The sequence below is a fragment of the Lichenostomus cassidix genome, chromosome 2 (genome assembly GCF_008360975.1).
Source record: "Lichenostomus cassidix isolate B80296 chromosome 2, HeHo_3.0, whole genome shotgun sequence".
Lineage (NCBI taxonomy): Eukaryota > Metazoa > Chordata > Aves > Passeriformes > Meliphagidae > Lichenostomus > Lichenostomus cassidix.
Window position 1 is genome coordinate 131,682,952 of NC_139482.1, and position 243,793 is coordinate 131,926,744.

The window sequence follows — 243,793 nt, forward strand, 5'->3', positions numbered from 1 at the left end:
AATGGATGCCAACTCTTAGCCAGCACAGGGATCTAGCCAGGGGGTAGATGGTCCCCCAGAGACTGCACAAGGCCTGATGAACAGCACAACCCCAGACCAAATATCATCATTGGACCAAGAGGTGTGTGCAAGGCATGTGAAGAAGGGTGCACAGACTGTGAGGGTGTAAAAGCTCATGGATCTCTTTTGTTGGGCATCCCTCCCCAGAGGCACCGACTCAAGCTGTTGTTCCTGTACCTCAATTGAAATAGTTAAAGAAACCAGATGTTTGAGATTCTGCTATGGGAAACGCAGTCAGGATGGTGACTGTGTGAGTGGTGTGTGGAGAGAGTCAAGTGGGGCACCCATCAGCTCACTGGAGTTCCCCACTGTGAAGGGGTTTTGGTCCCAGCACTTAAAGTTTGGGGTGATGTGAGTGAGACTCCCAGAGTGGCTCCCACATGGACCGGGAAGTTTCCTTAGCAGAGAGACAAGCATAATACTGTGTCACTCTCCTCCTCTCACAAGACAGTCTGTGAACCATGGCAAAATGACCTTTTGGAAATCTGTTGTGAAATCCCATGATCATTGATTTTAAAGCATCCAACAGAAGCTGCACTCATTTAATAGGCTGTCTCTGCTCATCCAGTCCTGCCATTTATAGACAGCATATAGACACTCTGTGTGAATTATGGGCTAGATACCAAGCCAAACACTGGGCTTCCATCTGGAGCATTACAGTTTTGCTTCTTTCTTTTATCAATTTGCTCAGCTGGGCAAGGGAGTCTTGTGCAGAAACTGATTTTCTTTGAAAAAAATTAGCAATCTACTTAATGCTGAAACAATGTCTTCTAATTTGGTGTCAGGGCCTTCAGCTGGTTTGAGTGTAGCTTATTCCAGACCAGGATGCTTTATATGTCATGGTGCATGTTCTCAGCTTCACCTTTCCACTGTGCACTTTATCTGAAACCCTGCTCTGGGACTTGCAATCATTCATTTGGAATTAAAAATGAAACAAACCACCTTAGATCTCATTTATGTGTGAAGCTGGGAACTGTACTGGATAAAGAAACAACTCTTGGTTTATTGAATATCATGGGGACACCCTGCAGAAGTGTCCCAAAGCCCAGCATTGTGTGTGTGTAAAACATGCAGAGTGTAAATAGAGAGCTTGCAAGACAACATGTTTTCAGGTGAAGTTGCAGTACGAGACAAACCCCAGAAGCTTGAAGGGACAACGTCAGTCTGAGTTTGGGGGATCCTTAGTAGTCACTGGAAAGGCAAAAGAAGCTCATAGATAGAAAGAAAATGTGATCATAGGGAAGCAGGCAGGGGGAGCAAGCCCGGCTGCCCCCTCCCCAAGCCCAGAGCAGCTTGTTGGGCAGGACGGGCTCAGTCCATGGCACAGGGATACTGCACCAGCTCCTGGAAAACGCGGTGCTGCTGGGGGCAGGGGGCTATAATGAACTGCAGGAGGCTGTGGTGTGACAGGGTATTACAGTGTCAGTGTATCCACTCGCTCCTCTCCCTGCTATCCATGTCATGTCCAGAGTGGTCTCCTGCCCTGTCCTGGCAGGTGCACGGCTCTGGCTGGCGGGTGTGGAGGATGCTGGTGCCTGGGCAGCCAGGCACAATGCTTGGCTGTGGCTGCAGTGCCAGCCCTGTCCTGGCATGCAGGCTGTCTGCATCTCTGCACCAGGGGCTTGCAGCCACCATCTCATCCGGAGTGCTTTAGTTCTGTGTGAGTGCATGGTAGGGCACTTGGCACGTGAGACAGAGGTTCCTCCCCTGAAACTTCTCTAATTCCAGTGTCCTCCAGGGTTTGCACTGGGGCAGGACTCATCCTGCTCAAGCTGTATCTGACATAACCGGTCTGCTGGTTCAGTAGAGGTTTGATGTCACAGAAACTCCCTGCTCTGAACTGGAGGGGTTGCCTCATGGCTGCAGTGACTGCTTGGGCCAAGGGCAGCTTTGTGTGCTGTGCAGAGCTGGTGCCTGGAGCTGCAGCCCCACAATCCTGCAGCCAGGTGAGTGACACCCGCAGGTCATCCGGAGCACCAACGTCTGGAGACAGATCTGTGTGTGGGCTGTGGGCTGCAAGGCCTCTGTGGGCTTTAGGAGCCTGCCATTTCATTGCCAGGATGCTGGTGACTCCTCTTGACTTGCCAACAGCCTTCTTTGAGGTTTGAGATGGCATGGCTGAACCCCACAGAAGTGCCCAAGCAGATGGTATCCTCCCAGGCCTTTGGGTCAGGGGTCAGCAGCTTCACCCCAGCCATGCAGGCAGAGCAGCAGTGGCCCAAGGGGCTGGTTGCATGCCATGGGTGCAGTGGGGCTGGGGCTCTGGGCTGCCTGCTGCTGGAGAGGGTCTCCAGCCCTTTGGTGGCACCAGCGATGGGAGAGCCCCTGCTCCAGGGAGATTGCAAAATGGATTTGGCAGAAGCAGACGCACAACATGCTAAATGCACTAAACTAAACCAGCTTTGCAGATTTTTTTTTTTCACAAGCCACCAAACAAAACACCACTTTGGGGCTTCAGCAGAAGCTGGGAATCCCTCTTCTGTTTCTGTCTTCCCCCCGCCTGGGGCAGCCCAGCCATTCCCCACTTGTTCAGCCCCCTGTAGGATCCCACATGGCCCCCACAGGCACTGCAGCAGCACCGTGAAAAAATGTTCTGTGGCTCCATGGGACTCGGCTCGTTGGCCCCAAGGGATGAAGGGCTGGGACTGCCAGGGGAGAACAAGCTGAGCCAGTGGTCCCAGCCTGGCACGCTGGAGCCTGGATGGCTCTCGCTGTGGGGCAGCCCATGCATTAGGGACTTCCTAAAGCCATCTGGAGGGCGTTTCAAAGCAAACATTGTGAAGCATTGCCTGGCCGTCCTCTAGCTAGCGGGGGGAATAAAAAAAAGAATACCCTGGAAAGCTATTCTGGTCTCGCATGCGTCTCAAGTGGAAAATTTCAGCTGAAGTGATTTCGGCTGGCGGGGTTAAGGGAGGTGAGGCCCAGCTGCCGCTGGCTCTGCAGCACGGACGGACGGACGGACGGACGGCTCCGCAGCAGCCCGTGCCTGCCACGCGGGCAGGGCTGGCTCTGGCAGCGGCTCTGCTGGGGAGAAAGAAACCTGAACCCCGGGCAGCGCAGGGCTTGGGATGCAGCCTTCCAAAGGCGTGGCCACTGCCGCCGCTGTTACACCTCCCAGCCCGGGAATAAACAGTCCCCAGCTCTGCAGCCGAGCGCTGCGTTTCCGCCTCGTTGCCTGTCTCGCGGCTGCGGTCCCTGCTCTCGGTGCAGCCCATGGAATGGTGTAGCGGCAGGGACGCTGGGTGCGGTGGCTGGCGGGGCCAATCGCTGTCCCGAAGGAATAACACGGGGCATGTCACCAGCCCTGCTGACGGCACAGGCCTTGAGCAGCGGCCTTGAAACCGTGCCAGGGGAGCTCGCCTCGGGCCAGGGACTGCGGCGGGGAGCCGGCGGGTGACAGCGCCCCGGGGTCAAGGACAGCCGGACAAGGAACTTCGCTCCTCACCCTTCCCCTCAGTGCTGGTATCCCAGGACCATGCACTTTGGGACCTAGAGCGGGCTGGGGAACTTGCTGTTCAGGTGTTTGTTGTTGGAAAATAGTAGTAATTTGTTGGAATTGAAACTTTAAATGAGAATGTTCTTCTGTGTGTGGGAGACCGAGACCTCTGGTCCTGTGTCGTGGAGTGTCTCCCACCTTTTCCCTCTAGCTGGCACTAGCATGAGTAGGTCAGTCCCCGTCCTCACATGGGACAGGAAGGTTCTGGATCCCCAGACAGCTTAAAGAATGGGTTTTCCAGCCAGCCCTACCCACAGCACCTGCCAGCACAGCTCTAGCCGCCTGGGCCAGCAGCGCTCAGCCAGGGCGGTGGTACAGCTTAGACGGGAAGCGGGGTTTGTGATCCGGTGTCACAGGCTAATTCTGTGGGGAAGAGGGCTCGGGAGGTCTTAGGTCCAGCCGCTGGCTCTGGGCAGCTTCAGCCATTAGGTCAGACCAGGCTGCCCAGGGCTTCGTCTCGTCCGGGATGCGAAAGCTGCGGGAAAGGATTCCGACAGCCCGTCTGGGCAGCCCTTGGCACTGCCTAACGCATCCAGACGGCTTCCCCCGTCTGCACGTCCAGGGGCATTTAAGGAGCGCGTTACAGCGTGACGTGGCGGCTCGGAGCGTGTCGCGGCGGCTGTGCCTCCCCGGCGCGCCCAGCGCGGCGCCGCCGGGACACGGGACCGGCCGGGCCCGGCTTCCCCTCCGCCCCCGCCGCGGCGGCTCCGAGCGGCTGCTGGAGCTCCCTGCTGGCCGCAGCTCCCGGGACCGGCCCCGTCTGCCACAGCTCCAGCGGCCGCCTGAGAGAGCGAGGAGAGCTGGTGGGGCTGCGCCCCTGTGCCCCAAGGCCACTGCTTCAGGCGCGGCTTCCGAGAAGCAATACTCGCGCTGGGGCGCGCTGCGCTGAGAGCAGGTGGTAGTAGACTGGGCTCTGCACTACTGCCCCTTACAGCATTCCAGCAGAGAACATTAAAATAAAACATCATATTAAACAGAACTTACGGGAAGCAGCTGGTTAGATTGAAGACAGGGGAATCAGTCCGTGCTGCCACATCCCAACTCAGGCTGACAAACACAATTAGCTTTGTCCTCTGAGCCAGCAGGGTAACCCTGTTAATGCCCCTAATTCAGCTCAAAGACTGTGCCGTTGCAAAAAGATGAAAATATAGAGTCGAAAAAAGTTTGGAAATAAAGTGAATAAAGCTTGTTACTCAAAGCATTGGGACTGTAAACAGGGACGGTCCCCACCCTCCCCACCTCTGTGGAAAGGACCAGCTCTTGGGGAATAGCCCTGGAGTCCTGGATTAAAGAGATCTTCACCTGCCTTCCCTTGCCAGCTCCCGTGCCACTGTCACAGACACCCCCACTCCCCTCAGCAGTGGACTGTGTTGGGCACAGGCTGCTGGCAGCAACAGATCATGCTTTCCCCAAAACCTCAGGGCAAGTTCTTGATGCACATCTGACCCTCAGGTAGTAAAGCAAGAAATAGCAGTAAACTGGTATAGTGAATTACATGCTACTAACTTACCTAAGTTTTTTAATAAAGGGATGAAATAAGAGCTCAGAGAACAAGCAAGCCTGCAGTCAGTGCAGTACTTCCAGCAAAAGGAAAAACTAGGTGTGTGACATCTGACACTTTCCTCCAGTACCTGTGGCACTCACAGAAATTATTTTCTCCTCAAGTTATGATCAGGCCAGTTAAACCATCTTTGGTACATACCCTGTTCCTTCCCCTGGCTCCTTGCAGCAGTCAGCTGGCGCTGACAGCACCCACTGAGCCCCTTCTTTGGGCAGCCACTGCCCACCTTGCTGGCATCCAGGCTGCTTCTCAGGGCTGCATTTGCTTTCCAGCTTGGTCCAGGGCCTTGGCAAAGCCCTGAGAGCATTCCCCCTTCTCTCCTCACAGAAGAGTAGACTCAAGGTATAGTCCTGGATCAGCAAGATCAAACTAGACCAGAACAAGGGCAGTGGCCCAGCTATCAAGGATTAAAAGCTGGGTTTTTTAACTGAAGTTTTTTGGGGGTTTGTTTGTTTTGGTTTGCTTTTAGGTAGGTTTGGTTTTTTTAATAAAAAAAAAGCCCAAGGGTTCAAATCTGAAACACTAACAGACAACTCCATCACCCCCCCCCAAAAAAAAAAAAAAAAAAAGAAAAAAGTAGAATGAGCAGTACATAGGAAGCAGCAAAACATCCAGTGGTGGATCCAGGGCACCCACTTTTATTCTCATCCAACGTAAGTCAGTTATGCAGCTGCTTGGGCACACAATGAAAGGTTGGAACATTGGAACCATTTTCTCCTGTTCCTAAGGAGTAACTGGCAACACCAGTACCACAGCCTTGTCTGGGGCCACAGCCCTGGATCTTCCTTAAGAAGCTGAAGGCAGGCTGAAGGGCTGTACCAGGGAAGTGTAGCAGGCAGGGCTGTTTGCCATGCACAACCAACAACACATCACACAGTGAAGCACCGTCTGCAGGTCTGGGTCACACACCCCTGCTCCTGCCACAGCCTCAGCAAGCAAGAGGGGCTGCAGCTGTCTAGCGAGCACAACAGGGCTACATTACTTCCAAGTACTATAAAGAAATTATCCAGCTTCCATATTTTGTAAAAATCCTAAACTGAAGTTAGAATATAAACAGTAGCATGTAGCAAATCAAACTGAAATACATACTGTGTTCAGACTCCAGGTTGGCTTTAGTAGCAGACTGTCTTTAAGTACATGAGTATTTCTGCTCTGACCACTGCTGCCATTTATAGAGAAATTGTTTTCTACTGATCTTTAAGTTAACATAAAACAACTCTCCTAAAGACTGCATTACAGAATCCTGTTTTATCTTTAACCTTAGGCAACTGTAATTGCATTCTGTCAAAAACCACACAGGAGTCTGTCTTGTCTAGAAAGACCTCAGCAGGTGAACTGAAGCACACATCACTACTTGACATGGGTCAGCCAGTAACTTCAGGTTAAAAAAAAAAACAAACAGAAAACCAAAACCAAACCAAAACACAGGTTTCCCCTATCATTTACTCCCTTTCCACTTCCACATTTAATTACAGTAGAACATATTTCTTAGACTGCATCTCCAAAGCATAAACCATTTTGTACCTCCTAACTGGCCTGTAAAACTGTTCTGACAAATCCAAACTGGGAATCCACTCTCAAGTAGAAGTTTCTAAAGTTTCACAAAATCTTTGCTTTAGAGAGCCAGAAATTAAAATTTCCTACCACCTGGCACTCATGTAAAACACACTTGCAGCCAAAGGGTAGGAATTTTACCTCCAGCTAAAAGGTTTTAAAAATCCATTCTGACTGCAGAATGCAGACCTCAGTATATAATTTCAGAACTCTAACATCCCTCTCCTCCTTCCCCCAGTTTTCAAGTAGGGAAAGTTAAAATGAGAAAGGAAATGGGCCTTGAAGAAATCAAGAGGCTCCAGTAACGTAATGAGGAAATTCTCTGAGCAGTTATGGCAGTTCATTACCCAATGCACATGTACTTGCAGCAGTCTGATTTACCTTTACATTATGGATACAGCTAAATGAAGTCCAGTGCAAGAGCATTTGAGGTTTCTGTAGACTTGTGCAGCCGTACCCTAGAGTAAGCACTATACAGAACTAGCTGAAGTTAAAAGTTAAGACTTTTCAAATAAACGCTATTAAAAAAAGAGCTGAAGTTTGTGACAACGTGCAGAGTTGGACTAACCCATGCTGCCTCAGGGCACTGCATGCACACAAGCTGAGACAACCTCTCCGTGCACACCCATGCCTAGTGCAGGTTAGCTGTTTGGTGTGAAGAACTGAATCAAAGCTCATGCTCTAAAAACACACCACAAATTGCCTTTTAGCCTTCCAGGAACTTACATGACTTTCACTTCATACAGATTGATCAATCTTAAAATTTTCACTGTTTAACAAAAAGCTGAACCAATGGGCTAGAGAAAAGGCTTCTCAAACCAATCACATATACATCTATTTTATAGCTACCTGCCTAGTTCCTCCCAAAGTTAGCCTGAAAAACAGTAAAATCTACACAAAGTTTTATTGCAATCATACAAGGGATACATCAAGGGTCAAATACAACAAATACTATGATGCAATTTTACATTTATTAAACTACAGGTCAAAGCACAAATTTACACATTCTAAATACACTAAAACATCTAATGAAGTCACACTGGTCTCCCACTGACATTTGATATATCTGGGCAAAAGACAATAACTTTACAAGACTTTTCTAACAGGAATCCTTAGTATAAAAACTGTGTACTTGTATGTAAACTGTTGAAGAACCCAAGTGATGGGTTTCCATCTCCACTAAGTCATCCATTTTGTTGCATATTTAACGCTCAGGGGTTGAATGAACTTGATTTTAAATTTGGACACCATTATCTAACCCTCCCACCCCCCACTGAATTGTAGCTGTAGCTTGTTTTGCCTGGTCCCCATTACTATTATTATTTTTTCAAGTTTTGAAGAGAATGAACTGAATTCAAGATTGTTCCATTTCTTCCACATTGGAATGTTGACCAGACAAACTACAGACTTGCAACTGCAGGTCTAAATGAAGCGTTAATGCCTGTTTAAGCTGCAGTGGAAAAGCGGTCTTCCGGGCTCAGCTGAATGCAAGAAGGCACAAAGAAGAAGTTCTTCATCAATGTGTCTGAAGCAATTCCAGCATCTTGCATCTCATCCCTGCAGCAGAAAAGGTCAACAGTTTTAATGATGTGTTTTCAGGTTCTATTTGCCATCAGAAACCAGCCATAACACAACATTTGAAGCCAACTGCCCCCGCATGGCTTGGTCCCAGGCTCAGCAGAAGGGAGCCCAGCTGTGCCACTGCCTGGCACCCACAGAAATGCTGCCACTCTCCAGGGGTGGAAGCACAAGGCCTTGCCTACCTTGGCACAGGAGCAGTTACCAAACTGCATCACCACAAGAGCATTACTGCCCTTCCTGCCTATGATGGTGCCAACATCATGCACAAGCTGTGGTTACTTGCATTAGGAAAGTTGAAAGGTTGATGTTAAACAGCTTTGTGAAGCCAGTAAGACTTTACAACTACCACTGAACTCATAAGTGAGATTAGTTAGGTATTTTGCTTTCCTTTGTCATCCTTAAAGCAAAGTAGCCATTTTACCACAGAAATCAGTTTAGTCCCAGCAAAGTCAGACAAAAGAGACAAACCCCACCCCCCAAACTAAAAAGGCACATTCTTACATTCAGCATTTTCCTATATTTGGCATTGAGTATCATTTTTATTTGTAAGGATACACTTCTGAAGGAAGCAAAAGCAACCTTGCCACTGTGAAGGTTAATTTTCTTACCAGTCACTGAAAGACATCATGTAGTAAATCAGTGGCCTCTGATAGTCGTTAAAGGTAGACTGTTCACCTAAGGTACCAGAACCCATATTGTCAAAGATCAGCCAATCTCCAACGCTCAACTCAGGAAGAAGACAGTTTTCCACAATTTGATCAAGCTCATCACAGGATGGACCCCAAAGGCTGCTTGCAAACAGAGGCTCATCTTCCTTGTATTTCTATATGAAAATGATTGAGGCAATGCAGGCATCAGTTTATTGAATAAGAAAATTTTCAAATACACAGAAGGTTAATTTAATAAATAATATGCAATTATATATGCATGAAGTGTTAAATATATATTCAATAGACAAGGATAATAAGGACTACCTCTGAAGAATATGGAAGGACTCACCTTGTGAACCTCTGGGATAGTATTCAGTTTCTCAGACAATTTACTTGCAAAAGAACCATAAACACCATCATTTATGTAATATGTAAATACTGGCTCATCATCATTCCTGGTTTGCTCCACTGGAAGTGAAAAAAAAAAAAAGTAGTTGTCTAGCAGGCATGTTTTGTCATAAGTAGTCCTTTTGCACTCTAAAAAAGGAGTCAGCTGCTTTCTCCTGACAAGGGAGTTCCATATATACTGGAATAGGAGAATTACAAGCAGAGTAATCTGTATGAGACCAGATTATAAATTCAGCTATAACATTAAGTGTGAGGCTTAATAAAGCTAATACTTTCAGTAATAACCACTGCTAAGAATATAAATCTGGAGAAGCATCTTGCTCTGTAACATGTTTTTTATATTCTAATACAGAACCTTCTAACATACCTTCTCTGAAGCACCCAATATAGGTTTAACCCAGTAAGGATACAAGAAGTGCTCCACAAAAGTAACAGTGAGATACACAGACAACCCATAGTCAGAACCCAAAAGGCATATTACAGTGCAAGAAGCAGGGAATACATTAAATATGTAAACAAACTAGTCCATCCCAGCTAACAGTGGGCAGTTACCTGTACTGATTCATAACACAGAAAACATAAATCCAACCCTTACCTCCCGAAGGAAGAGGTTTATCATACTCAACAGTCTTCTTTGCAATGATGTTCACTGCCAGTGTAAATGCAGATGAAACATAGTAACATCCAGGCTCTGCAATCACATTAACACCAGATTCCTTAGGAAAGTAGACATCCAGCAATGGCCTGATGACATGATTAACCTAGGAAATTGAAGCCAGAGGTAAGACCAATGAACTCAGCTTACAGATGTATCAGATACACATACACTTCCAGTCAGCAACAGGTCTAGTCAGCATACCAAATGCTTACTCTGGTCCTCTGTTCTCTGAGAAGTACTTTTACCAGAGGTCCACAACTTATAAAAAAATATTTAATAAAACTGGTCATTCTGCTAAACACCGAAGATTGAGTACCCTGAGTCTGAGTACTACACAGTCTCTCTTCACAACCAAAATTCTAGCTGTGGTACACTCAAGACTGCACCAGTAATTTCAGTGTCTATCCAGCACAACAGATAATGTAAAATGACATGAACTCACAAAAACAGGCAAAGGCCCTTTTTGTGATCAGTTCTGAAGAGCATCATTAGAAACAAAATAAGAACATTAGAAACATTCTAAATCAGATATTCAAAGATTAACAGACGCTTTGGACAAGTAACAGAACCATTGGAGTTAAGAGAGAAAAAGCCCTCATTGCTGTTAGTAGCTCCTCGTTGCGTCACTTTCACTGTCCTGCATTCATGGAGTCTGTGTTTAAGACAACATAAATGTAAATTGATTATCCTGTTTTATGTGCCACTGAACACTAAAGGTGGCATTTAGGTCAAATCAAGACCTTTAGTTTTTAGTTCTTAAGCAAAATACTAGAGGTTTTCATCCATCCAGTAGCAATAGGGTTTATGATGCAAAGCATGCTAAGCTACCATGCCCCACACCATGCAAGAGTCACCAGCTGGACAACAGTCAGCTGCCAAAAATACTTGAATTACTAATGCTAGGGATGCTTCAGATAGCAATCTAATCTATAACACACTTAAGTCAGCATTCATCCAGTATGAACAGGATTAAAAAGTAGTAATGATCACCTCCAAGAACTGATTACACTATCCATGATCAAGAATACAAACTCAGCTATTGGGATCTTGAGTTACAGTCTAACACAGAACTTAATGTGTTTCAGCTATCAATTCAAACTAGTTTGAAGGTTAAGCACTTCATATTCTTAAAAATTAAGAGTTTCAACTTCCAACATATTGCATACCTCTTCCAGCTGAAGTTCTGAACCTGTGAAGCCCCCACCAATATCCAACATGTTCATCTTAAAGCCAAATTCTTCCTAAAATGCACAGGCAGAATGTAAGTACATGAACAACTGCAAATGCAAAAATATTTTTGTTGCTCCTTACTGTGATTGTTTTCTGTGTACTTATACTTTTGAAAATATTTAGCAGGGTAGGTCTAGTGAGGGAGTAAGGGTATAGCACAGCTCCACTAAATCTAGTAGCAAAGCATTGGAATGTCAATAGAGGTCAGTTACACAATTCTCTGCAACTCCCACAGCAATATCAACTCCCATCTTGTGGCTTTTGTTATATTCAGACACAATTTGCTGAACAGGGTGGTGCATTCTGACATAAGACAGTTTTAGGAATTCACAAATTATGTGACAAGACCACTGCAATGAACTTGCACAAAGATCAGCAAGATCCTCAATTTTATTGCCCCCACATGCTACCAACCACAGCTAAGGCACTAACTGCAGTAATAACAGTAAAGAGACTGTCTTCTGTTTAGTTTACAAGCTTCTCATAGCACAATAGATGCCAACATACAATTGTTCAATTTCAATGTAACTTAAAAGCATCAGTTGTGTGTTTGCAGGACTGAGATCTGAATATCAAAAAGCCTTGACCAAAAGTGGGAAACTGATTTAAATAGCATGCAAGGCTATTGCCTGTCAGGAGGATAATATTCATTACCATAATTAGGACAAAGTTAGTTTTACCTCTACCACACATTACAAGGGAGTATTTGGTCCCTCAGTAAAAGTTACAAAATAAATCATTGGGGATGGAAACAATGCAGCTGGTTTGTTAGTATGATCAGAATAGAATGGATCCTCTACTGTAGCAATTATATGTGTGCATACATCTACTTACAGCCATGTCAAACACACACCGAGCATCAGATATAGCATGAATGTACGTTTGCAGATCCTTGCAAGAGCCTGAAACATGAAATCTGAAAGAAATAAAAAACACAGTTAATACACTGAACAATGCAGCTTTCAGACCAAGCAAATTGTTTCACTATATAAAACAGCAACAAGCAATTAATTCCCAAGCATCTCAAGACAAACTTAAATGATAATACAGCAACTGTGCAAAGAATAAGCTCAGACCACCATTGCCTTCTATTCCACTGGATTTGCACTTGAGGATTGTCTTTGTCTAAATCCTAAGTAAGTCCCACAATATTCTCATCTTAGATAAATAAGAGTTACTGAATTTTTCAGTCTTCACTATCAAAGTGGCTAAAATTTGTTCTTCAGTAGGGGCCAAAGCTGCAGAGAAGTACTGATGCCTCCCACAAGCTCCTGAATCTCCTCTTGCTCCTTATTCAAAAGATTTAAGTACTGCCATATGCAGTTAGTCACTGAGATGCTAAAACAAGTGCCAGCATTCCCATGGGCTTCCTCAACAAGAGCACAGTGTACTGGTTCTAGACAGACCTTACACACACACGAGCCACAGTGTTCTCTACTCCAAGTGTACTCCTTTAAGGAATGCCATTTTGAGGCAAAGGTCACTTTTCAAACTTACTTGCATGAATCCACATATGGATTTTAAAATTATTTAAATAAAAATAATGCACAAGAGTCATGTGATTTTTACTAAAATTGGTTAAGATGTTACACAAAGAGGTATGTTTTATCAGTAGTATCTAATTAAGACATTTGTAATTTGTTTATGCTTTAACATCCATTTCAAACAGATACATTAAAACACTTGTTTAAATAATCAAAATCTGGCTTAATTTTTTTAAAATTGTCTCGATGACCCACACTTATTTGTTTGCTTTCCTAAAACAGTCACAAGCATAGATTTGTAGCTGAAGGTAGACAGAGGAGACCTGTGCATCCATTTTTCTCCTATATAGTAAAACATCTGTTAAGCTTCCAATGAAAATACCACAGATGATTTGTAAGAATTTGAAACACTAGGATTCATTCCTGCCACCTGCAAAGCAACAACTTACGAGTGTTTTGTCTTGATATGATCAAAGAGTGGCATAGGACCTTAACTCTTAGAAAATCTGACCCCATGTTCATCTTGTTCAAACTGTCCAACCGATTCCATGCTATACTAACACTTCTGTTATGCTCTTTATTGCTGCAAGAATACAAATCAAATTACCACAGAAGTTCAAGAGTTCAGTTAGAGAACAGGAGAGGCTTCCAAACTTACTTTTCATGCTGACAGAAGGATTTCTGACACTTTATTTCATATTGCTTTGATATCTGTAATAGTTACTTAGTTTCATACTAGTTTTTGATTGCAAGCAAAAGCTTGTCATTCTAAGTTGGTATTGGTTTGTCTGGTGGCTTTGTTAATTTTTTTTTAAACCCTGTAAAATAGCGTCACAGGGGAAAAATTCTTTCCTATTTTACATCTTAAGTACATCACACAAATATCTGCTCAGCCAGCAGACAACAATTAAGTTACTCACTTGACACCAACTATTTGGACTCCCAGCTCCTTAGCACATTCCATGAGGTGCCTACAGTTCTTCAGTGTGGTGCCAAACTTCATATTCATCTCCTCACCAGCTGTAATGTCTTCTGTGGCAATGTGCAGTAAGAGCCTAAGAGAAGGGGAAGATGATTTGGGCAGTTGGTTTACATCATCAGCACATGTGAAGCTTGAAGACTGTCAGAAGTGTGTTGATTATGTTGTCAGTACTCCAGCTCCATCGATGGATGAATCAAGGCAACCTAATAAAAACAACCCTGTACAGAGAAAAAACTAGCAATTAGGGGCTAAAACATGGAGCCAACAAGGACAAGGGATTTCGAAATGCAGCAACTAAGACTCTTGTAGCAGCAAGAGTCTGTTGAGTGCTGTAATAAAAAAGAATGTTACCTTCTAATGAAGCGTAGTTCCTCATAAAATCAGTAAGACTGTAATATAATTTTTCCCATCCCTGTCCTCCTCTCTAGCCAAGAGGCTCCCCTTCAGTCAGACACGTTAAACTCAGCAGCTGGAGAACACCAGGCAGATGCACTGAAAGCACACCCTGGCCATATCCCACCAGCTCCCCTTCTGGCTGAGCACACGGACTGAGGATGAAGGGGTTGGGTGGCCAGTCCATTCCCTGCCCCTTCTTCCAGGACACTGTAGAGCAGAGATGCAGAAAATACCATCTCTTACATTCTTATGTGGTGAGACACCTTCCTCTGCCTGGTCAAACCCTCATTTTGGATAGGTCTGGCAAACTGCAATACCAATGCTGGCCTTTTTCTATGTTTAAGTAACACTAGAGGGGCAAAAGCATGGTCACATCCAAACCTCTACAGGCATACTCCCAAACCTCACAAATTCAAATTGCTCTCCACTGCGAAAGTCATACCCCACACCCAAGAGATCAATTAATTAGTCATGAAGTAAACTAAACAGAGGTGGTGTCATGGCAAACATGCAGACTGGACAGAGCATATCACATGGGATGGGGAGTGTAAACAAGTGGAAACAAAGTCTGCACCCAGAATGAAATAGCTCTTTACAAGACAGGCAGCAAACAGAACTCAGCCTTGCTACTACAGCTGGCCTAACACCTACCATGACTTCTAGAAGTACTTTTCAAATGTTTAATGATGTGTTTAAAACGCATTTTATAAAGAGCAAAAAGTCCTAAGTTCTCACACAGGCTGCCCAGCAATCCTTGTTAATTTTAAATTTATACCATTTAATCTTGAGAAACTGTAACTAGCATCTCATTTCCTGGCTCTCCACTACAACAGAGATTTCTGTTCAAAGAATCTGTAGTCAGACAATATTTTGTAATGCATTTGGAAAAATGTGCTAGCTGTAACAGAAGTTGTTACAAGTCAAAGTCTTTAAAGTGTAAAAGAAAAATTCAAATCCATAACACTATGATTTGTAACCTCACATTAAGATTAATCAAAATCCCTTCATAAAGACATCCAGAGTTAAATTTATTGACAAATTCTTATGGCAGCATGTTAAATGAATCAAGATATTTTCCAATCTGACTTATAGAAATCTAGCAGGATCCTTCTTCCTGGTTTTCAGCCAGTCAGAGGAGGGCTAGAGGGTGATGTGTGCGTTAGGGTTTGGTCCTACTTTTTATTGTTAACGAAATGTTGATACTTGTAACAACCTTCCATCTACTGAAGTTCTTAGGACACCAAGAAGCTCAACAGTTAAAACTTTGCCTGGAAAAAATCTAAAGATACAATAAAGTAAAGCAATAGCTAAGCACTCCTTCCTGACATTTCTTATCTCAAAAAAAAAAAAATTTGCTATCATTTGAGTTGGTAAGTCTTCCAAAGCTAGAAATATCAGTTATAAAAAGAGATGCTCCACTCCCCCCCACCATTACCAAGTTTAGTGCACAGTTACACCGATTTTCAGAAAATGAAAAGAATCACATCTTCCTAAATATGATACCCTCAGCCAAAACATGCTGGCTTCATCTACACAAACAACCCAGCTCTAAAAACCACACACAGAAAGAACAAGGCTATATAGTGGCTTTGACTTTTTGAAATTATGCCAAGGAAAAGAAAGGAAAAAACTGTCACTTGAGTGTTAACATTAAAATCATCCGAGTAAGATAATTCCAATAAAATGAGGAAAAAATTCTATCCAACGAGAGAGATTGTATTTCTAAAATATTTAGACATCAAATTGCAGTTCTTTTGTAGAAATTGAGTTTCTTGCCCTTGGTAAACAGAAACTTTTGCAAATATTAGACAATGGGATCCTTGAACAGAAGAGTTTATATTGTTTTTCTCTAGCTCATGGTATTCCTTCATCCTGGCTCCCTGATTTACTATTTCTCTGGCCCAGGAAAAATATGCATCCTAACTTTTCTTGCTGTGGATGTTATCACAGACAAGATCTTCTGAAAGATGCTGTTAGAATCATGGAAATAAATCAACATAAAAACTAACAAAATACTAAACCCTCCAGTGAATAAGTGGTAAAACACTAACAGTGTAACAGTCAGCTTTAGCATTGCCAAGGCTTTCAAATGCACTAAGTATACCAGGGCCAGCAGTTCCAGAAAATTTATCATACATAACATTTTTACATGGACTAACATGGACTTCCTCTCCAGTATGCAAAGAACTGACAGACTTCCATGAGGATGAAGTGTAATTACCAGCAACAGCAATATTAACAGCAATATTAACTCTTGCAGTCTTGAACAAACAAAAAACTCCCTCAAATACCAAGCCCCCATTGCCCCCACCCCCACCCCCCAAAAAAGCCCAAACCAAAAAAAAGCCACAGTTTTGGGAGAAGACAATACTTTAATAATGACTGTTTAGAATCAAGGACTTTGTAAAGGATGTCAGGAATTAGTTTCTCCAATGTCATTTATGGAAAGCTATACCTTTAATCACTGGAACACACTGTAACTTTCACTTAGGCTCTTGACTCCATATTTCTTAAAGGCATGGCTCACAGCCAAAGCATTCTTATGTGAGGGATGTGATGTTAAATGACATGAATGCCTATCAGCCCAAGAGACCATGATACATTGGCAGCAATAAAATTGTCATACTTAACTGCAGTATCAGCTTTGACCACTTTTCTGTAGAAAGCAGCTGAGCTAATACCAAAGTGACTGAAAACAGAACTGGAGTCAAATTTCTCACTGTTTTAATCGTGTGGAAATACCTGTAGGTGTATTTAATAGACCTGCAGAGTGTGCCCAAACCCCAGAGGGGACCCAATGCACTGGTAGCTCAGCCCTGACTTTAGCCAGAGCCACTGCTATCCAAACTGAACTTCCTGAAAGGTAAACACTGAATTCACAGTGCAGCAGGAGGAAGATGTATTTGCAGATGAAATGCCAGACTTCTGAACTTCAACCACTGAAACTTTTACACGAAGATTGCTCTACAAAATCAGTTTCTCCCACAATTTCTCCCAAACCAAGGGCCTTACTATCATTAGGAAGCTGAGGGAAAGGTGCCATAAAGCTACTTTCAAAGGAGACTGAGGAGAACAGGTACAACTGATTTGCACCAAAGAAGCCACGTACTTCGCTTGCAACTCAAGCCACCCAGAATACAGGCAAATTAAGTTCCCCCCACATTAAAAGCAAAACCAGAATTTTGACACTTACTTGGCATTTGGATGGTTACGTGAAATTTTCTTCAGCTCAATATCATTGTCACAAGTCATGATGTTTATCCCAGCTTTCGCTGCATACTTGATCTGAGAAGCTTGCTTGCAAGGATTGGTGTATATGATGTTTTCAGGAGAAATGCCCAGGTCTTGTACCAATGCCATTTCAGACTGAAAAACAGGAGCATACCCGAGTTTGACAAAGTACACTGCACCATCTTTCCTAAAGGTTCATTAGATGTGCTCTACTACCACAGTAAAGAGAAAACTATCTACTGCTTATAGGGCAGAAGTATAGGTTTTCAACAGCCACTTACCAACAAGTTCACAGTTCAGATTTGATTTATAATCATGGCACTTAACACCAAAAAGATGAATTTAAACCAGCAGACATAGAAAATAAGGCACACAGGTAAGTAAACTTACTTTACTGGAACATGCAAAACCAACGCCAAGGCTCCCCAGAATTTCGAGTACACCTGGAGTAGAATTGCATTTCACAGGATAAAATGGCTTTATTGGTGCCATCACGTTCTGCCATTGTATGTTATTCCTTACAAGCTTTCCAAGATCACCAACATAAAATGCCTTTTTTCCAGTCTGCAAAAGGAAGAATAGGAAAATAAAATGTCTGAAATTGTAGTTTTGCTGTCAAAACAAACAACCCTAAGTCTTAAAGAATTATGTACCTTCTTTTTACCTGCTCTTAACTTTTAGATTCGACCGTGAACAATGTTTTTACTTTCACCGAGCAATTTGAACTAGTTAAAAAAAATCAAAGGTAATACCTACCACTTTAGAGATATTATGAATGCTATTTAGACAACACTCTGAGTTTCCTGAATAAAAGATTCTACTTAATGCCAAATGCTGATTTTATCTAAAAATACAGATTAAGTCACAAATTTCTTCCAACTTTTTATTTTCAGAAGTCTGCAACTATTTATAGGAAGAAAATCCACTGGGATGAAAGCTTCCACAGTCTCAATGTAATTTATATCTTATTATACATGGAATAAAATCTGATGTAGTAGCATTATTTTAACATCCAGCTAATAGCTTGTTTTACTGAAAATCTATCTGATCGTATTTTAGTTCAGGAAGTCAAGTTCGAGACTGTTCTTCACATCATTTGAACAATGAGTTTCAAAAATAATTTCAAGAACTAGACTGTGCTAAAGGTGACAGAATCAAGCACATAACCTTTAAGAAAATGCACTGACTTTTCTGGAACTGTTAAGTTCCCTTTGCACATCTGTTACGACATAGTGTTTTGCAATATCAAGTCACGATGTGGGTGTAGCGGACCGAAATTCAAACAGATAATTTCAGATTTGTTCGTAATGTGCACTTAGTAAAATCACTGTAAGTGAATGGCCTACTGTGTATCAATTAAAGACCATCACAAAAGATATGCTCGATCTGAATCGAGACTGTACATCAAATGTTAATTCTAGCACTTGACTTTCGCAGATATGAAACTAGATACGTTGTGGCTTATTTTATACAAAGTCTTTATTTCTGTTTAAAAAACACAAATAGAAATTCCATCGGGTGGAAGCATACTGACCCCCTGTACGGGTCACCAGCAGGAATGGGATCTGGAGCTTTAGATCCATGGCACAGGCCTCTACCCCTTGAGCTAAAGGAGTAAATGAAAGCAGCAGGAGGCAGCTATCCTCTGTGAGCCAGCCAGTGGTTGGAGACATGACATGTTGCCAGTAGTTTACCTATTTATTTGCTAGACAGAAAAAGAATATTAGGAATCAGGATTTGGGAATCCTACACCTGAGTTCAGAAGGCCATGGAATTTAGCTATTTGCTGTACTATAGTTGAGCACTTGCACATGAATATTAGTTCTGATAAACCAAGGGAAAAGTGAGCAACTCATATGTATGGCATATGAAGAATACAGGATTTGCTTAATGAAACTTTTTTAAAGCTTGCTCTTTCTACAGCTTTGTCTACAAAAGCTACATCTTCCTGCCTCCTAAGAAATGAGTGAAGCCTTATTAAAAAAATATTGTATACACAGAATTATTCAAGTTTCTTTCCAGTTGGTTGCTAAACTTCAGTAGCTTTTAGACAGTTTGTCTTGAAAGATAGCACCTCACAATGTGCTCGTACCAGAGTTTCCAGTGGGGAGAAGGGTAACAGGAAGATGCATAAATATAAACCATGATGGCCCACAGAAATTTTAAACATGGCTTTAAACTGGCTCAGCATACACATTTGTTGGAACTCTGCCGTATTTTCCGGGAAAGAACAGCAACAAAAAAGGTTCCAACTGGATACATCCACTTGCACAATTTCAGGTTCTTGATCTAAACCTCATTGCTAATAAAATCTCTTGGAACAATGAGGTGGGAACCTGTATTTTATTACATCAGCCAGACTACTTGCCTGCTAGCCTTACTCAGGGAGGTAAGAATTGATGCCCAAATTTCCCAAATAGAACTCTGCCCAAAGCAAGCAAACAGCAAAGAAGCAGAATTAGAAGAGGAAACTACTTCATAAGGTGAGTGAGGCTTAGCTGACTGTTCCTCTGTTGCTGTCAGCTCATCAGCCCTAAAATACCTTGACCTAGGTTTGAAGACTTAAGAGAACTAAATCAAAAGATTTGGAAAGCAAACTTACATGAGTATGTTCATAAATACAGTTGTCAATAACATCTGCAAGAGTTGCTCCTTCATCCAACAGACCAATGGAGTAATTTGCATCCTCAAGAAATCCTTTCATCTCAGCCGTATTCCACAAAGCCGACAGTCATAAACCAAGAAACACAAGGGATGGGCTTCCAAGCCTTAAATCCGGGTCCTTAAATTATGCAACAAACTGTACAAAGAAAACATGTGTCAACAGAAAAAGAGGCACAAAGCATACTAACTATGCTGCTATTTAAAAATCAGAGCTTTCTACACCTGATGTCCTACAAACAGTAACACACCCTCTACAAAAACCAAACATGTTTTTACCCTGCTCACTCTCCATTTGTCAGGGATAAGGATAGAACAATTCTACTGAAGCCAAGAAAAAAACAGAAGCTGAGTCGTTTAAATCTGATACTAGCTTCCAGAAACAACTGATGCGAGGCTCTTCTTGAGAAGAATTCCAGACTGTATGCACACTGATCTGCACTGAGTTTATTCAAACTATGAAAATACTGCAAGTGCAGCATAGTTGTACAAATGCCTCAGCTCTTCTCAAGTACAGCGTCTTAAGCAATGCCAGCATTCAAGTGTGCAACTGGAAGACTGTCAGTAATGGAACATTTCTGAATGTGTTATAGAAAACTTGTAGCTTATTGATGAAATGTTAGCACTGATACTTGTGTTAACATTCTATTTTTTTTATGCTAATTTATAACCACTGCATTTACACACTGTATTTACAAGACACTTATTTTGTTGTTCTGTTCATAACATTACCTACAATACTTTAAAACCCTCATTCCAAAAGAGGTTAATAAAAAAAGCCACTAGGCTAGAAGTTTTGAAAGTGATAATCTTAGTAAGTAGAATTGTCATTAAAATAGAGTAACAGTTACAGTCTAACTTTATTTGCATCTTGCTTATCCTCAGATCTTCACTGCAAATTAAGATTAGTTTAGTAGTTAGCAGTTTATAAGCAGAGCTTCCCAAAAGACCTGAATCAACAGTCCAAACACTGAAAACACTGTTAAATATAGTCTTAGAATACAGACTATTCAATCACAGCTAAAAATCAACAGACAGCGGAAAACTATCAACTGATTATGTACCTTCATTTGCCTCACTTGATGAATACAACAATCTGCAGTTTACATTCCATTAGAGCTGTGGATCTTGTTTAAAAGCAGCTTATTAGTTTACATCAACCCACTGACCACTTTTTTGTTTCAACTATCATCTTTATGACTAACACAAGATCGACCAAAACCATCTAGCCAACTAGCTTCCTTCCCTAAATGAATACCTAAGACTTTTAATCTCTCAATAGAAGTTACATAGTACCTGTAAAAAGAATGATAGTTGTTTTCTAAAGCCACCTGCACTTAGATTTACAACAGCAGAATTATTTTTCTAATTAGAAGTGTTTATAGAAACCACAAACATTACAGCTGAAAGCCAAAAATACTTCATTAGGATTATAAAAGTTAAGAGAGTTTTGGCTTCAAATCATCACAAGGCCATGGTATGAACTCTGTGTCATGTTTCATCTACCAGCTCTGCACAGTAAAAAAAATTTCTACAATTTGTAACATAGGTTTTGGTTAATGTTATCAACAATATGAACAAAGTTACTTTGCTGTAGTTTAATATTACCACAACTAAGCAGCAGTTGCTCCTGCTTGTCATTATGCCAAAGAACAGGAAAGGAGCCAGCAGGGTTTTATATGCTTTCTGCACAACTCAAACATGCCCCCTATGCTTCTTACAAGAGGAATTTACTGCCAGGTGAACAGTGGCAGCAAGAATATTCAGTTCTGTTCAGAAGCTGAAGACAAGTACACTGGGTAAGAAATACTTGTCTCACACATATAGTTTGAGTCATATGATTATTTAAGGGAATCCTGAAGATACAAAACAATCTCATATGAGCAAGATGATTATCACATTGATGTAAGGATTTAATTAGTTATAAAAACAATGACTAGATGGTAGATACTATAATAACCAGAAAAAAAAAGTCTTTAGTCAGTCATATCTCAGTGTGAGAGTAACAGCTAAAACTCCTTAAAATACCACCACTAAAGACAATCCTGTCATCTGAACACCACAGTCATCTTCATAAAATATCCATGGTTTTTAGAGGCAGAGGACCAAGAAAGTTTAGATATTTTTTCCCCCAGAAAGAAATGCTGGCATCAGCATTTTACTGAAAATTTGGTATAGCTCTGGAGTATTCCAACCATGAAGATCCAAAGAAGAAAAAAAAAAAACCAAACAGCAGAGTTTATTTTAACCTGATTTTTTTTTTTTACTATGACTTTAACAGCCTAATGCTTAACCAAGTTTTAAAGTACTTTATGCATCCTTAGGAACTTGCTGGCTGTGTAATAAACACATTATGGTTTTCTCCTACAATAAAAGTAATACCCGAGAAGAGGAATAAGCAAAGCCATAGTGGACACTTGCAAGCACAAACTGATTTCTATTTTCAGCAGATTATTCAAAGGTAGTAAATCTATTAACCATTCCAAAACACCAACTGTTTTAATACTTTCATGATACAGAACGTTGTTAAAATTTTTCAAATATGTTTTGTGTTGCATCTAAATTGACACAATTTTTTAGGAGATCTGATTATGTCCTATAACTTCAGATGTTCATGAAAATTTCATGGCAGCATTTTGACACGAACTGAACGGGATGAGCTTCCATGATTGTCCTTCCCCTCCCCACTCACACCTCACCAATATATTGTAAGCACCTGTAACTCCACATGTTGGAAGTCACGGGGCTGGTGGAAGCCTCACATCTGAGTTTTTTATTGTTTATTCCAAGTTGGGCAATTCCTATATTTCTGATCTCTTATTAGCAAGCTTTTAATTCCCTGACATATTATACAAACTTCAAGAAGTCTGAAGGTAAAACTAAAGCATTTTAGGCAATTATTGTATATAAGGGTACCACTTAGCTTGATTTTAAAATTTTAGTTGAGATTATCCAGTAAGTCAGTTTTGATGAAGATTATTTCCTAAACCAGACTTGTCTCCTCTTCATTCACCAAAAAGCACTTTATGGTCAAGAGGCAGGACCAAAAGGAACATAATGCTAGTAGAGATTTAATGACATAGACTGGAACAAACCATAAACAACCTGATATAACTTCTCCCAGGCTGCTAAACAGCAATTCCTTTTTCTAAGCACATCCAAGACATAGAAGCTTTTCCATTTAATAAAATTAACCTAGTAGAAAAAAAAAGCTAACATTTGTTTAACAACTACTGTCAAATTTCTCCTTTTTTGAACAAATTACATCTTTTCAGACTTGATAGGAAGGATAGGAAGAATATTCTTAAGAATTCTTCAGAAGAAAAATTCCTAGGGGCACTGCTACAGCACCACTACAAAACAGGGGATACCTGAGAAACATTTCTTTAAGGGGTTAATACCTCACAGTAGGATTTGGAACTCTGCTGTCACCTTATTCTATCCTGACTGGTACCCCTCCTGAGGGGAAAGGAGAATCAATGATAAAATTTGCAGAGGGCAATCTAAAGGATGGTTTAGGACTTTTTTTTTAATGTCTGTAAGATGAGTCAGAAATCATTAGAGTACAGAGTTCACTCCTTGCTGGAAATGCTGACTTCCTGCAAGTCATTATTTGACAGACTTGGTGTGGTAACACCACCCATTTTCGCACCTGAAATATTAGTCTGCACAATGCTCCAGGACATATATTTTAAGTCAAACAAAAGCTGTCAAGTGGTATGAGACTTCTACATAGGCATGTAATTGCTTTCTTTGAAGTCAGCCTTACATCCTCAGGCTCTTTACAGTTTAACACAATGACTTTCCAGATGAAGAACTCTAAGATAAAAGTGTACATATTTAAACACTGCAATTACTGCAGACATCTGGAATAAAAGAAAATGAAAATTCTATAAACAGAGTCTAAACACACACTTGTCATATGTAAGCATCTGCAACACACACAATTTTTGTTTTTTTCTTTACATTGTCTGAACTATATGTTGTTTAGCCTAAGAGAAGAATTTAAAAGACCCCAAACACTTATAGGCTTGGTTCTTTCATTAAAATCCACCTCTGCAAAAAAAGTCTCTGCAAACCAAACAGGCTCCAAATAATGCCTTTCAAACCACATCTTATTAAACAAAAGTATTTATGAGATACAATTATGCAGATGCAAAAATCAAAAAGGGATAAAAATGCATTATTCTCTCATTCACTGCAATACCAATTCTTCAGGGGTAACAAATCAAGAAAAGAAACTTTTGGTCACTGACACTGGCAATTCAGTACAGAACAGGCACACTAGAAAAGTAGAAATATGAGTCCTCTTTTCAGTGCAGTAAATACCTACTTATAATGGAAGTACCTTTAAAAAAAATACTCCAAGATGCCATTTCACCAACTTGCATCACTGTAATTCAGTTAGCTGAATGCAACTACTAACCTGCTGATGGAAATGCTGAAACAGGTGTCTTTTTTTGGCATTACTCAAGCTACCTCTCAGTACAAATCCACTGGGTTTGTGTACCTGTACAGCTTAGGTCAGTTGCATCCTATTTAATTCTCTCAGTAGCATTCTACTCAGTTAAATGAGCAAAGTAGCAAGGAACAATTCTGCTGAAGCAAGGAAAAGGGGTAGATACTGAAAAAACAATGCCCCATGCAACATCTTCTACAGGAACAAGAACCTCCTTCTGTGTTCTTGAAGTTTGACTACATTATTCAGAACCAATAAGCTCACAAAGCTTACAAAAGAATGATCACTCTTTCAAGTGCACATATACTTCTGTGATACCAGACCAGCACTTCTCTATCACAACAGTGCAAACAGTCACTTCCCCATCCTATCTTCTTACTTGCTTAGTCAGTGTTAGTATTTGACTTCCCCATTGCCCCCTAAGACTCCAAGCTCCCAGCCCTCCTGTTCCCCAGTTGCCACCATCTCCATTTGCACAAAGTCAAAAGAGCTTTCAAAGTCAGCCAGTCCAGGTAACTATTGCTTCCACTAGGCATAAGCAGGGCTTGTTAATAGATCAGACTTCCATTGCTAATTCCCATCATTTCCAATCAACCAGATGGGGCAACAAATACAAGAGATTTTAAAGGAGCAAGGCTTCAGGCCACACTTGCCAGACTGCTCAGGGAGTCAGTGCTTGAAGAGCACACAGAACTAAACCCCAAATCTTTCCCTGGCACTGTAACACAAGGAAAAAGTGGCATGGAGAAAATTATAAAAAGGAAGCAAGTTTAATGGAAGTATAAGTACACCTTCAGACAGAAAATTTTTATTTTAGTACTACTGGAACATAACATTACAGTTATATTTAAAAGCTCACTTGACCTTTTTCCCATTAAATCACTTTGCAAGTTGAACAAGACTCAAAGTACCAATTAGCTCTCTAACTTACATCTTAGCTGTGTTAGAGGCAATGATCTGTGTTTCAGCACACTGAAACAGGTACAGATTTCCTGGCAAACACTACTGCTACTTACATCACCACTACATTCAAAACTGAATTACTTTTATTTGTGTACAGTACATTATTGCTGAACACATAATAGATCTAAGCTCAAAATAAATATGTATTATCTGAACAGTCAGCTGCAAATAAAGCAAATCCAGGGGCATTTCTAGGGCAAGCTATACCTTGCACAGTTTGTCACAGCACAAGTCTACCAGTTAGAGAAGGAACACCTCAAAGGTTAAGAACTTGCCACAGCCAAAATTCCCTTCAGAACAGTTTTAGAAATTAAAATGCATCTATAGTACCTTAAGATTTTATACTTTATTCACTCTTTTCTAACAATTCTTCTGCCTTTCCTACCTTTTTGCTACTTTATTTTATCCCTGTTCAAGTGGAAAATGTCATGCAAGAGTTCTACCCACATAGAAGAGGGAACCAAAACTTAAAACTGAACAGGAGAAGCAATTTTCTCAGCTATTTTGCTTATAAAAACCACCCCTAAAACATAACACTGATATTCAGAAAATTCTCACTGTTAACTGAATTCACTTCAATAGAGTATACAACTACAAAGAACTAGATTATGCAGCTAATTCAGTAAGTTTTAAACAAAACAAAAAGAACATAACCTCTGGAGATAAAGCCAGAAATCATGATAAATCAAGTTCATCCTGTGCCTCAGCTATTGCGGTATTTTCAAAGAGCAAGTTTATCTACGTTAAATACCTTATTAGGAGGCATACTAATACAACTGGCATTTGGAATCTTTGTGGTCTTTAAAAAGTACCTGGCTCAGTAAGATGCACTTAACCATTTGCAAGTTCACATTATAAAGCATTATATAATTTATAGGTACTAAGCCAAACAAAAACGCCTTCAGCTAGACAGGAAAAAAGTAATACTGTATAAATACTGTATAAAGTCAGCTTAAATGCATTTGTAATATCTGAGTTAAGACTATTGTTAAAAACCACATCAGACTATTTTAAGTTAACAGAACATGATAATCACACATATTTCAGAGTCTTCTGTGCTCCTTAAGATCAGCTAAGTGCATTCATTTGTTTTCCATTATCATGGTCTTGTTTTTCTTTAGTAACTATTTGCCACTTCAAAATATAAAGGCATTTATAATTGGTACACATTTTCCATCCAATATTAAATTCTACATTCTACCGTAACCCCACTACAACTATTTGTGGAAGTGGATAGTAATTAGCAAATAATGGAGACAGGCATTTGGGAAGGCACACCCTTCATGATCAGCCTTAGTTACTGTTCACAATAGCAAATTTGAACTATTTCAGTATAAACTACTTTAAGAAATACAGTACTCAGTAAGTCATAATTTGATGTGGACAGTCATGTAGTTTATTTCATTACTTCAGAATTACCACTGAGAGACTGAAGTTACAGCATTTTATTTTAGGATTTCTGCAGCCAACACCCCTAATTCAGAAAAGTAGCTCTATTTACCAAGTTTACTGCAGAACTCCCATCAGATAATTGTATTGAGAAAGGCATTAGATGAGTAAAATATATAGTCCCCCCTCATCTTGAATGAAAGTCCTATGTAATTTCCATAATCTACATCCAGACAGTTATCTTGCCTATCAAAAAGCCAATACAAGCTGTATTTTTGCAAGTGCTTATCCTCCTACATACAGATGAAGAGACACTTACATGGACAAGTTAGGAGATGGAACCCTACTATCATCAGCTAGGTTCCCAAGGTGGCTCAGCGTTGAAGTCGAACTGCTCTCTATAAAGCACTTCTCCTAAGCCTTCTGGATAGTTGTAAACTTGATCAGAGATTTTGCCCTGTAGGGAGAAAAATGCACACAAAAATAAATTTCATAGCCAGAACAGAATAAAAGCTTTATCACAAAACATGTAACAAATGCCTTTTGAGTAGTGCTTTTAAGGAGGCTTGCAACACCTCACCATGTTTATAATCACATCAAACACCCAGTTTTCAAGAGTTTATATAAACTCTGAGCCAGAACAAGTCAGATGTACAAAGAACTGCTAAAACACATGAAACTGCTTGTTTGTACCTCTCTTTCACAGTCTGAACTGTAAGATTTTCAAAACTAATGGCAAAGAGCTCTACATTATCCCGCTGCAGGGTAGTATGCCTTAATACTGGACTACTCTCCCAGAAGTGTTTTTAACCCTGTAACCACTGCATTCTTCCCCTCCCCACTTCCTTTCTATTTTAGAATTCCCTTGCCACGTTCTTTCTCCCTCTGCTGTGAATGAACACGGCATGTGGGTGAAAAAGCTATGTGGGTGAAAAATAGTGCTTTATATAGTGAAACTGAACACCACACAGACAAATCCAGAAATGAACAAGACGCTCAAAACAAAGAAACTTATGCTTGCCTTCAGGAATGAGGAAACATTTTAGCCGGCCCTTAAAGGCTATTACACACATCACCAAAGCAGAATTTTAAAGTACAAGGCTAGCTTACTCAAGGTAAAGCAATCACACAAATCAGCACAATGAACATAAAAGCAGTCAAAGGAAACATTTATTAGCGCTGTTCAGAAGTTACTCCTCCTAAAAGTAACAGTAATTTTCATGGAATTTAATACACTACCAAACTGGTCACATGTAAACCAAAATACAACAAAATTTCTACAAATTTACTGTGATATATGGCATGAAACATGAAATGTACCAACACATTGCAAAAACAAACCTTTGCTACTTTCATTATGTAAATGATACTACAAGGGCTGACTACAAAAGCCTGACTTCTGGGAATCGCCCAACACAAGACCATCTTCACAGCCACGTTAAGTAAACAAACTCCTGAAATGTACTTTTCCACTTATACCTGCTATTGGAAAGCTAAACTAGTATGCACTATAAAGTACTGCATGACACTCAGAGGTAATGCAACTTGAGGGCAACTTTTACAGCAACTCCACAGAGCAATCCCTACAGCTTTACCACATAAATCAGCATTTACTAGCATGCAACGTTAAAACAAACCTCAAAGCTTCAAAACTGAGATATTACAGAATTTTGCCAACTAGAATTAATGTATATGCATTATATTTAATCTATCCTTTTCTTTCACTAAAGCAAGAAGTCAGCAACATTTAATTCTGCACACAACAGTTTTACAAAAGGAAGGTGTTGCCAACTCGTAAAATTAACTAGTAGTTACAATATTTCCTACTGCTGCTCTCATTATACTCAAGAATTCACACAAATTTTCCAGTGATAGGAATTAAGTTTACTTTCCTAGCAAAACAAGCCATTAAACACAAGTACTTCTAGGGAGAGCACACAACCTTCAGTGCAAAACTTAAAATGCCATGCTTCAGCCAAATACCACCTGCAGTATTATGCCAACAATAGTCTCACATGTCCCAAGGAGGAAAGTTTACAGTGAAAGTTCCTGTGGAGCTGGAATGAAACCTGACAATTTTCTGTAGCAACAGTCAACTTTGAACGGTGCCAAGTTCTAACTGTCTTTCAGAATTTCTTTTAAATGAGACTTATTTATCATACACAAACATATGCAAAATAGTCTGACTGCTCTCTTTTGTGCAGGTTTGCAGATTCTAAACATTCAGAGGAAAATGATACAATTGGAGTTTTTCCAATCACAGTCATTTTAGTCTACTTTAACCTGCAGAAAGAGGGAGTTTCCTGTAGAGTGGCAGAGCTGGGCTACCATTTTAAGTAGGAGTGTGTTAGATGTCCACAACCCACATGGGCAAACAGTTTAACAAATATTGCATTTGTTACCAGTCAAAATGAAGCATTCCTTGTTTAAGGGTTTTAAAGTACATATAAAAGCATTCTTTGCTAAGCAGCAAGCTTTGAGTTGTGGGAATCATTAGCAAGGTGGCCCTGCCTTTTAATACTCAAGTGATACCTACCTGCATTTATTTTTCATCTGTTAGTATACTCTACTAGCAGATGCCTAAAGTTTGACTACAGCTCAAGCAACAACAGTCACAACTCACCTGAGGACCGAAATCACTCCCAGGTGTCCACAGCACATAGTTTTGTCAGAACACCTGCATCCCTGCAGCAAACCCTATGAGTGCCCAGCAGGCCACTTGGGCTGGGCTTTTTCCAGCTTGCTGGCACCCCTCATCTCCCCATGTGTGATGCCAACAGGCCTACAAAACCAGTCATCAATTTTTCAGCTCCTTGGAAAAAGAAAAAAAATCCACTCATCTGCTTCTGAGAAGAGACCCTTTAATGGCTTGAGCTAAAATATCCATTAACCAAAACCTAAAAATCTAGAATTACGATGACCTTGCACATTTACACCAAGTGACAGACTTGAAGGCACCAAAATTACTCTGGTTCACAGAAAGACCCAAGTATTTTTGAGTTACAGTAAGTCTCTTCCAAATCAGGGAGAGGTCACTGTGGCAAGGGGATCCCCAGGGAGAGAGCAGGTCCTGAAGGAAGCACAGATCCTTGACGAATTCTCCCATCAACCACACTCTTGCTCCTGTGCTACATCAACAGTATTTAGAGCTGAAATTTACCATTATACCCAAATTAGTGCATTACACAATTAAGCCTTGCTTTCAGGAAGGGACAGTCTTAATTCTCCTCCAGAGCACTCTGTCTCCCCTTTAATTTGGAGAGATGGAATCATTTCCAGAACATAAAGCCCAGTGCTGCTGCAATCACACACCTGCACCAGCCTTCCAGGGAGCAGTGAGAGGCACAAGCTCTGGGTCCAGGGGCAGGCTGCACTGCTGAAAGCAGTAATCCTGCCTCTTGCCTCCAGTAAAACTGTGCCCACAGGAGAAACATTCCCACAGCTGTTCACCACCAAACAACACCCTCCCCCCCTCAAGACCCTCCTTTTCTGGGGTTTAACAGCCTTCCCCTGGAGCTCAATGCCCAGCGGGAGGGATGGGGGAGAGCAGGCCGGCTGGCTGCCTGCCGGGGGCTCGGTCTACAGGAGGCAGAGAAGAGAGCTCACCACAGCCAGAGGCACACGGGGAAGGGGCTGCCTTGTCACAGGCATCAGCCACAGCAGCAGCAGCATTGTTCACACGGTGACAGGAAGGAAAGAACTAGACTGGACCAGTCCAGACTGGAACAAACCCCTCCTACCATCACCATTATTCACAACCCCCACCTCCCCCCCAGCACCACTGCCTCCCACGTTTATCCAGGGAAGAATAGCGGGCAAGTGCAGAATCTTCAGAGACAAAAATCTGTCAGCCAGGGAGGGCAGAAGAAGTGGGTCAGGACTACCCCCCACCCCAATGCCACACAAGAGACCCAGTCACGCATCTGACTAGATGGATAGGCAGGTCTACGGTGCTTTATTGGACGTCACACAGTGTTTTCATTCAGGATGGCTATAACCGACTGGGACTACACAATTGTATCCTGGTTATTCACTGGAGACTGCTGCAGAGGTCTGAACCGCAGTGCTTCTCCAGTCTACAGGGACAACAAGGCAGCTGTGCAGGATTTTGTACTGCAGGAGATACACGTCAGAAAGGCTCAAAAGAAAATTTAAGCTCACTTTCTTTCCTCTTCACCACAACCAGGTATGCCCCCAGCACATATATGCATCTTCATGGGCTCAAAATGAGCCCAGACTGATGACTGGGAAAGACCTGCAGTGCTATCCAGTACCCAGCCATAACAGTATCCTCTTCAGCCACAACACCACGATCCTGCATTTGCACTGTCCCACTTACACATGCATGACCCCAACCCGCTCACCGTGCCTTCAGCTCCCCTACAACCAGGAACAGACACCTCTGCTGATCTCTCACCTCTGTAACTAGTTATGTGCACCTCTGCTAACCTCCTACCAAACAGGGTACTTGCACTGCAGCCAACACTCACACACTCCAGACACCCCAACACTCGGCTGTGCGCACTTTCCACACACGAATTCCGCTGGCAGCTGAGCAGGAACCAGACCCTCTTCTCCATGCTTTCCAAAAGCCACTAGTACAGCAGTGGCCAAAGGGACCACAACATGCGGGCAGAGGCAGCCAAGCAAGTTGAAGCTCAACCAAGAGACCTCCAAAAGAACCGGTGGCACCAAACCTGCTCCTGCTACACCAACGGTCTGACCAAGGGGAGGGGAAAAGCGTGTGCCCGTGAGATGACCAGCGAACACCCCGGGCAAAGGCAGGAGACTAATAACGGGAAGGAAAGGCTCTCTTTCCACATGCCGGGACACCCCACGGCCCTCCTGCGTGAAGGCGACTTGTTCCGGAAAGCGTCACTTGTGCAATGCTCTCACAACTCGTGCGTTGCTCTGACAGCCGGCGCTGCCGCCCTGCTCCTCGGCGTGGCCCTTGCTCTCCATGCCGAGGGGAACAGGTGAGGCCTCGTGCAGCCGCAGCTCAGGTGAGGGGAAAAGTGGAGCATGGCAGCGGGAGCCCGGATGGATAATCACGCTCACAGAAGCACAACATGGCCCCTGAGAAGCCGGCGAGGAGACGCCGCGGCCATGCCACCAGCACTTCTCCAGCCTCTGCCCCCGCCAGGCTGCCCAGCGCCGAAACCCGTCACACACGGCTGCTCCGCCCGGGCTCAGGAGAGCTTCCAGAGCGCGGGTCACACGCGGAGAGGGACCCTCCGGCACCCGCAGCGCAGCCTGTGCTCCCTAGCCCAGGCAGCTGCCACACGGCAGCGGGCAGCCCTTCTCTCTGCGGGATCCAGGCGAGGACGCCCCTCGCCCCCCGCTCCCAGGCAGGGGCGCCCGGCGAGGGCAGCAGCGCTCGGCGGGCACGGGTCTCTAGCCGCGGGCACTGCCCCGGCTGTGAGGGGGAAGACTGCACAGCCCCCCTCCGCAGGAATCCGCCATGTTAGGGCGGCCGCCAAGCCCCCGCTGCCTGCGGAACCGGCGGCCCCGCCGCCCTCCCGCGTCCCGGGGACTGCGGGAGAAGAGGACCGGCGGCACCGCCGCAGCGTTCGCCCCGATGCCCGGCCTCCGCTCCCGCCCCGTCACCGCTCGCACGCAGCGCTGTCCGCCATGTTAGCGCGGCGGCCGTTGACCCTCCGCCCGCCGCCGCCGACACCCTCCGGGCTGCGGGGGGTCCCGCTGCCCGCCCGCACGGCCCCGCACTGCGGCCCCGCACCGCCCGGCGCGCCGGGGGACTGGGGGAGCTCCGGCTCTGACTCATCCTAACGCTCTCCATCTGCCGCCGCCGGTGGCAGCCGGTCTCGCCCCACGCCGCCGGGCGGAGAAAGGGCAGCGGTAGGAACCGGCCCCATCCCTAAACCTCCCCAGCAGTCACCACAACGGTACTGCCCGCCGGGTGCCCCTCGGCCCTTTCCGGGTGCCACCGCTCCCCGTCCCGCCCTGCACTGCCCCGAGCCCCAGCCCCCGGGCAGGGGGAACCCCCTCTCGCTCCCGCCCGCCGCCGGTGTCCAGGGACGCCCCGGCTCGCTCCGGAGCTCGGGGTGGGCGTCGCCGCTGCTTCCCTCCCTCCCTCCGTCCCTCTCGCCGCCTCCCCCGCGGGCGGCGTGAGCCCCAGGACCCCTGCTCCGGTACTCACGTGAGATAACGGCCCGAAAGATTTGGTAAATCGTCTTCTCTTTTTAGGCGGAATTTTTAAAGAGGGATGTGGGAACCTACAGCAGAAATACAGGCGGCGGCAGCGGCGCCTTCCAGGGCCATAGGCTGCGGGGGCGGCCGGCGGGGAAAGCGCAGCGCAGCGCTGGGACCAGAGGGCACAGGCGGAGAGAGACAGAGCAGGAGAGGGCCGGGGGCTGCGGCAGCGGCGGGCGGAGGCAGGAGCGCGGCCGGTGAGCTGCGAGCGAGCGGAGAGACGCGACAAGGAGAAGAGCGACTCCCGCCGGCAGCGCTTTTATAGGGGGGCGGGCGGGCGGGCGGGGCGGGACCCGGGCCTAGCGTCACGGCACCGGGGGCGGGACCCGCCGCCTTCCCCGCCGCGGCGGCCCGGGCGCGCTGGGCGAGGGGGGCGAGGTGTGTCCCCGGCGGGGCTGGGGTGTGTCCCTGGCAGGGCTAGGGTGTGTCCCTGGCAGGGCTAGGGTGTGTCCCCGGCGGGGTTGGGGTGTGTCCCTGGCCGGTTGTCCGCCCTGGCTGGCACCGAGGGTGCTGCAGGAACGGTTAAGTCTTTGGTTAGTGCCTGACACGAGGCGGGGCAGGGATACCATCAGCATCCCCCCGGGATCCCGGGCAGGTGGTTACCATACGTGTCTTCACACGGCATCTGGGATCTGTGCTTCTGTAATGGCTTCCGCAAACCCGAGACATATTCTGTGTCACTATGGCTTTGAGCAGGTGGAAAAAGAACCCGGAGTTTAATGGTCAGCCAGAGGCCTCCTTCACCGAGTTACCAACAGCCTGACAGCTCGCCCTGATTCCCTGGGCATCGATAAGCTGCTCATAATGCTCACCAGAGGAGACTAATCACACTGCCTAGCTGGCAGCCTCAGTCTCCCAGCAATTTCAGGCCTTCAAGAATCCTGTAAGTAAATACATGAATGGAAGGCTTTAGCTGACCCATATAATTCACACAGAGTTTCACTGAAGCTCTGGGATATCTTCAGTGCACCCCAAAGCCTTTAGTTCTTTCTTAAAACCCTTTATGAGGGGGTGTTGCTCAGCTGGAAGTGGAAAAGAGCCACTCAGAGATGAGGTGCCTCAGTTAAAGGTCACAAAACTGGTCCATGGTGGAGCTGTGGATGAACCCTGATCTGCCAGCCCAGCTCTGCCATGTCAATTTTACTAAACCACACAGGGCTGCTTTTAAAAAAATTCATTCCAGCAGTCACAATTCTTTCCAGACACTAAAATATGTTGTTATGCAGTTCACCAAAATCTACCAAAAGAAATACTCATTCTGGAAAGTACTTCTGCCTCCCAGTGCACATTTATTTTCTTTTTAAAAGGTATGTTAGTACAGTTTGGATTCTTTTTTCCAAAGCAAATTTGGGTTTGTTTAATTTTATAGCACAGAGAATTTAGAAAAGGAATGAATAGATACACAGATGTCATCTCTTCAAAAAAAGAATGGGACAGAGGTTCCACAGCACATAGAGATGGAGTTTATTTATTCTTTTCATCTGTTACTACCTTCTCTTTTGCAAATAATTTTAAATTAGGAGGAAGTGAACTGACAAAACCAGAAAAAAAAGGACAAAACCAGAAAAAGCTATAGAAAGATAGGAATTAAAATTTGGGCAGAGCTTGGTTATGGCACAATAATTGTGAATCATTAACAGACAAAGAAAGGAGGAAGGGATAGAGGGGAGGACAAAGGTTATAGTGGTGTATACACAGAAGAGCAATCCAGAAAGCTGTATTCATTGGAAAGGTAGATTTTTTAAAAACACATCTTTGGAAGGGATATAAACTAAGAAAAGGACTTGACTAGTTTGGAGATGTTACTATGTATTTTCTATAGTTTCTCAGAGGTCTCCTGCTGGTAATATCTGAGGATATCCCAGAGATATATGACTGATCTCATTGGTGCATCAGTTACTGCCACCTCATCTACATTCATCTTCCCAGGAGAGTTTTTGTTTTGGTGGCTAGGGGATGTTTTCCAGATTCTTACTGGGAGTAAAAAAACAGATGGGCTATTTAAGAGGAGTGCACAGTCACGTAGGACAGGAAAAAGAACTTCAGTTTGATATGCAATTAATTGGGGTATCTGTCAACTATTTTAAAAATGCATGGAGGGAGGGAGGGAGGATTTCCTGCTCATGAAGGAAGCAACACTTGAAAACAGAAACATAAACTCCATCCTCTCAAATCTACAAGAAAAAAAAAGGGAGAGTACAAGACTGAACTGTGTAATCACTTTATACAAAATGAGAAAAAAATGATGGATGGATGCTTTATACAGTGTTTCTGCTACCACCGGTAATATTAATGCAGAACTAGGGAACTGATGCCACAGATCAATGTATATGTATTCAGTACTGTGCTACACCAAACAGCAGTCCTGTTTTGTCTGGAGAGGCAAAATGTAAAAAAAGCTTACATAAAATTTCCTTCTGCCTCATTTCTCTGCACTCAGTTTTAATACTTGGATTCCTAAGATTGTATGGCTCCATACCCACATTTCATAGATTTGTAGAGTAACAATTTACATTTTCTGCTGCAAAGATAGAAAGTCAGCGAAGCACAAAATGCATCTCCAGCTCTGAGTTCCCTTTACTTCCAACTGTGAGGCACTTCTACCACATTTTGGGGGGTTTTTTTGCCTCCATGCTTTCTTTCAGTATGGTTCACAGTTGGATGTAGAAAAAATCAGGTGTTATCTCTATGACGCAGATAAACCAGAGCAGGAAAGACATCCTTCCTCACCTCATCTTTTGGAGTGCAAAAAATACTAGTGAGGCAACCCAGTGATCAGGAGCTCCAGACTGGTTTGGACAGATGTCTGAAGGCTGCACAGCCCAATGACCTTCCCTGCTAACCCCAAGTATTTCCTTCTCTTTACGTCTTCCTCAGGGCTCTTTTCTCCTCTGGTTCTCCCATTTCCTCTTGCTCTCGGATGCACCTTCTATCACCAGGCATCAGCAGCAGGGTTGGATTCCACTCCTGCAGTGAGAGAACGAGATTATTTCCTCCTCCATCTCCTCTTCCGCTTCCCCCACTGCTGCCAACTCCTGCAGTGGTCAGCGTTTTTTCTTAAAGCCTCAGGTGCAGGAATTATGTGATTACACAGGAATTTCATTTTCCATTGAGAATAAAATGTTCCTAGCTACTGAAAACTCCGTGCAACAGAAGACAAATACAAAAAACGATCCACCTTCCAATGTAGGGAAAAGGTTGCTTCAATTTCTGAGTGCTCAGACTTGAGAGTATGGTCTCTTTTTTGTCTCCTTTTACATGTGGTGGCACCTGGTATGGTTAACACTGGGTATAGCTAAAAATCTGTAGCCATCCAGCTGGAGCATTCAGCTGTTGGGGTGGGAGGAAAGAATCAGTCCAAAGTGCATTTCTGTCTGAGCTGCTTAGGGCAGGAAGGCTTGTACAAAGGAAGAGGCACAAGAAAAGGAAAATGAAGGCTGTGACAGCTCTGGATGCTTCATGCCCACAGTGACATAGTGTGTTGGTTTGAAAACAAACCAGTGGGAGATCACAAGTCAAGACTGAAATTAAAAATAAGTGAAATAATACAAGGAAAAAGCACTGACAAAATCAGATACAACCTAACACCCTGTTAGGGTGGTGGTAGCAGTCCAACTGAAGTAGTCCAGTTGAAGCGGTGATCCTGTGAAGGTCTGGTCTCCAGCTGAAGATCCAGTGGTAGCTCTTGTCCTCTGGGAACTCAGTAGACAGGGCTAGCTCAGGCAGTTCCAGGGCCAGGTTATATCCACGTGGGAACACCTGGCTCCTCCCTCCTGGGCAGAGCATCCCACAATGGGATGAGATAAGTCCATGAGTCACACGGTGGGTCCCTGATGGCCCATTGCCTGTCATGCGTGGGTCATTAGCAGGTGATAGCAGCTAACGGCCCACAGCTGGTGGTAATAGAATACTTAACTACATCTATATTGCAACCTAGGACACATAGAAATACTTGAACTTCAGTAGTCCGTCTTTTTAGTAAAATAACCTGTATAAATAGGACCTTGTAGTAGGAGTAGTATCAATTGATACTCTGATCTTCAGACCTTTTTCATTGCTGCATATTTGGGAGCTATCACTGCTCCAGTCCAGTTGACAGAAATGCTGATAACCAGCTGGAGGATGATTCATAAATTATTAAAAGCTCAGAAGTGATGAGAGGAAAGATGTCTCTGCCTTAACTCACAGGAACATTCACCTTTCACCTATATTTACTGACTAGTTTTCTGGGTCAAGACAACTGGGGCAAAAATAAGGTTCCAGCTTTCTAGTGTGGATTAGTTTGGTTTCAGAAGAGTGTAACTTCTATGGAGAATAGTTACAGAATAGGTCTCATACTCAAGCCAAGTAGTTTACACAAAGTTGATGGAAACAACTGTAAATGTTGCCCCTCCACCCCTTTTTTCCCCCCACTTTTCTTACTGAGCATGATGTCTCATGGTCTGGACTCCCCCTTCGGTCAGTTTGGGTCATCTGTCCTGTCTGTGTCTTCTCTCAATCTCCCATGCACCCCTAGCCTTCATGCCAGCTGTACAAAAAAGTAGAGAAACCTTTGTCTCTGTATAAGCACTGCTCAGAAATAACAAAAACATCACTATATTAGCAGCCCCGTGTTCAGCAGAAACCCAAATCATAGCTCCATACCAGCCACTGTGAAGAAAACTAACTCTATCCCAGCCAAAACCAGCACAACCCAAGCTATTAAATAAGGACTATTTAAGAGAATATTCAGGTATGAGCATTACTTGAGAGTCTAGCCACCTGCATGCCTACTCCACATTAACTGGTAAAGAAAACTCAAAAGTTTTAAGTATCTGCAACAGGATATGAACTTTTTACTGTTAGGAAATGTGCCCAAGTCGAGATCAGGTTTGAAATTACTTGGACTCATTGTGTGATAGATATTGAGCTGTGTACTAATCACACCCATCCAACTTCCTGTTATCCAGGTGCAATGGATCACCACCAGTACCTGAAGAATCAGCTGGCGACCAAAGGTTATGCCTCTGTGGAATTCATCATTTCTCATTACAAATATCTCTGGATTGGAGAAGAGGCATGGAGTTCCCCTGTGCAGATAAACAGGACGCACTGGTTCCCAAAAGAGTGAAGTGGTCTCCAGCAATAAATCAACTTTAAAGCACAACAATCCAAACACTAAAGCAGGATAAAGTTGTCTGTGTGCCACGTGAGGAGGTTAAAAGTATGCATACGATGTGCTGTGACTACTGTTACTGAATGGCAAGATTCTATTTTATTAACTTTTTTGGAATGAATACTGTCTCTGTTGTCATTGGTTGCATTTTCAAGAAGTTTTTGTTCCCAGATGTTTATTCTCAGCCCTATAGTTCTTGTGTAAGTGGTCTTCCTCAAATGTGATCCTAGATTTATGCAATGATTAAGAGTTTTTTCAGGCTGCTTGGCTTGCTAGTTGTTCTTGACAGTCACATTTCAGCTTTCTGAACAGGCACATGTTTCTCTCATGATTTCTAGTAACAGTATCCCCTGACAGCTTCCCCAAGCTGCTAGGGCGTTTTGTCAAGAGTGAAGATTTCCAGCTAACCCCTGGAGAAGCACTTTCTACTTGTCAATGTCTTTCATCACCCTGCAAGCTCTTAGAGGTGGCACTGATCTCGCCCTTATTATCCAAGAGCAGCAAGAAGGAAAGTGGTCTCTTGAGATTGCACTCCAGCACCACAAGAGATGCCTCCAAATGTGCACCTGCATGTTCTCTCTCATTGCCAATGCTGGCTCACACATTCTGGGGTTGCGAGAACCACAAGTCAAGGCAGAGGCCTTTCCCACCAGCGTGAAGGGAACAGGATTCTCAGACAAAATGCTAGCAAACTCTTTCACTACTTTAAAAGCAAGTTAACAACACATTTAAAAAGCAAAATTGACCCATTTAATATAAAGCCTGCAAATCTTGTTTACTTTCCTTGCATGATTAGAGTTGCTAATGTTAGCAGGTGGAAATTGAGCAGCATGTAGCACTATTCACTTCCCTCTGCATTTAAATTTTCTGTAATACATACATTTTTCCCTTAGAAATTGAAGACCAGTTGTAAAAGTTTTTTTTGTTCCACATAAAAAACCAGAAAAACTATGGATGATTCGTTGACAGTAGTGGCCAGCATGGAATAATTACCTCTTTAGCACAGTTAAGAGACACAGAAGGATCTGTCTCGTCTGTGTCACCTATATACAGGAAGGGACAGGCTGTGGACATGTGTGTGGTTGTCAGCCCACTGCAGTAGTGATGCCTCTGGTACTCAGGGCCTTCAAACAGGTTGTTTGTCAACATGCTTTTGAGTCCCTAATCGTTCTCAACCAAATTTGATCTTCACCTCGAGGAAATTGTGTTCGTGCACCTTCCACTCTTTCTCTCTAGAGCCTGGGCATTAACGTTAAGATTTATAGCTTGTAATTTGTTTTCCCAGCCTCAGTCTTTTTGTGGTCCTCAAAAATAGGGAAGGAAATCCCTTTTAATTTTGTTGCCATGAGGATCCCCGATCTTGTTCAGGACTTGAGACCCTGCTAGCTCAAGATGTGGAGCTATGTCCTGGATCAGATACATTGTTGGAGGTGAAACAGTAGCTATGGATATCATCTTCTCAGGGTACTGTGTCAGTGCTATCCCCTGGCTTTGCTATTTCCAGCCAGATTTGCAGAAGTAACAGGAAAGTTAGCAAAGCAAGGCAAACAGGGCTGGGATATTTTTGTTACATTCTGTTTCCTTGCAGCTGGTCAAAATACTCAGTACCTTCCAAATCTGACCAGATAGAAAGGCAAGTGAAAACTGAACTTGAAGTGAACAGCAGACAGGCCTAGGGCAGTGTCTGTGTTTAATATCTGATCCTCTTTGTCCTGCCCTGTTTGACTAGCAAGAGTGAACAGCCTTGTGTGCACACTCAAACCAGAAGATGTAAATGCAAAGCCAGAAGATCTCACCTATTTCTAATATCTCCCAAACCCCAGGGCAAAACCCCAACGAAGACATTATGCAGGACAATGAGGTCACACCAGCCAGGAAGCCCCAGGACAGTGGGGGCTGTAACCAGGATCCACGGGGTGGCTGCAGAGCAGGAGGACCAAGAGGCAAAGAGCTGCTGAGCTGAGCTGAGCCTTCAGCCCTGTGCAGTCCACAGGGGTCCCAGCCCTGTCCCTGTCATGTTGTTGTTCCATGTCTGCACCTCTGCTGTTTACCTCCCTGCAGAGAGCTCCCAGGCCAGGGGACAGCAAACTGCCCAGCCCCTGCAAGCTCAACCACTGCAAGGATCAGGGAGATGGTCTTATTTAAGGAGCTATTTCTGGTACCAGTAAACACACTGCAGTGGCCACTTCCTGCCTACTTACTCTGCATATGCTCATGAAAAATACCACCTAAACTAGACATGGGTGATTAACTTTGCCTGGTGCACTTACTCTGGGATTTGTCTCTTTTTACTAGATATAGTTTTCCAAAGGGGCAGATTATTGCTGTTCCATCTTGAAATTACAACAAACAAACAAAAAATGCCACAATCAGCTTTGGTGTCATGTATGATTTTCTTGCACAATTTAGAATTTGTTTCCTCACTTCTCTGCTGCTGGGAAATGTGTGGCAGGAACTCAACACAGCATCTGGGAAGCTGCTGCAGTCCCATGGCTGAGCTGGATCGTCAGCTCAGGTGCCACTGGGGCTGGAAGGAGAGATGGCTGCCCCTGTGTCATCCATCACGGGAAAAAATGCCTAAAGCATTGTGTATTTAAGGTTATCATCTTCCAGATGGCCCTTTATTCAGAACATCCCAATATGTTGTTAGTTATGGAGAAGGGCTTTGGGCTTAGCCTTACTGTGAGAAACCAAAGGTGTGCTTATTATTTTCTGTAATGGTAGTGGAGTTTAAATGAATGATTGTAATAATAACTAGGGAGTGTGTTTCTGAGGTTTTACTACATGTAAACGTAATCATAAGTGTAATCAGTGTCAATGACTTCCATTTAATTCTCAGACAAAGTTTGCTTTTAAATACCACACCAAATTTGACACGGTCAATGATAAATGGAATGCAATTAGTTCTACTATTTGCTTTGATGATATGCTAAATTATTTCTTACAACAGACCATTTATTATCCAAAGCTAATGGTTATACTCATGCATTTAACAAGTCTAATGTATCTTAAACCGTGGCAAACTGATAAGTTTCAAAATGAGATACTAAAGCTTAGAAAAAAGTGATTCCGTGAATGAGTCTCATCTGGTAAATCCTTGTCAATGCTCAAGTCATAAGATCTTAAATTGGATGAATTTTGTATAGATTTTTCTTAATTGCACAAAAAAAAATTATACTGCTTCTGATAAATGGATATTTACTCTTAAGGAAAATGTCCAAATTTAAATGATCTTATGGCATTTTGAACATAATGCATCTTCTAATTGTTAATAAGACAATTATTAATTTTTTTCCCTCCAGAAATTTATTATGAGCTTACAATGATAATTGAAAAATTAACAAAGAGAGTGTAGTTCTAGAGAAGACAAAATTAATTTCCTAATTTTTAACTTATATTCAAATTTGCTGCTATCATCAAAAGGCAGGTCTGTCCCATCTTGATTTGTTTTATTCCAAGTTTCAAAATAACGCAGGCAGAATGTTAGAGAAGATTCTTTCATAACATGAGGGGTTACAGAAATGGGTAAATAATTCTTTGTTCTGTGGTTACCTTAATAACAGCAAGCCAGGTTTACACCAGGCTGCTCTGCCCTAGTCACTCCTCACACACTTGTCTGCCCCCTCCCAAACATCTTGTGCTCTCCCAGTTCTTCCTCCCTTCCTTCCACCCACACCTGGCTGCAGACCCTCTAGGCACATCTCTAAATCTGACACTCTTCTGCCATTTCCCTAATGGTTCTTCTTCCTTCTATTTATGCAATTCCTCAGAAATTTTTTCTCACTCTAGTCCCATCTCTCATTTTCTGAGTTCCATGTTTTCTTGTTCCTTGTGTGCAGGGGTTCTTCCTCGCAACACTTCAATCCTTCTGAAGATGATAGGAAGAGTTGACACTAGGGATAAAGGCAAACCCAGAAAATATACCACTGTTTCATGATCAACACTTAAAAACATCACAAGTATTATACTGGTCTCAGTAAAATCTTAAAAATTAGCAACCATGGATTGTCCCTTTGTCCTAGGTTGCAATATTGATGTAGTTAAGTATTCTATTACCACCAGCTGTGGGCCATTAGCTGCTATCACCCACTCCAGATGACAGGCAATGGGCCATCCGTTAGCTATTATCACTTGCTAACGACCCACCCCGCATGACAGGCAATGGGCCATCAGGGACCCACCGTGTGACTCATGGACTTATCTCATCCCATTGTGAGATGCTCTGCCGAGGAGGGAGGAGCCAGGTGTTCCCACCTGGATATAACCTGGCCTTGGAACTGCCTGAGCCAGCCCTGTCTACTGGGTTCCCAGAGGACCAGAGCTACTACTGGATCTTCAGCTGGAGACTAGACCTTCACAGGATCACCGCTTCAACTGGACTACTTCAGTTGGACTGCTACTACCACCCTAACAGGGTGTTAGGTTGTATCTGACTTTGTCAGTGCTTTTCCTTGTATTATTTCACTTATTTTTAATTTCAGTCTTGACTTGTGATCTCCCATTGGTTTGTTTTCAAACCAAGACATATTTTGGCGCCCAACGTGGGGCACGACCTGGGGAAACGCAGAAATCCTATCACCATGATGCTCAGCTTATCTATATGGGTGCTTTATCTCGCTCTCTATATCTTTCCTCAAATGGGAAGCTATCTGCCCGTCGTATTGCTCTTGTTACGATCAGGGCATAGCATGAAAATTGCTCTATTGGTTTATTATGCCTATTGCATAGTAACCTGTGAGGCGATGAACACCATTCGTTATATATACTCGACTTTGTCTGCCTGGCCTAACCTGAGCTGCTTCGTCTGGGATCTCATCAGCAATCGCACCCACCCTCTGGGGCTAGGAGGAGAGAGCGGTTTCTTCCAGCCTTTCAGGTCAGGCACAGCCATTTTTGACAATATTGAGTTCTCTCTGGATGCTAGGGATGGCATAATCTTTTTGTTAGTTCTGTTTTCTTTGACCAGCACTGTTTACCTCATGCTGAAGAACAAAACAATACTTTGTCTTCTTGAGGAGGAGAAACGAAGCAAGTCAGCAAGCAAGAGGAAAAGAACCAAAGGAGCAGTCAATGTCTCACCACAGACCATTGCCGAATCAGAACAGCCAAAGCCAGTAGCGGTTGCCCCCGTCCAGAAAAAGAAATCCAAGAGCAAGTCAGTCCGCACAGCGACTGATGAGGATGCGGCAGGACCATCTCACCCAGCAGAAGAGACAGAGCCAGAGATCATCACTCGCTCTCTATCCCTGGGGGAGCTGCGTGACCTACGGAGGGAATTCACCCGGCAGGCAAATGAGTCCATCTTAACCTGGCTGCTCCGTATCTGGGACGCCGCAGCTAATGACACTATTCTGGATGGAAGTGAGGCCAGACAACTGGGATCCCTGTCCCAGGATGTGGTTATTGACCAGGGGATTGGGAGAACCCAGGAAACTCTCAGCCTCTGGCGGAGATTGCTGGCGAGTGTACGGGACAGATACCTCTGCAAAGAAGACCTCCAGATGCACCAAAGGAAATGGAACACAATAGAACAAGGTATCCGATGCCTGAGGGAATTGGCTGTGCTAGAGATCATTTTCTCAGACAACGAGAGATTCCCCAAAAGCCCAGATAATTTCCGGTGCACTTCACAAATGTAGCTAAGATTCGCGCGGCTCGGACCAGAGATATACTCTCGTTACCTGGCAACATTGCAGTGGAGAGAAGGCGAAGACCAGGTGGGCGTGTTAGCAAACAAACTGAGAATTTATGAGGACACTGTCACCGCCCCACTACACACCCAGGTCTCATCGGTAGAAACAAACCTAGCCGAGCAAGTCCAGAGATTGATTGAAGAGAGCCATCAGAAACTAAGGAAAGAGCTCACAGAAAGATTTTTCCATGCCACACCAAAACCAACCCGAGTCTCTGCCATCAAGAGCAGACGTACTCCAGTCAGGGAAAGAAAACAAACTCCACGACGTGACCTCTGGTTTTTCCTTCAAGAACATGGGGAAGACATGAAGAAGTGAGATAGGAAACCCACCTCCACCTTAGCAGCCCGGGTACGTGAATTGAAAAAGGAAACATCCATTTCAGGAGGCTCATCTAGGTACAACACTGCCCCAGTCTCTTGTGGACAGAACTCCAGACAAAATAGAAGTGATAATATGACTAATCCTCTTGAAGGGACCTCAGGAACACATTTACAGGAGAAGAACATCGTGCACCAAAAACAGGATTAGAGGAGCCCTGCCTCTAGCCAGATAGAGGAAAGGGATAATCGGATCTATTGGACTGTGTGGATCCGATGGCCTGGCACGTCTGACCCACAAAGATACACGGCTTTGGTTGACACCGGCGCTCAGTGCACCCTGATGCCATCCAGGTATGTGGGGACCGAATCCATTTCCATTTCTGGGGTGACAGGAGGATCCCAGCAGCTGACTGTACTGGAAGCTGAAGTGAGTTTAACTGGGAACGAGTGGCAGAAACACCCCATTGTGACTGGTCCAGACGCCCCATGCATCCTCGGCATAGATTATCTCAGGAGTGGATATTTCAAAGACCCGAAGGGACATCGCTGGACTTTTGGGATAGCAGCTGTAGAGACGGAAGACATAAGACAACTGAATACCCTGCCCGGTCTCTCAGATAACCCGTCTGCTGTAAGACTACTGAGAATTGAAGAACAGCGGGTACCAATTGCTACAGCTACAGTGCACCGCCGGCAATACCGCACTAACAGAGACTCTGTGGCCCCCATCCATAAGATAATTCGAGATCTAGAGAGCCAAGGGGTGGTCAGCAAGGCTCACTCACCCTTTAACAGCCCTATATGGCCGGTGCGTAAGTCCAGTGAAGAATGGAGACTGACGGTGGATTACCGTAGCCTGAATGAAGTCACACCACCACTGAGTGCTGCTGTACCGGACATGTTGGAACTTCAGTATAAACTAGAATCCAAGGCAGCAAAGTGGTATGCGACCATTGATATTGCCAATGCCTTTTTCTCCATTCCTCTGGCAGCAGAGTGCAGGCCTCAGTTTGCTTTCACCTAGAGAGGTGTGCAGTACACGTGGAACCGACTGCCCCAGGGGTGAAAGCACAGTCCCACCATCTGCCATGGACTGATCCAGGCTACACTGGAAAAGGGTGAGGCTCCAGAACATCTGCAGTATATTGATGACATCATTGTGTGGGGAGACACAGCAACGGAAGTATTTGGGAAAAGAGAGAAAATCATCAGAATTCTCCTGGAAGCCGGTTTCGCCATCAAGAAGAGCAAAGTCAAGGGACCTGCCCGAGAGATCCAGTTCCTGGGAGTAAAGTGGCAAGACGGACGGCGTCAGATTCCTTCTGAGGTCATCAATAAGATCATCGCGATGTCTCCACCAACCAACAAGAAGGAGACGCAAGCTTTCCTAGGCGCCATAGGCTTTTGGAGAATGCACATCCCTGAGTACAGCCAGATTGTGAGTCCTCTCTACCTCATAACCCGCAAGAAAAACGATTTCCACTGGGGCCCTGAACAGCAGCAAGCCTTCACCCAGATCAAACAAGAGATCGCTCATGCGGTAGCCCTGGGACCAGTCAGGACAAGACCAGAGGTAAAGAATGTGCTTTACTCTGCAGCTGGGAGCCATGGTCTGTCCTGGAGCCTTTGGCAGAAGGTGCCTGGTGAGACCCGAGGTCGACCACTGGGATTCTAGAGCCGAAGTTACAGAGAGTCTAAAGTCAACTACACTCCCACCGAGAAAGAAATCTTGGCAGCTTAGGAAGGAGTCCAAGCCACCTCAGAGGTGATCAGCACAGAAACACAACTTCTCCTTGCACCCCGACTGCCAGTGCTGGGGTGGATGTTCAAGGGAAGGGTTCCCTCTACCCACCATGCCACTGATGCCACGTGGAGCAAATGGATTGCCCTCATCACACAGCGCGCCCGTATTGGAAACCCAAATCGCCCTGGGATTCTAGAAATTATAACAAACTGGCCTGAAGGTGAGACTTTTAAATTATCTTCAGAAGAAGCAGAGGAGCAAGTAGCACGTGCCGAGGAAGCACCCCCGTATAACGAGCTGCCGGAGAGTGAAAGACGCTATGCCCTCTTCACCGATAGTTCCTGCCGAATTGTAAGCGCAGATCGGAAATGGAAAGCTGCAGTATGGAGCCCCACACGACAAGCTGTACAGGCTACTGAGGGACAAGGTAGATCGAGTCAAGTCGCAGAGCTTAAAGCCATCCAACTGGCTTTAGATATTGCCGAACGAGAGAAATGGCCAAGACTCTATCTCTACACTGACTCCTGGATGGTAGCCAATGCACTGTGGGGATGGTTAGATCGCTGGAGAAAGGCCAACTGGCAGCGCAGAAAAAAACCCATCTGGGCTGCTGAAATTTGGCAGGACATTGCCGCCCAGGCAGAAAAGCTAACCGTGAAAGTTCGACACGTGGATGCACATGTACCTAAGAGTCAAACTAATGAAGAGCATCGTAACAATGAGCAGGTGGACCGAGCTGCCAAGGTGGAAGTGTCACAGGTAGATCTAGACTGGCAGCACAAAGGAAAATTATTTCTAGCTCGTTGGGCCCATGATGCCTCTGGTCATCAAGGGAGAGATGCAACATACAGGTGAGCTCGTGACCGAGGGGTGAACTTGACCATAGACAACATCTCACAGGTCATCCACAGCTGTGAGACTTGTGCTGCAATCAAACAGGCCAAGCGGGTGAAGCCTCTGTAGTATGGTGGACGATGGTCAAAGTACAGGTATGGGGAAGTATGGCAAGTTAACTACATCACACTTCCCCAAACCCGCCAAGGAAAGCGCTACGTGTTAACCATGGTGGAAGCAACCACAGGATGGTTAGAGACCTACCCTGTGCCTCATGCTACTGCCCGGAACACCATCTTGGGTCTAGAAAAGCAAGTCCTGTGGAGACATGGTACCCCAGAGAGAATCGAGTCTGACAATGAAACCCATTTCAAGAATGGCCTCATAAACACCTGGGCTAGAGAACACGGAATTGAATGGATATACCACATCCCCTATCATGCACCAGCTGCCGGGAAAGTTGAACGGTGCAACAGACTACTTAAGACAACTTTGAAGGCACTTGGCGAGGGAACCTTCAAAAATTGAGAACTGAACTTAGCAAAGGCCACCTGGATGGTTAACACAAGGGGTTCTATCAATCGAGCCGGTCCTGCCGAGTCCGAACCTTTGCACACAGTAGATAGAAATAAAGTCCCTGTGGTACACATAAGAGGTTTTTTAAGAAAGACTGTTTAGATTACTCCCACCTCAGGGAAAGGCAAACCCATCCGTGGAGTGGTTTTTGCCCAAGGACCTGGTTATACTTGGTAGGTGATGCAAGCAGATAGAGAAACCCGTTGTGTCCCACAAGGAGACCTTATCTTAAGTGAGAACTGTGTAGATGGTAATAGAATAAGGGGTGGATAATGTCCTAAGTTGCAATATTGATGTAGTTAAGTATTCTATTACCACCAGCTGTGGGCCATTAGCTGCTATCACCCACTCCGGATGACAGGCAATGGGCCATCCGTTAGCTATTATCACTTGCTAACGACCCACCCCGCATGACAGGCAATGGGCCATCAGGGACCCACCGTGTAACTCATGGACTTATCTCATCCCATTGTGAGATGCTCTGCCGAGGAGAGAGGAGCCAGGTGTTCCCACCTGGATATAAGCTAGCCTTGGAACTGCCTGAGCCAGCCCTGTCTACTGGGTTCCCAGAGAACCAGAGCTACTACTGGATCTTCAGCTGGAGACTAGACCTTCACAGGATCACCGCTTCAACTGGACTACTTCAGTTGGACTGCTACTACCACCCTAACAGGGTGTTAGGTTGTATCTGACTTTGTCAGTGCTTTTCCTTGTATTATTTCACTTATTTTTAATTTCAGTCTTGACTTGTGATCTCCCATTGGTTTGTTTTCAAACCAAGACACCCTTCTGCTAAGGACTATGTAGAAATGAAAAGGGCATCTTAGCATTTTTCCTTGTGAGAAAAAGAAATGCTCTAGACCTTCAAATCATTGTTCCAATTTTGCTGTCCATACAATGTCTTCATAAATCTGTTCAACTTGAATAAAAACAGCTGCAACAGGGAGATTTGACTTGTGAAATTCCACATGCAGGACCACAGCTAATACACTGCTGTGTTTGGTAGCCTTTACTCTAAGGCTCTGCCTCATTATTTTCTCTGTAAACTGTCTGGCCTCTAAATTCTGATTGTAAGTATATTCCCATCATCCAGATGACATCCTGTCTCCTGCCAACATTTTGGCTGGGATAACATTCCCTTGAGGTTTTCCATCTAGATAAAAGAGACCTCAACAAATCCTGAATGACTGGCCTAGGGCTGCCTGAAGCTGCAAGCCTGGCTTAACTCTGCCACAACACTCCATCATATGTATTCATCACCCCTGCATTTGTCACAGCAAGATTCATAAAGATTTTTGACAGATGATACGTGACTTCTAAGCTTTGGTTTTCCAATAGATATATCAGAAAGTGGCAAAGAGCTGCTTCTTTTTTGGTTTGAGGGAAGGCTGCAGACACCAATAGTAGCAGTGTATCCTTGCAGCAAAGGCAGTCCATCATACTTGCTATACCTTCCACTCAGCTCCAGTCAGATAGAGCTCTGTGATTTTAGCACTTCAGTCTCTGCATTTCTCCAGGGTAACACTCATCTCTTTCTAGGGGGTCGTGTTAAAATGACCCACCTGCATAAGGTTTTGTCTTCAGCTTGTGCTTCCCAGTAAAAAGGTTTATTTAGCAAATAGAGTCCTCTTCTTTTGGGGGGAGGGCACTGGCTAAGACTCACATAGTGCTCATCATTTTTTTCTGCAACAGAGTGGCTGCTTGCACTGAGATGAGGTGTCAGAAGGAGCTCAGTGATCATCTGCTCTGTTTAGCCAAACAGCAATAGCTTGGACCAGCCTCAGCATGCACTGTGTTCTCCCTGGCCAGTCCTTGGCAAGCTACTGCAGGCAAGGGGTGTTAGGAGATCTGAAGAGAACCTGGGGCTGTAGAGGAGGAGGGAGAACAGGACGGGATGAGGTGAGATAGGATTTCTGCAGAAATTGTGGGAAGCAGACATGTTTACTGCTGCTGTCCAATGGGGAAATTGTCTCCTCCTACCATCCCTCAGAAAAGCTTCTATGGGACAATGACACCACAAAGCCATGCAGTCCATGTACTGTCAGCATTCGCCAGACCCCCATAGGGGACATCTAAATCACATGTTCACATGGCATGCTTAGTGACCCCATGAGCAAAGTATAAAATAAAGGTAATAATAAAGAGCTGCAGTGAAATCCCTTAGGACATTAATGAGAAAGCAGGCAGCTCTGCTTCCTGCAAGACAGGCATTGATTCCCTCTGATGGCAGTACCAAGCTGTCACTGCGGCTGCTTGCTTTAGCGCGGGATGCCAGCTGCATGATACCATTAGCATTCCTCATCAGCCACGGCTTATGTCTCTCTGTGCACAGTGTTGGAAAACCAGGTCATTCTCTTGGCTCATCCTCCTCTGATAACTCCTCTTTTCTTCCACTGCCGGGAAGCCGAGGATGGTGTAATTAGTTTTCACTAATGTTCAGCTCTACGTGGAACTGCTTTTTGCACAAGCCAAAAATGAAGTTTTCACATAGTTTGGATGCCCTAAGAGGAAGAAAACTGGAGACAAATTTGGGAGGCACCCATTTTCCTTGTGTTATAATGATTCAGCTGATACTTTTCAAAATACCACAGAGAATACAAATGACATGTTAAATTTCCAGTATTCACCGAACAGAGAATAAATGAGTGTGATTCCAATGAAAATACCAAGTTAAATACCTACCCATGCCAGATAACAACTGGTACTGCAAGGCTGTCATAACAAGCAACCTGAAATCATGCCCTTAGTAGAAAAGCTGCCCAAAGCTGTATTTAACTGCTTGGGGTTTGCACAGAGATCAGAGTCCTGATATTCCAAAGAAGCTGCAGGGGAAAATAGAAATGAAAAAATTCAACATAAACCCCAGATAAGAAGTTCAGGTTTTCATAATAAGACAGTGGAAATGATGGCTTCTAGACCTGTGAGGAATAAATTTTGAAGGGACTCTATAGAGCATGGCACAGAGAGATAAAGCAACAAGCTTTATTAAAGGGTAAGTGATTTTGGGCTATGGGTGAATACATAAACATAAATGCCTACAAAGAATTATCTGGTTGGTACAGTGAGGCTCATATATTGGTAGAGTAACTGTATTTGTAATTAAAGCTGCATTACTGTGCTTGACTGATGCTCTGAAATTGTAACTGTAATGACAGTCACAGCACCAACTGAAGCAACTAAGCTGTGAGAGGAGGAGCTACTAGCTACAGAGGTTCCTTGTCAGGAATATGCTTGAAATTTGGTATGTTGATACACTATCAAAAATGACATGATTTAAATAATAATACACCCCCATCCCCCAGTGTTTAGTATCCACTGCAGCAGTTGCAAAATCAACCAAATTATATGCAGTATTTTAGACGATAAAATATGAAGCAGAAAATGCATTAGCAGTCATTCATATCCTCTCATCACCAGGGGGGCTCTTTGGAAAGAAGCACACAAAGTTTCAAGCTACTACATTGTATTCTGAGATGCTGGGAAAGATCAAAGTTGCCCTGAAATTACAGTTGGATGTGATAACAGTAGAAACATTTACATTTCTATTTTGCAATTATTTAAGAAGTCCTAAACATAGCATATAACTGTCCAGACCTCTGAAAACACATATGTGTTCCTTCAGTTAGGTGAGAGTTACAGCTCACTGGGAGAAAAATACCAGCCAGAGAAGTTTGCAAATAGACCTAGTGGGAATACTTGTGCTCCTAAAACAAGAGAAGCATTAAAAAAAAAAATCATACTCAAGCGTAGGTGATCCTACCTGCCCAAATTCAACAGACTAATTTTACAGAAGCTTGAGATACATCAGCATTATTAAAATAGGATTTGGCCCAGAAGGCCACACATGCCTTAAACTTGCCATAACAACTCCAGGTATAATAAAAGCCCAAGGTCAAACTATACTTCAGATATGTCGTGTTAGTTGCAGATATATTTGTCTTACTTTTCAGCTTCATCTCTTGCAAGCCATCAGGTTTCAAATGGATTCTGAAGAAATAACTAATTTTGATAAGTCCAATGACCTGTTTCCTGAAGTGGTTAATTTAATAAAAGCTATTTCAGTGTTACCCACAATCAGTACCAATGTAATAATGAGTATCATTTCAGTTCTCTATGTTGTGTGAAAACAGTGCTTTAGTTCACAATGGGGCAATCATAATTTCATACTTATATAACACCAATACTAAGGACTTAATGGTTACAATGATGCACAAAGAATTAATTCAGAGAACCCCAGGACAGGAATTATTCCTTGAATTTTTTTCCAGATTTGAGCCTGGAAAGTCAATTGTGTTTAAGTGTAATTTGCAGCAATGAGACTTTAGCCATGACGGGCTTTTCTTATGCATTGAGAGAAGTGTGATAAAGGAACTTCTCTGACACTGTTAGGCCCAGATTCTTGCAGTCTACATGCTTTGGTGATATTTAGATTATGGCAATATGGGCAGTATAAGTGATAGTCTTTTGTACTGCAACTACTGAGCTGTTTAGCAAGAAACCTACACCTTGCAGTTGCCTCCTCCCATAAATCAAACAGTGCCTGTTTCATCACTGGAGGTGCAGAGTTAAGTACCCTCTAGATAGATCTTGTACTGAAGAGAATCACTCTGCTTTAGAAATTAACTCTGCAAATAAAAAAGTACAAGCAGCCCCAATTTTTATGTTTTAATGTGTATCTTCAGGGGAGTGGGAGGAGACAAAAAGAGATTTCCAAATTCACAATATACTGGAATAAATGCCCTTCTAATAACATTGCATAAGATAGTATAATAGTTCTGGTTTTATTTATTTATGACTTAGGATTTTCTTTACAGCTGGAGGGACACCACTTGCTACTGCCAGGTCTCAACCAGCTGCTGCTCCTGGCACTTTGTGCTCATCCAGTAAATGGCTCACATCCCGGCTCTAGCAGGCCATTGATCATTTACTAACACTTTCAGTTGAGTTCCATGGCAGGATAAAGTGACAATGGCAGGGAAGGCAGATTGTAAAAATCCAACCAGCCACAGTAGCATGCACTGGAGCACAGCTTGAGTTTGCATATTAGCTTCTTTGTTTGTACTTCTCCAACAGATGATACTTCTATTGCATAGTAAGCGAGCAACATTATTTGGGTTTTTTGCATATAATTAAAAGCTAAGAAAAAAAGCCTAAGTCAAGCTCTTCCATTCTTATTTCTGGCAGCCAGTGATCTTCAAAGTTTTCACCAAAGAGTTGCGCTAATATTCTAATAGTCACATATCAGGAAGTGGGAAAAGTAGAAAACACCAGAAACACAGAATCACACAGTTGGGAGCACTCAAGAAGATCATTAAATCCAACTCCTGCCACAAGGCAGACTAAAAGGTAAACCTATATCTAAAAGCATAGTATAAATTCTTCTGGACCACTGACAGGCCTGGGGCCATGACCACATCTCTGGGGACCTTGCTGCAGTACAGATCTCTGAGGATTGAGCCCAAAAACTGTGCAAAGAGATCTTTTGTTGACAGCACTGTCATGGAGAGCGCAAACCTTAGTTGTGGTTGTGCAATTATGTTGCAAGGGTATGAGAGGATAGTAATTAGTTGAGTAGGAAAAGGTCTGTGGGACTGAGTTTAGGCCTCAGGCTCTGAACATGAGCCAGCATGGTGGAGCTGCTCAAGAAGACTGCTTAGAAAGTGGCAGAGACACTACCATGGTAACACCTGCGGTTGTTGAATCTGGTTCAGAAGGTTTGGCTCTAGCACCTGTGGCCCATTCATGTTTATTCAGGGTAATATATTATAAATGAAAAGCATTTCTTGGGGGGGGGGTCCTTTGTACTGCTAGTGATGAGGAGATTTCTTCCACAGTTTCATCCATGCTAGCATCTTTAATAGGAAGAATGGTTTATAGACCATTCATGTCTCACAAAAATGTTGCTGAAAGAGCCTGTGATCTTCTTTAGGATCCTAAAAATGTAGCTGTAACAGCAAGATCTGCCTCCCTTCATCTGCTTTTTCATTAAGAGAATATTTTATATGCAGATCAGCTTCATTTGCCTCTGGCTTATTGCACTTATACATCTAAGGCATCACAGCCCTGAATGTTATACATGGGTTGTAGTCTTCTACCCAGTACCACAGTGCATACACAGCACTAACCTCATAGGTATAATCCAATGAAGAAGAAAAATTCATGGTCCTTCTTTTTGATAAAACAAAATCATGAAGTCACTTCTCCCTGCCTGAAGATGTATTAAAAATAAGAGAAACACCTGATGAAAATATTCTGAAAGAGGTCAGAGCAACAAATGACCCAGTAAAGTGCCTGGCTCTTAGGGCAGCAATACTGCTGAGCAAAGAACTGTCTTCTCACTGTGCATCATAAATCCTGTCTTCAGTTAATAAAGTGTTCACAAACAATCTTTCAAAATAGACTATAAATCCAGTTCCTGCATATCTGTGTTAGAGGGATAAGGGCTTCCTCCAGGAACAAGCTTCACTTCTCCACCATCATCATAAATTACCAACACACCTAAATAATCTCCTACATTTCAGGGTTCTAAATGTTTGATACTAAAAACAAAGTTTTATTACTGAAAAGAATTTTCTAAAATCACTGATATTACTTTTAAATGCTACCCCAAAACACTTAACATGACATTTAAATATAGTCATAAACCACGTGTGGCTAGTGCAAACTGTATTTGCGTTTCTGTATTTGTATGCTTTTAGGAGTGCATAGAATTTAGGCCAGCAGTTGTGATCCTTTAAGGATGATGTAGTCCTTACAGAGCAACTGTTCACAAACTGCTACTCCCTTTTCCACTGCAATTCAGGTCCCTTCGAAGTTCCTCAAAGTCTCTTCAATGTTCACTGATATGATAATCACGGGCAAGCAGGCATGGAAACGTCACTGATGCTGCTTGCCTCGCAGAAACCTTGTGACATCTTTTACTAGGGTGTGTTATAGCACAGATGGTTTCAGTCTTTCCTTTTATCTCTAAGACACCAGCACGACAGAGCAAACACCTCCAGGGCTTTGGGGATACGTGACATACAGAACGGGACTGAAGCTGTGTAGGCTCTTGCAAGCCCCAAATGGCCAGGGAGCTGCAGCCACCTCTGGCCTCCTCTAGCCTTGTGTGCTGCACTGAAGCTTACTACAGCTTTCCATCTTAGCTGGGTTCAAAGAAAGGCCAAACTGAATCCCAAACCAAACAAACAAGCCCCAAGTGCCGCTACAAGCTTATCAGCATTGCTGAAGCTTTTCTTTAATTTCTTGTTTGCTTGTTTGTGCAAAGAAATCTGCAGTCACTTAACAGGCTTGGCATTGTGCGTGACTCCCTGCATCAGCAACTAGGTCAACCAGCAGGGTAAAGCACCGTACATGTGAGAGGCTCCCTCAGCTCAGCCGATGCCTGCTGATTATATTTTGGGAATTAGCTAGGTAGAAGAGAATGTCCTTCCAGGCATGTGCTACCCTGAAATTTTAGTCCATTTGCACAAGTCATTTGAAACCTCTTCTTGGCCCCAGCTGAAAGGAGTGCTAAACCCATGGCAGCTCAAGCAAGACTAAAAACAGTGGAAAGTTCAGGGGGTTTGTCTTCTTCTTTGCTCTTTTCAGCACTTGTAACTACCCTGCAATTAGTTGCAGCACCAAATCCTATATAGGGCTTGTGCTGTGGTCAGAGAGTATCAGCTTTCCCAAGTGATGCAGATAACTCTTGGGTAAGATAAAAGTGAGAGGATAAAGACACAGGATATTTTTACTTGGACTATTTTTATTTACCATATGAATATAATTCCTCTCAGTGCCTTAGGCAAAGACAAATAAAACTGCAAAGATGACAGCTACCCTTACGTCTAGGCAGGCAGAACTCCCCATCCTGCCAAAGCGTGGGTTTGCTTGCCTCGTCTCTAGTGGAGCTGCCTCTGTTGTAGTGCCATCAATTTGGAAACACTGCTGCAAGAACATATTTTTGGCCTTCACTCAGAAACTCCTGCCAGCCCTCCACAGAGCCTGAGAGACCTTTTACGCTGTGAGCTTGCCTTTAAGGGAAAAGTCCTTACAGAATAAATTATTTCTGCATTGCTCTTGGAGCTCAAATGTTCAGATAATCTGTAACTTAAAAAAACCCAACAAACAAACAGACAGCTCTGCAGAGCCCCACCTGGGACATACTATTGCTCTAAAAGCTAAGGAATTATACCAAGATTACCTCCAAAGTCACCCATATGGCAAAATTCTCCTTGAATCAGAACTCCAAAGCATTTATGACTGCACGGCAAATACAGACATGAAAAACAGAGGGACATTTCTGCCCTACCTTCTCCTTTTTCATCACTTTAAATCTAATCTTCCATATTATGCAGAATTTGTGAAATTGCAGCCAAGTTATTTATCTCTAACCCTCTCTGCCCTTCCTTTTGCACTGTGCCCAGCCATGCCTATGCACACAATGACAGTACTTCATGCTATTTCAGGAACTATGCAGTCAGAGGGGCTTAAAGGAGGCTTTGGGGGAGGTCATCAACAACCTCCCAGAGAGGCTGTTTGCACAAGGGTGGCAGTGGAGCTTGCCAGGGGACATAGTTGTTCAGCCCAGATGGTATTGCTGTGCATTGCACCTCGCTTGGCACATCTGCCCTGTTTGTCAAGGTATAGCAGGAAAGGATCTGAGCTGTGGGGAGTAAGCTGGCACCTTCACAACGTGCTCTCAGTGTGCAGCAGGAGCGATCTGGAACACATTTTACAAAACTCTCCAAGTGCAGAGCAGGGGTGATGATACAAAAAGCTTGTGAAAAATAATACTGACTTTCAATTTCATACTCTAACTTCCTTGGAAACAGCTTATTTCCAGGATGTATTAGCCTGAAGATGGAAAAGTCTGCTTAAGCACAGAAACATGAGTAACAGAAATGCATCAGATAATGACAATACAGAAAATGTGTAGTGTGAATTTCCAGGATCTCTCCTGATACAAGGAGAGATGGAGAGTTGAAGAAATTAAAATGTGACCCATTCAGGAGTGATGTGAAGTTAGGTTCTTTCTCATGATGGACAGTTCAACTGTGGGTCTGCAAGCTGATAGATATTACTGATGGCTAGAACTCTGTAGAAGTCTGTAAGGCCATGAACACTGACACCGGCATTCAGAGTTGCAACATGTTGAAATTTTGAAATCAGTCAGGGTTTACCCCAGTCCTCAGCTAAACATGATTAGGACATTTCTTGCCCCTTCCTCTGCTGAATACTATTGGGGAAAGGATACAGGACTATGTGAGTCATGCAGCTAATCCAGCAAAGCAGCTGGAGGGATACACATGAATGTTGCATTAAAAACAGCATGACTTTGTAATAGTTACAGCCCTGGTGACAGTGGCTTTCCTTTAAAGGAGTATCTCACCCATGTGTGTATTCTACTTCTTGTATAAATTCATTCAGAACTTGAAAATGAAAATTACAAAAATGTCAAATCTAGAAAATTAACTACCTAGCGACTGGATGGTAGATAGAGGCTCCCAGGAGTGTGTGTTTACTGCCCCTAAAAATTAGATACATATGTTAGATTACAGGTATGTTATGGCCTTAGATATATGCTCGTGCTCAACCATAATTAGCCCTGAACACTTCCTTTCCACAAAGGGACACTTTAAAGAAGCCTATTTAAATATATATAACTCTGTAAAAATAACCTACTTTGAGTATTAAGAAGTCAAATTTAAAATATAATCACACTAACAGAAATACCCAGCAGTCAGTGCACATCTCTAACCCAGCAAAGGACATATCAAGTATTAGATCTCACTCCAATACCCTGGGTTCCCTGCAAGAACCAGCTCTTATCAGTTGTCAAAGTCTGGATTATGCATCAGACTGGCAGTGTGCCATTAAGACCAACAGGATGTGCAAGCTACCGAGGCAAAAGGTCTCTCTGAAAATGTAGTGAGACAGAGGCAATGTCGCAACACTTGCAACAGGGCTTGGAAGAGCCCATGATATTACATCAGTTTCTACCAATTGATGCATGTTCATTAAAAGAAAAAAATCATATGCTGTGTAGAAAAACTCAAAGGTGGGGATTGTTAGTGGCATCAGAAAGGCGCAAATATCAATAAAATGTAATCATAGGGGGTTTTTTAATTAGTTTTTTTGTATTTTTTGTAGCTGACATGCTGCAGGTTGTACATTACTATGAGTATTTGGTTCAGAGCAAAGAAGCACAGAAATGGCACCTACTCTTTTCTCCCTGGCCAGCCCTTCCTCAGCTGTGTGTCCTTCACACAGACATGAGATCCACTTCACACAGAGAATTAAATGGAATCAGAGAATCACAGGGTGATTTGGGTTAGAAGGGACCTTAATGATCATCTAGTTCCAACCCCCTGTCATTGGCAGAGATACCTTTCACTCAACCAGGTTGTTCAAAGCCCCATCCAGCCTGGCCTTAAACAGTTTCAGGGAGGGAGTATCCACAACTTCTCTGGGCAACCTGTTCCATCCTGCAGTGCTGCACTGCTGTGTGTGGGTCCCACAGCTGTGGCATCTCATCTGGGCATGTGCTACAGGCACATCCAGGCTTTCCCAATGCACTCCCACCAAGCTACTGTATAAATGTAATTCCAGGCATTAACAGGTAGTAACTCCTCAAAACCCAGTGATGCAACTAGAAGATCAGATCAGAAAAAACTCTTGCTCATGATAGCCTGGAAACCTAGCCTCTGGGCCAAAAGATCCAAGGAGTTGCTATTCAAGATGAGGGGTGAAAGAAACTTAAGAGCCAACTCCAGATTAGGGTTACCACATCACAGCAATCATAATGGTCCCTCACTTGTAGGACAGCATTGCCCTGGAGGGCTCATGGAGGGACAAGATCGGTGTGCAGCACATGAGGAAGAATGGGCATATAGGAAAAACATACTGAGAAGAAGAAAAGCAAATGAGAGTGAAGAATTCAAGACCAATTAACTTGCTCAAAGAGGAAATAAAACATGTAAAACACCTTTAAAGAAAGAAAAAAAAGTAGTTACTATCCTAATAATAGCTATAAACCAAAGCAGTCACTGAAGTTAGCATAGGGATCTTATTCAGTTGCAGAGGAAGGGAAGCACTTCTTGTGAGCAGGGTGTGCTCTGCATTGCCAGAAGCACTGTCTGCCAAAACATCTCTTTATATATATATATATATACTAATGTGAAGAAACAAGGTTTTCAATAAAATTACTGTCCAGCTAGATGGCCTTCCCTTCCATCATGGCCAGAGAAGGCCATTTCTTTCCCATTGGCAATTATGCCATTTTTACCTGAAACACAGGTAAAATGCAGCATTTAGACAGTTGATTTCAAATATAATGAACCCAAGTTGAAATGTACCATTTCTGTCCTTTTTAAAGCTTCCCTGTGCTCACTTTCTTTACTGGGAAGTTCATCCTTTCAGCCAGCCTTAGTAGAGGTGCATTCTCAAATACAAATCTAGATTTCTGCTGTTGATAGGAAAAGACAGCTTGGAGAAGGCAGCAGTGGAGCCATTCTTACCTTAGGCTACAGGCTGGAAGCCTGGGTTCAATCTTCACTCAAACACTGCTTTAATGGGAGCAAGTGAGATCCCTTCCCAATGCTTCATTCTCCTCATCCATAAAATAAACTTATGAGTAACATATATTTGAGATTTAAGAGTGAAAATAGTGTTAAAGAGATATTGTTGCTGTTGTTATAACTTATTATTATTCACATTTTTACATCTCCTTTCTTACCTGTAATGTGTAAGGCATTACCTTACATGAAACTTGTAACTGCATCTACCAGTTTTGGTTGTTTGCCATCAAGTTGTGTTTTAGGCAAGAAAAGGTGCTGCTGTATCTTACTGCTTCCTCAAATACATGTAACAAGTATCAACAGTTCTTCCAGCTATCTCTCTTGTTCTCAATGCATGCCTTATCTTAAGAAGGTGCTGTTTCACATTGTATTTTTCAAATCCAGGGAATTCAGTGCAAGTTCATATCTATCTTCATTGTTTAATTGAAATACTGTTGATCTCATTACTAATTCAACCCAGCAGAATAAATGTAATTCAAAGGAATTCAACATGGAAGAATCTAGTACATTATTTAGCCCAAGTCCAGAAGAGCCTGTTAAAAAGAGATTTTGAATATTTTTAGCTCCAGAATAAACAAAGGACAAAAAGATGCAAGGGATGTTGATGGAATTAACTGAAAAATGTTTATTGTGTTTCTGCATTCCAGGTGTCAGAGACAATAAAATGTGCTCCTTGTCTGAACTTTGGAATAAACTTGTAGAATAGACTCAAAGATAAAATATCCAAAATGCCACTGCTGGGTGATCACTTATAAATAAGGAGTAAGTGCTGCCATAAACTTCAGTGCCTCTTGTGAGACCATTTCATTCTGGAAAAGAAATGGGTAATATACTCAAAGATCTAAATTTACCAGCAGGTAAATCACTGCCCTTTTGGCACATTAAAAATAAACTGGCAGTGGTATGTGTCACATAGTCCACGTGGTTGCCTTGGAGGTATGCGTGACAAAATGAGATTTCAGCTCCCGGGAAGCTCAAGTGAAATATTAGCTTTGCTGCACGTCTGTGAAGATCCAGACATACCATCATTTATAGACTGTGGAAAACAAGGACAGGAGATAAGCTGTTCTAACATTGCCCTCTATCAGAAATTTTAAGTAAAGACAGAATTTACATGATTTATGAGTTTTGTATGTAGCAGATGTTATTGCTGTAGTTAGCAAAAGAAATACATAACATCATATAAACCATAAACACATACATAATTTTATTTATGGGATAACAAGATTCAGTGGAAGTGCTGCATGAATCATCTGTACAGCTCAGTGCTCCTGTACCTTCTGAGCCTCTTGCTCTCCCACCAGTTCTCTCCTTCAAGCACTGACACACAACTACTGAGTAGGTCACAGTAAAGAACTGATTCAACTGAAAAATAGCAGAGGGGATGGATAAAGGTTGTTTTCCAGCCACATGTGTCCACTATGTGCCTGCAGACTGCTTGTGCTGGGCAAAAGGGGAGGTAATGTGGGGCTGGACCAGCCAGCAAGGACACTGAAGGGAGATGATGACATTATAAGTTGCTTTTGCAATCTGATGTCAAGTAGTTAATTACCAAAATATGCCCTAAAACCTTTTCTAATATAATCCTCTGCTGAGGAAAATATTTGGCCAGGATTATAACCAAAGGATTTAAATGAGACGATACTGCGAATTTATGAGAACACAGTGATTTATTCAAATTGGTTTTTCAAAAATAATTTTAAAGGAAAACTGTCTAGGACAGTTATACAGTAGTGAGACAGAGATTTCACTTTTCTTGACAAAACTACTGTGATGGTAGTCTGTATTATCTCTTCTTTAGTCAGCAACTTCTGTGTTCCAAGGTGCCATCTACAAAGGCACAAATGACACCCTACTAGGTTGAATGAGTGCTTCTAGAGCTGGGTGCCGAGTTATAACAGTTGGTACTTTACTGTCACTTGTACTTAATCTGTCATTAAATGGAAAATTGTAAATTGCCAACACATTATTACTATTACTGATGTGATTATATATGGTTTCAATTTTTAAAAATATACAGCCATATAACTAATTTAAATACTACTCTACGATAAACAAATTACCTACATGGAATTTTAATTCAGTGTAGGTTCACAGTGGGGTTCAGGCATTTAACTCCAGTGAAGTGACATCTGGCATCACTGGTGCCCCTAGATCTTATTCATGGCTTCTCCCACAGCTCCTAAAGCATCCAACCATTCTGCTGACAGACCCCTCTGGACCTCGAAATTTTTTCCGCTGTATAGGTTTGTAACTGTGCACTGCTTTGCTGTGCACCCTGCAAAGTTCTGCTGCCTGAGCCAGGCCAGCTGAGCTCTGCTGTACACACAGGTGTGCTGGACAAAGAGGGTGTTGCCTGACTTTGCATTATTTGAGAATGTGACTGACATGAGATGTGGATGCAGCAGTGTGTAGATGGAAGCGCTGCGGGCTGAATGTGTCCCCAGGTGTTGCACACTGTCCAGGGCTGCAGCCTTCCCAGCCCCTTCTGATCAATGCAAGCCTGGAGTTAGAGTCCCACAAGCAGCCCCCATAAGCTTGTCTATACAGCAGAACTCTAAATGAGGGTCTCTGAAACACAGATCCATGACTACTGAGCTTCCCAGTGCCCCCTTCCATAAATCAGGTGCTTTCCTAAATAACAGTAGAGTACTTGAGGACTCTGTCCTGTTCAGAATGAGGGAGGCAGTGGTAAATGCTGTCCCTGTGAAGTGTACAATTGGGATCACAAATGTGGATCATAACTTCTCTCAGCTTGATTTAAAACAAGGCTTTGGACATGGATTTCAACTCTGTTAGAGTACAGCCTGCCCCAAAGCTTTACAGGCATGATGGCTTAAATCTTTCTGCACCTGTCCTGAATATGCTACTCATATTGTATTGAATAGTTAAATGCTCATATGCATAAAAAATATAAATGGAGACTTCAATGTCAATTGTGGTAATTAAGGAATTTTAAAAAAAATTTAAAATTCAGATTTATTATCTGCCCAAGTCCCTGAAGCTGAAAATCAGGGATGCAGTTTTAAGACAGAGAAACAGCCAGGAAATAGACATTCTGTCTCCTGCACAAAGCTTTGCTGAAGAAAACAATCTTTGCTACAGTTTGCAAACATCTTTTTTCAAAGACTTACATTTCAATCTTAAGGCTTGTGTCTCCCAGGCAACATCAAGAAAGATTAAAGTGCAATGTGCTTTGATAGGTATTTTTTATTAAAATGCTTTCAAAAAGCACCTCCAGGAAAAATAAACAGCAATGTAATGTACGTTTTTTTTCTCTGCTTTCTTTGAATAATTTTGGGAAAACAATAACATTTTTTCTCTCATTCTCCTATCAGCCAAACTGATAGAGGCTGCAGGATGGGGTCTTATACTGCAGTCTACCTATGTTACACAGAATATTATGGTCTTACCTTATTGTATTTACTTTTCAGATAACTGAATACTGTAAAACATGATATAGGGATACAGTTATAGCAATATGATTCTTCCACATCTTTTGATCCACACATATTTTTCATCTTTAAAATTATAACTTTGTACTTTTAGGGCTTTAGTCCTGCAAAATGTACAGAATCCTTATTTTAGCACCTTTATCACCAGAATAAAAAAAATCCCACTGACATATTAATAAAACTGTGAGTAAAATTATGATAAATGTTAAACTGATTATAATATTCCCACTGTCTACAGCAAGTCAGTTTGTCAGCTGTTGTTTGAATAACATCTGAGGAGCATGGCCTCAGAGGACATCAAAAATCAAGGGAAATCTGTACCATCTCTGTTAATCTCTATTGTATACATCATCCACATATCAAAGAAGAACACATAGCTCTGCAAAAATCATTGGAGAAAATATGGCTACAAATCAAACAAATAAATATATAATGGGTGAATAATCAGAATTCAAATAAAATCTTTCTTTCCCTCAAAAATGACCAGAGGTGTCAAGAGCCATCACATTAGCATGAAAAGCTAAAATCCTTTCACCACATTCATTTTGGAACCATCCATTGCTGTGAGGGAATGTGGAATGCCAGTCTAGACTCACAAATGAGAGTGCTTCTAGAGGACAGAGTCCTTGGATGGCTTCTGGCAGCAGCCTCCCATGGGCTTTTTGGCTGAGGCTCCTGCACAGGCGGCGTGGATTCCCTCACCAGGGACTCCCCATTGCTGCCTGGTGCAGCACACATGCCTGGGGTCAGATAAATCCTCTGGGACCCTCCTAACCCTGGGCAGAGTTACTTTCATCACCGGGATTTTCAAACAGCAGCAGCTACTTCCAGAATCTGTCTCATGTGTTCTAATTTTCACTCTTCAAATCTAAAAGAGCAACCACTTCATGCAGCTGGAAAAAGATCATGTCTAAGGGTAACCCTGCCCCCATCACTTCTTGCTAACTCCCAGGTAAGCTTTCTCAATCCTAAATTACCTCAAATACCTCTGTGCAGCCCAGTGCACATTCAAATCAATCTGTGTTTAGCCTGTGCATAATAAGAGTATTCAACAAAAAGGAGTCATTCAGATACTCCAAGCTGAATACAAGCCTACACAGAGACCTGGCCCAAAGTAATTTTTGACATATATTTTTATTACAGAATGAGACTTCTACGCAGTGATTTACAGAGATAATTATTTTTCAAAAATTACAACAGAAAATAATTGAGGTGAAAAAGACTCATAACAGTTCCCTCCTCCCTGAATGAAACGTCAACAAATAGATTTCTCAAGACATAAAAAAAGAAGTGTGGGCTATTTTTTTTCCAGGCTTCAGAGTCTTCACAAAAATATCCCTGTCAGGCCAGATGGAGCAACAGTACAGGGACGTATTGTTGTAAAAATATTAGTGAACATATCTGTTTAATCTACCATATATCCACTCCTATTGTAGAAGCTGTGGTTTTAAATGCTATTATTTACAGTTTTCTCCCTGACAGCATTTATAATGACTCCACATCTGGCTTGGGTTTGTCACCAATAGCTCATTCAAAGATCATGTTGCAGCTCACAGTTAATGTGCATTTATTCCAAGGGTGCTAATATCGTGGTTATTTGATTAGTGTTAATCACTTTTTCCTCTTTTCTTTTTTCTTGTTTTCTAGTGAAGAGTTATAGATTGCCTATAGGCTTGCTTTGTACCTCATTGATATCAGTTAACCAAATGGTAAATATCATTATAAAACCAACCACATTAGGCAGTGGACTTTAAGTAGCAGATCATAGGTCCTTGTTCTCAAAATCCCCTCCTGCAGTTTTACAAGCATGTTGTCATTTTGCAGGTTAGAAATGCTTGCTGTTTGTCTCTTAAGTACTGCTTTTAGAGTATCATTTACTAACCACTCTGTTTATTTATAGAGGTTGATGCCAAGTTTCCGTCTGATAGCCTGGGGCTATGGATCACTCAAAAAAATCTTATCTTGTTCCAAAAATAGCACAGATAACGTCCTGCATTTGCTGGTTAGTGTTGGCATATGGCATATATTGCCACATTTTGAGGAAATGGCTTGCAATAATAATGAGAAAATGTGCCTATTGTGAAATTTTGTAAGATTTTTCATTGAAAACTTACCGAATAATTCATCCATTAAGACATTATTCTTGCTGCAATTGTTAATTTGGGATTTAAACATAAGTTTGCCCACTTTGAAGGTAGGCAAGTTTCTGTTTCACCATGTAAGTTTAGGGTAAGTCTTTTTATACTGATATGCGGAAAGCCCCTGTAACAAAATTGTACCAGTAGGAGCATGACAAAAGCATTATAAATGTGGCAGTTTCAGCAATGGGAACATTTTCATCAGCCTCTGGTGGCTGAAGGACAATATAAATGGCTGAAGGAAGACTGACCTGCCACATCAGGGGGTGTTTAGCAACATCCACACTTTGAACTTGACAAAGCAGAGTTTGCAGCTTCTGGATCTATAAATACTTAAAGGGGAGAAGAGTACTGGACTAAAGACCTGAAGCTGCTCCCAGAGACACAAAGCCCCATCCTTTGCTGGGTTGGAACTGTGTGAAGTCACCTTTCTGGTATCTCTGATCACATTTGTACCTTCTCTCTGCTGCAGCTCCCCACAAGCAATCCACAGCTATATAATGGCCCCAACTCTTGCCGATTTCAAAAAAGAAAAAAAACAAAAAAACCCAAAAACAACCAACAAAAAACAACCTAAGAAAATTAGGAACAAACCATTTGGTTCCCTAAAACTAGCAAACCAAAATAGTTTGCCTTTTGTGTACAGTTTCTGCTTTCTTCAGATGATGTTGTGAATTAAGATGACAGGCAGTTTCACACAACTTAGCGACTAATAGTGCAATTTCCAACCTGCTCTCTTTCACTCAGCATTTCTACTCTGAGCTGACAAATAGGGTTTGGTGCCAAAATAAACCAGCAATAGTTTCTTCTCAAGTCCGTGTTTTCCCACTGTCACCTGTATGCAAGTGTTCTCTTTTCCCAAGCCCTTTTCTGCAGACTGACAGCAGTAAAGCATTCCAGCACACGTTCCCATAGTTGTGATCCCTGAATTACCACTCTGTTTTCCAGCACGGTGTGTTTTCCCTGATCTGGGCTGATATTTTTCCCTGTTCTGGGCACAGTTGAGGCCACATTTCGAGTGCTGTGCTCAGTACTGGGCTCCTCAGTTCAGGAAGGACATTGAGGTGCTGGAGTGAACCCAGAGAAGGGCTAGGGAGCTGGTGAAGGGTCTGGAGAAGTTCTATCAAGAGCAACTGAAGGAGCTGGGAATGTTTAGCCTGGAGCAGAGGAGGCTCAGGGGTGACCTTATGGTTCTCTCCAACTGCCTGAGAGGAGTTGTAGCCAGGTAGGCCTCTTCTCCCAGGTAACATTCACGAGAACAAGAGGACGAGGCCTCAAACTGTGCCAGAGGTTTAGGTTGGATATTAGGGAGAATTTCTTCACCGGGTGATTAAACACTGGAATGGATTGCCCATGCCCAGGGGGTGGTGGAGTCATCGTCCCCAAAGGTGCTTAAGGAAATACCGGATGCAGCACTCATGCCAGGCTCTGGTTGATGTGGTGCTTCGCATTGGTTGGACTCAATCATCCTAGAGGTCTTTTCCAACCTCAGTGTTCCCTTAACACTGTGATTCTGTGATCTGAGGAAAATCTACTGGCCGCAGCAAGAACAAACACACGCTTTCAACTCCGACCATCCATCTCTGCCCTAAGGGCAGAATCGTACAAAGCCTTCTTGACCCACATCTGCTCCCCTGCGGTACACGGGCCCGCTCTGAGCCACGTGTGGTTTTCACACCAATTCTCTAATCAAGGCCAGATTAATCCGAAATGAGCCGGGCCCAGAGGCAGTCGGTGCCCTGAGGTGCCCGTGGCGGCGGCGTGCCCGGGCGAGCCCCAGCTGCGGGCTGCGCAGGACGAAATCAGCGATGGCGCCGGGGCGGGTCTCGAACCCGCGGCCTCAGCGTGCCCGTCAGTCACTGCGCCATGCGTCACAGCACCTCCTCCCGCCCCTCGCGCCCGGCGCTGCGGCGGCGTCAGCTGACCGCGGGTCACGTGACCCGCCGGCGGGTGAGCGAGCGGCGGCGCCGGGGATGGAGCTGTGACGGTAACGGCGGGGCGGGCCGGGGAGCGGGCCGGGGAGCGGGCCGGGGAGCGGGCCGGGGAAGGCAGCGAGGGAAGGAGGGAAAGAGGGAAAGAAGGAGGGAAGGACGAGTGTCTAGGTTACCCGGGGGGCTACCGCAGCGCCCCGGCCTCCCCCGGCGCCGGGCCGCGCAGGGCCTGCCGTGAAGGGCAGCGCCGGCCGGGCCCGGCGGTCCCGCGGCTCCCAGGGGCTCTGGAGGCCTCGGCGCCGCCAGGCCGCATCTCTGCCGCTGCGGGGTGTTTACCTCGGGGAGGGCCAAGTGACAGCGCGGCCCGGGGAGCCCCGAGCCGGCGGCTGGCGGGCTGTGGGAGCTGACATGTAATCCCTGTGATCCAGGTCAGCGGCTCCGTGGGGAGCGAGGGCAGCGCCCCCCGCTCTCGCTGTCAGCCCCAGATCGCCTCCGCACGAGCGTGGAGATTCCCCGTTGTGAAATCCCCCCGGCTTCCTCGTTGTGGCCGCTTCTGTTTATGAAACGCGAAGGCCAAGCGCCAGAAGTGATTTCTGAAAGCGAGCTTGAAGTAGTGACACTTTGGGGACTTAGTGCTAAGTCACATCAGTACATTGAGCTTTCCTGTTGAGCTAAATAGAAGCAATTGTCCCCTGCTCCTTGCCATGTTGTTTTTGAAAAATGCGATGCAAAATGCCTTAGTTGAGATTCTGTTTTGACGTCACTGTATGTTTTTCCAGGTACAGCCCTGAAAACAGTTGTTCATAGGTTTTATTTTAGCCCGTAGTATCCTGCATGAAAGATTTTTCTTTGGAAATCCATTTTCCCTAATAGCATAGGGATGAAGCAGTGTAATTACAAAAAAGTGCAGGTCATAGAGGTACATGGTGTGAACAACAGTTGTCCATTCTTGTTGCTTATTCTAGGTTTTATTTTTAACACTTGGTATTTCCTGTTTTGTCCTTTGGTTCTCTTCTTTGAATTTCATGGCTTTCATTCTGCAGTGGGTCTGAATGTATTTTTTGTCTGACCAGCATTTGGATCTGTTTTCCTAACCATTCTGTAGCACTTCTCCTTTTTTCACTTCTTGTTTGGTATTCTCCATTGTTTTGATTTCAAGCCCCCTCACGTAAAAGACTTAAAACTCTTCTACAAGGCGTTTTGTTCCCGTGTGTGTATTTGGTAGTACCTCCATTTTACCTGAGATGGGAAATTATGTTCCTTCCTATGGCTATTAGAAATGGAACAGAGCTTCAGGAAAACCAACTATGCAGACAAAAAATGGTGAGGGAGGAAGGGAAGAGAAGGCCAGTGACTTAGTGATTCCTAGGAGCTACAACTGTTCCACCTGTGCCACTTCTGGAAATTTTATACTTACTCTTTAGAGAGTATTGATGTTTGTGGAAAACATGAGAATGCAATGTTCCTTGTGTCTTACTGGGTAGGATTCTGGATTTCTGTGTTATGGCTGCTCTTCTGTCCTTAATGTAGATATTTGCAAATTGCTGCTGCCACAACCTAAACTAGTTTGTTTATCCAACATTTATTCCACAGATTTTTCTTGTCCTAGTCTAGTCAAATCCAGACAAAATTTAAAGCTTAAACACTTTGATTGTGTGTGTGACAGCTATAGCACTGCCTCCCTGAGTAGGTGAAGTTTACTGTAAATTTGGCTATGCCTTTTACAGGGGCAGAGTTCAGTGGAGTGTAGGAAAACCTCTTGTGCACCAAGTTTGGCATATGTTAAGGAAGTAGTCTGAATAAGAGGAAATTTTGTTTTGTTCCAAATTATTGATAATTAGTAGATCTCCTGTGGAAACGCGTTATGTGAGATAGTCCAGTTGGTGCTAAGGAAAGAAGCCCCATAGCATAGTGATAACTGATGTTGTGTGTGTCTGGTCTTGTAAATGCTCTGACTTCCCAAATACCTGTACCTGCCTGGTGGTGCAGTGTCAGACGTGATGGAGTGTGGGGTAGCAAGGGCCTCAATAACTGGCTGTCATCATCTGCTGTAGACAAGGTCCCTTAAGTCCAAGGGGGATGGCTGCTATGCCAGGCTGTGCTTCATGATAGTAAGTTGACAGCTGGTAAACTTCAGCTTTAGGCTTCCTGAGTAGCTGAGCAAAAGAACCAGCAATCAGGCCTTTCTTTAGCTTGCCTGGAATTTAAACACCCTTAATAACTTGCTACCCCTAGAATGAAAACACAGGTGAAGGACCTGTGTGTGTTGTTTTGGGCAAAGTTTGCTACCACGTACTAGTTCTAACAAATACAATGTTTGATTTGTTCTCCCTCAAAAAAATTGAATGCTGTAATCCATGCTCATGAAATGTAGGTTAGTCTCTACTCATTTGAAGCTGCTACAGAAGACATTGCAGGTATCAGAATTTGACATTTATTTTCTGTCAAGGTACACTTCCATTTTGTTCTTCACTCCCTTATTAAAAAATCCAGTAACTCGTAACCAGCTACTTCTGTTTCTTAGTGACAGAAGAACATACATACTCTTAACTTCCCGAGCTTGTCTGCAAAGTAAAACAACATCATTTGTATTTAGTACCCACACTTTCTTGACTAATGCCAGTATGTGTAACCTTATTGATGGTCTGCAGTGATAAGAGAGATCTCAAGACTAGAAAGTGCTGTCCTTTTTGTTGAAATTTTTAGCTGCCAGGAGAACCTTCTTTCCTTGAAAGAATAAACTAGATTTTATTGCATTTAAATAATTTCAGGCATTTACTTATTTTAAAACACTGTTCTAATCTGAAAAGTGATTGGAAAAGATGTCAGAGTTGAAATTTGTTTGTTTTTTCTTTTTTTTTCTCTTATGTGTTCAGAAAAAGTTGTCTGTTGTACAGACATTGGAAAATGTATATAGCTGTGAAAATATAATTTGGGTCTTGTTTTATTTGATTTATTTTCAGTTAGATTGTTTGCTTGTTATTTTTATGTGAAATTACAGTTGAAACGTGCTAATGTTGCAAACTCAGCCCATGTTAACATATGGGATGGGCAGATTAAAAAGACTTTCCCACTGTGTAAATGTGATTTGGGAGATAGGAAAAAATGAATTTGAAACCACATGATAGTCCTGGTAAAATCTCTTACAGTGACTGGACCTGTACTTTAGTAATACGTGCATGAGATAAATATGTGGAATGAGATGCTTTTCTTCAGGCAAAGCTTTGACTGCTGTACTAATGGTAGATATTTTTTTCTTCTTTCCCTTGCTTCCCTTCTACTAGCATCTTGCATTTATCTTCAGAAGCAGAAAACATCGAGATAAAGGCATAAAAATGACCGAGTTTTGGCTGATTTCTGCTCCTGGGGAAAAAACCTGTCAACAGACATGGGAGAAGCTACATGCAGCAACTACAAAAAATAACAATCTTTCTACTAATTCAAAGTTCAATATTCCGGACTTGAAGGTATGTAAACCTCGTGTCATGTCCTAAGAAGCGTGTTTGCTTTGCATCATCTTTGTTTCTCTAGATTAAAAGTTGCAGACATTTTAGGGAGAACAGCTGACTTCTTTCGATGCTTATATGTGGATCTAAGAAATAATTTAGACAACAGTTATCTTTTTTTCTGAGCTTCTAAGTTAGTTGTTCACTCCGTAAGTTTTGAAGGTTCAGCCACCTGTGTTCTTTCAGCTAATAAAGCAGTTTTTCCAAGGATGGTAGTCTGGATTTCATAGTGGTAGCAGTTAGTTGGAGAAGAAAAATGGAAACTTAAGATCTGAGTATTGAGAGTTTCCTTTGACTGTTCTGTTTGGTTTTTTTTTTTTTTTTTGGTTGGGGTTTTTTTGTGTTGGTTCGTTGTTTTTGTGTTTTTTTTCCTTCTGAATTGTCTGCTCCTTTTTGTCTGAGATACAGTGGAAAGGCTCAATTTGAAATACAGGAGTTGATCAAACAGCTGCTCTGCCATTTCTTCATCCAGAAGTAACATTCTTCTGTTAGAGTAGGGGTTTATCTCTGGCTGAGCATTCCAGTGTGACCTGCCAATGTGTTGTGGAAAATGGGAAGAAAACTGTCTGAACTAATCCAGTGGAAGCAAATAGGAACAAAATCTGAAAAAGTAGTTTTTCTCGGTTTAATGCCATCATTGGGATATGGAAAAGTTATGAGCCAGGGTATTTGTTAAGAAAAGGTCTATCCTGATGCCAGAATGTTTCTTGAACAAGAATTTTGAGCTCAGTAGTGAAAGCTCATCAAAGCTTATAAAAATGAGGAAAAAATGCCACTGGTCTTTGTCTACAGAGTGGATCAAATTCGCGTGGCATAATGTGTCATTTTCCTGTGTCTGCTAAGGAGTGAGCCCAGGGCACAAAGTGCTTCAGTGTGCCTTTTAAGAAGATCTTCCAACTGCCATAACTTGTATTCACATTTGGACTGTCCTGAATTAGAATAGGGATTAGAAAAAATGTCTGTCTCCTCCCAGGAGATCCTTGGACATGAGTCAGGCTGGCTTTCAAACTGTAGGGTTCCTACAGCATTTCGAAGAGTTAGCCTTGAAAACTGCCAGGGCCCATTAGGGTTAGAAGTGATTGGTTTTGCTTCTACTCTGCTTCCTAAAAGGGGCAGAAGCTGAATATACCTTATATACTGTGGGATATAGTCTGGCTTCTGTGGACCTGGTGAAACTGTTTAAGGAGTGAGATCCTTTAGTTAAAACTCATTGAAACAATGGTTTAGTCTCCACTGAACAGCAGTCTTATTGCTTAGAGACTTTCTTGTCCTGAGGCTTGTAAGTGAGTAGCTAAAACACGAGCTTCGTTATTCTACTTGTGGGCCATAAAAAGATTGTCATGGAAAGTGCTTTAGTTGTGGTATTTCTTAAGTGATTCTGCTCCTTTCTGCTACAAGGCTAAGCAGAAAAGGAATAATGTGCATTTGAGTGGTCAGATATATAGAAAATAGATGCTACACTACAAATACGTTAAATGTTAATAGCATCTTGGCTAGACAGGAGATTCATTTATGCCCTGTAATATTTCACCAAGAAAAGTGTACTCTAGATACATGAAATTAGGGAAGAAAGTGTTTTCTGGAGGAGAAGGGAAGAGAGAGTGAAAGCTTGTATACAAGCTGGGTATTCTATTACCCCAGATGTAAAAAGTCCAGACTCTTGTTGGTCTGACTGCTGCAGTACTCTTGTGTCATTGCAATTTTCAATGTCTGGGTTGCCTCCAGTGCTGAGATTCCTAATCAGTGAAATTTCGCATTTGATCTAAAGTAGTAAATTAAATGCTGGAGGAACTGCATTATGAAAAATACAGGCAATTCGTAGTGTGGACATTGTTTTAACATGTTTTGGTTGGCTGGATTGCAGGACTGAAACTATGAACCAAACTAGTGAATTAGATATGATCCTGTGGTGCTTTATGGGTGGTATCTTGAACAAATGAAACACAGTATGACTTTGATAAGTCAAGATGTCTGAAATCTTAAGAGTCCAGCATTTTATGTAGTTCTGCAGAGCTACTTGTGGGGGAGATACAGCTTTTATTATTAATTGGTTTTATCTTTCTATGTTGATATACATCTGCTGATGCATTTTGATCTTTGCTTCTAGGTTGGCACACTGGATGTTTTGGTTGGTTTGTCAGATGAGCTGGCTAAACTGGATGCGTTTGTGGAGAGGTAACAGTTTATTTTTACTAGCATGTGAAGTATTGGAATAATAATGTGATGGTTTGCTGAGTCCTAATAATGCACAGGTTATTCTCAGCATTTTTTGTATCGTGGTGGTCCTCTGCAGGCAGTCAGCAAGCTAAGATGTCAGAAAGTTAAGATGCTGGTTTTCACAGCATCTGTTCTTGAAAAAAGAAAAACAATCTGAACTTCTTATGGAATAATGGGACATTATGCATTGATGAAGGATGGTTCTCCCTATGGTAGTGCTGTATGCTGCTAAGTCCTGGAGAATTGTTAAGAACTGAGCTTGACAACTGCAGGAAGTGGTGATGAAGTGAAATAAAAGCTTGTTCTTTTAGCAGGAGTACTGTTTACACACTTGGAGAAAGTGACTAGTTATTTCATAGTCCATAGAAATGCTTTAACAATATTAATATTAAAATGCAAAACCTATTCATTTTGAAGGAACTAATGGCCTTTTGAAAGTGATTTTGAGCAAAAGTAGCAAACTTTCACATAACCAGAATTCATGGAACCATCCTCTGTTTCAAGGAGAGACTCTTAAGTAGATACTTTTCAATAGAGAAGGAAACTATTTGGCCTGGCACACGTGAATAATCTTATACATGGCTTTTCCAGTTAGGAAGGCAGGTCTTGAGTGTCAGATAGCATTGTCAGGGTTGCCTTGTGTTTGGTTTGGATTACGGATGATTTCTGCCTCACAATATTTCTAGAAACGGGTTAGAATTTTGAAAGTATAGTAGACTTCAAAAAAGGTTTTGCAATATAGTGACATTGCACTTGAAGTCAACACCAAGTGAGGGAGCTTCTCACCTTGTTGAGAAGTGATGAGTAGCAACACTAGAAACCATTTTAAATTTAAAGTTGTGGAATACTTCTGAGAAGTTGGTGTCCTTCAGATACTGAGCCCCGCTTGTGCTCTTGGAAAGCTTGCATGTAGAGCAGTCATCATTGTCCTTGTTTAAATGAGTCACTTTTGATCCCGTCTCAGGCAATTTAAAATCAGTTTTATGAATGGTGTTTCTCAAATGGCAGGTTTGGTTTTTTTGTTGGGTTTTTTTTTTCCAATATATCTTTATCTTTCATTTTTCAGTGTTGTAAAGAAGGTGGCCCAGTATATGGCTGATGTTCTAGAAGACAGTAAAGATAAAGTTCAGGAGAATCTTCTGGCTAATGGAGGTAAAGTGTTAACCATGATATCCTAATGTATCCTAAAAATGTAGAAGGGAGGGCAATGATCCTGAAACTTACTGAAGTACAAGGAAGTCAAGTGCAAGGGGGGCTGCACCTGGGTCAGGGCAACCCTCAGAATCAGTACAGGTGGGAGATGAATGGATCAAGAGCAGCCCTGCTGAGAAGGACTTGGGGGAGCCAGTGTGCATTTATTTCAGTAAAGAGCTGCACTTTTCTCTGAAGCAGTATTTTATTTTTGAAGCCATTTAATAGAATTTAATACAGCTTGTATTGATGAAAGAGTGGCTAATATGAGTGGATAAGGGCTTGGAGTAGTGTCTTTCATAGACAACTTTACAAAACAGTCACTTCAGGTGAGCCACATGGTCATTGCTGCCTTTTTTGCCATCATAACCTTCCCTCTTCCCACCCACTTTTCACACACAGCAAAAAATAGTTGCTCTCATCTGTTGTTCTCTAACCATGCTTGACTTGGTAGTAAAAATAATTTAGGGTCTACAGAGGTAGAGAAACTAATATCTGAAGGCAGAGGTCATGGATAATTTACAACTTGTTTATTTTCAAATTTCTTAAGCAACAGGGTCTACACGTGAGAAGGTCCACAGTCTGTTACAGTTCTCTTCTGTTACAGCACTTCTACATGGAATATAAGACATTAGTCTTTTTATTGTCTGTCTCACCAAAGTTCCTTACAATTTTAGTTGACTTGGTCACCTATATAACACGGTTCCAGTGGGATATGGCCAAATACCCAATCAAGCAATCCTTGAAGAATATTTCAGAAATTATTGCAAAGGTAAGGTCATTTGTTTTATAAAACTTCCCTATCTGAACTTGAGATATTTATGCACAAAACTTGCTTGCGAAGCTATTTGTCTGTTTTAGCCAGCTAATAATAGTAGTGAACCTTGTAGCAGTTAGTAACCAAAGAAATCCATTAGGGTGTGGATAGGATTTGCAGAGTGCTCCCTGAAGGCCATCATGCTGTCTTTGCTGATTTTGGTTTCCTAGGATCACTGAGTTAACAAATAAGTAGCCAGCAAATGATGTTTAAATTTAATTGCTGTACTAGCATATTATTTGTCTGATGTTCTTAAACCTTGTGGGCTGTTAGCAGTGAACCAGGGAACGAACTTACATTCTGAAAGCTGTGGCACTCAGTTGTGAAGGGAGAAATAAGCCTTCATTGTTAGATGTCAAGACAGCTCGTTTGAGAGTTGTCGTGTGTTTTCGTCATCTTTGCTTTGGCAAAGTGTTTCATACATGGAGGATTTCATTTGCTTTGTACTTGCTTGTGAGCCTAGACAGGGTCCTCAGCAGTGACTGACTGATTCAGACAGGGTGAGAGTTCTCTGTAAGAAGCCCTTTCTTTAATATCTTCCCAGCCTCTTCAGGTTTTTTCCCTTCCCTGTTTTCTGTAATGTGCAGACTGGCTCTTGGAACTGCCTGTGTCACTAAATGGAAATACATAACCTGGAAAAAAGAAGCAGCTCTTCTGGGTACCTATAGAGATAGTCTTTGGTGATGGATATGTAGGGATTATAATGGGGTTGGGATGGGGGTAAGTGCTGGCAGACTTGTGCTTTGCTATAGCTGCAGATTTCTGAAACTATTACATTAATCGTTTTGCAGAGATTACAAAATTTTAATATATGGTACAAAGCTGACTGAGAATGCAATTAGCACTTTCATTTTTGATATTTTCTTTGGAACCATCACTGTGTCTTAAATTGATTTCACTAATTATATTTAGTAAATGTTCCTGGAAAACATCTGCAGTGTGGCCTTTTGTTGAAGGATGACTGGCTGTCTTATGGCTCTGAAGATTTGCACATTAAAAATATTTCACAGATATAAAATAATAATCTTAGTGTCTGACACTACTTTAGTATGTATTTGCTTCTTCAGAAGGAGATATCAAAATGAAGCATTGAACTTTTTACAGCTGTCATAGTACAGTACTTTTTGCAGCAATTAAATTTGTTGAAAAAGAAACAAAGGGCATGAAGAGATATACCTCTTATTGAAAATTATCAGGGATTCAGTGCATGTTATTGTGTCCTGGAGTTTGCTAGTTAAATAATCTGCTTGCAACAAAGTTGTACTCCAGAACCTGAACTTTAACTGTCTTACATTCCTTATCTACTCTAGGGACCTCATTGAGCTATTAGGTTGGATAGTAAATGCAGAGAAACAGGTCTGCTGGAGTTCAGCCTGAGTAATCCTGTTGAGAGTTTCCATTTCTCTTTGTGTTTAGCAATACTTGTATTCTATAGGGACAGGTTCAGGGACACCTATGCCATAAATCAGCTTTCAAATAGTTTATAAAATGTTTTCAACTGTGAGCCACAGATGTATGTCCATAAAGCAAAGAAGGAAGATAACTGAAGATGCCTCATGTTTTTCTAAAAATAACCCCTAGGAGATTGTATCATGGGATTTGAAGCAGTTCTGTCCCAAGGCAAAGAGAGTCCTGACAAAGATAAAATCTTCATGTTAATCACATGCCAAAGTAAAGATACAGGAAAATTGATAGATCTACATTAATTAAAATCTGTGAAGCCTCTTGATATGTTGATGTTAAATAATTTGAAAAGCTTGTCAAATCATGTGAGAGTACTTTTCCTGTATGGTTTTATATCATCCTCAGTCACTAAGGCTGCAGATTCTGATGTCTGCCAAAATGAGTAATGGCAATTGCAGGGGGGAGTTTGTCAGTTGAGAAGAAATTACAGCAGTGTTGGAAACCTTTAAAATAAAATGAAATCTGCTGAAACTATTCATCAAGTTTTTTCAGATTTTAACTTTCAGAAGCTTTGTGAACCCCACTGTCACAGAAGACTTTGGAGATGGCATCTGTGCTATGTGAGAGCCGTCACTTAATCAAATCATTCTTTGAATTTGAAATTAGTCATCAAACTTATACAAGGAGACAACCTTGATATTCTTAGTGCCTTAGTCCAACCTTTTCAGCAGCCCAGGCATCCACTGAAGTGCAGCAGCTCAGTTGTGTGGCTACAAGAAGACACTCGTGTATTGCCAATGACTGCATAAATGGTTTAAATATTCCAGCTACTAGTACAAAGAACAACACTGGGAGAGCTTGAGCTCTACCTTAGTCAGACCCAACACACTGGGATTGCTCTGTGTAGAAATAGGCTCCCTATGTTAGATTGGCACTTTCTTTAGCAATACCATGAATGCCTCCTTTTGCAGTGACCTTTGTGAGTTATTCACCAATTCTGCTCCCAAAAGGAAGTTTGTATTGTTGCTTCATTTGGCAATTTTATAAAAAATTATTTTCAAGATCTCTGTTATATTGAGGTTTGTAGTTCTGCATCTCTAATATTCAATAGAAAGCAAAATGGTTGTTGTTTACAGTAAACTCCAGTAAATGCAGCAGTAACAGGTTTTTGTCTAAGCAGTCATCTTTTAAAAGACTACTGACTCTACAAATGAGAGCAATTAGAGTATTGCCAATTAGGAAATGGTGAATGGAATTGGTTTGTAAAAGCAGTGTTTGGTATTGATGTTTCTTGGGTTTTGTCATCAAGTAGTGCATAGTTAGACTGTTGTTGCAAGTCTTGATGCTTGGGAAAGAGGGGAAGATTGTTAGTCTGGGGAAACGCTGAAATGCACAAAGGTGCTAGCTTAATATCTTCTGATTAATTTTTCCCCCTAATGCTGTCTTCTAGCTGTGAAAAAAAAGGTGTTAGCGTTACTTCTTGTAGTATAAAAAATTTGTGAAGGTATATGCCTTGTGTGACACATACTGAAATGTTCTGCATGCTTTGCTAAAGGCTGTATCAGTCAAAGGATATAAATAGCCTTAAGTACTCATCGGTTTAATTTTGTCATTTTCAGAGTATTTTGTCTAAAGCACTGCTGTATCTGAATAGTGCAAGCTGTTAATGTGTTTCCAGATTCTCTGCCAGAAACTACCAGAATGTTCAGGCTTTTGATGACATCCTGCTACAGTCAAGCCAACTTAGGTGTTACCATAAACAAGGTCACTATTTAATTAAGCGACCTTGCTTTAAGATTTATTTTGTGGAAACAAATCATATTGGCATCTCCAAGCTGAAGTGTTTTATGCAAACAAAATGTTTTGTCAGTGGTCTAAATCTGTATAAAGGGAGAGTCCCTTGAATGTGTTCAGTAACTTGTCTCTGGGAGTTTTAATATGCTTGTACCTCCATACTACAGTGAGGAGGCAGTAGGCAGCATTATAATGCCACACTGACACTGTGCCACGTTTTTTCAGTGACCCAGCTGTTACTGAGTACATTGATTTTAAAACACTTCCTTGTAATGGGTGCACACTAATAAGAGTATGGTTGGCTGTTTAAGCTGTACTGAAGTGCTTCATTTGTTTTTTGTTCTTCCACTTACTGCCAAGTTATCTAGCTGGAAATGAATAATTTTTGGTAATCATGCTAATTAAGCCATCCTTCTCAAATCCATCCTCCACAATTATTTGAGCAGCAGTGGCAAGCTGAACATAAGTTCTGTTCTAGTTCTTTAGACAGTTCCCTTTCTTTTTATTTTTAGGGAGTAAACCAGATTGACAATGATCTAAAAGCAAGAGCCTCGGCATACAATAACCTGAAAGGGAATCTTCAGAATTTGGAAAGAAAGAATGCGTAAGTTGTATTATTTTTTGCTAATGTAGCACAGGACATTATCTAAGCACAAAAACTTAATGAAATGTGGAGTGATACCGGCTCTAAGCTTAATGTATTTTTGAGATGTTTATCAATTTTGAAGAGCAGCTGTCATAAAAGGAAGTTTATTACTGGCTGACTGGTTGGTGTTGACTTACTTGTGACTGAAAAGTTAAGAAATCACAAACCCATGTACAAATAGCATAAATTCTGGAACTTTTGAGAGGAGCTTGCTGTTTCTGGTGTGTAATGCTTCTGCTTAGGTGTCTTGTCTAAACAAGGAAATCTTTCCTTCACTCCAACTTAACTGGTTTTCTTCCCTCAGAATTTACCAGCAGAGGCAGCTGTTGTGTACACGCAGATAATAAATTAAACAAGGACTGCGTGTTGTCTTGTCACGTACATGTGATGATTATCTGAGATACAGTTGAGGTACAGTAGTTGTCCTGTACAAATGTGGTTGATTAATTTGTGTGATCCCTGCCATTACAGTGAATGGCACAAGCCTGCTGGCTGATTCAGAATCATGGGTCATGCCAATGACAGTATGTGACAAGCTGTTTTAGGAGTGAGCCATAAGTTCTGTGCTAAGTCATGGCAGTTTGTCAGCTGAACCCCATTAAATCTATGTACATTCTTGGTCTTTTATGAATATGAGGAAATATACTGCTTTAAGTTTTTATTGATGTTCTGTATGTAGGTCTGTATTAGGTTATTTATAACTCTGAGGCTCCATATACTAGAACCCACAGTTAATGGTTTTAATGGTGGTTTAAAATGTGGTTTTAAATAACTTTTAAAAAGGGAAATAGGGCACTTAAACGTGTGACGTATTTGGAATATGGAAATGATGCACAGCAGTGGAGCTACTGATAAAACTTTCAGTGACTTTGGACAGTGAAACATAAAACACATATAAGGACATTTTGTTTGCTCTGCAAATAGCAATTGTGTAGGTAAAATGTATTTTTGAGAATGCTGTATTATCAAGCACTGGAAACTGCTATCCAGACAAATTCAATTCTTAAACATGTAATTGTTCTGGCTGTCTTTGTTTCTCTGCAGGGGAAGCTTGCTAACCAGAAGTCTTGCTGATATTGTAAAGAAAGAGGACTTTGTACTTGATTCAGAATATTTGGTCACGTTATTAGTGATTGTACCAAAGTAAGTTTATTCATCCTAAGAGCAGAATACAATAAGAAATAGAAATCAAATGATAGATCTTACAACCCTATAATACTGTAAGAATGTCATCTGAATTTACTTGGGGCTTTCCTGGATGAGCAAACAGAAATGTTTAGATGCTCAGGAGAGACAAATGAGCCTCTGTGTCTGCATTCCTTTGTTCACAAAAGCTCTTCTTAAGGACTGCTGAGTGCTCATGAATTTCTTGAAGAAACTGGAGATTTGATTTATGTCTCTTATCCAGTGTTTGCTATGACTAGTCATGTTCCAGATGGTATCCTTATAAAAATAAGTGCTGAGTAAAAACATGACTTGTTTTACATTAGAAGGCTTAATCATAAAATTATCCTGGTTAGGAGTATACCAACTTTCACCACTTAATGAATTAAGTGAACTCTTTACTGCTTTGCTCTGCACGTTTTCAGATTGACTGAACACTTGATTTTTTTTTTTTTTTTTTAAACTTAACTAAGTCTCTGCCAGTGGAACCCTGCTTATGCCATGTCGAATGCTTGCCAGAGGAACAGGCTATTCTTATTTGAAATGTTTAAACAACACACCATATTTTGCCCTGGCCAAGAAAAGTGGGGATACAGATGCCCCCAAAACTCTTGTAAAATAAGAAAATGGCCCTAGACTGTCTTTCTGAAGCTGGGACTGAAGAAAGGTTCTAACTTAAGAAAAGCCCACTGGCTCTCTTTATCACAGGAAACATTAGAGTCTGTCACATGTCAAACTCTGGTGAAGGAAAAACAGCTCTGCAGTGGCTTTAGCATAAAGCAGGTGTTTAGTATATCTCAGCTCTTAGTTTTCTTTTCCTTTGACTTGTTTTTGATGTTGAAAGAATGGAATCTCTTCATAACTGACTACAGAAAGGCAGGGCTTCTAAAATTCCCAGTCCTTAATAAAATATGGAGTGACACAGGCTCTAAGCTTAATGTATTTTTACACTAAGGCAAGTGTAGGACTCTTGGGAACCTGTTTATAATTGTGGAAAAAGTACTCCTATTAGTAACTCAAAAGAGCAGAGTTGCATGAGGAATTTCTGATCAACCTCAACAGTTGGTCCCCTGAGATCTGTACTTAATGATGAATGATTTAATTAAATAGTTCTTTGATTTAAAGAATGTTACACTTTTAAACTGATGCGAAGACTGAAAATATGTTACTTTTGCTATTGCTATAGTTTATTTATCAATAATTATAAAAACAGCATGAGGAGACTAGAATGTTTCTTGAGTCTTGAGTATTTCTGGCAACTACACCTGAGTTGGAAGATGTGATGATTAAATGTCTTTACCTTTTTAAAAAAAACCCTTGATCCATTAATATCAGATTTCGTTCAGTGCTAAAAGTCTAAACATAACCTGTGTATTCTCTAGGTTAAATTATAATGACTGGGTTAAGCAGTATGAAACACTAGCAGAGATGGTTGTACCACGTTCCAGCAAGTAAGTTGTGAAACGCTAAATCTCATATTCACGTGTTGTGTTTTAGGAGTACTCTTTATCTAGAGTGGCTTTGAATTTTAAAGATTGGTCAAAAACTTGTCAAAATGTCTAGCTTTATGTCTTTATCTGATCAAATCTGATTAGATAATTGGGTAAATATTCAAATGAACTCTAGGGTTAACAAAGTTATCAAACTTATGTGAGAAGAGTAAGATAATTGAAAAGTTAATCTAGTTCTGGTCAGATATATTCAGCTTCAAGCTGTGGCTTGGTGGAGATAAGAAACAAATACTGACTGCTGGTCTGTAAGCTTTAGATCTGTATTCAGAGGACTTGAAGCAAGTTGTATGTACTCTTTGAAAGCTGCTAAAGAATGAAGAACCTGAAGTGTAGGTGGTTTTGTTGTTGCAAAGAAAGGTAGCTTGTCTCTGGGTTGTTATCAAGCTGGTGGTTGGTGCTGTGATGGGCAAGACTGAGGACTTTAAACCACTTTAGCAATCTTGTAACCACATGGAGGATAAAGTCTACATGAAGATTTTTTTTTAAGAGCAGTGAGTTGTATTTTGTATGAGGTGCTTAATTTGGGAACTAAATCCTGTGTAATTACTTACATTTATGTCCTTGCCTTGTAGCAATAAAGTACAACTTGTGATGCTGTATGACTGATCTGTGCTGTCTTGAACCTTATTAATTCTGACACTTGGTTTGTTTTCTTTCTGTGTAGTGTACTCTTTGAGGACCAAGACAGTTACCTTTGTAATGTTACCTTGTTCAGGAAGGCAGTGGATGACTTCAAGCACAAAGCCAGAGAATATAAGTAAGGCTTATTTTGTGTGCATTCTGTCTCTCATGCTTTGAAGGATCTCTAGATAGGCACTTTTGATTTTATTCACTTCCAAATGCAGATTTTTGGTCCGTGACTTCCAGTACAATGAAGAAGAAATGAAAGCTGATAAAGAAGAAATGAATAGACTGTCAACTGACAAGAAGAAACAGTTTGTAAGTCTTTATAAACTGGTCACTTTAGAAATGTAAGACATCTAAAACTTGTTATTGCTACCTAAAAGTTTCATGAAGTTGTGATTCGGAGAAAACATTGTAAGGATGACATGATGTAGCCAGCCTGCCACCCAGCTAATGTGCTCTGGGATAATTGAATTTCCTGCAGCCTGAGTGCTCCTCATTGCATTGAACCAAGGACTGGTATTGCAGCTGATGATGTTTGAAGTCTGGAAATGGACAAGTGTTTGAATTACATAATCAAATATACTAAAATAATCTTTAATATAGTTAGCTCATGACAGTTGAGATGGGGAACTGAAGAGACAATGGGAAGTCTCATTAAATTTCTCTTTACTTAGTATCAAAACACTCTTGAGCCATTATGTCCATAGTGAACTCTGTCTTTAACTTGTCTTTATTATCATGGTACAGATACTGAGTAGCTGCTCAAACATGCATAATGGGCTGAATCTTTTTCTGATGTTTGAAAAGCCTAATTTTTTTTCCCTCTTCTCTTTCACAGGGGCCTCTGGTTCGGTGGCTGAAAGTTAATTTCAGTGAAGCTTTCATTGCATGGATTCATGTGAAAGCATTACGTGTTTTTGTTGAATCTGTTTTAAGGTAATGAGGCAGATTTGAATAGTGATTTTCTTCCTAGACTTGGTAAGAATTTACATCTAGCTTGGATTTACCAGCTGAGGCATGTGAATGCTGCCCTTCTGGTAAGGAGAAAACAAGAAGTAGGGCAGTAAGAATAGCTGGTAGCAATAGCTCTTGTTGCCACTTGTGAAATATTTGAGGTAGATAGTGGTGTATCTTCCCCTTGGATAGTCTTTTCACTAGTGCTTTAGAAGTTACAGATACTCTGTAAGTAGCAGGAAGACATATTTGCTGATTTTTAGCTTACTTTGTGAGCTACTTGTAACAAGAATTAACTAGATATTCTATTCAAGTGGGAAATAGGAATAGTTCAAAATAAAAAGTATTTGGGCTTTCAGTAACATAGTTTGGCATAATGAAATTTATGCTTTTTCTTTAAGACCAGGGCTTCTGTAGTCTAAAGACTTTCAAGACTTGTCATCTAAACTTTTCAATATTAAACCACTCAATATCCTAACTAGAAAATTTCTCTGCTTTTTTTCTTCATGACTATCCACAAGTGTAGTTACTAGTCAAGAGCAGCTGTAGTTGTTCTGCAAAGGAAGAACCTTTTTTTTTATAGTCTTAGAGGTTCCTACCATAGTCAGCAGAGGGAAAGGTGGTGGTTTTTTAGCCTTTTTGCGAAGTTGTCATAAAGGAGAATAACAGAGGAGAAAAAGAAAACAAATCACTTTAACTTGTATTTATGCTACCATGGACTTATTTTGGAGACAAAACGTGAGTAAAGAAGAAAGCTGAACTTGATTGGAATGTTGGCAACTGTTTCCACGCTCCTAGAAAGAAGGATTAAGTAGAGACTACATTGTCCACCAAGTGGCATAAGCAAAGTAAACTAATGGAGTGTTCAAAATTTAGTCTGAGAGTTCAGGTAACACTGAGAATTATACTAAATACTCAAGGATTTAGAATTATTTTAAAAGTATTTAAGTTTCTGTTTTGTTATTTTAAACTTGTAGTTCTACTTTTTTGATGCCTTATGAATGTAGATATGGAATGATTTTGCAAAAATGGAAATAGGCAGAAGTTCCTCTTCAGAAATAGGATTCTTTCTCAAAATAAAATTCTGTTTTGAAATATGAAAGAAGGTTTATTTCAGCATTTCCATAGTTTTCTACTTTGCCTTCCTCAGGTATGGTTTGCCAGTTAACTTCCAGGCAATGCTACTTCAGCCTAATAAGAAAACAATGAAGAAACTGAGGGAGGTTCTGTATGACTTATATAAACATCTTGACAGCAGTGCAGCAGCTATCATTGATGTAAGTATTTTTGTAAGTGCTCCTCCCCTTCAATACCAGATTTAATCTGTTTAAACAAGCAAAAAGTCTATTGGCAATATTAAAAAGCTATACCTGTGCATATTCTTCGTTTTCTCCTAGTACAGACAATTTTGTCTCCTTACAAAAATGCTGCTTCTATTTTACACTTTTGCAAGGCAGATGGTGTTTAAAGTTGCAACCAATACATTTGAAGAGCCATCTGGTTTAAAAGTCACATGTGATTTCTTACTGTATTCTTTGCTACTACTGATGGAAAGATACAGACTGCAAGTTAGCATAGTAGTCCTCTGCTGAAGAAGGCTGAATCATTGTCAAAATGGAATCAGCCTTTCCATCTGTAGAGATCTCATTTTCATGTTTAAAACTGGTTTGTTGGGAGGCTTATTCTACTAATTAGTTTTGTACTGAGAACCAGTGATTTTCGTAGTTAGAGATTAACTAAAGATACCATGAGTTTAGCTGAATTAAAAAATATTCTTAACATTATATTGAATGTAATGTGTTTCCAGGCTTTTTTGTGGAAAGAGGATGTGAGACAGCTTAGGTGCAAATTAAAGATGCTGAACTTCATGTAACTTCCTGGATCATTCAGCATAACTTCCTTTGACATTCTTATCAGAAACTGACAGTGCTTAGATGTAGTAAAACATAGGTGTTGTAATGATGGTGTGTTTGCTATAGCAATGGATATGAATTATTGATACAGAACTACTTAGATTTTGAAAAAGCACTTTGTATTTAATTTTGAAAAATAGTGTTAGTCATTTGTCAAAGTTCTAACTTTATTTGTTGTTTAAACAGTCACTTGAATGTGAAAATTTAGGCTTGAAGTCTTACCTGGCCTATTTGCTTCTAAAACATATTAATGTATTATCTACTTCTGAATAGGAGTCTGAATTGTAAGAGTATAACTACTTTCACAACTTTATTTGCAGGCAACTATGGATATTCCAGGCTTAAACCTCAGCCAACAGGAGTACTACCCATATGTGTACTACAAGATCGATTGTAATTTGCTGGAATTTAAGTAAAAGTTCCCTAACATGACAATCTTCTCAGTGTTGATGTAAACAAACAGAAGTGAGGTTGAAGTACAGTAATACTTTTAACATTCTACTAATCATATGCTTGCTTCTTATGTTAGGTGAATTGAACACACTGTGGTCCATCTCTAGACATCTTCTTTTTAAAGAACAGTGTAGGTAATCAGCTTTTAATCGACTATGTCTGTATATGTATATTGAGAGAATTGAAGTATTTATAAACAGAGTGATTTATTTAAGGAAAAGCTTATCCCTCTTTCATATGGTGGTCTGTGTTAATTCCATTTACCATTGTTTATAAAAAAAACTTGTTTACAGAAGACTAGTGTAAATGTTCATGGCCATTTTGTTAATTTGATTTAGTAGATACAACTGTGTTAACGTTGTTGAACTGTGATGTAAAGTATGTAAAATTGGTATGAAATCGTGCTTTCTGAATGGTTTAAAATTACAATTGATGCACTGTAAACGCAGGGAAAAATAAATATACCTGTGCAAACGTGTCACTTTCTTGTATCGCATAAAATTGCAGATACTTGTGTCTAAACTGAGGCAATGTATGAAGTCTTTAACAGTGCTGCATCCTGCATGCACTGGTACAGAAATGCAATTGGCTTCAGCACAAGTACTTCTAAGAGATGCAGGAGTTAATTTTGCTTGGTGCAGAAATGCCCAAGTATATTGTTTGGCCACCACACCTATGTGTGAATGTTTTGCATGTTTATATCTTTGTGACTCTAAAGAAAAGATGTGAGACAGGTACTGGGAAGATGGTGGCAAGCTGGGGTGCTAACAATCTAGGCTGAGCTGGGATTTTTTGATTATTCCTTTTTCTTTTCAATCAGTTGAAGCTTGAGACTATTTTATGACTTTGAATACCATGCTATTAAATGCTCACTTGTTTTGGTGACATCTCTTCTACCACACAGGGAATATGATGGTTTCCTTTTAATGTGTATAGAGAGGAGTTGTTTATTTCAGTGGCACCTATATACAAGTATTCTACCTGTTTGAGTAGCTACATATGCTACTATGCAGTATGTTTAAAACTGACTTGACTCAAGAGTGAGACTGGAGGAGTGCTGATTTGTCAAAATTAGTATTTGAAGTACTGTAACCAGTGTATTCTTTTCTCATTGAGTTTCTAACTGAAAATATCAGTGCTGTGGCTCCAAGCAGTATAGATCTTTCAGCTGTGGGACCTCTAATCATAGGTTAGCACCTTTGAGGAGTTGTAACTCTGTAAGCCGACATTGACATCTCTAATTATTAAGGGAAGTCTAGCATTTGAATGCAAGAGTTGCATCTAGCTACTGATTTTGATGGGATTTGACATCTATGAAAATATTTGTAAGTAAATTTATATTTGCTTTTCTTCTTATTTTTATGGACAAAAAGGGAAAGAGTGAGATCAAGTATTCCATTGTGCTCACATTCCCATGCTGTTTCTCGTTTTCTTACAGACGATAACAGCTGCTTACTGTGTTGTCCAGGTTGTTAAAGTGTGTGTCCAAGTGGAAGGGATTTTCCCTTTTATCTCCCAGCTCTTCCTCTTCCACTGGCTTTTGTTACTGCTGCACACAAAGATTGTCATCTTGGTTCTGAGCTCACTATAACTCATACACTGTTCAAAGGTAAAGACCATTTTCTTGTCCTGCCTCCCTAATCACAGAAGGAATCAGGCTAAACTGTTATCTGTTTTTCACCTTAGTTCTCTTTTGATTTTGTTTTCAAAGCCTTTCTACAGACAAGTGTGGATAAAGGCTTAGGCTTCCAGTAAGTACTGTATGAACTGCTTTGCTGTTTATTTGGCCCTGTTCAAGATACTGGTGCCTGCTCAATGGGCCTGAGATCCTTCTGAAATGAATGGAAGCAAAGGGCAGGTGAACAATAAAATGACACCTCCATCCAAAGTGAGCGAAGCAGACAATATGCTGCAAAATAGAGAGATGGGGAAATGCTGGAGAAATGGGCTGACAGGCACTGCATGGGCTTCAGCCAAGAGAATTGCCAACTCCAGCACCAGGGGAAGAATAACTCTTCTGTCCCAGTATGGGCTGGGGGTGCACTAGCTAGGAAGCAGCACTGCACAGAAGGAGCTGGGATTGCTCATGGGAAACTAGTTGTGCTTGTGGTCAGCCATCTCCTGGTATGGCTGTTAGTGAGAGGGTAGCCGTCCTTCCCCAGTATTTGGCAGTTGTAAAGTCATGTCTGGGCTTTATAATACAAGGAATGGCGTACCACAATGGAGAAGTGGTACTTCTCCAGTGGAAGTGGAAGCTACCCAGCCTTGTGAGGAAGGTGGAGCATGTGACACTGTGACTGGGAGAATCGTGTCTCTCCATGCAGGGGAAGATATGGGGAAAGCAAAGAGTAGATTTTACTGATATTTACAGCTGCCTGAACAGAGGATGCAGAGAAGATGGAGCCTTCTGATGTGCCTGAGCACTTCTCAGAGATACATGGCAATAAGGAGAGGCAAAGGATGCAAGTTTGAATGTGGGAAGTTTTCACTGGAGGCTGTGGTGGGTTGATCTGGGCTGGTGGCCAGATACCTACCAGCTGCTCTCTCACTTCCCCTGTTTAATGGAACAGGGGAGAACACAAGGTGAAAAAGCTTCTGAGTTGAGATAAAGACATAGAGGTTGCTTACCATTTACTGTCACAGGCAAAACCAGCTAGACCTGGGGAAGATGGGAGTTGCAGAAGTTTATTCCCAGTTAAAGAAAATTAGGTTTGTGAGAAGCAGACAAAAAGTGAAACACCCTATCCACTTTATTTTTTCCTGAGGCCCAGCTTCACTCCTTTACTCCTAGCGTCTGTCTTTCTGTCCAGCAGCATAGAGGGATGGGGAATAGGGGTTATGATCATATGTTCATAATAGTTCCTCTCAGATTTACCTTCCTCCTTAACGTTTCCTGTCCTCCAGCATGGCTCCTTCCACAGGCTGCAGTCCTTCAGAGAAAACCTAGTCTAGCACAGATCCTCTGTGAGTCACATTTCTTTCAGGGCATGTCCACCTGGTCTGATTTGGGTCTTCCAGGAGCTACAATGTGGATATATGCTCTGGCATGGACCTCTAATTAGGCTGCAGGACAGTTCCTGCTCCACTCTGCTCTCCTCTGTGGGCTGCAGGGAAATAAATACCTGCAGTGCATTTCCTTTCAATATTGTATCTAGTCTGGCATTACCCGTAGCTGAGTAGACTCAATTGCTGTTTACAAAGAAGGGAAAATTGCAGAGTATTAGATGTTAGTGACCACCCATGGAATACCTGGTGTCTGGATATTATTGGGCTTTTCTGGTGGTGAAGAGAGGTAGTCAAGTCTGTGTTAGATCTGATTTATAGGGAAAGGCTAGAACCAAAACCACGTCATTTTACAGTTTATTGTATTTCTGTGGTTCTTCAAAGATTTCTGGCAAATGAAACAAGGTTAAAACTCTACAGAAATGGAAATTTTTCATATTGTTTCCAAGAAGAATGCCAAGTGATTAGGTTAGAGAGTAATTTGTGTAAGAAATGAAAAACATAGTATACTCTGGAATGTGAGGAGTATTTTTCTTGTAATTAAGTAACAACAGATGATTTATGTCCTAATAGGAAAAGCAGACATAACTAGATTGTCACAATTTACATGTCTCTAATCAAAGTCTGAGAAGGGGAGACAGCTGCTGCACAGCAGAAGTATCTAAAACAGCAATGTATTAGTCTTGTAGTAAATTTAACATGGATCTTGAAATACTGATGGATGCCATTTGAAAGCTGACAAATACAACTTAGCAATGAAATTGTGTGAGAAAGCAATACCTGCAGTGAGTTCCAGGATCACCAGGACTGGGAAGAAGAATGAGCAGAGAACTGGGGAGAAGCAGAGGGAATGTGGTAGCCAGGAGCTTGTAGAAGGGGCAGTTAAGCAGACCTAGTAACTCATTATTGAACAGGAAGGAGTATGGGGGATATCATACTGACCTCATAGCTGAGGTCACAGCAGGAGAGGATTTCAGTGAACTTTAGGGAAGATGAACCACCACGAAGTTGATGGAAAAAAGCAAGCAGCACCCTACCTTGAAGAAGGGCAAGAAGAAGATCTGGGGAATTACTGTCTGGGCAGCCTGACCTTGATCTCTGGCAAGGATGAAGGAGCAAACTGTGCCAAGGACAGGAAGGTGATTAAAGGTAGTAAGTGCGGATTTGTGCCTTACCAACCTGATAGGCTTCTGCAATGAGATGATTAGCTCAGTGGACAGGAGGAGAGCAGTGGATGATTCTTTATCGTGGCTTCAGTAAGGCCCTTGATGATGTCTCCTGTAGTGTTGGTGAACTGATGGAGTACAGACTAGGTAAATGCATGGGGAGGTGGACTGAAAATCAGGTGAATTTATGGGATCAAAGGCTCGTAATCAGTGGCACAAAGTCCACGCAGAAGCCACTAGTTATTACTGATGTACCCCAGGGTTCAATAGTGGGGCCAGTATTTTTTAACATTTTTATTAATGACCTGGATGATAGGACAGTGCACCTTCACCAAGTTTGCTGGTAACACAGAACTGAGAGGAGAGGCTCATATGCCACATGGTCCCTGTTCAGAGGCCTTCAATGCACTGCAGAAGTAGGAACATGGTAACTTCATGAAGTTCAACAGAGGGAAATGTCAAGTTCCCCCTCTGTGGAAGAATACCGGATTGGCTGCATACCAGTACAAACTGGTGGCCGGCTGGTTGGGAAGCATTTTTGCAGAAAAAGGACTTAGGACTCCTTTTGGAAAAGCTGAGCATGAGGCAGAAATGTGCCCTTGTAGGGGAGAAGGCTAACAGCATACCTTAGAAAGAACATTGCCAGTGGGTTGAAGAGGGTGATTAGTCCCTTCACCTCAGCACTGAGGAGACACACCACAGCCTGGCAGTAGTTGAGGTTGGCAGGCATTGCTGAAGACCATCATCTAGTCCTCCCTGCTCAAGCAAGGTCAGGAAGAACAGATTTCTCAGGACTGTGTCCAGTAAGGGGTTGAAAATCTCCAAGACTCGATACTTCACAACCCTCTCAGCAATCTTCCCTCATGTTCACATACCCAAGTAGCAAAACTGTTATGTTTAGACAGGACATGATATATCTCTGTTTGTGCCCATTGGGCACTGCTGAGAAGCCAGGCTCCCTCTTTACACCCTTCTATCAGTTACTCATAAACATTGATAAGATGCTCGTGAGATTAATTATTTTCTTGAGCAGGGGGTAGTGAGGGCCTCTGCAGTATTCAAGCACTTGTTTTCTGGGGCTATTTTTGTTGTAAGGAATATAGCTCTTAGGTATGGCAATGCAAAGTGACCAGCAGATGTGGGATCTTTGGTTTGGTTTGTTTTTTTAATATATGATATTTTGAAATGCTCAGCATTTAAACCTCTATATTAATTCAAAGAGGTTGCAGACAGTGACTGATTTCTGAGCAGAAGTGTTTAGAAAGTAACTTCTTCCCAGATATCTTTGTACTTTAATTGTGGTTTTCTGGCAGAATTCCCACTGCAGAAGGGAGGTTTGAATTGTTCTCCGTCACTTCTCTCAACAATTGCAGTTTTTATCTTCCACCCAACCAGGACTGGATTTTTGGAGTGAAAGACTCTAATATTTGCCAGCAGCTTAGTATTTGTTTCCAGGCAGACAGTGTGTAGTTTATCTTATAGTGACTTAAATATCTTTAAGAGCACAATTGGTGAGATGAGTCAGAGGGAAATGGTATCACGCTTCACTTCATGGGGATAGGATCCCTGCCTGGAATAATTTAATGTTGCTTCAGTGTAAACAAATGAACTCTGTCACTCTCTGTACTGTGGCATTAATGGGAAGGATCACTGATAGACTAAATCATGAATGTTTCCTCTTGCAAAGGTCTGGGGTTTGTGCTTCACCAAGAAGCTCACATTTTGTAGGCTCTGGGGAAATACAAGTGTAATATTTGAATTTCTGAAACTTCACTGAGTTGAATGTGGTTTTCCCGAGGTTCTTTTGAGTCTGTAAGCAAGTTGCTGCAATGCTGTATTTCCCTGAGACACTGGGTGAGATGATGGTGGTGGTGGGACCTGGGAAGCTGCAGCTGGGTGGATACTTTTGGACAGTCCTGCATTGGACAGAACCAACAGGAAAACTACAGGAGAAACCACGACAGGCAGAAGGAGTTGCTGGAGAGCTAGCTTTGAACAGACAGCAGCACTTTTATGCTAAAGAGTTACAAAGAGCAGTGCTATCATGCACGCTGTTGAAGGGCTGATCGCCCATTTTTGGCCTCAGTGCCACCTTTCTGAAGATGTGGAGGGTTTAGCTTTTGTCCTCTGTAGGCTCATCAAGAATGTCTCCTGTCTAACTCTGGCCGGGTTTGTGCTCTCACGTCTCCCTGACGAGTTGCTTTGGTTGCATCATCTGCAGAAATGAAATCTGTGTTTTTCACCTCTAGAGAGCGACCTCGAGCTGCTTTCGAATAACTGCCGGGGTAAAGCTCTCATGGAGCCTTTGCTGTATCATTTGAGTTTGAACTGAAGTGTTTGGTCTCTGAATGGTCTCGTGGACTCATACTACCAAGGAAATTTTTAATACTGCCCATAATTACTATGCTGTGCTTCCCGTACTCCCTAGAGATTCAGGTGGTGCCAAGCATGTGTCCAGCTTCTCACTGAAGAGCCTGAAGAGATTAGCATGTCCCAATGGTATAACAGAATGCTGATGGATTCATTAAAATGGCATATGTCTAATTTAAGGTACATTATGGGATTTCAATATTTTAAAAGTAGAGTCTTTGACTACACTGTTTACTATTACAGTTTATTTTGCTAAATATTGAATGAAGGAATTTGAGGGGTCTCATGCATTTTCCATCAAAGCAAAAGTCTTCAGCTTCCAACCTTCTGTACCATCTCCTTTTGCAATGTTCAGCCCTACTTCACACCCATGGCAACAAAGGGAAAAGACAGAGTGCTCCTACAGCCTAAGGCAGTAGAATTTCAATGCAGGCCTTTAATCTTTTTCTCTTTTTAAATAGATTTATGGGGTTTTTGATGTGTGAAAATATTCCTGTAGTTCCTGAGCTACCAAATTTTCTTTCCACAACAAACTTAGATTTTAAGACAAATATTCAAAATCTGGGGCTTTGATAACTTCTATTAGAGCCTGGCAGAAGGTTGCCTTTTCCTTTCAGACTGTTCAAGAGGAATTCCTGGTCTCTGTGGACAGGGGCACCGTGAGAATCATGGCACAGTTACTTTATCTTGCACATGTTTGTTTTGCTGTTCTCCACCTTGTGTGTGCAATAGTGTCAGTCCAATGCAGATCTGCCAGCTGGTCCAGCTGAACCCCACCTGTGTTCCCATGTTCTGGTTACCTCTCTTGGCTAAGAGAAAATAGAAAAACTTTGCCTGTAAACATGATGGAGAAAGCAACTGTAAGAAGTGCCACTCTGGGTTACATGGGACTCTCTCACTTGGTAACGACATGCTTCCCCACAGCAGAGCAGCCAGGGCAGTGCCTGAGCCCTGCTTGCTTCCCTGTCCTGTATTGCTCTGTATTATCATCTTGGTTACATTACTCTGTCACAGTCATTGCATGTTCCTTACTGAATCTCTTTGTTTCTCTGTCCTTCTGCAACTCCAACTTTCCCATTTTCCCCTTGCTCCTACTTCTTTACAGTCTTCTACTCCTCCTTTTCCTTGTTCCTCTTGGATTTATAAACTGCCACTCTGCCAGAAGCTGTAGTTTTGAATGTTTTCATGTTACTATGCAATATTCTTCCTCTCTCCTCAACAGCCTGGTTTTCTCAGAAGTGTCCCCACTTTGTTGCCCTAAATTCAGATGCATTCTTGTCTTTACCTCCCATAGCTAAACAACATCTTAGCTTGCCACATTCACCCTTGTGACAGCTTGTAGTCATTACTAAAACTATTTCTTGGACAATATTGTTTCAGAATTGGTTATATTTCACAATGTATTTGTTGACTGTGTTGTGTGTAACGTGAGACTTGCAATCTGCTCGTAAGGGCTTACCCAGCCTGGACCAGGTATTGGAGCACATGACTTGAGGCTCACCATGCTGCAACAGGCATCAATGTCCCAAAGTATTGTGAGGCAAAGGACAGGCTGACCAATTATTTGGCTAATCTACTCATTTTGCTCCACTGATTAAGGGTCTGGAAAAATCAAATTACATACGGATTTTCAGTTACCAGTGGTACAGCAAATAGTCAAGATGAAAAGACAGTTTTCACCAGCTATTGAAGTCAAACTATCCATAAAAAATCCAGTTGCCCCTTGTGAAACTGGGGATCAGAATTACCCATGTCAGTGTTCTTTCATCTTAATACAAAGTCAAATAGGTGTCAGGAAAAACATGAAAACAAGCACCATGATGTTGGATGAATGCAATAGGAAATACAAAGCAGATGCAGCCAGAGAGATGTTCATGCCCAAGTGACAGTTCTGTGCTGCTCCTGGGACAGTTGTGGGAAAGGTGTTAGTGCCACTATGGCACCACAGAGGTTTTATTGGCCTGTCACTGATACACTGGACATTGAGATGGCTTAGAAGTGCTCAGAACCATGATGAGTAATCTGTGTACTGAGAGAAATGTCTGTGAGACAGAGCCCCAGCCTGTAGGAATTCCTTACTGTTATTTGCTCTAAACTAGTAAGTATTTTTGGCTATTTCTTCCTTCAGCAGATAATTTTCCATTTAAAATAGTGTTGAACCAGTGGGATGCATTTACTCTGCTGCTGTTCTTACCTATACACAGCCTGGTGTAAAGAGGCAAGGTCTGCCTTAATATGCCATTGTAACACTTGCTGAGTGTATTTCCACATCTGAAAAGGATTAGTTCTGACGCTGCTGCTGTACTGATGTATCCTGGCTGTACACCAATGAAACTATTTTGGCGGCAGAATATTGTAAGAATCTGTGTGTCTGCACTTACAGACAAACTGTAAAACATCAGATTTTAATTCTTGGTGGCAACAAAATCTGAAATTATTAGTGATGAACAATTTTTTGCTAAATAGTAAATCAGTGATATTTTTAACTGCGGTACATAACTTTGAAGAATTAAGCTTATATCAATATTACTTCATCAGAATGAAATAGAATTAGCAAGTTTCTTCCCAAATACTAAACTGGTGTAATATGAATTCTTCACTTAAACTGTCCAAAAGGGTTAGTTTCTAAAAATGTGTGACAGACCTGTAGTAGCTACATACTCATAAGAATTTAGAAAATCATGTGTAAGTGTGTATCTATGAGCATCTTTGTTACCAGCTAGAGATACTTTTAATCCAGTTTCCCTCTCGTCTTGACTTGGGCTTGTCAGCTTGTGGAAATGCTGTGGTTTAGAAAAACATCTTTCCTCAGCTTTGGCAGAGAGCTTTGGCTGACTCTTTTTGTAAAGGACTTTTTTCTCCTCTGAAGGTATGAGGTGGTCCAATGGCCCTGTAGGTGAATGAAGATGAATGAAAGAACCAAACATTTTGGAATTGTGTCTCTGAGGTGATGGCACTAAAGGCCTCTTGAAACACCAACACAGCTCATGGGCTTGGGTGTATTTTTGTAGACGCAGAGTAGACATTTACTGCCACTGCGTTCAACTCTGTGACTGCTGTAGCAGTCACTAGTAATACAAACAACAGTTTCAAACCCAATACTCAGTGCTTTTGAGTGGGGCCAAACTCTGTGGAAAACTGATAAACTCTTTAGGAAATATTAGCCCAGCTGATACCAGAATGGATGATGATCCATGCATCTTGGCATTTTTCTAAAAATTAATGCAGTTAGTGCTGTAAAGTAGTGGTTTCAAATTATTTTAGGGTATTTTTTAATGGAAAATATATTAAGATAATTAATGAGGTAAAAATAACTTCACATTCTTTAAAAAACCCCACACTTTTAATTCTTAAAAATCAGCTTTAGATTTATTAAATATTTCAGCTGGTCTTATTAAAAGATATTATTTAAGATAGGTAGAAAACAATTCTCTTGTTTCTGTGAAAAAAGCTGTTGTAATAGGACATTTCTCATTCAAGCACTTCAAATTTTAGAGCCTCAAAACTTGAAGCTAAAATGAGTGGGTTACATACTATCCCCATCTCAGTTAATGATCTCTTGCCACTTGTTTCTGTCAGACTTGGATTGCACTCAAAATCTAAATCAAACCTATAATTTTCCTGTTCTGCTTTGCTGGAGGACAGTTCAGGCTCCTAATTCTGGTCTTTGCATCTCTTGTTGGCTCTCACACAGCTCACTCCAAGGAATGTAATAGTCAAACCAGAATAATAATACAAAATCCATTTTTGTTTAAAATGACTATGTGGGTACATTGTTCCTCTTGAGCTATTTCCTAATTAAAATTTTTAAAAAACCAACCAAAAATCAAACCCACAAAAACTTCCCCCAACAAAAAGATCCAAAATCCACAAACTAAAAACCACAACCCCCCCCAAAACCCCAAATCAAAACCAAAACCAACAAACTCACAACAAGAAGGCCTCCAAAACAATGAAATTCAAGTTTCAGAAGATAGTTGTGAATTTCACAGCAACCTCTGGAAGTGCTTTACAGAACTATTTTTTTGTACTTACTAACACCTTGTCTTATCTTGAACAAATATTGGCAAAGGACAATATATCAAAGCAATACATTTTGAAGTAGCCAACATTTTTGCATAACGTGGCAAAGGACTCAGGATGTGAGCATTTCCTGCAAAAGAATGGAAGGAGCAGAGTTAGCAAACACAAAGCAGCTTAACCAAAGTGTGAAATTCACCTCTAGACAGCAAAAATGGTTCTGTCTGCATGTAAGCTGGGTGTCTCAGCTCTCACCATGGACAACCTGAGGTGTTGCTTGTTAGCACCACGTGAACATGGGTGTCCAGTGCCATTTCACACACCATAAGCTAGCTGAGATTTGCTGGTGGAATCATGGAATTGTTTAGGTTGGAAAAGACCTTTAAGAACATCAAGTCCATATGTAGGATGATAGGTAAGACATGGGGCCCATATCCGTGTGGATCCTAACTAGATCACTAGGTGCTTTGCTTATCTATCTGAATTAATCCTCTCTGGCTGAGCAGCTGAACTTCTCTGTTCCTTAGATCCCCACAGACTGCAGTGGGCTGAAGATAAGGGTTACATGTCTTCATCCCTAACTGAATCCCAAGGGCTTCATTTCCATACTGTGACACCTCCAACCTACTCAAGTTGCAGTTCTTACCCAGAGCTCTCTGCAAATCACTGTTTTGCAGAGCTGCTTTCTTTATTTGCTGTTGCTTTTTAACTTTTCTTGAAGCTATTTAAATCTGAGGGGTTTCTTCCTCAGGGTGAATCCCTTTCCCTCATAGTGAATCCCACACAGAACATGAAACAAAGGTGCTGCTGAGTGTGAACCCAGCCAAGTGTTGAGTGCACTGGGATGGTGTCAGTGATCCAGCTGTGGTCAGACACAGCAGGTTCAGGCTCATGGCTTTGCCTCAACCATCGGGTGTGCAAAGAGAGACATTGGTGTGTATTTGTTTGAAAACAAACCAGTGGGAGATCACAAGTCAGCATTAAAATTTAATAGGAAAAATTAAAAATAAGTGAAATAACACAAAGAAAAAGCACTGACAAAGTCAGATACAGCCTGACACCCTGTTAGGGTGGTGGCAGCAGTCCAAATGAAGTAGTTCAGTTGAAGCAGTGATCCTGTGAAGGTCTCGTCTCCACCTGAAGGTCCAGTGGTAGCTCTTGTCCTCTGGGAACCCAGTAGACAGGGCTAACTTGGGCAGTTCCAAGGCCAGGTTATATCCAGATGGGAACACCTGGCTCCTCCCTCCTGGGTGGAGCATCTCACAATAGGATAAGTCCATGAATCATGGGGTCTTGATGGCCCATTGTCTGTTATCAGGGGTGAGTCATAGCAGGAGATAACAGCTAGCAGCCCACAGCTGGTGGTAACAGAATACTAAATACATCTATATTGTAACCTGGGACATGGTGTCCCCCCAGCTGCAGTGTCTCCTCTGGGGCCAGCTGACTCGGGCAGCTCTGCTTGCACAGTGGCAGCTCAACACACCCACAGCACACAGCCAAGGCCCCCAGGGGCAGAGTGAAACTGAATGAATACCTGGGCACTGAACGCATGTTATGGATAGACCTGGTGGATCTCTTGGCTTTTATACATATCCTGGCTTTCATACATGTGTCCTATTTGCTGTATTGACATGGTATCCCATACAATGTGTGTATTTATTTTTGCCAGCAACACAAAGGCTGGACTATTCTCTTTTTGCAAGTTTGTAAATGAGGCAGAGAGCTAAATTTCCAAATTTCCAGACACGTCCAGATTTGCAAATCTATCCAATCTCAATTTAATTTAAACCCAAATATTCAAAGACACTTAAATGTTATCCACTCACATTTAGACACAAAGTATACCAGAACAGAGAATCACAAAATTAATAATTAAATGAACTCAAATAAATAAGAATGCATTTAGTTAATTATTTACTATGGTCACCAGGTGCTTCCACAAGACTGAGGTAGTGTGTTACCAGAGAACAACTAACTTTTCTAAAAGAAGATTATAATTTTCCTTTCCTGAATCTACTGACTTCCCACTGCAGTTTGTTTGACTCTGGTGTTAAAAAGTGTAACAATTTTAAACTGAAGCAAATAAATCTGTCTTATGTCAAGCAGCCCTTGAGTAGTCACCAATGACAGACATCTTTTACAGACTGGCACATCACAGCAAGCTGAAATCAGTGCTACCTTATGGTAATTCACAGCGGAATTAACTCTTCAAGACACAAATTAATGGGACTAATATTAAGAGAGGCAAAATATCTTAGCTGAAGAGGGAAACCTCCATCATAGGAAAAGGGCTTGGTCATTCAATGGAGAGGGACAATGCAGCCCTTGCAGCATGGCATTTCTGCTCTGTCTGTAAGGGAAAGGCTTCTGGCAGATTGAGCTGAACCAGGAGCAGCCTCTGGCCTGCTCTGCTTCCGAGAGGAAAACACAGCTGTGTTGTCGTCATTCCGAGAAGGAGTGGAAGGAAGAAATAAGTAATATGCTGAGATGGGAATGGTAATGGAGATATATTTTGAAACTGATGTAAATCCTGTTTGGTGACGTGCCGGTGAGTCACGAGGGTGGGTGGAAGTGATTTTACATAATAACAATATCATCTGCTTTCTGCAACAGCAAACACAGGCTCTGTGCAGCAGCCAGTGAGTCATATGCTGTGTACCAACCTACCACCCTAAAAGGAGTGAAACCTCAAAATATTTACAGTTGCATTTCACATCTCAGTGCAAAAAGGCATTGGAAGTGGGTATGGGTTTTGTACAGCTACTCTGGTTTCCCCTGGACTGACCACATCCAAACCAGGAATCAAAACTTTGGAGGAGTCTTAGGAAGATTCTGCTCTAGGCTCCACAATGTTTAGATAGAATAAAAGAGGACAGAAATGAAGAGGAGAATAGGTTCTTTCAGAACTGACATTTATAAAGAATGAGGCTGAATTCAGAATAATTGTACTGAGGTCAGTTTTCAATGTCACTTTCAAATATGCTCAGCAACAAAACTGGAGATCAAAGGAAGACACACATACAAAAGGTTGTGCTGAAGCTTAGAGACACTCACAAGTACTTATTGAACAGAGATTATATTTTTTAATACTGTTTTTTCAACATTTTATTTTTTAGATGACAAAACATGCTTTAAAATTCAGCACGATTGTTCTTTATTGGGCTCTTACACACTGATAACACAAATGTAATCAAGTCCAGTTTCGATCTCCTTTTTCCCGTCCTTTGGCACTGTAGGGAACACAAAAAAAGCCCAGGAAAAGAAGACAGCAAAATATTGTGGTTTTCATGTTTATAGTTGACTGAGTAGACCCTGTATATGTAGAATTAGAAATTCCTCAATTTACAGAGCTTTCCTAATGTAGTACACAACTAATGGAGTGTCTGACTACTTCCTTTTTAATTGCATTTTCCTGCACTGTTGCTTTACGCTGTTAGAGCATCTAGTCTATAACAAAACAAATGAATTACCTATAAACAATTAAAATGTGGCAGTATCTGCTAAATTTTGTAATACCCGCAGAGAGAAGAATGCATCCAAAGAAAAAAGTCAAAGATAGTTTAATTAAGACTTGGGTATTAGGGCCATAAAATTTCAGACTCACTCTGCCAGGGACAACTGAAGTGATAAATGTTTACCCAGTATGATACTTAGTTACATAAAATACTGGTCTCATAACTAGATTTTATGATTTACCTTCTTAATTAGGCACAAAGTGTAGTCTTGGAACAGAGTACAAGGTAAACAGATTTTATGTGGAGGAGCTCTGCAGAGACTTGGGTAAATGAGCATAAATCCATCACTGCTCTGTGCTACTGCTGTTTGCAGTCGGAGTTTTCCAGGGACATGATGGTTGTGCCAATGCTGGCTTCTGCAAGGCGGCAGCGATTGATTTGTGCCCTTGTAGGGATAAACTCAATAGTTCTTTCCACTGAGGAGTACCACCCAGGTATTTTGAGCTTCTCTCTGTATTATCCTTTCTTACTTCCATTTAATATCCTTGCTGGATGTTATACTTGGTGTGCTTTACTCAGGCTCCTTAACCAACAGATGTTTAAATGTTGTCAAATGAGGCTTGGTGCACAGCTGACAATTTTTTTTCCACAGAAAATAATTTTATTTCACTAGCTGCCAGTTTATTTGGCCAGGTCTGGGACACCCAAAGGGACTGGAGGAAGACATTCTACCTTCTTTAAGAAGGAGATCTCTGCTGGGCTGTCACAGCCTAGTGATACTTTGAAGGATGTGTTTCCACATGTGGTTATTGCACCCTCCAAAGAGTCTGCTGAAGAGAATGGCTGTTTAGAACAACCAGCAGCTCTTGATGTGACAAAGTAATACAGCCAAAACGTATTTATTTTGACCTCTTTCCATACTATTCCTGGAGCTTCCCACTTTCCTGAAAACCCAGTATCCACTATCACCCAGTCTCTGCTTCTCTGGAGTGTTTGCAATCTGCTTCTCATCCTTGACTGCAAATGGGGTAACACTGCATTCTATGAGCAGCAAAGTGCACTGCTGCTCAATTCACAAATGAAGCAAATATCCTCGTGCAGCTTTGAAATATTTGAACTCCCAATGTGCCAGAAGTTAGATGGAGGCAAACCTAAGGTTTTCTCTTTTCATATACTTATTTTGAAGATTTCTGTTCACACAGCACACAGAAAAAGCACGATGGACACAATAAAATATGCACATCTACACCAATTTTCAGTCATAAGGTATCGGTAAGACACCATGCAGTGAGGACACTTTGATGCCTGCTATGTGTTGGTTTTTCACCACTTGCTGGGAAAGTGAATATGATTGTATTGATCCTACACCTCCCACTTATGCCAAGCTTACAGTTTGTTCACTGGGAAAGATTCACTATTCACAAGGGAAGGTGACTAGACCCTGACAAGTACAAGTCACCACTAGTCCAACTGTGGTTCAAAGGCTGAGAAAGCTGAAAAGAAATTACCATGAAATGTCCTTGATAGTGATGCCTTAAATCACTAGTAAAAAATTTTAGACGCAGACACACAGTATAGGAAAGGGGTTTTACCTTGGTTTAATAGGATCCCAGATGCACACCGACAACCAAGCAAGCCCCGACGATATCTCCCATATACAATTTATGGACAGCCTAGATTAGAATATCTATCTAAAAGTCTCCAATGAGAAGTCTAACAAATGAAGTAATTGCCCCCTTATTAAAATTACCTCCCCCCAAAAAGGTTACAACTTGGTTTACAAAAACAGGTCTCAGTGGTGGGGGCTCTGTTCAAGGTTGGTGCCTCATGTTCTTGAGATTGTGGGGATGTTTCATCTTCCCCAAAGAATTCTGAGCAGGGCAAGGGTACAAGGGTTATAGACATGTAGGGTTGAGATACAGGGAGTAAAAAGTACAGGAATGGGGAAGGGTAAAAGGTTATATATAAAGGATATATATAGAGTATAAAAGTAAAATAAAAGGACAAAAACCCATCAGGCATCAATAGTACTCCAGCATAGGAAACTGCTGTGCTGCAAGGCTACAGTTATTCACAGTTAAGAATCTGATAAATAATTCTTTTGAAACTAAATTGGCAGGCTCTGATGGGGCAATTCAAAACGTTGCTTTCTGACTTTGTGGATATTGGAATTTGAGGTTCTATTTGAGAGTCATTTTCAAACATCAAAAAGATGCAGTGGAAAAGTGAGTCAATTTACTTTTTTCTATGTATGAGATGTTTGGAGACATCTTCAGATGTAGCTAATATTGAGTATCACCCACACATGTCCAGGAAGCTGTGAATACTAAACTGAAAACCTTTTTGGTTTGAATGGCCATATCAGATAAATGAATGCTACCTTTTCCTTGTTGAAAGATATGCACAATTAATGGAGAGCAATGTGAAAATTATATGGTGTACATTTAAAAACTGTTTAAGAGAATTATTTGAGCAATGAAGGCAAGCAAATTATATTTTTCAAGTGCTCACACTGGTAAAGAGCAATGCTCGATCATTTACTAATATAAACAGTGTGAAAGCTTCAGAGGCAATCTTGCTTCCAGGCATATTGCAAGCTTGGAGTGATGATGTCAAATGGGTATAACACAGCTAAGTAATTCTATTTCTCCTCAGATACACAGAACACATTACTAGAAAGTAAAAGTTTTAAATACAAATTCTTCTCCCCCCTCTAATAATGTCCTTGAACCACAGGGATCCTGAGTAGGTCTGTAAACTGATCTGTCTGCTTTCTGGGGTGAAGAGAACAGGTTTGCAAGAAAAGTTGGGGCCTGAAACCAGATTTAACACCATCTAATAAAACAAGTAGAGATGCCACACAAAAAACTGAAGAGAGGCAGGACATCTTCTAAACTTCCCATTGCTTCTTCTGCACCTAACACTGAAATGGTCATTGGGACACAAAACAATTAATTTGACCCAGTATAGTCAAGGGGAAAATTAATAATTGGTCCTACAAAAATTCCATATGGATTTTATGAGGAAGGATGTATTTCTGTCATTTTAAACCTATTTTAGATGTAAATGTAAATTCTCTGAGATCCCCTTCCTGTGCTCATTCCCTCCCCATCCTGTCCTTTTAGATCCTACCCCCATATTTTGAAACCAGCTTACAGAAAGCAGACATCACTGACAGCATGAGGAGGAAAAGCATCACTGCACTGTGCACCAGGCAGCACAAAACCAGAGCAGTTAAAACACAGTCCAAGCTCCACTAATAGGGTCCGTGGGAAACCACTCTTCTTCTAGCAATTAATGGAGAGAGGTCAGATTTTAATGCCTTAATCATCTCCCAGCGTGAGGGTAGCAGCATGACAAATTAAATGTGATCCAAAAAATTGCATTTTTAATCCCTCTCCTGCTAGTCTACTTGACCTCTGGTGCTGAAGTAAAGGAAGAAAAACAAATTGTAAAGTTTCTTACCTCAAGAGTTCTGCAGATTTCAATTCTTCCCTTGCACATTGCATTAACATCTTCCTGCCCTTCATCAGTTGCACTCGACTCAGCTTCACAGGCTCACTAGCTCCCATCTGATTACACTACTTGAAGAGATGGAGTCAGGCCAAGGATTCATCTGATCCTGGGTATTTTCTGTTTCTGGAGACAGATTTCCTTTTCTGTCTACTTTCTTCTCCAATATGATTCTGAGTGCAAAACGAATATTATTGAATTCATATCCTTGTACTGTTATCTTGCTGTATTAAAGATGCCATTGCCTGTTTCATGCTAGCCAACGTGCATTTCCATGCCATGGGCTGTGGTACTTAGTAGATACAGCACATGCCCTCTACACAATGGCTGTGTGCCTCTGTGCCGGAGTTTGCTCTTTAGCTCAGAAGGGAATTAGAAGGGAATCAGAAGGTGCTGATCCATGATCATTGTGCCCTGCACACTCGGCAGTGAGGAGTAATTTTCAATAATTCAGAATTAATGATGATACCCATGAATTATTGCATTTGGCTCTTTTAACAAAACAACCCAAACCTCTTTTTTCTCCTAACTGTTCAAAATTTATTTTAAACACACCAAAGAATAAAAGTTCCTTTTGCTGTGGAAAAAAAATTTCCAGTTTCAAAAAGTATTTCTCAGTTCCAATAGGAGTTGGTGAAAATAAAACTAAACCATTTACTTATGAGAGCTAACAAACATTTCGTTTTAGTCATAGAAAAATGTTTATTTGAAAGTATTTCATTAAATTCAAAATCAAAATGACACCAGAAGCTTAAATATGAAAACAGTAACAGTTACATTATTATTTTTCTGCAGTAATTTTCTCAATGTTTCATCAAAAGTGGAAATTTGAAAGGTGTTGTGAAATACTAGTGCAAAGCAGGCACTTCTGTAGGGCTCAAGGAAAATGAACATGATTCAACATAATGCTTTAAGACCTCACTTCACATTTATGGTCCAGTTCTTCTCTAGTGGTGGTAGTAATTACAGGAAAGAAAGAGAAGCCTTTTGTTGCTCTCTTGGCATTGGTTTTTCAAGGGTTTGAAAACTGTGCTAGAAAAAATAAGTGTTGGAAGATGATGTTCCTGCAAGTACAGCTAGAACTGAAACAAAAGTGATGTGAAAGTACAGGTGCTAGCAGGCAGCAGCCTGCCAGAGCTCCTCAAATTTTAAGTTAAAATTAAACAAAACAACAAGGCTCCCCCAAGGTTCTACTCCAGTGTGTGCTTTGTTTAGAGTTCTTGGTCTAGCCAGTTGCTTTGCATAATTAGAGAGTGAGACACTGACTATGTTGTTCATGGTTTTATTTGAAGACTCAGGGAGGGGTGGCAGCTTTTCCTGGGCCATGCTCTATGCTCACCCAGGGCACACACACCTCCTGTCAAGTGGGATGTGTTAGACTTTATTGGCTTCAGACACCACTATATCTATCCCACTGCCCTGGGGACTATTTGCTGGGAGGGGGCAGTCTGATTGAAATGTAATCTCTTTTGTAACTCTCTTTTTATGAAAGTAAAGTATTTTTAATTTGCCAAAACATTACCACAGTGATGAAAAAGTAGCTCAGATCACTGGCCCACCCACCCTGGGACCTTGGTAGCACAAGAACAGGGACAAGAGCTGTCAGCAGCACATGCAGGGATAAGGGATCTCAGCAGATCTCAGTCAGAAAGCAAGATTGCTGTGAGACAGTATTTGGCTGGGAAGGCGCTTAGAAACATCTCAGTAGTCTTCTGTTTCAGGAAGAATGGTGGGTGATTCGGCAACTTGGACAGCAGTTTGTGTTCTGAATCCCTTCAGAACCAGAACACAGGACCTACTGCCTGGGATGCAAAGCTAAGGCCTACAGGATCCTTGTAAAGATCTTGTGCCTTTTAGGGATCTTTTAGATCTTTTAGGGACAAGAGCTTTTGTTCCTACTTGCAGCACCAGTGCTGGACAGCTGGACTTTGGATTTCAATAGATGTGTCATTTTTAGCCAACAGCCATACTGTGTAATGGCATGAAGGGCAGAATACAACTTCTGTATTGCACTGTAAATTGTCTTAGGGGAACAAGTCATTCCTGCTACTCTGCTGCAAAACGATTCCAGGAGAGAAACATTTATCTGGGATAGAGGCTCTCTCTCATGATATGATCCCACAGTGCCTAGAGTTCATGGGGCTGACTCCAACCCTGACAGGAACCTTGTGAAGCAGCTCTTGCAATGCAACCTGCAACCACCATCTATACAACTCAGTGCAGAACCTCTGTCTGTTATTTAGATTACCCGAGCATAATCTTAAATTATAGACTGTTTTGCGGGAGTCTCATGTTCCTGGTTGTTTCTCAGAGTGAGTGTTCAAGAAGAAAGAGTGGAACTGTCTCTGGAGCTGAGCATTCAGTGTTGCACCTTCAGTTCCCAATTACCCAGCAGGAAACACCAAACGTGGGAATAAGGCTCTCCCGGCTAAAACAGGGAAGGGACAGATAGCTTAGCGAGATAGAGCACAAGCCTCAGTGAGAGCCTGGGTGCAATACCAGGCCTGGGGGGACTTGCTGTGCTGTGCTGTGCTGTGCTGTGCTGTGCTGTGCTGTGCTGTGCTGTGCTGTGCTGTGCTAGCTGTGCTGTGCTGTGCTGTGCTGTGCTGTGCTGTGCTGTGCTGTGCTAGCTGTGCTGTGCTGTGCTGTGCTAGCTGTGCTGTGCTGTGCTGTGCTGTGCTGTGCTGTGCTAGCTGTGGCACGCTGGCACATTCGTGTAAATCCCAGCCGTCCCGATCCTAACCCGAGGGGGAGAGAGCTCCTGCCCGCCCGCGGAGTGCCTGCCCCTCGGCAGGGCAGAGGCAGCAGCTCCTGCTCCGGGGAGACAGCCGGGGATGGGGAAAGCTCGGGGACGAGCCGGGAGCCAGCGCTGGGATGGGAGAGCGGAGAGAAGCGGGAGGAGAGGGAAGCGGGTTGCGGGAGGAGAAGGGGAGGGGACAACCAGGACGGAGGGGGGGACAGCGGAGATAATAAAGCCGGGGAGAAGGGGTAGAGGGGCGAGCGGAGCCGGGGAGAGCCGGAGGAGCGGGGATAGGGCTGAGCGGGGCCGGCGGGGCGATGGTGGCCGGGCGGCGGCGGCTGTGACAGGGGCGTCGCCATGGGCTGCGGGGGCAGCCGGGCCGACGCTATCGAGCCCCGCTACTACGAGAGCTGGACGCGGGAGACCGAGTCCACCTGGCTGACCTACACGGACACCGAGAGCCCGCCGCAGGAGGGCGGCAGCGCCGAGGCCCCCGGCCGGGAGCAGGGCGGCCTGCGCCCCGGTGAGTGCGGGAGACACGGGCGGGCAGCGCGGGGAGGGAAGGGCTGCGACACACGCCGTGTGTGTACCTACACAGGCTGTGTGTGCAGCTACACAGGCTGTGTGTGCACCTACACACACTGTATATGCGCCTCCACACGCTGTATGAGCACCTACACACGCTGTATATGTACCTACTCACGCTGTATGTGCATCTACACACGCTGTATGTGCATCTACACACGCTCTATGAGCACCTCTGCACACACCGTGTGTGCATGGAGGGGTCGTGCGCCAATCCACCCGTTTTTCCTGCTGTGTGGAGAACAGATTCCGCCACTCCATCCCCGCCGAGAGATACAGGCGCTTAAGTCTGCGCTGAAGCCGCGGCGGCTCGGAGCGCTCGGAGAGTCTTCCCTGCCCGGCCAGCCCCGCCGGGAGCAGACCCGGGACCGGGCAGAGCTGGGAGCAGCCCCCCGGGATCGGGCAGAGCCGGGAGCAGCCCCCCGGGACCGGGCAGAGCTGGGAGCAGCCCCCCGGGATCGGGCAGAGCCGGGAGCAGCCCCCCGGGATCGGGCAGAGCTGGGAGCAGCCCCCCGGTACCGGGCAGAAAAGAGAGCAGCCCCCCGGGATCGGGCAGAGCTGGGAGCAGCCCCGGGACCGGGCAGAGCTGGGAGCAGCCCCGGTACAGGGCAGAACAGGGAGCAGTCCCCCGGGAGCTGCCCCGCCAGCTCCGGGCTCTGCGCTACCAGAGCGGGTTCGGGCTCTAGAGATCCGCTCTCGGCGGTGCTCGGCTATGAGACAGCGCATGTAGCCCCCGTCCACTGTGGAACGATGCTACCAGCAGGGAAGAGAACTTGATCCTTGGGGCTCTTGCTGTGGAATACGTGGCTTTTTCTTTTGCAAAACAAGTGACTTAGGAAATAGGTTGAAATTAGGGAAGAGACAGCTTTCTTCCACATTACCGCTGATGCCTTCTGATACACAAAAAGCTGATGAGAGGGTGGGCTACACAGGTGCAGCCCTGCAAGTTTGATTTTCCCGGTTCTTGTCAGTGTGCTACATCCTTAGTTGAGCACCTGAGATGTTATAGAAGGGACAGATGTGGGAAAGGGATTGAGGAGCTCTGATCTGATGTGCAGTTTGAAATGTTGTGAGAATTAGTATGTATTGCAAGAGTAGAAATCTCAGCCTAGGTCCAGAAATTCATTGTGCTAGATATTATACAAATGGTTGCTGCCCAGAATCGATTATAATTTTCATATAAAACACTAGGCAGCTATAGGCAGCTTCAGATGAAAAGAAGTAGCTTTACATACTTTTATAGAAAGTAACAAAGCACCAGGAAGAAATTACAAAAGTGCAGGAGTGAAAATGCACAAAGGTGGGTGTCACAGGCCAGCTGGAATAGGGAGATCTCTGCTGACCAAAATATGACAGGGAGGGAGAAGACACGAAGGGTGTATATTGTACTCCTGGAGGCTAAGGAAAGATTCTGTAGTAGTCACCTGGGAAATTATGAGAATTTGAAGGTGAACAGGTCTATGAAATATTGTATTAAAGAAGATTAGATAAAGAATTTAAAGAAGTTCAAGATGATGCTGGGCAGTAAGTTTGAATGACAGGTAACAGTGCTGTCTCCAGCAGTGAAAGCTAAACAGAGTGTTCCCTTTTTACCCACACTTAGCATTATCTTAGCCATGTCTACTTTGGGTTGGTGCCTAAACATCATAAATGGAAGCCAGACAGTCCAAGATCTGACACTGAGTAGGAGGGAATAAAAAGTAGATGAGTGAGTATTCTTCCTAGAAACACATGATAATTGAATTTGTGTTTAGAGATAAGAATACCAGAGATAAGAAGAGAACAGCACTCAAGACTAACAGAGACTTATTAGGGCATGAAAAGCTTTGCAAGAAAACCTTGCAGAAGAGATTAGGAGGAAGGCCATGAGGAGAAGACAGACTAGTAGGAGCAAAAAAGTATAAGTAGGACTTCAGTTAGGGCAAGATTCACTCTTCAAAAGGGCTGTGGTGGCAGCAGTTTAAGGAACCTGAGGAACATACACTGTTCCCAGTTAGTGCCTCAGAAGTCATAAAGTACTTAATGGAGAGCTGTTGTAGGGTAAGGTCTGAAGCAGGGAAGGAATAGGGATAAGGAGAGGTACTCCAGGGACTAGAAACAGCACTTTAAGTGAATTTACAGATGAAAGGGAGAGGAAGGAGCAATTGGAGGGGCAAATGAGGTCAAGTATGGGTTTAAGACATGAAGAGAAAAACATGCCTTTATTGTGAGAACTGAAAACTACCCAAGAATGAGAGACAAAAAGGAAGAGCAAAGCAGGGGACAAGAGCAGGATGGGAGAGATGGGGAAATGGGAGATGACATTGATGCAAGTCAAGGTAGGAAGACTCTGTAACTAGGACACAGAAAGGGAGGAGGCAGCCAGGGAAGGGGGCACCAGCCAAATGAGGTTGGGGAAAAGAGGATGAAGTTGTTCTTTGTAATTTTTAACTTGGAATAAACTGGTGAAATTCTGGGAAGAAAGCAGTAGAGATAGGATGAAAGAAATATTTCGGGAAAAGACAAAAGCAGTAAGAGGTGGTTGTGATTGTCAACATGTCTCAGTAAAGCAGAAAAAACAACAGAACTGGACATCAAAATGTAATGAGGATTAAATCACTCAGGGACAAAAGAATGTAGTGTATACAGGATCACAGAGTGTATCAATGAGGAATGGGTTAGTAACTGTCATATATTAATCTTAGTAATCTCATACCACCACAAATTTCATCATATCCTTCCCTTTTCTCAGCCAGTAAATTGAGCTTTCTGTGCCTGCTCTCATTGGAACTATATGTATTTCTGTAGCCAAGTGTTTGTACCTTTACCAAAGCATGTTGAAAACTAAAATATTAATACATTAAAACGGAAATATAGAGGTTTTTTAACTTTCTCATTTGCTTTTCTATTTTTCCTAGTTCAATAGATCCTTTCTTAGACTATTTATTGATTTCCCTACTTGATTTTTTACATCAGTTTTTATAAAGTTGATTGGAAATAATCTCCCTATTTTCTGCAGGAAAATGTATAGGGCAATATTAGTTGCTATAACATAGCTTAAAAAAATGGTCTTAGATTCATGAAAAGTGACTTAGGTCATGAGAAGACACCAATAGCCACAAATATAGGTGGTTGTAACTTGTTGCAGTACACTGCTGAGGCTTTGGCAATGAGGAATGGGATGACCTGATATAGATGAAGAAAGTTAGAAAACTAATAAATAACTTCACAAAGCACTGCAGGTGGTGAAATTGAAAGACCTTTCCTAGAAGATAAGTGTACGTTCTGTTCATAGGGTGAGTGGCTTCTGAGAGGGAAGAAAAAAGGAAAGAGTCACAGTGAGCCCCTACAATAAAGCAGTTTCTTGGAAGAACATCCAATCCACTGCTATGTGAGCAAAGAACTTTTCACAGGACTGAGCTACTGCGTAGGCTATAGCTGGGGAAAATAATAGACTACATTTCTGCTTAGTAACCGCTCCTTGGTCTTTGCAACTCTTTGCACAAATTGCTTTCTCTTTAGAGGGTCTGATTCAGCTAAGTGGAAGTGTTAGCAAAGCAATGACTTTCTGAGGAAGTAATAACCTGTGGGTACAGATGAGTCCCCAGGGCAGTCACCATGGGTTATGAGCAAACCATGGGGAAAAGGTAGAATTAACAAAAAGCATACAAAAACTGTCAAGTATTTTGGAATATGTTTTCACAACCTGTTATGTTATATTGGGATAACTTGCTGAGATGTATAAGTATATGTATACGTAGATGTATAGCCTAGTAATTTAAGATGTACAATTTACTACCGGAAACCAGTACAGTAAAAGAACTTTGTAAACACATTCAATATCAACTCTAACAAAAATGAATTTCATTTGTTTTAAGGCAGGTTTAAAGCCATCTTATTTCTACCTCTTTCTATTTTCACTAACTAAGTTAGCTGCTGTATTCAATTATTTTTTCTTTATTATACCTGAAAGTGCCTCAGAGTGGATATGGCATGTTGCCTTGTGGTCAGAGAGACTTTACAATCGATTTACCCCATGGGCTGTAAGCACCTTAGGACAGGATCTCTCCTTACTGTATACCCACTGTAACCAGCACACTAAGACCCCAGTGTTTAATGGGACTGCTACTGAAATGCAAATAAAAGTAATTAATTTTTAACTGATTTAGTTAAACCAAGTAAAAAATAATTCTCTTCTATGAGTACAGAGAAATTGAATATTGATTGCCTCAGGACTGATTTGTTCAGCTCCTCAGCTAGTAAAATTAGTTGATTTTTTTATCATTATGTGACTCACATAATGATAAGCTATAAAAAAATTGTTTTTTATTCTTTGCACTTTACACTTTTTCTATAGTGAAGTCCTTTTTTCCTGAGGCATATTAAAGAAAACATTATCTGGATTTCACACAGACTCACCTGATGTACTTGGGAGGAAAACTTGTTCATGGCAACAGCAAACATTAACTGCAGTAAGTGGACTGCCAGAAATGAAACCTGCAATTTAAGATCAGTTCAGCCCTTACTGAAGACATTTGCAAAATAACTATGAAATGAGAGGACAATCAAGTCCTTTGTAAAATAAATAGAGAAAATCAGAGGAATACAGGAGAAATTTTATCACTGTCTAGCAGTCTGTCTGGCTAACAGTTTATCTTTCATAATTGCCCCAATATACTTGTGTGTTTATGAATAATTCTTGCTCTGCTCTCTGGGGCTACACAACTAGCTCATGCTGCTGCTCCACTGATTTCTGGTTGCTGACAACTCCGGGAAGTTTTATGGACCAGGCTCCTATTTGCAGCTGGGTTCTTGTCGAGACTCAATATGCAAAATGCAGCGCTTCAGAGGTAACCTTTCACAGAGAAGTTGTGGACAATCAGTTTTCCATCACTTGCAGCAGAGGACTGCGAGCAGCAGCAGCTGAGGGTTGCCAAGACAACAGGCACTGGTGCTGGCTCGGACCTCTGCCGTCATCCGCTCCTTCATTTACCAGGTGAACGCAAAGTTCACAGCTTAACAGAGATTAATAAGCAAGCATCAGGCTGTAAATTAAGAACCGAGTGCAGCAGAGTGCTTCTCGTGGATTGGACTGCAGAGAAATATTTAATAAACCATCTGTTTTAGGTCAAGAGGTAAAGAGGGATCAGTGCATTGTATGGGTATATCAGGATCTTTTTGTGCTCTTGTGCCCTTATGTTGTTTTATTAATGGGTTGTTTCAAAATCTTGTATGTTTAAAAAATAGCTATACCAGTTATTCTAATGTGACATTTTCAGGAGATAGCCTTATTACAGTTCAGAATTACAGAAAAAGTGAATAAATGCAGCTCTTCCTGGACTGTAGACATACTGCAGCAATTCCCTTTCCCTCTTAGTCCAGACCTTGGGTGTAATTATGTATTGTGGTTGCACGACAATGTTTTGTAGCAGTGAGCAAGGTTCAGGGTTGGTTTCTGTGAGAAGCTGCTAGAAGCTTTCCCCATGTCCCATGAAGCCAGCTCCAGGATGGACCTACCACTGGCCAAGGCTTAGCTCATTGGCAAGAGTGGTAGCATGTCTGAGATAACATATTTAAGAAGTGTCAGGGGGAAAAACTTGCAGAACAGCAGCTGGAGAGAGGAGTGAGAATATGTGAGAGCAGTAACTCTGCAGACACCAAGGTCAGTGGAGAAGGAGGGACAGGAGGTTCTCCAGGAACTGGTGAAGACCATGGTGAGGCAGCAATGACCCTGCAGCCCATGGAGGTCCATGCTGGAGCAGAGATCCACCTTCAGCCCCTGAAGGATCCCATGCTGATGGATGTCTAAAGGAGGCTGTCATCCCACAGGAAGCCCAAGCTGGAGCAGGCTCCTGGAAGGACCTGTGGACCCATGGGGAGCAGGTTGGAGGTTTGCTGGCAGGACTTGTGACTTGGAGGGGAACCCACACAAGAGCAGTTTGTGAACTGCAGCCCATAGGAAGGACATATGGTTGGAGAAGTTCATGCAGAACTGTGTCCTGTGGGAGGAATCCCATGCTGCAGCAGGAGAAGAGTGCTAGGAGTCCTGCCCCTGAGGAGGAAGGAGGGGTATAGACAACATGTGGTAAACTGACTACAATTCCCTACTCCCCAACCCTCTGCACTGCTGGTGGGAGGAGGTAGAGAAAGAGGGAGAGAAGTTGAGCCTGGGAAGAAGAGAGAGGTGGGGAAAAGGTGTTTTACAGTTCAGGGGTTTATACTTTCTCATTAACCTGCTCTAATTTTTATTGGCAGAGAATTAAATTAATTTCCTCAAGTCCCTTTTGCCCATGATGCTTATTACTGAGTGATCTCTCCCTGTCCTTTATCTCAACTCAGGAGCTCTCTCCTGAGTCCGTCTGAGGAGTGGACTGATGGAGTAGCTTTGGAGGGGACCTGGTCCAGCCAGGATCAAACCACCACAAATGGTATGGTGTATGCTAAAGGATCCCATTTTAATATTGTTTCTGGATTTGGATTATATGTTCTCTCTTGCTTCAGTTGTCATTGGCCTCTGGACGAAAGGTGGTACTGAGGAAATCTTCATAAACCACCCAAAAAGAGAAAAGAAAAAAGAAAAAAATAAAAGAAAAAAGAGAAAAAAAAAGCATGTGAGTTGTTTCATAGAGTAGGGAGAGAAAACTTTTACATGTCATTTTTACTATCTAGCTTTCAGAAATCAGCCTTCTTATGTGTCTCCTCTACCTTGTGTACACCAACTTTTTGTGTGTTAACATTTGTGTGGTTGGGCTCCTTAAACATGGAAAGCATTCCTTGAGTGGGTTTGAGTAGGTGCTTCCATCTGCATAACAAGAAGATGACTGAGTCCAAAGTCCCCTGAATATCACTTTCTTGAAAGCATGATTTGGTAGGGCTATTCAAAGGGCTTCTTTCTGAGGGACACCAAGTTTTGTGTCATTCCTCACTGCACCTCTGGAAGACCACAGGAATAGCAAACCTTGCTGTCAGTGCTGGAAGTACAGACTCAGTACCAAATGTGGAGACAAACTGAAGCAATGGAAAAGCCTGGAGCCCCTGCTGCTTCAGAGGAATTAACTATGCCCATATGCTTTAGGAACTTCTAGTCAAACTTTTCACAGCATGTCTGGAGGAGAAGGGTGGGAAATGTTGCAGGGCATAAAGGAACTAACACTGGTGTTCCACCCAGATGTATGTATCCTGTAGAAATTGAAAAAGAGTTTATTTTGCCACCAAAAAAAGACATTTCTGCATCAGTCTATGGATTAGGGAGTTATAAAGAACCCTAAGTAGCAACAGAGGAAGCTTATAGAATTGAATGAGTAATCTCTGTAATAAATTATGGTTGTCAACCCACTGACCCAAAACCACTCAACATTGCCATTTCCCATTCAACACATTGTCATGGGTTGACCTGGGTCAGATGCCAGGCATCTTCCAAAGCCACTCACTCACTCCCCTCTGCAGCTGGACAGAGGAGAGAAAATTTAATGAAGGGTTCATGGGTTGAGATACAGACTGGGAGAGATATCACTCATTGAATACCATCATGGGCAAAACAGGCTCAACTTAGAGATATGAAGAGAATTTATTACACTAACAAAATCAGAGCAGGGTAATGAGAAGTAAAATAAGCCCTTAAAAACCTTCCCCCCTCCCTCCTTGCCAGTTCTATCTCCTCCCCCAGTGGTGCAAGGAGAGAGGGAATGGGGGTTTTGGTCAGTTCATCACCCATGGCTTCTCCCACTGCTCAGGGACAGGAGTCATTCCCCTGCTGCACTGTGGGGTCCCTCCCACGGGAGACAGTTCTCTATTAACTTCTCCAGTATGAGTCCATCTCACGAGCAACAGCTCTGTGTGAACTGCTGCAGTGTGAGTTCCTCCCATGGGCAAACACCTCCCAAAACTGCTGCAGTGTGGGCCACCCTTCCACAGCGTGCACTCCTTCCAGGACAGGCTGCTCCAGCATGGCAGCAGGGCCCCTCTTCCACAGATCTTCCATGGGGTCACAGCCTCCTCTCAGGCATCCACTTGGTCCAGTGGGGCTCCTCCAAGGGCTGAGGGTGGATCCCTGCATCCCTGTGGACCTCCATGGGCTGCAGGGGTTCAGCTCTCTCACCATGGGCTGCACCACAGGCTGCAGAGGAATCTCAGCTCCAGTGCCTGGAGCACCTTTTTCCCCTTCTTCTCCACTGCCCTTGGTGTCTGCAGAGTTGTTCCTCTCACACATTCTCACTCTGCTCTTCTCTGGCTGGGAAATTACAAATGCACTACAATCTGTGTTTTGATTTCTTCTTAAATCTGTTATCACAGAGGCATTACCACCATTTTGAATTGGCTCAGCCTTGGCCAGTGGCACATCAATTTTTGGAGCCACCAGGAATTGGCTCTGCTGAATATGGTGGAAGTTTCCAGCAGCTTCTCACAGAAGCCACCTCTGTGGCCCCCCTGCTACCAAAACCCAGTGCATCATACACTTAGGGTTTGCCCAGCATAGAAGCCAATCAAGAATTACAGTAGTGACCTGAACCAGTATTTATTGCACCACAAGAGAGCATTGAAATTATTGGAAAAATCAAACTCAGATCATAAATACAACTTTTTGCAATAACCATATTTTTCATCTCTACCCTAGCTGTTAATTCATCCATTCCATACATTTTCATCTTTGCTGTCATTTGATAGTGCAGTTTAATTTCACATGTCAGGTAAAAAATGGCATTGATATTTATTTGGCCCATCAGATTATACTAAGCAATCTACCCCACTACCTCTGGAAGTACTTTTAAATTAATTGTCTTTTAATAAATATTCACTGCCATAAAAAAAGGATGCATCCATAGCTAGCAGAGCTTAAGTAAAAGTCTCAAAAATAATTGAGAGATGAGAATTTTTCTTCTATTATGACCCTTCAGCTTGCTATTCTGTGAGATGCATTAGACTCAATTGCTGGAAAAACTTCAATCTTGTTTGAGAGTAGGTGGTTCAGATACTTCATGAAGCCTTCTGACAGGTCCTTGTGTCTTGGATGGGAGCAGCCACCTCACACCCCTGTGACAGGACGGGAGGGCAGGGGCTGGACAGGGCTCTCCAGATGCCTCCCCCTTCCCCAGCAGCCTCTTCATTGTACTCTCTGCCTCTGGAATGTTCTCAAAATGCTGCTAAAGCTGTAACACCACCCAACCCAAACTCTGATAACCTTTCCACAAAACCTCTGTCTTTGATTAGTATACATTTAGTTAGTGGCCAGCAGTCATGATAAAGCTCTTCTACAGTCAAAAGCATACATGCTAGGATTTATCACCCCCAGTTCACCCCAGTAAAATAATTTACCAACTGATAAAGTAAATTCACTAAAAATGTCATGTACATGAACACTTGAACTATATGAAAGGCTTTCCCAGCTGTCACAGTACCAGAAAGCAGAAAGGCTGTTGAGCATCAATAGAGATGATTTGCAGGAGACATGAATTGGAACCATCTTTGCAGATGATTTCCCTGTGGAAAAAACCCCCACTTTTTGCAGCATTGAAATCTTGAAAGACAAAAATATTCTTAGCTACTGAGAGCCAAAGGTCTGTCATTAACTACAGGAAGAGCTGTTACACTCTGCAGCGGGTGGTGGGGAGGAGGGATGGTGAGAGGGAGAGTGCCTGAAAGGATTTGAGCAGGAAACCTGAGTGGTGGTTTTGTCAATGGCAGATGCTGCCTGAAAGATGCTGAGAAGGAAATTGCTCTGCAAAATTACTCATCTCGTGGAAATAGCACTCTCTCCCCAACCACAGCCTTTATATCCTGATTCAGGATATTTAAAATTTGTTTTTTCTTTTCCTTAGAAATGTATTTACACTTTCCAGTCAGATCTAATTCTGTATTTTCCAGTTTAGGAGTGTAGAATTCACAGCAAACAGTTAAAAATTGAATTAGCTTTAAGCGAAGACTCCTGCCAATGTCAAACCAGAAGTATAATTTATTGCACACAGGAAACACAGCTCGGAGTGCAGTTTACCTCATTGTTCATTGATTAAAATTTCCAAAATTTCCACATTAAGCACATACTGCAGTAATTCAGCATTGAAGTGACAGAAATCTGTCTTTTCTGTAACTCTAGTCAGCTCTAGAAATATATTTTTTCATAGAAACAGAACTTATATTGCAAGTTCCACCATTTCTTCCTCAGATGTTCCTGCAGTTTAAAACAGATTGCAGTTCAAAGAAATCTGGGACTGAAAGCTGAGTTTTATCTTAAATTGAAGCTGTAATAGTTAAGACTCAGAAACATAATGATCAAAGCCAGCAGTTTATTGTAAGGCTTTCTCTTTGACCTGCACAAAGCAGCTCCTTTTCTGGAGCAGAGGAGCAGATTTCTCTGGCTGTGGGGTGAGTGCATACATTTTTCAGCAGTCTTCCCACATGAAACAAAAGGCTTGGTCCTTTGCTGTACAACAACAAAAAAAAACAATGCAATAATGCAATTTTATTTTCTGATGAATACATCAGAAAATAAAATACCAGTCTGCTTCCCTAGACTGTCACAATGCCTTTTCTGTTCTGTTTGGAAAAAATCCAGGTTAAAAGTAAGTCAGAGAGGTAGGTGAAGGAGTGGTGTTTTGCCAATTAGCATGGGCAACTGGAGGCTGTGAAGCAGGACTTTACATTTTAAGGTTTTCCTGAGTCCACTGGGTCCCTCAGCATTGCTGTTTGCTTAACTGAGCCTAACATTTTAAGCAGCTGATTAAAATGAGGTAATGTTGAGCCTCATTCCTCCTGGGAGATCAGGGATTCAGGGTAGCTGATTTGGATGCATGCTAGCTACTGAAGAGAAAAATAACCAGCCCATTCTTTAGTGACTGAAATATTTTGATTGCCCTTTTTTTACCAGTTTCCTAACAGTGTATATAGTTGTGTTTCTGTCTCTGTACATTTTGTCTGGATATTGTCCTCATGTTAAAATTGTCATTTTTGTAAACTTCTAGCATTTCCCAAGTGGCCCACCAGAATTGTTTCAATCACTTGCAGTACTAAAATTATGAGTATCTGCCATTTGCACAATGCTGATGCCTGGGTGCTTTCTGAGTGCTTACACTGTGTGTGGAAAAGATGAAAAAAATGCAGAGTTGTCTAGAAGATTGGTAATGGCTGATAACATTAAGTTTTTATGTAATTACTGCCTCCACTTTAGGGTTGTCCCGGGTTAATGATAACTCTCTCCTCCGAGAGCGAAGGGCCCCGACACCCCCTCCCCCACCCACAACAGAACCTCTTAGATGGAAGTGAAGAAAAAACTATTTATTTGACAAAACCACGCAGAGTGCCCTGCAAGGCACAGGGGGAAGGGGAAAACCAAGGGGAAAAGGAGTTATTCAACCTGATTAAAAAGTCCTTTTCTCAGACGCAGTCCCTCTCCTCCTCTCCCCCCCGGGGCCGGGTGGAGCTCCCTGGAGAGCTCTGCTGTCCTCTGGCCCTCCTGGGTCTCCGGGTGGCAAAGCAGATCGAACAGAAGGGGTCCAAACGAGGAAAAAGAAAAAATGGGAAAAAAAACCGGGAACAGAGCTCACTCCGACCCCCGTCCAGCACGCAGTCTCTGCCGGGCGACGAATCCTCCCCCGGAGCGAGGCTTGGAGAAAATGTTTTCAAAACAACCCGCGTTTCTCTCTGCGGCTGGGTGCAGTTAAAGAGACAGGACCACACATTTTTACACATTTTTTTCTTTCTTGGGCATATAAGCCAACGATAGGGGATAAAGGATTATCATAACATCAATCCAAGACAAGGGTGAACACTGAATGTGAGTGATGACTTTTTCACATGCATAAAATACCTTAAAGCCAAAACACTTTATGACCATAGTCACACTGCGAACCAATTAAGTCAGCAGTACCCTTCTGTATATTCAGGGATTGTAAGGCTGGGAATGCCACCTGGCCATGCAGCCCAAGAGGCTCTTCTGAGTTAATTCCCCCAAGGAGCATACCTTTGAGACATTGAGACTGAATTTACAGGTTTCCAGTCGCTGGCATTTTACCATTTTGCCATTTTTACAAGTCTTTGTAAATTATCCCAGTAGTTAATAACTATTTGTGAAAATAATTGCGCAATGTACTACCTAGAACCTTTAGCTTCAATTTCCGGCTGTTGAACCTTGGTGAGCAAAACTGGAGGGTCATTTCAGCTCAAGTGTCATGTACCGTTAAATGCTTTACATAAGGATTTATATTTAGTCTGCCTAAATGTTTTTGCTGCTCCCCAGTATGATTAATTGGAATTATGTAATTTGCTCATCTTAAAATTCCCTGTGTGTTTTGCTAGGTAAATAAGAATGATAGTAATGCTTTCCATGTCCATGCTGGAAATAAGTCTAAATCACAAATAATGATGTTTTACTACCACATCCCAAAGGAGAAGGAAAGACCACGTAAAGGAGGGGAAAAGAATATGTGAACACCTACAGCTCCAAGGCACTGTTCAGAGCAGGGTGGACATTGCTGTGGGAAGGATGATAGAGAGAGAGCCAGCAGCCTGCAGCTTGTTTTCCATCTCACACAGTGCTCTCCTGAAAGGGTAACTTCTGTCTTGGCATTTTAAGGAAAGGGTCAAACAAGACTGAGCCAAAAGGCAGAACTTTAGGAAAACAGGCTGATTTGCCATAATTTGGACCCATCATATAAGGCATTGTGTGTGGAGGGTATAATTTTTAAGGTGTATTTTGCATGGGCTTTACTGAAACACAGCTGGTACATTTGCATGTGGGGGAGCAAATACCCCCACTCTCTATCCTTCTAAAATCCATTACTATGAAAAGCACTTCAGAGCTTTGCTATTTGTGTGTTAGTTTTTCACTTTGGGGGAAGGAGTGATCTGTTTCTGGCACATCATGTGGCACCGGTTAGTTGCCTAATCCATTCTGTGTCATTATTTTCCCAGGCAAAAGATGTACTCAGCCTTCAAGGTCTTCCAAAACGTTGCTGATACTTATTCCACCATAGAGTCAAAATTCTGTCCTTCTATCTTGTTCCATTTATCAGAACTTGTACCTTCATGCATCAAACTCTGTTGTTTTTCTGCCATTAAGTCCTTGCCTAGCACGTGATTATAATTCTTTCAAGTTTACCTTTTGTATCTTCCCTTGATGGTCAGACCAACTCCCTTTTATTCAGCTTCTGGAGTCTATTTGCCAAGTAGAGCTAACACATTTGTTAAAGGGTGCTGCAGCATGCTTTTGGAATAAGCATTCCTACTTGGAATAAATATAAATTTTATATTCACCTTTATTGTACAGATGTGGTTGCAACATTGTTAAAATTGTTTACAAGATAGTTGTACTGTGATTCTGCATCCCAATTTGAGATTTGAATATACCGATATGGAAAGGTTTAGCACCTGCATGCCCTTGGGAAGTTAGGCCATGCAAGTGATGCCAAGGTTTGCAGTTTGAGAGGCTGTTTGTGCTTTAGGGTGTGCTCACTCCAAATAAGCATCCCCTGCAAGTTGAGAGGGAGGCACAGAGCTCCTGGCTGCCTCCCTACAGCTGCAGTGTGCCTGGAGGGCTCAGCCCTGCCTGCCTGGAGACAACTTTGCAGAGACCTCCAAAATGTATGGAAAGTGCAAATATGTTTGTTGTATTTTGTTTCACTGTCTAAAATTCATATTACGTTAGAGTTAGATTAATTATTCTGGATTCTCTCAACATCTGGGCAGAAAATTTATTGCATTATTGTATTTGCTGATACAAAACATTGTTTCTGATAGTATTTCCCTGCTGCAGGTCACCTCTCTGTAAATCTGTGTCCTTCATCCTAGCTCACAAGCCCACCCTCTGCTATGCCTGAAAGCTTCTAAATTCTTTCTTGTTAGGTAAAGAGCCATTGCGCATTTCCTGAGCATCTGGCCTCAGCCCTGAGGCTCCTGCTTTGGAGGAAATTACTTAAACCTGGCTTTTGTCACAGCCTCCGTTCCATTCATTTTTTATCCATGCTATGTCTTGGTTTTGCAGCACAAGGACCTACCAGCCCTCAGGTCTGCACATGCATGGCTTTCCCAAAAATATATAGTTTCAAGTCAGTAAAACAGGTAAAGAAAGTAGCTATTTCATGCTTTCTGTAGTTATTATCACTCTATAGCATTAAATGCAAGAAACTCTGCAATGATTGCAAACATACTTGCTCTGGAAGCAATGGCATGTGGAGATAACACTGTTCATTTGTCTATTCTTTGAGTTTTCTCAGAGTCCATCTTTACAGTGCAGCATCTTTTTAGGCAAGCATTTTCTAAACCAGCATATTATACATTATTCTCAAGATAACAGTCATGATAAATAGAAAAGGGTGTTGCAGAACTAGAAAATTGAACCCTATAGGTTTGTTCGTAGTCAGTTCCAAAGGTATAGATTTATCACACTAATCAGCAGCTGCCTGCTTTGAACAAATGTATGCCTGTTATTCCATAACAGAACATGTGACAGCACAGGGTTTCACACAGACCAGGTCAGATCTAGAGGGAATTTGGGTCAGAATTCACGTCCAGTTTTGGCCACTACCTGTTGCTTTAAAATGAAATGGAGGAATACTGTGGCAAATGCACAGGGAATAATTTTCTCCACAAATATCTGATTCTTTTGGCTAGGATTAACTTTGTCTCCTTTGTCTCCTTATTACAAGGCTTCATACATCACCCAAACTTCTCGACAGCATTAGCTACTGCAGCTTTGCGGATTTTCTTCGTCACAGAAATTTTCAGGTCATCTTGAACCTTACTAAGATTTACTGTTTTGATGAAGTCTGTGCAGGGCATCCAGACAGACCTACCTAAATCTTATTTGTGGTTTGAGAAGTTTCTTGTGGTCTTGGTATTCAAGGACTACAAAATTCCCCTCCTAGATCTCTTTTTTCTGTCTCTCTGTGCCAGCTGCCAATCCATGATACTACTTTGCTTTTTAGACCAGTTTTGCTTTCACAAGTAAATTACTTTAACGTGTTTATACAAAGGTGATACAAAAATCTTCATATAAAAATCATGTTAGGAAGAGTTAAAAGTAAAAATTTCCTCTCCTCTTTGGGAGATACTGTCATTAAGAACAATTTGAATTCTTAGGTGTAACCAGGCTGTGCGGAGAACTAGAACAGCACAGATGCAATGTTTATCTTGGTTTTGTTATCATTACTGTTGCCATTATAATAAAAAAACCCAGAAAAAAAAGAAATACAGGTATAATGTATTAAATTTTCAATTTATATTTTACAATTTCACTGACTTCTCTGTGGTGAGCACCCTATTTACAAAAATGATTCTTTTCAAAGCTTTCTTAGACAGCTCCTTCCCCATGTAAATATGGGGGATTTTTAGAGCTACATGATTTAAGCATTGTGAATGGACATTAGCTTGCAAGTCTGTGAGCAATTTTTCAGACTGCAATTTTAAATATCTATCTCCTAAACTACAAAATAGAGATGATGCTCTCTGGCAATTTATCAAAACTCATTCAAAATTCTAAAATTATTGGGTTTGTCTTGTTTTATTGGAGAGCACACCAACCTAAGCTGCCTTCAGCTGTTTGTTCTGATCCCTATGCTACCTCCCAGGTTATGCCAGTCTGACTGCTTGCGTCATTGGGGGAAAAATAAAGTCTAGGATTGATTTCAGTTTAAAATAACACTTTTTCCCCCTGATGCTGCTGAAAAAAGCATTTGTCAAACTCCAGCCTAAAGGATTTCTATTGGCCTGTTTAGAAAGACAAGATTTAGCATGTCTGTGCAGCCCAGCAAGCCAGCAAAGAGGAAGGTGGTGGCAAACATTGCCATGGAAGGACAAGTTCTTTTAGTCACACTTTGTGCTGGAAAGCTAGGCTTGGATTTGTGAGCAATGGGGCTGGTGCAAGGGTATTCTCCCTGTGGTCATTGAGAGAGAATTCGTGTGTGTTTGTTACAAATAAACCTGATTACATGCAATGAAATTCCTGCCACTTATCATCCATTCCTCCCCACAGAGGGAGCAGCTTGGCAGTCCCCAGCATTCCTGAGGGAAGGTTCACCATCACATTCATGGGCATTTAATAATCACCCAGAAACCCAGGGTCTGGGAAGGGAGCCATAAGAATATTGTAGCCTTGCCAGTTCATTTGATAGTAAAATATGTGTATTTGACAGAGCTTTGATATGGAATCTGCTGTTTTTCCTAGCCTAAAGGGGCCCACAACTTTTGGCAGGGGTGTCATGAAAGAGAAGATGAGAATGAAAACATTACTGAACCTGTTCATTTAAATGTCTACTGTGATTTAACAACACTGATGTGAACTGAAGGTCTACAGTGAAAGACCAAGGAAATTATTTACCAAACCCCTGCTGTGAGGATGGCATAAATATCTCAACAGTTTGCTTGTTTTACACCACACTGAGGCAAGACCCTTAGTATTGCCATTCTGCTGGCTTGTAAATTCCAGATAGTACATAGAGAGAGTTAACTCTTCCATTTTTGCATACTGTGGCAAATCCTAAATAGCAATGCAAAAATATTTGCTATTTTAAAAGCAACCATGTGTTCCTAATCTTTTTTAAACATCATCTCTGTTTTGCAATCATCATTTTGTGTTATGTATCTAGTCTATAAAATAGATGTTGCTTCATGAACTGCCAACAAATCTCATGCTCTTAACTCCCCTGCTTATGTATTCTCACTGTAAGTTCTGCTTGGTGCTCATACACAAAGAGCAAGTCACTGAAGTTTTTAAACTGTTGCCCCCTCTCTACAACATCTATTTGCCAATGCAAAGAAACTCTAAAATAGTTTCTTAACTTCAGAATAGCAAACGTATTTCAGGATAAAGTAAATTTTTTTTTTTTGCTTAGTATTGATGACCACTAGGTCATCCATATAAAAATACAGTAGTGATAATGGAAGGCTCAGATACTAATACCTGTTTTATTTCTGAGTAGTATTGCAAAAAAGTCACACCCCTGCAATGCAGGATGCAGCAAGTACATTCAGGCTGCAAAATAAGAGAGACAAAAACCAAACCAGATATACCATTTTCAGGATTGAGATTTTCCATCAGCCTCCAGAAATGAATTCATGCAAGAAAAATTGTTCTATGCAAGACCAAAAGATGCAACACAATCTGATAAATGAACAATTACACTTAATAACAAAATGGCTTTTCAGCTGACAGCTGTTTCACCAGACAATTTAGTCAGAGGCCAGATGGCCAAAGAGACACATGGTGGAAAATAATTTCATAGGATGACTCCACAGAAGGAAAAACTCATAATTCGTATGTTTGAAATGTCAAAGATGCATTTAATGGAATAAGTATGCAATTCTCAGTGCAGTGTGCCTGTTGAAAGCTGTGCTCAAGCCTGTTCTCAGCGCTCACTGCAAGGTGAAGCAGTGGAGTTCTGGCTGAGATCTCTGAGTCACACATGGCTCATTGCCTCTCCATCTCCCCTCCTGACAACTGGTTCTGTCTGCAGTATCAGTCTGTGCCACTGCTCTGCACCAAGTCGTTGTTTTGCCTCTATTCTGGCGCTGTGGAGTGATTGGAAGAGGTAAGACCTAAAACATAAGTAGGTGTGGAACTTTAGCAGATGCAGGAGAGGGGAGGTTTACTGTTGCCTTACTGAAGTTGCATCTAAACTTAGACAGGAGAACAACTGTATCTGTTTTTCGATATTAAAACTGTTTGTTTTTATATCTAGCAGAAAAGACAGTTTCCAAAGACAGAAGTATTTTCTAAAAAATAAATTATAATACAGTATTTTCAAGTTTCATGTCAATTTTTTTCTATCAAAAACTAGATGACAGCGTCATTAGTTGCCACCACTACAAGCTGAAGTGTCTTTGGAAAACTCTGCCTCCATCTTCTGACAGCTCAGGGAAATGCAGTGACTAGTTTGTATTTAGACTTCTTAACTCTCAGAATCACAGAATGGCTTGAGTCAAAAGAGATCTTAAAGATATTTTAATTCCGCAAAACTTCATATATTTTCAAGACCAAGGCTTTGAATGTTTGGTTGAAGCTTTATTGATTTTAATCATTGCCCTTGTTATTTCCTAATACTGATGCTGCTTTCCACTGACAAAGCAACTTTTCTTACAGATTTCTGAGAAAAAATTCAGGACTTTGCTTCCCTTTTTAACATCGTTAACACTGCATTTGAATTTCTACGTGATTCACGGCAGAAGGTTTTGGTGACACAATGTCACTTCAAATAGCAATGGTTTGTCATTGGTTTGCCACATACTTTTTTCTGTGACTCCTTAATTCTTCTAGGTTTGCTACCTGCATTTCCAGTTCGTAAATTTGCCTTCATTGTTTCTCTTTTCACATAAAGCTCTTAATAAATAAGCTTTGGCAAAAACTAAACTGAGAGCAACAGTCATGCATCCCACTTTACTCCTTGTATTTGGATTTCAGACCTAGTGCTACAAACAGATGTTGAGTGCTCTGCACTCACCATAAATGACAACTGATTGTTGTTAATGCAATAAGATGAGAAAATTAATTTATGCTGTTCAGTGTCATGTTGTACAATGCACATGTATCCACACAGCTGGAGTAGAAAGCAAATTACTCATTTATTTGATTGCTGATAGACAAAACAGCATTAAATACATTTTTTATGAATTCTTTTCTCAACTTCCTATGAAAAAGTATTCAAGGCAAGGCCATGAATAGAGCAACCTTTCCATCCATATTGGTCTCACCTGTCATACTCACCTCTAACCCCTCCATTTTCCAGGACTGGGACAGATTTAAGGGGGCCTTCTCTGAGTCCTAAGTTAAACTCTTGGTCATGCAAGGAGCTGTGTGTGTAGAGAAGCCAATGGAGACCTGCAGGTGAAAAAAACCTACTGATATGCTGCACTCATTGACTGTTTTCCCAAGTTTTTTCAGCCAATGTTTCACAGAGCACTGGACCATAGGAAAAAAGGGCAAATGATGTCAAGTGTGAGGCTCAAGATGACACAGGGAGGTAGACTGCTCTCACTGTGGTACTGTACCATGCCTTGCATCACTTACATGATCACAAAAGGTGGTGAAATAGAGGGAAGACAGAGCCAGCTGCAAGTTGCTCCTCACTATTAATTGCCCAATTCATGTGTCCCTACTAGCTCTTCTGGAGGATGGGAAGCTGGCTCACACAGCTGTAACCACAGGATCAGCCACAGCTGGAATGCTGAACACCGAAAAGAGGAACAACTGTGGCTCTCAGTGTGCAAACCCCATGGTCCACAGCATGGGAGCTACAGCACAGAGACAGAATGGCTTCAGGACCACAGAGGTATGAATGTGTGTTCCCTAATGCCCAGCACTAGCTTCAACCGGGTCTAAGTCACTTTTGTGACAGCCTTTCTCTTTTCAGTGAAACCTTATTTAATGTCTTGAGATACAGGAAAATGGTGCCAGGCTGCACTACAGCCATGGCAGGACTGAGCTGAGCACTTCTGACAATGCTTCATGCTTGAATGGCCACAGAATTGATGTTTTATTTGTTGATCAGCGTAACACACACTTGCTACAGTAAAAAAAGCCTCCATGCTAATTTATTTCCAACTCAGTCCAGCTGTGGCATGTATTGTGCAAACTATTTAGATTAATTATCTGAAAGGGAACATGTTTTCCCTTAATTGCTGTTCTGCTTAAAATATGTGCACTGCATGACCCCTGGTTCTTTCAAAACTCAACATGAAGCTTGAAAATGTCAGTGGATGTCTTTTCAAAAACTTCAGCAGGCTTTGGATCAGATCCTCCCCCCTTTCCCCTTCAGTTATATGTTGTGTACATTGTGTGCAGTGTATGAACAAGGCTTTGGGGTTATACCAGAGACCAGCCTTCCCTTGTCACAGCTGCCTATCCAGCTGCCCCTCACAGGTTTCCACTTGCTGCCCTGTTTGCATAGCAGCTGCTGAGCTGCTGCAGATTAAAGGAAGCTCATATGAGATGGTGTTAGGTAAAAATTTGGGGAAGGGAGACTTCCTTGTTTTCTGGGTTATCTGCACATGTAGCAGATAAAGTCCTTTACATGGTCCTTGGCATTTCTCAGGTGGAATCTCAGTTTCTACTTTGAGAAGCGCTTGCCATGCTTCCCCTACTGTTGTTGTTGCTTCCCCTCCTTTTTCAAGGGAGTTGAAAATCCTCTTATTAGGATATTATCTAATTTCACATCTGGAGAGAGTGAGACTGTAAAAGTTTGGCAATCACAGAATGTGCAGTCATGGGTGAATATTTATATCCCTGTGGGAATCTGCCAAAGATACACTGCACTCCCTTCCGGGTGAGCATGAATTGAGCCTTGAGGTGTTCCCAGAGTGGAATCATAAACACCAAATCTTTTACATCTAGGGTTGCCATCCGTGCATAGGATGCTCCCTGAATTTGCATTACCAGTTCTGCAAAATTTGGCCCAGCAGTAGTTAAAGGTGCAATATTGGTGTTCAGTCTCCTGCAGACAGTGGTGAATGGCCACTGTCCCCTCAGCTTTTTCACCATTCTCCAGGGCATACAATTGGTTTTCTTATCTGTACAATGCTGGCTGGATTGGAAGCCCTCTTAAGCATAATTGCTACCTCTTCTTCCAATTTTTCCTTTATCTCCTTTTCTTCTGTAACTGTTTCTGCAGCTGCCCAGTTTCCAAATATAGTAATAATTCAGTTGTTTTCCTACCCTCTATCTCCTCTCGATGTTCTTTCACTCTACTGTGTTTTTTTCCTACCTAATTTATCCAATAATTGTCTTTCCCTATGCTCTGCTGAAGCGAGTAGAATCGTAAAATGATCTTTCTCAGTTATAAGCTTGTTTTTGGGGTACCAAATCTTTCTTTTATTTCCCTCTCAAAAGCCACTGATGACGTAAACACTCCATTTGTCTGATTTCAAAGCAGTGTGTTCTATATATGAAATATTTGGTTTTCTTTTGTGTGCAAGATAAGTGAGCCTCCAATACTGCACAAATAATAGCTTTGTTTTTCCAGAATTTCTGGGCCCATTCCTTGCCTTTCTGGGAAGGAGCATTCATACTTCTGTACCTGTTTATCAATGGCAATCCTGCTGACTACACCAGTTTTTCTGTCACATAAAAAACTAGGAAAGTGAGACCCTCCTTTCTTTCTGTGTTGTCTGCAGATGTAGTGGGCCTGGGGTCATTCCCTTTCTTACTCAGTATTTTCTGTCTGTCTGAGTCCCTGGGAGACCTTCACAGACCATTTTAGAGTAACCTACCTAGCACTCCAAGTCTGGTGAGGTGCCAAAGGCACAGGGTGGTGACACAGCAAGTGTGGTCACAACTGCAGTCTCTGATGCACAACTGGAATCCATTGTGCTGTAAGTCTGGGAAAATTCAGTAGGACTCCACACTCACAAATAGTGTGATTTATTGCTTGTTGGACAGAGTATGGTCCACAAGCTGCTGTTGAGAAATGCTCTAATATCAGAAGGCATAAGCAATAGTAGTACTGAGGAATAAAGCTTATCTGTGTCCCCGTGGGGGAGGAGAGGGTACAGCCTGCTGACCATCCCAGGACACAAAAGTAGATCCTCCTCTGACCTTCCTCCACTGTTGAGTCGTATTTATGTTGTTTTCTTTGAGAATGGGGGAAAAAAGGTTTCAGTTGGTGTGATTTCACGCTTAATTGGAGTTTGAGTGGCTTTGTATCCATGTAGAGCATGTACAGGTTTTACTTCATTAGCATACGTGGGGCATGAAAAGGAAAAAGTATTTTCAAGTAAATGCAAATTTCAGCCTTTGGTCCCCCTTTGGGTCATTCCTTCAGCTCAATTCCTGTTAGTTCCATTGTTTTAAACAGAAAATGCCTGCAACACCTCTGTGCAATTCCATCCTTTGTTTCTTGCCCCTCTTAGACATGAAACAAGCTCCCCTGGTGTCCCTGCTCCTCAGGCATGCACACAGTTTTTTCTGCTGAATTGCTGCCAATGTGGCCACTCCTCCTCGCTGAGCTTTGTTTTTTGACATTTTCCCACAGAAAGCGCCTCAGCACAGCATGTGGTGGAGCTGCTACACCCCTGCCATAGGAAGTGGTGCCATCTTGGGAGTCACATCCTTAGGCCAAGGGGTCCAAATGAAAAAAAGGAATTTGGATTGAACTTCACCTTGCATTTGCTAGCACACAACACATCAGTACATGTCTATTTATCTGATACCTCCATTGTATTACTGTCCTCTGTATTGCTGTAGTACAAAGATATTCCCTGATGACATAGATTCTGCTGTATCTTTTAATGAGATGCTGCACCTCCAGGTGCACAGGGACACATTCCACAGCAGCACTGACAACTAGAGCCATGGGTTTGCTGTAAATGAAAAACACAAATGCCTGTCATAGCTACTAGCCCACAGAGAAAAATTAATTGGTGAGGTTGGATATGATTGAACTGAACTACATAATTGTCAATCCAATTCGAAAAAGACTTGGCCACAATTGAGAATCACAATGTGCACCTGGTCTACTGTTTGAGGGAATTGTTTGAATGATTTTGTAAGTGAGTGGAAAATCACTTCTGTATTCGACTTAGTAGGAAGTATGGGCAAATTCCCACAACATATTAGTAATGTGAGTGTTGACTGCAATGGTGCTACTCAGTGAAGTGTGGGTTCCTGTCCTGAAGCCCTGTGACTTTGAAGAGATCCTCCTGCATTTTCTAGCTGAGATGCATTCAGAAGCACGTATCTGTGCTGCTGCAGCTCAGTGCAAAGAAAATTTCTGATGATAAGGAAGCCATTTACATTATTCTCCACATCTAATGCAGGTGAATAAGAAAGGAAAATAAGTTGTCTAAACTCCTTATTGTCAAAAGAGAAATATATAGTCCTAGAGAGAAAGTGTAGTATCTAATTTAGGATCCAGCTCTGGTTTGCAATTTTGCATCTCTGTTTCTCCACTACTTAGGGAACCATAAGATGAGCAGAGAATTTGAACACCTGAAGTTTAGATGCCTAGAGTTGAAAAGGCAGCTATCCCCTGCAACTCAAAATGTGCCCATTTTATTCCCCTGAACATTCACACTAACTACAGTTTTTCTTTTATCATGACATGCTATAGGATACAATGCAATGCAGCACATAGTGTTCTTGGGAATCTTGGGTTGTGCCATCAGCCTGGGGGCTAGCAGGGGGCAAATCATGTCACATCTGTCACTTTCCCCTGCATCAAGCCCTAAAGCAGCCTTCTCCCTTATCCCTTGATACTTGGTTAAGGTTTGACACAGACTGTATCTGGGAAAGTTTGTACCCTCTCATGATAGTAATGTCAAAACAACTTGGAAGTAAAAGACGATAGTGATGATAATGATGATGAAGAAGAAGAGGAAAGGAGTCCTAATACCAGTGAAGTTAACAAGATGGTCAGGCATGCCCCCATCAAAAAAGGTGATATCCAGATTATGTCCCTGACTGACAATAACCTGGTTTGATTCTCATGGTAGTCTTTGGCAAGTCCTTGCAGGAACAGTAGCACTGGGAGAGAAGATAGCAGAGGAGCTGGTGGATTCAGGCTGCAGAAATGTGAAATAATACACAGTGGCAAATTAACTCCAAGTGTTGCTCTCTGATATTTGTGTACCTGCCACTCATGTCAGTGGAACTGGATCATTAATTTTACCTGGCACTCTTACCATGTAAATAATGCCTAATTTACCTGGCCTTCCTTACACCAACAAATAGTCTGATGGAACACTGGCAATGCAATAATCAAACCCGCCTAACTCAGCTGTGTGTCTCTATCAGTCTGGATCTGGGTGCACTTTGCTAGATCTATCCAGTTTACTGAGCATTATAGTGCGTTGCTCATGGCAACAAGCAGACAGTCTGGGAGATGGAAAAGGATATTTATGCACTTGCACTCCTCAGACAGACTGGCTTTTTTGAATATTGAAAATAAGCAGATGAAGCTCTGAAAGGTATCTATTGTGCTTGGGTCTTATATGCAAGCAGAAGTAAGTGTTACTTTAAAACTATTTTTCCACGTCAGACCAAAAAAAAAAAGTACAGAAAATTCTGTCTCAGGCTAGTGATGCACAAGGAATCTCTGATTTTCACTTCTGGACTGAAACCAGACTTATTTGCTCTGCTTTTAGAGTACACACACACACAGATGGTAATTATAGTTGAGACGGTTGATCCAAAGCCTACTGATGTCCCCTGCCTTTACAGGAGTTATAAAAGCTTGTGTCCATGCTGAATGAGGAAGCTGCTCCACATCACAGTGCTGTGTGAAGGATGCTGGAGGCATTCTGTTTATTAAGTAGAGCTGTTTTTGTAAATTAGAGGGTAATAATCAATGACTCTTTCTGTTGTCAGTGTGGAACTCACTGTACTCTTTAAAACCCTCACAGAGTAAATGGGACACACAGAAAACGTCTACACAAGAAGTCTCCATTAATGTTACAAAAGGCATCAGACAAAGTGACAGAAGAAAAACAAAGAATTGTGCCAATTAATGAAGAAAATTGCAGGTGAGGATGGACATAACAATGCTTCACTGCACTTTAAATGTCAGTCACTGAAGACATGAAGATCTCCAGGTGTTCCAGGCTGAATACAGTGGGCAGCTGCTGCTGAGTGCCTTCAGAAGCAGTTCTTGTGGAAAGCAGCTGCAAACACTGTCGGATCTTCAGATGTCCTTTGTCTAAAGCAGTGGCACTACAGACACACACAGAAATTCATGCCATTTGTTTTTCACTAACTTCTCTGTTATCCCTTATGTATGTCTTGTTCCGCATTGCTATTACGATGGGGCTGAATAATAAGGGGTACAGCTCATCTCAATTAAAACCAGGAAATGAACAAATTAATCTGTATTTTTAGTCATAAAGGGCTTTGAGTGTGCACATCCAAACCCCCAGAGTTCATTTAAAGCACTCACTTTCATAAAACACAAATCCAGACATCTCAAAAATGTGAGACTAAAGTCTAGTCTTCCACTAAATCTCTTGTCAACTATATATATAGGTTATATATAGTTGTCATACAGTAACCTTTTTATATATTACATTTTAAATTACTTAGTTTTAATTTATTGTTTGTGTTGACATAATTTTGGTCTAAAACAGTGATTTTCATATTGATCAGCCTTACTTGAAAGTTGTAGTCTTAGCTGGTAAGTAGAGTTATGGCTACTTGATTATTTTATACATGCCTCTTTAATTATGTTGAAGCCCAGGCTGACTTGGAAAAAAGTTACCATTTACATTACATGAAAATAACCATAATTTTTAAAGTCATAATCTAATGTCAGCTCAAAAAATTAACTTTATTTGACAAGATATAATTAATTTGCTGTGCAGAACTTATTTCATTGCATTGTGAGCATCCTGTATCACAGTACTCCATGATTATCATAAATATACATCTAAAAGGAATATAAATGTTCAGTGTAATAAAGTCCAAGAATTAAGTCAACATATTACTTCTTAATATAGAAGTAATAATATATATTCTCTGTGAGTTTGCATATTTATGAAGTTAAAAGAGGTAAATTTATTTGCCTCCCCCATCAGACATATATATATATATACATACAAGTATCCTTAGGTGGACATTTAAAAGAACTATTCAAAAGTTGTTCATGATAAACAGGTGGAATTTGGAAAAAAAATCCATGTATGAACAGTAAAAAGTCCTTTTTACAAACAGGCAAACAAGTATAAATAGGATTGTGAACTGAACCCTAGTTTATTCCATATTAGGATCACTTTAATAGCTTGCTGCTAGGTGTATGAGTTACTTTCCTTGTTGTAAAACAAGTCTATGCAATAGGAATTGTTTATTAATTATTTCAACAAAAAGGCAAACTGAAATCCAGAGTTAAAGCCAGATTTTTGTATACCATAGCATATTCTAAAAAGATTTACTGGCAGAGAGAGTGCAGTATTAACTTCTCTGATACAAGAACGCTACAGAAAGTGAATAATGATCCTGACGCATTAAAGGGTAAACAGGATTTTGAAGGAAGGCAAAAGGGAAGGTTTGTTTTGTTAAGAAGCTGTTCCAGAGATTGTTGCCTTGGGTGGATACCACATTAGAGTGAGTAGGTTCAAGAACAAAGGAGTCCTGGCAGTGAGATTATTTAGCTAAAAAATTATTTAGTGATGATGTGCTGACCAGATGCATCAGATGGCTTGGGTTGCACCACAGAAAGAAGCCTGTGAGCTGCGTGGCACACAGGCATGAAGCAGCCCTGGCTCATGCTAGCAGATGTCAAGGAGCCTGCTCTTGGGCCTTGTATTCAGAGCATGAGATGTGACAGGATGGTTTGCAGGAGATGGCCTTGGTACCCAATTATCTGGGCAACATTAAACCTTGCTCGTGCTGATCACATTCCCCATCAGGGCAGCAGCTGCAGAGCCATGAATGCTGCCAGCCCTGGACTGCTCATGATAACATTTCTGAGCTACACCAAGACCCCATTAAGCTGTTTACATCCCAAAACTTAACTTTTTGACACTCAAAGATTGGATCCAACTCCTCTGGTACAAGCCATGTTTAGTAACCAACAATTTTACACACACCCCTCATGTAACACATTACTGTTCTAACTTACTAGGCAGCAACTGAAAAGAAATTACATTATGTCCTAGGTGGCTTCTTAGTGTTTGATGGGCAAACTTCCAATGACCATAATAAAACTAGGAGCATCTTGTGGAGATGTGGATCTTGACTCTGTACACAGATAGGGTTATACTTATGTTTACTTTCCTTCTACTAGAGAAAACCACCAGTAGAAACAACCAATCTGTTTATAAAATAATATAACACTCTGTATAATTAGGGTGACAGAATCTAGCCTATACCACTTAAGACAATTTAAAGTCCTAAAAATAGATTCCTGTGGTGGTTTCAGTAGAAGAAGCAAGCCCAAAGAATCATCTGGACATCTTCACTCCAGGTGGCCTTCTTAGGAATGAGGAGTCTTATTTACAGGGTCTGTCCTTTGAGCATCATCTTTCAAATATAAATTGCTCACAGACATAAAATAGAATAACCATGTTAAAAGATATGGACTTTCAGATGAAAGACCAGTGGGTATTTCTGTCTTATTATATGCCAGGAATTTTGAAATTTAATTTCCCCCAAAAGACATTATTGCCACTAATTTGTTCAATGTCTCTTGGCTGCACATGAAGATTTCTACAGGTGCACTGAAAGAACACCCTTTCTGCTGGAATGATTTGCCAACAGATGGTGAGTCTTTATGATTTATCTGAGTTGAGGTTTTAAACAGAAAGGACCTTTGTCATGTTTGTTTTCATAATTCCAACATAATGCATACATAGGATTTTCCTCTGATACATCTTCCACTATGTGAGAAATGGCATCACTCAAAAGAAAGAGGATATTGTCTGAAGAAGACAGAGGATTTACAGTTACCAATTCATCAAGAGTCAAACTAATATTCTCAAAGACTCAGCACAGTTTTATCTTGCACTATTCCTTCATCTTCTCCCTTATGATTCCTAAATGTATTTCATAATTTCATCATTACTGTAGAACATTGATTGGGAGACACACAGTTATACTGTGTGACTGAAATGATTTTGTGCTAACATAAACAGGAAACTATAATTATTGTGTAAGCAATATATGAGTACTGCATTAAACATGCATTCTTGTTAGTTAATTGACTGAGATTTCATAAAAACCAGAAAACAGGTATTTTTGATCTTATTAGTATGTTCATATACATAGATATTAATTTGTGCATGTCTCTGCATGTGTACATTGTAATGTCCTTAGTGTGTACTTCTGCAGTTCAGGCACATTTTTGAGAACCTTTAATTTCTGTTTGTAATTCTGATGCCCAAGTGTAAAATATTTTAATGTTTGAACTGAAATCTGTTTTACATGCCTTATGAAAAGAATGAGCTATATAATTTGTGCACAGAAATGGTATTTGAAAAAGCAGGCTTAGTTTTATTTGCAAATAATGAATAATATATCTAAATTCAAACTAGATTAACGGCAACATTTTTGTACTCTCATTTTAGCTGCAAGTTAATGAAGGTTGACCTTAAACTTGAAAATGAAAATAAAGAATTTTTTTAAGTGTCTCTTTATCACTCCATGTATTTCACATTCCTGTGTTTGTGGTTGATTTAGCTTTTAAAGTTGAGATCAAAGAGTGCAAAGATCTAATGAATAGTTCCCACCTCTGCTATTCATGGAATCAGAATATTTCCATATCTGATGTCCTCAGGCTATGGCTCATGGTCCCTTTGGTCATATGAAAGAAGGCAAAATACATACATTCCCCATAAGAAATCAGTGTATTTGCCAAAGAGGGATGATGAGGTCAAAACACAGTTGTACCTCTGTAATTATAAATGGGAGAGTTTGTGGTTGCTGTCATGGCTAAAGAGGAAGACACTGGGAATCCGAGACACTTTCTCTAGTAAGATGTCATGAGGCAACTATGAAGCCATACATAGAATACATAGCTAAAAAAAATGCTCTTATTCCTGTCCAAACTAGAGAGCACAGGGTGGAAAAGTAGCTGTAGTGTTGTTTGACCTCTGCCATAGAAATAAACTCATAACTCTTACAGATTGCACTTTTTATTTTTTCAAAATTGCACCAAATTTTCATTATATTTTTCCTTAGTCCCAGAAATATCATCCCTATCCAAATTGTCTGTGCCGTGGGTGTTGCCTGACAAGTAGCTTGTTCTCTTTGATTCCTGGCCAAGATGCTGACACAGCAACTGGTTTGTTTCCTGTGGAAAAGGAAGAATAGTATCAAAGGAATGGCTTTCAGATGTGCCAAAAACTAAAAGGATTTAGGGACACAAGGAAGCCATAGTCCAGCAGTGAGGCATGTAACAGCCCATGGGAACCTTACAAACAGGATGTTTCAAAATCTGGGATCAGACAGTGCCTTGCAAGTGGAGCCCTTGTAGGTGCAAGAAGCAGCTGGGCAGGGGGAATTGTGGGGAGCCTTGTTGCTAGCAAAGCCCCCAAAGCCCAAGTTTAATGGGCTCTATTCCTCTCATGCCTCTAGGGGAGTTTAGAAATGCTGAGATGGCATTTCTAAAATTAATGCTTAGGAGGTGCTACATGAGCTACAATAATCTGTACACACTGTGTCCACAGTACTTTTCATTTAACAGTGAGGTAAATATTTTGAAGAACACAATACATTGCAGTGTTTCAAAACTAAACCTTCAGTGTCCTCAGGCCAAGCATCCTTCATTGCACTAGTGCCTTCTCAGATGCCTCCCTTCCAGACTGGCTCAGTGAAGCATGTGGAAAAGGTACCAACAAGAAATAAGGTCTGCTCTAAGGTGCAGGGATGCAATATCTCATTCTGTCCTATTATCACCCTCTGGTTTTCAAATCCTTCAGTCTGATTTTCAAATTTTTTGTTCAGGTCACCTATGAATACTGTCCAGAGTTAAAAGCCATTCTGCTATCCATTGGTAAACTAATGGCAAAGTTGGATCATTAATATAAGATAAAAAGTGAGCTGATCCACCAGAAAATATATTTGCTGGCATATGTCACTTAATCAAGATAAAATCCAAGTTTATTTACAACAGCTCCTTGCACAGAAAAGCTCAGCAAACACAAAATCTTAATGGTAGAACTAGGATGTTCATAAGCAAGAAGGAAAAAGAGAGACTATAATAGCTTTGCATCTTTTTCTGGAGAACTGAATATCATTTAAGTCCTGAGTGCAAGAAGTGGGATGCTGCTGTAAATCTATCCATTCAGAACTGTATAAAACATGTAGTTTTAGGTTGCTGTGGGTACCTGCTTAGGAAAAAAATGAGATTGAGGGAGAAAGAAAGAGTGGTGTCACAGGGCAGGATTGAGCTGTGCTGCCAGTTTTATTAATTAGCTTTGCTTGCACACTCTTGCATTTTAATCAGTATTATTCAGCTTTAATTTAATTTCCATTAACCTTTGAAAAACACCCACATGTTTGGATACAGGGAAATATGTCTGGGGTATTACTCATGGATAGAAAGAACAGTTTGCTCACAGTCAAAAAGCAGCTTAAGAAAAGGCATCATAGCTAAGCAGCAGCCTATTCTTTATCAGCTATGAGGCACTGTCAAATACAAAAGGCATGAAAATATTGATGGTCATCTGTATCTGGTTTTACCAGGAAATTAAATACAGAGCTTGCTCATGCAAGGCAGATAGAACTTTCCAGGTCACATTTAGTAAGTGGCCTAATGTTCAGTTTGCCTGACTCAAGGGCTGATTTGAACCTAAATCACTGGGTGTTGTTGCTTGTCCATGTCCCTAAACCAGCCCTTCTGCAGTGCAGTAGCAGTTAGACACATTATTATACTACTGAGAGCATATTTTTACCAATTCAGACATAGGCCTGGCAAAACTAAAGCTCATGATCACAACTGCCAAACACAGGAGCAAAATTAGTTCTCTTTAATTCACCGAGCAGCCACAATTCCAAATAGTATCATCACCTCTGGGAACTGTGAGGATGTAGGAAATTCAATATTAATGTACACGTATAGTGTCCTATGCAAATGATATTATTTATTCATATTTCTGATTCAAAACCATCTTTCAGAAGAACTAATCATTGTAGAGGCAAACACTTTATACTCACTCCTGCTCTAGCTGGGATTTCACACCTGATAAGGATTTTCTATCTCTTGTCTGTGCCTGATACTACAGCAATCTTTTGACAATTCTAGAAGATTAATTAACAAATACAACAGAATAGCTTCCAGAGTATATATTAGGGCACAATTTTCCAGCAGGAAATTGCTGTCATTATTGCTGCTCATCTCTCTGCACAATGTCTTTTCTTACAATGTGTTAATTACTTGCATCCATGAGAAAATAGTTTCTTATGCCTTCACCATATAGGTATTTTTCAGTTTTGTCTGATAAGCTCTCACTGGTATTTCATATTACAAGTGCATTTTTATCACAGGGTGAATTTATGCTGCCAAATCCCTCACCTCCAATACCTGCCCCTGGACCCTAGTCCGACCTGCACTGCATGCATGGCACAGGTGCATGTTGACTCCTGGTGAACACACAAGAACAAAACAACCAGTACCCTCTAGAATGAAACTGTGCTGGTCCAAGACCTCTCCAGTTGCATATTTATAGTCTCTTCTTATTAACTCAGGATATCTTCATTTATGTCTGTTCAGTTCTTTGAACTGTTTCTCTTTAAATTCAAATGGGGTTGATCCCACATACTTGAACAATCAGTGCCACTGCATCCATAGATATATTTCTGTGCTCTCAAAAACCTGTGGGAGATTTGCTTGAGCAAGTCCAGGTGACCACTTTTTTTGACATGTGTAGTATAATAAAATATATCTTGACAGTGCTCTCAGATTGCCTGTTGTACTCTTAGAAAAGTAAGAGAAAACCTTCCACCTCTGCCAGGCATTTGGGATGTTTTGAGGTCAAAAGAAGTAATGATTTCCATCTTCACATGACAGACAAGTTTAATCTTTGCTTAGTCACACCAGTGCAACTTAATATAAACTGTTTCTACTCTATGATTGTTTTCCATATCTCTAAAATAGCTGTTTGAAACTCAGTGGGGATAGGTCCACATGATATCTTTCTCCCTCCATTAACTGACCATTTGGCTTGCACTTAGCAGAGGTAAGTTTTAATTCAAGAAACACTGATTTCCATTTCTACTAAGACCATTGTCTACTTTGTTAGCATAAAGGCTTTAAAGTCAGTATGTCTTGCACACTCTATACACTTTATATTGACAATGTGATATAAAGTGACTTAACTGTGGGCTAAAATCAGTGGATTTGTATTTTTTCCTACGGTTTTGTTTATGTAATTTTATACAACATAAACGTAAATTTTCTATAATTTTAGACAATATTTTAGAAACAATTTTTATACCAAAACCCAAAAGTTTTCAGTGTTTATTAGTGAGCCTCTGGCTTCATTCAAGCAACATGCTGCTGCTGTTCTCCTACAATAGTCCACCATCTAGAAGAAACCATGTCACTTTACCTCAAATTAGTATGAAAGTAGAAAGCTCTAGAAATGTAGGTTTGATTTTCTTCCCTTTTTATTCCTTTCAAATTCAGAAACAGGTTAAAACCAGTACTTGAACTGACACAGCCAGAGCTCCTGAATATAAAGAAACTTTTGATTCTTACAAATTGGTAGCAATTTGAGAATTCGTTCCTGGCATTCAACAGTTTCACTCACACAGTTCTTGTAGAACCCAAACAAAAGCTTAGATGAATTATTAATTTTACTCCCAGTAGTGTAGAGACCTTGTATTTGCTAGTGGCTGAGGAAAAGACATAATACAATTGGCAGAGATGCAGAAACATGTATATCTTGCCAGAAAAGGCACAGAGAGGAGAATGGAACAGGGGAAACCTACAAAATATGAAATTATGGAAATGTCAATCCTTTGGATTAAATCCTTATGCTAATTATATCTGTGTAAATCAATGAATACATAAAAATTTTGATATGATAACAGAACTTGTTCTTTGTCTTCTAGTAAAATTGTATCAGTTTTAGAATAAATTACTCCACAACATTTGTTTAAACAGTTTCACCTGAGTTTTTCCAAGGAATTTGAATTCATTTGGTGCAAAATATAATGAGGCGTGTGTTAGTATAATGCAAGTGCAAAGAGGAGAATAGAAAAAAATGCTCTCTTTGTCTGTTATTTTATTTCAGTCCCTTTGTTCAAGAGCAAATAACTGCTCAAGTGATGAAGAATGAAGTTTCTAAGTACTTATGCTAGCTGTTTTGGCATCTGATGCATGAAGAAGAGACAGTACAATTGGATTTATGAAGGATTTATTAATCCAAGGGCCAGACAGACAAATCCTAGTAACATTATTCCAATGGCATTTCCATCAGAAATTGAATTGGGTGAGTTAAACTGCTTTTTTACTTGTCTATACATTTTGCTCTAGTGACATTTTGAAAGGGTCCCAGGAGGTATTTTACAATACCTTTGGTATGGAATTTCTTTCCCTTTCTGACCTCTGTAAACAAGGTTGCCATCTCTAGATGTCCCTGCTCCTCTTTACATGGATGGGTTGGCCCACTCCTTTAAGTGCTGTCAATAACCTTAGGTCTGGAGCAGCTGCCAGCTATAATCAGCCTCTCCATCTAGCTGCTCAGTAGATCTATGGCCTCTACTTCTATGCTGGGATTGTTTTGCCTATCTTCACTTTTCACCATTAAAGTCATTGGTTCTACAGAATTATACCGTTGTGAAATTAGACCAGAGAATGTAGTTCCAAATTTACCCCTAAATGCAGCCATGAAAAACAATGTTCCAGGAGAATGTGTACTTCCAGCATAACATGATCCAAATTGAACCTTTTCGATAGTTCTTAAACTGCCTGAAAGTTTAAGTAAAGGATCATCAGTGCATGAGGTGACAATTGGTGGCACAGGGTGACTCACTCTGGTCTTTTGTGCCCATGTGGCCCAGCACTGGTAGAAATGCAATTTATTTCAGCGCACGACTAAAAGCCCTGAGTCAGACTTGCAAAACAGTTAAATACAACAATGAACAGTTATCCATTGCTAAATCATTGTCCTCTGCTACTGGGAGGCTCTGAATTGTGATCTGTTGCAGGACAAGCGCATCACATCATGCACAAGAGTGTCTCCATGGAAGGAAACATGGATATCTCTATCATTCAAGGGTAGTTTGGGTCCTCTGAGGAGAAAGAAAATGATGATGATTAGGCTGCTGTTGGCAAGGAAGGCCCGAGAATTTTCCCACAAACCCTACGAGTCTCACAGAAGGTCTCTAGGATCCAGGAATTGATAGCACGAGTGCCTTTCACTTTCCCTTTGTAATAAGGAATATTCTATGGGTATTTCTCTGCCATGTTCCCTGTTTGGAAAACAAGACCACAGGCCTTTATGACCCAGTGCTCTGAGAAGAGTGGGTTAGGATTCCTGTGTCACAGACAGGCATAAATCCCAGCTGGTATCTCAGGCTTCCCTTCTCTTGTTGCTTACATGGCACACTTTTGCTTTGCTTTGCCATTTTGGATGCTTTCTAAGATCCTTAGCAAATGCCCATAGCTGAACTTTATAAGTTCCATCCCCACCCAGCAAGTAAAGTCTCACCCAGCCTCCTCTACACTCTTCTCAGAGAAGCAAAGAGCCTCCTGGCTTTTCTCCTCTGCTTCTCATCCTTATGCCTTGGAGAATCCTGTTCCTCTGTTCCTCCTCCATTGGCTCCTGGCCTTCCTTCTCTATCCGAAGCTTTAATTTTTGCCTTTTGGCCTCGTCTTTCACCTTCAGTTGAACACACTCAGTTATGTCAGAAAGCCCAAGAAGGGAAATGAAGGCACAAACATGAAAGCAGTACACTTTGTACAAACATGATGTGAAAATACATAAGAGAGTTGTGGTTAGCCCCTTGTCTGCCTCCTTGGTTCTCAAATTGTCTATTGTCATAGTTGATGATATCTGTCAATTACTGAAACTCTGGCATGCCAGGTGGGAAGACAAATTGGAATGTTAACTAGATGTAGTCAAAAAAATGCATTTTTATGGTTAGACTCAATTCCTTGCTAATTAAGTATTTTTTTTCTGTTTATGACCCACTGAGATTACTACTGACACATACAAAAACCTTTCCTATCTCATTAATTATTGGCTTTGTCTATTTTAATTCTTTTGTCTGACAATATTCCACGTCCCCCATCCCTGCAGGTGTTAAAGGCCAGGTTGGATGGGGCTCTAAGAAACCTGGTCTAGTTGAAGATGTCCTTGCCCATGGCAGGGGAGTTGAAACTAGATGACCTTTAAGACCCCCTTACAACCCAAACCATTCTATAATTCTATGATTTTTTTTTTTCTGCCATAATTTGTATTTGAGATGCTTTCACAATCACACAGTTGTCTCCATAATCAGACTACAGATCCCTGGATGGAAAGGCTTCATTTCCAGACATTGACAGGTGATATAATGGTATGTCTTAAACATCAAGGATGAAACAATATGGAAGGAGACTAAGAAAATGAGGTTCATATAATTTGGAAGTCTTAACAGTGGTCAGCACTATCTCCCAGAACATGGTATAACTGGTTTCAGAACCCTATTTTGCAAATCTTAATTTAAAACAGTAATGCTGACACAAGTCCTGGAGTGTAGCAAGTTTTATTAACCTGAGAAATGAGTTCTTATGTGGTTATACTTACTGTAAGATCTAAAGTGTGACTCATTTTTGTATTCTGCATTGATCTCAGGCAAAACTATATGTCTCAGCTGAAAACATATTTAGTATTCTGCATGATGCTTCCATTTATAATAGCTCAGGAGCACCTGCAAAGAGGCTTAGGAAAAGCATTATTTCTGAGCATTAAAAATATTATTAAAATAATACTTTGTTATCATAAACAGTGACCAAAAAATGACAGACAACAACTTGCTGTTTTATTTGTGAAGATAATGGATGCAGTGATCATGACACTTTCTAATTAGTTTTTTACACATTAACAATAACTTTACTTCACAGGATTTAAAAGAAATGTTATCAGAGGAATTGTGAAGCAATGAAAATGAAAAATTGGTGCTTCTTATCTGAACTTCTTCCTTCACATTTTAGCAAATCATAAATCTGCCTCTCCAGAAATCCCACTGGGATGAGGTGCTGAGAAGATGTACTTACTGGCAGATCTGGGTTTTTTTGTGCAAGGTACTCTGTTACATATCTCCCCAGAACTTGGAAAGTCCCTGCAGGACAGGATTGTTATGATGAGGAGAGATGATGCATTAGCTGTTTATGGGATGGATATAATTACCAATGCCCTGGAACACTGCTGTGGATGCTCATTAGTCTGCCTTTAACAGGTTGACATGAATCACCTTGTAGTAGCCTCATCTGAACTTCCAAAACTATTGTTTTCTTTTATCTCTAGTATCCTCATGTTTCAATAAATATCTTGAACTACCAACCTAAAGAACAGCATTTGAAATACGTGTGAAGTCACTCCTGCTTTGCTAATTGCACATTGTATTGAAACAAACAGTTCAACTCAAGTTAATGCATTGATGTTTTGGAGGGAGCAAAACTGAAAGCTACAATATACCCTATTAAGCTAGGACTTTCTGCTTCGCTGTCAGAATCACCTATACCTTGCCTGTCCATTTTAACAGAGTGCTTAGTTTGTATCAGTCTTTTCCATAGGAAATTACTCATGCCCTGAAACACAGATTTCCTTTCCCCCAGTCTTTGTGACATTGTCTAAAGAGAGTACCTCTCCAGCCACAGAAGCAAAGAGATAAGAGGGGCTCCGTCAAGAAAAACAGTCACTGTTGCTGCTACTGTTACTGTGACCCGAGCAGACAGGCTGCAGATTTATCAGGAGTGAAGGCACCTGCTGAAAGTCCACAAGGAATGAAGTGTCCTTGGCCTTAAACTGTTAGGACAGTTTACTCTTTAAAGCTTATTTCCTGTTTGGTTTGCATCGTGCTTAACATCCGAGGCTAGGTGAGGTAACCTGTTTGGAAAGAAATATTATTAGCATAATCACTGTTTTATTAAAACAACGTTGTGGAGGCACTGTGTTGTCATTTACAGACAAATGAAGGATGAGATCTTTCCTGAGATCTTTCTTGCATCAAAGAAATCAACATATTCTTGTGTGTGGGTGCCACAACCCACACAGCTGTAATATTTTGAAGGACTAAAATCTAAATAAGACACTTTGTTCAGGGAGGAAGATGACACAGGTTCCAAGTACCCAGTAATGCGATTAGCACACGGCAATGCATCAATATTCTGGCTTTCTTGATATGATTCCTTCTCCAGTCTTCATTGCTGTAGTGAGTTGAGGTGGGTGGGTTACAGATTAAAGGCTTAATGGAAGAAAATGTGTTATAAACAAGGTTTAAGCTGATACAGCTGCACGAGGTTGCAGAATTACTCAGAAGCCATTAACTCATCAAAGACTGTATTTTCTAAATAATGGGAAATTACTGTAACACATCTTTGTGTTCTTCCTCACAAGTTTATGTGTTCAATAACAGGGTAGAGTTTTGACTTTGGAAAAACATTCTCTTCATAAACTATTACTGTAAACTAAAAAGTATAAATTATATCAATAATGCTGCTTTGTCTAGTTTTTTTCATTTCCAAAATGCATTTGAGAAAAAGACAATAACTACACTTTTCAATTCGAAGTTTCACAACAGGATTTATTGGTGCCATCTACTGGCTATTTACTCCTTTTAAATTTCAACAAATTATGAATAATGTGTTTTAAATGCAGAATAATAAGAACATTATGAGCATCATAACTGAATCAGCCAACATCAAACTATGTAATTGGCAAATCTGTAACATTTAAATTACATTAAGTCAAACATTGGTACAATGTTCCAACAGTGCAATTCAATTATGAAGCTTTTAGATGTGCCAAGAGGAGCAAGCTCGAGCCAGTGTACAAGTGCTCGTGTGCAGACTCCAAGCACTAACACCACACACATCTTCCTGGTGTGTCAGAGGAAGGCTTCTCCTCACAACTGCCAAACATTTGAGATCCCTCCTCCCTAAGGCATGAGCATGTGGGGCACTAACATGTTCATGCAGCAGGTAAACATGGTCACATTGCTGTTTGCCTTTGCTGGAGGGACGTTCCAACAAAAAATTTGATAGAGAAAATGGTGCCTTAGCTCATAGCCCAAGCAAATTGTGAATGTTTCTGCTGAGGGTGGGTTTAAGCAAGCTGGATGGCGCATGGGCATGGAGGGAATGGCACACAGCCAGTTCCACCACATCCATTGCGAAGATGGTAGGAGCAAGCAGAGCTTGAGAGGGATCTGCTGTGTGCCACTGCTGCATCCCCTTCCACTAAATTTGTTGAAAGGCATCTGAAGATGACCTAGGATTTAAATAAGGCTTTAAGTCACTTATGCTTTTTGTAGTAAAAAATTTTAAACTATAATTGTTTGAGGCAGTGTCAGGGAAAGATCAGCAAATCAATATTAACTGGAATGTTAACAATATCTCCAGTGCCAGGTGAGAAAAGTATTTACTCATCCAAGTAGCTGCATCCCTAATCAGCAATATATCTGAGCACATGATCAAAATACTTAATCACACTTAAAGGTGCTTTGCTAGATACCAGTGAGAGTGCTCACATTTCCTACTCTGGTTAGTCAAGACCTTAATAGAGCCAGAAACAAATATATTTAGATCACGGCTCTGAGAACCAACCTCTGGAATAACTTGCTTAGCAACTACGTTGTGAGCAAAGAAAGTATGTTAGTAGTTTAAAAAAAGGGTTCATGCTTCCTGTTCTCTGCCTTTCCCTGTCATCTAACAAAAACGTGAGAGTCTTCGGGGAAAGAAAAGAATGTTACTTAGCCATATCTATTTTTCAGAAATTTATGTGCAAAAATGCATTCTGATGGAACAAATTAAGTAATTACTTTATATAATGCTGCGTTTATACATTATGGTACTAGTACAGCTTACAGCTAAGGCTGCAAAACTCCTGATAATACCCTATTTTCAGATGCTTGCTCCTTTAACAAATGTTTGTGGTTTGGCTGAAATTTCCTCACCCTGGATCTTTGTCTGGTTTTTCAGCAAAATTTCACATTAAGTTGAAATCATTAAAATCATGCAAGACATGCTGGTTTTCCCATATTAAAATTGTAACAGAAGTTTGTCTGAGAATTTGTCAACACTATACACTGGGAAGCAGAGACTTTTCCCTTGGTATAGATGGTCCTAGATAGTTGTCCTGCCATTCCCATGAAATGCCTATAGACTTAGTCAATGGAACTAGAAAGGAAAGTGAGTTAATTAGAAATCTGGTGGAGTGTGAATCTGCACTGAACAGGTTTTGTCCCTGCAAGGTTTCAGTGTGTCTGATGCTGTTCCCAGAGCTCAGAGCAACTCTACAACTTCATCAAGGGCTGAGCAAGAACTTCCCAATGTCTTCTGCAGAAGTGGAGTGGACAAACTGTCCCTTGGATGCTCCCAAGGCTCTCACTGCCAGACCCCTAGAGTATGCAGCCTCTCAGAGCTCATGAAAAGAAAAATGTATTATTTCTAGAATGGGAAGAGTTACTGAGAGAGACTAGGACAGAAGCCAGCTGGAAGATGAGAACTGAATCAATGACAAAAGATAATGTAGGTGAGTGTTACCATACAGTACATACATTAACTTCCTCAACTTGCAAATAACATTTAATTTAACATAATTTGCTTGTTTGTACAGAAAATTCAATTCCAGGTATCAAGTTACTCCATGTGCTCAAGTGGCAGATCTACATGGATAAGCAGCAGCTAAGCATGATCCTCCTCATGATTCATAGAGGTGCTAAAATGGTTTGGTGCAAGGGAATCTGGAGGAGTTTTGTGTTTCTGTAGGGTTACACAGGCAATGACACACAAAATTTCTGCATGAATAGAGAGCTTCTGGATGCTTATTGTCCTCTGAATAACCATGTGCAGGTTCACACTCTCCACAATCCATGGATGGATTCTCTGGATAAATGCGCCAGACTGCACAGACTATCTCGGGGTTCATTAGAAGAGAGGCAGTGCTGCTTGAACATCATCAAACCATTCCTAAATCTGGTTTGCATGTCTCGGCATCTGGTGTTTCCTGTTCCAGTCCTGAAGCGTGGAGCAACTTGCATGGCTGAACAGCAGCCTGATGAGACCTTGGGTGGCTCCATGCTGAGAAATTTGGTCACCTCTGCTTGGTAACCTTCAGCATTTCTATAGTTAGGACTCATTAGCTCAGGCCTGTCTTTGTGAACGTGGTTGAGCACTACTGGCCAGTACTTGTCTGGTATTTGTGGTCTCAGCCAGCAGCAGGTGTGGGAGCAGTAGGAGAACAGTTCACACATCCTCGAGCTGGGTGTCTGGAACACAGCAGTAGTCTGAGCACCAAAGTCACCACAATGCTCCTCCTTTGCTTGAATAATCATTTTGCTTCGTTCTCACCACAGCATCCCTTTCCTCAGCAGATACTTCAGATTACTTCCCTTTCTTTCATTAAATTCAACCACTAAACATCGATTTCTAATATCAATGTCTCCCTGCGCTGTAGCCTTACCTACTGAGTGCTCGCACCCGCCGTCTCCTGAGGATTCGGGCCTTTTGCAGGACGGTGGCAGCACGGGTGGCAGTAAAAGTGCCGGTGAAAGCAGCAGCAGGGGTGGCAGTGAAGGTGGCAGTGAAGGTGGCAATGAAAGTGGCAGCGAAGGTGGCAGCGAAGGTGGCAGCCAGGGTGGCAGTGAAGGTGGCAGTGAAGGTGGCAGCGCGGCACCGGCCGCCCTGTCCCGCGGAGACCTCCCGTGTGGGAGACCTCAGAGGCCAAGGTGCGTTTGGAAACAAACCTCAAGATCGCTTCCAACGGCGGGACAGGTTCATGTCCCGAACTCGAATGTCTGTAAACTGCCGTCACTGTTTATACAGTGCATTACAGAGGTGTTTAGGAAAACCCCAACGCCGAGTCTGTTTGAAGGGCTTTTCACGCCGTTCGTGTCTGTGCTACCGTCCCGGGCCCTTCTCAGCCGGGGCTCCTCCTGCTCGCCAGGCGCGCTGGCACAGCTCGCACCGCCCCGGAGCCCCGGCCACAGGCAGGATCGCTGCTCGCCTCAGCCCGGCAGCCCCAGCTCGGGCCCCGCCCGCCGCCACCGGCCCCCGGCCCCGCCCGCCGCCACCGGCCCCCGGCCCCGCCCGCCGCCACCGGCCCCCGGCCCCGCCCGCCGCCACCGGCCCCCGGCCCCGCCGGGGCGGGAAGGTGCGGCCGTCCCGCCCCGCCCGCCAGACGCCACATCCTGCAGGTGCCGCGGGGCGGCCATCGCGGAGGGGCCGCTGCCGGTGAGTGCGGCGGGCGGCGGGTCGGGCCCCGTCCCGTCTCGTCCCGGGGAGCGGTGACTCCGAACCGGAGCGTCGCCGCGGGGTGGCCGCCCGGAGGCGGGTCCCGGTGAGGGGGCGGCGGGGGCGCGGCCCGGGCGTGGCGGGGATGCGGCGCCGGGGCAGCGCCTGGCGAGCCGCGGGTCCTGGGCCGACTGCACCGCCGGGCCCGCGGGCACCGCTTCCCAGGGCGGGGCTGGGAACGGGGCGCTGGGAGCGGCGGTGCCTCCGGGGCCCCGGCGGGAGCGGAGGGCGAACGCGCCTCTCCCGGAGCGCGGCTGCGCTCACCGCGGCCCCGGCGGGGTGTGTGGGGCCGGGGAGGGCCGGGGGACACCGGGCCGGCGGAGCTGCCCTCTCGCCTGCGGGCCGGCGGGGAGCTGAGCTTGGCCTTCGGACGGGTGGTCGCGGTCGGGTTGTTTCTGCTCTTCACTTTCCTGTCCTGTTTCTGCACGTACAGGCTCGAAGAAGAAGGGATTTAGTAAAATCGCGCTCAGCCAAAATGGGGCAATACCTCAAGCAGCTGTGAGGAGTCTGATTGTGTGCCTTACTGCCTTGCGCTGGAGCCAGCAGAGGAAGATGTGTGCTTTTATCCTTGTGCAACGCCAGTCTGTATAACTACTGAACAGAGCAATGTGCTGAAGCTGGAGATCCTAACAAAATGGGAGCACTTGTGTTCTCTGCGATTTGCAGTTTACTTCTAGCTATGGTGCGAGGGCACAGCTTATTCACATGTGAGCCAATTACTATTTCCAGATGTTCAGGAATGCCTTACAATATGACTTTTTTCCCAAACATCATGGGACACTATGATCAGGACACGGCTGCTCGCAAAATGGACGTAAGTTCTCCCCACCCCACTGTAGTATGTAACAAATTTGCCATTAAGGAATTATTTGGGATACCTGTTGCTCTGAATGACAAGGCAGATAATGTTTACTGAGTAGATGCTTTTTCAGAGTGTCCTAGAGCTCCTTGGTTGTATAAGCACTATGTAAGGGACCTACTGATTTCCTCCCTCCACCCTGCCTTGGATCCTGTATGAGAGTGGAAGAGGAATGGGTGTAGCCCAGCATTGTGGCTATTCAAAGCATTTTGGCAAAGCTGATCATGTATAGCTCAGGCACCTTACTGTTGTGCAGAGCAATTGTTGAAATTCTCAGGGGAAATAGTTTATTATATCCTGGCCCACCTGAACTCAGTGCAAAAATCATGTTTAGAAGATGCTCTTTGGTCTTCTCTCAGCTTACATCAACTGAAGAGAAGCACCTGAAGTTATTCTTAGCCCTGTTCTCCATTGTGGCTTTTGCATTCTGTTGTCTTCTGACTGGATGGTGAAACTTCTGACTGAAAGAGCAACTTCACTCTTTTAAGCTGAAAATAAGCACTGTTCTTACCTGAACCAACTCTAAGTGTGGCTCCCTTGAGAATATGCCACGTTGTGGAAAGGCTTTGCTGGTAGCAATACCTGTAAAGGGTGAGAGCCTCTCTGGGTGAGAGGCTTGTAAAACAAGTTTTAAACCTGTTTTAATAATGGCTTTTCAGTGGTAAGGGGAGGGGGAAAATCTTAACACAGGTCTTGAAAAGCTCAGTGTCTTGTGTTATGCAGACAGTGAAACAGAAGTGAGGTGAATACTAAGTTTCTGTTTTTTAAAAAAATTTATATGTGGTGTTGGAGGTACTGCTACTGAAATCTTATTTGCATACTCTTTACTGAGCTTGGAGGAGGAGCATGGCTCAGTTGCCAAAACATGCTTTTAGTGTTGCTTGGGATAATCACGATTCCCTGTTTGGCCACCAGCTGTCAGCCTGCAATGGCACAGGCTTTGGTCTCATACTGATTTTGTCAGCCCGGTGTAGATGTATGGGAAATTCTGGTATTGAATGTTGAGCCATCTCTATGCAAGCAACTGAATTCAGCTGCATATCTCTGACAGATTGGGGGCTTTTAAGTTGGAAGGCAGGCTATAGGATTCAGTTGTGAATTGTGAAGTGCCTTTTCTGGTCATTTGTCAGGAATGCTTCCTGCAGTGCCTGCCACTTTGTCTCCTCAGGTACTGCTGCTGCTTCTTACTTGGTGTGCCTTAGCTGCAGCCGTTGAGCCAACGCTTGTCGGAATTTATGCCTTCCAGTCATGCTGCTGTTAGGGCAGAGAGACCACAGAGCCATTTTTATTAGGTTGCTATGACTGACTTTTCTCAACTGTCAGTAGCTTGTGCCTAGCGCATGTATGGAGGGAGTTCCATCTGGGAAGGATACATGGCTTACATTATATATAGCTACTTACCTTCTTGCATAGCTATTTCATTAAAAGTTGCCTGGCATTGAGAAGTTTTGTTGTTTTCTGTTTCCATCCTGTCACCTTGTAACCACCTCTGACTACTACTACAGTGGTTGATCACTACTCAGCCAACTGGCTGGGTGGCTGTGGGGAACAACAGTGTCTGTTAGGATTTGATTTCCCTGTCCTCTTTGATTTGCTTCCTAGTCTCCTGTCATTGCCACTGCCTGGCCTCTAATTTGGTATTTCTCACTACTATAGTGCTGTGCAGATATTTCTGAACTGCCTCTTGTGTGGTGGTCTGCGTGCCTTTATTTGTGGTCCAGCAGTGATGATGGATTGCTTGGTCAAAGTGAATTTTTAAGACAGCAGCTTTAGAAAGGGAGTTTGCTCCCATTCTGTGTTAAGCTAGTGTTGAATCTGCTGCTAGTGGTTAGATTCAGAATTAATATGGTAAAAGCTTATGGTGGTTCATTGCTGGGCCTTCTTTCTGAGAGGGACCAATGTGTACCAATGTCACTTACACACTTTGATGTCATTTGGCATGTTGTTTAGTAACAGCAGCAGTTTGTCCATAGTTGATTGCAACAGAGAAGCTTCTCAGGATTGTCAAAGGGTTCTGCATTTCAGGGGACTTGGTGTTGCAGCAGGGGAGGAAGAGTCACTGACTTCCGGAATAGTGTTTAATTTCATTTTGCAGCCATCAAGAGGTAGTGGGTTGGGAGGTGGAGGAGACTTCAGTTGTTTTAAGAGCTAGAATTTTTCTGTAATTTTCACTCCAAACTTTATTCATACCAAAGAAGGAATTTTAATAGCTTGTTTGCACTCCATAGGAGTGCTTTAGTTAGATCCTCAGAAGGAATGCAGAAAGGCTTTCTTTTTTAATTCTATGTTGTTCTACCCCTTCCCCTCTTCTCAAGACTGGACATGAGACTTAACATTTTAGCATGTAAGATCTCTTTGAGGTTGAGGCTTGCAGTATTTTGCTCCCTGTATCTTAACTGACTTTTGAGTAAGATGCTTAATCATGCAATCCTAAGGCACGAGGTAGAGACTTCTTCAAGAAATCAAAAATATTTTGTGCAGAGAGAGCTTTAATGTTAGCTCAATGTTATGTTTCTGTCCCCTCTGAAAACTTTTGGGGAGTGTTTACTCCCCAAAAGGACAAAGATTTGTCAAGGGGACAAGTCTCACCTGAAGGTGAAGTTCATTTTCCAAAACAGTGGTAACTCAACAGTGTCCCTCTCTGAAGGCTCTACGGGTGTGTTCTGCTGCAAGGGGGTGTTGTATAGCCAGAAGAACTGTGCTTTTCATCTGCTGGTGCACAAAGTCTTCTGTACAGTTTCTCTGCTCTCTGGGAAGGTGTTCAATTGGTATTTCTGGATGGTGTCTTCATAGAAATGCCCCAGGAGAGGATGATGTGGAGCTACTGTCTCAGGTAGCAGTTGTCTTTCAGGAAAGCAGCTGATACATGGTCTTACAATTCTGCCTCTTGTATCCCCTGTTCATAATGATGTACTATAAACCAGAACAGTGAAGCAGTAGAGCAGGAAAAATACTAACTCAGTGCTAGGGCCTCGGTTATGGACGTTCTGGCTAGTGAGGAATAGTCCTCTGGGATCTTATTTTCTGCAATAAAAAATATGTAATTTCCAGTTATTCTCTGCATTCACCCATTTATTTATTTAGTTTAATTCCAAGCTTTCAATTTGGCAGACTGAATTTTGGCTTCTTGAGTTTTGCTTTATATTTGGATAAGTTTTGTTTACACAACAAATGGTGATTTTAGGAAAGTAAAACTGCATGGGTTTGTGGTGTGAAGTTTTGTGTATGTTTGCTAAACAGCTGCATGGCTGTGGAATCGGATTATTTGCTGATGCCTAACATCTCTGCATCGCAAAGCAGTTCAACAGTAACACTGCTCTTGTTACTACTAGTTCAGGTTGGGAGATGGAAGATCTAGGGTTTGTCTGATGAGGAAAATAGGTGGACATGGCAGAAGATCGGGTTCATTACAGCTGTACTTAGATAAGTGTGACTCCCCCTCGTGGTCATCCACAAAAGCAAGTCACTTCTAATTACAAAGTAATTCCTACTTTAACTATCCTGGAATAGGTTGTCAACTGAAGGCATTATTCCAGCAAGGCAGAGAATATTACAGTGTTGAAACTTGCATTCATATCTGTTAATCTGTTCTGCTGCAGTTCTGCAATGTGCCCAAAGGAGACAAGACCTTAAGACTTCCTAATGTGGGCAAGATCCACAGGTCTGTAGAAGTACAAAGGGAAAAGGCTTGCTAGTGAGTTTTTAGTGCAGACTATAGAAAACACTGGAAAATGTTGCACAAAGAACAATAAAGTACCTCAGAGAGCCTGAAAAAATGATTCAGTAGTGAGTTTTCCATTCAGTTCTGAGTCCATGGCCATGTGCCAGGATATGTGTGTGCGTGTCTATGGAGAGTTATGTGCAGCTGGCTGCAGCAGTGGCAAAAATTGTGTAAGAACTGGGGTCGGTTTGAACCATTTGGAGGGGGTTAAAAAATACCTTCAGAAGTTTGACACTGAAGTTGCATGAGTTAAAATTTGTGATATATTGGCTTAATTTGTTTCTGCTAAATACAAATTTACAATTAATTCAATATAACAATACTTAAACAAACCTGGAAACTGGTGTCTGTGAGCTTAAATTGGTACGTCTGTGTGTATACACACAGGAAGGAGGAAGCTGTCTACCACTGTAGGTTGGGAGTTGTAGGGAAATAAGTGCTGTTTTGTGAGAAGGTTATTACTAGGATATCCTGCAAAATAGCACAGGTGTGAATTTACTTAATCTCTAGAGACAGCCATCTTTGCTACTCCCTTGTACTCCATATATGTGAGCAGTGCTTGGACTACTAGTACTTAAAACTTGGGGTTTAAATCTCAGCATCTCTTAGGAAAACAGTCAATATTCTCGATCTGCTTTGAGTTGTGTTTTGTCCCTGGTGTTGCCTCAGACCCTAAACTGGACAATGTGTGCAAAGGTGTGGACATTGTCCTGACGGAACAAGCACAAAGGACATTTTAATTCATATTTTATTTGTAACAATTTTGTTGTCTCTTTATCATGGTACTAAGGAGCAGGGAAGGCTTTTTACAAAAGTGGTAAATGTAGAACGTAATGTATTACTGTGTACAAACTGAGGTAAGTTTTTTAGCTTCTCAGAATGAAGTGGTGGTCACAAAAGATTGTGGTGATGAAACAGCTAAACTGATGCTTGTTAAATGGAAGTTGGCAGATGCCTAAGTATTTTTTATAGATGCTTCATATGGATCAAAGGAAACACAAGGTAATACAACTGACTTCTCTGCTGGGTATGTCTCTACCAAAACACGGAATAGTTAGACATGAGTAATTCTGTTTCGAGCATCCCCATGGTACTTGGAAAAAAGCATTGACTAAATGGTCAAAAACATATGAGTTATCTGTGTAATTGTATAAAGTACCATAAAAATTTGGGGTGTGTCTTCCTTTTTTATGCCCTCTTGCTCTCAGGTGTTCCAAAGAAACATACATAATCTTTAGTTCTTAGAGTGGTGCTTATAGTGTCATGCATAAACCATTTTTGCTGATTCCTATGAGTACAGTAAATTACAGCCACTAAGAAAGTATTTGTTGCCAGTAGTACTGAGGCCCTTCATCAAATGTGATTGGCTTGTGCAGACTGATTGAAAGCAGACAGGCCAATGTGTGTAATCCTTTTACCCTGGCTTTAAGCATATCAGTCATCTGCAACATCTGCTGCTGCTTTCTCTGAACAGCAGTACTTGTCCACTTGATAATGTGAATAGCACTGTGTTGCTCTTTGTGCTGCAAGGATGCTGTTTAGAATGCATGAGAGTCCAAAGTAATGCCTGCTTGAGGTGGTGGTGACAGTGGGATTCCCAAGAGCATCCTTTTTATCCATGTTCAGAGGCTCTGCCTACACTAGCAAGTAATTTAGTGTTGCAGGAGTGGATCACTAGGTGAAGTTGTCAGCACACTTCTTGCCTGTCTGCTGCCTGAGACAGAGGAGTTTGACTGTGGGCTAGATTTTGGCCAGTCTTGCTGTGCATGACTCAAGCTGGCCTGTGGAAGGCTGTCTTGCAGATCTTTCTCAACAGCAGACTTCTGGGAAATACTGTGATATCTTGTTTGTCTCCTGTGGATGTCTGTCCATTCTGCAGTGCCCTGGTTAATGTTCAAGTGTAGCTGCAAGCTGTGGTCATTTCTTAGTCTTGCTGTGCAGCCTTACATCTGATTTCCTCCTCTGCACATTCAAATCTGAAATGTGGTCACTGGTTAAACCAAGGCACCATAAGTGTGCAGTGATGGACTTAGTCCTGCGGCTGTAGCCTACTCCAAGGGGACAGCCGTGGATTAATGGAGTCATGCAAGCTTCCCTTCTATTATATAGAGAAGGAAACCAGGAACAGAGCTACTGAGTTTGGAACTCTTTGCCTTCATTGATAGGAGGCAGTTAGGGCTTGGAAGCTGAGCCATCTAGTGAGAACACATCATCCTTGGAGCTGGGGAAAGACAGCAGTCAGTACAAAGCTTTCAGACATAGAAAAGTGCAATTTCCAAATAATCTTAGTGTTTTTATGGAAGTGGCTGTTGCCCAGTGGAACCTTGAGTGTGAGCTTTACCTAGTCATTAGCAGATCAGATTAGGTAGGACAGGTCTGCTGAGGGTGCTGTGTGACCATGATTTGGAAGGTCATCTTCAGATACCTTTCTTTGAATAGTAGGCAAGTGGACAAAATTGTATATTGTTGTGTGCAGATGGTCCACACTGTTTTCCTTCTGCTGTCCATGAGTTGTCAAACTGTGTGGGATCAAGCAACTCAGTAACAGCTCACACCCAGTGCTTTGGCCCATGGCAGCTCTGGCAACAGCTACTGGATTGTCTTGAAGGCTTTGATGGACCAAGGTTCTCTGGTGGACATCTTTGCAAGGCTTGTGGTGTTCATGTCATCTTCAGATCTAGCCTAAGAATGGCAGAGCATCCTGATGTCTTTCTGAAGAGAGCTTTGTGGTGGTCAGGTGTGAGATGTTCTTTGTCCACAGTTCTACTGTGGACAAAGGAGGATGGATGGAGCTCAGGCCCTTGTTGTGTGGCGGTGGAGGTGAAGTGCAGGTTTAGTTTTCCATTTGCAGGATGGATGTTCAGGGTGGCAACTTGGTGAAAAGATGTTACCTATGCCTTCATTGATAAGGACCATAAAAGGCAGATGGTCCAGAAAAGAACCACATGGGATGGGGAATGTGGTCAAATGTCCATGGTTTCTTTTCTAGTTTGACAGTGCAATGATTAAATCTGACGATTTCTAAAACTACTTTCGTGTCATCCCTTTGGTTCTCTACTGTATTCCAGAGGGAGTGGGAATATCTGCACCACTGAGACTCACTGCCTTTTTCTCACTTTCAATGTTGACCGCTGATTCACCAGCCCTTAGGGGCAAACATGGTTCCTTTGTCACATGGTTGCCTTTGTGGGTCTTTTTTGTGTACTGTGTGCATCTGTGATTGCTGTAACACAGTGGTAATTTGCTTGCATGAGGAAAAGATGCCTATGTCTGTTGTCTTCTTCTGAACTATGCAGGGCAGATGAATGGAGACTTGCTTCCTTTCTGCTTAGCTATTGGAAGAAGGGGAGTAGTGCAGGGGGGTGTGTAAGAGCTGTGTAAGTAGCTACTGTAGATGTGGGGAGAGAGGCCTGGATAATCGGTCCTTGCAGGACATGTCCTCTTGCCAAAGATACCTGCTCCTCTAGAGAAGAGCTTCCAGGGAGAGAGAAAAAGAAAATCCGTCTTTACTGTACTTAAACTTCTGGTAGATCTAGTTGTTTCAGAGAATAACCACATCCTTCCAAGCCTGGCTTATGCTGTATTCCCCAGAGGGCCTGCATAACCAGACTTCTTTAGTCTCAGTAGCTACTTCCACAAAGCACTTAGTGGCCAAACTCTCCATACAGTTGTCTTGCATACAAAAATTAAAAGCCGTTTTTTGGGGAGGGACTGTACCCATCCAGCCTCATGGCGACCTAGCAATACCCATGTGCCAAGATGCCAAGTCCCAGCTAATGCTCTTGCAAGGAAGGTACAATGTGCCCCATTTTAAAAATCCAGCTGGGTGGGGGATCTCTCTGGGATTATACCTGGAGCTACAAACAGAACATTATATGCCAAAGGTTAACATGGCCCACAAATTATAACATGACAGGGAGGAAGAAAAGGTGGCCTTGAATTTTCAGAACAGGAGAAATAGGGAGGATAATGAGGGGAAAGTCACCAAAATGAGCACTGTGGGCTAACAGTAAGGAAACAGTATCTAATGCAGGCATTCAAAACTAGTGAGTGTCTCTAAGTATGACCAGCTGGAGGTGGTGAAAGCAGAAGACAAAGGTAATGACTGCAGGTGCTGAGGTTTATGACTGCAGCTTCGTGGGCTTCAGCTTGGTCAGATGACTTGTGCATGCCTGACTGACATCTCCTACATCATAAAAAAGTTGGGTTTTTTTAGGACTACTAAAGTTTTCATTTAAGACTACTTAAAAATGTATGAAGTAGGCAAGAAAGAAATGGTACGGTTACTACTCTGGTAACTTGGGTGGTGCTTTTGTGCTGAAGTGTGTCTCCACACTCACAGAGAGAGAGTGAAACATGAATTTGGATGACTTTTGGAACCAGAGCAGTAATGACTTCTGCTGAAATGTCTTTGAAGTGGGGTTTTTTTTTAATGATAACAGACAGTCTGTCAACATTATTACAGGTAATCCTCTACATTGAATTCTGCACAAAATGTTCAGCTATAAATCCATTTACTCCTGTAATACATGGCAGATACATGGAGAATTTAAGATTTGAGATTCTTGTGCTACCACAGTCCAGATGTAATGAAGCTCTGTCTAGATTTAGGATGTTTGATGGCCTGCAGTGTACTTTCCTTCAGTTAACTTATTTCGTCAGTCTTTTATGCTCTGTGTAGTTTACACAAAACCTAAACCAGATACAATGTATAACTGGAAATCTTTATATAAATAGTTCAGTTCTGTAATGCTTGGGCAAAGCTCTCATGTTTGTTATGGGTTGTAAATTACAGAGGCTGGAATATCTAAAATTTAGGTCAAGCCATAATTTGGGTTAGAACAAAAAATGCAGTGCATTTTGGTAAGAAGCTATTTTGAAAAGTATTGGAAATACTTGGACCTTAGTTTGCTTCAGAACAACTTCTTAGTAAGATGTTATATTCCTCTTTATATTGTTTATAACCTTTGCTATAGTTAAAAATTACAGGGATATATGTATTTTTATTTTATATATAGAAATACTTAAAGGGAAAATATGGAATTGAGTTATTTTATTTCAGAAAGAAATTCTGTTGCTGGATCCCTGCATGGGCCATTCACTTAAGGTTGGACTCGATCCTAGTGAGTCTCTTCCAACTCAGAATATTTTGTGACTCTGTATAGTTAATGCAAAATAATTCAGAGTGTATAAAAGTGACAAAGTAGACTTGCCTGCTGTATCATTCTGAGTCTGTGTCCATTTATACTGTCAATGACAACCTCAGTGCCCAGGTGTGCTGTTGGAGTGGTTTTTTTGAGTTTGATTTTTTTTTTTTTTGGTTGGTTTTTTTTCTTTTTTATTATAGTCATGAATGCCTTGCTGTCTTGCTGACCTTTATAACATTCCCCCATGTGTCTTATTCTTACTCTGGTATGATTTCTGATTGATAGTCCCATTACCTTTGAATAGCTAATACAAAAGTTCAGACCAGAATATATATATATGCAGACACATTAGTGTATGTGTATATAGCTATATATGTGTATGTATATTGCATGTTTAGGGGTGAATGATGCTGAAGAGTTTGCAGATAGACTCGTTCTTGTTGCAAATATGTTAAATATTTAGCTGATGAGTGATTCGGCTCCCTGAGCAGTTGCCCAGCTGGGATCTGAACTGTTACCTGGATAGTTCAGCTTGAGATGGGTGATGAACTTCAGTCGCACCGAGCTTGCCCCGCACGGGCATCTGGCTGCCTGCCGGCCAGTCCCTGGGCCAGGCACTTCCCAGCACAGGGCTTCTGAGATCAGAAGCCGGCCTTTGCCTTCCAAACCATTATCTTCAGGCTCTGACTGCAGGCAGCTCCGGAGCACACGGCAATGGGAGGAGCAGGCTGCTGGGAACAGTCCAGCTTATCAGCCACTGCACGTTGGGCTGTCCCCAGGCTTTGTTCACAGCCCTTGGACAGTCTAAGTGCATGTGTTGCCTTTGCTGTTCAGTCGAAGGACAAAAATAAGCTCATATCTTTGCAAACATCTTTCGCTGCAGAGCAGCATCGTTTGTCCCCCTGGCTTGTTTACTACCCTTTTCTTTTTCTGCGTCACCCCCACCCTCTACGAGCTCTTTGAACTCCAGATTTTCCTAGAGTAGGAAACCTAAACTATTTTGTCTTTTAAACTGCAGGGGCAACCTCCTTTGTACTCTGACAAAATACTTCCTTCTTATCTATGTAAATGTTAAATTGATTACATTTTAAAAATGTTTGCAAAGCCTTTGGGTTAAACACAGCTATATATGCCTTTATTCTATTGTGAAAGCTGCAGAAAGTAGTGATGCTTTTTTAAAAGCAGCTTATTAAAATAGAAGTCAAATTCATGTGTGTTTGACGGTTTTCTTTTTACGCCTGTCAAATTAGGATGCACTAATAATGCATATTAAAATTACATGTGTTTCTGTTTATAATATATATCTTATATATGTTTATAGCTAAAATATTTTGTTCCTATTGGTGACTTTTAGTTGTGAAGAACTTCTGTTGTTTTACCCATGTAATTTTAACTGAATTGAGAAAATATAGATTACAACTGATACTTGCTGCTGGCAGCAGTAGTTGATGATTACCCACAACTCAGGGACATGGAATATATGGGCCCCCAAATGAGTTCATACCCTGTTCTTTGGTAGTTTAAAGGATGGTTGACATTGCACTAATATTCCTGAGCGTTCTCATGTTTCTGTTTTGCAGTTCTGCTGTTAAGTAGCAGCTTTTAGCAGGCATGTAGCAGCAAGACTCTGACACTTAAGCTGCCTTGGCCTCCTGCAAAATCCTTACATACCAAATTAAGTGTCTTTAACTTCCTTTGATCTAAATTCATCAGTGTAATTTCCAATGGGAAGCACCTTTTCTCAGTGTTCCTTTGAATCTAATTGAACTTGAAAATTTCATCCTTCATTTAGTTTTGTGTATTGGGACATTTATTTATCATGACTTAGTTAATTGTGCATGAGCTAGAAGTCAGAGATTCTTGGCAGCTGATTCACTATGGCCATCAGCAAATTGCCACCCTTGCCAGCCCATCTAAGAATTGCATGAAGGCATTAATCTCTCTGGGTATGATGCTAATCTTGTTTGCATCCATTCCAGAATAACTCTATTGCAACAATAGCGTAGGATTAAATCAACCGTGCCATACTTGTTCCACTGTTTTTAATTGAGACAGATTATCATTGTAAAAGTGGCTAAAGCTATTGTGAAGATTGTTAACATAGGTCTGTGAGTATGAAGAGTAATTACTGTCTCTTCTTCTGAGATCATTTATGTGCACTGTGATTGACAGTGGCTGTAGTTCCTGACTATCAGATCTGAAAATTTATATGTTTATAAATATATTTGGGTTAGGGTTTGAGGCTGTGCTTCGGTTCTGTAGTGACTGGTTAGTAGGTATGTTTGTATGGTAGTGTAAATTATTAAGAATTTATTTTCAATTATTAATAATTAAAGTGTCCTGTGAGAAGCAAGGAAGTTGGTGATCCTTCTGGGTCCCTTCCAACTTGAGATATTCTATGACTCTAATTTTTCATTATTTAGGTAGGTGTTATTTCCTGTAAAGCAGATATATAGTTACATGCATAGCAATGTGTATCTTTAATATAGGTTGGAATCTGAGGTACACAGTGTAGTTGTAGAAACACAGATTTAAGTCTGCCTTTGCTTCAGTGAAATAAACAGTTACGTAAGGAATGAGGTTGTAATATTGTTGCTTTAGGTCACAAGATCTGTATCAAAGAGGTGCCGTGGCTTACCACTGAGACAGTTGGTGTCTGTCATTGTTTAACTTAGTTAACCTCAGTGTTAACTAGATTAATAAAGCTAAATATTTTAACATGGTAGGTAGAGCTCAGTGGTTAGGAGAACAGGTTGTTACTGTCTGAGATATCTGACTCCAGTGGCTGAACAAAGGCTCGAGTCTTCTGTGTATCTCAGCAATTCAAGGTATTTCCTGTCTCTTACAATAAAGGTTTGCCATACATGATTGTAACAAAGACCTTGATATTTCAATCCACTGTTTTCTATATAATGTAGGTATCTCTGTGACATTAATCAGCAGACTACAGGAGAATGTTTTCACTTGCTTGCTTTGGCATATGCTGGTAGTTATCATACATCAGAACCCTAGAGACTGATCATCTCTGGTAACGCTTTTCTCTAGGATCAGTCTGAGACGAGGTACAAAAGAGAGCTTTTGGGATGTCTGTGTGGAATGATGAACTTGTGTCTTGGAGTTATAAGCCTGCTAAGCATGAAAACAGAGAAGCATGCTGAGCATGGGATCCACATATAGTTCTAGGTTTCAATTTACTTGTTGGCAGAACACATTTAAGAATATGTTTGCTCCTAGACATTTATTCTGTGTTTTGCACCATTTGTTTTCACTTGTTTCAGTTGTGTTACTGTTTGTAGAACCACACCATAACTGGATTTCTGAGGTAGCTGGGCTTTGCTGCTGGAGAAAATATAGAAAAATAAACTATAGAAAACATAGACACAGCTCATAAGGAATCTAGGACTTACTAAGTAAGGTGTTCATGTTTTATTACTGGAAATTTGCATCCCACAGTCCTCAGTTCTTCACTGATACTGCTTGAGGCAGTGCCCCTCCTGCAGTTGCAGACTACATCATCTTAGACATTACAGTTGCTGTTAGCTTGTTGGTTTTAGTTTTTTATTTTTTTAAGGTTGTTACTGTATTATAGTTTGCCTTATACTTACTGAGTTTTGTTTCCCATTGTCAAGAAGACGAGTATATTTTAGGACTTATATGGGCTGTGTGAGTCTCCATTTCTGTTTTTCCAAGAGTATGGTTTCACTCTATTTTTAACATTCCTTTCATCCAGTGTGCAGATTTTCATCTCTTCTCCATATGACAGGGCAGTGGTTGCCAATGCTTGAAATGCTAAGTGCCTTAGTTTTCTGGAAGAGCAGATTTTGTGTGGTTGTGTGATGTGTACATCCTGAACTTCCCGAAGAAGGGAGAATTATGGTAAAGGTTCTGAGTTTAATCCCAGATTTGAATGCTTAGAACACCAGCATGTGCATCCATGCAACTTACCCAACTAACCACTTGGGTAAAATATGGTTGGTGGTTGGGATGCCCATGGTTCAGATAAAGTGCCCTTGAAGCAGCTGAATCTCACTGTCAGTGAGCTTGTGATCTTAGCTTTACTTTTTGCTTCCAGACCATGCTGCTGCAGGAGCAAATACTTTGGTTTTGGTTAGATTTGCTTTTATGGTCCATCAGGAAATGCACACATACTATTTTCTATGAGGAAACTTTTCCATATTGGCGAGCTGGAAGTGAAGCCCACATTTAAAGATACCTCATTGTTAGCATAGTTCCAGGCACAGTTCACTACCATTTCTGCTGTTCTTAAATGGTAAAAGAAGGCTGTTGTGGAAAATAAATCTGTATTTTACAAATCCCATTTGTGTGTTCTTGAGGCAAAGTTTTACATTTTATAGAGTTTCTTTGGTTGAGGAAACTCATTGTCTGTAAAATCTATTAGTTTTTTGAGGGACTCAATACTTTTGTTGAAAAGGGTAATTCATACAGTGTATTATACTTCAGTTTTTACAAACATGGTCCCAGCCTATGTTTTTTCAAAGAAACTCTGCTGGTAATCCATTGGGGACTTTGTTTTCCAAAGCCTGCCTAAAGAACAAGAAGAAAAGTAGGAATAAATAAGTGTTTTTTCCCCAACAAGAAGTATTAAATCCTGAGCTGATAGTTTCATGCTGTACCAAATAAATTACTACAGTGGTTCCCCCTAGTCACCTGTACTGAAACCTCTGATACGCAACTAACTCATAAGGGATGAAAGGATTGCAGAAAGATTTGTGCTAGATGCAAGTGGGCAATAAAATGGTAGGTGGGATTTAGGGCTGGGAAATGCAGAGTAGTAAGTATGGAGAAAAATAACGCCCAGAGTAATAAGTACGGGGGAGAAAGTAACACCCATTATCCATACAAGTGGATGGCATGATATTTTATTAGTTACTGTCGCTCAGAAAGTCTTTGTTGTCACTGGAAATGTGATGTCAGTGTTCAAATGTAGTCAAGGAAAATCAAACGTAAAGTGTATTATGAAAGGAGCAGAAATAAAAGTTTAAAGCATTACTATACTGATATATTAATGATAGCAGGAGGACAAAATTACATGAAAAAGTATAGTGCAATCTATACTTTATACTTAGCTGTTTGTTGAAACACAAGTTAGGCTGCAAAACCAGGAGTAACAGTAAACAGATAAAATGCAGTATTTTTTTAGCAATGCCTGCCTAAATTATGCAGGATAACTTACTGCTGTAGTATTTTACAAAGGGTTTAAGCTTGAATGATTGAAAAAGGGATAAGATGTGTTTTAGGAAGAAAGGTTTGTCAATGTCATTTCAACACAGTGGTTGTGTTACAACATGCAGCTTGTTTCCTAAACCCTTGATGGTAGGAAACTGGGATAGATGTCAGCTTGTCTTGCTACAACCTCCTTGCTACCAGAGTGTAATGAGGTGTCCAGCTGAATGGTCTGACTTGGGAGGTCAGCTTGTGTTTTCAGAACATCAAACTTCTTGCTCTTGTGTTTATATTTTCAGGTGTCATTAGGTAAATATTTTTAGCAAGCTGAAAGAAATTAAAGAAATACTGTAAGAGCAGTTACTCTTTGCAGCCAAATCCTTGAAATTCTACTCTGGTTGCCGTATGGGCTAAACATAGCATTCTTCCTAAAAATTTGCATTTTTCAATTTATCTGTTAAGGTGGTTTTGCATTTAAATAAAATATGCTGTTTAAACAAGTGTTTAGACAATGACAACATGCTTTAGTAAAACTCTTGCAAACATTTTATTTTTGCTTGTCATTTATTATCTACCTCTAATATGCAGTATCATTATACATACTGTGATTCTTGTGATATTTTAGCTTTTAAGGAGCTTCATATGACAGAAACTCTATTGGAGTTGTAAAGGTTGGTTTTATGTCCTGACTTTCTTCACTGGACATTTTCTTTATGCTTATTTTCTGTATCAAAGGAGTAGGCTTAAAATATGTAATCCTATTAGCTGTGTTGGAAAATGCTATTTAAAAACAGTTAGTTGCTTATCCAAATAGTTGTTAAATACCTTTGTAGGTAAACTTGGTTTCATTGATATAAATACTGAGATTTAAAAAAAAAAAAACTTTTCTAGAGCAGATTGCTGTTCTAGTGGTCTGAAAACATTTTTGGCTGGTAGTCCAAAACTTGTTCTAGAAAATTAATTTTACTTTTTATCAAGTGAAATGAGCTATGGGTGACAAAAAAAGAAGAATTCACAACAATCAAGACAAATTCTGCAAGACTTAATGTCAAAAGTAAACTCAGTTTCTGTAATAATTGAATATGACTACTCAGGCTATTGTCTTTATCCTAAGTTCCAGGAAGAACAGAGCAAATACAAATTAACAATTGAGAAGAAAAGAAACATCCTAATTATGTAAAGGGAATTTAATTAATGTAGAGTAAACTCCTGACTACGTTTTTCGACTGAAGCCGTGCAGCCTTTAGGAAGTAATCCAACTTATGAAACTGGAACACACCAGTTTTACCAAACTGGTATACCAGAACTACATTTCTTTCCTTGTCATGAAATACTCAAATCTTGGGTTCCTGCAAAGGCAGCTCCAGAGCAGGCATCCAGAGAGGGGATCAAACTTCTGTGTGCCTGTTGTAATGGCATGTGCAGATGCCTCACACAGCTGGAGTGCTCTGAAGGGTACTGCCAACATTTTTTTGGTTTTTCATAAAGCACTTTTATGTTGTTCTTGCTCTGCCTTATCTTCCTCCCCACACATTCCTGTATTTATTACCAAGGCCCCTCGAGGACTTGTAGATATTCCATTCTGTAAGGGAAAATGTATTTATCAATGTCTTTTCTTTTAAACTGCATGTTCAGTAGTGTGACTTGCTGTTTGGGTAAGGAGGGATGGATAGAATAGATAAATCGATAGGTAGATAGATTGTTTTCTTTGGGGGGATACTTAAAAGCTGACAAAAGTAAGGATACTGTTCTGGACTCAGAATCTAATCCTTTTACAGCCATTGGTTGAGTGCTTGAGAGACATAGATATTGATGGCAAAGAATTAAATCAGATTCTTACTAAATAAAAATCTTACTAAAAGCTTGGCCTACTTTGAAAATTCCATGCAGTGTCCCTGTTTAACATCACATTTCACAGTGTGTTAAATATTGTTTTAGCTTTCCTGATGCATGTATTTGACTATTTACATGTGATGTCAAGGTTCCTTTTTCCTGAAATACAAGAGCTTTAATCAAAAAGACAGCTTAAAAAGAACTTAGGCTGACATGATCCTGCAGATGGATTTCACCCTCAGCCATGGGTTAGTTCCCCCAGAGTGGTGTTTAAATCAACTTGTTACAGTCTCATGAGCTGGGGCAGGAAGGTGTACCTGGCAGGGTGGGCACTGCAGGGAGCAGCACCTTGCAGTGCATCCAAAGATTAGGGCTGGTTGGAGCACCATGGGATCAGAGCATTGCAGCACAAGGACACTCCACCAGCTGCCCTTTGCTTCCCTCTCTTTTCCCTGGCATTCCCTGCAGGCCTGGTGAGCAGGCTGGAGCTGACTGATCCATCCTGGATATCTCCCCCAGCCTGCCACCCCAGTGCTTCTGTGCAGGTCAGTGTTGTCACACCACGTGTGTGCCTTGTGCCTGGCACCTCGTGGCCCTACTTGGGATTTTTGCTTAAAAGCCTCTCTGACCATGAATAATCAATTGAATGCATTGCGCAGAAAAAGTTAAATTTCTTTCTATGAGTTCTCTAGTAAGAGCAGTTATCAGTTCATCACTGCCTGGTACTTTGTAACACAGGCAAAGAAATTCTCAGTCATGTTGAGAGAGATTTGAAACGAGATGTTTAAAAATGAGGAATAATTATATATATATATATATATGGACGTCATTAATCAAAAAAACCCCAAAAGAAGTAGATGAGAACAACATGCTGCTTAGGACTAAAAATGTGATCTAACAAGAACTGCAGGAACAGACACACCTTGAAAAACCTCAGGGCACTTGTTTAGAAGCTGACTGGTGTATGAAGGAACTTAATGTTTTACTCTATGTTTTAAATGTCTTAGGCATTCATAATACCTTTCAGATTTCTGATGTTGTCAAATAGGAAGAATGAGGTTTGGATAGTCAAATTGTCCAAGATCCTGGGGCGAGGGCTGGGCTGGAAGTGCTAATGGAGCTTCTTGCTGCTCAAGCCAGTAGGTTTTGCTTTTTCAAAACTGCTGAACAAAAGTAATTTTCTAATATATTTTCAAACCTACGTAGGATCAAATGTGAGCCCTAGTGATGAAAGTAAGTTTTGATGCTTTGAATTATCTTTTTTTAATTGCTAACCAAAGCCTTTTTCTTCCCTGTAGCCTTTTCTTATTCTTATGAATCTTCACTGTTCACCAGACGTCCACACATTTCTGTGCAGAGCTTTTGTCCCTGCCTGCCTGGATCAGATTCACGTGATTCACCCGTGTCGAAGCCTCTGTGAGAAAGTGTATTCTGACTGTAAGCAGCTGATGGACACTTTTGGAATTGCATGGCCTGAAGAGCTGGAATGTACCAGGTATTCTTCATATTGACAGGTGGTGGGAGTGGTATTTTCATATTTGAGCCAGACCGAGTTGAAAATCTGAGGCAGAATGTTAAATACCACCTTGCTGTAACTTCCTTAGTATGCTAACCCTGCAGTGCTTACGCGTGTGACCATTTCTTTATTAAAATATTTTCGTTATTTTTATTATTCAAATGATCACCTGCATTTTCTGCCTGTGACTTTTTACGCAACAAAGTTTTGCAGCAGTTCTTTTCAATAATTGGATCCTTGCAAGAGGTAGCTTTTCGCTATAAATTTCTCAAAGTTTAAAATACTGTGTGTTACAGCATAGATTTTGGGTTGGTTTCTGATCTCTAAACTAGGGATGATCATGCTTACTTTATTAGAGGTTTTAGATGTAACTGCTCATAAGATAATGAAATATAGAATATTCTGTATTTGAACAGACACAGAACATTAAATAGTAGAAAAATTATCTTGCTTCTAACTGCTCAAATATGCAAACATAGTCTTGTGTTGCTTTTCCTGTAGTGCCTGCCAAAACTGTCTTTTTTGAAATGTCACCTTTTTCTCAAAGGTGTTCACATGTCTGTTTCAGATAGAGGACAGTTAATACTTCATTTGGGGAAAAGATGTCTATTTTCAATGGAAACCACTGGAAGCACCCAAGTGTAATCTTAAGATTCTGACCTCCAAATGTGGACAATTATAAATTATTAAGGCCAGATTTGTTTTTTGGTTTGTTTGTTTGTTAAAACACATCAAGAGGTACAGGAAAGAAACAGAGACTGAAAACCCAAATTTTCTAATCCACGTGCTGTTGCTAGTCTGTGATAGGGCTAGGGGAAAGCTGGGACAGTAGGCCTGTGCATGATCTCAGGTAGAAATCAGTATTGGAGTGAATATGACAAGTGGCATTAATGCCATTTCACATAGTTCTGCAGAAAAATAGAAGTTGTGGGGTTTTAAAACAAGAAGGCATTAACTTTTCCCATCGTGTGTGAGGTTCTATGCAACAGTAATGTCCCTCAGTACAGCAAATAACTTCAAGGATTGTTTTGAAAAATTAGGACAATTACAAGTGAATCCAATTATTCAATATATCTTTAAAACAACATTTTAAATCAAATTTTGTTTTTTGCAGGATTTAGTACAGCTTTAAATTATTGTATTACTGCTAGCATTTACTGAAAATGAACCTTTCCTGTTCATATGTGAAATGATATCTCCCTGGTAGCCAATATTGAAAAGTCCCTGTCCATGTTCTGAGAAGTCCAGGATGTTCTTAGAGCAGTAGAGATCCTGCTGCTGGAGCCTACGGGAGAGGAGCTGGGATGAGGATGGGCAGTCGCTGGAATACTGAGGTTCACACTTCTGTGTTCTTACAGATGTACATGAAGCTGATTAAGGCAATGAGTGAATGGAACTCTGTTTCCACACATGCTGAGCCAGCCTGTGGTTAGTGAAACAATCTGCCATAGAGTCAGTTTTCTTAACAATTAGTCTGGATTTACTTGGACAGCATGATAATCCAGTGAAACAAAGAACTGAAGGAGTTTTTAGCTCAAGCTGAGCTTGGATATTTGATTGAGGGACTCTTGCAATGGTGCTTGACAAAGAATGTTGAGATAACAGAATTTTACTTTGAAAGCTAGAATACAAAACTTGTTCCTTTTAAATATACGCTTAAACTTGGGAGGCATATGAACATAAATCCCATTTTGAGTAAATGCTTACCTGCTTGAGTTATATAATGTCGTTTGAAGATACATCCAGCACTGCTAATATGATATTCTCCATATAAAAAATCACATCTTGTGTTCCGTTAAACCCTGGAGCAATTGAGTCTTGAGCAGTTTTTAAATGAACATCACAGAGCTAGAAAATTGCTAAAATATTAATTATTTTTTACAGTGCTTGTATTTTCTGCCTAGGCTTTTTTTCAGTTAGGTAGTTTATTGTTGACAATGAAATAGCAGTACAATTCAGAAAATTATAATAATAATAATCTACTAGTCATGAATTATGATGTCAGTCTTCTTCCTTGATTGAAGCTTGGATTTTGACAAGATTTTTGTCTTCAACAGTCTGTTATTGAAATTTACAAAAAAAACCAACTGCTGTAACTATTTTATGTATATATGTAAAAAGTTAGTGGAATTTTCCAGTGTAGAGTGGTTGCAATCTGAGTGTTGTTTCATAAACTGTAAAACAACAGCTAGAGAGGAACAGTTAAATAAATGTGTTAGAAGTCTTCTAAAATGCAGATGTTTGAAGTTTGGTTTTTATAATGCCATCTGATTTTTTTTTTCACGTAATTTCACATCTGCATTATCTATAAAATTTAATGGTGCTTAGGATCAGATTTAGCTCGTATTTCTAAGAAGTAATTCTAGTTGAGAATGAAGGCTATTGAGATATTTCCTCTTCTGTTTATTCATTCAGACTGATCAATTGTGATGAGGCTGTTCCTGCCACTGCTGCTGTAACCACAAACATACATGGAACTCAGAAGACGCCAAGCCAGATCCGAAGGGATTATGGATTCTGGTGTCCCCGACACCTACACACTACCAATGGACAAGGCTACAAGTTTCTAGGAATTGATCAGTGTGCACCGCCATGTCCCAATATGTACTTCAAAAATTATGAATTGGATGTGGCAAAAAGTTTCATTGGAATAGTTTCAATCTTTTGTCTTTGTGCTACGCTTTTCACGTTCCTGACTTTTCTGATTGATGTAAAACGGTTTAGGTACCCAGAGAGACCAATCATATATTATTCTGTCTGTTACAGCATAGTCTCTCTAATGTACTTTATTGGATTTTTACTTGGGAACAGAACTGCCTGTAATGAGGCAGATGAGAAGCTAGAAATTGGTGAAACGGTTGTTCTTGGCTCCCAAAACAAAGCCTGTACTGTTCTCTTCATGGTTTTGTACTTTTTCACTATGGCAGGAACTATATGGTGGGTGATTCTGACCATCACTTGGTTCCTTGCCGCGGGAAGAAAATGGAGCTGTGAAGCTATTGCACAAAAGGCCATGTGGTTCCATACAGTTGCCTGGGGAATACCTGGTTTTCTAACCATTATGCTCCTTGCAATGAACAAAGTTGAAGGGGACAATATCAGTGGAGTTTGTTTTGTGGGTCTCTATGATGTGGACGCCTCTCTGTACTTCGTGCTTTTGCCGCTGTGCCTTTGTGTGTTTTTCGGTCTCTCTCTCCTCCTAGCTGGCATTATTTCTCTAAACCACGTGCGGCAGGTCATTCAGCACGATGGCAGAAACCAGGAGAAGCTCAAGAAATTCATGATCCGAATTGGAGTCTTTAGTGGTTTGTACTTGGTGCCGCTTGTAGCACTTCTTGGGTGTTACGTTTATGAACTGGTGAACCGGAAAATCTGGGAAACTACTTGGGTGTTTGACCACTGTGACCAGTACCATATTCCTTGTCCTTATCAGGCAAGTAACAGTTTCTTTTATAAATAATACTATCATTAGCAAAACCCCTTATGCATATCTGCCGTGCAATTAGTAAATCATTTTCACGTTAAGTAATCAGTTCAAAAACATGGAGTGATTAATTCCTTTTGAAGTCAGAATCAATGGAATGAGATTTTTGCTTTGAAAATTTAAATCTAATTGGTAGCACTCGGCAATTAAATTCCAACTTGCAGCTCTAACAGAATATATAACTTTTATGATATTGAACTTCCTGTTACAAATTGTGTTGGAGGAGGATCATTCATCAAAATATTTGTTCCTAGAAGTAGTTGCTCGGTGCTTGGGTGCCCAGTATCCAAGTACATAAGTTGAATTTTCATCAATTTCAATTGAAGCTGAAATAATGGTTCTTGAAAATTGAGACTAAATTGGATTTTAAATGCTGCTTATAACAACACACTAAAAATCACTTTTTTTTTTTTTTTTTCCAAAGCATAGAAGTGTAAACCACTTGAAATTACAGGACAAATTTCCCATATATTTTTCCACAATAGCTGTCATTTGCAGGCTGATTTCAGAAATGTGAAGAATTCTTTATTAAAAAAACAACCAAACAAAAAGCAAATAAAGAAAAAAATCTCAATCACACTTAAAATTGTGGAGCTGGTTGTATGTAACATTTGGCTCTTAAAATTCAACTTCTTTGGAAAGACTTTTAAATTAAATTTGGGTATGTTCAGTGCTCTCTGTGGATTAAATCTGTTGCAGTTGCAGGGAGTTTTATATACTTAGAAGCAATTTGTAGTTTGTTTCTTTCCATTTAAGAACCATTATACAAGACAACATCACTAAGAGAAATGCAAGTGTCTCATGTCATCTTTAATTGCATTACACTTCCCATCTATGTTTTTGCTGCAATAAACTATCATTAGAAATCAGGAATATAAACACGGGCATTATAGAATGATAAGGATTGGTCTCTTTACATTCTTAAACATTATTTAAGAGGATAATAATCATTATTATTGTCTGGACTGAAGTCAGTGTAGGCTGAGATTAGCGCAGCTCAAAGACAACTTGGTTATTTTTGCTTCCAATACAGTTTCTTAACAAGTGTATTTTGACTTCAGTGGGTTTTATTCTGAGCTCTATATAAACCTAAATGGTTCAGAAAATAAAAGTTTGAAAACAAGACTTTTATGCTTTAAAAAAAAATCAGTAAACTTGTTTTGTAATGCTTAAATATGAAAGCTTGGCATAATAACACAGAGCATGTATTTTCAGCCTTTAATTAACCTTATAGGGAGAAAGAGATAGCAACATTAAATATTACACAAATATCTACTCTATGTGATCTGTCCCTATAATGGACAGTGTGTGCTAATTGTGGAATAGCTTAAAGTGATGTGCTTGGCCTTGGCTTACCTGAGCTAGCTTGTAGACTTCTGTTATGTTTGCCAGATGAAAACCCAATAAAAACAAACTGAAGTAGCTAATGTTACCTGGCTAACAAAAATAGTGACTTTCATAGATGGGTCTGGCAGATAAGCCAAGTAGGATAAATTAAATTTGCAGCATGAGAGCAGAAGATAATGATCTCTCACTGAGTTAAATGTCTCAGCTCCTATGATACAGTTCTGCAAACAGGTGGATTAATTTTGCAATAAACAAAAAGCTACTGTGGAGTTCCCTGCGGCTCCTTGAAGATGCTGTCTAATCAGATTAACTCCCAGCTAATCCTTCCAGTACCTGAAGGGAGCCTACAAGAAAGAGGAAGAGAGACTTTTTGCAAGGGCATGTAGTGACAGGACAAGGGAATGGCTTTGAACTGAAAAGAGAGTAAGTTTAGATTAGATATTAGGAAGAAATTCTTTACTCTGAAGGTGGAGAGGCACTGCAACAGGTTTCCCAGAGGAGTTATGGATGCCTCATCCCTGGAAGTGTTCAAGGCCAGGCTGGATGGGACTTTGACCAGCCTGGTCTAGTGGGAGGTTTCCCTGCTCATGGCAGCTGGGGTGGAACTCGATGACCTTCAAGGTTCCTTACAACCCAAATCATTCTGTGATCCACTTGCTATTTCTTTTAAGTTGAAGGGATAAATCTTCTACACTTACCTCTGGAGAACATGTACTAATACTATTACTCCCCAAATTATCTTTTCTTTCAATTTAAAAGAAAAATATTTCCTTGTGACAGATCTCTTCTATGTGTATGTTCAGCTGAACCACATATGACTTGACTATACATGTCTAACATTTGTCCTGCAGTACAAGCCTCAACAAAGAGCAACAGTCATAAGGAGAAAGTCTCTCATTTAAGACATTTGTTTTCTTCATGTAAAAAAATAAATCAACAAATATATTTTCTTCTGTGCATTTATTAAACTTTGTTATCTTCTAGGCAAAGGCACTAGCAAGACCGGAAATATTTTTGTTTTTGATGAAATATTTGCTAACATTAATTGTTGGCATATCTCCAGTGTTCTGGGTGGGAAGTAAGAAGACCTGTTCTGAATGGGCCAATTTCTTCAACAGAAACCGCAAAAGAGAGTAAGAATTTTTTTTTCCTCTGTTTTTCAAAGTATATACATAAATTTGGCTTTCAGACATGTTTCTTTATATATAGCTCAGGTAACCAAAATGTTGTCTTCAGGCTCTAAATTCTGCTTTGGTCATCAGCAGAATTCCATAGAAGTCTGAGGAAGTTTCACATATGCAGTGACTTTTCGGCAACATTCTCAGAAGATAGAAAATATTCTCTGTTGATTTTTGTTTTGTAGAGCAGAAGTTGTATTGCTGTGTTTAGCGTTGCCTAATGCATCTCTGGTTTCCAGCTGAAGGAATGAAGATCATTTCAGCCATCAGTTTAGTTCTTTTCATGTGTTGTGACCACTTCTTTTGACACAGTACTTAATATAATGCTTGCTATCATGCAGTAATAATATACTCTTTTCTTTTCTGCCAGGGTTGTCTTATTTTAAAATTAATAGTCTCTGAACCCTCCTTACTATCACTTTTATTGCGTTAGTCTAGTGTTCCTTTTTTTTATCAAACAGAAGAATTCAGTTTTGTGAACTCATTTTAGCAAATTAATATCTATGGATTTAAACACCCTATAAATTTTGTCTCCATTTCTTGAAGTTGTCATTTTTTCAATTCTTTTTTATGCCTTGATTATTTCTTTTTAGATCATCTGTTACTTATAGATTATACTGTGGTTTTAGATCATTTTGTTTCTTTGGATTTCCAAAGGTAGTTGTTCCTAAGCCCTTTTTATTTTACATCTACATTCCTTGATGGTGAATTTATAGCTTCCTTTCCCTCTCCCCTCTTTTTTCCATTTCCTGTATAATTTTTTCTTGTGTTTCAGATGTTAATTGCTTTTAGTTACAAAGATTTAAAAACAATGAAGTCATTTTTATAATGCTTAACTTTTTTCATTTGAAGGAGGTTGACTTTATATAAAGTTAACTTGGTAATGCAGCTGTTCATGAGCTAATCCTTCTTTTCTCTCTTAGATCATTAATCTGCTGTAGTCATTGGACCTACTTGCAGAGTAAGAAATGTAGAAATCTGCTTCATTTGTTTGTTCCACAGACATAATTATTTTGGATCCATTATAATCAGATTTTTTCCCCTCTTTTCACATATTAATTTTTTTTTCTGTGTTCATTACCATCTGGCTCAGGTTGCATCACTGGTGTTGTTCTTTCAGAGTTTTGTGTACTAGTCTTTATTATGTTATAGCTAAGGTTATCCTCTTCATTCACTTATGTGCTTGTATTCTCTTTCAGTCCAATCAGTGAGAGTCGAAGAGTGCTGCAAGAATCATGTGAATTTTTCTTGAGGCACAATTCCAAAGTGAAACATAAAAAGAAGCACTACAAGTCAACTTCTCACAGATTGAAAGTGATTTCAAAGTCAATGGGGACCAGTACGGGTGGCACAGCAAATCATGGAACTTCTGCAGTCGCAATCACTAATCATGATTACTTAAGCCAAGAAACTGTGGCTGAAATTAAAACCTCTCCAGAGACATCTGAGAAGGAGATAGAGGCAGATGGAGCATCAGCCCGAAGAGTCGAGGAAGGTGAAAACAGTGGAGATCAAATGTTACCCTGTTCCAAATTGACCATGGATCAGGTGGAAAGGAGGAACAAAGCAGATAGCACATGTCATATGAGTAGTCTGCCTGAGAGCATGAAGAGAGTAGGTGAAGGCAGGTAAGGCTCCTGAGCTCAATATTTTCTTTGTTTATACATATTACCACTATTTTTGTTAGTTTTCTTTTTCTTCTCTCTGAAGAATCAGGGTACTCTCAGTGTGCAGCTGACCCTCAGTAGCTGTCAAGAGAACTTTAAGACTGTGGCCATGTATCTTTAGCATTTGAGCTATTCTTTATTTTTGTAGGATTCTTTTTTTTTTTAAGGATTGTGGGCTGGAGCTTCAGCTGGTAGAATATTCTTGCCTTGTTGAACAGTGACTCTCAAGAAATCTGTGACTGCACTGCAATCACTCTGAGAGGTCACAGGTCTGAAAAAGAGCAATGGTGACCATGGGCTTTGAAAACTATTGCATTCTTTTGAAAAGGATACAGCTGAAGATATATTAGGATTTCACTATTCAATTTTTTTCCAGTGTAATGGCAATTAAACTGTGCTTAAAATTTACTCTCTCTGTTTTATTTTTCATTACCTACAGAATAACTCCTAAAAATGATTTTAGTGAATCTCCATCACTACCAAGGAGCTGTTCCCAAATACCCGATGTCTCACAGTCACCTTCTGTATCACTACTTGTCTACTCAGCTTCAGACACCAGAAGAGAGTTGGATTCAGGAAACAGTTCTAATCCTTGAAAAATTGAAATTTTGTATGAACATTTGCATTCTATAAAACTGACAGGAATTCTTTGTTACACTGGAAATAATGGATATTCTGTGCCTTATTAAAAAACACACATATCCTGCTTTGCACTTAAAAAATGTATGTTTTGTTGTGGGGACAGCTAGCAATAATGTACTGTATTTAATCCTATCCAGGACTAATGGAAATTGAGGTTCTATAGAACATGGCAATAATGTAAGAAAAAGATGAGAGACAAATATTACTCCTTATCTAAAGAACACTTTGTAATGAATCACATTAAAACAATGCTTAGAAAGTGCTGTTACTTCTGAAGGGCTAAAATTCCATCTGCCTCTTCAATATTTTTCAACACTGGTAAATTTTTTTCTCTTTTTTACTGTCTCTTAAACAGTAGTATTACTTAAATAAGGGATACACAAATTTCTAAATACTCTCTAAATTATGCATCATGCTGTGTCAATTATAACACTGGTTTATGGTAGCTTGTACACTGAATATGAAAGGGAATCTGGAATTATAGCAATTTATTTTGTACATAAAAATTAATTTTGTAAATAAGTGACTGCATCAGGTCAATCTTTAGAACTACTGTTTTGTATGTATTGTACAAATTTGGAAAAGTTCATGTGCTTCCATTAGGGTTTTGCTGAAGCCAACAGTCCCCTGGTGATCAGCCAGCGTGACTCAGTTCAGATAAAAGCAGATTGTGCCTTTATCCATAACATGCATTGATATTTGGGGTGAGATGGGTCCTGCTGCAGGGATGATGCAGGAGGTGCAGCACTGGCTCAGAAAAATGCCTCTTGGAGCCTCTCCTGGCATGGTGTTCCAGGGCACCTAGCCAAAGGAAACACCTCAGACTCCTGGGCTTGGTGGGCACAGTCTGATGTACAGGCTTTGGGCTTTTGTCCTGAGTTGCAGCAAAAGCTCGTCTCACACTGTTTCTATAGGAGTAACTTTATTTTTTAAATGTTACAGAGAAACACCTTGCAGATAACTGCTGCAAATAACTGTTGAGTTATTAATATGCAGGCTTCTTTAACAATCTGTTTACTCAGAAGACAGCCTTAATGCTTTTTCTACAGAGCCTAATTTTCTATTATGCTATGGCAATATATTTTCTCTAAATCAAAAAGGCCTTAATACATATAACCTTTCTTATGGTAGGTGGTTCTCAAGAGCAAGTACTGCTGATGTGGATAACAGTTTCATTGTCTGACTTCATTTGAGTCAAGATTTTTTAAGAGCCAATGGGATTTATTACTTGAGATAATTTGGAGACAGATTTTGCTGTTTTCTAAACCTAAATGTCAGTGCATTTTGTAAGACTGTCCAGCATCTTGCATTTGATCACTATTAAGAATATTTCTTCATATTTTGATATTATGCAGTGAATTTACTGTGTTTGAGTTTTGGCAATGTTCATGAAGATTGCATGATGCAAAGGACCTGTAAATGCTGGAACAGCAGGACCTATGGTTCTGATAAACCAAAATTATTTGTTTTATCCATCATGCATTAAAAATTAAATTTCTTTACCATTCTATTACAGTGTCTGCATTTTAACATTTGTAATTTATTGCCTTCAATGGGATATGCTCTTTCTTTAGAATTTTTCCATTAAAAGTACACAGAATTCTTGCTGCTGAGAGGACAGTAAGAAAAACCTCCTTTCAGCAGGCACAGTAAATACCCTTCTTTTTCTAGTTCTGTTTGTAACCAGGTAACTTTATACACATGTTCAGTAGTTTTGTTATTACTGTATTTGTTAGTAATAAAATATGCTGTTGTATATTAAGAGCTTCTGAGTGGATATTTCTTAGTAACTAGATGTGGCATGTTTGTTGCTCTACTTCTACAGTAGTATTTTTGCACCTAAAACTTAAGTGGTTTTTAGTAGGGCTGTGTGAGTTAATAAAATTTGCAATGTTTTTATTCCTTCTGTGTGAGAAACTGAGACAGAACAATGCTGGTAATTGTTCACATGAATACAGACTTATGAAGGAGTGAGAAACTTGAACTGGTTCTTTCATCCTAATGTTTACAGCATTTTTTCTTTCACAACCTCTAAAGACTTTTAGATTATGTAGAATATGTATTTCCACATTGCTCATGCTGCCACCTTCTTAAAATACTGATTTTTAATTTTTTAATGTTATTCGCTCTTTTTAGGAAGTCGTGAAAAAATTGCTTCTGTGGTAGCTGCTCTAAAAAAGATAAATGCAAAGTAATTTTGAAGTTATAGCAATACTATGGGCTTAAAAATAGATAAATGTTCAAAGAAGTGTGAAATACAAAGCAATAATCAAAACATTGAGTGGCTGTGAAATGCATCAGTGGTAGACTGAGACTGTAGCACTTTGTGTGTTCCAGGGCAGCTGTACCAGAAAAAACAGACTCTGAATTCCCAGGGTGATCCTTAGAGCCAAAGAGGCTGTGACCTCTTTGGGTGCTTTAACCATGAAGTACCCAAGCAGTAAATAGAAAGTTAAAGTGCTATTTGAATGCTCACAAAAGTGATGAGGGGGAAGAAACTGAAATAAAAGGGGCACAGAGCTGAATCAGGGCCTGGAAAACTGACTGCCTTATGGTGAGGGACAGTGGAGAGTCTCATAAACAGCTTCTCTAACAAAAGGTATTTATTTATTTGCTTTTCTCTTGTTTTCTGAATGAAGTTAAAACTCAAACCATTCACGTTAAAAGAAAAGGGCTTTTCTGAACCTGTGAGAATAACTTCTCCCTGGGACATCTCCATCAACTGAAGTTGTTTAATGCAGGATGGCAATCTTCTGGAAGATGTACTGTAAATCCAACTATTTACATTGATACACCCATTTTAGTCTTGTTTGGCGCCGTCTGCAGAAAGTTAGAATATAGGATGCTGACAGCTTCTCCAAGCCTGGAATTATGTGTGCCAGATATTCTTCTTTCTCTGAATGGAGCTGTCATAAATAATTTCAAATGATGCATTGCACTGAGTTTTCGGGTTGCATATAAAATCTTATAAAGGGCAAGATAAATTTAGCATATCAAATCATGCTTGATTTGTGAAATAAACAGCATCTAAAATTACCAATATGGTACTTTTATAGTACATGTATTTTATACTGTACCATACTGTGTATTTTACTATTCTGTTTTGCTAAATGTGTTTAGTGAAAACCAGGGTAGACTTTATCTAGAGTATAAATCTATGCACATATCTGAAAAAATGTCTAACTTTGGAAATATATATAAAAAATAATGTTTGTAACATTTAAAAAGTGCTATTACCAGAGAAGGAGAAAAATACCTGCAGTATTTAAAACCTCTTTAAATCCTTTTGGTTAATTAAAACCTCAACAATTCAGCGATGGAGCACTAACAAGCTGAAGTATCACACTGTTTTCTTTGACTACTGTTCAACTGATTTATAGAGAACTGTAGCTCTTTTTTCCTTACAGGATACAGAGTATATTTAGTTTAAACAGTCAAATCCAGTTGAAATTCAGAAGGAAAATAGAAAAAGAAATTAATATAAGAAGTTGAATTTCTTTCATAAAGTAAGTTTAGCATTCTGCAAAACACTGAAAAATGCAGTAGCTGAAGAGGATGAGGAGTCCTGTGAAGTTTGACCACCCAGTGTCAACATGCTGTTGCAGAAGGCTGCACATCAAAAGAGAAATGCTGCATCCTTCCCTTCACACTGGCCAGTTGTTGGATCAGTTTTTGAAGGCATCTGGCTGCTCTCTGCCTGCATTCACTGGTTAAGCTCCCTGCCAGTATTAACCAGTGGTATTTGCAGTAATTGAGATGGCTGGCACCAAAGGTATTTCAGACTCTCATGAGAATAAATGTTATTTCCTGCATGTTACCCTTTTTTTGCACTTATTCTTTCACTCTTCTACACTTACCATGCTTGTATTTTTTAATGGACTCTAGAGTTTAACTAAAGCAACTTACACCACGTGTTCATGAGCTTTCTGCTTTGTATACTGAGAAGTGGAGCTCAGAATGTACTTCTGATGAACATCTATGAAATCTGCTTCTGTTTCTTAACTGGATTTTACTTCCTCTTGAAAAGCACTTGAGATTAAAATTATAATTAAAAGATTAAAAACATGCCAGGAGATTCATATCTGAGCTCTTTGTTAATATTTATTCTCCGCATTTCAATTTTGTTCACTGAAACAAAATATAAAATAGAAGTTTGGTTTATTTCAGGTTTTGCTAGTTAAAGTAATGGCCAATGAGACCTTTAAACGAACAATAATCTACCTTCATTAAATGGGTCACAGCTGGTTTCTTAGCACAGACAGGAACTGGAGAGGGGAATAGTTCCTGCTGTTTGGAAGAAGGCACTTTGTGTGGAAGGGCAGTGCTAAACCAGCACTTGGTACTGGGCAGAAGTGATGTGGAAGTGATTCTAGTAGTATCACACCTACTCTCCAAGAGTGCATGTAAGTCTTGAATGACCAAAGACGGAGGATTTGAGGAAGCTGAAGCAGTTGAACACATTCCTTGGCACTGGGTTTGAGTTACTGATGTTGCCCACTGGACACAGTCCTATCTGGGAGTTGCTCTCCTTCCAGATTCCTACAGGCATGGCTGTAGTCCAGACTTCCAAGTAAAGAAGAAGTGGATGCACTACAGGGATTAATAATCTAGACACGTTCTGTGAAATGTGGACACATGGCACTGGCAGGTGTGATGCACCAATAAGTGGATGAGATGCAAATGTGTTAGGCTGGCTGAAGTCAGGGCTCACCATGGAAATTAATTTATTTTTCTTAAAATTTTTCTTAAAATCTTAGTGGGCAAGATTATCCTGAGAAAGACACTGAAAGATGCTGATAGTTGTGATGAGGTTCCCTATGGAGAGAAATAGAAAGTCACCCAACCAGTAGGAAAACCCAACAAAGCATACACACACACACACAAAAGGAGGGAAGACTTTGCCTTTTTAATTAATATCACCTCAACAGCATTTTTAGGACACACATCCTAGAAGTTCCTCTACTTGGCTATAGGAAATGATGAACCCATAAATAAGATTTTTAATCAATCAAGAGGTGCTGTAATTATAGCAAAGCTGCAAAGATAGAAGCAAGGAAACCACACTACAAACAAAGTAATGCCTCACAAAAGCACAGTTAGATGAACACCTGCTGTAAAAATATAACTGAAAGAAGGTCTCAAAACCACATTTCTTGTCACAGGAACCTGGTGGGTCCTTTATGGTTCTGGCCAGTTTCATCTCCACATGAGCCAGGGATTCAGGTGCTTGATCCTTTCCAGTGCCATTGCACTAGTCAGGTGTTGATGCAAGTCAAATAAGATTCCTATATTAGCACATAAAACAATTTTAATGCAAGAGTTTACCTGTTGAAGTATCCTCAGGGGTAAAGGATGACCCCACTGAACCACTTGTGGTGAACCTCACTGTGCCTGACCCAGCAGCCCCTGTCCATCCATTGTCCTTTTCATGACAGTGGGTCATCCATGAGCAGATGCTGTAGGTGCTGCCCAGAAGCTCCACAGCCCTGCTTGCCTCAAGCCATGGCACCTTTTCACTGAGGTGAGTGTGGGTGTGAGGAGTGGGTCGCAGGGATGCCACGGGCTTTGAGCTCCACCACTGCAGCCCAGAAACAGAGCTGCAGCCATCAGGTGTGTTCTTATCTGCCATTGTTGTTGTGGCTCTGTTTGTCTGTCTCTCTTCGGAGTTTTGTGCAACTGGGCCAATTAGTTTGTTTCTTTGACCAAATCTTGCATCCACAGGCTTGTGAGCATTTTGTGTGTGCTTGTTACAGTGGCTGTAGATGTCTGGTTTCTGTAAGCCAACTTGGAGGGCTACAGAGCCCTGCCTCAGCCCTGCTCATGGCTTCCTCATTCTGAGGAACTCCTTTTCAAAGGGCTTATTGGACACAGATCAAATAAAACATTTCAAAGTTCAAGTCTATTCCTTTAATTTCAGGATTATCACTAATTCGAGGTACTACCTTCCAAAACTGGAAGGACAAAACTGTGGCAGTGCATTTGATGAATGGTGTAGAAAAACACAGATTGTTCCCTTCATTTGAAGAAGCCTTCCTGTCTGAATGGAGCACTGTGTTTCACATCCTAATAACCATTTATTAGCACAGGATTTAATGAAAGTTAGCTTTTCAGTTCTGTATAAGGCCTTTTTTATTCACTGAGTTTTCATGAGGTAGCCAAGCGATTTTTCTACCATTGACTAATTCACAGCCACTCTAATGAGCAAATGTTTCTCCTGAGAGTCAGCTCTCCCCTTGCACATGATGATTCACATGACACCCAGTGGATTTAACTTAAAACTGGACTGATACAATTTCCCCATTCTACCATGTGCACAAGTCCTTGAATAACCCAATCCAAGTGGACCTGTTTCAACCAGATGTGCTCCAGATGCCCCTGCAGACCCAAATGTTTCCGTGACTGCAGCCAGGATTGCGCCAGCTGCTCTTGGGAGCAGACTGGCAGAGGCACAGACCAAACCCCTTCAGGGTCTGAAATTTGCAACCAGCAAATCAGCTGGAAGTTGCTGTTTCCAAACAATGGCAACAGTATGGGCTTTTCATCATAAAGTTTACACTGTGGAGATATCTGGGTGTCCTGAGTTATCCTCTATCAGTGAAACAGACAGTGCTCCCAAACATTTTATCATTCTCCCAAACATTTTTATTAAAGTTTATCTCTCTCTGTTTGTGAATAGTGTCTAGTTTAAGATATTCACTCCTTCCATTATTATTGTAAAAACACGGCTATAGGAAAATGCAGCTATAAATCAACTGATGGTTTGGACAGGAAGAAACAGATCTGCCTGGAACTCCAGCAGGCAATTGAAGGAACTGTTCCCATAAGTTTTCACTGGTATCTGACCTGTGTCCTGGTCTTGACTTGTCAGAGACAATCTTAAAGATTTATCGCCACAGAAAACATAATATGTGTAATAAAAAGTGTTGATTCTCTCATGTTTTCTATTGTGTAAAAATACATTTCCTACAGTAACATTAAGAACTGCTGTGTGCTTATTCAGAAGTAAAGAATTAACACTTAACTCCAGGATTTTTTCCCTCACACTCAAAAAATGCTGTCCTCGTGTTTTCCACAGGAATCCTCTTTTGCAGGCAAGCCTCTGAAGGGTGAGCACATGCCCCAAATTAGTTCCTAAGATTCAAATGTTAATATGTGTACTTGCAAAGCACTGCTGTGGCCACAATGCTTATCATTTTAGGGAGAAGCTATTGGAAGATTTTTTTTTAAATAGGTGTATCTGTGCTAGTAAAGCAATAAAATAGAGGGAGAGACATTTTTGATTTTTTTTTAATATTAGGTATATTATATGAATCACATATTTAAATTAATAGGTGCTAGAAGGGACTAAGGTCACAATCCCATTGATTTTTATGCAGTTCCAAAGGCTTTTTTTGTGGAAGAAGTTGGAATTCATTTCTTAAATCTGTAATAAATTACCTGAGAGCTCTTACTTTGGTTTTCTTCTACAGCAGTACAGACAGTTCTTTGTCTCCTTGGTCAGGCAGGCAGCCTGCAAAGAGCCATTTGAAAAATTCAACAGTTTTCCCCAACCTTAGCCTTTTACACCAACTTACAACTCACCCTAAAATATCTGTTATAAAGTGAACAAGATCTAAATGATGAACTCCATAATTAAGAGCACCAAGGACAGATGAGCAAGGATTGTGAGTGTTGTGATGCTGAGCACTGCAGTGCTAACCTCGAGTGCTCTGCTGACACCCTGGGGTACAATAATGTGCTCCCCAGAGCAACATAGAGATCAGGCTGCCAGCCAAAGTGAAATGCCCCAGACATCTCCAGAAAAAGGAAATGTATAAAGCAATAAGAGTTAAAGGCAGATGAAAAGTCCAGGTCTTGGCACTTACCTTACCGGGCCTCTTCTGTCTCAGGATCCTCAGCCTTGAACTTTCTGTAATATTTAGACACCTAAGTCTGGTGTTTCTGGTTCCCTGCAGTTATTTCATGCTGTGAAGACTAAGGACTGAATAACAATTGAATTGAATAATGATTATTTACTGGTTGAATTTAAATCAGCGTGCTAACAAACAGTACTCATAAACTGGAATGCTTCGCACAGGAAAGGCAGAGAGACCCACTGACCCCATGAGCAGTCCCTTGAATTTAAACATGTTATAGCTGAGGTGAATGGAAACACATGTGTGTATGGGAACTCCTCTCCAGACTTGTGTGTCTGGATTTTTGGGATGCTGAGAGGCTATGTAAGGGGAAAAAGCAGCTCCAGCTGCAGTGGAGAGACTGCACTGATGGCATCAGCCTCATGTGTGATGCACTGACTGTGCCTTGGTGACCTTGTGTGAGCCTGCCTAGGCTGTGCAGGAGCAGACTGACCATCTGGGAGGTTTTAGTGACATTTAAGTGGTGGATGTAGCAATTCATAATCTTTGCTGATATGTTTGTATGACCACATGTAAAAGATAAAGTCTGTATCATATGGCAGTATGGATAAAAGAAGGAATTGCTAGTTGATGTGATATGGATCATGGTCTGAGGATGCTCAGGCAAGTTTATTACCACAGCTCCTTTTAGCCACAAATAGTTAAGGCAAAGTAGATCAGTAGTTCTGATTTGATTTGAGTATCTCACCAGCATTCAGCAGTGGTTGGTGCCCCCAGAAGCATTTAATTATATCAGAAGCCCACAGAGCATAAGCCTAGCAGATGGCAAGGCTTACTTGGACTGAAGCAAGCTAAGGAGGACGTTGACATTTCTGTTTTCCAGATGGAAATGCACACTGCAAGTCAAATGAGTGCTAGGAACTGCACAATGCACTCATCACGGCTCAGAGCAGACATCCCACCGTTTTGTTAAGTTTGCTAAGACTTTCTCTTACAGCACTCCTCCATTTGCTTCCTCTGGCAAAGCCATTTGGAATTTCAAAGCTTCTAACCCACACTCAAGTTAATGGTGAGCTAACCCAGCTGGGGAAATAATTGTGGATGTCCGTGCAAATTTTGCTCTCTAAAATACTGAGTGATTGCCTTAGGAAGGTGTACAGTGCTGCTGCATGGTGTGCTTCAGCTGCTGCAGCTTGCCTAAGGAAATTAATTCTGTAATGCAGAAGTTTGGCACCCTGTGAAGGGACACACCTTAGCAACAGCCTGTGTTGATGTTGGGCATCCCCAGCCCTTGGTAAGGATGCTTGTGTGAACATGCAGGTGACACAGAAATCAGACACTACCACCTTCTCAGTACTGCCATCAGTCCAAGCCAGAGGCAGCAGGGTTTGCTGACAGCACAGCACAATTGCTCAATGAAGCCCCTGCCTGTGTGTGTTTGGGGATGCTGACTGAGGCTGTCAGCAAAGCAATTGTTACATTTAGGGATTTACATAACTTCATAAATTTTCCCAACTGGTTTCAGGAACCATTCTTATTTACCAGCTGTTTTTTGAAGTTGGCAGGGCGTAACGCTGCCCTTCTTCACAAGGTAGGAGTCCTCACCTCAGCAATGTGGCTGATGTCAGTCCCAGCTCTCAGGACAGCGTGTGGTGGGGTTGATGACAGCAGCGTGACTGAGCCGTGGTGTAAATCTCACTTCACTGCTATTGTTCCACCAGTACAGACATGGAAAGGGGAGAAAGACAGAAGTGGCTGAAAGTGCAGAGCCACATGAAGGGGTTCAGTCTACACGTGGTTCCGTGCAGCCTATTCGAATGACTCAACTTCTTGTAGCATTCTTTCCTGCAGGAGAAATGTGTGGTTTTGTTAAATACTTCAGAAAAAAAATGTGTTGAAGCTTATCTCCCCCTTCTGGAAACTCTACCTCTACAAATCCCATGAAGTTTGCAGCATACAGAAGCTACCTCTCAAACATTTGTTATTTCTATTTTGAATTCTTGAGGACATATTACATCCTTTATTTTACAGTGCTTTCATTCCTAGAAAGATGAAAAGTAAGGTATGAGTTTAAATGAAAGCAAATTAAGATGGTTTACACTGGGTAGCCAAGAACTTTCCTTCTGTTACTAAATTGACAATGCTCAGTCTGACAATACCAGATTTTCCGAAAAAGTCCAAAATCCCCTGTTGTTGAGAAGGATTTTGTGTCCTTACCTTGCCTTCTTTTAGAATGAACCCTGTGACTGATGCCCAGCTGATATCACGGTTTCCCTCTCGGTGCACCAGGATCCCGCCGTGGCGTTGGGCTGTTTATTGCCGAGACTGCCATTGTTCCACCGACACAGGCTTGGAAAGGGGAGAGAGGCAGAAGGGGCTTAGAGTGCAGAGACAGCTCCTTCATCGGAAAGGAGCTCCCGACTGCTGAGGAAACACCTGGAGACGTGGAAGGGAACTTGCCTGGGGCTCCGGGAGAGCCGGGAATGGCCCCGCAGCGCTGCCGCCGCCCGGCTCGGCTCGGCTCGGCCCGGAGAACGCTCGGCGGGGCCGCCCGAGGGGGAGGGAGCCCCCGGCGCCGTGCCAATGGCTGCGGGGGGCTGGCTCTGCCTGGCCGCCTCGCTCGGTTACAGGATGGAAATTCCCGGCCTCCCCGGGGAGGGAGCTGGGGCTGCGCTCTGAAAGGCTCATTTATCGCCGCGCTGCCGCCCAGAGCGGCGGAGCCGAGCTCCCGCTGCAGCCTGCCCGGCGCATCCCCGCCCCGCTCCGTGTCCCGCACGATGCCCCGCACGGTTCCCGGCTCTCCGGCCGCCGCCGCCCCGCTGCTGCTGCTGCTGGCGCTGCTGCTGGCGGTGGCTCCGCCGCACGGCGGCTCCGAGAGCCCCAAGGGCAAGCAGAAGGCGCTCCGCCAGCGGGAGGTGGTGGACGTGGTGAGAGCGGCGGGCCGGGAGGGGCCGGGAAGGGACGGGAGGGGTGGGCAGGGCTGTTGGGGGGTGGGCGGCTGGAAGAGCCGCGCGGCCGCTTTTTATTGCAAAGATCTGAAAAAAAACGATAAATCAGAGGCTTTTGAAAAAACTCCCGACCGCTCCCGGCAGGGCAGCGCCGATTCAGCGCTGCTGGGCATCTCTCGGTTCGGCTAATTATGCCCTTGTTGTGCTGAATCAGGAAAATGCTGAGAAGGGGCTGGACGGGCTTGGACACAAACCGCAGGCGGCCTGGTGTGTGTTTGAGTGTTTCCCCATCGGCCAGTGTCGGGGATGCTGCTGGAGCCGGCGGAGTCCCGCTCCCCGCCGTGCCCATGCCGGGGGGCATCGCTGCGGGACCCGAGCTGATGCCTGCGGACTGCAGGGGCAGCGCCGGAATCTTAGAGCCCTTCCAACATAAGTAGTAAATGCTGTTTGGTTCCTTCCAACATAAGCAGCAACTGCTGTTTAGCTCCTAAAAGGCTAGTGCATAAATAGTAATGAGAGAAGTACACAAGATTAAAAAAACAAAGGCTGTTCTTCAGCAGATACTCTGAAAACTATCTGCATGCTTACCGAACCCACCTTTCCTTGGAGTCGCATGCATGCATGATTCCCCTTCGTGGTAGGGACTGCACATCACTGTTTGTAATTCCATTGCTGCCAGAAACTTGAATGCTTTGGGACTATCCCATCTCAGGGACAGATGACAGAAGGGAAATTTTCCAGTCCTTGGAATGTAGAAAGCAGATGTGAAGGTATTTCTGTGAGCTGCTGGACTGCCGTTCACCTTCTATAGAAAATCAGTGGTATGGCCATTTCTTCCATGATCTCCAGAGAAAACCCCTGAAGTGATGTGCTGGAAGCACCACTGATAGCAAAGCTCCTTCCTTTTCACACTACTTCATTGGCTTTTCACTTTTATTGTGGGAGTTGAACTGCATTGAGAATAAGGAGTCTGTACACATGGATGAGCCTACATTTTCTGTTGGAGCAGTATTTTAGGGTCCCTCATTCCTTTGGCATCGCTGGGTGCTTTTAGGGTGCAACACAGTGAGCAGTAAAGCAGGGTAAGTCAATGGCTGCTGACTCACACCCAGCCCAGCTGTACAGATTGCTTCAGCAAAAGCCCTGCCAGGGCCGACTGAAGACAGGACTGAGAGGGGATCCTGCCTTCAGTGGATGTTTAAAATATTTTTAATGCATTTCCAGCTTAAAAAAGCATGGAAAAGACTTTATTTGGCAAGACAGAGAATTTTAGTTGGAGTGAAGTCCAAAGTTCAGGTAATTCTTGTCCTTTCATTTATTTTTTGGGATGTGGCATGGCTGAGGAGCACTCCCTGTTTGGCTGTGGGTGGCAGCTCTTCTGTGAAGTCAGGCCAGACCCTCATGGTGGCTCTGGAGATGGGGGGCAATAGGCCAGACCTTTGGCCTGCCCCCAGCTCTTGCCTATTTCCACATCCAGGATTTCTGTGGTAAGTAACCACATGCAAAACTAGAGCCAGTCACTCTTTCAAATAGAGTCCAGTGGGAAAGTAACAGCAAAAACAGATAACCAGTGCTATGTGGTATGGAAAGGTCCTTGCATTGTTCTCCTGGGTCGGTGTGTGCTTTGCCGACCAACCTCTTCTGCTAATTTTTCTAAAATGTGGCTTTCTTCATTAAAATATTCCACTATTTCCACTGCCTTTAGCCAGCAGTGTTTTCTTTGAAGGTAGTAAGGGAAAGCTAGAAACCATCAGTCGAACCATCCTATTACTTCTTACTACACCTCTCTATATAGTCACTGATTTTATCTTTGAAGTGGCTCCAGCTAAGCCTGTGATGGCTATGCTGGTTTTTGCACTAGAGCCTGTGAAAAGGCACAGCCTCAGATGAAGAAAATTCACCAGTCCAGCAAAGGACAGAGGGCAGGGGCTGTAGTTTACAGCTTCTGCACTGCAGATGGGCATGGCTGGCATGAGGAGGAATAGTTGCAGCACTGCTTCCTTTTGAAACAGGTGGGGATTAGGAGGTTTAAAATAGATGAAGATAAGTAAGTGTGAGAAAGTGGAAGAGCAGAATATAGTTATCTGTGAGGATTTGGGATGAAGTCTGTAGGAAGCAGTCAGTCACCAGATGGGAAGGAGCATATGAAGTGGAAGCCATGGCCAGCCCCTGCAGGTTCCTGCTCAGCATTTCTATGCCTGCTAACACCAATGCTCCTCCTGCATCTCAGCACTCAGGCTGCTGGGGGAAGGAGCTCTGGGCTTCACAAACCTGCTCTCCAAGGCAGGCAATCCCAAGTCTCATAAAGTATGAAGGCAATATGTGTTAACATGGAATCTGGGAGAGCAACATTCGACCTTTCCTAATATTGTGATGTTAGGAAGGGTGTCAGTGTGCCATCCTCCCATGTGTAGCTTCCCACTGCTACAAACAGGGTTGCTGGGCTCAGCCTTACTCCAGGGTGCAGCTTCCGACATCCATATCACCATCCATTTGTGTGCATTCTGGAGTCTGACTTGTGGGGCTTGATTATCACAATGTGGTTCTGTCCCAGAGGAGCGGTGACAGAAGAAAAGTGGTGGTGTTAACCTTTGCACTCTATGAAATAGAAAATTTTCTTTAATTTCAAAAAAGAAAAGGAAAAATAATAATGCAAACTTATTAGCAGAGACAGTTATACAAGTAATGGTGGAATGGTGGGTTAGGAGAAAGTAACTATTAACATGTGACTTCTTTATTGTTTTCGTATTGAAATGTTTTGACTCTTCTGACGTTTTCCAACAGAATTTAATTCTTGGACTGGGCAAATTTTAAAATCTGGGATTTATGTATCTTTTCATTTAAAAAATGGCATCTTATTTTACAGCAAATGCTGCTGGCGCTGCCTATCTTTGAAAATTTATTCTTCTATTTTTTCCTGCTGTGGAACCATTTCCTCGGTGAAGCAGAAATAGCCCATTAACTTGTGGCACAGCAGGGGTTTTGTGTTTTGTTGTTGTTCATTTGTGTTTGACTTGGTTAGCCTCGGAGCTAAGGGAAGGAAGGAGCAAGGTCTGTTCTGTGTTTCAGTACAATGGCATGTGCTTACAAGGCCCCAGTGGTGTTCCTGGACGGGATGGAAACCCAGGAGCCAACGGGATCCCTGGGACACCAGGGATTCCAGGACGGGATGGGCTGAAGGGGGAGAAGGGCGAGTGCATGCGTGAGAGCATCGAGGAGTCCTGGACACCCAACTTCAAGCAGTGCTCGTGGAGTGCGCTTAATTATGGCATCGACCTGGGGAAGATCGCGGTAAGTGAGCTCTGCCCGGGTGTGCTGCACCAACCACAGCAGGCTCTGGGTCTGCCTCCGGGAGCTGGGCACCACCAGCCACACTGATTTCCTGCTGGGGCCTTTTTCTGCATGCAAGGGTGAACTTCTCAAAGGTTTAGCTACTTTGGGTTCCTCTCAGCTGTGTTTCAGCAGTGTACCCATTTCATTTCTGGAGAAGGGTTTCAGAAGAATTATGTGGCTGGTGTAGGGTGTAGGAGTACATTTAGAAGAACCAGATCTGAAACTGTGAGGCTGAAAATCATACTTCCAAAAAGTACCTCCAGCATTCTCAAAACGGGGCAAGATTTTTACCATTTCAGTCCTAAAGAGGGATGTACATATTTAATCTGTTATTCGTACCTGTCTTTATAACTCCAGCTTCAGAGTGGTTGTTCACTGAAACTCAGCTGCAGGATGCTATTGCAAAGGATCAGCATTGCTCAGGAGTAGAATTGCCAATGTCACCTAAACTGATGCAAACTATCTGTCCTCTACAGCAGCCCTGGGTGTAAAATTTTCAAACACATTGGTGCAAGCCTAGAAAAACCCCCTGCTCAAGCCCAGCTATGAAGCAAAGCCCAGAGTGGTTATAGCAATTTAACTGCTGTGCTGTGGCTAGAGGGAGAACCAACATTTTCAGCAGACTTTTCTCACTGCCTTATACTTGCAGAACTGTCCCTATCTATTTTTTTTTTTCTAATTTTTCCCTATGATATCCAGCATTTTGAAGACAGAGCAACAACCACTTAAAAATGTGAAAATATTTAGTTTTCAGTTGTGGAGCTTTTATTAGGGTGTAAATCTCCCAGACATCTTGTGATAATTGCTAAGTCTGGGATTTCTGGTAGCAGAGACAGAAACTGTACTGTCTTGTCATGCAAGGACTTGGACTGGAGTTGGACTAGAAGATCTTCAGAGGTCCCTTCCAATCCTTATGATGGTGTGATTCTGGGCCTTGAGTGCAGCTTTCAGAGAGCTTATACCCCTTTATATAAATCCCAGAAGGTAACTAGGCTATCAACTTAAAAGCAGGGGTTATCTTTAAAATTAAGAATTTCCATAATCCATTCCTCCTTCACCATCTAGGAAGTGCTATTCTGATTTGTACCTTTGCACCATATGGCATTTGCCAGGCTCTAATTTCTTTTTTTCCCCCAGAGGGGACTAAATAGAATAGGCAAAGCATTTAGAAATAAATATATTCCTGAATTTGTGTCCTAAATATAAATGTACAGAAAACAACGAGGTTCAAAGCCAGAGGTTTGTAGCAAAGCACTTTTGTGTCCTGTCAGGAATGCACCTTCACAAAGATGCGCTCCAACAGCGCTCTCCGCGTGCTCTTCAGCGGCTCCCTGCGGCTCAAATGCAAGAGCGCCTGCTGCCAGCGCTGGTACTTCACCTTCAACGGAGCAGAGTGTGCTGGGCCACTTCCTATTGAAGCCATCATATACTTGGACCAAGGAAGCCCCGAGCTGAATTCCACTATTAATATACACCGAACTTCTTCAGGTATGTGTGCCGAGAGAGCAGGGATTGAGGAGAAGGCAGTAGCAGTTACCTCAGGCAGAGAGTGCCATCTCTCTTACAAGGTCAGAGGACTCAAAGAAGAGGCAGAAGAGTGTTCAACTAACACTTGTTCCTCTTGCTCTGCTGCATCAGAGTTGACTATTGATAGTAACAGTATTAAAATTATTTATTTAGTGGTACTTCCTCGCTGTGGTATTTTTCATCATACTTATATCCTGTGATTTAGAAATGGAAGACATTTCTATCCAGACAGTTCTTCTGATCTTTGCCACAACATGAATACAGAGACATTCTGTGCTGTATCAGACTGTGGAGAAACAGCCTTACTGCCAAGTAGACAGTATCATTCTGGCTTAAAATATTGATATTTGCACTTTATCTATGCACAAAATGAGACTTACTCCTCCTGCAATTTCTAATCTGATTTCAGATGGGGCACAAAAGTACCTCCAAAGTGAAATATCTAGGAACAATTATTCATTTGCTAAGCAGAGACAAATTAGTGGAATTATTCAGCACAAAAGGATGTAACACTAGGAAAAGCGAATGTAAAGTCTGTGCTCTTTCTCCATTTTCCTCCCTGTACTGCATGACTACATGAAATCTAATGTCCAGAGCTATCATAGGATTATTTCAGCACAGTCATAGATAGAGCTGACTGGTCTTCATTACCCCACCTCCAGCTAGTGGTGCTAGTGAGGCATCAGGAGTGGAACTTTATACAGAAGCAGTGAATTAGGAGTGGAAAAGCTTACAGAGTGGCAATCACCTTTACAGGGCTCAGCTGTGGTAGGGCTGCATCCCCATCCCCCTCCCATCACTGCTCGAAAGATGGCTGGAAGGGTATGAAGCCATATTCCAGCTCCCAGTTTGTAAATTTGGGTATTTAAAGCAGCAGGTTTAATCATCCTGTGGATTGTGATCTGCCTCAGGTACTGCAATGACTAGAAGCACTGCATGACTGTAACTGATGTTGCCACATCTCTAAATTTTAGCTCTGAAATTGTTTTAAAATTCTAAAACCCATCCACATTTAACTAAACAGCACAAGCTTGCAATGAACTGCTGTTCTTAAATACTTGTATCCACCTTCAGTTGTGAAATATAAAGGGATTGCTTCTGCTGAGGTAACCCAATTTTTGTCTTTACCCAGTGGAAGGTCTGTGCGAAGGGATCAATGCTGGCTTGGTGGATATTGCCATCTGGGTTGGGACTTGCTCTGATTATCCACGGGGAGATGCTTCTACTGGATGGAATTCAGTCTCCCGAATCATCATTGAAGAACTGCCAAAATAACTTCCCTCCCTTTTTATAATCTCTTTTTTTTTAAAAAAAAATTGTACTATTTTCTTCAGAATTTATTTCAATAGACTTGGATGCAAGTACTGGACTGAAAGGCACCAAAGCCTTGCATCAGTAGCCTTTGTCTTGTTTTGCACATGGCAGAGGCTTTTTATAATAATCATTTTAGAATACAAATATCAAACCCAAGTTCATTAACTTTTAAATTTCTTGTTTGATATAATACCACCACTGTTTTAAGAATTAACCATAACTTTTTGTATCAAATAAATAAGACCTTTTACAAAAAAAAACAACAATCCAGGCTATTTTATTGATCATTAATATGCTTAAGGTATTTTACATGGTCTTATGATACATGGTTGTTTTAAAAGGCTTTATCGATAAAATTCTAAGAAAGTAAAATCAGGTGTTTGCTTTAGCCTTCAGAAAACATACATAAAATTGACTCCTGTAAACCTGACTGCAAATAAGATGCTCTGCTATTACAGCCTTGTCTCTCAACAAACTCCTGGTGACTTAACTGTGACCTAGACAATGTGTTAAGTGTTAAATACCTCATTATTCCCTCTCTTGCTTCTTGGTAAGACTGGATATCAGTGTAATATCTATGACTGGTCTCCACTACTAAGATGCAGACACAAAATAATTTCATTGCTCCAATAAAATATTTCTCCTGGAGTTAGCCTTTCAGATATATAGAATCACTTTGGTATTGGTTAAAAGCTAGCTCCATTAAATAGTTTAGAAGATATAGAAATAAGGCAGATTGAAATGCCTAGGCTTTCAAAAAGTGTCCTGGTACAGTGAAACAATGACATTACAGCTATTTGACATGTGACAACACTGATCATGCCAGCAGACCATTAGCTTCAGTGTTTTAAGTATTTTCTTCCAAATGCTGCGACATACTCAAATATCTTTTAAAACTGTATGCATTCTAAAGAGAAACAAATCATGATTGTATTACAAATCAATTAAAATCAATTTTACATTAAGGAAATAAAAAACTAATGAAAAGCATGTACAACATGCAAAAATCTCCACTCTTCCCAGCAATTAAAAGGAAAAAAAACCCATTAAATGTGAGAGGATGAATTTCAGCTATTTAGGATTAAATCTCATCTTCTTTTCTGAAGAGGCTGTGAGATTTGCCCCAGGCATGTCTCAGAGAGGCAGCTCTTGCTTGTAGCTGCTGCAGAGAGCAGAGGAGCACACCTGCACTGAGGGAGCACTTGGGCTCACCCAAGGCAAGGCTGTGCGAGAGAGTTGCTGCAAGCCAGCAAGTTACACAGCTGGTATTTTGTCTCTGAAGAACTGTAATGTTTTCACTGGCTTGGATGATGGTTTTGAGGTATCTGAACACAAACAAGTTACTATGAGCTGAGCGCTGGTGTGAATTTACAGAAGGTCAGTTAACATACAGTAAGTGATTGTGCACATGCTTGCAGCCTGTCTTTGCTCTCAGCCTGAAGCACAACTAAGCTGTTCTGGGCTGGGAGCACACTTACCCAGGGTAATATGTGCACAGCTTCTATGCTTTATGATTTTTTCATATGTCTTCACAATGTATTCTGGACCCTTGGTGGCAGAGTTAACTTCATTCTGTTTACCACAAAACACACAAACCCAAGTAAGCACCCTCCAAAGGCAGAAGTTAGTTGCTGTTGTGGATCTGCATAATTTGCATGGTAAACTTCCAGTAAACTTATCCTCAGCTAAATAGACATGGAATGTTCCATATAAAAACCAGGGCCAGATGAGATTATTATTTTAGATGAGACTATCAACTGTATCAGTAGAGGGGATTGAATTGTGGAAGAGAAAGTATAAACTACTGATAGTTAGTTATACGTAAAATGTGGTGTGTGGCAATAACATCTACAACAACAAGCAAGTGGCTTGCTGAATTAAGATTCAAAATACTGAGTAGTTTCTGTAGCTTTCCACTTTTAATTTAAAATTTAAACCAATTCCCTAATCTGTTACATTTTTATTAAAAATTGTTCTTTCTGCTTTAGGTTAGTCTGGTAAACAGGGAACTTCTTTAAGCGATTATTCAGGATCATTCTACTCTTTCGTAACTGATTATTTCCCCCCTACCTGTTGAACAGCCTTTGCCAACTTATTTCCTGGTAAAATGATACTTTCTAGATACTTAATATCTTCTTACAAACAGCAGAAGGCAGATGTTAGGGTCAATAATGTACTCTCTTAAAGAACTAAATAAAACCCAAACCACCATACCCAGATCTCTTAAAAGTACATATCCTTGATGGCAATTATTGGTGTGGAAAAAAAATGTAATTATTATACAAATTTACTGAGATGTACTATAATTTAATTTATCACTAAGTTAGCAATCAATGTATTCTTAACAAACTTTTCCTTAAACCAAATCAGAAGATATTAATGGATAGTTCTGTTTGGTTTTTTTTTTAAGAAAGTCCTGTGCACAGGATTTTTTTAGACTAGAAACTTTTTTTCCCCAGAGATTATTATTGAAAATAAGCATGGTAATATTCCATATTACACTGATTTGAACACTGCATCACTATGGGATTACTTTTTAAAATGTAAGTCCACTTTCAAATATGCATTTACTTAGTAATATTTGGTCAGATGTATCATTAATGGAGACAGACTCTGGCACAGAGAGAGATGGAGAGAGAATGTAAGACAGAGAAAGTGAATTAAGTGGCCAGCAATGCACACAAAATACACGTTGGTCTGGTGCTAAAACCAAGTCAAAAACCACAATGCAAGTCTGTTCTGGTATGAGACAAGAACTGAGTTTCATCAGACTTGCAATTATTCAAACCCAAGAATGGACAGCTGTTTTAAAAAAACACAATTTTAGCTTCCAAACTGCACTCCACTGAGGTAGCATTTTTGTGTTGGATGAGCAAAGGAGCCTGGAGCATTCCATATCCTAAAATCTGACAAATAACACAGAGGTGGATTCAAATGACATTCCTTGTTTTAATGAGACTCTGAGATTTAGAAGGTTTGACAGGCCCCAGAGCTGCTTTCATGTGAAGTTTTCCACTTGTGCAGGAGCAGAATGTCACCAACTGCTGAGACTTGTTGAAATTGCTTAGTTGAGTATTCCAGGCAGGCCAGGATTAACGCAATGGCTGCACAGCTGCCTTCACCCAGTCCCAGCACTATTATTTCACAGTTGCAGACATCTGCTTCAAGCAGACACAGCTGATTCAGAGAGGAAGGCAGCAACGCAGGAACATTCAACAGCAGAGATGTTGGCAGGGTTTTACTGTCTCTACATTCTTTCCTCAAAATACCAGGTCAATTTACAGTGTCAAAGAAGACTGCTGAACTAAATTTCTCCCAGATCATAAATATAAAAAATAAAGGATAGATTTCTTCCTAGGAACACAAGTTCATACCTTTAATTATTTTCTTTTCTAAAACCAAGTAAAAAGCCAGACACATTTTCATAAACAACAAAGGTAATACAGCAGGCAGGAGTCACTCTGATTACATTGGGTATAATTCCTTTGTAAAATCCATGAACACCTTCTTTCCTTTAAAGACAAAAAAAATTGTTTTAATTAATGTCTTTTAATAGAAAAAATCTGACATAAAGCCTGTCATTCTTCTTCTCACACTCCCATTGAGAGGTACTTTAGGTTAGAAATAACAATTTCAGACAGTGTTTGAAGTGCATCAAATATTAACCCATCACTTTTTCTTCTGAACATATAATAGTATTATGTAGATCAGTTATTTAGCCTAAGCTTTGAGTGGTTTTTTGTGGGTATTGTCTAAGTAGAAGGCAATTTACTACCTTCATGCTACAAGAACTGGCTGAACAACTAAGAAAAGTCAGCATTCATTTTTTGAGAACTTACGCACCTCCTCCAGAATTTTGATTCTACTGGCCAATAAATGGGAATCTAACTTGTCCCAATTAGAATCAATGTTCATGCTAGGGCTGTTAGAGTTCCAGAGACATTTAATCTCAGCTCCTTAGCTGCAGGCTTCACAAGCCTAGGACACCTGGAATGATGAGTAAACAGAGATCCTGGAAAGTGCTTGGGTGTGGTTTACACTCCCTAAGTTGCATTTGTTTCATCATGAGCACAGTAGTGGCCCCAGAGTGTCTGTATTACACTTCATCAGAACTAATAAGCCTTCCTGTAGACTGCAGCACTGAAGGGCACAGCACTGACACATCAGAGCTACTTTTGCTCTGAATTGCCTCCAGTTGAAATGGTTGTACTACCCCTGAGCCAGGGATGCTCCTGGAACAACACAGCCTCAGTCACTCATTCAGCTGGCACCTCTTGGCAGCCCAGGGCTCCATTCACTTCTCTCCAGCAATATGCTGCAATCCAGAAGCACTGCCCAAAGCAAGGGGAGCACTGCATGTACAAGCAGAGGTGGCCACCCTTAGTAACTGCACAGGTCTGCGTGAAAACTCTCACCTGCACTGTGGAGCCCAGGGAAGAAGGTTTGTGAGAAGATATGAATAGGTGTAAGGTCACAGGTATCTAAAGGTCCTGCAGGAAGCTGGGACTAGACTACAAATGCAGTCAGGCCCCAGGGTAACCCAGGGACATCAGTATAATCAGCTCTGGCTAGCTCACTTCACCTTGCCAGGAATTTGGATTAGCCACAACTCCCAGCAGCACAGCGCTCCTGTCCTATGTGATAAGCTAAAGCAGTTCAAGTGAGACTTCATTTAGAGTCCCAAACCAGCCATGACAATGTTATTTTTTTAGTCTGTAAGTGAAATTTGCTGGAGAAGGGAGACAGAATAAACAATAGAAATCTGCAGGGGGGCATTGACCGTCTCCCATCTCCTCCTTTGTCCTCAGCTTACTGCTGTTAGTGGCATCTTGCACAATATGACTTTGTGAAACTAACATTTTGTTTGCACTGAACTCTGCAAGTCAGCACAGAAGCCAATGAAGGTAGCTGTGATTCTGTAAAACTCATGTTCCAAGATGTAAGCTTTTAATTTTGCACACCTACCTCCATGTCCTGCGGATCACATCAAACACACCAGAATATGTGTTATGCTGATCTTGAAGACGAGCTCGCACAACTTGATAGGGATATGTTGCTGACACAGCAAATATTTTGGATACAGCTGCCATCATTATGTATTCCACAGTGTTCTAAAAGCAACAAAAATTGTCAGGCTTGCCTTAAGTATGGTTTAAATTAGCCAATTTCCCAAAATCTTATTTGATTTTTAAATGTTCATCTAAACAATACTCTATATATTTTCCTCTTTCTAATACAACACATTAAAAGAAATGTCAGTGTTTACTACATGCAGTGCTACAAGTACTTGATTGTGAAACGTGTTGTGCCTTCTCATTGCCAACAAGAGAAACACTTCTTCCAAAAGTAGCTGCCTTTGCCCAACTCGCACCTGACCAGCTTTCCAGGGTTTAATACCAATACCTGTGGTTCCACAAAGCAAGAAAAAAACCCCCAATTCCTCCATCTAAAATTCTCAAAACACTTGCCGAAATAAGCTGGTTTTCAAAAACAACACAAACCAGTTGCTTCTTGCTAAAAAGTGAGAAAGTATTATTTCCTTCTATGTATTCTCCATTTCAACTAAGATATCAATACTTTGTACATTTGGCTGCTGTATAACCTGGCAAATGGAATCAACTCCTATTTATTCACATGCCACAACACATTTTTTCTCAAGCATCATACCAATTTTGTATCTGATACTCTGTTTCTATACTTGTTGTATCTCTCTTTCAAATCCTCGTAGGCCATGAACTGAAGTGCTCCATGGGAGGTTCCGAACAGACCAGGCACAAATCCCTGAAAAAAGGATAAAATGAGGTTAAGGGGTAATGCACAAACCCTAAACAACTTGACAGAGCCCAGCTTGCACAGATCCATTTGTCCTCCCTCAGTTCACACACTGTGCCTGCACAGCTGCCACTGGTGCAGTGTGACTCAGAGCCAGCTCTGGGTTGGTATTCCTAAGGGCAGGCATCACACAAACATTTAATAAATGCTACTTTTCTGACACACAGCCTAAAGTCACCTACTGAGTCACTGAGATAGAACAAGTGGCCCAGGGACTCCACCTCACAGAGCACAAGCTGCTAACACAGATTAGAACTGCAAGAACACAAACCAAGCTGTGGTCTTGCCAACGTGCTGCTCAGTGCCTGTCCCTTTCTAGAGACTGGCACAGAGGGGTTTGTCTCCCACCTGGGACTGGTAAAGCAATGACAGATGCTGGCAGCTCAGTGAGAAGGGCCAGCAGGAGCAGAGGTACAAAAAATTACTGTGATCAAGCCCTGGAAATAGATATGTATATGTTTGCATGTGTGTGTCTCTATGTAAATGTGTATCTATGAGATATATATATTTCTATACTAGAAATGTTTGTGTTTGTATAGAATCATAGAATTGTTTAGGCTGGAAAAGACCTTTAAGATTATCAGGTCCAACCATAAACCTAACACTGCCACGACCACCACCACACTGTGTCCCTGTGGGAGAAGAGAGCGAGCTAATCCAGCACTGTCTTTCTTACACCAAACACAAAAATACACATCAACCTTTTGTTTTTTGAAAAAAAAGTTGAAATGAAGGGGGAAAAGAGGTACTTTCTGAAGTGTCTCCACAAGAAAGAGAAGGCAAGAGTTCCCCCAGGAGCAGGATTAGCTCTGTTAAAAGGAGATGCCAGCTGCACGGGTTCTGAAAAGCACTAATTCTCTTTTTGAAGAGCTGGTCACTTATACCGAAAAAATACAAATAAATGGGGGATTAATCATCTTGGCCAGAAAGGGACTCAAAAACTTGCTGCAAACTGTTGGGGGACAGATATAATGGAGTAAGTGATCAAATGTAGTTAAAAGCACTCAAAGAACCAAAGTTTAAAAAAAAAAATAGAACAGTTTTATTTCCTATGATCCATTCAGGCAAGGAAAAGGAATTTAAAAGTGTGCCCAGATGCCCCTGTGTTAGACTAAAAAGGGAAGCCCTAAATGTTGAATACAGACTTATCAGTATACTATGAAAAGCCTGGAGAAGGAGAAAAAGACAAGGGATCCTGGTAGGAGTCCACTGACACAGTGTAAAAAGACAAAATAATAAAACTCCTAAATTGCGGAAAAGCCCCCAACAACTAAAAACTACAGTAGGCATAAATATTGCACAGATAATACACAAAATACCACTTCAGGGATCAGCCTTCTGAATGCTACATAGAGATTTCTTAAGTATTTCAGTCCTTCAGGAAACGGTTTTTTAGAAATGCTTTAATAAATGAGGATAAATTTCTTCTCACAGTAGGAAATAATGGTCATGAACTCACCATCACTGACCACAAATTGATGAAATGTGTGAAAGTCCCAGAAAAAACACTTCCCCAAATGAGAACAAGTGGAATTAAACCATGTATCTGTATTTTGTCAGCTGTAAGCATGAAGTTTGAAGCCAAAGGGCCCCAACAGAGGGAAAAGGACACCTCTGGTTTTCAGAAATCTTGGATCAGAGAAGAAAATAAAAGTAATATAAATACAGACATAGCAGGGAAAAACAAAATTATGAAAAATATCAAAGGAAAAATTATCTGGGTCAGCAGAAAAAGGAACAATATGAAACTTATGGACAGTGATAGCAGGGAAATTCTTCACAAACATTTGCCTGTGATTAGACAGTAAAACCTCTAAAAGACAGTGGAAGTAACTGTTCTCCACTTGGAAAAAATTAGAATGATGTATTTATATCTTAGAAGAATGAGGTAATACTTTCCCCACCAAGAAAAGAAGAATGTTGAACAACCTTTAAGAGGGCTAAACTCCTAAACTAAAGCCAGAAGATTTGGATAACTTGCACCCCAGAGTCCTAAAGCATCTACTGTTGATAAATAAATACCAGCACACTTTAAGTCTTGTGCTGATGAAAAAAGTTTCCAAAGACTGAGGGACTTCTAATGTTGGGCCAATATTAAAAAATGCAAGAAGGGAGTGAGGCAACTGTCAGCCAATATGCCTCAGAAAAATAAGAGCTGACCCAGGCTTCTATTGATCATAGAAAACAATGCATTCTTATGGAAAAACATTTCAAAGTATTTCCAACTGTTGCTTCTGTATCATCACTAAAAGAGAACAAAAAATGCACATACAGAAATGTGGAGGCCACGAAGGATGTTAGCTGCATTCCTGACTGATGTCGTAGTAGTTGGTCACTCCAGACTATACATCTAACAGTTTCTCAACAGCTCGGAGTTACATTATGTTTATGCTAAAAGCACCAATTATACAATCTTACAATTATTTTACTATGTTTGGTCTCTCCAACCTTATGCTTGTAAAGAACATCATAGCACTCATAACGTGAAGATAGTTCATGACATTCAACTTCATGGCAAAGTACTTTTTAGAGCTCAGATCTCCAACAGATCCATAGGTGTGTTCAGAGCACATAACTCCAAGCTGTTTTTTAATTCAGCCTGGTGTGCAGCAGAGCAGCTCTGTCCCTGGTCATCTGGGGGATGGAGGCCAAAAGACAAAGCCTAATGGATGGAGGGTGTGGGAGATCACTGACTGGATAACTGGGATAATTAGTGAGACTCCTGCTTTTTCAAAACCAGGCCAAGTTCAAGAGCAACAACTTCCTGAGGAACCCAAATTCAGACAAAATGTACTTTATGAACAATCAATACCCAGCAGAGCTACAGCTTTGTTCCCTGCTAGAAAGATTGATGTGTCCTGACATTACAAGCCTCGTGCCTCAAAGGACTGAAAGGATTTGCTTGGATCAGTAAAAGCATCTATGCAATAAAGAGCAATATTGAATTGATTGGTCAGAAATACCATTCTTTAGAAGACAAATCTCAAACAGAAAGAAATTCCTTCCAGATTTTATTTCCAACTTGTGGTGGTACTATCTGAGATCCCCTTATGTGCTATTAGGAATGATATCTGAAATGAAGATTATGAGGAAAAAGAACACATTTGTGTGCAGTACAACTCCTGTGACTCAGGACAACTAACGAAGCTTTAGCTGTCCAATTTCAAACAGAGCAAGAAAAAGAAAAGCTCCCGCAAACACTGAAAATGGAGGAAGCCTAAAGTATGTACAAGTCAAAGAGCCACCTGAAGAGGTGCCTTTTTCCCCAGTACAGACAAGGTTGAGAGAGTCCTGATGTCAAATGGAAGTTGCTCAGTGTGCATACTTATGTAGGTCACTCAGGACCTATCTAGGTCACCTTCTTTGCAGATTTAAGCAAGTAATTTGCTCTTTCAAAGGAAGTAGCTGGTTTAGTCCCTCACTTGCAGATTAACACTACAAAGAAGTGTCTAGTGCCAAAGGCAACACATGCTACATGCAGGAATAATCTGAAAAGAAGGGTGGAAGGACATCTTAAAACCTAACAGATCCAAGAAATTAGAACTTATCTACATGGAACAGAGCAGACATCCAGGCAGGCAAATTGGAAATCCTGACAATTTCAATTTAGGAATAAGTAAGGTGCCTTGTTCCTGGTGTTAGAATTTGGCACCCATTGCCATGAAGCACACTAGTCTTATAGCATTGGAAAGATCGCCTATTTCACTGAAAAGAAAAGAAGCTAATGTTCAGTAATTAGGACAATTCCTAAGTGATAGTGGTCTTGTTCCCTATCCCTGGTGGTGTTGAAGGCCAGGCTGGATGGGGCTCTGTGCAGCCTGGTCTAGTGAAAGGTGTCCCTGGCCATGGCAGGGGGGTTGGAATCAGATAATCTTTAAGATCCCTTCCAACCCAAGCCATTCTATGGTTCTATAATTCTATGATTCTACAGCATTACTTGCAGGAGAAGAGCCAGACTGAACTAAAATAGGTTTCTTCACAACCTCCAGGCACTGATGAATACATCTTGATGTCATGACCTGAAAGGAGGAGGAGGCAAAAAGTCCAAATCCAATTGCCATATGTTCCCTAAATTAAAGGGAACAAAAAACGCACACATATGCAGACCATATTTAGAAGTCTGCAAATTTAATGTATCTAGAGCTGACAGATTACAGACATCAATAACCAGAGGGCAAACAGGCAGTTGTGAAACTATCCATTGTGAAAGAAAAAATTAGCAAGTACTTTAGTAATGTTATCTTCCAGAAGATGTTAGAAATACAGAGATAAGGGATAAAATGGAAGAAAGTACTACCAGCAGGATAAATTACATTACTGCTGCCCTGCTTATACAAATTCTAATTATAGGAAGACTCAAAGAAATTACAAAGCAGTTTACAGTTTACTCTTGTATCACGCACCAGAAGATGACTTAGTCATAAAGCTTACATTGTATTCTTCAGGTTCTCCTGTATTTCAACAGTATAATGGCTTTTCTACTGATTAAGCCTTTCTGCTGCAGTTCTCCAATGGAAAAGACTCACAGAATAAAGTAAGTGAGCTATTACAAGTATTTTTTTAGACAAATATTTAAAAGTCTCACCATGATAGCGTGGTGCCATGCAATCCTGGAATTGTTCTTAAATGTGATTACCTTATATAAGCCACGTATGCCCTCTGTCTTGTATATCTTTGTAAGAGCATCAAACATTCCTCTGTACTGCCGCTTGGATGGGTCAACGCCAGCGTTGTATTGCAGCACAAGTCGAGTCTTCGTTACCCATATTGGGTTTGTAATGCACAGAGTCATGGCTCCTGAGAACACAGAAGTTACACCAATTGTTATGCCAACTCCACAGCTCGTCCCAGTTTGTTCAGTCCAATATAACACAGCCCTCTACAATGACTAAACTACTTATCCTACCAGAGTACTCATTGTTCGGAACAGTACAAAGTGAAGTTTATGCCCTCCATTGCTCCCTCTCTCTCCCTTCAAAGCTCACAATCAAGTCCAATATACTCCTGCTGAGGGTACTTTTGCAGAGCACATGTATTTTTGCATATTCCTAGTACAGCCCCTTTTTTGCTTCACCTTTCCACAGTTAGTAGTATAACCTGTAGTAGATAGTAAATGTAATTTCTTAATATACCACTGATTATCTGAGTTATTCTTCAGTATACAGTAACTTAAATTTTAATGGACACCACAGTGATAGGAAACTTGCTTAATATATTGACAGGTTAATAGCAACAACCTGATATAGCTTTATAGGTTATTGAAAATCCCATTGTAGAAGAACCCATTACTATTTTTCATGGCAAACCATATGCCTTTTATTTCAGCATTAAATGAATGCCTCAAAATACTAATAAAAAGTCTTCTGAATTGCCTGTAGAGCATGTAGTAACAGGACAAGGGTAGATGGACTCAAACTGAAAGAGAGTAGATTTAGATCAGATATTAGGCAGAAATTCTTTATTGTGATGGTGGTGAGGCATTGGAACAGGCTGCCCAGAGAAGTTGTGGATACTCCATCTTTGGAAGTGTTCTAGACCAGGCTGGATGGGGCTTTGAGCAACCTGGTCTAGTGAACAGTGTCCCTGCCCATGATGGGGCTGCAACTAGATAATTTTTAAGGTCTCTTCCTACCCAAACCATTCCAGGACTCAACAGGCCTTCTCCTTTCCACGTACAAGTGTTACACATTTAACAGCTTAACAATCTGATAGCAGCACATCTCCAAAGTTAGATTTTGGGACCCAATGTAGTACTAAATATGGAAAACACTTATACAGAATGAAAACAAGGACAAAAGACATTTTGGCAACTGCTAATTCTGCACAGAACTGAAGGACCACAGTGACCCACCTATTTGTGTTAGACATCTTTATTTTATTTACAGACAATAAATGATTGCATTTGGGCTGGAATGCATACTTTTGCCACCTGTAAGAAAAAGCTGCACTGACACAGAAAGGCAGGTTGCAGCATATGGAAATGCTAGAAATGAACATTAATCTTTGCATTTAAACCCACCTGCCTCTGCAGCTGACACTAGGTGTTCACTTGCACTGAGACTTTCCATCTTCCCTTCCTTCCTGTAAGCTTTGATGGCATTGTAACTGGAAAATGTAAAACATAATTTAGTAACGGTGAAAACAGACCTACATCACAAAAACCCTAAGCCCAGAATGACAAACTACCCGACTTAAGATCATGGTGGTACACAGCCTTTGAAGAAAAGGTATCTAAACTATTTTGGTTTAATTGATTAATTGATCTCGGAGCACTTAGCTCTTTAAAGTGAATTCTGGTAATACATATTTAAATTGTATTATTAAACTGTCAGTACCAAGGGGACTGTGTCTTGAAAATTATCAGATATTAGGAATTAACCTGTAAAAAAACAGATTGGACAGCCTCCTTTTTTCTTTGGGAGCCACACTGACAGCTATATATCCTCTAGCTCAGAAATACACTGAGCTTTCTTCTCTTGGTCCAGTCTGCAATCTTTGTGGATTAAGAAATTGTCAGCAGAAGATGAACTGTCTATAGGAATCTACAGCAAATGGGCTGAAGTACAACAACAGTCTAGACAACTGACAAGTGAGCTTTGCATAGGCATACCAGCAAAATAGCCCCAAAATGTTTCAATTAATAGGGATAAGCAGTAAATCAGATCACAGTAACAGAGTTAATAAAGTAGAATACTCAAAAATGAGCTTTATAAGGAAAGCCCATCAACTGACAAAAACAATGAAAAAACTGTCACTAAAATGATTTAAAACAACCAAACATTCAGTTTTAGTAGAAAACTTCATGCTCTTTAATTCTTAAGAAATCAGTTTAGGTTCTTGCTTTTCATGAGGTTTTAAGCACAGCGTGTTGGCACTTTTAGATGATTCTTTATGAATAGTATCACCACCTCTCAAGTTCCTTAGTACTTTCACAGCGCCAAAGGAATGCACTGCACCTGACAAAGGAACAGGTCTCTGACTCAGATTGCTTAAATTCTAAAACAGCAAATCATATAAAGGGTAATAGACCTGGACTAGCTAAGAGAATCGCAAGTTTGTAAGTCACTTAGCACATTTTTATATCCCACAAAGAAGATGCAATGTATATCTGAACACTATATTTTGCAGGGCATGACACATTTTACAGTTCTACTTACAAGAAAAAGTAAAGTCCCCAGGAAGCCCCTGCTCCCACCATGTTTGGAGTTACCCCTTGATATAAGCCTCGTAGTCCTTCATGCTTCCAGACAGTGCTCATACAGTGGAGAATCCCATTGTACTTTGGCCTCAGCTCCAGTCCATCACTTACTACGAAAGAAAGAAATTATGCTGGAAAACATTTCAGGAAGCATGAAGGTCAACTGTATCCAAGCCAATACAGAAGTCCACAGACTACAAAGCAAGCTCCAAATGAACACAAAACCTAGCTGATCAACTGTATTAGAAAAGTCGCATTTCACAAGTATGCAACAGCTGGGGTTTACAGCTTTATGTCTAGAGTTCAAGAGCTTGGGAAAAAAAGGGGTGGAAAAGAAACAAAAAAAAAAAAGAAAGAGAACTCCTTAGCTCAGTAAGACGAAGGTTAAACAAAAGTGCAAAAATGCACTTCTGTGCATTTTTGGTGAGCAGATTTGAATTGAAGTTTTTGGTCTCTTTTTTTTAGCGCTACAGCAATTTTGCATGTTTTAAGTGATATGGGTGGGGTCTTTGACTACATGTTTGTCTAAGTTGTTTAGCTAACTCCCAATAACAACTCTTAAATTCAAATTTTCTCTTTAAAATGTTGTATAAAGCATTGGGTCATGTCTTACTGATACCCAAGTTTGTTTTTACCAAAATACTCAAAGGTTACTTCTCCCACCTAATAACCTATGAGGTGGTTGTCCAAATATTCAGAAAATGTCACTTCAAAAATATAGAAAACAACACAACTTTTTGTTTGACAAATCATGTAGAACATGGATGTCCACAACACTTCCAGTGGTAATTACTATTGCTCCTACCATAACAGCAAGGGAGTAAGTTGGTCACTGATGACATATGTGATATGGTGTATGGTGACATGACAAGAGGTAACAGACACAAGTTGAAATACAGGGAGCTCTGACCACTTTGTATGCAGCAGAGTGTATGCAGCAACTTTGTATGCAGCAGAGTGGCCAAATACTTGAACAAGTTGCCTGAAGAGCATCTTTGGAGCTACTCAAAACTCCAGCACACAAGACTGAGCAACCTGACCTAAGCAGAGCTTTTCTGAGTAGGAGGTGAACTCCTTAGCTCTCTTCTGACCTAAATTACTCTGTGATGCCAACACAGCAGCAGCTTTCACTCCTAATATAGACATAAGGCTAGACTGCAACTGTACTGAAAATTGATCTCAAAGCTTTACAATCAGTCAAGTTTTTGTGTCCCCATCAAGATTAAGCCTGGCAAACAGACATTTTCTGTTCAGTGCCACATTTATGATTCATTCCCCTTGAACTTTGTGTACAGTACTGTACATTGTGACAGACTTCAGCATTAAACACAAAATGCTTTTTCTGAGCACAGTATGACAAGGCCTCAACACCTTGACAACCACTCAAAACTAGAACACAAACACCTCTTCTCTGCCTCCTGAATGAGCACTGCTAGACCTTTCCTAAAGACATTTCTGAATTTTTTTTACCATGCAGCAACTAGATCAAGTTTATAAACATATTAAACAACATGGGAAATCAGAGACATGAATGCAGGTCTTTCTGCCAATGATGCTGCCAAGAATCTTCACAACATTAATTTCTAATATCAGCTCCTACTCCCTGGTTGAAGACAAAACATAGGAATTGTTATTTTCAACCCCAACAAGCATGTGAAAGTACATGACCTCCAAAAGCCACCTAATCCAAACCTGTACTCAAACCAGATCTAATTGGATCTGGTTACTTAGGGACATGACCAGTCAACTCCTGAACGTTTCCAAGGCTGAAGAGATCACAGCCTCTCTGGGTAGCCTTTTCCAGTACTTGACCACCCTCACAGTAAAGTATCTGGCATTTTCCACATTCAAACTTGTGCCTGTTCCTTCTTGCCCTATTAACTACCTCCAAGAAGAATCTGGCTTTACCTTCTCCATGTCCTCCAACAACATTGTCATGGACTGCAATTTTAGCTCCCTCAGCCCTTCCTTTCTGAGGCCAAACTGATCCTATTCTGTCAGCCTGTTCTCCTATGCCATGTGCTTCAGCCTCCACTGGAATCACGCCAGTATGTCATTGTCTTCCTTGTACTGCGGAGCTCCATGCTACACACAGTACTTCCGACACAGTCTTGCAAGCAGGAAATAGAAAAGAGCACTTCTGCTGGCTGTGCTTCTCAAACGCAGCCCAGGATGTGCCCAACTAAGACATGCAGCGTTTTAAACTTTGTAAAACATCTATGTGATAGTTTGGTTTTAAGATCATAAAACACACACGTATCTATTTAAGAAAACAATCCCAAGATACAGTAAAATGTTTCAAACTCTTTAAAAGAGAATATGATAAGTGGAGGACGTGTTTCTTAAATTAGCAGAAAAGTCAAGAGAAGCTGCCATGTTTCCCTGCGGAAAAAAAACTAATTAAAGAGTTTCCTGCAAAACAGTACATCTATTGTTAACCAAGGTTATCCCAAAACTACCGCTACGCTCTGAGAGTTGAAAATCTTTGGCATAAAGGTGAACTTTGAACGTGGGCTTGGGGCAATGAGCCTGTTAAAAGCAGGCAGTCTGCTGATGTCCTCTGGCACGGCTGGTCATCAAAGGAGGGGGAAGAGGCTGGCCAGCTCTCTAATCTGCGGGGAACAGCTCGAGGCACACAGCACATTCTACAATCCCCAGAAGTGACAAGAAGAAGCTCTGAGGTGGCAGGGAAGAGAATCGGTGCCCGTCCGTTTCGGCTGACGGCCAGTCTATCCCTGCCGTGGGCTGCCCCGCCGGCACCCGCAGTCCCACCGCCGCACACGGGGCTGGCAGAGCCGCGCGGGCTTCGGGCAGCAGAGCCCGGCAGCTCCCGGGCTGAGCAGGGCGAGCCCGGGCACGCCGGTGCGCCGGTAGCACAGGACGGCGGGGGGGGCGGCCGGCCCGGCCTCACCTGCGAAGCGGATCTTGACGAGGTCCAGCGGGTGCAGCGCCAGGGTGGACAGCACGCCGCCGCTCACGCCCGCCGCCAGGTTCTCCAGCCGCACGTGCCGCAGCACCGCGCGCACCGCCGACTCCCGCGACAGCGGCTCGCGCGCCGCGCACGCGGGGCCCGGGGCGCCCATCGCCGCCAGCGCGCGCAGGGGCGGGGCCAAGCCGGGGGCGGGGCTTGTGCCCTCGCGCGAGAGCGGCCCGCGCGCCGCGTCCGGTCACGTGCGCGCGTGGTTCCCGGCGGCGCGATGAGGGTGAAGGTGCTGAGCCGCAACCCCGATGACTACGTGCGGGACACCAAGCTGGACCTGCAGCGCGGTGAGCGGGGCGCCCGGCCGGCCTTCCGATCGGATCGGCCCGGTCCGGCCTGGCCCGGCCCGCCCGGAAGGGATGAGGCCGGCGGCGGAGGGGGGAGGCGGGCAGGCAGGCCGGCAGGAAGGCTTTGGGGCGCCCGTCGGCCGCGCCCCGCCTCTCTCCGCTCTGCTCCGCTCCGCTCCCCTCCCTTCTGCCGGCTGCGAGAACTGGGGCGGCCGGGCAGTGGGCTTTGGGCTTCTCTCCTTCCCAGGGCCGGCAGTTGTTCCCCGCGGGTGCCGGTGCCGGGCGGGGATTCGGGTGCGGTGTCTGTCTGCGGAGGAAGCCTTCCTTCCCTTGCCGCGCTGCGGGCCGGGCGGCTGCCGGAGCTGCGTGTCGGCCTGACAGAGCCTGGCCGGAAAGCGGTCAGCGGAGTGAGGGGCTGAGGGTCTAATCGCTGCTCTGGTACCCCGCGGTTGCTCTTAGTATTACCGAAGTCACTCTCTGCAGTTTTTTGCTCTTAATGCTTCTTTATTCCTGGTACATCGCGTTCTGCTTCTTGCACGTTCATGTGGCAAAATTGTTCATTGTATGCTGATTTCACACAGCTAATAATAGAATCCTGTAGGTTGGAAGGGACCTCTGAAGGTCGGCTAATTCAACCCCACACACCCTGCCTTGTGGTAAGCAGGGACATCTTCAGCTGGATCAGGCTGCTCAGAACCTTGATGGAGCATGTGCCATCTCATTGTAAAAAAACTTTCTTACTTCTATCTAGCCTAAATTTACACTAAGTTTAAAACTATTGCTCACTGTCACATCACAACAGACCTTCTAAAAAGTCTGTCCCCATCTTTCTCATAGCCCTCTTTAAGTACTGAAGGGCTACAATGAGGTTATTCCGGTGCCGTCTCTTCTCCAGGCTGAACAACCCCAGCTCTCACAGCCTTTCCTCATGGGAGAGGTAGTCCATCCCTCTGATCATGTCTCTCTTCTGAACTTGCTCTGACATGGGTTTCTAATATGTGTGCTTTCTGTTGCAGTTCCAAGGAACTATGACCCTACATTGCATCCATTTGAGGTTGCACGGGAGTACACAAGAGCTCTGAATGCCACAAAGCTAGAACGTGTGTTTGCAAAACCCTTTCTTAGTTCACTTGATGGCCACAGAGATGGAGTTAATTGCATGGCCAAACATCCAAAAAGTTTATCTACAGTGCTGTCTGGAGCTTGTGATGGAGAGGTAAGCTTGCAAACCACAGCAAGGAAGGTACCTTTCTTTCTTGCTTTCTTTTTTCTTTCTCTTTTATGTTTTGTTGGGTTGTTTGGTTGGTTTTGTCACACCTTACCTTTCTGTCTTTGTTCAGCATGTTGCCTTTATCCTCACTCAGAAGGTGAAACTTTCTGCCACTCTATCACTCTGCCACTGGACAGAGGAGACAAAATGTAGTGAAAGGTTCATGCATTGAGATAAGGACAGGAAGAGATCACTCACCTGTTACCATCAAGGGCAAAACAGACTGAACTCAGAGATATTAATTGAATTTGTTATTAACGAAGTCAGAGCAGGATATGAGAAGTAAAATAAGACCTTAAAAGTACCTTCTTTCCTCCCCTCCCTGCTTCCTGGTCTCTACCTCCTCCCTGCCAGCAGGAAATGGGGAAGGAGGGTTAGTCAGTTCATTACAAGTTATTCCTGCCTCTGCTCAGGGAGAGGAATCCCTCTGCTGCTCCACCATGGGGACTCCCCCATGGGAGACAGCTCTCCGTGAACTCCTCCAATGTAAGTCCTTCCCACAGGCTGCAGCTTTTCATGAACTGCTGCTGTGTGGTTGACTTTTCTACAGTGTGCAGTCCTTCAAGAGCAGGCTGCTCCAGTGTGGGTTCCCCACAGGGTCACAGGTCCTAGGAAACCTGCAGAGTGGGCTCCTCTCCCCATGGGTCCACAGGTCCCTGCCAGGAGCCTGCTCCAGCAAGGGCTTCCTGTGGATACATAGCCTTCTTTGGGTACATCTGGCCTCGGTCTTCTCCATGGGCTGCAGGTGGATCTCTGCGCTCTCAGTAACCTCCTCCATGGGCTGCAGGGGCACAGCTGCCTCACCATGGTCTTCACCATGGGCTGTATGGGAGCCTCAGCTCTGCCCCCTCCTTCTTTGCTGACCTTGGTGTCTGCAGTTATTGCTCTCACATATGATCACTCCTCTCTTCTGAGTGCAATTACATCATCCCATTAACTTTTCTTTCTTCTTAAATGTGTTACCACAGAGGCCTTACCACCATTTCTTATTAGCTTGGCCTTGGCCAGTGCTAGGTCTGTGTTGGAGCTGGCTGGCATTGGCTCTGCTGGACATAGGGGAAGCTTCCAGCAGCTTCAGACAGAAGCCACCCCTGTAGACTCACCCCACAAAACCTGGCCATCTAAACCCAATACACATTGTAATTTCTTTTTGCTACCCACGTGACCCCTCCATTTCTCCCCCTAAAGCAGTTAAAACTGTCAGATTAGCTAGGGACAAGGGGCACACAACCAAAAACTTGTTGGAATAACAATTTTTCATACTGTCTAAAAAATGCTAACCCTATATATATGTGATTATTTTACATAAATATTATAAATAACAATCAAGGACACTTTAATTGGAACTTGTTGCAGAAAAAATACCCATCTTCCCTGAATCCCCTGTCTTTTCTCACCCTTACGGTGTTAATTTTGTAGTACTTGATTATTTTAGAGGTGTCTTCTGGGTAGTTGGTTGCTTTCTGCTTTCTGTAGAAAGTGCATATGTCATGCAGTAGTATAAGGGAGGGTTACCTTTTTGGAGAGAAGCAGAACAAATTGCTATGAAAGTTTAGCCAGATTTCTTATCCACTGATGGAGCAAGTAAAGTACTTGGTACTATAAATACTTAAAAATATAAAATCTGACCTCCATTTATTTGGTGGGGTTTTTTTTTCAAATGAGCCCAAAAGCTTTGAAATAGAAACCTCTGTGAGAGGTTGACATCTGTAGAAAATATAGTACAGCAACTGGACTGAAAACATTCTGTTGGTTCCAAATTTCTTTATGCTTTTGTCTTTAAAGGGGTATTTTTTTGCTAAATTTTTAATTGCTGGTGTTTTTTATCAAGAATTCCAGTTCAAAAATAGGGGAGTGCAAAATGGAGAAAGTATACAGCTTAGGTCAGGGGGAGGGTAAGAAGGAAACAGCCTCACTTTTAAAATTATTTTTCAAGAAGGGAATACTTAAATAGTTTTTAACATTATAAAATCTGACCAATGCATAAGCCAACTCCGCCATTTCATTACAGCACGTGTGATCTATTGTACTTGAATTATGAACTGCAGCTGTGGGCTGTAGAGATCTTACAGAATATTTGCATCTATGTTTTTAACAGGTTAAAATTTGGAACTTGACCAAACGACAGTGTATTCGCACTATACAAGCCCATGAAGGCTTTGTTCGAGGCATGTGTGTCCGTTTCTGTGGTACATCATTCTTCACTGTAAGTATTATGTATCTCCTTAATACAGTGCAGCAGTAGAGTGCCTGTTCACCATCTGTTTTCCACTGAGAAGCTTGCTCTCTGCCATACAATATTCAGATACTGTGTGAATACATTTATTAAATTTGTCGGTGAACCTGACGGTTCTAGTTACAATGAAATTTTTTCTGATGCTGGGACACGGATGTCATTCAAGACTAACGAAGGGGTAAATACCAGAAAATAGCTAACAGATGGTAATGTAATTAAAACTCTAGTAAACTAGTTTTCATTAAAATAGTAAATGGATTATGTTCATTGAAAGACATAGAAGCATGTAAAAAAGTAACCATTTGCATATACTATGATTAAAGATAATCTAAGTCCAGATCATTCCATGTTAATTAAGCTTTATTAACTTACATCAACCACAACAGATTCAGTTGTTTGTAAATTGCCTGGAAATAGTATGTCTTCCTGTTGGCAACAGTTCTAAGATGACACAGTACGAGCTATTTTTGAAAACTAGAGTGTCCTGAAATTCTGCTTTGTTTGAACTGGTCATAGAAGAGCCATGTTAACTACAGTATATTTGTCTTGTCTGAAGTATATACCAGGTCACAGGGACAGTAGTTAGGATATAGGGGAAGCCATAGTGAAAAATCCGAAGTGGCTCCAAGTTATTGTCCCCTTTTATCAATCCCTCTGCCTGAAAATTGAGAGAGGGAGAGAAGAAATAGTGGTAGTGCAGTCAGGGAGGCAAAGATAAACTTGTAAAACTAACATTTTTTTAGGCCTGTTTGCATGATCCAGGTCACTGCACAGCCATGCAGAAGCTTGTGCTGGCATTAGTGCAAGAGGTAGAACAGAGTTTGGAACAGGCGACCAGAGCAACTGAGGTGGAAAGTGCCTTTTAACTGATTACATGCTCATCAAAGTGACTTCCAGAATATAATTTGCAGTTTCAGGTGCCAGTTGATTAAAAATCACAAAAGGTAGCCATAAAAAATAGCCATCATTCCAGCTCCCCTTTTTTGTATTTAGCCATCTATTTTGAAAACTGGAAAAGCTTTGCGTATCAAGACAGGCAGTTGAATAGGTGAAGGAAAGGTGGCGGTGGGAAGCAAGTGACGAACTGGAAATCAATCACCTGCTCTCACAAGCTGGCAGGTGCCCAGACAATCTGTGAGCAGCAGCCACTGTGGAGCCAGCCCCCACCTCCTCTTTGTGCTCCCACTACCCCAGCTTTTATGGCAGAGCATTGTTTTGTGGTATAGAATACTCCTTTGGCCAGTTCAGGACATCTGCCATGCCTGTGTCCTCTCCCAGTCTGTTATCCACACCAAACCTGTTTGCTGGTGGGTGAGGCAGAGGTGATGGAGGCAGAGTGCAAGCACTGCTCAGCAATAGCCAAGGCTGGGGTATTGTATTAACACTGTTTTAGCCACAGATCAAGAACACTGTGCCAGGTGGGCCGCTGTGAAGAATGTTTTCATGGACATGTTTTAACAAAATATTATGACCAGGAGAGCTAATCTGCAGCTTGGAGGTGCAGTGAACAGGCAAAGCACTTGTGTATGTCGTAGAACATTTTTTTTGAAAGGCTGCCTGTATTTAATTGCAAAGCACATCTAGCAAAATAAAAGGGAATATATTTACATAAAACTGCACATGCTTTGTCCAATATTTCCAGGTTGGTGATGACAAAACTGTGAAGCAGTGGAAAATGGAGAACCCAGAATATGGAGAAGAAGAAGAACCTATTCATACAATTCTTGGAAAGGTAGTAAATCTGAGTTTTGATTTTCCCGCATCTCTTCTTTTGAGTCAAGTTTGAATCAATTCTTACCTAGCTTTTGAAGGAGAGAGAAATAGTTTGATATCACCTGTTATCATAATGGGTTGTAGGGTGATGGCATCAAATTGTGTAATGGCACTTTTAAAGTATCTTCTGTTTTTATTACATTTATTTTACATGTAACCAGAAAGGACTACCTCAAATGCCATCAGAGACTGCTTAGCACTGTCTGTACTAATTATTCCTTTCCTGTAAACTGGTCACATTTCTCTGTAATCTCTTCAGACATGTGTTGTCAGTGCTTAGTCTGCATTAAATAACTTTCTTTTCTTGCCAATACCTCACAGCCATTCAATACAAAATACTAACTTTACATCTTTCTTTTGACAAAAGCAGTCTGAAAATATAAACTTTGGCTCTTTGAACTTATGACAAGCTATGTTAGAAAAAACATTAACTGCTTTTTTCAAATAGATAGTTTGAAACTCTTTAGTTTTTGGAATATCTGTGGAACCCATTAATGTCCCTGCTGAAAATTCAGTTGCACTCTTAAAAGTCAGTGAGGATTTTGTAAATATGCCTTTAGTGCCAACTCCATTGTAAATTAACAAGAAGTGCATACATGCAACTTGAATGAAAAAGAAAGCTTGCCTACTGGTAGGGTGCATCCAATAAGGCTTAGTTTCTGGTAGCACTGGTGACTTAATTTTCAGTTATATAAACGAGTAAAACTATAGGAGACTCCATATGCAATGATTTGTTGACCTTTTTTCTAACAGAACATACTTGCATATTTATGCATACAATTGAGTTTTTTAATATTTGCTTTTTTTTTTTGTTTTTTCCCTTAAAGACAGTATATACAGGAATTGATCACCACTGGAAGGAACCTGTTTTCGCCACCTGTGGCCATCAAGTGGACATTTGGGATGAGCAGAGGACAAGCCCCAAGTGTTCTCTGACTTGGGGTTTTGATAGCATAAGCAGTGTAAAATTTAATCCCATTGAGGTAATGCTTCTGTTATATATGGAAATCAGTATTTTTCTTGAGCAGTATGAGATCTAGACTCTGTTTATACCACCTTGAATTTTTTTTTCCAAATTTAGATTTTGATTTATGTTTTAATGGAATGTTTAAGGGGGCAAATACATGGATTTTTATGGTTATATTATTTTGGAGTGCAGTACCATATATTTTTATTTTACTGTCTTTTGTCTCTGTTAGTGCGGGAGAGGAAAAACAAAAGCAGGGCAGTTTTCATTCTGCCTACAACAATACATACCTGGTACCTCAGTCATGCAGAACAGCAGTTATGTGGCTATGGAGCTGCCAGTTCATCTGTTCCAGTATTTTACTACCTGTGACTGAGACTTCTCACCCTCTCCATGGCAAAACAATTGCATTTGATCTTTTACAGCACTTCCTATTATACCCCTGGACTGGGCTATGCTCGTAGAAAAAAGCATTTATGAGGACTTGCCTCTTAGTTTTAAAGCAGAGGGCACTGGATGGATTCTGAATCTTACAGGGAAAGCTATTTAAAATGTTTGTACTGGATAATTAGCTGCACAGGAAAATTGATGAATGTATTTCCTTGGCTGAAAAAGAAACTGACGACCAGCTTTGTGAAATAGCTTAAGTATCTGATGTAAGCTGTTAACCACACTCTGGAAGTATTTCAAAGACCATACACACTGGTTTTGATTTTTCTTTTCAGACTTACCTTCTGGGAAGCTGTGCTTCTGACAGAAATATTGTCCTATATGATATGAGGAAATCAACTCCATTAAAGAAGGTAATGTTTTTCTCTTTAAGATCAATTAATGGTGCTAATAATCATACTGAATATGTTAATGGCCTGTAAGTGTTGGTTACGCTAGAGAATGGGAAGCTGTGAACTGTTCACTGAGTTTTCATTGTCTGAATCTTCTGAGTTTGAATTAATTTGGGGATTTAAACAATGCAGAGTTAGAAGGGCCCTTCTCTGCATTCAGATGGGCTGTCATGCTCACTCTGTTGTAATTCTTGATCAAGTGCCTGACCTGACAGCAATTTCGCAGTAAGAACTTTATGTTCTTGTATTGCATTCTGTCTATGTGTGTGTGATTTTCTTTTTTTTTTTCCTCCTCCTTGCCAGAAGGAAACAAGGTATCTTCACCACCAGAGAGCCTTGCTCTGCATTGAAAAGGTGGTTTTCCTTTGCAGGGAGATAAACCCTTCCCTATGCACCTGCTATAAACATTCAGAAATCCTTTGCAGTGTAATCAAAATAGTATTTATATGTGGAACTTACAATGATGTAAAGATTCATATTTAAGAGAATATATGTATTTATTTTAGATAAGAAGCCAGTAATTCATACACACATATCAAACCTCAATCAAGTTCAGTAGTCCTGAGCCTCAGAACTATCTTAACAATATTCTTCTTGAAATACAATATTCTGACTTGTGAATATGCACTCAGTGTTCTCCTGTGTTACATACCGTCTGCAGTGTCATTGATCTGATACACACTAGAACATTATAATGGCACTTAGCTATAAAATAGGAATGTTGTTGGCAACAGTATTTCTTTCTCTCCCTGTGCCCCAACAATTTTTACTGAAATTTCACTTGCTTATAAAAACTTGTCAGTGATGCCAGCTGAAGACCTGAATGTTGAAATTAACACAGCCAGTGTTCCCTGTAGAGCTGCAGTTACAAGGTCAAAGGATGAAGTCTGATCCTTTGTGAACTTAGTTTGAATCTAACAGAACATTTCATATGTGTATAGGCTAAATATATAAGACTGTACACCGATGTGCATATAGACCTGTGTGCACGTGTTTGGATATGTGTATCTCAGGTGAGCAGTGTGCTTGGGTGCATTTCCTGCTAGAGGAATAAAACTGATTAGTACTTCCTTGCTTCCATGAACATTGTACTGGGTTTCCTTCAGGGGTAGGGATGATTCTCCTGTGTAAAGGAGGTGAAATATCCATTTCTACATTGAGAGCTATGGTCTCTGGAATTTCTAGGAGAAAAGTGCTGTTAATTAGAAGTACCGTACTTACGTATGGGCACTGTTTTCTGTCACTGATGCATTCCTGGGATTTGATCAGCAAAGCAGTTGGAACTCAGTGGCAGTCCTTTCATTAATGGAAATAGGAGTACAACTTCTCACATCATGCAGCAGTAGCTCTCTTGACTGACTGTCCTGGGTGCGGGTTTTGAAGCCTTAAGTTGAAAAGAGGGAGGGATAAGATAGTGAGATTCTACCTATCTTTAAAATATGAACTACTCTAAAAAAGTTGGGAAAACGTGAATGAAAGCAATTCTGTTGGACAACAAGAGGAAAATATTTTGGTAGGAGTTGGTACACTTTAAAAGTCATTCTTGTGCAACATGTGTCAATAACTCTTAGGGTGTTTTAAAGATAGACTTTAGCATTTAAACAGCTGATGGAAACTGTGTTTTTTCTTGCTTGTTATATTCTTAGCTGTTCATCTCAACCAAATACTTTGTAGGTAGTAAAGGAAGGCAGATTAATTACTTGGGTAATCTGTTTTTTTGTTAAGATAACCTCAGCATCTCCAGACTAACACTCTTTGTAAACATGTTTTACAGAATAAATTAACCAAGAACCCCAAGTCTTCAGGGACTTCACAATTTTGTCTTGCCTTAATAAGGACTTAAACTTGCCCATTTTATAAGATGTACAATAGATCAAAAATAGTGGTGAAAGGTGGCTCTGGTATGGGTTTAGATAGTTCTGAAATGCCATTATTAATGTATTTACTGCAACTTAAATCACTTCCATCCCAGGTTGCCTTACATAGTTGTTACTGAACCTGATGTTAGAACTGTACAGAAAAACTCATTTCTTAGGCACTATTTTAATTCCAAAAGCCACTACTGAAATGAGCTGAAGGCTTGTAAATTTCAGTGAAAAAACAGAGATTTGGAGCATGACAGAACTTGACTCCTTTTGAAGGAGCAGGAATTTTTGGCAATATTGAAGTTATTTTGTGACATGATTTAAAATACTTATTATACATGTGGTGGGTTACCATTAGTTGTGTGCTCATTTTGCAGTGGCTGATAAACTTGTACAGGGAGGAATAAAGAACACTCCTTGATGATTAATTTCCCAAATCTGTGCAAGGTTTATAACTAGTACAATACTGAAATCTGAGCAAATTCTGGTTGTCACATTAGTGTAAACATAGAGCATCTCAGTGACCCCTTTTTAAACTAGCAATCACTTTGGACATCTGATAATTACATTCAGTTCTGGATGCATGTAGTTTCTGAAAATGAGTGGTGTTCTGGAGAACAGAGTTTATAATGAACAGGGTAATGTCACCTAGGAAATGAGGGTTTAGGGAGAATGAGAATTACGAGAATAGGCACACACTCCTTGCGATCTTTTGGAGGGGTGTTCAGTAAAGTCATCACTATTAACTTGTTTTGAGACTGTTTTCATTACTGTCAGAATTATAATTTTGCAACTGTATTCTGAAATATGAGTGTAAATTTATGGGGCTTGGTGTAGTAAGTCAAGAATAAAAATGAGGTTTGAGTACCATAGCTTTAAAAACCCAAATTTCAGGATTTTTAAGTAGGATTATAGTTGTCCTGGAGCATTGTAAAAAATCCTGTTTAGAGTTATTCAGTCTGTTAATTACACATCCACTTTGTGTCAGGCATACTGTATAGTTCTTATTTTTAAATCCCATGGTTGGGAGTTCCTCTCAGTCTCGGCAGAAGCCAGAGCTGCTGTGTGTGGTGTGTCGGGTGACCTCCTTCCTGCCTTGCCTTGTCCCACAGGGGCCCCACTGTCCTCCAAGGTGGGGATGTCCAGCACACAGCTTCCTAATGCCTATTGTCTAGTCTGCAGTTAGCAAAGGAGAAGGGTCTTGTTAGTTTATCAGCTGCCTTCTTCCCACTTCGGGCCTCTTTGTTGGCCATATGTGTACAAGCAGCAAGCAAATCTTACAAATGTGTGAGGAATGATTCATTGCTGATACAGTGATAGTGCTGAGTAGATGACAACACAGTAACTTCTGTATACATTGCTTGGCACTTCAGCAAGAAATGGCAACTGTCCAGGAGAATTCATGAGCTGCAATTTCAGACATAAAATAATGAAGGGGTGATAACTGGGAGAACATAAAAATGTTGTAATTGCTTTGCAAATGCTGGTTCACAGCTTCAATTAATGACTGTCCCTTCAAATAACAATTTAATTAGGTGTGTCTACAGATTACTTAACTAAAGGGACCTGTAAATAAGATGGAGAAGTGAAATTTCTCAGAAGTTCTAGATTTACTTGTTGACCACTAGCAGGTTTCCATGTTAAATGACCACTTAAAAGGATTTGATCCTAAGGTGATTGACAGAGGAAAATTTAATTTTTGTATAGCTCAAAACAGTAAGCATATGATGAGGGACAGGAGGTTCTTGAGTTTCACTTCTAACACTGCTGAGGAAATACTCTGTCATGTCACTGTTCCTCTAGCATAATTCTCTATCTACAAAGTGCTTGTCTTCAGTGGTATATAGGAAGTTTTGAACTACAGTGAGTGTTTTACTGCCTATAACAAGGTAGCAATGTGCAAATATATTTCTTCAAGGTTATCTTGAACATGAGGACAAATACATTGTGTTGGAACCCTATGGAAGCTTTCATTTTTACAGCAGCAAATGAAGATTACAAGTAAGTATGACCTTGCTTTTTGATAATCCTGGACATATTACATTTTTAATTTGTGTCTTGGTGATTTATGTTCATGCTAAAATAAATCTTTAAAAGACTACTCAAACTTTAAACTTGAATCACTTAATAACCTAGCGAATTATAGGCATACTGATTATAAGAAATAGGAATTGATAGTAGACTGCCTCTTTCTATGTTTCAGACTTGTGGGGTAAAAAGCAGTGTAACTTAGAATAAATGCAGCTGAACCAATGCAAGTATGACTTGAAATGGGACCTGGAAAATATGTACTGTTGGTCCTGTCTGAGGCAATATAAGTGTTTATTTTCTTGCCAGCTCTTGTACTGATCAGCTATTTTGATGAGAACATTTCTTAAAAAAAAAATTAATCTTTTGTGAGACAGTTCTGGAGGCTGCAGTACTTATCGTTTCAATGTCTCGGAGCAGTTTTTTACTTTTGAACAATACTATTCATGTGAACAGCTAATCTGATATTGAAAAAGCTGTCTCTTCAAAACTAGGCCATTGCAAATGTTCTCCATATCCTTTTTTCCAGGAAGTCAGTGATCTAACAATAGATCACTGTTTTCTTCTAGAACATAGGAATTTTATCACTTATCTTAAGGCTGTTTTTCCAAGGAAATGGCATCTGGCTCAGACCTTGAAAGTGGGTGTTATATTAAATGTGCTGTTTTTCTTGTATTTATGGTATGGTAAAACTATTAGGTTTGTTTGTAAATTTAGGCTTTTTGTTTATGAATTTGCTTTTTGGTTGGTTTGTTTTTCTTAATTTTTTTTCCTTCTTCCTCTTGCTAAACTAAAACATATAGCTGTTACTGTCAGGGACTGCTGTCCTCTTGCAGCCTGAAGCAATTAATTTACAAAGGCAAATGCATGTATCAGCAATGCATATGCAAGTATTTGCTGATTATATGGAGTAGCAGTTTTGAATATGATGCTGCATACTTTCTCTTTGGGAATTTAGAAGGAAGAAGCAATAATGGCCATTATAGCGTTCAGTAAGATATTTGATTTCAGTTATGTATTCATCTGCAGAAAGGAGGGTGAAAAACTTGCTGAATTAAATTCTTTTAACCTGATAGTTCTACTAAATAGTTTATCTTAAGCAGGTTTCAATAAATGCATTGTCTGTAAAGCACATAAACTTATTTGATGATCTGTACAGTGATTATGCCTGGCTTGTACCACTTGACTTCTTTATTCAAAGGGAGTAGAGGCAGACCTTATGTGAGCTTTGAAGTCCTCAAGAGCAAACCAGCTGTGGTCCAGCAGCTGGGTGTTTACTTTAAACATAATGCATTTCTATGGATACTGTGCTCTGCTGAATTAGCTTCTCCATGTATAAGGACCAAGCTTTCCCTGCACTCCTACACTTGCTACACCAAGCTTTCCTGACTTGTCTGGCCTAAGATAATTAGGCAGTAAAAAAGGGTGCCAGCCAAATGAAACTACAGTAGACTCTGAATTACTAGGAGTGCATATATGGGAATATTTAGAAACCTTCCAGAATTTATAGGCTTGATATAATGATTCAGAGAAGCTTTTATAAGTTCAGGGTGCATACTTATGTCTGAAGATGGAGTAAAACAGGCCAGTGTGATGCTTGGAGTCAGTGACCTGTGAAGGGCGTTGTGGAGCCTATCTGTCCTTTGATAGTGAGCAAGAAACCTAGGTCTGATCCAATAACAAAACCCTCTGGTTAAAAAACTTCTTTCAAATCCTAAACAATGCAGTTTTCTTTCTTTTCATGTGTTACGAGCTGTTTTAAGGAGTGCCCTTTGTAATATGGGTCTGCTATTAAGTGTGGTTTATGTAAAATGTCCAGTTTACTTAGGAATTGTAGTGATATTAAGCTATTGATGTATTTATTTTAAAGCTTATATACTTTTGATATGCGCTTTCTGGAGTCACCTGTGATGGTGCATATGGATCATGTGTCTGCTGTTCTTGATGTGGATTATTCACCCACTGGGAAAGAATTTGTGTCTGCCAGCTTTGATAAGTCCATCCGCATTTTTCCTGTAGACAAAGGTCACAGCAGGTGAGTAGTGTTACACCTTTCTCTCTTGCTGTTATTCATTCCAGTGACTTTCTCCCAAATCTTCAAAATTATTAATTCATTCATTAACATCTTCATTGGGGCATTCACTTCCTGTGAATGTTGAAATCTTATTCTGTTGGTAGCTTGAAGCTGACAGGCTGTGTAGTTGACATAATTCTGAAATATGAATCAAGAGCAGAACTATTTAACAAGTAGTACTTCCCCAATATGGAATTAAAATTAGAATGGATTATTGTGCTTGAGTGTAGTAATTTTTGTATTTTACCAAGGTGAATCCCATTTGATTTCTCTCTTTATGCATCTTTAATGTTTTTAGGTTGCTTTGTACTGTTTGTCACCACTTATGTTTGTAGTGTATTGCAACATTATTGCATTTGGTTTTCTAGGGATTGTCTTTATCCTATACGGATAATTGCTAAAGAGATTTTGTAAAATGTATTGCTGTATGAATTCCTGAGGATTAGTTAGGGACACTTTTGTGATCTGTTTCAGTACACTTAGTACCTTTTGTTCATATTTCGTTAACCTGGTTTTGATTTGTAATACAGTACTTTGAATACAATTCACTTGGATTTAGTTTTTCATCTAAGATTTCATAAGTCAGTATATTAAATATTTGGTTGAAGTTCAGATCGAATCTACTGTGTCTCCATTATTTTTTATTTTTCTTTCAATTTGATGAAAACTGAAGCAAGTTATCTGATCTGTCTGGTATCATTTGATCTTCATAAACCTACCTTCATTATTCTCTCTTGTCAGTTCTTCCTCCTTTTTCTTTATCCTTAACTTTATTTTACTTCTGCTTGACTGCCTCTCTCCAACCTTGTTGCCCCAAAAAGTTGTTACTAAGTCGAGTTCTAGGTGGTTTGAGGGTGAAAATGTTGAAATATTGGTGAAAGAGTATATTTTTGTTATTGATGGATGAAATTATGCATGTTGTGTAACTATTTGTGCTCTTGTGCTGCATTAAAGAGTGAGAGTGACTGTTTGCATTCCCTCTATATCTAATCTGCAGATAGTTTTAATTTTCTTTTTGTCTTCCAGTAATACTTTAAATGTAATTAGGTAGTGCAGTTCCTTTGTAGGTTTGTTGGGTTTTTTCTTCTAATTCTTGCATTACTAAACAGTATGGTTAGCAGCTCCTTTGTATGGATTAATAATGTTCACAAAAGTGGTGATATGCAGAGTTAGTACACATCACTGAGGGGAAGTTTGCAGACCCCACAATGCAACAGTAAAAGGCTTTATTCCACATTTTAGCAGATTGTTGCCGAGATCTGTGGAAGATGCTTCCCTCTCTGTCCCCACTTTTTCCCCTTTTGTGTGGTAGCCATAAATCCTAGCCTTACAAATGAAAAGTTTTGCCTCATGTAGTATGACTAGAGTGTTCTGGTACACTTAAAATTCTTTAGAAGCTGGGTTTTTTTAGAATTGCACAGTTCATATTAATCTTATGGAATGGAGAAAAGTCTCTGTGTAGAAGATCTGATCCTACTTGGAGAACTGAGAGGGCAATTGAGAGTATCTGTAAGTAAGGATCCTGATGCTCTTCTAGTTTTGACTTCTGATGTCCTGCCAATGTGAAAAACTAACTTCAATTGCTTTCTATTTTATTTTTAAATGAAAATTTAAATAATGAAATTGTTTAGCCCTAAGAAATATGAGTTATTATGGAATTGAGTAAATTTAATAAATGCTTAAAAAACAGAACTGTGGTTCTGTGCGAACTTTTAAATGACAGATCCAGGTTATTTGGCCATGTTTTCTGTTTTTCCTGTCCCTGAAAAATGACATATAATACCTTGAGATGACAGCCACAGGATAGGCAAAGGCTGCAAATTCCAAAGTACTTAGTTCCCCAAAGGTGGCTGAAGAAAAGCTTTGTTATTGAGTCATACGGAATGAAAGTATATTGAGTCAGTAGAGTGAAAGTAAACGTAGAAGTGCTTGTGGAGGTGCAGATGTGCACACAGGCTATTAAACAATGAAAAGCTGATGTGACTATTAATGTTTTCTGATGTGTCTTGTGCTTAGTCTTCCACATAGTTGTTGTAGAGTATTGCTTGCTGGTGAACTACAGGACGTGGTTAAGCTTATTAAAGCTTATTTATTCTGATGTATCGCTTACTTTTCTTTTTCTCACAACCACTTTGGCTCGACCCCAGTCTAGTTTCTCCACTACATTTGAAGCAGATGTTGTTTTCATATTTCTTTTACATTATTACTTGGATTTTCCTTGCAAAAATAACTGAGTAGAAGAAAGAGAATATCTTATAAACTGTAGAGCACGACTGATACGTCAAAGTGGCTATTGGTGGACAATAAATAGGCCTTTCTTTTTCCTTCCTTTCAGAATGCTAATAAATAGCAAAAATTACCAGAAAAATATATTTAATCCTTTATTTTAATAGCAAAAATGAAAGAATAAATTTGTTTGACACATACTTAATGAAAATTAGACAAGATTTCACCTTAAATATTGGTTTAGATGTAGCATGCAGAAACATTTTTCAACAGCACTTGTTGAGCAGGAGTTTGATCAGCAGAAATTAAAGAAGAAATGGAGTCCATTTTTGGGTGAAGGAGGGAAATCATGAAGAGTAGCAAATCCATTGCCATATCATAAATGAACAGCTGGGAGGTGTTTCTTTGTTGTTCTTTTTCTTATTCACAATGGTAGTGTCAAATTCTTTGGCATCTATTTTTCTGCTTTCCCATTCTGTAATACTCTCAATGTAAAAGCATATTATTTAAAATTATTTTAGGAACAGTTGCATATCACTCTATATCCTTGGCATGTTTTGCAGAAAGAGTTATTTAACTCTTTACTATAGTTTCTATGAAAGCACTGATTTAAAAATCATCTTATCCCGGGTGGTCCTTTATCACTCTGTCACACTTTATTTGTATCTCTATCTATAGGAAGATCAGCACACTGTTTAAAAAATCAGATTTCTTTAAAAACAACAGCAACAAAAAGTAAAGAAATACATTTTGCCTTAAAGAGAATGCCTTCTGCTATTTGAAAGGTAATGGTGAGAAAAGTGATGGTAGAAAATTTTAAAATGTTTCTCTTTGCTTTAGGGAGGTTTATCATACCAAACGAATGCAGCATGTCATCACTGTAAAATGGACTTCAGATAACAGATACATTCTGTGTGGCTCAGATGAGATGAATATTCGCCTGTGGAAAGCTAATGCTTCTGAAAAACTGGGAGTGGTAAGAGTTGCATTTTGCTTTCTGTGATTGCAAGATGTTTGGGGTTTTTTGTTGTTATTACAACCAGTTAGCCCCTTCAGCTTTTAAAAACTTGTTTCTAAAAGGAAGCTGTAAAATTATAGTTTGACATTTGTGTTTAATTTCCAGACCGACATATGCAGTATAGCTCATTGCATTTACTGCAGATAAGAGTAAGAATAAGAATACATGCCTCATTATTGCTACACAAGGTGACTTTTTTTGGTCTTGTTTAACATTAACAGTAATCATCAGTTCTATCTAAACTAGATTTGACATTTTTGCCTGTGTGCTAATGGTTAGAATTCATCCCTTATCACTAGAGAAAAGGTAATATATTCTGTTTAGCCATACTTAAGTAGTTCTATTGAAGTTTAGAGTTACTACCCTTAAAGATTTTGACTGGTATGTAATTAGTTCATGTTCATTTAAGTTTGTTTGTTTGTTCAAAAAAAAAAGTCATGCTATGATAAGTACATGTATTGTAAAATAGACTATTAGCACTAATGCATAGCTGAGATTGTCATTGACCTGTATAACACTCGGGTTCCAAGTGGGCAAACTCGTGTGGTATCTGAAATCCACATAATTCAGTGTAAATCTGTTTGGTGGAGGTGTTCCTAGTGTGAACAATCACCAGCCTCATTAGATAAGTCTTTCAGTTACACTTGTTCAAATGTTTATGTATAGACAAAGCCCAAATGTTCCCTTGCAGTTACCAATCACATAGATTTACCTGCACAGTTGTATCTAAGTATTGAGGGACTTTGGAGAATTAATTTGGCACTTTGTCTGCTGGGAGTAATCCCTTTATGTAGCTTTATAGTGTTACGGTATTTTGGAGGTGCTTACATTGCCTTTTCTGAGCCCACTGGCAGAACTGTCAGATAATGCCTGGGGGAATTTCTGCTTGATCTTGTGAAAGATTGTGGGGAGAGGAAAGGGAAGCTGTGGTTCAGGGAAGAATGTTGCACAGTTGAGGTGATGGGTCTGTTGCAAACTTACGTCTGTGACTGCTTGTGATTACCTGAAGCTCCATCAACATTAAGTATCTGTAGGAGGGAAGTGGAGCAGAGCTGGGAGAGGTGGCAGGGGGAGGGAGTGGTAGGAGTATGTAGGCTACTGTGGAAACAGGGTAATTCATGGACTGCTGTGCACTGTGAAGCACTGGATATGGAGTAGTGCAGCTAATGTATTGCAAAGTCCTGTTATTATTCTCATTTCTTCTATAAAGCTGTAGATAGAAAAACCTACAGCTTTGTGGTCTTTGCAGTAATTGTGATTACAAACTACTGTTCTGGTTGAATTTTTTAATTTTTTTTTTTTAAAGGATACTTCTCTTTTTGAGGTTGCTTTCTCTCCCCCCCACTTCTGCATTGATTCTTAGGATTTTCCCATGTGATGCTTTGGTCAAACACTTCAATATTAGTTCCATAGTTGCTAATTCCAGGGATTCCACAAAGCTTATTAGAGACTTTACTTTTTGATTTAACTTTTATGTTAAATTTGTTTAGACAGTACAGTGTTGGGTAGAAGTATTACCTCTTTTCCTTCTGTTATATCCATCCATATGCTCATGGCAATACCCTTTTCACCTGATTTTATGATATTAACTGAAACTTTCTCTGATTACTCACTATATTTTTAGCAAGAGATCATGATGTTTCTCTCTAAGATGCTGGTCTGTAACAGAATTGTCTGGCATTTTTGACGTTCATCTTTACTCTGAGCCCTTTGTGTGAAGGACAAATGAGTAAAAAGAACATCACAAATAGCATTTTCAAGTAGAAGGGGTCCTAACATTTTCAGATGTGAACAAAAAGTTCAATGTAATGGCTACTGGATGACATTGGCTCCTTTTCTTGTGAAAGAGTAAGGATAATTGACTCTGAGAAGTAAAAGGCAAATGCAGCTACTCCTGCATTACGGAAATTTTGCATACCAAAAGGACAACTTAGCTATTGAGTGTTTAGAATGCAGACTGCTGAATGACATTGTGCTGTTTTCTGTAGTATTTGCCTCAGTGAAAGCTGGCCATGGATGGGCCGAAAAAAAGGCGATACTAATTGTGATTACTGGGTATTGCATATGGTCTGCACATTAATGCTCTTGTGTTCCTTGACCTGACAGTGAATCCTATGCAAAATAGCCTCTGTTGTTTCCCTTTGTAAGTCCAGTGGTGTTGCTTGTTTTGCCCCTTGGGGGCTGCATCTGCAATTCAGTTCTGCTCATCTCTCATGGGATCATTTCAGTAAAGTGTTTGTAATGTGTGTGAGGATGTGCATTTCTGTCAAAGTGCTTTGGCTCTTGGCTCCCAAGAGAACCAAATCAATAACTATCTATGGCACTGATTAAGTGGCATGTGGCTTACTATTTGATCTTTTTACCCCTGTTTCATGACTTACTTTTGGGTGGGGTTGTTTTGGTTTAGTTAGTTAGTTAGTTTGTTTTTGCTTTTTTTTTGTTTCTTTTTTTTTTTACTTTATTTTTTTACTGTCAGAAGTGAAAATCCTCCCATAATTTACAATACAGAATTTATCATCCTATCTGAGAAAAAAACACCTTGCAGCATCAAAAGACATCTTAAGAAAGCAAAATTATTTAGAAACACAGGAAGAACTTAGAAGGGACATAGTGTATTATGTAGAAGAATTGCTCTCACTTCACAGGACAGTGATGAACTTCTGAAGAATTACATTATAATGAGAGGAGAATGTTTCACATCCCTGTATCTTACGTGGAAATATGTTGAAGTGTGGTGTTGTTGAAGCCTTGAATTTAGCAAGACACAGAAGTTGAAGCTGTCTGAAGTGGCTATAGTTGTTAAAAGTTTTTTTAGAAGCACTATGAAATTTTATTTTTCAAATGTTTGGAGAGTAATTGTAGTTAACATGACTCAGGAGTCCCCATAACTTAACATGCCTTTGGATATATCTTGGAAATGTTGCTTGGATTTAGGCAACTGTGCCAGTCCCTGTTTGGTCCAACCTGGTAGTTCCTGTGATTCTTAACCCTGCAACTGTTAATGGCTGTTTAGCAGGTTCTGCTGATTTTCTTTAGTATCTGCTTCTTTTTTGGAGTATTGGTGTTCTTATCTTCACGAGCATATGCTGGCTCATTTTATAAATGTCCAGTTCTTCCAAAGTCTGTGGCTATTTTTTGAGTGTTTTGAATATTCAAAGCTGAACATTCAGTAATTCTGTCAGAAGTGTCAAAATATGTCTTAAAAGCTTACTTGCTTGGTCTGCTGTTTTTCTTTGCTGAGAAGATTTGATTGAATGACTCATCCAAAGGTCACTGTATTTCTGATATAATGCTAAAATATTGCAATACATTGTATTTTAAAATGGCTATTTTTGGGCTGGGGATGGGTAGAAACCAACATCCTGAAAGAGACAGAAAAATAGTAATCAAATTTTTTTTTTCCTTTGGTGAGTGCTTAGTTGTTTTTTTGCATTGCTGGGTCCCAAATATATAGCACTCATGTTGTGGCTGGTGAACATTTATCCAGTTGGAACGTTGTGCTTTCTGAACCGTAGCTACCCGAGCAGTCATCAGTTCTGACATGCATGTTTCTTTTGGGTTTTAATGTATTTGGCACTTCACCCATTATTCAAAATCAGTGAAACATAAAAGAAAGAAGAAAAGTCTCTGGAGGAGCCAGAGGCATCTTGTGTCTCTACTCCACTGACAATTAAGTTGCACAGGTTTTATGTAGGGGTAACAAAACCCAAATCTCTCTGTTGGAGCTACTGCAGAGGTTGCTTTATAATAATTTTCAACATTTAGTTTTTTAATAAAATTGTGTTAATTGATAAAAATGTATTATTATTTAGGACATAACAGGTGTTATTTTTAAAGCAGTAAACATCTCTGCATGCCCAGACGCAAGAGACTCAATTTAGACTTGAGAAGCTCTAGACTGTCCAAATACATAAAAATGGCTTGTTAAGTATGTTTGATGCTTTTTTACCTGTGCTTTTGAACAAGTCTGGGATTTATGAAAAGGTGTAAATGATTTTGACTTCTGAGGAGGAAAGTAGAGCCTCATCTGAGTGAAGAGGCTGAAAAAGCAGCAGTAATAGATTTCAGTTATTAGTGTACAACAAATGTAATTAATAGAAAGAAAGGGATAGACGAGGCTTTTTTAAATTGTACTGAAAGCAATGAATGATGAGTAAAACTTCTAAAAGCTGTATTGCTGTTCAGTCTACTGCCACATTAAAAAAGAAGCTATACCTACAGTTCTTAGAGTGTGAATTCTTAATAACATCACTTCTGTGAGTAACAGCTGCAAAATTTGTCTTTGTTACATTTATGAATTAGAGCAGTAGGTTAGGATGCTTAGGATTTTAGTAAAGCTACTAATGAGTGAGTGAACAATAGTGGAGCATAGGTTTACTGCTTTCCTAAAAAATGCAGAAATAACAGATTTTTAATATGGGCTGGTAGAGATAGGAGAAAGTTTTGATGTGCTCCTGCTAATGCACTTTGCTAGATCAAAACCAAGATTTCTAACTGCACTATCTTAAGCAATTGTTTATTCTTTCAGTCTGTTTCTAGTATGTGGTTCCATTTCCTGAGATAATGCTGATAACAAGCAGTACCAGATACTGTGGGACATGGCATTCTTTTCATAGTGATTTTGGGCTTGTGATTCAGTGCACCTGTAACTTCAGCCCTGTAGCTATGATTTTGTGCTCCTAACATCTGTGTTGCCTTACATTACCTTTCTGGTTTTTGCTTTTGTCATCCGTTTAGATGTAAAGAAATCAAAATTTTTGGCCCAGGAAAGAATGAATACGAAACTTCAAGGCAATAAATTTAGAAAGGTGTTTCCAGCAGAGCAATGGAAAAATAAATAAAGACAAGCTATGGTGTAGCAAACTGCTGGGATATGTTTGTATTCTAAAAATATATTGCATCTGTGCTCTTGCCTGCTCTAACCTAGAAGGTCAACCTGAAGAGGACAGATAAACATTCATTTCGTATTCTCATGCTGAATTACAGAAGTCTTAATAGCATGGAGTTTTAAATACTGCACAGTACAAATTCAGCCCTCTTGAAGAGGAGAATTTTTTTAAGGGTGGTTTTAGCTTTTAATTAGGCCTCTGCAAAAATGCTTACTTTCCTCCTGCTTAGATGGGAAAAATAAGCAGTCTCTGTCGTCAGGAGGGAGGAGAAGAGGCATGAGCAGTTTACTCGAGGAGGCATTTTCCTATTGCTGAAAACTTGGCTGCATTTAAAGAGTTCTTTTTCCTCTTTTTTTACCTTAAGTATTTGCTCTGAAATCCTCCTGTGGTAGTGACACAAATCAGCTATGTTTTTACCACATAATCTTCATTTTTCTCATGTAGGAAAAGAAATTGCACATTCATTTTTGGAACACATGAAAAAATAGTCATATGTCACCTTTAAGCATGTCTTCCCCTCATGATGTCACGCAAATCCTAATTTATTATATTTATTAAATTGTAGAGTGTTCTAGTCCCTATAAAGAAAATCTCTAATCCTGCAAATCATGCTGTGCATCTTCTCCATCTCGAAAAAGAATGGGGTAGTAATGCTGTTCTCTTGAGCTGTCACACTGGCCTTTGTAAAGTGACTTGCAAGAGAGAGGTTGGAATTCATTGCATTATTGCAGTGTGCTTTTTTAGCTATCTGCTGTCTCTCATAAAGAGAACTTGTCATTACTGCAGAATTTTCTTTTACCATTGTGTGGATGAGGATGCACTTAGCACAGCCAGGTGTATTGGCCTCTGGCATCTGGTAGTTGGATGGAAAGTCACCAGCTGTGTGCCTTTCTCTATACCTTATTACCTATAAAAATGGAGTCAGGCTCCACCACCTCTTAATCTATATTAATTTTTTTAATAAGGTGTCCTGGATTTATTTTTAATTTACAGATTCACCTCTTGTCTGTAGAATCATCAAGGTTATACTAAATGGGCAGCAATTTGGCCTTCTAAAATTAAAGGGAAATCATTGCATTTAATTAAAATAAAGCTCTTTAATTTGGATTATGTTGGCAGTTTTCTGCAGAGTGGGAACACCTGGGATTTAATGGGAGTGAACCAGCTATTCAGGGTGATTCACGAGAAGGAATTTCAGTAAAAGGGGCAGGAGGGTAGCTTTAGTGGGCTAAGATTGCAAAATTTACTCAATTTCAATTTCAGAGGCCACGATGAATGTAAGTAAAGCAGAAGGATTTGGGTTTTATGAACAAGAGAGTGTGGAGAAACAGGTTAAGAGCATCATGTATCTCTGATGCCCGAATAAGACATTTTTGAGCCATGAAAAACTCTGCATCTTGTACCTGGTTTCTTTATTGTCCCTAATTAGAAGTTCCTTTGTGGTATGTTTTATCAATACTTGCTTTCAGACCATTTATGGTATTCTGGACCAAAATCATCTGAATGTGATATTTATTTTTTTAGAATTCATGAAAAATTCTACTAGAAGTCACACACAAAAGTGAGCTCCAGAGTGGAGAATAAATAGTCAATTGCTGATTTTAAGGGGGATTGTTTCAATGTATTGTAAGTGGAGTTTTCAACTTTCAGGGGAAAATAAATAAAGTTGTTGGTTTCGTTACTGCTTTTTTTTGTTAGCATCTGAAACTTAGGTTGTGTCTTTTCTTGAAAGTAAGAAATTAGTGACACTGAGTCATTTACAAAGCTGAATAAATACAAGTTGCCTGAACTATTGCTTTACTTTTAATATGTCAGGTGGAGATAGTGTATGACATAAATGTGGAATGGCAAAAGACTGGTGCCATGGTTTAATTGAAAATATGAAGCATTTTAGGATGTGTGAAATATTGGAGATACAGAGTTTGGGCAGGAGGATAGGAAAAAGAGGATGGGATTATCATCATCCCATATTTAATACTGATGGATTTTATGTTTATATGAAAACTTACCAGACTGAAAAGCAACTGAAATTCCTGAAGATCCAAGCACATCCAAAATACATAGAGACTGCTGTTCCTTGTGAAGCAATGCATGCTTTAAACAAAAACACAGCAAAGAGTTTTTTCCTTTTGATAAGTAAACAAATCTTCTGTAGACTGGCTGTCAGGAAAAGGTGTTTCTTACTTTCAGTGTCATTATTGGTGGCTCGGACAGAATTTAAAACATTAATTAAAAATTAATGCTTTGTGGCAATACCAGCTCACCTGTATTTCATGTGCTTGTGATACTAAGACTTTTTTTAGCTGCTTGATGAAAGCTGGAACTCCCTGTGTGCCATATAGTTAAGCTAATACTTGAAATCTGATATGTGCATTGTGCTTCGTATGGGATCAAGGTGCTGGGTAAGATTTAGGCCACCTGAAGAGCTGTCTGTAATGCTGTTCCCCTATAGCATTTGTACTTAGACTGGTTAGTGATTAAAATACCTGCAAATCTTTGTTTTACTGGGAAAGTTGATCATCATCAGAGGTTAGGAAAAACTAATCAAAGAGTTTACTGTTAGCTATTTAGGTTTTCTTTTGTTTCTCTACAGCAAATCTGAATCTCAGGAATTAAATTTGGATACTTCACTCTGCTTTAAAATGATGATAAACTTTTGTGTTGGAGCACTGGGATATCGTTGGAAATTTAGGTTTTTTAATACTACCTACCCTTATTCTGAAGGAATTTGCCAGAAGGAAGCCATTTGAATGAAAAGCTAAAATCTTGTTTTGTAGAGAAGATTGACAGTTAAATCCATGTTCTTTTCTAATGTGCTTGTCTGTGTTGTTTTCCCTGTAGCTTGCACCCCGAGAGAAGGCAGCCATGAATTACAATCAGAAGCTGAAGGAGAAGTTCCAGTTTCACCCCCAGATCCGGCGCATAGCTCAGCACCGACACTTGCCCAAGAGTATTTATTGCCAGATCAAGGAGCAGCGGATCATGAGAGAGGCTCGGCGGCGCAAGTACGTGTTCTTCCTCTGGCTTTGCTTTCTCTTCATCTCCATAAAATGCATCACTGCAGTGCTGCTGTAGCAGCAGTGTATGGGACTGGTAGAGCTGCTTTCAACATCTGAATGAGTGATCATGAGCTCCTGGATTGATTATAAGGAAAATGCAGACAAGTGCCAGTGAGGACTGGCTGCTTCCCAAAAGTACAGTGAAGATGTGGCAACAGATACCGTGTTGGAAAGAGCCACGGTGCTTGGTTATGCATGACATGATGCCCTGTTGCAGTGGAAATGGGATGGGCTGTTTTGGATGTGTGGTGGGATTTTGTTTTCATTTGGTTTTTTGTGGGTTTGTGGTTTTGGTTTTTTTGATCATGCTGGGATTCCAGGATGAATGTTTTATGCCATCTGGATCATTGCCATATTGGAATTTCTAGGAGCAGGAGGTGGCATACTTTGCTGTAGCCGTAGAATTAACAGTAAAGTGGTGGGTCTTAGTCATCTTTATTAGCTAAAAAACTCCACAAACTTAAGCAGCTGATTCTGTTGACAAGAAACCCAAGCTGGGCTTCCAAGAAAAGGCTCCATTTGAAACCTTTCTATATTAGCCAACTTTATTATTAAAAGGGATGGTCCTTCCCAAAGGAGTATGTGGCTTTTGATTAATAGAAGCAGAGCAATTATTAACTTCTTTGGTTTTATTTGTAGGAGAACTACATTTGTAGCTTGAGGAGGAAGCTAGTATTTCTTAAACATTTGTGCTGACTTCTGAGTTTCATTTTTCTGTTTTTTTTCCCTAGGGAACTGAATCGTCGTAAGCACAGCAAGCCAGGATCTGTACCACTTGTGCCAGAGAGGAAGAAGCATATTGTAGCAGTAGTGAAATAATTGTTTTCACATGTACAAAATATCACAATGAAAGAAAAATGTCACTCTTGAAAGAATATGCTATACAAAATTTGATGGACATTGGTGAGATAGCTTACGGTTCCAGAAACATGACTTTTCTTCCAGGTTTGTGCATTCTCTGACTTCTCAAGTCATGATCTGCTTTGAGTAGTGAGGAGAATTTGCCCTGTAATCTTTTATTGCCATTTGTCTGATGTTACTGGCCCAACACTGCGTATTGCAGTGGAGTTTGACCCTTTTGATATAAGCAGATAACTTGGTGGAGGATATCTGTAATTCCAGTTCTATTCCTTGGTATTGTTTCTACAAAAAAAAGAATTAAATACATTAATATTTATCGAAGCAACAAAAACTGCTCCATACAGAGTTACTAAAATGATTGTCCTTACACTGTCTTTTTTTTTTTAATTTTTATTGAAACAAATTTAATAAAATAAACAAGTGACCTTAAGCAATGGACTAAATTTTTATTATTCCAGTTGATTATTCCAAATATCTTGTGTTACACTTCTTACAATACAATATATTTTTGTTTTTTCCAAAAAGAAATTCAATGGGACTTTCAGACATCTGTAAACATATTTACAATTTTGCTCTGTCTTCTTAACTATTGTTATAAAACTTGAGCAAACTTCACTGTTAAATTGCTACTTAGAAAGTTGACTCATTTTTTTTCTTTAAAACTTATAAAATCTGGATGAAGAATGTATAAATTGTATAAACCACAAAAACTCCTTTAGATAAGATTTATTATATGCCTTCTATTTTAAATTTGTCAAAGAAAAATGGAAGTTTCACACTTCACAAGGTATCTGTAGCCCAAAGTTCCCTTACAGTTTGCCTGGGAAATGGTCTGCTTCTCTTCCAGTGGGATAAACAGCATTTTAGTGAAGATACCAAGGTGATCAGAAAACTATGCTGGAATTAAACTAAGTTGTCTAGATGGAAGAAAGATGTGAGATATGTAATAACCCTAATGTTACTTAACATCATCTATACAAAATGATCTTTTTAAGTCTTACCACTACAGTCTGGAATGATGCTCCCCTTGCCCTGAGCTTATGCACAAAATAAAAAACTCTGAACTCGATTAGAGTAAACTTAATACTTAATTTTTTTCTTTTTAATCTGGAAATTGAGCACTTTGAGCACTTGCCTTCAAATAGTATTCTGTTTAATATATCTACTGACAGTAATCCATATGCATTTCTAGTTCTTGCTCTTTAACTTGTCTCTTGCAGTACTGTTTGGGCAAGATTCCTGAACCATCATGGTAAAATTATGGCTTTTTGGTGATAAGAGGCCATAATGTATCTTTTACTCTCTGGATCACCTACCTTATGGGGTGATGCAGGAAGAGAAGCAGATCTGAAAAGCTGTAAGTAGGATGATGAGGAGTGGAACAGATCAGGGAATAGGCTGATGCTGGCTGTGTGCCTGTTGTACTAATACAGTGCACTGTGTGCCAAATACAGTTTATTTTCTCCCTGAAATACTGAAAAAATTGAGGGAGAATATGCAGTCCAAAGTATGGCTTGTGACACAGCTGTAGTTAAGTCTTGCACAATTTGCAAAACCAGACTAATCTCCTGAAATGTGATTTTAAAAAATTTCAGCCTTGTCAGTTTAGCTTGAGTTGAAGCTGTTGATTATTGATTTGTTGAGTCATGATAACCTGTGGTGTGAGCAAACCCCTTCTGCTTGGAATTTATTGGCTTTGGTTCAGAGCTCTAAATGTAACAAGAGCTTTCAGTTCTGAAGTTAGTTAGGTTATTGTGTGGTAGTGGTGTGGAGCAATTGGTATCAGACATGTCCAAAGGATCTCCTCATGTTCTAAGACTTTTGTGCATTGTTGCCTTCAGAGAGGACCTGGGTGGTGCAACTGAAATTATCAGGGTTGGCTAAAAATTGCTAAGAAAGACTGTAACCATGTTGAAAAAAGGAATTTTAAAGTTAGGAGGGTACTTGGAGTCTGTGCATTCAGTTATGAAGTCTTCTTCCAAAATCACTGGGTATAGATTTACACAGAGATTGGTCTTGGCATCAAATGGGGCACCCTCTTAGCAATCCAGAAAAAAAGTCTGTTTTCCAAAATCAGATTTTGCTGTGACTTATAGAAATACGCTAGCCATAAAACCAGTGTAGGTCTGAGCTGCTGCATCAGTCATTTGGAATTTTGCAGGTGGCAGTTGCAGTCTGTCAGTTCAGAGGATCCCTGTCCATGGATTTGTACACTGTTGGCCTAGCTGCTGTTGATTTATCCCTTTTGGAAGCCCTTACAATTTGTCTCTGACACTTTTTTTTTTTGTGGTCATCCACCAAGAGTACATAATGCCACAATACTCAGAGTAGGGGTTTTCAAATTTACTTAAATGTGGTAGTTGCCACATGGTAGCTGTGCTTGCAAGAAGTGCTCATGTAAGTCTGTCACAGGCCATCGCTGAAATGGTTTAGAAATTAAAGGAGCTGGAGCCCTTAATTGTTTTTTTTATTTGGCAGGGTTCTTTTATTTATTCCCCTCAGTGATTTGAGAGGTATAATCAGACCTCATCTGAATCACATTAATGGAGTTACCTACATTTATTGAAATGATTACATGTAAAAAGACCATGGATACATGCATCTGCAGATGTGTACCCATGTGTATGCAGAATAAAATCCTTAGTGCCATGTCAAATACTGAAAATCCAAGAAAGTGGTAGTGTTTCCCTTTAAAATTTTGGTAGTGTTGATTGAGGAAAAAAGGAGAGGCTGGATTATTTGCTAAACCAATGCATTGCCTACAGACCCGGTGATTAAAAAAGAAAAAAAAGATAACTTCTGTATATGTTCTTTCTTTGGGAAAGTACTTAAGGAGTGGTTTGAAAGAGAAATAATTTTTTTAGTGCAGAAATACTTAAATCAGTATTCATAGCCTTGGTGAATTTTAGCTGTTTCATGATACAGCAGCTATGGAGTCATCAATGTTTTATTTCTGTTTTGTCATAGCCAGACTTTGTAATGAAACAGATATTTGAATAAAGTAATTTCTTTTACTCTCTGTATGTTATAGATACCTAAAACAAGCTAAATGGCCACTCAGGTATGTGGGAAGATATAAATCTTTTATACCAATGAAAAATTGCAACAGGTGTTTTTGCCAGTGTCTGTGAGGCCCTTCTTCACTTTGCTCATGGTAGCAGAACCCCCTGGCATTTGGGACCAGGGTTTTTTTTTTTCCCCTCCCAAGGCAAAGGACCCCAGGCTGTTGTGATTCTGTATCATCAAGCTCATAACAATATGAAACAGTACCTATGTGCACACCTACACACAGTACAAACAATAAACACCCTGCCAGCCACAAACCCACAGGGGCAGAGTGCAGTGCCTGTGCTGGCACCTGTGTAAACAGGGACTGTGCTGGGTATTGCTGCTCCACCCTCTTCCTTCTCCAGGTGGCCAGGGCTGAATCTCACCTCTGGGTGTGCACAACCTGCAGCATGGGGCTCTGGCAGCTGCTCTGGGGCACTCCAGGCAGTCACTGGCATCCAGCCCGTGTTTCCCAGTTGCAGGCCCTGGACCTTCAAGTCCCTCAGGCATTTGGTCCTGCTCCAGTGGATCATACTCCATTGTCCTGCTTGTGGGTTAGTCCCACTTGAAGTTTGCTAGCCTTGACAAGTACATGCACACAAGACCAGTTAGGAATAGGGTGCAATAATAATATGAAATAGACCACAGCAGTGCAGTGGAACTGGTAAGCTGTCTGCATGGGACTGGTCCCCTTTATCCTCTGTGTCCTTGGTTTTTCTATGCCTCTTTCTCTCCAGTCTACCTTAGTCACTCCCTTTACACACTTTTAGTGGTTCCTTTAAACCTCCTAGAGTAAGTTTTGCACATTGCTACAATCTACTAAAAAAATCTTCGGTATTTTACACAGTCTTTGAATCCTTATTCTTCTGAAGTCTTAAAACCTTTAGGTAATCCCACAGTTTGCACAGTTTTCTAGGGAGTTTCCTATACTTGTTTAGTGGGTTTTACACTCAAAGCAGTCATCTGGATTGTTCCCCTTCCATGTTTTTCAGATGGGTGAGTCTATGCACTTGGTTTTCGCTAATTGTTCCAATCCTTGCCATGGCTTTGTGTTTAATTGCTTAGCCTTTAATCAGGTAACACGCTCTGTTATATAGAAATATCTCTGCAGTACTTTCTCAGCAACTGGACCAAGAATGTGGTGGAGGCAGTAGAATTCATCTTGCTTAACCTTAGATGTCTACAGTGCAAGCCCAGGGAACAGCTTTGCATACTTGATCTGTACTTGGTGGAGGTAAATACTTATTTCAGGAGATATTTATCCCATCCTTCAGACATTTATATTTTAGTTAAAACTTAATTAATTTTTATAATTAGCATTGTGATGTGAAAAATGACTAGTTAACTTACTAAAATCTGTCTAGGTTTGGACAGAATTGCACACAGAGGCAATTAGGTTTAAGATGAGCAAAACCAGTGACAAGCGAATACCTTCTGCACCTTCTGGAAGTTCTTGTCTGCTATTCAGCATCATAGAAGTCTAAAAATGTTTGAAGAGAGATGAATGAGGTTTTGTAACTGAGGACAAAGAAATTTCTGTGGATAATGGTTTGTGGGAAACAAGCTCAGTGTTAAACTAGAGAAAGATGGAAAGGTGTTTGAAGAAGAGGGACCTTAATTAGAAAGAAAAAACCGTGATGTACTCACCTAGGACTTCTGGGGCTTTAGAAGGTGTATGAAGAATTCTAGGACAAAATCTAAGATCATTGTTCAAATACCACCAACTAAAAACTGCAGAAAGTGTCATTACTTACTATATTAATTGAAAATAATACATACTTCCTCTCAGTTGAAGATTGTGTACTTTATATGCAGTTCGAAACAAATTTAAGGACTTCTTTTCAGGGGTAGTGAGTAATTACTGTTAGACTAACTTTAAGCAGAGCTGCTGTTTTCCAGTGCTTTCAAAGTTTGATCTGTGATCTCTGAGGTTTTTGGAATACATAGTGGAGTATCTTGAGTTTTTAAATTTTTCTTATATTAATGAGTGTTAGTTAGTATACTTAATGATTTCATTTTGTCTAAGGCTGGAGCAGTTTCAGCAGCTGCAAACAATGTGTGCTCAGTGGGTAGATGGAAATGTTCAGGAGCTTATAGTGTGTTGCATCATGTTTTCTACTTCACAGCTTGTGTGGGCAAAACCAAAGATCTTTCAGCAGACAAAAGAGCATTGCTGATTATTAAGAAGATAAATGGATGGAGGTGGTATTTTGACTGTCATTGTAAAAATGTGATTAAAAAACATATTATGATAGAAACCCACAGATTTAATATAGATTCAGTAGACATATTGTGTTCATGTATTTATTACAATACTGACATCCAAGCCTCTAACTTGCATTGTCAGAGTGGAATTATTTGAAGATCTGGCTTTTTTTCTAAGAGCCTTCTGTAGAATTTTACAATTCTTTTCAGCAACTTGAAAAATGCCATTCATTTACAAAACAGTATATGGAAACTGTTGTGGCATAAGGTGCAAGTGAACTGTGGGATGTAACGAGGGATCTGTTACACTGCTAAGAGAGGCCATCGCATCAAACAACTGCCTGAAACAAGTCGGCTGGTTTGTGAGAGAGCCAAGCCGAGAGTCCCAGTCTGGGCACTCCTGCTTTTGCTATCTGGGGCAAACATCCCTGGGTAGCTAAGCAGCAACATTCAGTCATTACTCATTTCCTTTTCACTCTGTCCTGTAAGAACAGCTGTTTGCTGTTTTTCTGCACTTTGAGATCTAGGGTAGAAATTGAACAGTACCTGAGGATGAAATCACTTCTTCCTATCTGCAAAACTTTTGATTTGAGGATTCCAGATTTTCCAGCATTACGGTTTTCTTTCTCTTCTGTTTTTGTTCTCTTCATGTCCCTGGTTCCTAAAATAGCACCTCAGAAATTCTTGCTTTCTCTGTGGTCATCTTTGGCTTGGCTGTAGCACTTGGGTTTTGCTAATCAGAAAACATAAATACTTCTTTTTTGAGGTTATTCCCACTTTATAATATCTGGGACAATATTACCCTGAATCCTTCCAAAAATGAGGATTGTTAAGCTTTTAAAGACTTATGGTTGCTTTAACTGTTTTCGGATGCCTGCCTACAAATCTACACTACGGTGTGTATAGTATTTACGATATATTAAGGGAAAGGAAACCTGGACTGAAAAATGCTTGGAGGATGAGCAGCCAGGAGAGCCAAAGGGGAAAGATTATTACCAGAATATAGTTGCAAACTGGTGAAAGGGGTGGAGTTTGGCACAGCAGGAGATGGGGGAGCTATAAGGCACAGATCAAAAAGAAAGGAGCATGTCAGCAGTTTTCTCACTCTGTTTGAGTCGAAAGAGAAAATTCAATCCCTCTTATGCTATAAGAATGTAAGGTGAAATATCTAAAATACCTAGGGGTTTTTTTCTCACAAATGGGATAATCCAGCATTTAAGTCTGAAGGCAAAAGAATCATTGGCTCAGCTGGGTATCTAAAGGTATCGTATTTATAGACCAGCTATTTCAGGAATAGAGCCTGTGTTCTTTTGCATCACTTAAGGCAAAATATAACCTTGGCAAACAAAACCACTGGCAATATTTGCAGTTGCGTCATTCTCAAGTGAGTATTTAACATCAGAAAGCGTTAGGACATTCATGATAAGCTGCTGTTTTTACATAATCCTATCAGTTATGGCTGTCCAGTAGCTGTGGTACAATATCTGGAACAGAAAATGTTCTCTATCATAAGTTAAAGCACCATGGGGTACGTAACTGGATTATGATACTGATGTCAAACTGTGTAATAAACTTAATACAGTAATTGGGTGTCTAAATGTGATTTGAAACTAAGGTTTAGTGAGAAGAGGGGTTTTTTACCCCCAGGAATAAAAGGAATAAAACCAGAAATCTGGCTCAGTGACAATTCTTTAAATTATGGACAATGTGTAATGATTTGCTTGAAAAGACAAATACCTTTATGTGTTTTGTGCCTTATTCTGTGGAGAGTCTTTTGTGTGAACAGCCCGAGACAGATTTTGACTGAGCTTTGTATGTTGAAGAAATGTCATAGTGAATTTTGGACCAAGCCAAAATTCAAACGGATGGTCACACTAAAGGATGCAGTCAGAGTAGCAGACATGGGAAAATGTGGCAGAACAGATTAGAACTAAATTCTCAAAAAAGTCTATTAAAATGAGTTTTGTCAAAATGTTTAGTAACAAAAAAATTTATTTGTAAGATAGGAAGAGCTCAAATAGTATGCAGTTGGTTGCTAAACTAACCAGTTAAGTATTCCAGTGAGAGATACCTGAAGGAGGAAACTGCAAACCAGTCAGGTTCTCATTTTATCCATCTGTCTTAATTCAACCTACTTTTCATATCACCAGAGCATCAGACTTCAACTGCCTTGAAGATGTACTATCAGAAGCCAATGCTGTCACAATTGCCCAGATTTTCTTGCAAAACTGCTTCTTTAGTGAATACTCTGCTGAAAATATCTCTCTGGTTTTCTTGTCTTTGGGGATGCCAAAGGTCAGGTGTCTTGGGCCACAGTGTCCAGTCCAAGATCAGGGCCTGCTTTATTTTGTGCAGCTACGTCTCTGAGTAGCCAAGGGGAATACCAGTGCTGACAGCAACTTTCCATCCATTCCTTCCTGACCTGCAGATATATGTTTAATGCATAGCTACAAAAGACTCTTTGCTTGTCATGGAGGGCGTTAGATTTCCCTGCTGGAGGCCGGCCATGGCAAAGCAAAGCTTTCCACTTGAGTCATTTGCTCACAGTTTAAATCATGCACAAGCTGCTGTTTTAGTAAGTGAGGTAATACAGCACTTAAGACTTCTCTCTTATGGAGCAATACAATTATCTGAGGTCCCACTAGTTTTCACCACCTTTGTTTATTGAATTTCTGACTTCAGGACATTTTATTCAGTTCTGACAGTTCTTAAGCAGCATGTTTTTTATCAATGTCTCCAGGAAGCAGATACCATCAGCAATGTCCAGACCTACATGTGCGTGACCTGACCACAGAATTTCACTGTCTTGAAGATGTGTTACTTCCAAAATACAGTAAATTCTGTATTAACTTCAAGCCAGCTGGTTAAAGATCTTGGTCCATCTGGTGTCTTAATTAAAACTATAACAATTTCTGGGTATTGTACAGATTCACCAAAAAATTTCAGAGACCCTCTTGAAAGCTTTCTGGAAGTCAGCACAATCTAGGTATGTTTGGTATGTGCCATGAGTCCTGCTGTGCATTGGTTGTTCAGTAACAGTTCACAGCCTGAAAATATGGTCAGCACAAATTCAGGCTGCCAGAAGTAATCTGTTGTTCTGAAAGTACCTGAAGATGAAGGAATATTGCAAATCCAATTCAGTGTAAGAACGTAGAATAATTTTCTGGAGAGGACTGTGATGCTACGTCAGTCTTACAGTCATTGAAATTGTCTTTCAGGTAGCTTTGTAGGTTTTCTACATTCTTCTACAGTGGATTTGTTCTCTTGTTCAGTTCAAGATTTAACACTTCATTTTGTGTTCCTTATTGCTGCCTTTGAGCAGAGCTGATCTGTTTTACTCTACACTGTGCCTTCCAGTTTTTCACTTTTAAGCTACTTTCAGCTTAATGCAAGATGATTTTCTCACGGTTATTGTCTTATTTAGATTAGCCAAATAGATTCTTTTTTGGTTGATAGGACAGTTTCAGTGTGAAGTGGAAGTCTCCTCTCTTCTTTAATTTGGGGTGGGGTTTCTTCAATGGTAATGGTATTTCTCCCTTTAATTAATTATAGCTATTATTAAAATCAGGAGCCCCTTTTTGCTGCCTGCCAATGTGATTGTCTTTTCTTCATAAACATTTATTCCCTTTTCCATCTAAATGGGATTTTGTCCTGAGCATTTGGGTAGTTCTGCTTTGCTGGTCCCTCTCTAACACTGCCACTCTACAGCATTGCAGTGACCTAGCTTTCCTATTTTTATTAGAGAATACCAGAAAAGTCTTAGTTCTACAAACATATTTTGCTGAAGATACTCAAAATTTGTTTCTGTGAAACCTGAAAATGATGCCTTTCTGTGGAAAAAATGCTTTTTTTCTGACAAAACCCCTCATTTTCTGACAAAAGAATTGACATTTAAACACCATATATTTGAGTGGCTATTTTCTTATTTGCTTCTTCTGCAAATCTTTGATTTAAATTTATTTTCTACCATGGCAGCATACATGTCACACTCACTGTTGGCACCTAAAATTTACATGCCCAAACATTCAGAGGAACAAATAAAAATTACTACAGGTTAAAATCATGTTGTGCCCATGTTTTATTACAGCTAGTCTGATGTGATTTTGTGGGAAGAAGAATATGTTCTTGTCGTCAAGGGAAAATTTAGTTTTCAAAGTCTGATAAAGTCTTTACTGGTGCTGCTGTGTGAACAAATTCCAGATGCCCAAGCTATGTTCAGTCTATAATTTGTTCTCCCTACGTTCCCATTCATGCCCAGCCATGCCAATGAGGGCGTGCTGCTGCTAATAAGGTTCTGGAAGATGTTTTCGAAAGTGGTTTCGTATCATGGTAGCATTTGGAGGGTTTTCATCCTCACCTACTTGAACTGTGCACCTGCTGCTTTGCTGCTAATTGGTTCCTCATCTGTCTCACAGGGCTCTTTACGTGGTGTCACTCACAATCAGTGCAACTTCTCTGTTTCCTCCAGCAGGGGAACCTTAGTAGTTCATGATTTTGTTATTGTTCTTCAATTTGATACAATCTGTTCCTGACCATCTGTACCCACTCATGCTGAGAATATCAATACTGTAATTTTCCATCTCCCTCATAACTTGAGCTGATTTTTCCTGCTTGCAGCATTGTATGTACATGCCAGGATCTTGTACCTAACATGGAGCAGCAGCTACTTCAAGGTTTGAGCCTCTTGCTGAGATGGGATTGGACTCATGCTTGTTGCACACATTTGTTTGGGGCTATCCACTAATCCAAGGAACTGAGATGGAAATTGTCATGGAGACAAAGTGGAGGCTTAGCCAGTAATATTTCTAAAGAGGAAGGTGGTCAGCCTTGCATCCAACTTCCACGCTTGAGGAATCAAGAGAGAAATTTCTGTCTGGCCTCTATCTTTGATGTACCCAGCCTTGGCAGACCTGTTGGGAGCTTACATGATCCTGCTGACATAACTTCGGATCAGAGTCTCCTAAGCAACCCAAAACAGCAAGGTACTAGGTTCAGAAATGGGGAAAAATGTGGGTTTGCCTCTGTGTGGGGTGTGTGTGCATGCATGTGTGTGTGTGTACTTTGCATAATTCTGGCAATTGGTATTCTACTGTACTTAGAATTAAGCAGGCTAATTTAGCTTTTCCTCTATTTGTTCATATCTGGTGCTTAGAGGATTTGGAAAATCCTATTCTCAGCCATCAGCTAATTTCATAGAACATACTACAACTGTTGTCTGGAAGACTGTTTTAATACTGTTTTTTTGAAATTTCTTCACATAATGTCTTGAAGTAAAATGCTTCTAAATGGCATGTGATTAGAAATCTGATAAATTCAGTCCTTTCAGTATTTAAGTAATCCTTCAGATCCTGCACACTCCTACATTTGTGTGTGTGAGAATATGAGGGAAAATAAAGACATGGACGATAACAAGAGGTTTCAGTGATGTTGTAAAGCACAGGAGTGAAGTTCAGATAGCTTATGGTCCACTTAACAGAAACTCTCAATAGAATAATATCTCTATAAATCAAAATTTGTCCATTGCTTATTTTATATATGTGATCCTGACTCATGAATCCATGCCCTGTAGAAATTTCTATACCTTCTTGAGTCATGCAAATGTTGCCTTCTATCACGCCAGATCTTTCTTTCCTTAGTGATTTGCTCTGTTGCACCCTGATGTGTTGTCATGTATTTTTTACTTCATGTAGCATCATTGTTTTGGGGAAAAAAATTCTGTGCTAATTTTTCTTCTTTTTCAAAAATAATGTAGAATTTGTTGTACCAAAATTGGAGAAGTACAAGAGGCAATCAGTATATACATGATGTAAAAACCAAATAGGAAAAAAAAAATCACACAAACAGAATAATTGGTACTATTTTCTCCATGCTACCTTCATCCTGCTTTGAAGGTCTGATCACAGCAAAATGTCATTTTGAAGGACATGTGGGCATCATCCAATAGGGAGACAATATACTCTCTATGAAAGAGTTTAGTCAGTTAGTGAACAGGTTTATCTTTTCCTCTTTTTAGGATATTCTGTGAGACAATTAAAACAAAATTGAAACATCTTTGCATGTCCTTCTCATCCTATGAACTGATAGAAAGAAACATGATATAAACCAATGGAGTGAAATGCTCACTGGATATGAAATTGTGGACAGTAAGAGTGTAGGGCAATAGCAGATGAATATATGAAACTGAAGGTGTTACATTCGGTGGACAAAGTCACAGGAGGTAACTTTCTGACTAGAAATGAGTAGTTTGTGGTGAGAGGAGCAGACAGCCATGTGTCCAACATGTCCTCTTTGCTCTCAGGATGTGAGTCAGCAGTGTTGTAGCTGTTTGCAGTCATCTGCTACTGCAGGTTAGGTGCTAGGCTAAAAGGCTTTACAGAAGTCCAGGCAGACAACATCCCCAGCCTGTGCCTTCTCCACTAAACAGGTCACACCTCACAGAAGGAGATCAGGCTGGTCAAGCAGGACCTGCCTTTCATAAAGCCAACCTAGCTGGGCCTGATCCCCTGGTTGTCCTGTACATTCCCCATGATGGCACTCAAGATGATCTGCTTCAAGACTTTCTCTGGCACTGAGGTGAGGCTGACAGGCTTGTAGTTCCCTGAATCCTCATTCCAGCCTTTCTTGTGCACAGGCATTATATTTGCTAATTTCCAGTCAACAGGGACCTCTCCAGTTACCCAGGACTCCTGTTAATGATGGAAAGCAGTATGGGAAGCTCTTCTGCCAGCTCCATCAGTACACTTAGGGGGATCCCATCCAGCCACATAGACTTGTGGATGTCTAAATTATATAGCAGGTTGCTGGCTATTTCCTCCTGGATTATGGGGGCTTCGTTCTCTCCCCATGTCTGTCTTCCAGTTCAGAGGGCTAGATATCCAGAAAACAACTGGTCTTGCTATCAAAGACTGAAGCAAAGGAAGCATTATGTACCCCAGCCTTTTGCTCATCCTTTGTCACTGTTTCCCTCTGCATTCAGAATTGTGAAATGTTGATTCTTCCTAGACACTTCCTGGAGGAATGGATTTGAATATAAGAAGCAATGCTTCATTTTAGTATATAACTCAGTTTCCTGTATTTTCATGGCTGAGTTTTGAATGTGTTACAGACTACTTTTTATAGGTTTTGAACTCTTGATAGCCATGAATACTTTTGAAAATGATGTTGAATGATGGATGAATACCTATGAAATCCACAGTATCACCAACAAAATGCCATCAGCTGTTATTGATGTTCTTTTGCTCGGTAACTTTTGGAATAGATGGCACAGGGGAGACTAGACACATAGAGGGTGGCTGCTCATCAGAACAGCTAGTATTCA

General features: G+C 41.1%; 7 protein-coding genes and 1 long non-coding RNA gene across 13 annotated transcripts; 5 read left to right on the forward strand and 3 right to left on the reverse strand.

The window, feature by feature from the left end:
• Positions 1 to 7,556: 7,556 nt before the first annotated feature.
• AZIN1 (antizyme inhibitor 1) lies at positions 7,557 to 33,212 on the reverse strand. 2 transcript variants are annotated; one of them, XM_085053359.1, is made up of 12 exons: positions 32,921 to 33,212; positions 27,083 to 27,220; positions 19,894 to 20,091; positions 17,682 to 17,855; positions 17,254 to 17,426; positions 13,603 to 13,737; positions 12,033 to 12,114; positions 11,135 to 11,209; positions 9,906 to 10,071; positions 9,252 to 9,370; positions 8,861 to 9,075; positions 7,557 to 8,228 (listed from the first exon to the last, which is right to left on the reverse strand). In XM_085053359.1, exons 3-12 carry the CDS (start codon positions 19,993 to 19,995, stop codon positions 8,117 to 8,119), a joined length of 1,353 nt encoding a protein of 450 aa, XP_084909485.1. In that variant the 5' UTR covers positions 19,996 to 20,091; positions 27,083 to 27,220; positions 32,921 to 33,212; the 3' UTR covers positions 7,557 to 8,116. The 2 variants fall into 2 exon arrangements, with proteins under 2 accessions (XP_084909485.1, XP_084909486.1); XM_085053360.1 differs by lacking the exons at positions 27,083 to 27,220; positions 32,921 to 33,212 and adding an exon at positions 18,826 to 18,996 and having other exon boundaries at positions 19,894 to 20,087.
• A 33,095-nt stretch (positions 33,213 to 66,307) lies between these two features.
• On the forward strand, positions 66,308 to 85,058 carry ATP6V1C1 (ATPase H+ transporting V1 subunit C1). The gene is made up of 13 exons (XM_085053361.1): positions 66,308 to 66,439; positions 69,668 to 69,850; positions 71,997 to 72,064; positions 73,173 to 73,258; positions 73,975 to 74,069; positions 77,825 to 77,916; positions 79,003 to 79,101; positions 80,505 to 80,573; positions 81,298 to 81,390; positions 81,479 to 81,572; positions 82,099 to 82,196; positions 83,365 to 83,491; positions 84,448 to 85,058. The coding sequence occupies exons 2-13, from the start codon at positions 69,719 to 69,721 to the stop codon at positions 84,541 to 84,543; spliced, it is 1,149 nt and encodes a 382-aa protein (XP_084909487.1). The 5' UTR covers positions 66,308 to 66,439; positions 69,668 to 69,718; the 3' UTR covers positions 84,544 to 85,058.
• A 20,049-nt stretch (positions 85,059 to 105,107) lies between these two features.
• On the forward strand, positions 105,108 to 142,367 carry BAALC (BAALC binder of MAP3K1 and KLF4). 3 transcript variants are annotated; one of them, XR_014850227.1, is made up of 6 exons: positions 105,108 to 105,373; positions 124,498 to 124,667; positions 129,733 to 129,852; positions 132,523 to 132,580; positions 138,055 to 138,252; positions 138,971 to 142,367. XR_014850227.1 is itself a non-coding variant. In XM_085053364.1 (4 exons), the coding sequence occupies exons 1-3, from the start codon at positions 105,208 to 105,210 to the stop codon at positions 129,835 to 129,837; spliced, it is 441 nt and encodes a 146-aa protein (XP_084909490.1). In that variant the 5' UTR covers positions 105,108 to 105,207; the 3' UTR covers positions 129,838 to 129,852; positions 132,523 to 133,439. The 3 variants fall into 3 exon arrangements, 2 of the variants coding, with proteins under 2 accessions (XP_084909490.1, XP_084909488.1); XM_085053364.1 differs by lacking the exons at positions 138,055 to 138,252; positions 138,971 to 142,367 and having other exon boundaries at positions 132,523 to 133,439; XM_085053362.1 differs by lacking the exons at positions 138,055 to 138,252; positions 138,971 to 142,367 and having other exon boundaries at positions 129,733 to 133,439.
• A 3,699-nt stretch (positions 142,368 to 146,066) lies between these two features.
• On the forward strand, positions 146,067 to 174,601 carry FZD6 (frizzled class receptor 6). Of its 3 annotated transcripts, none has more exons than XM_085053365.1 (7): positions 146,067 to 146,201; positions 146,695 to 147,075; positions 164,304 to 164,500; positions 166,937 to 167,954; positions 170,337 to 170,485; positions 171,730 to 172,158; positions 172,637 to 174,601. In XM_085053365.1, exons 2-7 carry the CDS (start codon positions 146,896 to 146,898, stop codon positions 172,791 to 172,793), a joined length of 2,130 nt encoding a protein of 709 aa, XP_084909491.1. In that variant the 5' UTR covers positions 146,067 to 146,201; positions 146,695 to 146,895; the 3' UTR covers positions 172,794 to 174,601. The 3 variants fall into 3 exon arrangements, with proteins under 3 accessions (XP_084909491.1, XP_084909492.1, XP_084909493.1); XM_085053366.1 differs by having other exon boundaries at positions 146,149 to 146,307; XM_085053367.1 differs by lacking the exon at positions 146,067 to 146,201 and adding an exon at positions 146,393 to 146,540.
• A 5,576-nt stretch (positions 174,602 to 180,177) lies between these two features.
• Positions 180,178 to 183,027, reverse strand: LOC146442316 (uncharacterized). Its single transcript, XR_014850229.1, has 3 exons — positions 182,301 to 183,027; positions 180,705 to 180,813; positions 180,178 to 180,349 (listed from the first exon to the last, which is right to left on the reverse strand). It is a non-coding gene; the product is annotated as an uncharacterized LOC146442316 (long non-coding RNA).
• A 151-nt stretch (positions 183,028 to 183,178) lies between these two features.
• CTHRC1 (collagen triple helix repeat containing 1) lies at positions 183,179 to 190,083 on the forward strand. Its single transcript, XM_085053369.1, has 4 exons — positions 183,179 to 183,622; positions 186,713 to 186,934; positions 188,248 to 188,464; positions 189,636 to 190,083. Exons 1-4 carry the CDS (start codon positions 183,179 to 183,181, stop codon positions 189,776 to 189,778), a joined length of 1,026 nt encoding a protein of 341 aa, XP_084909495.1. The 3' UTR covers positions 189,779 to 190,083.
• Positions 190,075 to 205,954, reverse strand: SLC25A32 (solute carrier family 25 member 32). Its single transcript, XM_085053370.1, has 7 exons — positions 205,759 to 205,954; positions 202,807 to 202,957; positions 201,669 to 201,754; positions 200,286 to 200,446; positions 195,485 to 195,598; positions 194,783 to 194,928; positions 190,075 to 193,329 (listed from the first exon to the last, which is right to left on the reverse strand). The coding sequence occupies exons 1-7, from the start codon at positions 205,928 to 205,930 to the stop codon at positions 193,194 to 193,196; spliced, it is 966 nt and encodes a 321-aa protein (XP_084909496.1). The 5' UTR covers positions 205,931 to 205,954; the 3' UTR covers positions 190,075 to 193,193.
• A 6-nt stretch (positions 205,955 to 205,960) lies between these two features.
• On the forward strand, positions 205,961 to 234,241 carry DCAF13 (DDB1 and CUL4 associated factor 13). The gene is made up of 11 exons (XM_085053368.1): positions 205,961 to 206,114; positions 207,131 to 207,330; positions 209,483 to 209,590; positions 211,263 to 211,352; positions 212,221 to 212,376; positions 213,086 to 213,163; positions 216,986 to 217,068; positions 218,966 to 219,130; positions 222,236 to 222,371; positions 230,144 to 230,307; positions 231,093 to 234,241. Exons 1-11 carry the CDS (start codon positions 206,045 to 206,047, stop codon positions 231,178 to 231,180), a joined length of 1,338 nt encoding a protein of 445 aa, XP_084909494.1. The 5' UTR covers positions 205,961 to 206,044; the 3' UTR covers positions 231,181 to 234,241.
• The last annotated feature ends 9,552 nt before the right edge of the window (positions 234,242 to 243,793 follow it).

Coding starts and splice junctions, on each gene's coding strand:
- AZIN1 (XM_085053359.1), bottom strand. CDS start 19,995: ATGAAAGGATTTCTTGAGGATGCAAATTACTCCATTGGTCTGTTGGAT. Junction 12,115..13,602: donor GTCCAAATAGTTGGTGTCAA/GTGAGTAACTTA, acceptor TATTTCTTTCAG/ATTTCATGTTTCAGGCTCTT. Junction 10,072..11,134: donor CAGAACTTCAGCTGGAAGAG/GTATGCAATATG, acceptor TCAATTTCCTAG/GTTAATCATGTCATCAGGCC.
- DCAF13 (XM_085053368.1), top strand. CDS start 206,045: ATGAGGGTGAAGGTGCTGAGCCGCAACCCCGATGACTACGTGCGGGAC. Junction 219,131..222,235: donor GTAGACAAAGGTCACAGCAG/GTGAGTAGTGTT, acceptor TCTTTGCTTTAG/GGAGGTTTATCATACCAAAC. Junction 222,372..230,143: donor CTTCTGAAAAACTGGGAGTG/GTAAGAGTTGCA, acceptor TTTTCCCTGTAG/CTTGCACCCCGAGAGAAGGC.
- BAALC (XM_085053362.1), top strand. CDS start 105,208: ATGGGCTGCGGGGGCAGCCGGGCCGACGCTATCGAGCCCCGCTACTAC. Junction 105,374..124,497: donor GCAGGGCGGCCTGCGCCCCG/GTGAGTGCGGGA, acceptor TGTCCCTACTAG/CTCTTCTGGAGGATGGGAAG. Junction 124,668..129,732: donor ATGGCTTCAGGACCACAGAG/GTATGAATGTGT, acceptor AAACCCTCACAG/AGTAAATGGGACACACAGAA.
- ATP6V1C1 (XM_085053361.1), top strand. CDS start 69,719: ATGACCGAGTTTTGGCTGATTTCTGCTCCTGGGGAAAAAACCTGTCAA. Junction 77,917..79,002: donor AATTTGGAAAGAAAGAATGC/GTAAGTTGTATT, acceptor GTTTCTCTGCAG/GGGAAGCTTGCTAACCAGAA. Junction 79,102..80,504: donor TTATTAGTGATTGTACCAAA/GTAAGTTTATTC, acceptor TGTATTCTCTAG/GTTAAATTATAATGACTGGG.
- FZD6 (XM_085053365.1), top strand. CDS start 146,896: ATGGGAGCACTTGTGTTCTCTGCGATTTGCAGTTTACTTCTAGCTATG. Junction 147,076..164,303: donor CGGCTGCTCGCAAAATGGAC/GTAAGTTCTCCC, acceptor TCTTCCCTGTAG/CCTTTTCTTATTCTTATGAA. Junction 167,955..170,336: donor ATATTCCTTGTCCTTATCAG/GCAAGTAACAGT, acceptor GTTATCTTCTAG/GCAAAGGCACTAGCAAGACC.
- CTHRC1 (XM_085053369.1), top strand. CDS start 183,179: ATGGCCCCGCAGCGCTGCCGCCGCCCGGCTCGGCTCGGCTCGGCCCGG. Junction 183,623..186,712: donor AGCGGGAGGTGGTGGACGTG/GTGAGAGCGGCG, acceptor TCTGTGTTTCAG/TACAATGGCATGTGCTTACA. Junction 186,935..188,247: donor TCGACCTGGGGAAGATCGCG/GTAAGTGAGCTC, acceptor GTGTCCTGTCAG/GAATGCACCTTCACAAAGAT.
- SLC25A32 (XM_085053370.1), bottom strand. CDS start 205,930: ATGGGCGCCCCGGGCCCCGCGTGCGCGGCGCGCGAGCCGCTGTCGCGG. Junction 201,755..202,806: donor TGGGGACTTTACTTTTTCTT/GTAAGTAGAACT, acceptor TACATTTTCCAG/TTACAATGCCATCAAAGCTT. Junction 193,330..194,782: donor GTGATCCGCAGGACATGGAG/GTAGGTGTGCAA, acceptor TTGTCTTTAAAG/GAAAGAAGGTGTTCATGGAT.